At 39.3% G+C, this 288,358-nt stretch overlaps 2 protein-coding genes across 6 annotated transcripts in view; both read left to right on the top strand.

Annotated features, from left to right (window-relative positions):
- LOC124159139 overlaps positions 1 to 3,683 on the top strand; it is an 11,287-nt gene extending 7,604 nt beyond the window's left edge. For 2 of the 4 annotated variants that reach the window (XR_006864904.1, XR_006864905.1), the window contains exons 4-5: positions 1,365 to 1,500; positions 3,518 to 3,683. The gene's annotated coding sequence lies outside the window, so the exon portion shown is untranslated. Of the gene's footprint in view, positions 1 to 258; positions 900 to 1,364; positions 1,501 to 3,517 lie in introns of all 4 variants that reach the window. The other 2 variants (XR_006864906.1, XM_046534721.1) reach the window with 2 other exon arrangements.
- An 87,843-nt stretch (positions 3,684 to 91,526) lies between these two features.
- LOC124159138 lies at positions 91,527 to 278,994 on the top strand. 2 transcript variants are annotated; one of them, XM_046534717.1, is made up of 5 exons: positions 91,527 to 92,173; positions 126,203 to 126,295; positions 202,046 to 202,201; positions 237,251 to 237,328; positions 270,559 to 278,994. In XM_046534717.1, exons 1-5 carry the CDS (start codon positions 92,152 to 92,154, stop codon positions 270,573 to 270,575), a joined length of 366 nt encoding a protein of 121 aa, XP_046390673.1. In that variant the 5' UTR covers positions 91,527 to 92,151; the 3' UTR covers positions 270,576 to 278,994. The 2 variants fall into 2 exon arrangements, with proteins under 2 accessions (XP_046390673.1, XP_046390672.1); XM_046534716.1 differs by lacking the exons at positions 202,046 to 202,201; positions 237,251 to 237,328; positions 270,559 to 278,994 and adding an exon at positions 130,776 to 131,388.
- The last annotated feature ends 9,364 nt before the right edge of the window (positions 278,995 to 288,358 follow it).

Below are 288,358 nucleotides of genomic sequence, written 5' to 3'. Positions count from 1 at the left end.
AGCTAGATGAAGCACTGGGCATAAAGATGATGATTAGCAAGGATATTCCATTTTACATTTGATTTTCTTGTTGTTTATAGACTTGTTTTGCTATTATATGGCAACACCATGAGTGATCTTTGGGCTCTCGCCAAATTATAGGTATACCAAATAGAAATGCAAGCGTTCCTCCACGTCCATTAACTCTTGACATACTGCTTGTTCACTTCATGAGGGGCCCATGATTTACCTTGATCACTTATTTTCACCTTAAAATAGGCAAAACAGACTTGCCTGACAAGTGCATCACTGTTCGTCATTTTAAGGAGCCTAGCACTGGAAGACAGGAAATTCGAAGATCCAAACATGATGGAGTGGAATTTTTCAATATCGAAATAAACAAATTCAAGACAGAAAAATGTTTCTGTTTATATGGGTGTAAATAAAAACTAAAAACGGCTATAATTGTAAAAAGAAAAGACCTTGCCATCCACATCAGAATCTAGCCCAGGAGCATCTATACTCTGACCCTCCACTTTCTGATATATGTAGTCTGCCGAAAAACAATGAAGCATCTAACTTTCAGCAATTTTAAAAAGAAATGTATAGGTGATCAATTAAATGGTATGGTTTACAGATGACAGATGCGGGTGAATTGACAACAACATACCAGTGTATGCAACCCACTCAACATCAAAGCTCATTGTTGAGCAAATTTTGGTCCAAGTGCCTGCATCCCACAATAATATCTCCTGCATAACTAGACAACTATGTGCCTGTCGCTGGCCTCCTACGGTGTCAGTCACCTGGCAACAGTCACAAAAGGTGACTGTTGCCAGGCAAAAGGTCAGGCAATTGGAGAGCAATGATGCCTCCTCTGACAGAGGCTCAACCAAGCAGTGTGGTCACAATTACACAAGGTATAGTGACAAAAATTTGATGTGGTAGAAAAAAATAACTACAGTTTTGAAATCAGCATGATTATTTTATCCTAAATTACCTAAAAAATTAAAGTCAACAGAAAAAATGTAAAAAATTGTTCCCCAGTGCTATCATTTGTAGAGTCCATTGATTCAAGAATACCTGTACTAAGATAAATAATGTTTTATCATCCTTTTTCGATTTTCTTTGTTATATAAATAGGTATTATAAGAGTGATGATTGGTTCTCTTGTTTGTCTTAAGCAAGAAGATTGTTTGAACTACGTGAGAGTAATCTTTGAGATCCAGTCATGTTGCAGTGAAAATTGTGTTAAATGAATTTGTGCCAAGCGAGTGAACTTAGTGACAATAATCTTTGATACCCATTCATGTTTTAGAGAACATTATGTTAAGCAATGTATACTTGATTGCCTGATTAATGAACTTTATTTGTTCCATGAAAAGTGAGCTAGACTAAAAAGGACTGAAAGAAAAGAAGCCTTCTGCTAATATTAAAAAAATCATGAAAGAAGAAAGTGCACACAATTATGGTCAACTTGTTCCCATCAAAACGTCCAAGACTTTTAACTTCATTCCAAAGGTATTGTATTCCTTTTTCAAGCTGCTAAGTATGACTCATTCTCTACTTTTTTACCAGAAAATAGATAACTGTAACTTAAGATATAGCACTACAAAAAACTCATTGCAAAATAGCTCAGAACATTCTTGAAAGGTTCATTAATCAATTCATTTCATTATGTGGAAGTGACAACAGCTTAAATAAAACTTTGAAGAATATATTTGTCTCTTTAATACAAAGTATTTTAGACACAAGTTATTCAGCGATTTCCTATTAACACAAGTTAAAAAAAAACTGGTAGCAGAAAAATGCTGTGATTGAGGAATAGGCAAGACCAGGGATGGAAGATGGAGATAAAGCCAGGGTCAGCATTTGCGAATCCCTAAGGGTGCCAAGGGACTGCAGGTAAACATCTCATTCCATCCAAGGGCGGACCCAGGATTTTTTTCTGAGTGGGGGGGGACAAGGGTCTGACAGGCAAACACTCTTCTCATATTTGAGATTAAAAACAACATACAGCGATTAATGTACAAAATATTCTTTTCATTTTAATATGAAAGATATAAATATGAAATTAAATGATTGAGGCTTCATTGCACACAAAGCAAAATGAATGTGCGAAAGATCCACAGAGAAAAAAATCATTCGCCTTGACTGGGATTCGAACCCGGATCCCCCGATTTCCGGTCGAGTGCTTTAGCCAGTTAAGCTACCGAGGCGTCATTCTTCCCTGTGGATAGAATGACGCCTCGGTAGCTTAACTGGCTAAAGCACTCGACCGGAAATCGGGGGATCCGGGTTCGAATCCCGGTCAAGGCGAATGATTTTTTCTCTGTGGATCTTTTGCACGATTGTGCATTGCGGGTGACTCCCGTAAAAGTTATCACCGCGGCTAGTCTCGGTATACTTTAAAATGAATGTAATGATAACCATATAAAATATTTTGTCAATTTCTAAAGCTTTTTTAAGGGGGAGGCTTGTGCCCTCATGTCCCCCCCTAAATCCACCTACGATCCTATAGATGAAGAGCTGTGCTTGAGGTAACCCTATAAACAGCCTTAAAGAAGATATCAATCTCCGTAAAATCTCTGCCACAAGAACCCAAGTGAACCCAGGTCCACCAGTTGGGAATCCAACTCTTTTGCCACAATATCAACCCCATCCCAAATGAGTAATTTCAAAAGTGAATAAAATAAATGTAATCTGAGGAGAAAACTGCAGTCCAGCCGGCGAGAGTTGTCCGATGGAAGTTCAAAAAGAGGGGCGAAGCACGGTTTGCACCCAATCGCTGTTCCCCAAACGCACCTCACACCCTCGTCTAGTCATACAACATTGTCATATATGTCACTAATATGAAGCACTGAAACAAGCCTGAGCCACCAAAACAAACCCTTTCTTCGAATCACCATAACAAAGAATTCTTACTTTGTGTCCTTCACGCTCGTCGTCCCCTCTGGTTCTTTTCTTCACATAACCCTTTTGTTTACATTTGACGTGGGCATTTCCCTATCTTACCTAGCAACCTTGCCCCCGACCCTGAACTAGACCCATCTAAGTGTCATCGGACAACTCTCGGCGGCCGGACTGTAGGTGGTGGTCCACGTATGCTATATGAAGTTTCAGAGTAATAAATTTACTTGCCAATTTTAGCAATGTACCCAAATATGATTGCACCCCTGTGAACAAGTATTTCCTTTATATTTTATTCTCACTTTATATGGGCTTCAAAACTTTTTTTTTAAACTCTGTGTAAATTGTAGAATTAAGAAGTGTTTAAGTTCCAACTATGTGTGTAAGAATGATTTGATTATTTATGTGGTTCTTTAAATATTCACAGTTGCTTATGTTGATAGTGAAAATATACAATAAACTATTTTTCTTACATGATATGACCACAAAGTCTGAGAAATTAGTCAATTCACTATTAATCAAAACAAACTTTTTTATCAATGGACTCACACATCATGATCATTATAGTGCTCACATTTATTCTAATTGTCAGTTAATAATCCTCATAAAAACAATTTATTTATTTCAGAAATGCACAATCCTTGGAGCACCTACTGGGCTAAAAATTAAGGACGAAGATAAATTTGTCAAGAAAAATGAGATGCAAAGTTGAATATACAGTTGATTGACTGAAATATTTATCATGTGTCTTAAAAATTAAAACAAAAAAAGATAGATTATCTATTGAAATTAGACATTAAGTAATTATTATTATTGCTTTGTAATTTAGTTGGAAAAATTAGAATTTAAGTGCTCAGCTTATCTTGTCATTACTTCTTCAAAAGCCTATAGACTCATTTCCAAATATGTATTAGTGTCAGTGGTATTTTTTATAATTTGCCATGGGATTGTAGAGGCAAGGTCTAACTTTACACAAGCTATAAGTAATGAAGATGAACTCAGGAGAGGGCTTAGGGTATCCTTAGACCATAAATCCCAATAAACATACATATGGTGCAGGCTATGCCTCCTCACAGCACTCCGTGTTGCCAACATTTTGTCCCCACTATGCTGCTGCCACGGTTGAGTTCCATCAAAGCAAACTGGAGTAACGTGGTTTATTCTAGTTGAGTTAAATGTTTAGGCAGTTTTTGACTTATATTTTTATGAAAAAGATGGTAAACACATTGTATAGCTCCAAATGATAGAATTGATAACAGAGATTGTGACCTGTACACCCTCAACCTGTCAGGAGAAATGTGTTGAGAAAGTTTCAGCCTAGTGGTCAAGGGATAAATTTTGGTTAGATAATTTCTCTAACTGTATAAATTCTTCTTGGGATACCGCATGGGTGAGATTACGAAAGAGCGCCGACGTATCACATAACAACTCGTTACCCATTCTCACGGCTACTGATGCTAACGTCGGCACTCTTTCATAATTTACCCGCGCGGTATCCCGAATATTCACATTTTTCCAATGGCATCTCATACAAGCAGTTATTGCGTGGAATTGCAGTTTAATTTTGAGTTTGTTATGACGTCGTCATTAAAACTACGTATTTATTTTCCTCCGGAATGAAAAGCCTGAGGTTATTTTGCAGCAGTATGGCATTTCTCTCTTCTGTCTGCCTTTCTCTTCATTCTTACGTATACATATAAACAGTGACGGCGCCAGCAGGTGCGGGGCTAGGGGCGAACCTTCAGTGCGGGGCCCTTCACTTAAAATATTAAACTCCAAACCCCATCTACAAACTCCCTCCTTCTTTTGAATCCCTACCACTCTCTGGCTAAGTATGTGTTCCCCTCCCAAATTCAGACTTCGTAATTACGCCGTTATGATACCATCACGCCTTTGAGTTCAAAATAGTATAATACAAATTAAATTTATAATTATATTTATTCATAAAATTATAACGTAAAATAAACATAAAAAGCGCGCTTTTTACTTTAAATTACTGCATTATTATTCCTTTTTCATAATATTATTTTTTGTCTTGCACGGACTTAACAATACAGTAATAGTTTAAATTGCGTTTTCAAACTATCGTATATTTTAATTTTTTTTCACGAACGCGGGGCCGCCCAAAGCGCGGGCCCAGGGGCAGTCGCCCCGGTCGCCCCGCCCTAAGGCCGGCTCTGCATATAAAGTAACCCATTACATTCACAATCTGCTGTGTGAATGCAAAACTAGGTCGTCTGTGATGATATCTTCCTTATACAGCTCCACCAGCTATTGTTCGAACGATGTTGTCGTGTCTTGGATGTATCCCACAGGTTTGTTCTCTCTCTCCAGCTGAGCTTCAACATCCTTCTGTAAAGCTATATCTCCAGGGCCTCTAGCCACTTTCTCTCTCTTTTTTTTAATAGCAGTAGTAATAATATTGTTTAAAGGGTGCGTTGACATCTGAGGTCATTTAGCACCACACCATATCTTATGCTAAAAAGTTCGTGAAGTTATGCTAAACTTAGTGTAAAAGGCCAGTTACTTTAAAAAAATTTATTACCTGGCTAAGTCGCTCAGGGCCGTCTCGTAGCATGTCCTTTAATCCTCCGACAAGGTCCATTCTATTTCGCCATACCCGGTTTATATCACACTCTGTCAAGAAATGTCTTACACTGATATCGGGGTCACATTCATCACACAGGCGGGATTTTATCTTCCGTGAAGAGATAAGAGTGAGTCATGGCGCAGTGTCCTATCCTCAGTCGCGTAATGACAGCCTCCTTTCTCCGCGTACCCCTGACAGATGAGGCCCACCCTGACACGTCAGGTTTCACGCTGGGAACTCCAGTGTTCTTTCCACTGGTTTAGAACGACGTTCTTCCATGCTACTTTGAGATCTTCGGCAAGTACCAGCAATGTGTAAGGTTCTAAATTGGATAGTGCCTCTTTCGCCGCTCTGTCTGCTTTTTCATTTCCGCGTATTCCCATATGCTCCGGTACCCACATGAAAATTATTTTTACACCCCTCATGCGGAGGGAGCTGAGGGCTGCATGAATTTCCTGTGCAATGGGATTAGACGGAGAGAAACGGTTGATGGACTGGAGAGCGCTCATTGAGTCAGTGCATATGACAGCGGACACGTCATCGTGTCGGATCCCCTGCAGGGCCGTACGTAAGGCGATCAATTCAGCCGTAAAAATACCGGACAGAGGGCTGAGCTTCCGTTTTACACCGTGGTGGCTTGAAACCACGGCGCAAGCACATGCCGAGTCACTTTTCGACCCGTCTGTGAACAGAGGAATTAGCTCTGGGTGGAGTGCTAGAAATTCGTAGAAAAGCTGCTGGAACTCTGCGGCCGAAGTGGAACTCTTAAGATGTCGGTGCATATGTGTGTCGCATAAAGGCCTCATCATCGCCCATGGGGGTACCAGCTGGGAACACTTCGGGGACGTTGTATGGATATTCGTCTAAAACACTTTTTAACCGAACGCTTAGCGGTTTGCTATCTGTGTCTGGGAATCGTGGTTTGAAAATAACGTTATGCGCTGGGTGATTTCTCATCGACAGAACTTTTGCAGCGTAGTTAAACATTAAAAACTTGCGTCGAGAAGCGAGGGGTGGCTCTCCAGCTGCCGCGCATCGTTTTTTTAATACCCATGTTACGCTCGTATATAGGGTACCACAAAACAAATCCTTTAATTATCTATTTCCTAAGTTATAAACAGATGTTCTTGTTGGTGAATCGGTTCTTTCTTATGTTAGACAGAGGCCGATACATGTGGGGGGTGCGCAGTGGATGCTTGAAACCACGGCGCAAGCACATGCCGAGTCAGTTTTCGATCCGTCCGTGTACACAGGAATTAGCTCTGGGTGGAGAGCTAGGAATTCGTAGTAACTCTGCGGCCGAGGTGGAACTCTTAAGATGTCGGTGCAAATGTGTATCGCAAAGGGAGAGGGGTGCATACTGCGCACCTCCCTCCGCAAGGGGAGAATTTGTTCCTTGCTTCAACCATCCCTTGGTATTCTGCCTCCTAAGTAGGCCAATTCCTCTATTATGCCTAGTTCCTCCAATTCTTATTATTGGAGGTTCATATTGTTTGTCTTTACTGCAAACTTTTGTTCACTTGGTTTTGCGTTGGTTTATTCTTATTCCATACTGATTAGAGAAAACCATAACCATTGCTTTGGATACCCTTTCTAGATCTCCTTTCATTTCCACAGCCAAAGCTATTTCATCTGCATAATGCAGCATATCTATCTTCTGTCCATTAATTTTAATCCCCACCTCAGTAGTTCCACAAACTTGGTCTATAGCAGTGGCGGATCTATGGAGATCTAGGGGGCTATATAACATCTCCTTGAATATCCATTTTGCACTTCCCCCCCTTGAGTATCCATTTTACAGTAGATGAAATGATAATTTTGTTTGGACCTGCAATACTGCTGGGAGGTTACCCCCTACTTAGCCCCCCTTGTCCCTATCCTGGATCCACCACTGGTCTATAGCATCCTGAATGTAAGCATTGAATATCGATACCTCCACTGCACACACACTCAACACCGAATCAAATACGCTCATCTAGTATCACTAGTAGTACTGCATGAACGGATTTCATTTGGTGGACGATTGTTGAGCGATTATGCAGTAGAGGAATCGATATGAGATAAGGAATTGTCACGACAGGGTCGCCATAATTCGGCCGTTGTATGGAGGGCTCTTTGGATGCATTATGGTTTTGACACACAAGTCGTCGGACGCTACGTCTCACGCCTTTTCTACGTATGCTTCTCAGCTTTTATGAGAATTCCTTATCACAGTCATTTCGTTTTTATGTAAGCTGAGTACCACCCGCATGCCTTTATATTTAGTCCTGCTTCCTACAGCATTCTGAACATCTCTTTCCAGATAACAATGTATTTCCAGGTCAATGAAGGCAAAATAAGTAGTTTTGCTTCTCTTCACATGTTTTTCACTGAATACCCTCAATGCCAGGATAGCCTCACTCGTCTTCTTGTCATCATCATCATCATCATCACTGGTCAACAATCCTAGGATTGGTTTGACGCAGCTCTCCACTCAGTTCTCCTATCAGTTAATCTTTTCACACCTAGGTATTTCTTCTCTTCTTGTCCTATTCTAAATCATAACTTATCTTTCACGTCATATCCTCTAACATTCCTTCAATACTCCAAAGGATTATTTTTATGAGCATTTTCGATGCATGCAATATTAGGGGTTTGGTACAGTACTGTTCGCATGAGGAATAAAAAAACTAACATAATTGGGATCAAATTTTGAATAGGAGTAAATGGAAAAAGGGAGTCTGAATAGAGAAGAAGTTTTAGAGAGGGGAGAGTTGAAACAATGAAATAGGTCGATCGTGTGCTAAGGAACACGAAGGGGGAAAAGAGAAAGAAAGTCAGATGAAGAATTTTTGTCATTTGTAATAATTATGAAGAGCTTCCCGTCATTGAGAACACGGCGATCAGCTACAGTTGCAATAACAAGGATCTAAACGTATTGAGGGAAAAGTTACGGAAAGGCTTGCGGCGGTAGGGGACAATAGAGAGGAAAAAACGGGTCAGTCGTGGGACTGGCCGACAGAAGTGAAAACTGAAATAATTATTATCCATTTATTTTTTATATAGATTGAATATTTTAAAGAACTAATTTTTCCAGTAATACTCATTTTTCAACAAAAATTGAAATTATTTTTTTCAGCAAACTGTTTATTATTAAATATATATTAAAAATACGATGTGTATGAATAGAAAGTAACATCATTTATATATTAAAATATAATATGCTTTTATTTCTTACATTTAATATGCTTTTACCTATAATTGTTCACCATGCACATAAAAGAAACTGCCTTAAATTATGTGTATGAATAGAAAGTAACATCATTTATATATTAAAATATAATATGCTTTTATTTCTTACATTTAATATGCTTTTACCTATAATTGTTCACCATGCACATAAAAGACACTGCCTTAAATTGTACTGGCCTGTATTTTTATAGCGTGTACACTCTTCTGCACGTTCATGCACGATCTCTTTATATTTAATGAACTTACAAAATATACACTATAGATTTTTATTTTCAATTTTAATATTTTTAAAACAAAAAGACTTTAACAGTCTATATATTAACAAAGTGTATATATTAATCTCTATTAACAGTCTACAAAATAATACGCACTGTATAGAAAAAAGTACATATGTACAGTATAGAACTAGAAGCAGACAGATGCCAGTATTCAGTATGTAAAAATATAGCGGTGACGCAACCTATACCATTGTATACTTTATACATATGTATGTCTCGCTGTAGCGATCGCGGTGTCGGGTCGGTGACGCTCACGCGAATTCTATGCTTATTCCCCATCCCGCAAAAGTGCTTAACGCCGCTAAAGAAGTTTTCACTTCAAAAATTTAATGGGAGTTTCCCAATAATAATACTGAGATTGGACGTACACATTCTGGTCTTGGCTTTTGGTTACTACGCAGCCACTTCGAGTGTTGTAGTCAAGGGAACTACATAGAGGAGGCCCAATTATACATATATCCCACAAAAGGTTGATTTCTGTTCCCACTTCGATCGCATTTCAATCGGCTCTCAAAAATGTCCGCGGGGCTGTGATGAGTGCGATGCGATCCACTTTTCCCCCCTAATAATTTGCAGTATGTTTTCAAATGCGAGGAATAGCATCGAGGAGTTACGAATTTAATAAATAACATCACCATGAATGTAAATTTCGGTTGACACCCCTAATTTATACCTTATTTCCCCGAGAAACTCGGATTAATTTTTTCCGTCAGCGAGGCGAGTGGAGACTTCTGTTAACCCATTTAAATGCGCGGTGGGTGACGACACAATATGTAGCCGACTTGGGGACCCCCTTTTGTAATATTCGTGGCTCTAGAGCACATGTATTTACTCCTAGTGAAGTTCAGTGGCCTGAAGTCACGACACGGTCGCCCTGATTCGGCCGTTGTATGGAGGGCTCTTTGGATGCATTACGGCGCTCACACACAAGTCGTCGGACGCGACGCTCAGTGAGCAACCCACACTCTTGTCTATACTTGTGCGGCAGAGCAAACAGGCTAATGCCTTCGGCGACGACATTATTCTCTCGGCCTCCAACGGCGGCGCCTCGCCCACACTAAACCACCTGTGCCCAATGGCGTGCTGTCGTCCTTGTAATGGCTACGGGCTCGAATGGCTTCGTGTGAGAGTTGAGAGCCATCGGCACGGGAAAGAGTACCAGCGCTGGAGTAGTAGCTGCCGTGACAACTGTGACAATCGCGAGCAATGCAGATGACAGCATGGATCCTCGAGAGATCTGAAAAATTACCATCCACGGGCGAAGTCGTCCCCTTGCTGAGTTGATGACGCATCCCACATAGCAATGAAAGCCCTTGAGACGTCTCAGAGTGGTAATCCTGAGATGCTCAGAAAATAACTCTTTAAAAATTTAAACGCCGTCAACCCCTTCCTTACCTGTACATTTTTGGAGCAATTTTGAAGTTTTCATAATTAAAATCGCAGCATTTAATAAGGAATTTTCAAAAGGTTGTAACTAATTACCACAAATTAATCGTAGTAATTATCGAGAAAAGCACAAAAAAGACATCAGCCATGATTTTATAATTTGCTTTCCTAATTAAGATAAATCTTTTTTGCAACCCGAGCGGGTTTCGCGGTAATCTTTGCTCACGAACATGTATCCTTGTGTTCAAGACTTTGCGTTCAGTGATTTGATAGTATTCCGTCTGTCTGTGACTTTTGGCAGACAAATATTCTTCCTATATCGTTTCAGCTTGATGAGATGGTAAATTATGAAAGTTTTTCGTTTTGTTCATAATTTTCTAATTGTTTCTCGTTACACATTATTACCTTCTCTCTCAGAGACTTTCCTGTGACATCTTAAAGATGATTTTTTGGACACAGTGATATCTCGGAGAAGTCTCAGAGATGTCTCCGCAGGCTTTCGTCTTGAAATTTAAATGGTATATCAAAGAGGATCCTTTATTGACAGCACTGCATACATAAAGTAACTTAGTACGCGGATACGCGTATGGGTGCAAAGTTATGCATATCGAGGATGAAATTCGCCATAAAAAAATCATTTGGCTCACAAGTAAGGTGCCTCCACTGTCAGCACCAGATATCAATCAAATTTTGCCTGGTGATTGGAAAAGAACACCTATGACCTATGGCGGCGCCGGAGTGGGCCCGGGCCGGGCCCACCCTCTAGCCCACCCAAATAAGACGGACAAATTCCAGAATCGAAGTCCAAAGTTAATCTTTATTTTATAAAATAAAAATAAAGTGTAAGCAATTAAAGTCATATGGAAATCACTATATCAATTTGCTGAAAAATTAACTTCGCAACATGAAAAAAATACACTTGCATTGGAATGAAGACGCATTTATCCACGTTAACTCGAGGCTAGGCCCACCCTTTTATAATCTGGCCCACCCACGCGAAACATGCTAGAGCCACTGCTGCCTTGTGTAGCTTTCGTTTCAGCCACCAACGCTCAATACTTTTCGAGATATCAGCGATGGAATTTTAAGGGCACGTCATTGTGCATGTACGAATGCGCAATGAAAATTGCGTCGCGTAAAGCGGTGGATTGCTAGAACACATGCGTGAATGCGTGGATGCGAGACGGCAAAATGACCCCTGCTCTAATTCCGAACAGTGGTAGATCTATGAGGGGGGGCTAAGGGGTGTATAGCGCCCCCCTTGGGTATTAAATTACACAAGATAGAATGGTAATTTTTTCCGACCCCCACTACAGCTGGAATTTTAACCCCCACTTGTCTCTATCCTGGATCCACCACTGATTCCGAGCTCGCATTCTCGCAGTTTCAACAATTTTTTTCAGTGATAACCTGCGTGATGACGTGGCCCGTGTAAACGGTCTTTACACTCCGTTGCTAGGAAGGAGTAGCGCTGACGGTGATCTTTTTGTGATGAGGATGGCATAAATTTAGGTGTTTTCCTGGTAATTTCCGGTGCTAATATCTCGAATAGTATAGAAAATTGACGGCTGAAACAAACACTACACCTCATGGGTATCCATTTCCACTGGCGATGACACTTGAGGGACTTCTTGTTAGCCGGGATTCGGGAATCATCATGGGTGTTTTTAGTTTTTCAGGATGAATTTGCAATACTTCAGGAGGAGGTTGGGCAGACAATTTCAAGCATTTTTATCCTATAAACATGGGGTCGCAACTCCTTAGTTAGGTACTTAGCTATGACAACGCAAACATTTTGTCGGATGAAATTTGCAGTTACCATGAAAATGCTGAATAGCGTACTGTGCAGTGATGAGAGGGATCTGAAACCTGTGCTGATTGTGCTTGATATAGGTATGTTTCGTTCATTTCGTTCCGCTTATTTTTACAATTGACTCCGATCAATCGCAGACATTTCAACTTTCAAAGGCACTCTTTTTACGATTAAAGCCTTATTTTCAGAGAAAAAAATTTCATCAATCATTTTTGGGAAAATTTATTTCATTTATTGCAGTAAATATCATTTATCCATCATTTGCGCGGATGATATGGAAACTTAAGCGATGTCATGACCATAATGCATCATTCTTTGGATGGGAAGAGAGTAGTAATTTTCCCCATTTACCGAGGCGATTAGCTGCAACAATGTAAGTTTGACACAGAGGTGAGAAATAGAAGATAACTGAATTCACCGCAATATTCGTTTTTTTTAAATTCAATAAAGGCGTCAATCACAGCATGGAAACGAGAGATTTGAGCGACAATCAACAATACGATCGCGCAATCTCACCCATTTTAGATAGTTTTAATTATAATCGCGCATTTTCGTTCAACCTTAACTATTTAACGCCCTTAAAAATCCAGAGTATTAAATGAAATGTCGCAATGGCTGGATACCCATGAAAAAAAGTTTTCATGGTAACTGATAAGTGTATCCAAAAATGTTTGCATTGCCATGGTACAGCAACTTACGAACAAAAAATGCTTATAATTGTCTCCCCTACCACCAGCTGAAGTACTGCATATTCCTCCCGAGACACCTTGAATGCACAGGCGAATCCAGATTTGGATATCCAACTCACACTAAATAAAAATGGTAATTTTTCTCGGACCCCCACAAATGCTGTGAGGTTACCCCCCAGCTTCCCCCCCCCCCCCCCCCCGTATAACCCCTACTTGTCCCTATCCTGGATCCAGCACTGCCTGCATGCATCCTATTCACGTGGAAAAAAATGAACACTAAGGGTGGATTGTAAGCATCTTCTTCTAAGAGTAGTCAACGAGGATTTGACAAGCAGACGAGTTTCACGGAAAGATAGCGCGGGTGGAGGGATCGGGAGTTTAAACCTACTTCCCACGCTCGTAGCCGCACGATCTGCATGCTCCCATGCTCCCCACGGCCCTCATGCAACGTATTTTTTCTCCTAGAAAACTCTCGCGGAATCAAAGCCGAACCACGTAGTAATACTCCCACAACGCTCGAGAACAGGCTCTAAGTACACGGTCCCTTCTCTCAAAGGGTCGCCCACATGGAGAACGAACGGTGCAAGTCACCGGGAAATTTTTTTAAAGAGGAATAAAATTTTGGGGCAATAGAAAAGTACATAGAGAAATATTCACCAGAATTTCGCCATGTAGGGCAGTATAATACTAAAAGTTACTGTAAATAGTGGGAATAAGTTCTTTGAACTGTGATTCATTGCATTAGTTAACACAGGAAACAGCCCGCTCTTCTCGAATTAATCAGTCAGTAATATAGACAAGTCATTCAGTAAAAAGAAATAAATGTTGCACACGAAGAATTGAGTATTATGATACGTATTTTCATTTATCAGGTGCGCAGATATAACGATTACAAAGCCTCCTGCCCTCTTTTCTTAGATTTTTTTTCGCGTGAAAATTTCTTAGAGTGAAATCCAAGCATTCCGGTTTTGGGAGCCATTGCATTTCTCTCTTCTCGCTACAATGAGGATTTTTATTAGGGGCGAATCCAAAGGCTTCTCTCTGGATTTGAACCCGTGACCCGTCAATCGGCATCGAGGTCCTCTAACCAATTGGCTACCACAAGCCCAAACGAGTAGTACGTTTAAAAAAATGAATATTCACGAGAAAATGGGCATGATAATGCGTATTTTCACTGATGAGGGTGGTAGATAAACAGATTAAAAACCATCCTGTCCTATTTTATTAGGTGTTTACACGATATCATGATAAAAATCAACATAAGTATATTATTTAAAATTGAAAAAATGTACGAGATGTTTTTTGTCAACCTCCGATCGCTCAGCAAAAACACCATACAAGCGACAGGCGGGTACTGCTCGGATAGGGCAACTGCGCGTCCTCCGCACCGCACGCTCAAGTCATTTGTCACCGTAAGTGGTTAGTTTAAGGTTAGAAGCAATCACATTAACTACACTGCCTCAATTGATTCTCCCGCCAAGTTTGAACTGCGGAGCGACTGCCTGAAAACTCGCCGAATGGCTTCAGAATTTACATGTCTTCACATTTATACCGATAGAAGAGAATTTTTAATTGCACAGTGGCTAGAGTGTGGAACAGCGTGAAAAATTGCGTCCATCCCCATTCAAAACAAAAGAGAAGACATGCTGACTTCTGGAAGTGTTTTGATCCATGACAACGCCCACCTCAGCTCCACCGCTCCTTGAGGAATTTCAATGGGACATTTTCGATCACCCGCCGTGCAATGCCGACCTAGTGCCGTGTGACTTCCATCTTTACCCTGAAATGAAGCAGTGGCTAGGAGGGAAGTGTTTTCAACCGGACGATGAGATTCAGGACAAAGGCAAAATTCATTGAAAGTCATTGGCGGAAACATCCTATGAAGAAGGCATTGTAAAGGTTGTCCACAGGCACGGCAAATTCTTCAATCGACGAAACCATCATGTCGAAAGGACACCACGAGTGTGCTCAATTTTCAGCAATAAAATAATTTTTGATCAATCACTTCGTATTCCGTTCCGTTGAAAAAAAAACCGCCGTCGTAAGTTAGACTGTATGACAATTTTTACATTTCTAATGAAATTTCATTCCATTCGAATGGAAACAAAAAACTTCAACCGTGACACAGGCTACGCTTTAAGCGCTGCTTGGAACCCAGCCCTACGAAAAATCAAGGAAGGAAGGTAAAAAATTAGCGCGAGCCAATCAGAAGGAACCAGACGACTTTTGGCGCGAAACAGACCGTTTTAAGAGAAGGCACAATTTTCGGATTGTCATGCCCTGACGACGATGGCAGAGGCAGCTACCGAAACGTCGGCATACAAGAAACTCAACCGGTGGAAGACCTGAGGAGAGTTCACCAGTATTGTGCGCCGGCAAAGAACAAAATAAATAATATTCTATTTCAAAGCCTTAAAAGGGGGCTGAGCTTCTAACATGGGTGCGTCACTCGCAGGGGTGTTTTTTTACGACATTCGTTTTTTTTTTTTAAACTCTCGAAGAGCAGCGTTGGAACGCGTCCCCGTTCCATTACACTCCACTGCTTATTCCCTTCGCTCCCTTCACTGAACCTCGCCCATTTCACAAACGCCCACCGCTCGCCGTACTCTCGCCTCGTCACGCCAAAGCCCAAAAACTCGAGCCATCATCACCACGCCAAGAATTGAAAAAACCGCTACTCATCACCCGATCCGTCGAAGGGTTACCACCCGCATGATAGGTGGATTTAAAAGTACTGCGCTAATACTTTTTGGGTTGAACAAGAACATTTCATTCATCTTCGTTTTACGGCAACTGAACGTCAGGCAAAACGTTATTTATTCTAATTAAAATACTTCAGTAGAAATTTCACGTTCTATTCCCGAGGTTCCTTCCATCATGCAATTCTGTGATGACAAATGCTGACATGCTCAGTGATACTACTGCTGTTTTTCAGAATAAATTTGCTTCACTGTTAATGAAAGAATTACTCAATCCTTTCTGTATGTTAAAATGATAATCCAAATTATACGCAATTTTCATTTTATAATTCATCCTTGGTTCTCTTGAAATGATAGTTGTGTTTTTAATGGGCTTTTTCCTGTAATAAGCATTATTATTTTTATAACCCGAGAACTACCAAAATTACCTATAATAAAGCCTGCAGGCAAGATCGCTTTACCCGCGTGACGTCATACTGATCGATCAAAAACCGTAGGATACCGCTGGTAGCATTACGACCACAGTTTAATTCTGGAAGCATTGCGGTGCACATCCAACGTTTAGGTGTCCTAGGTTTACTTTTTAAATTTGGATATTGTTAGGTACTGTTGCGCTGGAGCTGAAATTGACAATGCTACTCCTATCAATTATCCTTGTTTGGGATTGGAGAAGTTAAGCCGGCAAAGCATTTTTAAAAATATACCTAGGTCTTGCGTGCCTCTGAACAAGTTTAACTAAAATTCCAGACCAAAGGCATCGGCTTTTTCCTTTTCAAAGAATGACAAAAAAAAATAGCTCGCGGTCATTCAGGGAAAGGACTTCGCACCCTCACATTAATATCGAGTGATTACCCAAAGGACTCACATTTATTAGTGTCCATTTGGACGATATTGAATGCTATTGATGTAGCATAAAATAGTAGGATCATTCTGAAGATCGTACCTGTATTTTGCAGCTACACTTTTCAATCGCCTAACTTTCCGCGTTTCCTCTGAAAAGCTTGCTAAACTGTTTTTACGACACTTGAAAGAATGGTTAATTTCGATAGACAATGTTGAAAAATTCTATATGTATAGAATAATCAAGTGAAGTGATTCATGTATATGTAAATTTGTTTGTATATTAATACTCCGGTTCATGACCATTGGTAATTTATGTTTTTTTTCTTTGTAATTGAGCGGGTGAGAAGCCAAGGGGTATAAGTGACTTCTGTTTTTTATATAGAGTTAGGTACAGAAACTAAGTAAAGAAAACAAACGCGATCAATTAGAAGTTTAGTAGTCCATTTGATTTTCCACTGGATGCCAGCACAGAACAAACACTCACTTGTATCCCTTGGAAACCGAGTTTTTGTGTATTTCTTCTCACAATTAACTTCACCTAACTCTGTCGAGAAAATTATCTCTTGTTCCCATTGGCCTCTCAACCCCTAGATTGTAATCAACAAAATATTCGAGAAAAAAACTGTTTCTTGGCTTTATAAAAAATCAAAATTGTAATTATCTCTTTTGGCCCAACCAGCAAGCTGTTTATTTTTATTCATCCCGGTCAAGAGAACTTAATGGGATACTCCAACACTGGTTTTTTACCGCAGAGGCGCCTTCATTCTCCCAGATGTTATAACTATATAATTATAATTATTATCATTTGAAGTATTGTAATGGAATACTGTATCTAAGTATCTAAAATATTTTCTCATGCATCCAAAATGCATAGTCTGTACTTTTATTGGAAATCAAAAAATAACTTGCAGTTAGAAGCTCGCCAAGGACATGCTCACGCTAGAGCGAAGAGTATTCTTTCGAAGTCTTCGGCTAGATGACGGGACCATCTAATCGCCCACTTCATGAGACGAAACGATCTGATGAAAATTATCTAGGGGGGATAGAGGGAAGGCAAGAACTGCAGAGAAAGGCCTCAGAGGAGATGCGTAGAATAGATGATGGAGGAAGTAAACATCGTGATTAGCTCTTTGGAGCATTGATTGAATACTTGCGTTAGACAGATGTTAGGACTGATGACACCTTATGACGATGATTTCATTCTATAATCGCTCTTGCATGGATACTAATTATGAAAAAATCCCAAGCTAATAATATTCGAACGACACACAAATCCAAGGGGTTTAACAGAGATGAGGCACTATTCCGTCCCATACAAGGATGAGATCATCTGCCGCTTGTTCTCCTGCTATCTTTTATCTGCCTGCTATCTTTTGTCATTTAAAAATGTCTGCAGTGCGGCAATAAGTGCAGAGCAACTTTTTTTCCAATATTTTGCAGAATAGTGATCAAAATTTCGAAGAATAGCATTGAAAAGCTATGAATTTGATAGATCATATCATCAGCCATGTGAATTTTGGTTAAAAACCCTCATCATAGGCGGCATAGACCCTTGGCGCTTATAGTAACAGTTTGTTTTGACATGTTCTATGCAGCCTTTTGCTTTTTGCAAGTGGCGGATTATTAAACATAGTTAAACAAAATAAGAGGCACAATAAAGCAAAATTAGAGCATTATTAGCTAAATAAGTTAGCAAATTATAAAAAACTGATCTTATAGAATTCTCATGCTAAAGTGCATTATATAAAATAATACTTAATGACCTAAAGAGCACGTTAAAAGGCACTTTTCTGGATCGGTCCGAGGCCGTACGACGGTGTGGAAAAGGTTTTTTTTACATAGAAAACAAGACATCATTTTAGCAATCGTTTACATTAATAATGGTGCTTTAAACTTTAAAGGTGTACCACTGAGCCATGCTAAGAGTTAATAATGTTTCACACCTGTGCCTGTCAGGCACATAGCACCTGAACTTAGCAATTCCAATATTTCGCCTGGTGGGAGGTTAAATGCTAGGTGTGAGACAACACATCTAGACACCAACTTGAGGATCCTCTTCTGTACAATGTTCGTGCTCAAGTCTTTCCACTGCGCCGACGTCATCAACGAACGAGGAGTGCCGGAAGGTGAAAGTGCCTTTATAATATGACGCGACCCTTTTGGTGACGTCATCAAGAGTGTGGGGTAGTGGTAGACCGGGGAAGGGAGAAGTGATGACGGAAGCGAAGCCGCGTGGGAGCAAAGAGAGAAAGAGAAGGCGAGAGAGTCAAAGGCACCGTGGGCGCCACGTCACGGCAAAAAAGGGACCCTCCTCTCTAATCGTGGCCAAGCACTGACGGCGCGAAAGCGGGTCACGGACGCCCACGATCCGAAACGGACACCGTATAGTCAACCAGAGATCGGGGGATCGTAACGCAGGAGTCACAGCCGCAGGAAAGATTTTTCAACACGTGATTATATCGCTCCGAATGAGGGGATTGCATAGAGAAAGCATCATAAAACGTTTCGATGAGGCTTGATTTTCGTTTCAGGTTGCCCAGCCAATCAAAGCAGAAAAATTCATGCATACTTCCCGGTTTTCCAAGGAAATACAAAATTCCAGGTTAATCTCACGTGATTACTGCGAGAGATAAGAATTTTAAAACACCCGAAATTCCTTCAATAATATCAAATAATATAATATTTAAGTATTTACGGCTGCGTTGAGTATGAATGATGTGAATCGGCTCGCTCAGAATAAGAGGGAGTTTAGAAAGTGGCTGGTGGACCCAGACGTATAATAGAAAAGGGGATTAGAGAAAGAAGAAGAAGATATTTAAGTTTTTACAAGGAATAGGTTAGTTAACACACGCAGTATGTAACATTTAAATTTATTAAATGCAAGCCAAGAAGCTGCTTCTACCTCCGAAGTAGATGTTGACTTCATCTGGGATTCTATTCTTCGTGGCTTTGATTCTTACTTGTGCGATGGGTGTTTCGATTCCGTTGTCTTGTCTGACATTCCATGTTTTGATGCCGCTTTTTAAAATTCTATTCAGTCACTGCACTTAAAATTACGACAAACACATTTTAGGCCAGAAAATAGGTGTAGGACTGGCAAAATTTTATGTGAAATAAATTTGAAACAAAAGAATTAAAATTCCAAGTTGGAGTAAAAATTCATGGATAATTCATGCATAATTCCAGGGAATAAGGCTGAACGCACAATTCCTAATTTTCCCGATCGCTGGAAACCCTGATTTTCCACTGGAATCGGTTTAAAAAAATTCCCGCGGCGTGCGATTGAGGTGAGAGCGATCCATTTAATCTCAATATTTACTACATAACATTTACAATCGTAAAGAATGGCATTGAAACGTAATAAATTTGACAGATAAAAATTGGTAGAATATCACATCATCCAAATCAAAGGCTTTCATTAAGACGAACCAAATATTAATTTTTATTTTACAGATTTACCATTCGATATCCGCACGATAAGAGGACTGCGAGTGTTAGGCAAACAGCTAACAGCGTATTTAATAAGCAAATGCGAGAAATAGATATCGTTATTAGTAATTTTTTTATAAGAACTATAGAAATATATTAATTTAAACAGATGATTAATTAATTTTTCAAGTAATTTTCATGGCTTGAATAACGGGTAGTACAAACTACGAGCGATTTTAAAATTTAAAAAGTGAAGTTTTGAAACACAGCTGCCAATTTTTTATCTTCGAGTTCATTGACGATTAGAAGCATTTTTATATGGTTAAAATGCTAAATTGCGAGGATGCGGGAACTTAAGAAGAAATATTTCTTAGAGCTTTAATCATTTGAAAATGTTTCTCTTTACTATCGCATTTTAAATCATTGAAGAATTTAAGCTAATTTTAGTCATAAAAAGAGGAGGAAGCCAGTTCCATTCCCTCGGCAATTTCACACTTCGAGGATTTTATTTCGGGGGTGTATGAAGGATTGGCAATTAGAATGCCGAATACTTTTATCTCAATCAACAAGCAGACCTAGTGAATTCTGCACTAACCTTTTCTTTCATTAACTTCACTAACAAGCAGGAAGAGAATTAAAATAACAACCACCGTATTAATTATGCCATCATGACCTTAAGATGAACTCTTTACATACGAACAATACATGAGAACACTCAAAATCGAAGCAATAACAATGCGGTAACCTATCATGATAAACTTAAGTGACTTAAAATTAAATGAATTTAGAGGAGCGATGTACGGCATGTTTGATGTGCGTTAATATTCGAAATCGAGTCAAGTCAAGCGATGTCAGTTATTCCAATTATTCATTAGTTCGCCTAGTTACCCTCCGAATGTTTAGATGTAAAGGGAATATACTAGAAAAATGAATTTGAATATTTTGGAACCATACGGTGTAACACTTCCGACCACTGACTGATTAAAACAAATGTTTAGGGTGAGCGAGACGAGATACTACAAAAAGTCATAAAATTGACGTTCTTTTAAATCTTCAGAGACCCTAAGGAAATTGTCAAAAAACTAAATTAAACAAACAAAAATGGAAAGAACTGGCAGAGTGACCATAAAAGGTCGTGAGCCTTTTCCGGAGGAGTTTTGAAGGACAAAGCACCCCTTCGAGAGAAAGCGAGTTATTCGTTTAAAAATTATGCTACTATTTCGAAATATTCAGGGCACATAAAGAAGACACTTCACAATATTTTTCTATCTTACGTTTCACAATTTTACATCAAGTATTTTCATGAATAGAAATATTGTGTGTTTGACATGTATTCTATTCAATACATTCGGAAAATTTAAACATAACAACGCAAGTTGAACAGAAATAATGCCTTGCGGAAAGAATAAATATGAACCGTTTACAATAAGTGATGTGCTCTTTTAATATGTTAGAACAGGCATTAGAATCCCATTTTAGCAACTAAACAGGCAAGAATTGGATTAGGATAACAATTCTAAATTAAGGTCAATATACCCATAAGTATTATCAAGACAACGATGCAAAAATATCCTAGGTACTGCAGAGAAACAAAATACCGACTACCTATTGAGAAAATGAGGAGGTAAGAGGGTGAATATTGAAGCCAACTAAAATAGGAACATGTATAACCACAGTACTTGATCTCCTCATAAATATTATCAATATAATGTAAGCAAGATATTCAATGTACTGAAGGGTCCACCTCTGAAAGAAAATGTTTTAACGAAGGACATTATATGCTATGCAGAATAAGCCGACTTACCACAGAAAAATATTACATAAAATGTTACGCATACTGACAAATAATACTTCCACATTCATTCAAAGGCAAAACTTGCCAATTACTCATACTGAAGGGTCAATGTCTGAAAGAAAATATTCTAACGAATGATATTATATGCTAAGTGCCAAAAGCCGACTTAAAATAGAAAAAAAATGACATGAAGAGTAGAAGGAAAGTGGCGGCCAACTAAAAAAAGAATACGGAACCACAGCGCTATATTTTGCCGCACAATTACCATCGCGTTAATTTAAGCAAGTAACTCATCGCTCAAATGGCCACATTTTGGACGAGAATATCATTAACGAAGAGTATCACGTTCTAAAACTATGAGGAAACTTTACCCAGAGGAAATTTACAAGCGAGTAACATTTGCGTACTGCATTCGTGGGTGGCCAAACTCGGCGAGCGCGGTTGCCAATAAAGCTTTTATATTCTCGCAATCCAATGGAATCTAGGGAAAGACCGATGAGTGTGCCAAGGGAAATGTAATAAGCGATACCGTTTCTCCGCCACATTCAGTGTGCTTCATTGTGAACAACATTATACGAATGGATCGCTAGACTGTGGATGCAATATGAAGTCCACCATTCTGCCAATTGGCACATACCTTTTGGCCCGTTTTATTGCAAGATCCGAATGGAGGCTAATACTCCACTCATATTCACAGGAAAGGTTTTTCATTTGTTTGCCTGCTGGCAACGCATTTCTCCTCACTGAAAGAAAATTCACGACTCTTTCGAACCGCATTACAAGAACGAAGTTTGGGTTGCAGACTTAGTAGGAGGAAAGTGCCAGAATGATTTGATACAGCCGTGGATACATGCAACTACCAATACATATTAGTATTGCGTGCAGCGTCCAAAGCCTCAAAGGGGTATTCTAACATAGTGAGACTTCCGCGCAGGGGGGAAACTGCAAACTGCGGTCAGTGATTCAAAAACAAGTTGATCTAATTATCATTAAGTAATGGTAACATCTAAATATTCCTCATACGATGACTCACCAAACAAAAAATGTAAAAACAAAAATTAGCGGTTGTTTATCTCGCTATAACGTGATATATACAAATAAAAACGCAATTATTTAATCATTTATTTGCAACTCACACGGTTATGTTTTGCTAATGAAATATCAAGAATAAAATTATGCAAAGAGCTTAATAATAAAGTGAAATGCAAAAGCCATTAGTAGAAAAATTTCAATAAAATAGTTTGCAATGAACCGGAAATAATAATACGTAGTTTTAATTATCTCTAAACAGATAGTTTTTTGTGTTAGAAAAATATGATCGCAATATCTCAAAATATCTAACATACGTAAGCCTCAGAAGATAGTTTTTATTCCGTAATTCATTTTCCAACCGATTTTAAGTTCAATTTTTAATGCTAGGATAGTGATACTCATAAACGATTACAGGCTGAGGTGGATTCATTCTTTGAAGTCACATGGTTACATGTGTCCAAATTACGACTACGGTGCGCGTTTTTATCGTGTCAACTTATAGAAGAAGAACAGGTCAGGAATATTTCTCTACATAGTCGTCAATTGTTCAACAACCTAGGTAAATTGAAATTATCTTCATATTTTTCGGGTTTCCTCCGAGTTACTTGAATCTAAAAATATAAAGAAAATAATCCCTATCGTCGCTGTTAGCCAATCATTTTCATGAATTTATCAAGTCACCTTGGAGTTAAAACATTTCAACCTTGATTCCATGCTTAATAGCCAAAACTGGCTCTTGCGTAATATGTTGACCCTAAAGTACACTTTAACAAGCAGGTCCAAAAGCTAATCGCCTTCGTACCTCTCCGAAGTCTATCTTCGCATTCCATGCCTTCTAAGAATCGACTGAACGAGCAAATGGTGCAATTTGAGTATTTTACTAAGCGGCACAAGAATGACATTAGAGACAGGTGATACTTGTCTACCGACCAAAACAACCCACATTTGAAGAAGAGTGAGAGGCACTTAAGGTTTTGCTATGAGTTCCGCGCAAAGCGAAATGTAGCAAAACATTTTTATAATTTACTAGGGTGAAACCACCAGCACAACCATCGTCTTCATACACCGAGCGACTCGGAGAAAGCCCCCGAAAAAAACAAGAACGTAGTTTTTGCCTTCTCCGTAGTTAGTTTAACCGCTCACTTCATATAGCAACCCATGGTCGAGGTACACTATCTGGTCCTGTAGGAATCTTCCACTGCAGCCCGCGGCGGTATGGGCTCAAAGAGAAAGTCACATATCTCAACGAGTAGAGTGGGGTTATAGGGATGGGGACGGATAGAAAAAGGGGGAGAGGGGCGCATTTATTTCCTGTGTTGCGCAACAAATGGGGCGAGGGAGGGAAGGGGGTGGTGTGCGATAGGGGCGAGTCCACTGGGGATATCCCTCGCGGGGGTGTGTGGGCAGGCAGCTGGGGGGACCGCCGCCGCGTAAGTCTGAATTTCGGAGGATTCCCCTTTAAGTGGACGAATACCAAACTCCCTCTCGACCGGTCTTTTTGTGGTGAAAATTTACTCGTGTGAAACATTTGCTTTCATCTTGAAATTTACATCGTATGTACAGTAGGCAACATTTTTCTATATTTCAAATATAATATGAGTGCGTCTGAGAAAATAATTGAAAGGTAAAATGTGCGCTCATTGGGTCTTGAGGTTCAAGTCCAAGTAAGTATCGCTGGTGCTGTTAAAGGAAAAGTTCCCAGCTAAAAAGCTGTCACCTTGGTTTTTTGCTAAAAATCGTTTAAGAAAAAATCTATTGGTCACTTTAAATTATAATCGAGTCATGGCATGTTAAAGTTGGGTGAATATGGTTAAGGGATAGGGACGTAGGAATTTTCTTAAGATTAGTCACACTTGACACTCAATCAGTCACCTTAAATAACGGATTATTCACGCGACACATGCGATTGCATCTTGAAATTTACAGCGCAAGATGAATAGACCCTATTCAACATTGTCCTGTATCTCAAAATTATAAATGATACAAATGATAAAATAATAATTAAAATGTAAAATGTTCGCTTAATGGTTTCGGAGGTATATTTCGGTATATTTCTGAAGATGAGTCATACCTCCCTCTCGATTGGTCTTATTAAACAACGTCTAAATATATGTATAAAACTAACGCGAAACGTATGTTTTCATATTGAATTTCACAGCATAAGTAGATTAGGCGCGGTTCAACGTTTTCCTATATCTAAAATATTTAAATACCTCGGGGCGGGCCTAATTTCCTTGCGTCTTTGCGTCTTAATTTTCTCTTACACCTTAATGACTGGGGTCCTAACCTTTCCCGCCAAAGATCATTGAGACATCTAGCGGGGAAGCATGAAGATGAAGATATTGTTGAAGGTATTATTTTGCTCAATGTGAGTTTGTTTTGAAGATTTTGCGAATCAATCCGACTGTCTGAATTTGAGAAAATAATGAAAAAAGGTAAAGCATGCGCTTAATTGCTCCGCAGATAACTTTCTAAAGATGAGTCATACATCCCACTCAATCGATCTTCTTAAATAACGGATTACTCACGTGAAACGTAAGTTTCCATCTTGAAATTTTAAGCGTAAGTAGAAGAGACCTGGTTCAACTATTTCCTGTATCTAAAAAATATTAAACAAATACATACGATAAAATAATAATAAAAAATGTAAAATATGCGGTCAATGGGTTCGGAGGAAATACTATTTAGATGAGTCATGCCTCCCGCTTGATCGGTATTCTTAAGCAACGGTTTACTCACGCGAAAAGTATTTTTTCATTTTAAAATTTACGGCGTTTCAACCAAATATCAAGTACAATATGACCTAACGGTTGAAACGCGTCGTACTCCACATAAACCTGTGGCAAAGTGCCATCTCTATTTTCTTTTAATACTTACACAATGTCATTCCACTACATTTCGCCTGCTTTTGTTACTTTTATAGTATAATTAACTGTTAACATTTTCCTGAATTTCAAACATAAAATATCGCAAGAGGCGCCTATTTTTTTTGTGTCTTTACGTCTAAATTTTTTCTTAGGTAAACAGATCCTAACACTTCCCGCCACACGACCATTGAGGAGGAAGTATGCAGATGAAGATATTATTAAAGGTACTCAAGCACATAATGCGGATTTACGTTGAGCACTTTGGGAATATATCCCATTGTCTACATCAGAGAAAATAATAAAAAAGGTAAATCATGCGCCTAATTGGTCCGGAGGTAATTTTCCTAAGATGGCTCATACCCATCCCGTTCGATCGGTCTTCTTAAACATCGATTAACTCACGTGAAACGTATGATTTCATCTCGAAATTTAAAGCGTAAGTCGAGAAGACACTATTCATTATTTTCCTGGAACTCAAAAATATAAAAAAATACATCTGATAAAATAATTAAAAGGTAAAATTTTCGGGTTCAAGATACAGGGCTTTATTCTCCGAATATCTTACTCTGAACTCGAACCAACCAACTCACCGAGCGACGCAGATAAATCCCCCAAAATACACGAAGACATCTTCTACGTAGTTAGTTAAACCGCTTAACTCGATGCAATAGACATTGCCACGATTACGCCGGCAAACATATTTTCGGAATGGATAATAATAGGGATTTTTTCTCCCCAGAAAATACCAATATATATGCCTAACTATCATATGGCACTTGAAAATGCTGGCAACAGTTCAGTCTGAAAATTTTAAGATGATAGCATAAGGTAAAAAAGACCCAGTTAGGAGGAGGCATGAGTTATCTTAAGAAAATTACCTCTAGCCTCATCAAGCGCACATCATACATTCAAAGGATATTCCTAGAACGAGCCACTTGAGCAGAAGGACAGAAATCGAAGAGACATCGAGTGGGATTTATACGTCATAACATGAAATATATAATGAACAGCCCCTAGAGAGTAGGAGACGACGTGGTAGGCTTAAATTCTATGAGACATTAGGTACAGATGTCTTTCAGAATTCAATGGAGAAAATTTAATTAGTACCATACCATATTCCCGGAGAGGACAGAAACGATTATATTGAGATGTATCTGCAACGGATAATGGTAGTAACCGTAAAAGGGGGCTGTCCTATTTCTCCCTTCATTTCTTTTCTCACCCGAAGTCAGCGTTTATTCCTTTCTTTCCCATGTTCCCCACCACTCAACCTCGTCGGCCACAGTAAGTGCTAGCATGACCACGTAAGGTAAGACAAGCTGCGAACGTGATCTTGCTATGGAACCGAGCCAATAACTGAAGCGCTGACGAGAGGGAGACGGCAACACGTTGGTCAGTCGGCGCGGGTATGCAGATGAGGTAAGAAATAAACGTGTTTGTTCCGTAATGTGAATTCTTTCTTTTTCTGCGTGGCTTTCCCTATACTCCTTAGCAGTGGCGAATCCAGGATAGGGACGGGGGGGATAAGTAGGGCGTAACCTCCCACCAGTAGTGGGGGTTCGAAAAAAATTACCATTCTATCTAGTGTAAATTTGATACCCAAGGGCGGACTATAGCCCTCCCTCCCATAGATCCACCACTGCTCCTAAAGCGGATGACGAGGACGAGAGAGCCACGGCGACTTACAGAATTTGTTTTCTCCCAAGACAATAAAAAAAATTATATTGATGCTAATTAGGATTCAGTTTAATGTATCGCAACGCGCGCATAATTATTTTGTGTCTATGCGTCTACATTTTCTCTTTGAGGTTAAGGGCTGGTGTACTAATACCTACCGCCATACGCTTATTGAAACGTTTGGCGGGGAAGTTTGTAGATGTAGATTTTTATTGAAGGTATTGTGTCGCTTAAGGTGGGTTTATGTAGAGAAGTTCGGGAATCAACCCGACTGTCCCCCATTTTCACATTGATTCCCTTCGATTCACTCAAATTCTCTCAAAAAATCCCATTCTCTCTCTCCCCATCTCCACCTTCTAAAAATTATTCTCTCTGATACGATTTTTTTACCATCCTCTCGCCATTAAACTGAAAAAATAATTCTGATATTCTCCGAATAAAGAGATATAAATTGCATTTGTCGTCCGTCGATTATAGGAATGTATTATAGCTACCTTTCATCTCCTCAAAATATAAAAATATAAATCATCCTCTTCAAAAAAGGATTTTGGGGAGGATGCAATTCGTACCAGAATAAACCATAGGTAAAGAGATTGTATCAGTTATTTTTTTCAAAAAATCAAACCACGATTAAGGAAACGAAAAAACGTGGGTTGAAACGGTGAAAAAGTTGAATGGAGCTTTCAGATCATCATCTAATTTTGAAAATAAAAATATAATTATAACTTCCACAAAACGAGTGGGAGTGTTGAAAATGACCTTGTGCGTCTATGGATAACGAAGAACTCGTGGAAAGACAAGCGGACACCAAGAGGAGCAGAGGAAGGCCTGGGATAATTTTGAAGGACCTGGCGAGTACGAGTGTGGAAGGATGTATGTTGATGTTATATATATGTTGGTGTTAAAGGAATAGCCAAACGGAGATTTGAGTGGAAAACTGCGTCGAACCAATCTTAGCATTCTTGAACAGTGATGATTACAAGACTAGATAAATGCTTTTCACTGAACATAAGGTTAAAATGTGCATCCAGAGGCACATACGGATTATAAATTTTCTGGAGGGAGTGGCAGGATCAATATAAGTTGGTCATGTGCCGAAACTGAGAAAAACTGCCTTTATTTTTTCTCTGGCCTTGAATTCATTACTTTGCTTCTCGGAATGAGAAAATTCTGCACAAGGTTTTTCGCGGAAAAAAGTCTTTTTAATGAATCCATACAGAGTATTCCACCCCGAATTTAATTAATTAGAACGATGAAGGTCAATATGAATTCACGTTCTTCATCCTCAGGTAATACATGTTGCATTCCTCCAGCTGCAGCCATATGGTTATCGTGCGATGGTTTAGCATAAGATGGCTGGGAAGACTTAATATGTTCCCCCGTGCAAAAAACTAAGGTAAATGCTAGGTGAAACTCGTAAGTCACATATCTCCAATGCGCATTTATTTTTCTTTTCTTATTCATAGTTAGCGGCTGGGGTCGTGACACCCCACGCCACACCCTTATAATTAGTAACCAGCTTTAGATGCACACTTTCTCGCCATTCAATAAAGACGTGCGATTCTCTGGCTTCGAACGCTGAAGAACAAAACGCCTGGTACTCGACATTCGAGGGATCCGCGAAAACACCTTGAGGCAAAGGAAGCCGTTCAAAAGAAACCTCCTCCCGGAGAGTGAGGATAACAACGTGGTAAAGGAATGAACGATCGCAAAATGCTGTAAGCAATTTAAAACGGGACGCCCTACGTGGACAGCACAGAGAAGGAGATGTGTCGGACGGGAGAGAGCAGGGCGGGGATTGGCCGATGTCAAGTCGGTTCATCAGACGGGAAAATCTGTTTTCTTCTTCGCGCAGCGCGTACGGAGCGAGTTAAACCCCCGTATGTAAACCAGGATTTTCTTAAGCATAAGCACACCCGGGTGGTACCAACATATATGAAAATTGGATCCATTTTTCACTTTATTAATAATGGCTCGATTCCTGATCGGACTTAAGGATAAATTATATGAGGATCCTAGAAACTAAGGGGCGCAAGTGCAATTTTCATAATTTGGATATAAGTGCGATAATGGTTGGTTGGGTACTCAATACTGTTTTGGCAAAGAATACAGGCGAATAATTGAATAAATCTAGTCTATTTAGAGAATATTTATATGAGGAGGTGATAAGGCAAGGGGTACCATTGTTTTTTTTTCAACAGAGTTAGGTAAAGATAATTGTTAGAAGAAATAAAAAAAAACTTGGTTGCCAAGGGATACGAGTGAGTCTCTGCTCTGCACTGACATCGAGTGGAAAATCAAATGCACTGCCAAATATATAATTGATCTCGTTTATTTTCAGTGCCTACTTTCTGTACCTAACTCTGTATAGAAAAAAAGATAGTACTTGTACCACTTGGCTTCTCACCCATTCATTACATTCATTCATAATATTATTCATTCTTGACGATACTGGTTATCCAGTCAATAGACATCTATGCAAAGGTTTGTATGTAAACCCCCTTTCATCCCCGAATCTGATGATGCCCTCTCTCCTTCTTCTCTGCAGGTGGCGGTAGGCGAGAATCGAGGGACCGGATGAGCTGTGAAGACGTGAATTGTGCAATGAAAGTGAGTGATTGTGTTTATGTACTTGTGTAAATATAAAGTACAATAACCTATTTCTCACATCTAAATTTTCCATTATATTCAATTCACTAGGACGCTTTATCGACAGTGATTGATGAGTGCCCTGTGTATTATTTTTTAAATTAGAGACTCAAAGACTAGGACAAATCTGCCGTCTTCAACGTGATGCGCACGGAGGGTATGGGTATGGCTAGGTTAGGCGAAGACCTACCAATAGAATGTATATATATTTAATTTGTTGTGGTAAAGGGTACAAGTGAATCATTAAATCAATACCTATATACCAGTGAATCATATGTGACACTTGCATGCGCTGCCACAACAATAAAATGCACCCCACGAACCATTATCTGACCGTTACAGAATAGTTTTGCGTACGTGTGTACTACGTGATATAGCAGCAATTTAACCTTCCATCGCGTGCATAATACTGATAGTTAACAGCATATCAGCCCTGAAGATGCTGGGAAGGTCTCCCAACGAAACGTTGGCCTACAACAATCAGACCTTAACCCGGTTGAAACCCCGAGAATAATTCATTCTGATCGGTGGATAATTCAATAATCATCACTCATGCACTCAGTGATTCAACCCTGAAGGTTGGTTTGGATTGGTTAGGGTCGAGCTTACCTTGAACTAAACCACAGGCGTGTGCATTTCCCACATTCAGGGTAATTCATTAATATGCTGTATATTCCTCTGTCGAAAATGGGGAAGGTAATTTTAAAAGAGAGAGGGAGAGTGTTACGTCATACATGTTGAATAAGCTTTAGTAAATTTTACCCGGTGATTTCGAGAAGATAGCATATTATTAAAGATAGACATAGAGGATGGCACGTAATGAAAGGGTAAACAATCACTAAGAAAAGCCAGATACGACCCGTCGTGAGAGAGAGAGAGAGATGCGCCATCTTAAGAGATAGATTGAAAAAAAAAACTTTTCAGAAGTCTTCCTAAACAAATGTTTTCTTATTCTAGACGGCATCCATTGAGGTAAAAAAGCAAGATTGTGGTTGGAACACAGAAAAATTATAATTTTATATTTGTGTTTGTAAGTGAATATACCTTTACGGCCTTTCGAGCCGATCCCAGCGATATTCTCACGTAAATATTCTCATCTAAATTTCTGATTGATTATTTAAATAATCATGGGCTCTAACTAAATTAATTACATTAAAAGAGCCTTGCGATAACAAGCCAACATTTTATTCCCCTCGTAATCCATATGTTTTGACTTACCTTTTGTCCGCTTCTGACAATAAAACATGCTTTAAAATTTCACGATGCAGAATGATATAAGATATATACGATGAGACAGGGAAATTAATCTCTCCAGATTTTAACAAAATGAGTAAGGATGAAGCTGTTCGTGAACTTGTAATAGCGACGAGAGAAACTTATTATCCTGGAACTTTTTTCCTCCGGGATGTCTTCAAGGCCTGGCATTCACCCAAGACGGCAGGCAAAATCCCACGCATGTCGCCGTGCATGTACTAGAGGTGGGATGAGATTGTGTCTCTATTAAAATGTCTTCCGTTGTTAATCTTCTCCGTCCACTTCCTTAGGATATCACTCGTAGAGGAGGCCCAATAGGGTGGTTTCCTATTATTTTTTCATTGCCTAAATCGAAAGATTATTACTCCTGGAGTACGTATTTCACGCTTTTAGATTTTTAAATGACGATATCTATCTTTCGCGATTAAATGAAAAGTGAAAAATTTCAAGCGCGCGAAAACGCGACGCGTAAGTAGGAATGATGGCAAAAAGTCCGTGCGACGCATTTATGGTTCCCCCTCCCGCCTTGTGAGGTGACCTTGATCGAGGCCCTGAGCGTTGATAGGACGCAGGATGCTAGCGGGTAGCTGAGTACCTTGCTGGCTAGTAGCGCTTGGCTTAAAAAAGGTTTATTAATACCTTATCAAACGAAGAAAACTTTCCGACCTTAGCCAGTTTTAATAGGTGATTATTTAGACATGTTTCCCTGAGCTCTGTGCCTCATGCATGCATTGGTAACCTCAGACGATGTATAACTCCTATCCTCTCGTGTAGAAACTAGGTCCCTGTGACGTCACGTGGAGTGGAATCGCATGGGCGCCAATCTGGCCTTTTTCAAATGAGGATAAAATTTGACCCTTGCCATTCGTCTAAACCGGTATTTCAAAAACCAAATAATTTGTGTATTATGAATACACTAATGGTGGGTAACGAATCGCAATCAATGCCTTTCGTTTTCTTTGATGAAGGAAACTACCCTATTCCATCCCACAGAAGGTTGATTTCTGTTGCAATGCGATTCACTTGTTTCACCAATTTGCAATATAATGTTTTTATTGCGAGGAATAACATTGAAAAGTTATGAATTTAATAGATAACATCATTATGTGATAAATTTCGGTTAAGACTCCTAATTATACCTTATTTCCACGAGAAACTCGTATAATTTTATCCGCCAGCGACGCGAGTGGCGACTTTTGCAAACCCATTTAAATGTTCGGTGCGTGACCACTGACAGCACATTTAGAGGCAGATTTGAGGATCCTTTTTTCTAGTATTCATGAATCATATAATCACGCCTAGGTCCATTTCTTACGGAGAGATCATATTGGTTCGTGCGGCTGTGGCCTGCATCGCTGAAACTAAGTTGTTTGTGCGCTTTCATCACCATCACCCCGCACGCAGCTGGAGAATTGTTGGCCATAGCCTTGCCAGGTATGGCAAGTTAAACGAAACGAAAATGTTTCGTCTCGACCCGGAGCGAAACGAAAATAGAAGGCCTGGGTTTAGTTTCGTTCCCGCACGAAATTAAAATCACTAAGAAGTTTAGTTTCGACCCGGGACGAAACTTAACTCTCGGGAATGAAACTAAATTAATCGAAACCCCGTAGCTCATAGTTGAGTTTCGATCCCAGAAGGTGAGTGGAGGAGGATAAGAGGGAATAGTTTTGACTCATTTCGTTTGACATACGTATAGAGAGGTTAAAACATTGAATTTAAAAATCGAATGGCCAGTTTCCGTTCACCGTTCTCCTGTTAGTGGTAAAAATATGAGAGCCCCATGCATCTTACGGCGGTAGGCCGAACCTCTGCATCATTCAACCATATTTCGTACTCGGTGTGTGGATCGAAACTAAACTGTTCTAAAACTAACCGAAACTAAAGGTGAAGCACGAGGTCCCTCCGGTGCGAAACATTATCTGTGTTTCGTTACGTCCCAGAGTTTTAGTTTAGTTTCCACCCAAAGTAGTTTTGACTCCGATTTCGTTTCGACCCTGAGTTTAGCTCTAGATCGAAACTAATGAAATTTTACTGGTTTGTCTTACGTTTCGTTTCACTTGCCTTCCCTGAGCTTTACCCGATATCATCTCGGCGATTATTGTTGCCATACGCGCGATTTGCCCTGTTGCCATGACAGCACTACACATGGGTAGAAGAACTCTGGGACCGAATTTTCGGAAATTATTATTCATCATCGTCATCAGTCAACGATCCGATTTACGAACTGTCGACGAAGTGACGAAAAATGGTTTCACGAAGCTCTAAAATCAGCTTTCCAACCAGGTAAGTGTGGATAAGTGCTCGCGGTGTTTAAGGTCCCAGTGCCATAAATTGAGGCGGGTTAAAATTACTCATTCACTCAACACCGCCAGGACCATGGTCGAACGCGACTAGAATTTCTTGAAAGAGTGAAATGGCAAGGAGATTCCCAAGGGAGCCACAAAATTTCAAGAAAGAGAAAGTTAAGGAGAATACTCACAGAGTGTGCGATTAATTATATCTGCGGACGCGCCGAGGACGAAACGTCGGCCGACATCCAGTGGTATCACCATCTGCTTCATTTACTCATAAATGTTCGCCGCAATGATACTACCTCTCAAATATCTCTCCAACAGGGAACTGGAATAGTCGCCTGGTCCTGGAATGCAAAAAACAGGAAAAAGGTCAAGATTAGCATAATTAACTAATATAAATTCATAGTGTTTAAAAGGATACGGTTAAGCTTTGTGGAATTATGTGGAAGGGAATGAAAGTTCACGAAATTAACTGTGAGCACTTAACTAACACCGATCATGATTTCGATAGGTACTTTTGTTACCTAAGTGATGATCTCTGTACAGTACGTCGTATACACAGAAATAAATAAATAGTATATAGTGGAATGTTGTTATAAAAAGAAATAAAAGCAATAAATTTTGCAAACGCTTGGCCTAGTCTTCGGTGCATTCGAATAGGTTCACATTAAAAAAAAATCGCATCACAATCAGACCTGAATATAAACCAAGAGGTTAAATTAAAAGGTATTTCTTTCCCATTTATAAGAATGGAATACCATCAATCAAACCTGACAAAAGTGAAGGATAATTTTTTTAGTAAAAAGCTCTTTTAAGCCAAGGTGTACAATACATTTTTTTCTGGACAGAGTTAGGTACAGAAATTAGGTAAAGAAAACAAACGAAATCAACTAGATATTTAGTTTAATATTTGATTTTCTACTCGACGTCAGCGCAGAGCAGAGATTCAATCGTATCCCTAGGCCACCAAGTTATTTCTTACTCCATATTTCTTCTCTCAGTTTCTGTGCCTAACTCTGTTTAGAAAAAAAATCATTAGTACCTCTTGGCTTCTCACCCCCTCACACATTATTGCTCAGATGACGATGTATGTCTATTCCGTCAAAATGCATACCACAAACATTTAACTCGAGTAGGATCCCGAGAGTTATTAACTAATACGATTCGCCGAGAATAGACTAAGTCTTATGCTGGTAAACAAGTTTCCAATCGAGCTATTTTTGTAACCCAGCGGAAGGATTCCTCCGCGTCACGGTTTGAAGTAAATACTGGCTGATTGACGGGTTTATACACACGATCTCTCCCTACACGAAGTCAATTAATCGGATCTGACAAGGGCAAATTGAGTCTCACGTGGAGGGAGAAAGATTTACTCATTCACGAAACCCAAGTGAGCCGACAGAGGAAGCAGTTTGACGTGCACACCCACGTCACTGCGTCACGGAGGAAGCCATCACGTGAGCAGAGGACTATGGTGTGGACTAACGCTTACAGGGAAGCTGAGCGAAAGACATCCACAAGGTGGTACGAAGCCAGGGGTTAGGAAGACTTCTACTCCAAGTTTAATTCGCGAAATGAAAATGAAATTTTTTCCAAAGGCCCACATTCTTCAGATCAGGGGTCGGCAACCTACGGCTCGCGAGCCTCACACGGTTCTTTCGATGTCCAGCTCCATACGCAAAAAAACTATTATTATATAATGGGTCATTCCATGTCCCATACCAGGGTCCCACGCCCATCATTTCATATTTTGATTATTTTTTCCTTGCTATTAGTTTCAACCTAGTTTAAGAAACATCCAAAATATCAAAGACCCAATTCAAGTATTTTCCAAGATATGAGTAGTTGAATACAATGAGGCACACAGAAAAAATATGCCCAGTAGCAAAATTATTCAAAACTACCATATCTGGCTCGTGTAAGATCTAAACAATGTGAAGAAATTGTACATGTGTCTGAAAATGTCGTTATTTAGTGGAAAATTTTCAATAGTGCTATTTTCGAGGATAACAGACAGTTTTCCAGTGGGAAAGTGGGTCAGTTGCAAATAAGCATCTTCAGAAGAAATCAAGAATTAGGTATTATCCCAACAGCGTCAACAAAGCCTGTGGAATCGCTACACCAAAACCTCTGCTGTCTTGCATTTAATTCAATTATCAATAATTCTTTGTGTGCATCATTAACCAAACCCTGAACCACACGATCATTTTTTCAATCCCTCAAAATGATATCTTCAGCAATAGTTTTTCAAGGACCAAAAGGAGTGATCGCTGGATCCATCATTCTCACCGTCCCCTTTTGCATCACTTATTCCGTCACTTTCCGTATTCATTTCATTCAATTAAAAGCCAAGAGTGGCGTTACAATCGCGCTTTCTGATTGACTGAAGAACGGTACCAGCGATGGTTTCAGCGACAAAATAAGGGACGTAATGAGTGACGGAAAAAAGTGATGAGATTTCCATGCATCGAACCACCGCCGAAAATGATTGCGTGAAACGCTCATTTTTCCGCCATCATTGGAACGCTGAAGCTGTCCCTCGGAAGGGATCGTAAAAACGATTTAAGCTTAACTGAAGCACGTCGTATTGAAGAATAGGAAGGCACCAGCGAATGATCACAGCGGTCATACACTGATTTAGCCCTCTACGAACAACAAACCAAAACACAGGGCTGCGTTGGCGTAAGTATCATATTTATGGATGAAAAGTAGCCCTTTAAAATGTAACTTTTACGATTCATAGAAAAATAACAGCAAAAGTTATGAACGAAAACAAAATCACGGTACTTGATAGCCATATCATCGGATAGGGTGGTAGTTCAAAGGATAAAGCATTGGGATACTAGATTGAAGGGTCGTCCCTGTTTCAAATTCGGGGCGAAACCTTCGGAAAATCCAAAAATATATTTGAAGTGCAAGGCGGCCAAGCGAGATGAAGTGTTACCCTGAATGAGTGAAATTCATGCGTCAATGGCTTAGTCCGTGTTTAGATCTACCCTCACCTATCCAAACCAATCCTTCCGAGTATTGATCTGGATAAAACAACCATGAAGGCATATATTGAGTCACGAAGGCCTGATGAAGGCAATCGTCAAGGATCAAGTATACGGCAAGAACGGAAAAGGAAGACCTCGATGATCACGTTATCCCGGACTTGGCTATTTCAACATTGGTGTCATGCGCACAATCGAAAATTCATTTTTTATGCCTTTACATTTGGAGTACGCTTCTCCCCTGAAATGAGGCATGGATAATGACAGCAGCTGAGAAATCAAGGATAGAGACCTTCGAAATGTGGTGATATAGTAGAATGAAGAGGATCAAATGGATTGACCGAGTTAATAATGAGGAAGTCCTAAATGGTGTAGGAGAGAGGAGAAGCCTTACCTTGGCAAGAAGACGGAACAACCTTATAGGCCATATCTTGAGAAATGATGACATGATGAAGGCAATCGTAGGGGGACAAATGGATGACAAGAACAGAAAAGGAAGGCCTCGATGATCACGTGATCCCGCATTTTGCTATTTCAACATTGGTGTCATGCGCACAATCGAAAATTCATTTTTTATTCCTTTACATTTGGAGTACGCTTCTTCCCTGAAATGAGGCATGGATAATGACAGCAGCGGAGAAATCAAGGGTAGAGACCTTCGAAACGTGGTGATATCTTTGAAGTGCGAGGCGGCCAAGCGAGATGAACTGTTACCCTGAATGAGTGAAATTCATGCGTCAATGGCTTAGTCCGTGTTAAGATTTACCCTCACCTATCTAAACCCTGATGAAGACAATCGACGAAGAATCAGTGGAGCCGTTGACTGAAGGAACGAAATCGTTCAATTTCGATAGAGAAATCAATTTCATTCGAAATAAGTGATAGTTTGCCCGCTGGGCTTCTTTCTAAAGGCCGCTATACACGGTTAATGATCATGCTGAATGACTACTTAAACCGATAGTAGAATGATGAGGATAAAATGGATTGACCGAGTTAATAATGAGGAAGTCCTAAGTAGTGTAGGAGAGAGGAGAAGCTTTACCTTGGCAAGAAGACGGAATAACCGTATAGGACATATCTTGAGACATGACGAAGGCAATCGTAGAGGGACAAATGGATGACAAGAACGGAAAAGGAAGATCTCGATGATCACGCGATCCCTCATTTTGCAATTTCAACATTGATCTCATGCGCAAAAGTCGGAAATCGCTTTTATATACCTTTACGTTTGGAGTATGATTCTCCACGGAAATGTGGCATGGACAACCACAGAAGAGGAGACATCAAGGGTGTCGGCCCTTGAAATGTAACGCTACAGAAGAATGAGGAGGATCATATGGATCGACCGAGTTAGAAATGAGGAAGTCCTGAGAAGAGTAGGAGAGAAGAGAAGCCTAATGAAAACTTTGGAAAAAGCCGAACACAAATCTGAGTAAGAACATTCATAAGGACGGGACGAAAAGAGCGATTGATAGGATAGTATACATTGCTTAAACTGATTCAATCAGCAATCAATGCTCAAGAAAGATAGGCGTCAAAGCGCTCCACTGATGATATCATTACGCAGGGCCAGAGTTGATAAAAATCATGATTTTTTTCAAAAAAATCATTTTTGTTGATTATTTTGATTTAAATTGGATTTTTAAAAATTTAAATCGGATTTTATTGATTTAAATCGGATTTTATTGATTTAAATGAGATTTTTATGATTCTCCATTCATGAAAATTTCAGTTATTTGCAAAACTAACTATTTGGGCAGCATATTGGAGAATGATCGTTTGCAGAAACAATAAGAGGCAACATACTCTAAACTTAATACAACATTTAGTCAATCAGGGGCAGATAACTATGGAAATGCCAATGGTATCAAATAAAAAATTACACCAGCATAATATAAAATTGCCATTGGAAGCATCAGATGTGCTATATTACGCGGTTCTAAAGCATATGAAGTGTAGAAAAATTCTGTAATTGCAACTTTGTATGGTGCCTACGCTTAGAAGTTAAATCAGAAAACAATTTTTTTTCAACGGATACACTAGTATTCTAACCAAAGCCATTTTTTTAAATTTTCATGTTACATGCATTCCTACAGTATCATTTCTATTTAAGAGCCACCATTGTGCTGATAACTGTCGATTCATTGTATTAATCAAGAAATAAAAATAAAAATTATACACTTACAGCTTCCTTTTCTTGACTCTTTAAAAATCAAATCAAACATATAGATCACATTATGATTTAAATCACCTGATTTTTAAAAATAAAAATCAAGTGATTTAAATCGTGATTTAAATCATGATTTAAATCGAAGTGATTTAAATCAATCAACCCTGCCCAGGGCATCGGATTAAAAGGTCTGCGCTCTTTCCCCAAGCAAACAGGCATTGGCATTTCAAAAAATGCGGGTGGATCTCACAACCCGCCCTCATTCCGTTCCGAAACCAACATTTAAATCAATAAGAGAAAGGAAAAAACGGGGCAAATAACACTTAAGCCCTCATGAGACTGTTCAAAGAGATGTTTTAACAAAAGCTTAACAAGATTTAACTACAAATGATCAGACTAGACGAAATATGAAAGGTTTTCATCGCGGGTCTCTCTTTAGGCTGTTTGAAAACGCGACAAAAACTTTAGAGATTCTTGTGACTATGAGAATAGATCTCTCTTTCATTGAAACCCAGGAATATACCATCGGAGCTTGACTAGTAGTTGAAATGATCGATTTGATGAACCCGTAAGTCCCAGTGATTGATGATCGACTTGCTTTCACTCATTGATTCATGGGTCATTTCATTCACTCGGAGAGGATAGGCGACGAGTCGTTACCCGAAACGTCGACAGCATTAAGTTCTCCTACCCGGTGTACTGCTCGGGAAGAATCCATAACTATGCATTGAACGATTTCCTTAACGCTAAGGTATATTTATTCATTAATAATTTCTTAACCGGCCTTAATCCGTCCCCAAAAGAAGACCGTTTGAACAGAAGGTATGCGTCTCCATAAGTTCGAAACGATTAATTTGTCGCGAAAAAAGTCCTTTCGAGAAGGAGAGGTGAGACGTCCTCTTACGTTCCTACGACCACAATCACTACCTCGATAACAGCCAACGTGCATTCACACGACCAAAGTAACCCAGTACTGCCCTCGTGTGAGGAAGTTTTGAATTTCACCTTTATAGAAACGACCAGAGACAAAAAAATGCAATGAGCCTGAATCACACGATCATTTTTTCCGTCCTTTACAATGATAGCTCCGGCAACAAGTTTTCAGGGACCAAAAGAGTGACGGGTCAAGATTTCATTTCAATCACGATTACAAATCACACGATCATTCCCACCGTCCTTTGCCTGTGGAATCGCAACACAAAACCTCTGCTGTCTCTCATTTCATTCATTTACCATCACTTCGAAAATACTTCTTCAGGTGCTCCATTAATTAAATTCTGAACCACAAGATCATTTTTTCAATCCCTCAGAATGATAGCTTAAGCAATAGGTTTTCAGGGGCCAAAAATATTGATCGTTGGACCCATCATTTTCTGAATCACACGATCATTCCCACTCTTTTTCTCTTCTTCTTCCCGTCTCTTTTTCCATCGCTTATTCCGTCACTTTCCGTATTTACCACTGTCATTCCACTAAAAGCCAATAGTGGTGTTTTAATAGCGTTTATGGTTCGTGAGTTCTGATTGGCAGGGGAGCGGTACCAACGATATTCCAAGACGAAAAAAATGATCGCAAGAAACGGCCATTTTTTCCGCCATCATTGGAGCGATAGCTGAAGCTGTCCCTCAAAAGAGATGGAAAAAAAATATCGTGTGGTTCAGGCTTTAAACTGCTGACAACTTCAATTATGTTAACTGATTATCACACCCACCACGCTGAAGCTATTTCCCCATCACATTTTCGCTCTCAATGTCTCGAAATGAATATATCGTACTTCTCTATACTTCCTTCTTCCGGTTTCGGCCGTGCAAACAGCGCTGACCACGGTTAAGTGGCAGCATTACGAACTTCTGATATTTCGGTAACCAACGGGCGTTCAGATAAAGGGCTAAAGGCCGGGACACAATGAACGCTAACGTGAGACGCGAGCCGTTAACCTGAATCGGTAAAAATATGGCGGAAGGGAAAGCTTATGGAAGGGACACAACCACCGTATACGGAGAGTACGTAAACGCGAGAGATGGGCAACTTTCATCTCTTCCCGTGTCCCGTACACCGAAAGCCAATCACAGCGATACAGCATTGTTGGCGCCCATTGCTGAGTATAGCAGTTGTTGTTCTCGTGCAACGTGAGCTGAAGAGAAGTCAGTTAAGGTAAGCTATTACTTAATTTAATTTCGAACATTCTTCAAAACTCTTCCTACACACAAACGAAAAGACTGAAGACCACAAACAATACCACTGCACGGGCGTTAGTCAATTTTCTTTCCGGCGACGGGAACGTCAATTGTGACCGCACGGTGGCGTTCCCCGTCTCACGTTCTCCCGGATCCCGTATACCATCTTACGTTAGCGTTGATTGTGTCCCAGCTTCAACGCGGTACGGATCTCTGTTATGACCGAGGTTGTAGGTGAATAAATCGCACACCCGACCGCCAACACTAAGAAGATTAACCAATTTCCTCGAGCGCGCGCTCACACATACAAACACAAGGCACATGATTCCTTGTGAGGAGGAGAGACAACACTTCGTTGAATCTGTTGGTCGCGTGGGCGTGCGTGGTGCGACCTAGATACGAGGGAGACGACGATGTGGGTGGGATGGGCTCTTAGGGGTGGAAAAGGGTGGGGGGAAAAGGGGTTCGGACGCAACTCTCCACGGGGTACACGATCATTAGGGGGGGATTGGGAGACCCCCCACTTTACGAGGAAGGGAGGATGACGGTGTGACGAACGTCTTTTCCAAGAACTACGCAGTAAACAGGCACGGATGGACTAGGGCGTCAGTTTGAGTTTGCGGTGCGTTTTAAGCGGACATTTCACTTCCGCTCGACCAGTAATATTTTGCCTTTTTTGTGGGGTGTTACTCCTTTCAAACTTGAGCAACCATCTTGAAATTTTTAACCTTCGTACAACGAGATCCTTTGGAGTTAGGCAGTTACTTCCATCTTAAATATTAAAGTAATAATAATAGCCTCAAGATGAGAATCCTCTTGCAAACAAAGATCGCGGTAAATAAAATATTTTGATAATAAAATGTTTTTTTGTTATAAATATGAAATGTTTTCCTCTACGGAATAAAGAATACTATTTTTATTGTATCATCATAATGAAAATTACAAAACGTTGTAGTATTCCAGAAACATATTCAGGACACCCGGGTTGGGTCATTTTCAAGAGCGTAATATAATATTTTGTAAAGAAAAATATGTTTATTGAGGAACAAAATCAGGGGGGATCATCATCATCATCGTCATTAGTCGACAGTTCTAAGATTGGTTAACGGGACTACCAAGTTTATTAAATTTCATTATAAGTTCGCTAGTTGTGGGAAAAAAGGAAAATACAACTGGTCGAACGGGAATGAAGCGTCCTCATATCATTTGGTTTTTATCCACTGCAACGCAAGAACTAGACAGAGTGCTTGGGTAAATTATATCGAGATTTCGTAATTCTCATACTTATAACTTCATAAATTTCCGGGATATTGACCGCTACTATGTCACAGTATTCCATTCCTCGTACCAGTGCAATTCCCAATCCAATACTAGGCATCATTCAATAACACCTGTCAAAGTCTATTATGTCTATGCGTTGGATATTAGGAGGCGAATGAGAAAACAATTCATGATTCCTCCTGGACGAGCGAACCGAATTATTATCATCTATCAAATGATAAGTCCCATTAATCACAGGCGTGACAAGAAATTAACCAAGCTCATATTCACTTCCGATCGTATATCATGCGTGACCCAACTTACGAAACTCATAAATTGACACATTTGGAAGGAAACGAGACTCCTGTAGATTACATACGCTCGACGCGACGAGATTGAGGCCATCCACCATTTGGCACAAATTTAATCCTTCTAGTTTTATAAATTCTTTAATGGAGTGTGAGAGTGTAAAGATTCTTTAAACAATTCACAAAGTGCAAGTTGCCTCTCCCGTTTGTCCCGTTTTTTTCCGCGTCGAATTAATCATTCCAAAATAAGGATATTACAATGACATTTTTAGTGTCTGTGGAGTAGAACTTTGTCAATTTTAGCCTCTTTCTCAAATTTTAAAATTATCACCTTAGTATTTTTAACTTTGAGATATTGGCAAATGTTGACTAAGTTTTACTACACATTCCTTGATAATTTCAAGAATATAACGTAAGTATTTATAGAACAATTTATCACGAAAATAGATAAAATACGACTGTCGAATGGATATGATGCGTTTTCTTAATACTTTTGATGAGGATTGTATGGCTGTATGTGGAAGTAGAGGTAGTAATTATATATAGAGAAATGCCATTTTAGCAATTAACTATCGTAAAAATCTTCGCCAATATGTTGAGGTATCTACAAGGGAATATATACTCGATTAACTACAGAAATATTGTTTCGCTATTAAACTCTAGTGCCTCTAAAATCTAAGGCGAAGTTCCAATTCCACCATCATCGGAGCCATTTATATTTCTCTAACCATGGATTGGTTTCTTACCAACAGCATCCAATTAATACTTATGACGTTTTTGACAGCATGCTATACCGATATTTGTTACAATTCCTCAGATATACAGGCTGAAAAAGTCAGCCAAACGCCATTTAGAAGGCTGGAAAAAAGTCCAAATTTAGGACTAAACAATTTCCCCAAACGCAGCACTATAGGAACAAAGTTAACTCAAAACGTCAAAACTATCATCAAGGAAAAACACTAAAGCCACCAGTTATCCACAGACATTTCCGGATTTTATCAAACTGATTCCTTTCCGTCGCTGTAACACTAGTTCCACGGCAAAGGAAATTTTTTACGACTTCAACTTGGTAGGAATCAGAGCGTGTAAGGGATTACCAGGGACACCACGGACCAATGGTGGCCAACCCGCCTTGAAATTTTTTTCCGTCTCGCGAGATTCATCACACTTTTACGAAACATATTTGTTTTATTAATTATATCTACGTTCAATAGATATCTCCTCAGGTTTGGCACCGGGTAAGGCTGTATGAAGCCAACGTTGAAATTTTATTGAAATCTAGGTTTGGCCAATTTTTTATCATGATCTTGTTGCCCATTTAAGCCATATATAGGAGTAAGTGGCAGAATTATACAGGTAAGTATCTACAGTGCTTTAGGACACACGGAGGATATTTATCGTCAGTTACAATTCTGTTTTTAGGTGGCAGAAATGTCAGAGTCATTTCTGTATTGCTCTTAAACAAAAAAAAAAACTGTATTGAATAATTCGCAATAGGGTAGTTTCCTTCATCAAAGAAAACAAAAGGCATTGATGGCGATTCGTTACCCACCATTAGTGTATTCATAATACACAAATTATTTGGTTTTTGAAATACCGGTTTAGACGAATGGCAAGGGTAAAATTTTATCCTCATTTGAAAAAGGCCAGATTGGCGCCCATGCGATTCCACTCCACGTGACGTCACAGGGACCTAGTTTCTACACGAGAGGATAGGAGTTATGCATCGTCAGAGGCTACCAATGCATGCATGAGGCACAGAGCTCAGGGAAACATGTCTTAATAATCACCTATTAAAACTGGCTAAGGTCGGAAAGTTTTCTTCGCTTGATAAGGTATTAATAAACCTTTTTTAAGCCATGCGCTACCAGACAGGAAGGTACTCAGCTACCCGTTAGCATCCTGCGTCCTATCAGCGGTCAGAGCCTCGATCAAGGTCACCTACCAGGCGGGAGGGGGAACGAGAAATGCGTCGCACGGACTTTTTCCCTTCATTCCTACTTACGCGTCGCGTTTTCGCGCGCTTGAAATTTTTCACTTTTCATTTGATCGCGAAAAATAGATATCGTCATTTAAAAATCTAAAAGCGTGAAATACGTACTCCAGGAGTAATAATCTTTCGATTTAGGCAATAAAAAATAATAGGAAACCACCCTATTGAAGAAGATTTTTTTTACTTTTACTTTGCCACTTTTTAATTTTAGGAATTCTTCATTTTCCTATATTGGGTAAAAAATTACTACGTTAGTAGTGAAAAGTGTGGTAGTGAGCACTGACGATAGAAAGGTACGAATGAGTATACCTAGTGGAGAAGTGATACCCTCTGAGCAACCTGCTCATCGACAAAATAGGCAATTTTTGAAAATTTAAATCTCGTGTTTCTAGGGCACTTATAAGTATGATAAATAAAATCATCCCGAGTTTGGTACCAGAGGCACTGTTTGAAGCCAACGTTTCGATGAGAAACTCACTCGTCGTCATCAGGGATAAGACTGACTGCCGAGTTTAAGTACTAAAACTGTCAACCGAGAAATATTTTATCTGTAGTATTCACCTGAAAAGCCTACGACATTTTATCATTCACGTTCAATCCTTCGATAAATTATTAACCTCAAAAAACAGTCTCTTGTGGACCCAAATCTAATCGGAATATGATTTTATGAGAGGCCTGCAGGATTACGATGAATTTCAAAAGTGGCCCGAAAGATCATTTTGGTTGGCGACCCCTTCAATTGACGTAGGATGTTTCCTTTAGTGTGGGCAACAATTAATAGAAGCTAAACATGGGATTACTAAATTTGACGCAATGAAACCCAGAAACATCATTGGACGCGGAAAGATGGCCAGAAAAGAGTCGAATCCGTCGAGACCGGGTGATGGTGGGTGGTGCTGGAAATCAAATGGACGGATTGGAATGAGAAACGAGGACCCGTTCGAGCGAGAACCATGATACATTGATAAGTCTTCCAACATTAATTCATTTTGAAAGCGTCAAGCAAAGACAGTAAGATACCGAGGTATTTTCTACTTCTATGAGGTACCAGTATTATCTTACCGATTAATTTTTATCTTTCACACCGCTAATTTGTTGATCTGATGTCCACATAAAACTCCCTAACAATCCTAAATATAATTTATAACGATCATCTAACACTTAAAAACATGATATATACGAGGGAAAGTTAATTATTACCCGCAATATAGTTATACAATTTTATACAAATACATAATAGTACATTACTGCCTACGAATTTGATACAAAATTCTTAGGCAGTACCGTGACTAATTTGCAGACGATGTGCCACTTCGTCAATAGTTACTCGTCTGTCTAGCATAATGATTTCACGGGGATCGGGTTGCTGTGGTGGTTAGAGTCTTCACTTCCCACCCCGTGGGCTCGGATTCAAATCCCGGCGGTGGCAGAGAATTTTCAGAGACTGCCCGATCCCTACTTGAATGTTGTGTGGAGGATTTTTCAAGGATAACCCTCCGTCCGTCGGATGGGATGTTAAGCCGTGGTCCCCTTGGCGCCGTCAGCAGGCTAATGCCGACGCCGGGTTTCTCTCCACCCTTCCTTACCTGCCCTTCCCTCATGGCACAAATGACCTCAGCTGTCACTCGCCTTATCCAAATACCAAGGAATCATTTCACGTGATCGCTCAATGTTTTCTTCATTTGTGGCGGTATACGGTCGTCCCGCTCCTTCATATTGCGTAACACTTATGCGACCGTTTTGGAATTTTTCAGTGCATTCGTAGACTCTCCTTTACGACAAAACACTGTTCCCGTACTGTACCGAAAGTCTTCGATGATTTACAACCCCTGACACGCCTTACGACCACAAAAAATGGATCATTGAACGTTGCTCTTCTTTGGTGCAAATAGAAAACAGATCAACCATGATTGATAGCACGACATCGATAACGAAACTAACCTAGAAGCTTGAAACTTTCAAAGACATAGCAACAAATAAACAAAGCATGGATCATCAACGTAAAACGACAGTACTATCAAAATAAAAAAGATATAATTCAATTGCGGATAATAGTTGACTTGCCCTCGTATTTTTTGAAAGATTATTTACATCGTAAGATAATAAATAATTGTCGAGACATGTCCAATTGAAAAAAATTAAGAAACACTCAATTTATCGGAAAGATTATCAATGATTTTTTTTCTTTAAGACATGGCGTTCCAAGAGTTAAAGCCAGGATTCCTGAAGAGACTTTGTATTGAACCACATCATTTCCACGCCTTAGGATCAGCCCCCTCTTGGGTGCCGGCACAAGGCCGCGGCATGTTGTGGAGAGCTGACTGAATGCTTCATTAAAATGTGGATATGAAGGGCCTACGGGGGGGGGGGGGGGAATTCGGATTCGAGGTCTCCTCCAAAGGCGAGGTCGGCGTCGACAGAAAAGTGTTTGGCTTTTTTTGCGGGGATGACGATGCAGGCTCCCAGTCGAATTGAATAGGCTCGTCACGACCTCTGAGTGAATACATACAAGAACGCTTCAAGGTGGCCACGCAGTGGCCCAATACTAAAGCGAATATCAAAACAATCATCTCAATATTATTGCGAAGAGTGGAGAGGATAAAATTTTTAACTGATAATAATTAAAATAAGACTAAGGAAAATATCAATCAATAGATTTTGTTAAAATACCGTGACCTTGATCAAATACTGATGCCGATAGTTTATTCGCGAAGAACACCGAGTACCTATCGCTACAAACTTAACCTAAGTATAAAGAGAAATTTCACAATGTCATAAATATTATCGCTGAGAGAACTAAACAATTATTCTTTTGAAACTAACGTGGTTACGCTTAAAACCTTACATTAGTGTTTCTCTCCATCTTGTCGCCGTGTTGGTTGGTCGGACGTTGACGAGATTCCATCAATCGTTTTCAGATCGAAGCGTCTTCACTTCGACCTGAATGCACCCGATGGAATCCCAGAAAAACTGTCGTCAGCCGCTGTCAACCAACTTTGCGAAAACCCGGAAGACATCTCTGAGGCATCTATATATTTATAAGGTTCTACGTAGTTTCTGTAAGTACTAGAAGTGGCAACTCTGAACTATTTCAGTGCATGCCTTCTCCCTTTACCCTACGTAAAGAAAGTATTGCCTCACCAAAACCAAATTTGACGTTGTTTTAAACATGTTTTGTGTAAGTAGGACCAAAGCTATACAATGTGTTACTCCAGTCATGCACTATTTCGAAGTCTGTGAAAAATGTTTTGGAAAATGCATATTCCAGGCTTCTCCCCAAAGAGTTTATAGAGCAAATATTGTCGTAAATAATTTATACAAATGAGTTACAAATAAACCCTTAGTAATAAGCCATAAGGTACGCACTAATACTGTAAAGAGGGGCTCATGGTATCACCCCACGCTTTTCATATGTATCTTCGAGTAAATGCATATTGAATTATTATTTGATGGTAGCCTTAAACAGGTTCTCCTTCAAGGCTACCTTCAAATTACTCTACATTTTTAATTGAAATGTAACTAGTTGTATGGAGTAATAATAACCTTATTTAGGAATAACAATGTCTTAAAAACCCCCTTCCTTACTCACTCACGAAGCGTACACCGCGGTCTAAAAGCGACTGTTTTTCCTTGCGGCTAGGTTCCGCCTATCGCGTTTTGGTTGGTTTTCATTAAGTCACGTGCCCTCCACCCTCACCCCCCAAACAACTTGGGCCTGCCTCTCAAATGCAGTGATATTTGAAATGAACTCCAAATACTCTCCGGAAGCCTTTGTGTAAAGCTCAAAAATACGTTTGAGTAATAGTCCTATAAGTGCCACGAGGCGAAGTTCCAGAAATTTTTAAAACTTGATGAAAGCCATTTTTATCTCTACAAGGTTTTTATAAACGAAAATATCATAAATAAACAGATAAAAGAAAATAAATTCACCATATCATATCAGGATACTCTGTGATTTTTCTCAACCCTTCAATCACCGCACGTGATTCAAATCGCGACGCAAACCCAAAAAGGTCAAACTGCTAGGCATTCGACCCTTATTTGTGTCACGACGCAGCTAACGAGCGGTCGTCAGCCTGAAAGTTAGAGTTGAAACACATCCGACGCAAATGACTAGTTTGAGAAAATAACAGGGGTCAATTATGGGCAGCGCGGAATTTGGCGTCGCTTTTGCCAGCTTGGCAGAGGTTTTTGAGGTCATCGGCGGTGAATGAAGCGTTGATTAGTGGGCACTGACGCAGGATACCTCATTGTGGGAAGAGGCCCTCCCTTTTCCCTCCTATACGTTCGCGCATAAAAAGTACCTCACATCTTGATTTTTACCCTTTCCTCTTTTGACGTCACAGTCTTCACAAGGAATTGCCAACAAGTTTTCCCTACGGTGACACTCATGAAAAAATAACACTCGGATAGAGAATAAACCCTCTCTGAGCCATTGGTCCAGACGCTATTCTTGGCTAAAAGGCCGACACTCTGATCCAAGAGCATAAGAATGGAGACATGGAGACAATATTTGAAAATATCCGTGCAAGCATAGGCAGTAGGCACTCTGCGGATTAAAGACTTGAACAATCGGTAAAGCGGACGATAAAAGACTTGAAGCATTCGACACACGGCGTTGGCGATGGGTGAATGAGGCTGTTTGAAAATTACACTTATTTATTGATCTGATATATAGGTATATTATATCCCTTATTACCTGAAACGTATAAAGATAATTATAAAAATACTGCAATAAGGATAATTTTTATGAAAATCTGAGGATAAATTAAGAATTATGATTTTCCTCTCTAACTCCAAGCAGGTAACGCGTGCTAATGAATAAGGTGGCGGAGATTCAATGGAGAGGAAGAATGTAAAAAGTCGGTTTCTTACGTTTATATAATTGCCTATCTTTACGTAAGTTTTGGGGAAATACCACCAATCAAGGTCCCGTATAAACGATTGTTTTTCCAAATGAAAATGAAAAAACTTAAGTTAGCTTCTCAATTGGGTTCTGTTCGTTATTATTATAGAAAATTTGTCTTAAGGTCAGCTGCCACTGATATATAACGGCCCAAATAATCGAAATATAGATAGATTGTTTTCCTAACACATTTATCAATGTTCACTTGCCAAAGTCATTTAAGTAATAAAAATTTCGAATGTAATTAAGATAATAACCGTCTTTAGCTTTATTAAATTGATATTACTTGTCGGATGGCAAAGTCTACCCAAATCGTAAAGATATAATTAACAACTTTAGCTTTATCAAATTTGATATAATTTCTTGGATGACAAAGACAACCAAAATCGGAATCTCGCTTATTTCTCCTTCCCCGGGCTGTTTTCTGATGCAGAGCACTCATAAATGAGATTTCCTCGGTTTTGATGCACTACAACGACTCGAGCATGGGCAACGATGAGAGTTTGCAAGAAAGCCCAATGCATGACGCTGAACACCGCGCACATTCGCAAGAAGTGGAGAATGCCAGTTGCCAGCTAAGAATGCCATTAATAGAGCCGCTGCGGCGACAGCAACCGCTCTACTACGCATATCTCTGTTTTACATCAGTTTTAAAACTCCATGGGCTTTCCTCTCGGCTGAGTCAGAAACGTAAACTTTACTTAAAAGAAAGAAAACGGGGATCATTTTGTTAAGACTCCTACCGAGATAAGGAACAAGCATACACCTCGCGCAGAGGAAAGCATCAAGGATTACGGTCCGGGGAAACTACTAACTAGCTCAGCGTCTCCGATGAATATTATTACCCGAGTCGCGAAAACAGCATTAAGATATTTTAACATGGCCCCAAAACTGTTATTTAACGTCCTCTGCAACTTTTGCTCCTTTTCTCTCCTGGAATGGAAGCGTTGATTATTATCTTGACGAGGTCACCGCTTGACGCTTCCGCTCTCACGTTTTCCACTGAACTCGTGTGGAACTTCGTGGGTCGATGAGGTGCCGGGCGTCATCCTTGAGCGGCTTAGACCAAAGGAGCCCTCGCAGATAAGACGCTATATTTAGTGCAACCGAATTAATGCTACTCAAAATAGCACTTCGAAGAGGAACAGAGGAAACATTTGAAGTTATAAGAGTACTCTAAGGATTAATTTGCACTTGCTGACCTAAGATGTGTGACATGGTCGTAGCCATTGTAAAAAGTAAGGGAGGCGGGGATATTCGTGAACGTTTCTCGGGCTCGCTACCGGGTGAGAAAATTGAAGGAAGCCGTCGAGACAAACTTTACGAAATTGATCTCAAAATGGGTGAGATTGCGCAATGGCATTGTTGATACTTGCTCAAAGATCTTTTTAAACTAACCTCAAAGATTGATTGTTTCATGCAATTATAACAGCAAAATATAGTCCAAACTTAATTATTTAATGTCCTTAAAAATATAGTGTGTTAAATAAAATGTCGAAAAAGCTGGATACTCAAGAAAGTATGAGGAAAGAAGATACCGAGGAAGAAGACTACAGAAAGGATACACTCTGTAGTATTCTTCCTCGGTGAGATAACCTCGATTCGAGGAAAAAGATTCGGAAACGGAGACGTGACAATTCATAGAGTATGCAAAAATTGGACTGAGATGCCTCACTATTAAGAGAAAAAAATGGGAGAAAAAGATAACAAATTTTATTCATAGCTAAACAAAATATTGGATTCGAAAATTACGTACACGTGGAAAATCGCGACTGGAAATAAATTAGAAAGCTGTTAGAGCAATTCTGGGTAAATTTTATGAGGCGACGGCGTAGTTCAAACGGTAAAAGAAGTCGGGTATGAGAGCAGTTTAAGCAATTGCGATTCTTTGCAAAAACGAACAACAAAAATCGATAAAAGTAACATCACTGGAAATACGTCAGCTCTTTCATTGTGAAAAAAATAAACTAATGCCTTTCCCTGTTCATTTTTCCAATAATTAACTTGAAATTACATGCTGTGAAATAAAATTAAGTGGAAAATATGGGGAAACAGAAAGTTTTCATTCATTACTATCGAAATAGCAATCATGAACTCCCTAAAGAATGTCGTTTTCCCATTGATTCAATAAAAATAAATCGTAAACTTCATCACACTCAGTTTTTAACTATCACAAAAATAATGCTGTATAGTGTATAGCAGCACCAATACTACCCAGGAATCCCTGCACCTTAGCCTGATTGGTAAACCACTTACTATGGTCAATAAAAGCTCTGTTAAATGGATAATTGTGATGTGGTGTACGTTACCGGTGGATGCTATTGAAATTAACATATATGTAACGTAGCGTCGACAAAATCTCCGTCAAATATCTATGCTACTGAGTGATGGGTGTAAGGTTTCCGCGTTGGAGGAAAGAACTTTTCCTGCACGTGACCTCGCGCTAAATAATTATTCAGAAAGCAAGATTGGTTCACATAAGGCATTCCAGCTTATTTCTGAGAATTCACGTGCCTAGTGACTTTCAAGTTCACAACCTAATAAATCAAGGAAAATTTGTGTATTTCTGTCAGTTGCAAAGATATCTGAAGAGGTTAATTTAACGTTCAAGCAATCATACACACATTCCCATGTTCTCTTGCATACTTTTCCATGCGGTAGAGGAAATTAGATAAATAATGATATTGTTCACCCATTTTCTGTTACAGTTGATTGTGAGTAACAAGAGGGGAAAATATCGAAGGAAAAATAAATATATTGGCACATGCTGACGATGTAGCCTTAATAGCAGAGAGTAAAAGTGACCTAGAAACACTAGTATAAATCTTCTTATAAGAAATACTAAAAGTAGGATTACAGGTATATGAACATAAAACTAAATATATGAAAACTGGAGGAGTGGCAGAGGCCAATAGTTCAACGCTGGACGTTATGGGATACAGCTTAACAATGACTGAAGAATCTGAGTATTTGAAAGTTACTATTAAAGGCCAAAATAAAATATAGGAAGAGTTAAAAGTGAGGTTAAATCCAGCCTATCAAAATTATTGAAGAGTAAACTCGTGCCAAGAAATAAAAAAGTTAGAATATCCAGAGTCAACATGCATCCAATGTTCTTTTAATGGGGGGAGGTATGGATCCTAACAAAGCAGACCCAGAAGAAGTTTATAAAATTTGAAAATAAAATATTGAGAAGTTGATTTGGACCAAAATTTGAATATGGGCCAGAATCTGAAGAAGACTGGACAATACTGAAAAACGGAGAGCTCAGAAACCTGTGCAGATGACCAGATATTTTGACTGTGATAAGAATTAGGATGATTAGGTGGCTTGGTCATGTAAGAAGAAGAGAGGAGGATGCAATGATAAGAAGAGTGTGGAGAGGTCAACAAGAAGGATGGCGCTTACGGAGAAGACCAATACTAATAAGATGGAATGACTATCTGGTTGAAGACATGAGGAAATTTATCAGAAGAGGTTGGTATGGCGGATGACAGAAGAGTCTGGAGACAACATGTTGGCGAATCCAAAAATCGACTTGGATTTTTGTGGCCAAATCAGTGAGTTGATTGTGATAGAGCTCTAAAAAATAATAAGTTCCGTATTTTTCCGTTTTTCGATCCTTCGCCTGATTCTCGAGCAATACGCGACGAAAAATCATTTGTATTAGCTCTTTTGCAGATAAGTTGATGACGTCACTACCTTATGTCAAACTGTTTACTGCTCCTCAGCTACTATCCGGCCTTTGCGCATGAGCCTCGCGTGGCTAATAGTCCAGTCACTGAAGCGTTAAACCAGCACTCTAACCCCCGCATTATTTGAAACTAAACGGATTTACTTGACATTTTGTAGACAGAGAGTGTGACGTTAAACATAAAAGACGTTGAAATTTTCACCTAGGGGTTGGAAGTTTTTTCCCCAAAATAAACCCGCAGGTCTAAAGCAGGTCAAGCGGACTAAATTTTAAGCTAACAATGAAAATATAGTTTCTTTTATGAATCAATATTTTTTGGTATTCAATATTGAAAACTTAGAATTTTTATGGAAAAACATGTTATCAATGACAAATGTTTCTCGGGTTTGCATCCAGGTTAAAGCTTTTATGTAAGCCGACGTTTCGGAAGACGACTTGTCTTCCATCCTCAAGGCTGTGTTACTTGAATGAAGTTCAATTTCACACTGAACAGGATCGACCGTTTACGGAGACAACAATACGGCTCAGGTGTCGTCCGATTGGCTGTAGGTCTTTTGAAATTCTTCACGTTTAACCCTTATGTTTTTCATACAGCTGAATACAGGTCTCCATGTAGTGCTTAGATGAAAGCCGGTGTCCCGATTGAAATTTTTGGGATTGAGGCGGATCTCTATTGCTTCCTTAACTACGCGGTCCCAGTAACGTTGAGCATGGCAAAGGATTTTGGTGTCGTCCCATTTAATAGCATGGTCTTCATTAATGCTGTGTTCCGCCACGGCCGACTTTTCTGGTTGCGCTAATCTGAAAAATCTCCGGTGTTCTTTCAGCCTCGTCTCAATCGTTCGGCCTGTCTCCCCCACATACATTTTACCACATTCACAAGGTATTCCATAAACCCCTGGTGTCTTCAACCCAATCGGATCTTTCACCCTAACCAAGCGGTGCCTTAATTTAGGTGGTGGCAGATGGACAGTTTTGATATTATACCGTCGTAGAATGCGGTGGATCTTACCAGATATGGTTGACACATATAGCGCAATTAACTCTCCCACATATTACGTTGCCAAATATCTTACGGGTATCCTAACACCCGAGAAACATTTGTCAGAAGTATTCACCAGGAAAAACTTAAATCGTTTATGTTATCAATGGTTTTTAACGAATAAATAAAAAAACTACGACTATTATCAATTAAGGGAAAAAATTAAACTAGGCGTTCTAAAATAAAGCTCGCATATGGAATATGAATAACAAAAACAAAAAATGTCGTTAAAAAGCTTCAACGAAAGGTTTTAACGAATTCTTTAAATGAATTCGAATTCTCAGTGAACGACTCCATTTAATACTCGATATTTCCATGAGAAATTGATATTCTGCGAAAACATTGATTGCAACTTTTTTCTGTTCACACACTCAACGTTAACTAAATAAAATAGACTTATGAAATGCAACAACGTCTCCACACCATGGAATCATTCACAAATAATTCATTTGGATAAGTTAAGACAGAATTTTTTAAAAAATTATAGAATTGTTCACGAAAATCATAGCACTCAAAATAAGCCTACTTACTCAAAAATAAAATCAGAAACTCCTAAAAAATCATAAAAGTAATATAATATAGATAAAACCACGCCTCGACTGTACCAGTTGCTACAAAGATCAGACATCACAGTATAAAAACAACGGAATTTCCCAACAAAAATCATCCATAACAAATAAAATACAAGTATGTGCCCTAACAAAGTACAGTTTTAACAATAGCCATACTTTCGATCGACCTTGAAAATACCGAAATTTTATATGCTGAAAATAGTTTAACAAATAAGATTGTTTTAAATAAATGGTATGTTTTTCAAAAAACAAAAGTTGTTGTAATAAATGATCATACAGAAAATTTTAGCAAAATTATTATGATTTGATTAATTAAAATTCATAGGTAACGATGAACTGGATAAGCTTAGTTACCATAAATAAACATTAAAAATACTAAGATAAAATTCTAGTTTCTTTTTGTTAATTTACTATTGAATTTTTACTTTTTTTTATTGTTATAAAAACATTACCATAACCTTTAATGCTACTAATAATGCATCAACATTATGTATTCATTTTTATTACAAGCTCTGATGAAGGTAAATAAATATACCGAGACGTTGGCAAATTTTGTTTACAATTTTTGAAGACCTGCTCTCCAAGACACTAATATAACATGTAGTATTAAAAGGCAAACAAGGCACTCTATTAAGTGAAGATACCCACTGGAAACGAATGGATATAAACCTGCTTTAAGGTGATTCCACCTTCGAAAGATATTTGGCGTAGTTTCCGAGTCCTCTGCTATTCCCTGGAGGCAGGCTATTCGTCTCACCTGTGCCTTTCACTTTAGCCTGTGGCTGTTCCAGCGAGAGAAATAGAAGAACCATTGATTTTCTTCAGGCGTTTGTCGTCAAAGTGAGGTTTACCACACTGTTCCACAGGTAGCACGTTACCAGAATGATTGTATGGAAGCTCATTTTTTTAGAATTTCTTTCCTCACACGTCATCCCGAAGTAATATTTTTCACAAAAGAAGAACGTCCGTAAATATCTGCGAATGTATCATAAAATGCAGTGACAAAAAGTTACTCGATAAACTCATGAGAAGTCATAGTAAAAGTGCGTTCTTGGGAAACAATAGGCGACTATTTTTTGCGAATAATGATGAAGTTTAAGAAGATGTCCTTTAAAAAAGCGCGCAACCAGGATAAATACATCGAGAACGAATAAATAAATAAACTACCTCTATAACGATCGTATTTTGACATTTTTCGTAACGAATCACACGATTATCACTTAATTTATCGCCTTAAAATTTGCAGGGTACAAAAAATTGACTTTAGCTAACCGTTTCCAGTATCTCTGGAATCAAAATTTTATGCCTTGGAAAATACAGTGGTAAAATTGTAAAATGAGAGAAAATTTACGAATGATCACAAGGCAAATGCTGGCATGTATTTTCTCCAACGAATAATGTTAATACTTGAGATACAAGAATATCGACAACAGTTTTCCAGTCTACATACCCGGAAAATGTCAAGATTATAGCCGTGTTACGGCATCAAAATTTTAAAATTCTCTACTTGACGGTTTAAAACAGACGGATTCTAATCATGCAAATATTAATTATGCATAGCTACACTCAATACAGAGCCATATTAAAACTCTGCTTCACGAAATACAGCCAACATATCACGAATTTTGTTAGATTTAAATCCTTGTTTCTTTTTTACGTCGTTATTATTTCTGTACTTATCATACTGCTATATCGCAATTACTTCTATTAGATTTTTCATGTACCTGATAAGCTTTTTGATGATCCATTCTTTGTAAATTGTGTTTCGCTCCAAGGGTTATCCTCAGAGCTTAAAGAAATAAACAGGGTGGTGAAAAATTGTGTTACGAAATTTTATCCTGGGATAATTGAAGCCTGCATAAACCTAAATTACTGATTATTTTTCGGTCGAAAACGCACCATTTTTTAAATACAGAAACTTTGAGCCACGCCCTCCTATTTGCCGCGCGTTTGCCACGTTTCCGGATGCCTAGGATACATCGCCATCTCCGGTAGGCGAATCATTCGATGTCATGAGTTGTCCAGAGCGACCGGCAAAAGAGCAAACTCGCAGCCAATCGGAGCGCTTAGATCTAAGTTACTATAGTTTTTACATTTATTTACTTGTGGTTTTCGACCAAAACATGATTGGTGATTTTGGTTCCTATCCTGGTTGGCATCAGCTATCGTGGGTTAAAATTTCGTGACACAATTTTTCTCTATCTTATATATTCTATTCCAATCTAAGTTTTAAGCGAGTAGTATGACGGGAAATAAAGAAAAAACTTCACCGATGAAGAAGGAGGGACGTGTGCTCTTGAATGAGAAAGGAAGACGCTTTTTCCGTCGGTTCAATTCACGTGGGCACTTTTCGTTCGGATGCAAAAAGTCTCATTTCGCTGAACGATACGGCGGACGTGTCCTCCAAATTGCCAATACGGACCTTGGAGGGAACAGGCAATGGTGCGGGATTCCTAGCATGGCGTTCCGAGCTGGGTTCGCAGAGGGCACTCAATTGATACCCCTGGGTAATTGCATGTGCCCCAATAAAGGAGGCGTAAGTAAAGTGGGAAAACTAGCCACGAATTTAATTTCTGCCTGAAGCCTATTCTTTCTACAAGTGCGAGTATAGTAGATGTCAGAGGCACACTATTTCGTGAGATAACAGAGAGAGACATAAGCTTGAAGCCGGTGAGCCACCACTCTTATCAAGATAGCAACTTTAGTACAAACATTCCATGGAGGAAAAATGATTAGCCTTGACCGGGATTTGAACCCGGATTTCCGGAATTTGCGCCAGGTATTCTAACCCTTTAAGCCCGTTTTAGATGAGGCACATAATTGCGTAATCTGATGCACGTAGGGACCTGTATTCTGTAATGAATCTGATGAAACCGTGAATTTCTTGAGGGCAAGAGCAAATTCATTAACGAAAGACGAAACATTTCCCCAGCAATTACACTAAAATTATTTCATGCCCAATTGTGAAAAAACATATATTTTGAAGATGTGTAATTTCGTGTCCCGTTTAAAACGGCTAATGATACGGGGACTACCGTTCGAGTTGTCTATTTTTGCGACTAATTGGTGGTTAAAAAATTACGTTATGACCTTGAAATTGACAAGCTACATAAAGGAAACCCAAGTAAATATTTTTTTATATGACATAAAAAATTGCTGAAATAGTTCATTTACGCAATCACACTGTTCATACTCGCTCAAAGGTCTCGTTTAATTGAGCACAAAGATTAACTGTTTCAGACAATTATAATCGCATTTTTTCGTCCAACCTAAATTATTTAATCTTCTGAAAAAATCAATAGCATTAAATGAAATGTTGAAAAGGCTAGGTACTTTAGAAAAATCGCTTTCATGAAAACTGCAAAGATCACCCAAAAAAATGTTTGCGTTGCCATAGCTGAGTAACTAAGGAGCGGAGGCACCATGTTTATAGACATAAAAAATTATAAAATTCTCTCCCTTACCACTTCCTGAAATATTTCAGATTTCTCCTGAAACTCGCTGTACACTCTGCGATGAATATAGCTTCAAGATCGTAGGCGGGTGGACACACGATAAATATCCCCAAGAAAATTCGCGACGCTGCGGAAGAGACGAAACTCACGACGGAATACAGTGACAAGGGTACGTCGCAATTCGAGAGATGTTTTCCCTGCGATTTCCGCGACGTGGTTAGAAGTGCATGGACGTGAAGACGGAAGGGGCAGCTGTTCTTAAACCACGACCCCCGAAAAGAATAATACCCGCCTCCGTTCTGCAATGGTGATTATGCAACGCGGAGAGGGAGGGCGTAAGATCCTGTCCCCCTGCTGCCGAGTCCGATTCTGTCCCAGATCCAAATCGCATTACGTCTCGGAGGGGACTGAGCTCAAATTTTAGCATCTGCAAGGAGACGAACGCCCCAAAAAAACTGGTGCTGTGAGCAGCTACTTTGAAATATGCCTGTTATGTACTTTTTAAGATAATTTTAAGCTAAAAGTGACTATAAAAATACGTTCAATCGATTCAGGCGTGGAAAAGTGGAATTTTGACGTATTGAAATAAATGGTAGTTGCACTTTTACGCCATTATATAATGCGTACGTCGCGTTTCGGCTCACAGAGCCATCATCTTGTATAATACCCTCCTTTTCTTGTACAAGATGACACGGTCTCGTACCAGATGATGGTCAGTGACCCGAAACGCGTGGTACGCAGTAAAAAATTGTGGAAAAGTCCAACTGCCTTCTATTTCAAGACTGTAAAAATGACATTATGGTCCATACTTGGATTATATAATTGGCTAAAATTACAATAACGTCATTCACCCAGACCCTTAAACGCAATTCATTTATCGAATTCGGTAGATTGTAGGGAAAGGTAATTTACAACAAAAAGAAAACTTCCTCACTCAGATATTCCCTCATAATAATAAAATTTTCCATTAACTCACCGACACGTCGTTGTTATTTCAACAAGGGAATTCACTCATTAACAGTCACAACTGCCACGTACATTCAAATTATGGGAAATATATTTATTTCAGAATAAAATGCCATGGGTACATGTCATTTATGAATCAATGTGGACCCAAAGCGCTACCTTGTGGGACACCACCGGCTACTTTTAGGGTAGAATCGGCTCCCTATATTATTCACTTAATTATTGCGTCAGTGTTTACTCTGGAAACACTATTCCTGTGTGTTTGAGTGAGTCGGGCCTGGAGGAGGCGAATCAACCCCCGATCCCGGCCATATCCTCGCCAATGCACCATTCTCGGAATCAATTTCCCAAAGGGTGGACGGGGGTGGGAAAGGTCGAACGAGAGAACATCCGTCTTCCACCCCCCCCTCTCTCTACCCTTTAGTAACGCTCTGCGAAATGAAGGAAGGGGGAGGGTTATCCCCGAGGTCAGGGGGGAAAGGGTGAATGCTATAGTGGGAGTAGATAGCAGTCGAGAGGTGGATAGCTCAAGCGGCGCAGTAAAAGGGTTAAGGAGGTCGGTTCACGACACGATGGTCCACAACAAATACTTTGCACGTATTTTATTTTTAAAGAAGTGTTTCTATCATAATGATACATCAAAATTATAAGAACTGAATTTGGGAAGCTTTATCCTTATATTTTTAGTTATTATTTGTAGTCTAGCCGACCGTCGTACCACTTTCGTGAAACTAACGGTTTTAATTTCGACTCCTGGATTTCTTTGCCGATATATCAACTAGCAATACAGTGACGTGCCTATATTCTTTTTTTACTTTATTAAATACCTTTTCAAGTGATTCTAGTCCAATTATAAGATTAAATCGCTAATAGCTCAAAAATTTGTAAATCGACGTCAATAAATTCTATCTATTTTGTCCTGATTCTTAACGCGCAACGAAAATTTCATAATTTTTCAGTTAAAATATGTGATATAAAATAAACTAATAAGACGCAGAGCTACGGAGGAAAGAGATTTAAGAGCACTCATTGACTTCTGCGCATGGGGCCAAGATTTAAATGGCAAAATCCGAATTCACGCGATGGTTTAATGGGTCTGACTCGCTGACCTAAACGATATCGTGTGTTTACACGATGCTTATTTAGACTGGATATTTATTTCCGTTACTTTTCATGCTCGCAAAGGAGAAGAAGTATCAAAAATTTAGTCAAATTATCTTTATTACAAGTATATACTTTGTCAACTGTTTCCATTTCCGATTGCAATAATACTGAATTCCGGATTTACAGGTTGGCCTCAGCTTATAGCTGCGCAGCCACCTAGAGTCTGTAGTATATATTTACTTTGAAATATGGGGCCCAATTACTGCTTGGCGAAGCGTCATGGAAATACAATGGAAACATGAAATCGATACGTCAAATTTATCGCAAACGCAGACACGGGAGAGAAATCGCAGCGAGAGGGTAGCGAACCGTCCAAGCGCCGCTCAAAAGAGAAAGGCCGGAAAGATATTTCTTCCGAAAACCATTCACCTCTCCCGCTTAAACCAATCGACAGAGCATCCCGGAGGGAATTAATTACATCGGAAAAAGACGACCCCGGCACTCGGCCCCAGGTAAACAAATGAAAGACGGAACGAAAATGGCACTGGGTTTCCCGAATCAATTTTTCTTTTCTACTCGCTCCCGCCCACTCCTCTCAACCTCATTTAAATGATCGAAGCGAGGAAGAGATGAGAATACTTGTTCCAAGTGAAAGAAATTAATTTTCTTGGAACTGGAACGAAGAATAGGTCAATTAAGCCACAGGCTTTCAAGAACATTTCTCGAAATAGACACTACAACATCAGAATTGAAATTCCGGGGTTGCTCTATAATTACAACTTAGCTGAACGTGGTTTTTGTAGAGTGCCATCATATAGACTTCAATATCCATCATCGACTAATGCAAATTGAATCATAGCCTAAACACAGTAGGATGCTTCAAAGAGTGTGATACTAATTGCAAGACCCTTAATACACCGGCTGTCATTAAAAACTGCGGGATGGTTTCTAAGGACTGGGGGTTTCTAGGCTTCTGTTATACCACAAAGTAGCAGGCCACCCGGTGTGGCTTGGGAAAGATACTACCCTGAGAAACTTGGAATTCATGGTCACTTAGCATGATTTTTATGTTTTCTCTTTGATCGGGTCAAGAGGTGCGCATATCCGGAAGGATATCGAAATGCATAAGTTGTAGGACCTGACGTATAAAAAAACGGTAATGAGAAAACGACGTAAAAGACGCATCTAACGCAACCGAAAGTAGCACTGAGGGGTTTGGAAGCAATTGATGCACCTATGTACTAACTTTGGTCGCATTGCATGTAGCCGTATGAAAATTCATAGCGGACAGACAAACAGACACCCTCTTTTATATGCATAGATAATTCATAACGAATTCAAAATTTCAAGAAAAAAATACCTTTCCCGGTAATATAATTTTCAATTTAAGTCCTTTTTGGTGATTGTAGTATCATATATCATAAATACCTCCATATATTTCTGATATGACTCAATCCATTAATGATCCTCAAGTAATCAATACACACTACACAAAATACACAAATATCCTACCTACCAGTAATTTACCCGTGTTCCATTTTTAGGTGATGACAAGGGAATAACTCAGCCTTTTAAGCATTGAAGGCTCTAAAGATCAGACTCGCGAAACTGAGTTGACAGTTTCCATTGTGAGAGAATTGGCCATTGATTTTCTGAGGATACCATATCAATAAATCAATCACATTCGCGCACATAAGTTTAGTTCCATGTTGGATGAATGCTGGGGGGCATTTATATTTCTTTCCTTCGGCCGCGGGGAGACTCAGACCGCCAACATAAAGAGCTTAGGGAGCTTACAGAAGAGAAAGAAAACCCAAAAGAGGGATTTGCGAAGCTTTCGTCCAAAACGCGAGGGACGCAAAACAAAGAGGAGCGGGGTGGGACTTGCGAAAACTCCGCTAGAATAGGAGGGAGCCAGGGGGAGAAGTTAGTTCGCGGTGATGACGTCATCCATGACCGCCTTTGCGTGAGTCGCCTTTATCAGAGCCAGAAGAATGGAAGTCCGCACGCGTCAAAATCGGAAAAATAAATAATAATTGACGGCTGGTGTCAATTGCAGTAAATAGGTACGTCAGACGGGATTTAAAAAATGAAGGATCAGTCAGAGTCTGAGGGTGGCATAATTATATAAATATCACCAATCATTACGTCGAATTATTAAAGGTAAATTGTTGCCTAGTAATTTTATACGAACACATTTAACACAAAATCGTTGAAATTAGTTGCTCAAGCATTTTTAGTAAAAGTAACCTTCTCCGTCATCATCATAAGTCAACAATTTTGAGAGTGATTTGATTGGCTCTCCATTCCGCTCTCCCTTCCGTTAGTCTTTTCATATTTCTTCTCTTTCGCACCCTGAATAACCTGTTCCATGAATCTCTTTCGGGGCCGTCCATCGCCTTTCTTCCCAACCAGCTTTACTTCTACGATTGTAACCATCAGGCCGTCATGTCTCACTATTTGGTCAAGGAAGTTATCTCGTCTTCTTATAAGGAATTTTAGACGACTTCTCTTTTCTCCCACTCTTCTGAGCACATACGTATTACTCGAGCGGTCGACCCATTTTATTTCCATCATTCTTCCGTGGCACCAGTGGTGTCATTTTAGCCGAACGCCGTTCTGGAACTGGTTAACAAAAGACATAATAGTCAAATGACACTTTAATCAATTTTGCTGCCTCAAATTTTCTAATATATAAATTCGCAACCAAAAAAATTGTAATAACATGTGAATAACAACTTGTAATAAAAAAACACAGAGTAATATAAAGAAGGATTTGGTGATTTTCCGGCGAATGCTGTTGATGAAATCTTCACGGGAAATCAGCCGGGTAATGATGGCCATTGCTGCCATCGAAACGTTGGCAGCAATGACCATCATTACCCGGCTGATTTCCCGTGAAGATTTCATCATCAGTGTAATATTTCTCTTCTAAAAGAAGTTAAGGAAAGTGCGTTCCGTCACAGCTAATTTTGCCATGACGTCACTGCGCAGCATCACATTTAGAATGCTTTCACTCTTGATGTATGCGCTGTAGCGTTCACGCGTCGCTCCCATTAAGAAACATACTAGAAATTTCAGCAATGCTTTCCAACTTCCTTGCTGTTGATTCTTAGCGGTAAGTAGATTCTTCTATTTGAGGAATAATCTCTTCGCAAGGGCTGTTCTACTATTCCTTCTTCCTTGCTTTGTTCATCGCTAGATATTCGGTTTCCCTGGGAAGCAAAACTCTCTCACCCATTGAAGCTTTTTCTTTCCTAGTTTAATGTTTGTCCAGCTCTTATCTCTTCTGCTTTCATTTCTATTGATTTCGGCAGATATATGGCTATTCATTTTCTCCAAATTTACTATGTTCTTTTTCAAATTCTCCTCTGTCTCGGTTAGGAATTCTATGCCGTCAGCAAATTGCAACATACTGATTCTTTCTCCGCGGGTATTGACTCCAAAAGCCTGTTTCAGAATAATTCAAAATTAGCTTTTAAGTTTTAGGGAACGAGACCAATGATGTCTGATATTAAAAATTTGTGTACTCAGCAATTTTTTAATATCATTGCGACTGCGACTCCTCTAGAAAATAATGAGGCGGTTTCTCTTGCTTTCCACATCTCGGCCCTAAAGCTGTTAAAGTAAACGTTTCCACGCATACTGTATAATTGGGTGTAGCTATATCCACTCTTGTGGTCTCCTTCGCTCATACGATGAAGAGTTACTACCCTCTTCTCCGGGTAGGGGGAAGCATTTTTTTTTGCAATCGCTCGACGCCAAATTACGGCATCTTCGCAGGTTTCTGAATAATTTGATTAGCCTATCTTACCTATGAATAGACTTATATCACCTCAGAAAAACGTCGCTTTTTGTCCAAGACTGTTTATTAGAGGAGTTAACTCCCTTATATTGCTACTCTACCTTCTGCAACAGCTTTAAGCTTAAGATTGATTACAAGAATATTTTTCAGGTACAAGACCAGTGATCACATACATTGCCGCAATCCGTGAACTTGCACGTGAAAAATGATCGTATGTAATGATGGAAAAATATACGATAAAATCGCTTTGTAATCGAAATGAAAATCTCGACTTTTCAACAAAAATCGAAATCTGAACCGACACATCGATTAATCGAAATAATCAACATTGCTTTTTGAAATGAATTACTGTGTGATTATTATTTATTCTCTGTATTGGATGCAAATGTACTACATACATTGCCGCAATCCGTGAACTTGCACGTGAAAAATGATCGTATGTAATGATGGAAAAATATAGGATAAAATCGCTTTTTAATCGAAACTAGATGATGACGCCTCACGTCACGAAACCTGGGTCGTACAGTATCAAATTTACGTGGAATTACAAAGGTTATTCACAATTCATTATGTTTAATCGATTCCATGAAGTCACGCCCGGCAAAACGAATTAAATGGAGGATAAAACTTATATGAGTACGCAGATACTTCGCGAACGTCGTCGTTTCCGGCTTGTTTTCGCTCTCGGCAACCTCCTCTCCTCATTTCTCCTCCCCTTCCGGACGGACATCAGCCTTTCTCCGTCTGCTCTCACAATGCCCTCCCGAGAGAACGGAGTAATTCGATTGAAGGCCCTTGTCCCCCCCCCCCCTCTTTAACTCCTCCTCTTGAGGAGAGGCGTTCTTCGGGCTTCTCCCCGGAAACGACTCGGAATCTCCGCCGGACTGAGCAGACACACTCGAGTGCCTTTCTGGACGACTCTCCTCGACGAGAGGAGAACATTTCGTACCCTTCGAAGTGGGCACACAATTGAGTTTTCTCCCAATGTTTGCGCTCGAGGGTTTTTTTTTGTTGTCCTCAGCGTTTAACCCTTTCAGGAATCACCGTCAGAATTTTCTGCACTACCCGTCCGCCGAGAAATGGAAGGTCGCTGCGTGGAGGTTGGATTGAGCGGCAAATTTTTGCTCGCCAAATGTCAGCTTTATCAAGCGGGTAAATGCATAAAGCTAAAATGGACGCTCAGTCGGAAGTCGGAAGCTCAGAGCCTTAAAACAATATTTAGAAAACTGGGACCGAATCGTTTAAAATAAGGTCGAAATAAGAGCTTCTGAGATTGATAAGTTCGCCTTTCACTTGGTGAAAAAAAATGAAGATTAACAACTTTAGTAAATTTTCACAGATTTTTTTATATGGTACCACGCGATTCGACGCAAAGGCGTCATTCTCGAGTACAAAGATTGTTATCCCCGGCCAGCTAACCTTCCCAGCCTTTCCTTCCCCGAACTTTGTCACACGACCCAACCACTCCCCACCCACCCTCTTACTTCCCATCCTCCCCACCAATACCTTTCCCCATCGTAACCAGCAAATATATGCATATTGGGGTTGTCAGGCAGAAATATTTGTAGCTGAGAATGACGTCTCAGCGTCGAAACGCGGCGTGCCAAATAAAAAATTCCGTGAAAAAATACCAAGGTTGTTTTACTTGATTAAAAAGAGCTTCTAGCTGGATTTAAGTAAGTGTCTCGGAAGACAGACGAAAGAAAAATGTATAATTAAGAAACAAAGTATTATAATTTTACAACGAATGAATTTTGACAGGTTTTTTAAAAACCCTCTGAACCGAGGAAAAAATTTCTAGTTAGAGCGATTTTCCAGTCATTTAAATGGTACGCATTATACTCAAGACGGCTATATAGGCAATTTCTTCGCTTAACTCGGGTTTCGGCCTTCCGTTGTTTAAGAGCTCAGGGTCGTGACTCCTATAATCCACTCCTAGCCTTTATATCGAATCTAGCTTCGGCTGCTTATGGCTTTGGTATCTTAGATGTTACAAATAAATAGTGCCTCGTCTCAAAACTTTTTAGAATCTAGGTACTCGTACCACGTTGATATTAATGACTTAACTGAAACTATTTGAATTAGTGGCCTAATAAAATGATAACGGTAATATGAGCAGTAGCATCATGACCATACGGGAAGCTTAATTCGTTAAGTTTGAGTTATTACGCAGCTAAAACTTAAAATAAGTCAATTGTATTATATTTTCGTGGAAAAAATAACTTATATTACCTTCTGTCTCATGTCGTGATGAATGTATCGTTTATCCTTGCGTCTCGTGTTCCCGGAAAAACCATGGCATCCATCTTCGATGGCTCTTGTGTGTGTACCTCTGGGACGAGAGGTGAAGGCGTAGGACGGAATGAGAAGGGATCGACATGGGTCGGCGAAGGTTCATCAACGTAGAAGTCTTCCATCTTCATCGCCTTTTATGAGTTCGAATCCATACGTGACCTCGCTGTACCACGGTAGCCGTGTAACCTGTGAAGAGACACGGGTAATTTGTTTGTATTTGAGGCGCCCTCTCTCGACAGAATCTTCGACGAGGCGTATGCATACGACGGGGAATAAATTCTCCTAGTGCCACTGGCCGATATATATGCTTTTGCTCCACTGGTGAAAAGTACCACGAGCCGATACATCGGCTCGAGGGTAGACCGGATATCAAGGTATTTTTGGGGAGGCGACCGACAGCTGAGGTCATTTGCGCCATGAGGGAAGGGGTAGGTAGGGAAGGGTGGAGAGAAACCCGGCGTCGGCATTAGCTTCCTCTTAACGATAGGCGCCAAAACGGCTACCTTTGAGCCGAGCTTAACGTCCCATCCGACGGACGGAGTGTTGCGTTTGAAATGTCCTCCACAAAACACTCAAGCAAGGATCGGGCACTCTCTGAAAATTCTCTGCCACTGCCGGGATTTGAAACAGAGACCACTGGTTGGGAAGCTAACACTCTAGCCACCACACCAACCCGATCCCCCCGGATATCAATATAATACATTATATTTTATCCTTTATCAAATGCGTTAGACTTTTAATGTCAACAAATAATTCCTTTTCAGTAAAATAAAAAAAACCAGTATATTGAAATCTAAAAAAAGTAACTTAATATAGTGTTGTCATAAAATGCTACAAAATTCTTGGCTTTTTTTGCTAGCACCGACAAATTTCGGTGGCACTGAGAAGGTTAGTACAGTACTAAGGGGAGAAAAACTATCCATTGCAATTCAAGGGAATTACTTACCAAGTCTCAATCTCATCCGAATTGTATGGACCTGAGAAAAAAAATTCTAACTAAAACAAATCATGACGAGTCAAAAAGGGTTTTCTCTTGACCATTATAGTCACACGTCTCTTCCGTGGCGCTGCACATAAGCACTTGAAAAGAATGAACTGAAAACCATACACAAAAAGTACGACGTCAGTGCTGTGGATGGATGTCGGGACCAAATTCCTCACTTAACAGTCATGAAGTGCACGTATGCAGGATAGAAATTAAAAAGGCATTCTTTTGTAGAAATTACAAAAGGTTTTCACGAAACGTGCAGTAACTTTATCGAGTTCAGAGATATCCATGGAAAAATATAAACAAGAAATAGTAATTTCCACACTTTGATATGTATCTCCTCTGCCAACCATGTTTTCGACACTCTGTCATTCTCAAGATGACCAAGGTGACCTTCACCAATGTAACCAACCTCATATGTATAATTAAATATGACCTCTTGAGGTTTAGGTTATTGATAAAGAACCTATTTACCGAAGTTTAGGATGTTAATTTTCCATTTTCAAGGCTTATTATATGAAAATACGAGAGTCACAAAACTTCACCAATAGAGAGCAAGGTGACCTTGTAAATGCTGCTGAAGTTACATGTACTGCAGTTCATCTATCCCACAATTTTTTTTAATTCCACGATTCCATGATCTAATATTGAGAGGTATTTTAGGATCAATACGGTGAAATTATGATAAAATGACGAATTGAAATTATGGGATCAGCATTTTTGGAACACGTAGAGATCAGAGATTTACCCGCGGACGATCTGATATCCTCCAGCAAGTATGTATATCGGGCTGTACGGGTAATCAATTATTGATGGATGACACAATTGACCACCTAGGTTTAAGTGCTCCTGGCGATCTCCCCCAAACAAAGCGTCAATCAATCAATCAGACGACGGATCTAGAAATCGAATAATTACGGGTTTCTTCATTTTTCAATTTCTATTAAAATAAAATAGGTGGAACAGCTCATGCTTTATTACGCAAAATATTTCACTGAAACATCTCTAATAATTATACCAACTTGGACTCATTAACTGTTTTCACACCAACTGCGCATCGAAGTGATATTTTTTTCTCGCGTCATAGCTGACGTTCTAAGAATTCCGACTCATTTATAAAGCTTCGTAAATACCTCTCCCGTTTTCCATTCTCCAAATGTTACATCACTCCCTGACGCACCGTCCAGATTCCACCCTACGCAGAGCCCACTCCGCCACGCCACCACGAGAGAAATTTAAAATATATTATCCTAAATGGTCCCTCCTGTTCGCCACATTCGCCCCGGCCTGATGTTTCATACTTCTCCGATACTGGCTCCGATATCGAATTCCAATTTTTTACCCCGATGAATTTGATTTAGACAAGGCAGTTACATGTTTTGTTTCGCAAAAACACCAAATTTAAATGAAAAAATGGAATAAAATTAATATTTCAGATAATTCTAATCAGGGGCGGATTGAGCATCAAATTTGGAGGGGGTTACTTGGGTGACTTGGGTGCGAAAAGCATAGAATACCTCCTGTGAGAGAGTGGTGTTTTTGCAGTAGGGAGTACTACACTCTAACATAACTACAACTCAAACTTCTCTCCCGTTCGGGACTAGTAGCCACCTAGACTAGTAGCATTTGAATATGGACTCCTTTTACTCCTTTAAAAAGATAAAAAACTAATAATAATTACATTTTTTAATAAAATTTTGGGAGGGGGATTAATGGCCCCTTTGACCTTCCCTCTAAATCTGCCCCTGGTTTTAATAGAGTAAAGGTACAAATAGTGCTTGCCGCATGTTTTTACCTAATTTGAGGTTTTACTTCTGCTCCTCATTTCGTCGAGGAAAAAGTCTATTACGCGTCCTATTAAGCAGTTAGCAACTTCTATCACGCATATAACCCTTCGCTCGAATGCGTTAACTTGCAATAGTAAAATTATGTAGTAAACTGCCAGACATTTGTTTCAGAATTGAGTAACTATGTCTTACCCTTTGCTTTCCCTTTCCCATTGTAGCAAATAATACTCTGGAAGATAAGAACTCTAAATTTTTATTGATAATAAGAAGGTATTCATCTTTTCTGAAGGCAATAATGAGCCGTGCACCTAGACAGAGAAACGATCTCCCTTGCAAGGTCGTGGGTCACGATCGACCCCCGAGTTTAATGATGGCCCGGCGACTGAGCCCTATGGATGCAAAGGGGATACCAGTCTACGGTGGGGCTACATAAGCCGCCACCGAAAAGAAACCAGTGCAGAGGGGATCGGGTTAGTATGGAGGCGAGAGTTCTGGATTCCCACCCAGATGATCCGGGTTCAAATCCCGGCAGTGGCAGAGATTTTTCAGAGGCTGCCCAGGCACTTCTCGAGTGCTTTGTATATGGCACTTCAAGTGCAGCACTCCGTCCGTCGGTTGGGACGTTAAGCCGTGGTCCCCTTGACGCCGTTCGTTAGGAGTAGCTGGATTTCTCTCCACCCTTCCATCCCTACCCTATGGCGCATGACCTAAGCAGACTGTCGCCTCCTTGGAATATCATTGTCACCCGTGAGGACTTCACCCCCCCATTCTCTTTCCTATTAATGTTAGGTTGTCCTCCCGTCCTCTCCACTTTCAGCCTTGTGTTGGAAGTGTTTTTGTTTTCCTTCAAAACGCTGAAGAGGGCTACCTTGTGGCCGAAATACGTATACCGGCGGTTCCTCGTCCCCCTGCCGATCCTTGACCATGCTTTCGTTGGAGCTATTTTTTCTCCCGGAAGTTTGAAGCCATCTATGGGTGAGTGAATGTGTATGTGACTGCTTTTTGAGTGCGTGTGTTTCCGCAAATCACTGGTTATTCCTTCACAGGCCTATCCTGTGAAGATTCCCGGTTTTTTGTGGAGCAAGAATCCTTAGTGGAGGTCCCTACGGCCCCCACAAAGGATCTTGTTTTGTTTGTTGGTCGTGAGTGAATGTGGGTGTGATTTGGGCTTTCCGGTTGAGAGGCTGGTGTTTGGTCCCTGCGGTGACAATTTTGACTTGCAAGGTGGACGAGCCGTGGGAGAAATATACGGCCATCTAAGTATTTTCCTTTTTACCGTGAGGACTGTGTTGGTTTAGGGTATGGGCACCACGCTTGAGCCCGCCCACCACGCGCCCCGTCGCTGCCGTCCAAGCTGTTCACGAGATATACTGCTGCTTCAATCCCTACACCTTCATCTCCCTTTGCTTGCCTCCACTTATACTTGCCTCTCCTCCGCGGTTGAAGATCTTGTTAGTAAAATATTTTGGCCTTTACAAGAAGCATTTCTATTATGTATCCTCACCACAGCGAATTAATTTCTAGTTTTCATTGATTAATATTTTACATTGAGTCATGTCTAGTTAGATCTCACGCCATACAACTAAGCTCGCTGTACAACAATTAGACGTACAAGAATATACTCTTAATAGTAGGCAACCTACCCAAGCAGGACTCGAACCCGCAACCTTCGGTTTGGCAAGCGAGTAATTTACCCTGCCTCCACCAATTATTGTCTGAGTTAGGTTTGGTTAAAGCTCATAATTTCTTAGTGAGTCTAGGAGCACTCGTTGGCCTTTCCACCCCGAACGTTGAAAGTATTTATTTGGGATACCCGCAACCTTAACTGGATACGAACCCGGGGCCATCTGATAGCCCGAAGCTCTACCCACAGAACCACGGATCTCCCCTAGGAAGAGAACAAAATAAACCTTTTCCGTATTAACGTCACCTCATACACAAAACGGTCGATCAACTTAACGAGCCATTGCAACATGAAACCATACACGGCAGATGACAAAAAGGCGCTCTTCCATCTACGAGGGTAAAGAGGGAAACGAGTGACGAAAGCGTGAGAAAAAAATGACATGGGATTTGTGCGGTGAAGAGGGCTCAAGTAAATACTCTTTGAAGCTCGGGTTATGGCTTCACCTACAAGACGCATTTCGATCGTGACAAACAGCTTTCAAATACGAGTAAGGGAATAACTGGATTGTGATAAGAGCCAAATAAGATGCGGAAATCTTACATCTACATTAAACCTTGCGAGCCACGTCGAGGGTGTTTGGCAGGGGATATTCTATCACCAACATGCAGCATGCGAGAGGACCGCCGCATGCACACCAAATGGTCATAAAATATTACGCATGATTGCAAAAAGTACGAGCTAGTTCATGAAAAGGCAAGGCGTTCCAACGGTTAGCGATTCCTAAAGCAAATCCATGCAAGACTAGAACATTGAAATAAAAGAGGGTGCTTCTCTTCAACTATTATGGCAGCAAGACTAATTTGTAGCTTGACAGCTTGCTTAGTTGAATGAAGTGTACACATTTTTTCTCTCCAAGCAATTACACAATTGTTCAAAATAAATTTAAATAATACATTTTTGAAGAAACACAAATTTCCTCGGTCATATTTTTGGAAGAAGCTATAATCTTGATCAACGTAATTCCATCATGATCGTTCAGAAGTGTCGTAAAAAAGAAAAAAATACTCACAAATGTAACAATCCGAGGGTTTTTTCGACAGGATAGACCTCTCATTGCGCCAAAACTGGAGTTTCGAATTCATTATCTCGGAACGTTGGCTTTCGCAGCGAGATTCATTGATGTCGACGACTTTCGAGAGTAGCTGCGTATTGCGCTTTGTCATGCAAGCTTTTGCGGCCATTGCAGGTCGCATCACTAGGCGATGAAGCTGCACCCGAAATTCGTCGACTTCGACTTCATTAATTTGAGATAATTTTTAAAATGACGTCATGACATTCATATTATATTTGTGCAGGTGCCTTTTTGCCTCATGTCAGGGAAGATTGCTGCAAGTAATAAGTGATTTTGTACTTAGTCACGCACATGCGTGCATAGTTATCTACACTAAGAGTGATATTCCTCGTGAAAAACGCATTTGGTTTGGCTTACCTTTACAGAGATCTTTAGATTGGCGTTCAGATATGCAATCACTTACATTAATAGACCTGGTGGTCTAGCTGTAAGCATATCAAACCGGTAATCGAAAAAACTGGTTGGAATTGAAAAGACAAATGTTTTTTTTTCATGACGGATTTAGAAATCGGTGTAAATTAAGATCGAGGTTGTTATTTCCATTTTCCCATGCTAAAAACAGCAAACATAACTTGTACATTAAAAGTAGTAAAATAAACATTACATTGCTATTCATTGCAAAAATTGAATCGTAGGATGTAAACATTTTCATATTTTTTTAAACCATCGTCACGGAAATTCTCAATAAAGACTCAATAACCGCATATAACACTATCTGATAATCCCTCACTGGATACGTTTACATCAGAATAATGCTATTCAAATAATCAAAGTCATGAACGCTGGCAATTTGTCATGCAATCGAGTCACGAGTTAAATACCCATTTATATGATATCCCTATTTCGAGAAAAACTGTTGCTCAGAAAAGTGTCTTTGATCCTTTTTCATGTTTCTTATCTCGACTTAATTAGAAGATATCAGCAAAAAATACGGATTCCGAAAATCCTATCAGTATATCGGGAGAATTGTGAGTCTGTAATTAATTCTTACGATATGAATTACAAAGTTTTCCCACTCTGCTATCGTAGCGACCAATAATTACAAGTTTCGAGGAAAATAAGTAAGTTAGGAAATCGGTAAGTCTATCTGCGAGAGTTAAATACGGACAAAACGATGGTATAATTAGCAGGTTGTTCAAATAAGGTCCACCACGGTTATTTCTTAAAAGTTTCAAAAAGTAAATAGAATAACTTGAGTTAAGAAAAAAAACTTTGCTTCCTTCAACTTCAGTGAGCCAAAACGGGTCGTACACATTAAAATAACCGTGGAAAAGTGCGACTACCTTTTAATTCAATATTTCAAACTTCCTTGATATCACGCCTATATCAATTGAATTCATTAAAAATATGATTTAAACCACTCATTAAATAGTTTATTGAGTTGATGCCTCTTCCGAAGAGTAATAGCTAACGTAAACCGCAGCTACTAGGGAATGATTTTAGAAAATTGTGCTTCAAAATTATTATATATTAAATATGTTTTGAAAATAATTCTTATTTTTTTAAAGTTTAATCAGCACCAGCAAAAACAATTCTTTAATAAAAAGTAACGGAACAGGAAGGATGTTAGGAAATTTCTACGAAAGTGTTGGAGGACAGAAGAGCTTAAATTCAGCATTGATTACGAAAAAATGGCATCTGGGAAAGGATTAGAAGATTGTTCACCACTGGGATGAAATAAAAAGTTCCCATACCGAATTCAAAAATTTTAAAAATGTAGCGTGCAAGTCAGTTAACAAATTAGTAGTAATGTGTTTCTGGCTCGTCCAGATACATTTTAATTGCAGTACAGAGCAAAAAAATCTCGACCATTTTAGACAAAAATGGCGGAGAAATGGAAAATGAAATAAAAACAGTCAGAATATCTCAAGGAATGAGATAACTGTTTTTTTTATAAAAAGAGCCGCAAATTATGTTCCTAAGTTTCTCTCCCAGAGGGGTCGTTGATATTCTTCATTTTTTTGCGAAGACGGAATAAAACAGACTGAGGAAGGGCACATAGGGAGGAGCGGTAAATGGACGCTTGGCCCACGCGAATCCACGAGTTATATTCGGAATATCACGATTCACTTTTTTTTACGTTCCATTTATAGTTCTCCGGAGGCGAACCCTAAAGAAATCTGGGGGAGAGAACGGACCAGAGGAAAAAGTTTGTGAGGCTTTCTTCGATATCATCAATTCGGCGGGATTTATAAATACATATACAAAGTAATGCTGTGAAAATAATATTTTCACAGAGTCACTTGAAAATATAGCTCTTTCAATTATGTATAGGCGAACAGTTCAACACTAAATATGATAAGAAGCATATTAGATAATTAGTGCATAAAATTAATGAATCTGGTCACAATACGGTAGTTTGTTTTAATTGCTATATTATTCCACTGCTAATAGCTGACGTGAAGAGTAGTTGGAATTAGATATTGAATTGAAAAATATTTGAGGTGTAACTTTAGAAATTAAAAACTGTTCTTGACTGTTTTCAGGCAGTTGTTGATGAAAAAATGATAAGGGGAGTGTTGAGAAGATAAGCAAAGAAGAAAGTTGGCTTGGAGGAGAGAGACGATAAAAGACTGTAATTTGAATAGAATACAAAGGGGTTTGGAAAAAAAATTGTCTGAAGTTACGGAATTCTTTTCGTGGGATAGTTTCAATTTTTCTCTCGCCTCAACACCCACCGCCATAGCATTAACACACGTCCCGATAGATTAGCAACTGATGATATGCTAGAAAATTAGTCTTCAACTTCGACGACGTGCTGAAAATTTTAAAGAAATGAATTATTCTACATCGCAATACATCGTTCACATAGTGAGATCCAAGAAAGATCTACGGATATTCGACTGAGACAGTGAGAACCAGATAAGCAGGGAACGTTGTTAGAAGAATGTTAAGTTTACTCTAATTAATATTGTTAAGAATTGTACCTTTAGTATTTTTCTATTTATAGAAGTTTGTTCTGTCAACATTCCAGTCTTCGGAGCAAAGACGGACGGAAAAAGTGGTATTTTAAATGCTTTACCATCAATCATTGCAGGCAAGAGTTTGTTATATTAAAGGTAATAGCAGATCGGATAGTTGCATCCAATCTCTTGCCATTCGGGATGTATCATCATCAATGAAGACCAGGCCAATTCAACTCCCGTTATTCGATCAAGTTATCATAAATATTCGAATAATGAGAGGCCATGTTTTCGGCGAAAAAACTTGGTCCAGAATCAACTATGAACTCTGAGATGGACGAAAAAAACGAGAACGAGAATGGACTACTCCAACGAGAACACACTACATTACAGAGCATTGTATATTGCCTCAAGAATCTGCCAATGAGGAGGTTTTCATTCCATACTATTGCCAGGTTAAAACCTCCATTAGGGAGCACTGGAGTTCTTCCAAATTCATTGAACGCAATAATGGGTTTCCGCCGTTACCATCAATAATAACTCTCCGGAGTAGCTCCAGATAAAATGGCGCATTTGGATGATTGTACTTCAAAGCAATGCGTTCTACTCACGGACCCAAGGTATGGGCAACGTAAGCTCTTCAATTTGTGAAAACTAAGTAAATTTTGAACAATGTAAGTTTTAAATACATCATTATGCATACAAAATAAAAAACTTGGTACATTTCAATTATGAACTCAGCCATTGCTGTAGTTAGGCCGGTACGGCGTACCCCCTAAAATCCAAACTCGTGCTGGTTATAAGCGTACTGGTTAAACTACCTTTTTAAATCTGAAAAAAGAACCCTACTGTAAATTGTCCAATGGATTTCAGAAAGAAAAATTTACTTGATCAGAGTTATCTCGTGGCACAACTTGGAACTAATATAAGAGTTGGAGTTTGACATTTCAATCGCGGCCGGATATATAGTACATGTACGGCTGTTGGCAATTTTTGGTGAGTACAGCCTACTTTTTTTTCCCAACTACAGCACTTTGAACTCTGAAAAAAAGATAGAACATTCCATAAAGAAGAAAACATTACATTACCGAGCATTCTAAATTAGGTACCGTAAGAGTCTGCATATGAAGAGGTTATTTCATTCTATACTATTGGCAGGTTAAAACCTCCATTAGAGTGCACTAGCATTCGTCCAAATCCCAAATTTTTACATACATCATTATCAGTACCATATCCTTTATAAACACTGTCCCACTAGTCGTGTGTCATTTGTTTTAGCTCTAATAGTAACTTCTACTGAAGCAATAGTCATGAAAATCGGCATACTTATGGGGAATGGTCCTATGTTTTAGTGAGTGTAAGAAAATTTTACAATTTGACCTTTTGACCTCACAATGGGGGTCCAAGCCAAAATTTAAAATTTGCTTAATGGGTTTCGATGTTAAAAAAATCGAGATAGAAAAAAGTCTGAATCTCATTGACCAAGATGTCAATTCTTAGGTTTACGGGCACGTGAGAACCAAAATTACATTTTCATTAAAGAAAATTAAATCGTTGACCCACTAAGGTCACAGTCAAGGTCATCATCATCACTGGTCAACAATCCTAGGATTGGTTTGACGCAGCTCTCCACTCAGTTCTCCTATCAGCTAATCTTTTCACTCCTACGTAATTCTTCTCTTTCACATCTCTCTTTATTTGTTCCATATATTTTGTTCGAGGTCTTCCTTTTCCATTCTTGCCTTCCACTTGCCCTTCGACGATTGTCTTCATCAGGCCATCATGTCTCAAGATGTGGCCTATAAGGTTGTTCCGTCTCCTTAATAAGGTTTTCATGAGGCTTCTCTTCTCTCCTGCCCTTCTTAGCACTTCCTCGTTACTAACTCGGTCAATCCATTTGATTTTCATCATTCTTCTGTAGCACCACATTTCAAAGGCCTCTATCCTTGCTTTCTCCGCTGCGGTCATTGTCCATGCCTCACTTCCGTATAGGAGCATATTCCAGATGTAGGTTCTTATGAATTGTTTCTTTACTTCCATATTTAAGTTTCCCGCTGTAAGCAGGTCTCTCTTTTGGTGGAATGCTCTCTTCGCCTGGGCTATTCTGCTGATAATTTCTTTCTTGCTTCTCCCGTCACTAGTTATCTTGCTTCCCAAATAACAGAATTCATCCACCTCTATCAGTTTTTGCCTCCCTATTTTAATGTTGGTCTTGACTTCTTCTCTTCTGCTGCATACTAAGATCTTGGTTTTCTTCGTGCTTATTTTCAGTTGATATCTACTCATTACCCTACCCATATTAGCCAGAATATTTTTCAAATCCTTCTCTGTTTCTGCTATAACGGCTATGTCATCGGCAAATCTTAGCATGCTAATTTTTTCTCCATGGATATTCACTCCCAATTCCTTTTCTTTGATTTCATTAATGGCTTTCTCAATGTAAACGTTGAAAATTACGGGTGACAATGTACAGCCTTGTCGCACTCCTTTCTTAATTCTTGCTTCTTCACAGCTGGGCCCTGATTTTATCACGGCTACTTGGTTTTTGTATAAACTGTGGATGATTCTTCTGTCGTTATAAAGAACCCCAATTTCCTTTAGGATTCCAAGCATTGTGCTCCAATCCACGTTGTCAAATGCTTTCTCTAAGTCCAAGTCAAGGTCATAGGGGTGGAAAAAAGAAAAGCATACCATCAAAGGTGTTGATGTATTAGTTTTACAGAGATCCCAAATCATTGGTATTCGAAAGTAATTTACAGTGATCCTAAACTAGGATAAAACCTGCAAATACATAAACATAACACAATACTCACTCTGTTGGAAGTTACCTGAAAACGTAAAAGCGAGAGCTTTAGCGGATGTTCATGCTTGCAGAGTTAAAGGAGTGGATTATTTTAGTTCAATTAAAATTTAGGAGGAATACACCTTTATATCCCGATGTAAATGAAGTTTAACATTATGAATTGGATGGATGAGGCAGACACGTTGTGGAGATCCATTTTGAGATATGAAGTGAAACACTTTGCACTTTCCACATACAAATTTATTAAACTAGAGTCGACACGTTTCGCTGCACTGCAGCATTATATAATAATATATAATAATGTAATTATATATAATATTATACATTTTTATGTGGGAAGTGCAAAGTGTTTCACTTCATATCTCAAGTTTGCTATTATGTTTTGCGTGATTTTTAAATCATGATTTCCCAACAACTACTATTTCCCTCCTTCTAGTCCGCTAACTAAATGTATTCACTTCTTATTTTGGTCTTTAACGGCTCACTTCCTCCAAGTGCTTCTCTTTGTTCTGCCCAGTGCACAGGAATGCGGATAAAGGGTATTTCTGTGAAAAGCCGTTTTCCTCATTCTCCGGGTCACTGCCATCACCTTCAGAGCCAGTGAAAACCTAACGAGGTTAGCGGCATCATATTCAATGGTATAATAAGGTAGGTAAACATTATGATGGGTTGATAAAGCGTTGTTACCGACCATAAAAATCTATCGGTACTCAAAAGATGCACTTTTATACGTTATCTCACAGATATTCAGATTCACTATTGGAAAAGCCATTCGACATAATAAAAATAAAATATTAATTTCCCGAAACTCCTTTAGTTTATAATAGGACATATAACCACCAATATTACTTGTATCCTCAAATTATTTAAGCGAAACGATTTCAAATGAAAATTAGTAAATCAACTGGCGAAGAATATACCCAATAAGAAGAAGAATAAAAATAAAAACATACATCGAACATGAAATGATGAAAAAATATATATAATGTAGTTTTGTTTTTAAAATATTTACAATTCTCTAGAGATTTATTTTATTCAATTACTCAAACGGTATAGGAAAGAAATATATTTTGGCCATATCATTAAAACTCTTTCATATAAACCAAGACCTTACAAATATACGAAAGAACTTCCTCATTGTGAAGTATGGCCTAACAAGAGCTAATCAAAGCGGATTAATTTACCTTAGACTAACCACGTCAAAGCCAAGGAGGCTAAGGAAGAAAATCCACGCGGAATAATTCGGGGAAGAACTTCATCACTGCATTCATTTCCCCCATTAAATAATAATATATATTTCTAAACTGAGATTTGTCCTTTATTAAGTATATAGTACAGCAGAAATATTGAAAACAACAAGAATCATGAGGGTTCCAGGCGGACCCTCTTGAGGATACAACACACCGGGGCCGGGACCCAAGCCCGAGGCTTATACGCCCGATCACCCGGGGAGGGGCTGGAGAGGAAGGAAAAAGGATAGAGGCGCCGCCGCGATGGGAGCCCGCCGACGCCTCTGGGAAGGGATAGGAGCGGAAGGGAGGGGACGGGGAAAAACACCTTAACGCTATAGAAGCGAAAAGGGCCCACTAAATAGCGAAACCAAGCATACGCAATTAATTTTCTACCAATTCTAGTAGATTTTCCTATGAGGAAGAGAAATCTATCGATCGAATCGGTAGATAGATTGAAAACAACAATAATTACTGTGTGTCTTCATAACGTTTTGTGGCAGCCATGACGTTTTACTTTCAATCGAAGAAAACGTAATGGTAAATTTATTCGCCACCATCAGAGCTCACTATGATCAAAATAATAAATTGCTTTTATTTTATCAAACCAAATTGAAGATTGGAAATTACCATAACAATACATAAAAAAAACTAAACGAGAGTGGAATTTCAGTGTTTATGCCATGATGTTTCATCTCATATTATTTTTCATGTATACACTATAGCCTACTTTTTCAGGAAAAGTGCCCATGTAAATAAAGTATTATCATTTTTACTAACAATCAATTTACACCCTGTAACTGAGTTTATGAAGAGACGAATGTTAAATACCAACTGCCCATCTGGGAGATAGGAGATCTCTAAATGGGAGGACAATCGTCAGAAGACTTTGCATTCTTTACTTGATAATTGGAGGACTTCTCAACAAAAGTTTCGACAGCCAAGTCCTCCTATATTCCAGAATTCTTCCGAAACTTGCCCAATTTAACGCATTCCTCCGCGGGGAGGATTAAAATCTCCTAGAATGTTTGGGCAAGTCTGACGTGAGTAGCACACAATTTCAGAGTGAATGTAGATAGGGTAGAATGGAGTAGATGATTACATAAACTTATCCACGAAATGGTTGCAGCAAAGAGAATCTTCACGTTTATATGAAATTCACAACATTTTCACATTAAAAATATATATTGAATGAAGCTAAGCAGTTTTGATACGGCCGTGTTATCACCAACGTAACCCCTTTGAACATGTAATTTAAAGGCAAATGCAAACCTGGTGGCAAGAGGAACCATTCACCATTAGATGGCTTGGGTCAAACATGAACGGTGACGTTGCTTTGCTCCGATTCCAAGCAAGAAAATGATTATAACTTGAAAAACTGTGCGGAGAGAGTAAAGAGATCATGTGATATATCGGAACACGATGGAAAACTCATGCATTGGATTTTTTTTATAAATTGGAATATACAGGGTGGAGACAATTTTTGTCCCTGCGTGTCTTCCTAACACCCTTTTTGAACTACAGAAACTTTGAGCCAAGCGCTCCGACTGGCCGTGAGTTTGCCTTGTTGCCGGATGCTCTGGATTACTCATGACTTGAAATGCTTCGCCTGCATGAGAATGCGATGTATCTAAGACATCCGGCAACAGGGCAAACTAGTGGTCAATCGGAAAGCTTGTCGGTCAACTGACAACCGGTTAAATGGGTTCGCAAGGTCAGAAATTTTAAGTACTTAAATTTCCTAGACAATGAAAATAAAATTTAACTGTCGTGACACCGGTGGATTCGAACCCAGGCCCCCAGATTTGGAGGCCGGCACGCTACCACTGAGCTAGTGAGCTGCTTTGAATACAACGCGATTTCCGACAGGAAAAGAATTCGAAGTCACGACTTATTCAGAGCATCCGGCATCAGGAAAAACTCGCAGCCAATCGGAGCGCTTGGCTCAAAGTTTTTGTGGCATAAAAATGGTGCGTTCTCGACCCATACATCATTAATAATTTTGGTTCTAACTGCATCAGCTAATAGGGCCATCTTCGCTTCCATAGCGTTGAGGTGTTTTTCCCCGTTCCGTTCCTTCCGCTCCTATCCTATCCCAGAGGCGTCGGCGGGCTCCTATCGCGGCGGCGCGCCGGCCAGCCGCCCTCAGCGGAGCGGTGCACCGCTCAACTTTAAACCCTCTAGATGTCGGATAGGCAAGTATAGGCAAGATTTTTTTTCTCCATCTTGTTGTACATTCTCTTCCTAAGGATTAAGCATAGGAATCTTTGAGGGGCACGGAGGGGCACGAAACTATATTGACACATTTGACTAAAAATAGGCCCAAAAATAGCTAACATTATAAATAATTAAATATAGTTATAATAAATTCTGAAACGAACAAAAAATACTATAATATTGTGAAAAAATATGCAAACTTACCGTATTAAAATTGACAGATGAATCCCATGAAATTAAAATAGTCATTTATTAAGTTGAATTACCCTAAAATCGACTATTTCTACGCCTCGGGCGTTTTAGGCTGAACATGCCCATGTTTGACGGGTTACACAGGTCAACATAATAATCACACAGACCTATCAGGTACAAAATATTATAGGCCATATCCTGCAGAATCCGAATACATAATTCAAAACTTCCTCTTAAAAAGTCGAAAAAATGACTTTTGGCCAGCTTTTTTCGATTTGGGACCACTGTGCGGCGCCTCTATCCTTTTCCCTTCCTCTCCAGCCCCTCCCCAGGTGATCGGGCGTATATGCCACTGGCTTGGTTCCCGGCCCCGGTGTGTTGTATCCTCGAAGGGCTCCCCTGGGCCCTCATTGGTTGCATCAGCTATTTAGGGTTAAAATTTCGTGTCACAATTTTTCTCCACCATGTATAGATAGACGGCCAAGTACCGCGCCAAATTACTATTGAGACCGTTAGCGGGCTGGAAAGTATGTAGATTTAGACGCACACAACCCTTATCATTGAATGCGGGCTTTCCCTATGGGTCATCGATACTGCTTGATGATTATACCCCAGCGAGCTTTTATGTAGATGCGCTGAACAAAAAAAAAGGGAATAACTCCATTCAACGTGATTGCCTCGAAAATCAATAGTGCTCCATTCAAAAGAGATCCCGAGTGATTGAGGCGACGTCTAATGATGAGGTAAAAAATATTTCAGCGCGCGTGGATTCGAGCTTATAACTTTCAGAACTACGTGCTTGCGAAACTAATTCGAGAAAATCGGGCTTTCAGAATTAATTCGCAGCACGTAGCCAAGGTGAAGACCCTCGGCGCATAAGTACCAGAGCCTCCTCCGCAAGAGGGAATCGTGTTGAATTGGTGGCTGAAGTTCTGTCTCAGGCTTGATCCCAACCGGGCTCGAAGTTTCCTCACACTGAGATCCCACGCGCAGGTATTTGGTCGCTACATAGGGAGCCAATTCAAGTCGAGCAATCAAGCAGCAATTAACGAGGGTACGATTGGCGTTTAAGACGATAATCATTTGGCAGAGATATACGAGTTAGGGAAGTTTTTCATCAAAGCCAGGATAAATGGCAGGCCCCGGTGGCGGCGGGGTAAAGTCCTCGCCTACCGAGCAAGAGGTCGCGGGTACGAGTCCCGCCTGGATAACTTTCCCTTATCTAAGGCATGGTTGCTCGCGCCGTAGTTGAAATGTTTATTAACCCAAATGTAAAAGGCCAATGGTGCTGTTTTCGGTGGAATATAAATAAATATACACAGGCGGCACAAGTATTTCCTATATTACTTTTTTTCTGTACTCACCTTCATCAAAAAGAACAGACAAGACTGCTAAATGACTGAAAGTTTGACATTGGGATGAAATTTCATTGAAATGTCATTATAGGAGAACGTAAAAAAGTCCATAAGATTAAAATCTTAGTGACAGATAAAATTGAAAGCCAAATAACAGTAAAATCCAACACACTAATCTTGAGTCTGTGCCACCACCAATAATCGGAGAATCAAAAATTTTCATTGTTGAAAGTGCAAACTATAACCATTAAACTATGAACCTTGGAAAAGCCTTGCAAAGAGAGAAGCAACTTTTAAGCATACACAGTTGAATAAACGTACCGATTTCAGCCATAACAGACTGTGAGAGAATACTTCAGGTAATACGCAGCTATTGAAAAACCCACTGATATTTCGCGAATAAATATTAAAACAGACTTTGAGCGACAAAGGTCGAATAACCACACACATACATCACTGATCAATGGAAGTAAAGCTGTCCTCTTTTGGGCGGGGCAGAAATTAGTATGGCCCTAAGAGCAACTTAAATATAGTTCTTGTTAGATAAACCATGCATAGGAAGCTCATGGGAGTTACCGCCCGGGAAGTAGGACAAGGAGAGACAATTTGCAATAGAGAAGTATCATTCAGCACGGCGACGAGAACCTAGCAAGAACAAATATCCTGATCTATATCTAAATAATGTATTATCAAATTGATCAGTATTATCTATAACGGGATTTAGAAAGAACTATACTTGTTTTTTCATCCATCGTGAAAAGTCGTCAATCCGAAGATTGGATTGACGCAGCTCTTTACTCGATTATTTTCCGAATCTTTTGCATGTACATCAACGAGGTATCAAGAATTCCACCTCCAGGATGTGTGGCACGGGGTGATTCCATACCAGATATGCAACACTCATCCTAACCGTAATCAGAAACGCGCTCACTTGCCGGACATAGACCAAGCACATAGGACGACGACTAGAGAGTGTTAAGGACACCTACAAACTACCATGTAAATTAAAATATTATTATTTAATAATAGAAATCGAAAAGTTTGCGTGATAAATGATTCATGCATGATTTATGAAATGCCAAGGAAGATTTGCCATTTTAACCCCTAAATAATTCATCTGCTTCCCATCTTTCCATCATCTACTCCATGCATCTAATTCGAGGGCTACCCTTGCCATTCTTACCTTACACTTTCCCTTCAAAATTAATACCCATTTAAGCATCATGTCTCATGATTTGACATATTGTATTGTCGCGTCGTCTATCCTATGATTTCATAAGACTTCTCTTGTAATCCTCTTATAAATTCCCACATTCATATCGAGACGTATCCATTCAGTCTTCATCATTCTTCTTTAACACCTTATTCCGAAAGTTTTCCGCGTTGACTTCTCCACTGCTGTCATAATCCATGACATTGATTACTATAACGATACATGCTCCAAATATAAGTCCTTATGAATCGCTTCCTCGATTCAACGTTTATATTTACAACTATTAAAAGACTTTTTGAGGAATGCCGTTATCGACTGGGCTATTCTGCCGACTATTTACTTCTTGCTTCGTCCATCGCTAGTCAATCGGTCACCCAAGTAGAATTTCACCTTCTCAACTTTATGGTTTTCTATTTCTTTTCGGTCTTCCTCATAATTGAAAAACTACATTAAAAAATACGACTAAAGTGAAGAGTGCACCAAAGCGGAAAGTGCTCAATTCAATCGTAATTCACTTACGAGTTCAGCAATGAAAAATAGGTTCTATACTTGGGCTACTATGGTAATAATTATGTACAGTAATCACTGTTCACCATAACAGGAAGAATAAACGAATAATGTAGGGCTTATGACAGTTTTAGTCACTTCATACGTCAAAAGGAAGTTTTTTAATATAAACGAAGTATCAGTCAAGGCACTTAATGGTGGTAGTAAAAACATAAATACATCGCAAAGAATTATGTAAAATCAAAACTTCATTTACAATTGCTAACATCGCTCAGAAAATTTGAAACTAGATACATCAGTATCTAAAAAAATGGACATGATCGCAAGCTTTCATAATCTCATTCAATTTCCTCTGTTTCCATGCTTCACAAAATCTCGCCGCATATCAATGAATGCACTCAAACATCACAAAGCGCTTAAAATGCGGCTCCTCAGGGCTACTTGTTAAAAGGTAGCTTAAAAGCGCAGTTGGTCGCACACGCGACTCGGAAAAGAGTAATCAAAGGAGAAGTTGGACGAATAAAAGGAGTATTCAGCAACAAAGGAAGGGCCTTCAGCGTGGCGACGACGTGAACCTAACAAGTGAAGTGATATCGTGAGCGCGGGAAGCAATTATTGGCAGCTCGGAGAAAGGGTGGCATTAGTTAGCCAGGAGGCAGTGGAGGGGTACACGATAGAGAGGGTTGGGGAGGAGGAAGGAGATGTTGAAGGGGTATATGGAGAAAGGGACGCAGGAGATGTGCGCGTTGAGTCGAGGGAGTGTCTTGAGGGGAGGGTTAGGAGGATCGGGGAGGCGTGGGAAAGGGGAGGGGCAGGGTTCTGAAGCCTGAGTAGAATAAGGATACCATTGGAGGGAAAATGATAGGACGCGCACGATATTCCCTCCTAGATCATAAGCTTTCCTGGCGAATTAGGAAGTAGAATATCTCCAACAAGTCAACAATCTTAAGATTGGTGAAATAAGATTTGGATGGGAATCCCGAGAAAAGTTTACCTACAATCCTAAGATTGTTTTGACGCAGCTCTCCTTTCTGATCTCCTATCCCTATCCTTTTCATAGGGACGTTTTCCTTCTCTTTTACATCCTTTACAACCCGTCCTATATAACGCATGCCGTCTCTTGCACTTCTATCCTTCCACCTGTTAGTCTAAGACTGTTTTCATAAGGTCATCATGCGTCATAATGTGGCCAACTAGGTTTTCCGGTCTTTTCCTTAAGATTTTTAGAAGACTCCTCTTTTCCCCCACTCTTATCAGCACTTCCTCGCTACTAATTCGGACGATCCATTTCATTTTCACCATTCTACGGTAATACCAGATTTCAAATGCTTCCGATCTCGCCTTCTCTGCACCTGTCAACGTCCAAGCTTCGCTCCCAACGAGAATAATCCTACATATTTATCATATTACGAATTGTTAACAGCATAGATATTATGTCACAGTAGGATAAGGTACCATTAGAGGGCCCTTAATCAAGGTCCTTAGTGACGGGCTGGGGCCTCCTGTGTGTAGTCCCATTGGATAAGCCATAATCCCACCAGCCCTTTCAATGGAGACTAGAAAGGCGTTTATCGGCTGAGTTACATCATCAATGATGATTCATTATGCCTCAGTCTAAAAGTTAGGTACCAACAAAAATAGCTCGTGCAACATGTGAAACGGGTGTACAATTGACCGACATGAAGAATGAATAACAGAGAAAAGAATAAATGAAAATAAAAAAGATGAAAAACACGCTATTTCCAAAAGTAACGTACAAAAAGCACTAAAAAGTAAAAAAATAAAGCTTTTCATCACTCAGAGATTTACTCGTGGGTGCTTTTTAGGTTTGATATAAATTAGTGTGGAAGAGCCTGATAAGTGAGTAAGGATTGGCACGCATATTAATATCTAAACCTAATTAGCACCCACGCTTTACTCTCCGAGAGATGGAAAGTTTATATTTAACCTCATAGTGAATTTTTGTTTAAAAAAAATGGTGTATTTTTAAATATTTTTGCAATTATTTTTTTCTATTTTTTATTGGCAAATCGTGTAACCGATTAGAATATAGCAGCTAGATAAATTACAGCCAAAAGATTTATAACTAACTCCATCTATTTAGAGATTTGAAAACTATTTCTCCACCTTGAAAATTATTTTAATTGATTATAGCCCAATGGAACAAAATTTCAAATGTATGTTCATTAAATACTGAATTGTAATCAGAAGCCAGCAAGTGTGCAAGATTTCAAGCCAATCCGACAGTGTACAGTGGGTTAATTATCAATTACAAGATTTCATTTATGACATAGGCAAACAGACGAAGAAAGTTAAGAAAAAGAGTGTAAATCGACTAGAGAAGCATTATGTTTCATATTACTTCCAGCCCCTATTCAGGAAACAAAGGAAAATAGGCGGAAAAACTACCAAAACAAAACGTACCTTAAATATTCTCCCCGACTCCCCGATTCTTCCCCGCCCTCTCTCTCTTCCATATCAGAAGGCATATCTTCCCTTAGAAAGGATACTGAACAGCTTGCACGCAACCCAAGGAAAATAAGGATGAGAAGTTAAGTCTCTGTCCATGGGAGATTAGATTCGATCCCATAACAGAAAAGGAGACACTGTTGAGCGGCCAGGTTTATTTATATCTTCTTTCGAAGCAAGAGGAAAGAGACATTTAAAAGACGCCAATGAAAAAAAGGCATTCAAATCCTTTACCAGCTTTGCGCTCGTGTAAACTACTTACAAAAAAATAGCAAAATCAGGTGCGTGGTGAGGATCCACCTAAATACATTATACCTTTACAGATATATGATTTACTAGTACTATTGAATATTTTCAGATTCATTAACTATCGATACTCTACTAAAACGGCTAATTAAATATTGTCACTCGCACCAGGTATCAAAGCAGAGCTTTTAATTCGGAGAAACTGAAGCCTACAGTAACGAAATCCAAAGAATTTAAACAATCTTTTATTCATTCTCCTGACGATGATTTGTCATTACCTTGTATGGAAAATATTTTTGCGCACTTTAAAATGTTGTGTTTCTTAGTTAATATTCTAAGTTTCTCACCAATAATAATGCTTCTAGCTTAACAGTTTTAACCGGGGTTTCACGGTACATTTATATCATCAATGCATACAATTTAATTTTTACTGTTATCGAGATAATGTAAGTTCCAAAAAATTAAGACTTATCAGTCTATCACATAAAATTTTTATTATATTTGAGAATTTCAATTTATGTTATGTATGACAAAAAGTTTTTATCACTGTTGGATGCAGTTCATGCCGATGTAATCTTAAACCACAGGTGGATATGAGAGGATAGTGATCACTGCATACTAAGCCACTGGCAAGCGATATATTCACTGATTCATAATTCATACGAGGGGAGCCAGCTTTCTCTAGGCCACCTTTGCAAAGCCGAAGATTACCTTGGGATGTCCATTCGGGATTTGAGCCCTTAGCTCAGCAACTGGATCGAGGCCCCAGGGGTTGTCCCGCGGGGATACAATCCTTAGACCGGGTCTAGAAGTCAGGGAATTTTTTACCCTGACCTCAAGAGTAGGAAGGAGAGGAATAATAAAGACATGAGGTGTTACCACGATTAAGGATCCCAACGACGAAGGATGAAAGAATGCTGCGTTGTCGTTAGGGCGACATGGGATACACTAGTGAAACCGGATTTACATATCCCAAAGGACTGCTATCATTATATTCTTAAGAAATATATATCTATATATAAAATTAACACTAAAGATTTTTATTTCAGATTAGATAGATATAATTATTATTTATACTACGACATTTATGGAATCTAGATACCCCTGAGGGCTGCATCACCGACTCGACCATTACAGGTAAAATACATTTAAAAAATATAGAATGAGTGTGTTGCAACTATATACAAATACATTGATGCTATCATTGGTGTAGGATAAATAAGTTTTATACAGCTGGTTAGAAATATGCAATAAAAGAAAAGCTGTAAGAAACAATAGTTTAAAGACTTGTGTTTGAGCTAACAGAGAATTTGAAGCATTTTTTAACACAAATACATTTTTCTGTAATCTGCTGCAGTTATTTTTTCATGCATTTGTTTTTAACTACGTAAAATAAAATTATTTTGTTGCTAGAAAAAGACGCCTTGGAACGTTATCTGCACCTGTTTCTAACTATTTCAATGTCTATTGACTACTTTTACGAACAGAATAAATTTTATTCGACAAAAACATTTTAAAAAATTTCTGCTTATAAAATAATTGCATTATTAAGAAAATGGCCCATATAAATGTCTCTTGTGAAGGGAATGACCCATAGATTATTTCTAGATGACTAACATCAATAGCCAAACGCCTTTATTACCTACGAATTGTTACATTTCTCTATCACTTCTGATATTTTTCGCCACCGTACCGTTACCGACGCAAAACACAACTCGCGGCTCATGAATCGAGGCATGGGGTGGAAGTGGGTGGGGGGGGGGTGGAAGTAGGTTTGTCAGCGGGGAATGAGCGGCCGGGCCCAGGGAATCTGCGGAGGGTTGGAAGGGGTGGGAATGAGAGTGGGGTAGGAATGGGGAGGACGGCAGGGGTGAGGTTGGCCGGGGTTGAGGCAGGACACACAAGGGAGGGAGGGGAAATTCTGAGGGTGAGTCAGAGGAGAGTGAGGGAGGAGAGGGGAGGGTATCCAGCCGAAAAGCGGGCGGATTAGGGATGCCATCGAAAAACATCGATGAGTCGATATATCGATACTTTCAAAATATTTACCCCTTGCGCTGATGTGACGAGTCTACCTCGTCATGAACTTTCGATGCCAAATCGCGCAATGACGAGTGTAGCTCGTCATCATATTTGGATAATTTCAGCACAATTTAGGGGAACAGTATAAATACTCTGAAAGTTGAACGATGTTAAAACACCCATAATGTTCATATATAACTCAGATTTATTAAAGATGATACAACGAAAAGAATAAAATGATTTCATACAAGTAACGACAACTGTGTTCTCCATATCACTTCATATTTCGTCGTTCTAAGTTGATTCTTAGTTCAAGCAAGCTACAAAATATCATTTCATTACCTACCATGCCACTTTTAAAAAACCACAGAAAAATAAATAGAGGATAGGAGCGCGTTATTAAAAAAATAAATTAAAAGGGGTGCGTTAAGAGGCGAGTGCATAGGTGAATCATCGACACAACACTGGGGTCATTTCGTTTGCACGGGTGGGGCGGTCTGACACTTTCCTAATTATTTTATCATAAGGGTTTCTAATGGACTTCTATCATATTTTAATTACCATGAGGGTTTAAAACATCTGATTTATATCTATTAGTTATATTATTATCAATCCAAAAGTTTATTTATATAATGACTAAAAATTATATATTTGTTCATTATATTCTAGTTAAATATACGAGTAACGTTAATTCTTGTTAATGTACGAGTACGAATACAAAAACACAAAAAAATACGCATGTAAGGTGCATGGAGGAATTCAAATGGATACCGCTGCAATTTGAAAGACAATTTTTCCAGCGATAAAACATTCATCGAAAATAATGGCACACTGACATCTTTTGATTAAAATGAAATATATCTCCTATATAGGTGGAAATAAAACCATCCGTCTTCGCATATAACTTCACTTCATTCTAAAGGTAGAAGCACATCACCGAAATATTCGCTTTCAGTATTATGTTAAAATTCTCAATTTTAAAACCTTCTTCAACGCTCTATTTCTATTTTTTGTGTATGTTGGTGATGCTTCACCCCCTACCAAACACCTCTATTGGTGGCTTTCAGGGCAATATGTAGTTGCAGACTTCCTACTGCAGAGCGGATTTTTTTAAATCCATAGATCCAACTGCTGGCACGGGCTCGGTTGTTTCTGAATAGTCATTGCATCGACCAATGGCTTCTGACTATTCTTAGGCCCGTGGTTTCGTAGATTTCAACTCTATTTACAGAGCACAGCTGTTTTGAGTCGGACGCATTTTTAAAAATTTTTTTCGTTTCACTGCTAAATTTAGGATTCGTTTTGAGAACGGAATAAAATATTCACTGCGTTATCTATCTTCCGCAAACGTAGGGCTACGAAAAATATTCTAATATTACATGTTATTTATAATATTACAGGCAACTATTTCCATACATTTTTCCAAGAAAAGTCAAATATCTTTATACCAGGAAAATTGCAATTTTTTAAATCCCGAAACGTGATACATTGAATACAACTGAATTGGAAAAAGAAAAACAATATGACTTATATGCGTGAAGGATGGGCGTGACTGTCAATAATTGTTGACCAGGTTATGAATAATATGCGATTAAGTAATTTTTTTGAGCGTTGGAAAAACAATATAACTAAATAGGATATTTTATTCGGATTCATAGAATTTAAAATAAAGCGTGTTTGGACCACGCTAATCTCGTACGTCACGTTGTAGTGTACGCATACCAAATAGATATACACTCCAATAGGAAGTCGAAGAATTATTATCATTTGTTTTGACTGTCGATGTTTTCAATGCAACATAAAACTGCATAAAGTAGTTCTTTAGATAGATATACATAGGGTATCCCCGCGGGGATGTAACAGGGAAATGAACTCCTCCCCACTTCAGCCAGGGGCAGAGGGTTTAGAAAGGGGGCGGATATGGAGCTTAATTCGGATAACCGCAATTTAGACTAAATAGTTCTGAAAAAAGAAAAAACACCTCGGAAAATACTCCTGAAATGTTGGCATTATTGAAAACTTAGGCTGAAATTTCGAACACGATTCGGCAGGGTCAAATAACGTGAAATCAAGTCGATTTACTCATATATATTTATTCCCATACCACCGAAAAAAACACATATTAACCTTTTGCATCGGGGTTTTCAACAAGTTAACAACTACTCGTGCACAAATAACCATGCCCTGGATAGGGACAACTTACCCAGGCGGGACTCGATTCCGAAACCTCTTCTTTGGTAAGCGAGGACTTCACCCCAATTGTTGTTAATTGAGCAATTGTTAATGAAACCTGACAAGAAAATTTTCTCGCACCTTAAAATTTAAATAAATTATTATTTTGGAGCAAAACAATTCCACCCCTACATTGGAATGTCTCCATGTGAATTCGTGTGTTTCTAATTCTATTTTTTCCACTCAATTTTTTTTCAATACGTCGAAAAAAACATCAAATGGATCGATACGTTGATATCGATACAACATCACCCCGCGGTATATGACGATGGCTTTTCGCGGGGATGGAAGAGGGAAACGAGGAGCCCCTCCCCACTCCAGCCAGGGGAAGAGGGTTGAGGAAGGGTAGGGGTGGAACTGGAAGCGGTGGAGTGGGGGTGGCGAAGTAGGGGTGGCACCTCAGGAAGAGAGAGAGAGACGCTCGATTCCTCGCCTCCCCTTCACTTGTTCTCGAGTTAGAGGCCGCTCAGGACGTGCACCACACCAACCAACCAACCTTTTCGTTTACGGTTAAAAAATAAACAACCGTCCTAAAAGACAGCAAAAAAAGATTTTCTCATAAGGAAAGTAGACCGGGAGGAGTGACAAATACCCTAGCCGTGTGACCAGTGGGGGTGAAAAGTGGTCCGCGGGGGTGAAAAAATACCCACCCCCCAGCCAAGGGGGAGGAGGCAGTAGGAGGAGAAGGAGGTGGAAACGGAACGACAAGAGAACCCTTGATAAAAACCTTGCCCGAGAACGCCGAAGAGGTTCAGTTGTCTCTGTTCGTGTACGAGGTCTTAACGTGGTGTGAACATTTGCATGCACGGAGCAAAGAGAAGTAGTTTGGGGTGTTAACGGAGCGGGACTCAACCGAAATTCTCCCGGCATCGTCTTCTTCGGTTTCCGCGAGACAGTGAGTGAACGCCTAACCGACTGCTAGGCGTCCACCTCGTCCCGTTCCACCCTTTCCTGTGTTCTACCAAGGAGGTGGTGAAGGTTTTTCTCGTCTGACACGTGTGGGGCAACCCAACAACCGGCTTCACCATTTACTGCTGGCTGAGCACCTCGGCTCCCACGGCCAGGCCGTCCTATGTGATGCCTGGCGGTGGGAAGAAAGGTGAGATATTCTCCATTTATTTTATTTCATTGATCAAGCTAACCCCCTACCCTTCATAAGCAACCTGCGTACCCGTACATAATGCCCACTTTAGAACTCAACGAGTGGAATTCCAACGTTACAACGCGCGACTAATATGATCCGGCAGAGAGGGTTCGAATTGGTGAGTAGTGGTTAGGGATTTGCCTTCCCACCCGGTCGACCCGAGTTCAAACCCCTCTTCGGTAAAGATTTTTCATGTACTGCCCGATCCTTGCTTGAGCATAAAGTGGAGGGTACTTCGAGTGCATCATTCCGTCCGTCGTGTGGGACGCAAAATCGTGGTCCCTTGGTGTCTTTCGTTAAACGCGGGTTGACGTCGACGCCAGGTACCTCAATATCCGTTCGTCCTTCCATGCTTTTTCACTAAGAGCAAGCTGCCCAGTGACCTATGCTGTCGATACCCTCCCCTGAAAACCATCTCATACAGACGGTAATATTATCCCAAGGATTCTGGTCAAATCGAGAGGAATTCGTGAATACTTTTAAATAAGAATGTGGAATTAAAAAAATAATATTTTTTGGATTATTGTACCGTTTATTTCAGTAGGTAAAACTTTCGTATGGAAATGAACACCTTGTTAAGCAGAAAATGAGAGCCTAATACAGGGAACTATGAGAGCCTAATAGCAGAAAATGTGAAGAATTATAATAAGGCCTATCATTTTGAAGACTTAAGGGAGAACCTTTGACATGAGAGATGCGAAAACGGTTGGATTATGTAAATCAAGAGAAAACTTCATTTTCCAACAATTACCTCATCAAATCTATGCTATACGGTGGAAGAAGGTCCTGAAATTCTAAGGAGGAAGAGTCGTACGCAAGGATTTGGAGTTCGATCATGGTTCTCATCTACGCGATGTAGTTAAGGTTACCCGAGACGTAAGGTTCTGTGATTGGTCACTATCCCCAATATGCCTCGTTTTACACATTCACATCTACTTGAATACATTTGTAAAATCAGCAATAATGATTAATCGCTTGTTTATATTTCCGTTTAGCATTGATACATGAAATAAAGCAAACTCGTCATTTGGACCGGATTTCATGTAAAGGAAGCACCTACAGTACTGAAGTGAGGAAATCAAAGAGTTTTCATCATTTTACTTCATTATCCTAGGCTAAATTAGAAACGACAAGGTGACGTAGATTGTTGAATAGACAGTGATTTTTCAGCTTCTGAATTATCCTTTGGCGATTTTAATATTTTTGCAGCAAATCACCTTTTTCTAATAGGTTTTTGGAATAATTTAGAACAGCGCTTCCCAATAATTTCTAGTCAACAAACCTCGTAAATCATGGACTGCATCCCTTATGAAGTAAAAATGAATTTAGAATTCTGAAAATTTAATTTTTCCTGTTCCAAATTAGGCCTTGGGTAGGCATGGAGGTGGCAAGCGTATATTTGTTAACTCTGAGGTGATAAAATGAAAATTTATCAACAAAATAACGTTTCACAGACTTCTGATGGCCAATACCAAAGTTTCGACTGCTTTGGAGTCATTGAAAGGGTATCTCTCACTCAAGGATTCAAAAAGAACGTTAGTTGGTTTTAAGTGAATATAAAGCTCAGGGATGGGAGCCATTTTCTTACCCCTTTCGAGGAGTTATAATTATTTATGATTAATGGCTGAAGAGTAATAAGAAGATTCGGGCAATCGGGAGATCCGGATTCGAATCCTGGTCAAGCCAAATATTTTTTCATGACACCTCTTCCTAGGTGTATATAGGGTGTAGGGCAGTTGAAAAATGAGTCGGTTTTATCATTAATCTGTGAAATTTCACAAAATTATTTTAATTTCATGGTGCAAATAGATGACCAGGCACCACCAAATGATTTAGGAGTACGTCGCATGCTTCCGGGCTTGCAACGTCCCAATGCTGCGGAGGGTATTACTCTGAAGCAAACAAAATCAAAAAAAGACAAGGACACCTTGTAAACTAGATTGATGAAAGATCGCAGAGCTCAATCAAAGCATCCATTTGAGTTTGAATCCATTTGGTAAAATGTAATGAATAGGTCTTCCTCCGAAAAATCTCGATTCTTAACTCGAATTTTTAAGAATTAAAAGCCATGAATTAACGTTATTCGATGATCGATAGCACCTCAAATCATGGTTCTCGAACAAAAAGTCGGGTTGAGACCAAAAAGTCTCGAACAAAAGATGAGTTTTGTTAAACGGTGAGCAACAATCGAAATTCAAGACATCTATAACGATAAAATCGAAGCGTATGAGTCGAAAAACAATCCTCGTAGTTCGCGCTGAGTGCTTTCACCATTTCTCAGACTTAAATTTCGGAAGGAGTTTTGTGACTATTCTTGAGTGGAGTACGTGAAGTAAAGTTTATTTCGAATCCAACTCATATTATTAGTCGAACGTATAAAATAGTTTCAGGCTTGATTTTGTGGAAGTTCGATACATCCATGATAAAAGAACACAAACGGTTATTATCACACTTTTAAAAAGTGTGCAAATTACCATTTTTGTTTTTCTATCATGGATTATTAATCGAGATCTTGACCTATCTATAATGTCCATTACATTATTGTTGATAGCGTGAAAATTAAGGAAGGTAAATTTAGAGGGTAAATGTTTCTCGGGATTCCCACCGGGTTAAATACTTCATTTTAGCTGACGTTTCGAGCTCCGACTCGGGGTTCATCCTAAGAGCTGCAGAATGTGGAAATAAAACTCGTTATTTGGACCGGTTTTCATATAAAGCAACCACGGTTCAAAAGTGAGGAAATCAAAGAGTTTTGATCATTTTCCTTCATTATCCCAGGCTAAATTACAATGAAAAGGCGTAAATGAAAGGCAATGTGAAAAATGTAAATTTATTTTCATTAAAACGAAAGAGGAGTGAGGTAAACTGGTGGCTAGAGCACTTGGTTTCTGATCGTAGCGTCACGGGTTCAAATCTTGGGTGAAGTTTATTGATTACACCCCCAAATAAATCCTCGAAGCGACAAGTTTCACAAGAAACGAAACTGACATCTAAAGTGCGTGAAATTTACACCTCTAAGCCCTGGGTTTACTCAATCTTAAACCTGTCCAAACCGGTCATTGTGTTGAGTTACTGAGAGGGTGAGCCTTTACCAATCAATTTTCGCTTCTATTGAATTATTACTGAGATTGCAACTCTCGAGCAAAGATTTCTGCCTCATTTTTATCGGTATTTACATTCATAGACGCTATAATTTCCTGTCACTTATATCCAGAAATATTCACATACCTAGTTTCATTGACAGATGATATTCAAATAAAAGAAAAAAACAATAAAAATCGCTAGAAAAACCATCATACCGGCCGCTACTATTTTATGCAAATGATTTTTCGTACCGTAGAAGTAACGGTTTCAAAAGATCATGACGTGGACAAACCAAGGAATCGTCTAAAATGGTTAAAGCAGTCTGACAAAATTAGGGGTTCCTTGTTATTGTCCACTAAAAGAATGATTGTTTTCCCATGAGATCGTCTCATATATGAGTGTGACAACTTGAAGTTATACAGATGGCTGGCTCGCAATTTTGACGTAAATGTCAGAAAAAGAATCCCAACCTGTGTCTCAGCTAAGAACCCTTCTTAATAATCGTCAGTTGAAAAAATGTACCGGATGAGTCGGAGGAACTCCACTCGTTGAGGATATCCAGTAGTGTCCCCTTCATAAATTTCTTTACACTAGAGCACCGCGCCGAAACTCAGTAGAAAGCGGTCCTAAAAGACCTTCGGGTATTGGAAATACCCCAGTCTCGGCGTTGCCAAACAAATGGAACTGAGTCCAGACGTATTTCAACAGATGTTATCATTGGCAGAAGCATGAACGACCAGAAAAAAACTTTGAAATGCTAAGATAAATGAATTACACATTAAATAAGAACCAACTTTTGGAAACATTTCTGAGTGAATTCTCTGTAGGATCAGCAAAAAACCAAATGAGATTTCTGGTGAGATTTAGACCAATTAAATAATCGAAATGATAATATATCACTGTTCCTCGACAAACTGATTGAGTGTACAGCCAGTTATATTCATATACTCGGATGTATATTCAAAATTACAGTGGCAAGACCCCAACAACTAGAAGCCAATGAATCACATAATTAGCTATTCAGTTTCACTAAGGTTAAAATAAAAATATTGGACCAGGCTTGTAAAATACTTCGAAAAAAAATTGTGCCCTTACACTTGGGTTGAAATGCGTCGCAATTACCTCAGATCCATTTATTTTTTTAACCGATATTTTATTCGTAATTTTTTGCTTCCAGGCTGAAAGTTAGCCACGTAGTTGAGCCCTCATTTTTTTGTATCACGCACCAATCATGCACACGCATCCTTCAAACAATTGAACAACAATCAATGAACAGTGAGGGTGCTTTGAACTATCCACGGAGCGAAGAATACCCAGCGCACAGTATCGAGGAGTTTCTAGCTTCGAGAAGCACGCCTGGAGCAATGTTATTGATTATATAACAATGTTTATTCATCTCATAAAGGTTTTATTATCCTTAATATATTTCATTTAATTCTCTGCGCTCTCTATATAACATCACAGCCATGCTTGAATGTTTCAGGCATTATCACTCTAGTCAGTGACATTCATGCAAGCAAACATTAACATTAGGGAATACAATTCTAAAATCAAGAAATATTCCTGTCATGATCATTAATATCAGAAGAATACATGAAGAAGTGATATCATGAGCCATTATTTTATCAACTATACTTGCCCTTACTGATTACGCAAGAATAGAACGCTTGGAATTTATAATCTATTTATCTTCATAAGTGCGACCTTCGTATCGTAATTATTTACGCGAGCGCATGGTAAGTAGGTAATGGCTTCGCTCAAAACTTCACAAATATTGTATGTTTTTAAAGCCACTAGATAGCATGTTATTGATTCGCGATGAATCATTGAAACAGTTATCAAAAATGTAAGATACCAAAGTCCGTAAATACGTTTAATTTCCTATGTTATATTTAATGGCTTAAGTCAATCACTGGAACTGTGATGAAAAGCGTTCGCCCTAGATCTAGAAAAACACTTTGCGAAGAGAAATTGAAGCGAATTCTTTATCCGAGTCACTATGGACTATTTTTCAATTCGAGATTATTTGTATGAATGTTACATAACATGGTATTCAAAGAAGGGCTTTTTCGCCATTGCCGAAACAAAAATTACGCATAATTTACACAATGTCAGCTCACAAATTGCCTTCAACTATGGATTCACGTAATGATTTTCAATATTATTAGCGTATCTCCAATCATGACTAGCAAGCATTGACATATATTTTCCACATTATGCCTCCCGTTACCTTGATAAATCCTTTCAAGGAGTCTGTCGTAATGACAGTGTTACGAGCATTCCCAATGAGGAACATGTTTTGTACAGATATGAATAGAAGACTTGACACTGATGAGTTTCTTGTGTGGTCTCCAAGTAACCTCTTTGGGGCAATGCGACCAATTGAAAGATAATATTTTGAAATATATTTTCCTATACCTGGAAATTCTTCATCTGACTTTGCTCACTTCCATTTTTTCCCAATCTTAGTTGATTAATGACTTGAAGTGTAGGTCTTTAAGAATTGAATGTTAAATATTTGACCAACACTTTGGTATATTGTCATAACTTTGTCAGAGTTATGAATGAATATGAATAGATTTATTGATACGCAAAGGCAAGAAAGGTTCTTAAAATGTTTTTTTTTGCAGTGATAAAATGAAAAAAGAAATAAAATTAATTTTTTTCTATTATTTTGTTAAAAAAATTATTTCATTATTGTAAAAAACATTGTAATAACCTTTCTAGCCTTTGTGAATCAAATTAATGTAATCATATTCATTCATAGCCATGATGAAGCTGTAAGAATATACCGAAACGTTGGCCAAAAATCTGAGCATTTAATTCTTAAAAACCTACACTCAAAGACACTAACAAACGTTAAAAATTGGGGTCAAGAGAATGAAAAAAAAACTCAATTTACTGTTCTAATTAATTCACACAAGCATCATCATCGTTAGATACGCTTGCCTCGCAGGAGTAGACAATAAAAACTTTTTGCGGCTCCTCCTGACTATTCATGTGCTCCGTCCCTCTGTTGACCATTCATACGTTTCACCCTCCATCAATAAGGGCACTCAACCCTATCACCGCTTAGTTTGGTCACATGTCTTCTCATTTACTTTCGGCCGACCACATCTGCGACTGACGTCGAAGGCACTCGAAGGTAGGCACATAATTACAAAGCATCGGGCGAAGCAGGGAGTTGAATGTGTATGGGAAGAGTGTTTGGAGTTTGAATACCAATGATACTCCTTCGGCTAGGGTCCTCTAACAGCAGAATGGGATTACTTTTGATAGATTACCCACTTCAAATTCGGAGATAATCGGCCATTAGCTTTTTAACATTTCAATACTTTACTTTGTACTTCGTGGCATGACCACATAGCATAATTCGTTTTCAACGCTTAAATTTTAACGAAAATATAAACAGATATTAAATGAATGTATCTCTTCCATTGATATTTATGAAAAACATGTACTCAATACAAAGGCATGGGTTTGTCAGCTAATTCGGTGAATCCTTTTGTTAAATCATAAGCCGAGGTCATCATTAAAATCTCCCAGTTCCAATATTGCTATTGGAAATCGAAAATACTCTTTTAAATTTATTTTACTAAAATGATGACAGCATTCCTTGTTTGTGAGTTTGTAATGTAATGCAATGGAAATAAAATTTTAAATCGGTAAAAAAAACATAAAAACAAACTATGTCCTCGTATTCAGCCAATTAGACTTATCACGTGAACTCTGATTTTGACATTTCATTTTAAGTCGCATGCGCAGTATAAAAAAACCACCCTTGGTTACATAGGTCGACACTTTTTACAAAACTTACCTTTATCGCATTCAGTGGTAGTTTTGGAGCATATTTTTACACATTGAAATGCGACACTTCTTAGAAATTTTTAAAGCCAACACCTGAAAACATGAAAGGTTTCAAGATTATGTCGAATGAGTTTCTAGCGACCCCGTCTATCCATCTCGAAATTGTAAACTTAATGTACAACATTTTATCACTCAACCGACCAAGATATATTATGCACAGGGTGTCATTTTAAAAATTTTATCATAGGCAATATGTTCCTAAGTCTTAGTTGATAGAGTCTTTAAAAGTAGCATGGAAAATTACCTATGGTTTTAATTTTGGCATGGAAATTAAAAAATGCCCACAATTTTTAGCATGAAAACCTTATAGAACCTGAGTTAGTTTCACTCATTTGATATCGAAGAGAAATGATAACAACGCCTTAAAGATGACTTCAAATAATCTAAGCGGTTAAATGAACAAGATTGTAAAGAATTTTGGAACATTTCCCCTGACTTTTTCAACAATCATTTTTAGATTATTGCATCAAATTCTTCAAGAGCAAGAGTCAACAAACAACAAAATAATAATAAAAAAACATTATTGGATTCTACTGTAAACGGCTTACTTCACAAGGTATACTTGAACCAACTAAAAAGTTTCAAATCCACATTTTCGAGCCATTAAACAAATAAAATTATTTTGATACACAACTTTGTGGTAGTTTGTGCCTTAATAAGGCTCCAAATTTTTAATTTATTCCTATCAGACAAGTAGAATGGTGCCTATCGGGTCGGTTACCCACACACGCTTTCTCTCCATTTCCTTCGCGGGCGTTGCTATTCTCTTTTATTTCCCGACCGCGTAAAACGGTTTCCGATGACGCCCATGTTGCGATAGGCTTCGATTGTTCTTGATTAATCGTGGGCCGACGGGATCGGTGCGCAATGCACCGTAATGACTCAACGCGGAATGAACTGGGTGCGCAGTTGGGAATTGGACGGGGAGGGGGCAAAAGATAGGGTTGGGAGGGATAGAGTGATGATATAAAGTGAATGTAGGGTGGGGCGGATTGAGTTAACGTAATCAAAAGTGTGAGTAAATGAGGGTAGTATTTAGAAAATACCTGCATTCACATGATTTGCCTTAAGAAAAATTCCCCTGGACCTTTCAAATGACTGGAACTAACTCAGCTTCCATGCTCTTTAGTTGGTTCCAAAGTTCTATATCAATCCCGTTCATTTTACCTAATAAATTATTTAAAATCAAGGTTGAAGCTTAACTATCATGTCTCTTTCGAAATATTTAAACTGAGCGCATATCAGAAATATTTGCTTCTAGTACAAAATGCCTCCATACTTGCTGAAAAAACAAAGAAGGACCACGAAGCGTTAGACATTGAAAGGTACACAAAACTGGGCCAACAGTTCTAAAAAGCGAGTCTATTTTTTCGCGACGGACATCATTGAAATTATCTTATTGGTGCTATTCTTACGTATATACAAATTCAATATATGTTTAGTTCAGCATTTGTATGACATCAGCATTAATGTTAGTGCCGCAATAAATGGAACAAATGTCAGAATAAAATAAATATTTTAATAATATCTTCTATATCTAAATGAGATGAAAATTAAAAATAGCAATAATGAGATAAAAAATCCCCCTGGACCTTCCGAATGAGTGAAACTAACTTGTAAAACCTATAGGAAAAGGTCACCAAATGCACGCTATGGTGTAGGTGAAAAATCTGCTCTGAAATTCATCCACGGAAACGCATCTGAATGGCAGAAAAGAAATACTAGGCTACCGTGAGAAATAACGTGAGAGGAATATTTTCGCACGTTAAGCCTCTACTAGCTCAAAAGGAGACAACTATTGAACAGGAATAGGTGAAAAAACGGATTTTTAAGTGCTATTCAAATCATAGAACCACTTAAATAAAATATACAGATAAAATTAAAGAGCTGACTCCGAAACAGCATCTGTTAACATAAATATTACAGCATAGGTAAGCAAATTAACTAAATTTAGTGGTATATATGTCAGTTCAGTTCGTGTAAACATAAAATCATTCCAAAAATGAAGCAAATGCTATCGTTTATGAGCGACAAGAATAACAATATATCCACCCTCAATTTACCGTACCACGGTCTCACAAAATAGAAACTTATAAACAACATATCTCTATGTTAACCACAAAATATTGGTTTCGAAGAGCGGATGGAATATAAAAACACTGGGTGAAAGCTAGGGTAATAGGTGAGTAGAAACAGGCTGATCGCAGAAATAATCACATCGAGAGCGAAATTCCCCAAGCGACAGCCAAAATGAAAATCAATCCTTCAATCGACCTTCAGATTTTTCACATTAGCGGCGCCAAGCTTCCCGAGAAGCCGCGAGGCTTCGTGAACCCGACGGAAGAAAGAGCGGAAACGAAGTGTAAACAAAAACATAAGAGAAAGCCTGGCAACCGACGAATGAGAAGCGTGGAGGAAAACTCGCCAGAGAGAAGAATAGAAGGCTTCATAGTAGACATAAGGACACAGTGGAGCACGAAAGGCTAAAAGAGAACGCGATGGACTGACTTCTAAATGTAAACAATTAAGAGAAAAAGTGGTTGATACTCTTCCATACATACATGCATCTACATATGTAAAAGAAGATGTCTGTTTGTCTTACCGCCAATCATTTTCATACGGCTGCATGGATTGCGACCAAAGTTAATACAGAGGTGTATCTCATATTCTCAAACCACTAATTGCTACTTTCTGTGGCATACGACGCGTCTTTTGCATATGGAAAATATCCCAGTGCAAAGAGGGGTCCGATGGTCCTCCCCGAAAATTTTGGGATTTTTCATGATTAAACGTGATTTTTAGGACTCAAAAACAATAATTTGACAACTAGACTACGGCGTAAGTAATTGTAGTTGCGTTCTAATGTTAGGCAAAACACAGCTATAATGATTGCAGCGCCTACATTTTGGTGACCATTTTTTGGAACTCCAGATTTGATTTTTATTCCTAAATATTACTCGAAATACTGTTCACATCGTGGTAAAAAGTAAGATTATTGCATTGTCATCAAGTTATGACCAATCCTGTTTTCAGCGCTCTAGTTAATCGAGAAGTGGTCGAAATTTGAGGTGCAAGATTTTCACGGACGGACAAACAAGAAAGCGTGTATAATAACACGTTGAGCGTTAGCGTGGGCCAAGCTGCAAATGAATCCTCCAGTCGACCTTCAGCTCCTCTCCGCTCGTATCTCGCGCACACCCGATTCCAAACAATCTTCTGCCCCTGCACGATCACTTCCAGAACTGCGCACGGAAAATGACCAAGATCACCTCCACCGAGTTTAGAGAGCGCATTAATGGTGGGATCCAATGATTGATTTTCCATGCACCCACTGGGCTATTCTCTTAGCCGCGGCGGCGTCATTACGCCTCGGGACTTGGCGCAGGCGCAATAACTTCGCACTGATACAACGGCGTAGTTGGTGCGAGGTGTCTGCACCACCCGAAATAGGTTTGACTGCCCAAAAACTAGGGGTTACGCTCAAAAATAATTGTCCACAAAAAGGTTTATAATAATTTCATTAAAAGGTGTTCTGCATTTTGAGTTTAGATAAAGTCCTGAATCAAACGATCATTTTTCAATCTCTCAGAATGATAGCTTAAAGAATAGCTTTTTAGGGACCAAAAGAGTGATCGCTCGACCCATCATTTAATGAGTCACACGGTCATTCACACCGTCCCTTTTTCTATCGCTTTTCATGTCACTTTCCGTTCGTAAAACTGCCATTCAATTGAAGGCCTAGCGTGACGTTACAATCGCTGTTAGCGGCCGCGCGTTCTGCTGGACTGAAGAACGGTGACAGCGATGGTATCAGCGACGCATAAAGGGACGTGCCGAGTGATGAAAAAAGGGGTGGGATTTCCATCCTTCGAGCCATCGCGAAAAATGATAGCGTTAAACGGTCATTTGTTTCGCCATTGAAGCGATCATTGAAGCGATCGCTGGAGCTGTCCCTCTGAAGGGATGGGAAATTTAGTTCAATCATTTAATGTTATTTATTTTTATCAAGCATAAATATTTTCGAAAAATTAAAGGCGTTGACGTAAAAGAGTTAGATAAATCGAAATACAAAGTCGTATGGGCCATTCAAGTTTTGCAAGTCCAGTGTCGCACGGTTAATTTTTTCGAAAATGTATTAATAAAATCAGAACTAGAATGTGTAGAAAAGCCTGAATCACACGATTATTATTTCCGTCCCTATAAGGGATTTCACTTAAAAAACATTTCACTTGATTTAATTGCAGGTTACGTAACTACCTAAGAACAATATCCTTTCACTTTGGTTCTTCGAGGACTAAAAGGAAGTCTTATAATGGCTAACTTATTTTTTTCCTTCTGACACCAAAAATAGGTTAAGAAACAGCTTTCCTTTAGGAAAACTGAAAGACCCACATTAGCGGTATTTGATGAACTTAGAAAGTATGTTACTCTTTTTTGGCGTACGTTAACGGGGTTTTTCTGACATACGGATACTTCTGAAATATTTTTTCCAACACTCAACACAATAAGGTCAACATTTATCCTCTCAAAATCCCTTGTACGACGGATATATTAAATAAAAGATTTACATAAATTTTCCAAAATATTTGCCTTACATGGTCATTTTGAACATAGATTGAATAACTTAAAACATTAAGAGGGAACAGATTAAATGTGTATGTAAAATGTACCAATGAAATTTTATTTTCGGCCAAATGTTGAAGGTATAATTACATATGTGAACGTGGGGTCTCGTTATAAATGGGAATACTGCAATGAAAGAGCATTTAGTTATTCATATTTGTGGAAGGAGATAACGAGCCTTTTTATTTAAAGGCCATTCTCATGAATCTGAGGATAAGAAATATCCAAGGAGACTAGTAAGTGAATACTTACCAAAATAAATTAAATGGAACGAAATCATAAAGAAATATTTCTAACGATTATTATGAGCCCACCCTTCTGTATTTGGTGAATGAAAATAGAATGACACCATTCCATAAAAATACTACCTACTTTATTTCTTTAGGTAGTGAAAATTTATTATCTAGAAGCAAAAACGACCAATGATGATGTTACAAAACAAAACCAATGCCGCTCAAAATAACATTAGGACAGAAACACGGGCATCACCACAATGTTGTCATTCCAAATATTGCCGCCTTACACATGGCCAATCTATATTGCCCATACCCTTAGGTGATTTTGACATTTTCTTTCGAGTTATTGGTTCTCCTTTTCAAGCAATTAATTGTATTTGGCCAGATTCAGAGGACATTTACGCAAGAATGAAGTATCATCTCATTATTTTTTTCTCGGAAACGCTTTTTCATGCATCCAAAGTTGCCAAAAAAAACTGTGACGTTGTATTACTGAAAAAACTGGGCCAAGAAAAATTAAATTAGCTCGAATGGTAGGAGACGATTTTTTTCCTATGAATACTATAGCTCTCGACATATTTTGGGACCCTATATACGCCCTAACGCCAATGATATTACGTCACCTAACACATTTCGGATTCCTCCGACTCCCCCAAAAGCAAACGAAGCCAATTAAATGTCGTAAATAATATCACGGAAGATATAGAAAAAAAATCATCATAACACATTGGTCTAGCATAGGTTTTCCAAACCAAAATGGGACTAAAAAAATTGAGGCCGAAATGCGCGCACGTCACGTTCCCAATACATGAGTTTTGTGTTTTCCGTCCCGTTGCCCGGCAGCCCGCGAGTGCACATGTACGGAATCGCGGGAAGAGGAGGAGACTCGCTTGTTTGGCGTGGGAGAGATTGGCTTCCGGCGGCGCGAGGTTTATCACGTGGGGGAACCAACTCGAGTCTGGGGTAAGGAAACTGTGCATGATGTGGCGCTCGGCACGTATGGCAACTTCTATGAGGACGATGCGTCCCACGCATTCCGGGAAAAGGAAAAGCAATCGAGGAAAAGAAAGACATCATTGTGTCCAAATTGTATTCTTCACACACCCCCAACACCACAAATGTAGATGCATATCCTTTCACCCATTATACAATCGATACCCGAAGATTCAAGCATGATGGAGTCGAATATTTCCATATAGAAATAAATACTTTCAATTTTTTACGATTATAAAATTTATTACGACCTAAGTTTGACTGTTTATACATCATCTTCAAGGTGAAGGCATGTAGTAACACTGAAGCCTAGGTCGTAATAAATTTTATATTATCTACTTTAGGTCAATTATAGATATGACATGATCTCACGACAGGCATCTACATCTAAGATGTACCTTTCAAGTCATTCCCAGGGTGTATGGTGCGGTATCATTTCACACCAGGCATGCAACACTATTCCTAACCAAAATCAGAAACGCACTTGCTCGCCGGGCACAGGTTAAGCACACAGGACAGCGGATGCGGTCAGACCAAAAACTATGAGAGTATTAAGGACACGAATACGCTACGAAGCAAATAAAACTGTTTGATAGCTATAGAAAACATAAATTTAGTTTTATGAGTTATTACATGCCAAAAATTGCAAGCAGATAGCTGTTGAAAAGTATAGTAAAATATTAACTTTACACGAAGAGCCTATTTTAACTAGTCTTAGTCAAGTTATCCAAGAGCTAAACTAACACAGATACGATGGTCTCTTATTTCACGCGGAAAAAACGATACCTTAAATCTATCGCTTCGGCGGTCTATTTCCCTAACATCATCCTTGTGATCGTTTCCAATATAATAATTAGTCTTTCTCAAAATATCTTGAAAATCAAGCAAAGAGTATTCTACTTGAAATGTCCGCAAAAGATTTAATCTCAATTTTCCCTTCGATTGGCAAGACTTTTCCATTCTAAATTCCCTATTAAATCAGTTGCAATACTATATTTTTCGTAGCAGTTTTTAACAAATATTGCTGCTCGCCTCTGTATTCTATCTATCAGAAGTCCTATCTTATCGTGCGAGAGGATGCTTGACAACGTGCACGCAACCTAGTTCTACCTAGTAATACGCGGAAAGAAACTACACCTTAAATCTATCAGTTCTGCAGTTCTTCTATACACGAGGTATTAGATTTAATACATATCTCAACAAACATCATAAGAAATTTGTTAATTAAACCATTGGCGTAGCCAGGATTTTGAATTGGGATTGGAAGGTTTAGCGGAGATTTCGGGGCTATTCCGGGGTGTAATAAAGAAAACATCCCAGGGAAGTTCCGCTCGGGGGGAAATTAAGGGATTTTTGATATTGAAAACGTGGTTTTCATGACTCAAAAACAGTTATTTTGTACGAGTGTTTTTAAAAATATAGCATAAAATATATATAAAATAATAAAGGCTAAACAAGGGGGGTTGTAACCCGGAAACTCCCTCCCCCGTGGCTAAGCCACTGCATTACACACAATGCATGCGACATAAAGATTACTTGACAAGGAAGAGGGCTCGATCGAAAGAACAGCTTCAGCGACCGCTGAGTCACGTATTCAGCCTCCCGCGTCAAACCTTGATGCTTCTAGTCGTAAGCGAGGGAAAGCGTGGGAGTATGTAATCGCTCTCGGGGTTTACGGCCTCAAACCCATTGAGTGGAGGAAGTCCTTCGAAGGGTCCGGAGGGAGAGCGAATGCGGTGGAGAAAAGGGTTTGCCGAAAGGCTTGGTGAAGAGGGAGATTGATAAGGCGATGCGTGGGAGTTTGCATGGGCTAGAGGGTAAAAAGGATCGCTATGATGTGCCTTTGGGAGGCAGGCAGTATCTAGTATAGGAAAACGACCGCGGGGAGAAGAAGACGGAGCTGATGAGCGAACTCGTCATAGGTGCCGCTGAAGGAGGTTACTCTGTATCGAACATGAGCTCGATTTTGGATGACGGCATGGAGTTAGCTAAATACTGCGATTGTTTGGAAGTTCTCTAAGTGATCACAAACGGAGCGCGAGGATCTCACTAAAAAGGGTTCGCTTCCAAGGAACGAGTTCTGATTCGGGTGCTTTCGGATGCCTTTTTTAAAAATTTAACGGTCAAGGGATCTAAGGCGTGATTAATCATTTTGGGGGTGTATTTAACTATTCATCAAATTTCACCAAAAAATAAAATCTTCTGTTCTACATAAATATATTGAACTCAAATTTGGTTTTTGAATAGTTGTGTAAAATATTGAATACTTTGCACGCTACATTATGAAATGAACGTACTGCATATGCATGATTTTCGTACGTTTTGAGAAATATAACGTTCCAAACAGCAAATTTCGCCTGCTTTTCGAGCAATTTGCGGCGGAAAATCGACTGCTTGTAGCCTTTTGTTGATGACGTCACAAACCTATGCTGAGCGAAGAGTTCATTTCTATCATGTCATCGTTATTGACTCGAGCACTGAATGACTAAGTTAACGATTTATTTGAAGATCCATCAGCTCTCCAATTAAGGCTATTTTAATTCAAAAATACATAGTAACCCCCAAGGACTGTAAGATGTTTAGCATAACGTCAGGGTGTCCCATGGCAATGGACAAGGGGAATCGGCACACTGATGCCCGTAAGATCACTTAAATTAAGCACTGTTGGGCCCGCACGAAGATTAAATGGGTGACTATTATACTTTAACTGAATCTAACCTCTACACCTCTCTCTAACCTGATGTTTAACCTGATCTCTAACCTGCTGTCTACAAATTCCAGGTAGGCAGAACTTGAGGTATATTCATTGGATCCAAAAAGGTCTGGCTATCTGGGTACCTAACGAAGGCCTCCCTCCAACCAAGCAGTCTACCAATATAGGGTATTAAAAAAACAAAAAACTGAGATAACTTGCCTACACTTAGTGACTATGCTTATAAAGTTTCGTTAAATGCCGCCGACCTTCCAGGCGTCCCGGTTGGTTAAAAGTAAGTAAGCAATATCTGAGAGAAAATTTCCTTTCGTTCTGACAATTTGAACGATAAAGATGGAGAATGTACTAACTTGTTTTTCGGTGCTAAAACAATAGCATATCTTCAGGTTATTTTATTTGTCAAATTATTGTCCTAATATTTTCCTGATAAATCGGATAAAACTTATATTCTTCAATTGGGTTCTGTTTTTTGAGTATCATCCCAAGAACAGGCGGCTAAGTGCAAGTATTAAGTGGCTCCTCGTAATATCCGGAAGTCTAAATAATTGGAATCTATATAATTTTTTCAGGAGAGAATCTTGTAAAATAATGGTGGATAAATTAGGACGTTGCCCGAGACACGCATTTTACCTCGTTCCGTAACCGCATAATTATTATTATTTTGTACAAGTTACAAGTTGGCTATTTCCCAGGTGGTAACAGTTTATACTAAATAAAAAGAAAAACAAAAATATAGCAAATGAGAAATACATTACCAAAATGAAACTAGAAAGTATTAAAATTCAGTGATATTAATTTTCCAATATTAATCCTCTACACCTCTTTTTGAAAATCCTTACGTTGTTAGGGTAGGGCTTAAACAGTTCTGCAGGGAGTCTATTCCATTCCGTAATCGTCCTGTTGAGGTACGAGAATTTCTTTACGTTAGTCCTTTGCGGCCGGCATTTCATCTTGAAGTGGTGATCATGCCTACCAATATAGCTGGGGTATTCAATCTTCTTCCGAAGTTCCCCCCATGCCTTTTCCCCTTTCAGTCTGCGGCCACTTGGCATATTTAAGATCATAAGAAGGACACAAGAGGAATTACGAGAGATTTTCGGAGAAAAAGATGGACCCCGCTTATGAAAATGAAGCTCATCCTTCCTGTACGCCAATTCCATTACGTGGCGCACATCTAAAAGTAAAACAATGATTCGACCGATTCTTGTGATGGCGGAAGTGACGTGTTCTCTCTGGAAGAAATCCATCTCTTCCATTCATTTCGTTTCTCATCGCTTTTAACGCACAAATTCCCTGAGGGCTTCCGTCTGCTGTCAATCCACCTACCCCCGGATGTCTCAAGCTTACCAGTCACACTGAGAGAAAAGCTTTTGTCCCGGTTTATGCCGTCCAAAAATATTTTCCATCGGCGTCTCCCCCCTAATACATTGGTCTCATCTTCCAACTTGATCTGGATCCAGAGGACAAATCGAGAATCTATCGCAATATCTCTTGTTGCCTTATTATGATCATAAGCAAGTTATATGGAAGAAAGCGATGAAAATTGATGTCTCGAGCAACATCACAATTTGTATTTAACTATTTTTTTAAAGATTCTATCTTAAAAAATACTATAGATTCCGATAATTTGGAATACCGGATACTAGGAAAGAAAAGGCCGCGGGAGTAAAAATCCATAGCGAAAAGATTAGCATGCTTAGATTTGCCGATGACATAGCCGTCATGGCAGAGGCAGAGAAGGATTTGAAAAATATTCTGGCTAATACGAACGAATGAATGAATGCATTTATATATGCTATGAGAAACCCATAAGAGCAAAAATATTTATTAATACATATACATTCCGATTATTTGGACAGCCGGATATCTGGAGGAGCAACTCACTACTAGGACTTAGCCACCTGTACTTGGGACAATACTCCAAGAACGGAACCAGTGGCGTAACTAGGAATATGCTTTGGGGGGGGGGGATGAGCGGGGATGGGGAAGGGCGACCCCCCACTCCCCCGTTTGGGAAAATTTAGTAAAAATGACATGCTTGAAAATACCTTTACATAATTTTGGCATTTAAAATTTGGATTTCATAAAAAGGTTACGTTAAAATTTATTATACGTCCAAACTAGACAATAGTTTTCAATATTATTTTTATTTCTCCGAGGCTTTGGGGGGACCTATCCCCCTCATTCCCCCATAGTTGCACCCAACTGGGGAGTATGAGTTTTATCCGGTTAGTTAGGACAATTAACCGTATCATAAGCTCCCCAAAAAATTCTGCCCTTGCTCGCTCTAAGTGTATTGGGTAAGATCAACTCTTTGAGTGGCAAATGGAACGCGGGAGGAAGAATCTCGGCCGGAAGGAGGCTCTCAGTGGGAGATGCAGAGAGAGAGAGAGGCAGGAAGGCGTGGGTCTATTCGATGACGGACAAGTATCCGGAGAAATAACAAGAGGGAAGAGGATACTGAATTGGGGTTGCCTTTCTCCCCGCAGAGTCGAGGACAGAGAAAAGGAAGTGATCGCGTGGGAGTGGTTTAATGGCACGGAAGCGACGATGGCACCCCGGGGCGACCATCACGTTCACTTCCGCCAGAAAGAAAGGAGAAAAAAAGAACACATTCACGTAAAATCGTCGTTAAGGTACCCCAGCAAGTAAATACTTCCGATTGACTGCTGTAATTAGTATTTTCTCATAATTCTAATATATTAAGAAATTCGTGCAGGCACATTCAGAACACACAGCAAGAACTGAATCAATAACATAGATATACGTACACCCTCCCCGGATAAGGCTTACAGCCTTTTCTAGTGACGATGATCTTTCAACAGCTCTTTCAACTATTTTTGTTGAAACCTATGACGCAACATCGTATCTCCCTCCGTTGTTGAACGATTTGGCTAATATTAAAAGTGCTCCGATTGGCCCGAAAATTGGTTTCTCGACGTATCACGAGGTTTAGACTCGACAATTGATATTATTGAGAAATCGAGTTTTTGACACCCAAAAAGAGGAACCATAGAGGCAGATGGCAACGGAGTAATAGGTAGAAAATATAGTGTTTCCTTGGGTTTTAGACAATTCTAATGGGGGTCGAAACTATGAAAGTTTGATCTCGTACCTCGTCTCGTTCGCTCCAAACGCTTTTATGAATCAGTCAGTCTGTGGTCGGTAGTGAAATTTATAGTACGTTCATTATTGCGTCACCAGCATTTGGATACCGATACACCTATACATTCAATTTTTTCGCGTTTTGCGTACACAAGAAATTGCTCAGGCTAACACTAATGCTATGGTTTATTCTTCTAACCTGTTCCTATTTCAGTCCCTATTCTTATTCAATTTCTCTTTTTAATAGTTTGCAACGAAGAGGAAAATTATAGTAGGACCTGCGGAAACTAAACAGAAAACACCGAAAAGTGAATAACTACCGAAAAACAGACATTTTAAACTTAAAATTAGGAATTCTTTCGCTCCAGGTTAAGTAAGATTTAAATTATCCAAAGAGTTTCATTGATATTTCTGGAATTGAAGGAATAAGAAGAAGAATGAAGGATGGAAAATAAAATCACTACATAAATATACCACAAAACTCTGTCGATAGAAATCGTCAGGGTTATAGCGCCATCTACAGTTATAAAGTAAATATCCGGTAAAAATATAAAAATTTTCTTCTTAATTCTCAACCGTTCTAGTGGAGCAGAACGTTATAAAAAAAACACGTTACATCTTTATTTGAAACCGATCTTGGTAATAGAAACCGATAAAAACGAAAATAACTTACACTTGGATACAGAGAGAACATAAACTACCAAGTATAATACAAAGCAATACTAATGGGAAGCTCTACTTTTCAAACAAAAGAAGGCGATAATCTAAAGGGTCAACTTATACGATATCAAAATGAATCGTATGAATACAGAGACAAGAAAAATCACACAATCCAACAAAAAACATTATAAGAATAATTATCAGCGCTAAAAAACGGAAGAAATCACCTCTGATCAGTATATGAAGCCTTTCGTGGAGTTCTTGGTGGGTTACCTATCCAAATAGAATTAAACTTCAGATATGGAAACGTAAACCACCTATCATCGATCAAACATTGCCGTTGAGTCAACAAATTGAAGAGAGGAGAAAGGATCGGCAAGGGAAAGTAGCAGAAGATTTTCAGGAACCCACGCAGAGAACTAAAATAATAAATCTAAAGCGAAAACCAAATCTTTATCTAAAGGCTTAGAGTGGGCGCAGGGGTAGCTTATCATACACAGGAAAGGTGTTACAAACAAACGGTGATAGATCCAGGTTTCAAGGTTTCATGACGAAGGGTGAAAACATCCCGAACGACTCGAGCATAATCTACAGTCAACAATTGGAATTTAAAGAATATATTGGGGACTATTTCATTATCAAGTCGACAAAATTGAGGTTCTCGAAGTTTGATAAATTTGGCATACTTTTAACTATGAAAATATAAAAGTACTGAGCTACGAAAAAATGACAACAACTTATTTCGCAGTTTTATCTCGGTATTCAATTCCTGACGCTGCTGTTATAGTCTCCCATAGATGGCGGAAAAAGCGACACTCTAAAACTATCAGTTCTACATTTTATCTCTCTTATTTTACTTTAATGATCTGATCTACCGTAGTACGTTGGCCACTAAGTAAGAGGAGCTTGAACTATCGGGCACATAAATATCCAATCGTGCTTATCGATTTATAAATAGGAGAGGGCAAGCATGTTTCTTTGATGATAGGAATACAAAGTCTGCCTAGATAACTCTTCCACCGGGTATCTTTCATGAATAACCATATTCTTCCCTAAAATATTTCCTAGAATTTTCCGAAATCCTTGATTAGAATTCGGATCTCACCGAGCACAGACTCTCAAGTCGCATTCCACGTCGATCAAGTTTCGCGTTCTTGCGAACTGGCTTCAACGTCAAAGCCAGGCGTTTATAACACCGGGCTCTTGAAGCGCGGATGGAGGCGTGGGGAGGGGGTGGGGAAAGAATGGTACGTAGAATGCTTGGGTTGCCATGGGAATGCGGGGGTTGTGGAGAGTGGGGGAGCTGAAGACGAGTGGGCGGTCCAATGCGAATGTGGGCGATTTGGGGGGAAGAAGGTGGAAGGCATACCCTGGTTGTGCGTGGCGTGGGAGGGACTGCTGAGTGGTTATACGTATCAAACTAAATCAACTGCTGGGCGCATAGTATTTGCAAGCAGGTAGTATACGAGCTGAAACATGTGAAACTCTGTGAACATAATTCGATTAATATGAGCTCCATCGCCGATAGACTGACTCCATGCAAACGTGAAATTCTTCTTTTATTCTTGATTGAGGCTTAGGAATAACTTCCACGCCAATTTCCTTAGCCCAATATTTACAATTAAACTTTCCAGATCCTTTCCGCTTAGTGTTTCATGCATCTTTTATGTGTTCCGCGAACTAAAAAAATGCAAAGGAAATCATTACTTGTAATTTCAACTTTCGGCCGATACTTCGACAGATTTGTTTCCTTCCTCAGTGCTGAGAAATGTTCTAAAGCTCTTAAAAAAATTAAAGGAATTAGCAACTGAAAGTTTTGTGGGCAACGTACATAAAAGCTCGGGAGGCTGAAGAGGCAAGTGAGCAACCTTCAATGTTGATAGTTGGAATGTCTCGATTAGTATTTAAAATATGCTATTAGACACATGTTAAGAGAGAGTCATAAACATGAGCGTGAAGGAAAAGAAATTATTATCAAACGGAGTACTTCTAAAAATTCAGCTGAGAAAATGTGAATATTTTTCTGATTAAATTCACCAAGAATGTTCAACAATTTGTATTAAAATTAGTGTCAGCCTCATTCACAAGAATGATCTTGCTCTGATCTTATTTAAATACAAATTTTCGTGAAGTGAAGCAAAAGTACTCGTAATACTCATTCAGGACTCTAGAATCACTTGAAACAAAATTTTACTTTCGATAAAAATTACCTGAAAACAATTAATTATGACCAAGCAGAAAAAACAACCCTTTTCAAAATTCCGTGACCGGAGACGTAACTAAGCATATTAGAGATTAGATTAGAGAACTAACATTCGAATGTATGGCATTGGATGGATAAGATAGGGATTCAAACAGCACAGGCTGCAAGGAAGAGGAGCCTGAACTATCGGTCACATAAACATCCGAACACCAGAACCATGTTTATCAATTTATAAATAGCAGTGGGCATGAATTTTTTCCTTGATGGTGGAATTCAAAGTCTTCCAAGGAATATAGCCGATGACTGGGTGTTTGAAAGCTCTTTTAAGGTCTCGGTTGAATTCAATCTTCAGTTGAAAAAGCGTCAAACCAGCTAAAGAAGGGGACGGTGTCCTTAGGTAAATAAATATATGCAGATTTTTGTAGATATCCGATCAAGAATTTTCGGACTGCCCTTAATTGGCGTTGTGCGAAGGACACCTTAGCACCCCACTGTGTTCTCGGAAAGGACGTTTAGCCGCAGTCCATTTATTTCCTTTCAAAGTTTTTATTTTTTTTTTTAGATTCCCGTAAGTGATCAGGCGTGAGAACGGTGATGTCGTAACCATGCTTAGGCCTCTTAGAGTTTTCGAATTTCCTGTACTTGGAAATTAGAGCGGTAAGGCAAGTGCAGGCTTAAGCTGCAATGAAGATGCGATTTTGCCGTCTACTGCCGCACATGTTTCTAGAGGGGAAGATTTTAATTAGAATTTGATTGATTTGATCGTCTTAGGCTCACGGCTCAAGCATTCATAAAAAGTCCAGCAGCGTGAGAAGACAAGAGCAGTCCACGAAGTTGAATTTCACGTTCTTTTCTGAAAAATTACGCAGGTTTGCACATAATTTTACAACGAGTTTTTACCACATCGCATGCATTACGTGCGTCCAGGGATGGCCTTTGAGGCTTCTTTTCATGCGTACGCTAAGGCACAGTTTTTAGAACAAGCTATAACAAATCAAGGTGGTTTAGAGATTAAAACGATGATTATTTTTTATTTGAACACCACAGTATGCATATATTTACCGCTGCTTTCACAATAGTGCGATATAGGTAGTACGTGTATCGCATACATACACTTAAACTTGCATAAAATAGAAATTACAATTGTGTTTAAAGATAAAACATTAGAAAGGACGGCAAAATATTTAAATAACGAAAATAATATAAATGCTAGAAATAAGAGGGGCAGAAGAAAGAAAATTTATGGTTTGCGAGGCTTTGAAATGAGACTAACATGCAAATGATGCGGAAAACATTGCCGAGGAACCAGCAAAGGAGGAGTCGTTACATCATTAAGTTTTTGCGAAATGGTTTAGACAGTCGTATTTTTAACCGCGAATAGCTCGAAAAACAGGCGAAGGATCGATAAAAAGGTAAAATATAGGTACCTATTAATAAATAATTCTCGGGTTCCTAGCCCAGTAAGGAAACTTTTGGAAGGCGGGTTTCTTATTTTTTGATATAATTCGCTTAGGAAAAACGAAATCATATATTATAGGTACCTATCTTTGGCATTCAATCTCTATCGCAATCGACATTTTTTTAAATTGGGATAACGATCCCCATAAACAGGAAAATAACCCTCTTCAGGAGAGGTGGGAAGAAGGAAGGGTGTTAGTGTTTTCGGGGTGAAGCCCAAGTGGGTGGAGCCACGCGAGGCGCCACCAACATGACGCCCTCTAGGATCGCGATGGCGGGGGCGGCGGTTACCATGGTGACGGCGGCTCAGCCTCTCGCGAGAGGTTTGTCCGTTAAGGGAGGGGGAACGAAGGATCTGGTGGAGGTTTGGTGGGAGAAAGTGGAGCGGAGGACGGCTCATCATCTGCGATTCTCCCTCGCGAAAAAAAAACACTGGAGAGATGGGCTGTTACCACGGGGACTTTCACACGAGGTGATTCATCGCGCGATGCGATATAGAGGGGGGATTCCCGGAAACCAAAAATATATAGGCGAACTCTCGAGAGGGGGAGATGCCGAGAAGTATCTCATCCAAAGAAGAGGCGAACGCATAGGCCGGGAGAAGGTGATTCGTCGATCGATTTTTGAACGCTTTCCAGAGCATTGCATAGGTACATAGACATTTGCACACACACACATATTATGGATAAAAACAGAATCTAAAGCGGGTTAATACAAGAAAATAAAATTATTATTGATTAAAAGATTCAGTTTCCGGCGTAATTTGATGAAAATCTTTGACATTTAACAGAGTGAACGCACTTGTCTCTTTAAACACTAATTTATTTCAACCAACCAAGGTTTCGACACATAATGCCATTTTCAAGGTATGAAAATGGCTTTGTGTGCCGAAATGGCATTGAAAACGGCATTCTTGCCGACACCTGAGTTGTTTGAAATAAATGAGTGTGGAAATAGACAAGTACTTTCACTATGTTAAATATTATAGATTCATGCGAGCCTTTATTACAAGAAGATTAAAAACGACTGCAAAGACAAAATTAGGATCGGCGTAAGAAAAAGAAATCGTAGATAGGCATATGAGTGTTTTTTTAACGACACGGTTGGAAAAAATTGCTCAGTAGATTGTTACATCAATTGGGATTTTTTTTAAGGTGCAAGTTTAACATTCGTGAAAATACTATTTTAACACACTGTCTTCACGAACTTCGTCAGGTGGTCGATTGGAAATATCATTCAAAGGAAGAGGAAAAATGGAATGAATAAATGAGAAAGAGAGAGGATATTTAATAAAAATAGACATGCAGATACATTGGAAATAAATAGAAATAAAAATACCATGGAAATTTAGGTCGAATTATTCTACCATTTTTACGGATATTTCTTTAAACTTTCACTCCTCTGAGATCTAAAGACTCGGCTTTGGAAAAAAGAATTAAGACCCTCGCACATCTGAAAGAGTTATATATATATTAGCGGGAAAATTTTCACAGCAAACCGTACTGTACTGATGAGTTTGGCGAAGAGAAATAATATTCAAAGAGAAAATATGAAGAGTAAGTGCACTAATCATTTAAACGCAGATTAAACTTCATCCTTGGAAATAATTTATCACGAACAGCAATGTAGCGAAGCATGACTCAATAACATAGACATACATTCCTCGCTATTAATCATATCCATTTTCACCGTCTACCGGCTTATCTCGGGCGCAGTAACGGCATCCACCAAGGAAAGCGCGAATTTAAGCCTTTGCGTAAGGGCTACGTCCGCCATGGGAGGATAACGGGAAAATAAGGACAACATTCTTAAAGCCCTTTTTCCTCCTGGAATCATCCCCGATCCCTATCTTTTGGTTAATTACCGACCGTATTAGATCCCTCTTACCACCCCACAAAGTTTCCCCGCTAGTGCCTTATGCCCTTAACCTTCAAAAGGGCTTATAAAAGAAAAAAATAATCTAACATATTTTAACACGGAGCCATTTTCATCAGTGCGAAAGCCTTTATCCGGAAAGTTGAACCCTCGTTAGGGAGATAACGATGTGTAAGGGTGTATTTTGTCCCGGCTGAAGGTGAATTCAGCGGAAAAATCAGGATAAAATTTGCGAAAGATAAAGGTTCAGTTGAGTGGAAACGGTGGATGGAGGAAGCAAAAAATAAATTAATACCGATAAACGCGCGGAATTCTCGGCTTAACGTGATACATGGGAGGAAGGGGGGTGGTAGTCCAGTGAGTAGAGCGCTACGATGGTGATTCGAAGGGTCTCGGGTTCAAATATCGGGTGAATTCTTCCGACACCCCCAAACAAAATCTCGAAATGCGAGGTGGTCTAGGGAAAGGAATAGCCTTTCCCTAGACCTAGGCCATTGGCCACCTACCTTGAATGTAGGTATGAAATTCAGACGCCTGCACTGATGAACAAACTTAATTGATAAAAGTTATTTGGGAAGCTCAATTTCCCGAATAAATCCCCTTAATTGTATTTGGAGTGTACGGACGGCTATTTAGAGGATTTCTCCAAATAAGAATCAAATAAGTGACCACCCCACAAACGTAAAAATTATTTACCGAGTTATATATTTGCGGAAATTTTTTCACCGCGTAATAAACTACCGGATGAGTTTGGTGAAGAGCAATAATATTCAAAGAGAAAATATTACATGGAAACCAAAATTACCTACACCAATTGTAACATCAATGAAGGATAGGTACGTAGACTAATCATTTACGCGAAGATTGAACTTAACCTTTGGAAATGCTACACCATAAACACTTGATCCAGACTGAGCTTTACCCCCACCTATCTAAACTAACCTCTGGGTTGGTTCACCGAGTCACCACCGGTGGCGGCGGGGTAAAGTCCTCGCCTGCCAAACCGAAGGTCGCGGGTTCGAGTCCCGCCTGGGTAAGTTACCCTTATCCAGGGCATGGATGTTTGTGATTGTTAAATCTTATCAACCCCGATGTAAAGGCCGAACAATGCTGTTTTCGGTGGTGAGTGAAAAAAATTTAAAAAAATAAATAAAAAAGTCTAACCCATCTTCCTTCCGTCTCGCCAATGCAAAGAAGCTTAATGGATGATGGCTTCCGGTGCTCGTGATTTCGTTTGCACTTGATTGCAAATGCGGGAAAACAACAATTCAAATTAAGTTCACTCTGAATTTGAGAAACCTGATAAAAACTACGCTTTTTAATCGATACTGGTTCAGCCAATATACATTCAATTTCCATCGCTTGGTATGATAAATCTGAGAGGTAGTATTTTAGTGCTGTTTTTTGAGTAGCAAGATAATGCTCTTGAAGCGAGCAAAATAAAGTTTCACTCGCAAATATTTCTAATTCATTCATATTTCTCGTAGTCTATATTCTCTATAACGTTTTTAACGCACATAATCTGTGATGAATTTATCTTTATAACGTTCATAAAAATTCTGGATTAATCTTTGAGCTTAATTAAACGAGAGCTTTGAGAGAGTACCAGACCCACGATTTCGCATTCTCACCCATTTTGAGATTTTTTCAGACGATTATGATAGCACATTTTCGTCCAACCATAATTATTCAATGTCCTTAAAAATCAGGGTGCTAAATAAAATGTCTAAAAGGCTGAATACACAAGAAACACCGTTATCATGTTAGCTAAATGCAAAATGCATCCAAAAAAAAGTTTGCGTTGCCATAGCTCAGTAACTGAATGCCGCTCGCTATATAAGGTGAATGATCATGCGAATGAAATCATTCGCATTTGTGCAACGGAAAAATTCTCGAATGAACCGCCATGCGCATGATAATTCAGTGAAAATTAGAATGAAAAAATGTTAAAAATTGCCTCCCCTACCACCTCCTCAAGCATTGCAGATTTCTCCTGAAACACCCAGTTTTTCCTCTGAGAAATTAACGCCTTGGCAACCATTTCAAATAGCAACACATTGTAAAGTTTGTGACTACGATTAGAAAAATTAGTGGTGAATTTTTTAGTGTGATACCATTTAAATTGGGATTGCAGTTAGAGCTGAATGTTCATACGAATAACTCTACGTCTTTCGATAAGTTTTTTTGCGTAATTAGTGAGGTGAAGAAATATACATGGACTGGACAACATCCGACGGATTTTGCTAGAAAAAATGCAGAGAAGAGAAGGAAAAGCTTGGGCAGAAGATGGCAGGCAATGACCTTTTCAGAGCTACGGGAATGGTTCGAGTGGGCCGGAGATGCCTTCCGCTGATTTGCATAATGAGAGGCCCTTTCACAAAACATTGAGGCTGTACGAGGCAGCAACGCTTTATGCATAGCCCTCCATCCCTCTTGCCCTCGACCCCCCCACACCTATCTCCCTTTTCAATCCTTCTCTCCAGCCCTTCTTCCTCTTGTCCCGTCCAATTTGAAATCCCCCTTCCGAAGAGGAGTGACTCCTCACAAGGAGAAAATAAGGGGAGAAATTCGAAGGAGGGCCGGGCGGTGAGAAGCGACCAGAGCGGCACGTTCAATTTATCTACTCATTTATTTATTTGTCCTCGGATACACCATTTTGCGTTTAGTTCTGATAAAACAAAATTCATACTCATTGTAAAACATTTCAAACTACTACTCACTATTATGGGAGTATTACCCGTAATACAGGGTGTCCCATTTATCTTGACCACCCAAAATAACTTTTTGTCCAGATGCAAATTCAAAGTTCATTAGCCGTCAGGGGGACATTAATCAGCATGATTGCCTTCCTTGTAGCTTTGTTATTTACAAAGATATGAACAGGAGGAGTTATAGGAGAGGAAATGAATTGCCGAATAAAAAATATAGGGTGACATTTAAAAAAGACTTCATATCTTTGTAAATGCCTTGTAAATACACTGAGTGGTAACCCAATCACAATGTAATTTTGCTGAGATTTTTATGAGTGACCATGAAAAAAGGATATCTCTTAAGGGCAAGCTTATTTAAGTATGGAGGAAAGTTCAAATAATGTGTACAATGCCATTTAATGTTTAAGTTTTATGATAATTGCATTTTAATTTACAGACAGTACAATACCTCCACTGCACAAACGCTCAACAATCGCCCACCAAAGCAAATCCGCTCATATAGTATTCCAACAATACGAATCCTCTCAGCTGGCAGTAGCCGAAGCAATAACGCTCATCTCCTATTCTCCAAGCTTGGAGGTGAGCGTTTATGCTCCGGACACTGCCAGCTGAGCGGATTCGTATTGTTGGACTACTATCTGAGCGGATTTGATTTGGTGGGCGATTGTTGAGCGTTTTTGTAATGTTGAACTTCCGTTTCGCGCCCTTCTCTTTCCGTCAGTGGGCTATATTCGACCAACTTCAAAAATAAACTAATAACCTATCGCAAATATTGGATTGCAAGCTTCAGCGACACATTTGTGACAATTTGACAGAAAAAAGTAGTGCTGGTTTTCTTCATGAGTCCGGAATGGTAGGATGTAGCCGTATGACTGCGGTGGGCGGATATGGGTTAATTTCGGCCCTTCCGATCCAGGGGCATTTTGCCGAATGCACAAACATTTGGAATTGAGAAGAGCGAGCGAATTGTGGAAACGTGGGTTTTGGATTCACCGCGTGCTCGCAATCGAATTCGCATATTCATTTCGCACGAAAGCGCCCTCTCCCCGGTAGGTGTCACTCCGGGGCATTCTTCGCCATGTCCACCCAGGCATTCTGTTCCACTAAAAGCTGCCGATTTTTCATTTTCTTGATGCAGTCGTGACATTCCATTTCCCGGGGATGTAAATCGAAATGAGAGTCGAGACGAACGCAAATAATTGGTGATAACTTACACGTATTAAAAGGGATGTCTGTTTGTCTGTCCGCTATGTGTTTCCATAGGGCGGTACGGAATGCGGCCTCAGTTAGTACATAGGTGCTTATTATGCTCCCAAACCGCGTAGTGCTACTATCGTTTGCGTCCGACGTGTCCTTCGCATTGTTTTCTCGTTACTGTTTCTTAAGGCCGTTTTACACGGTACACGGAATTGCGCAGGTTAGAGCTGCATTAATTTCTAAAATGGCGTGGAATTGCGCGAATGCATGAACGAAATTAGAACAGGGGCTATTTTGCCGTGTCGCATCCACGCATTCTCGCATGTGTTCTAGCAATTCACCGCTTTACACGACGCAATTTTGATTGCGCCTTCACACGTACGTCAGACTGCGCAATTCCGTGAACCGTGTAAAACGGCCTTTACGTCACGTCATACAACTTCTGCGGTTGGAAATCCTGCCTGCGTTCCTCTCGACACGCTCAAGACAAAACATAAAAATCCTATATGATCATGAAATCCATTTTAAAAGTTTCCCACTTCTCTGGGTACTATCCTTCCCGAGCAATGCCGGGTGGCCAGCTCGCCACATCTAAAATTATACTCGCAGTATTCTAGAGAGAACAAATAAGTGGGACTACATGAGGTGGAGTTAAGATTACGGAATAGGTTTGATACGATGGGGAGCTACCTGAAGGAAGTGTAAGGATAAAAAACATACTTTATAGGCTTCTAATTAATGAGAAGAGTAACCCGAAAAACTTGGATAAAATATTTGAGATAATCATTTAACTAGACGAGAGGGATGCTTATAATCATCTAGTCAACCTTTAAATAGATGTAGCAAATTAAATAACAATGTCTGAAATTGTCTCCGACCAGTCCGAACAAATTATCCTCCTACAAATAAATAAGTACTTTTCTTAGGTATTTCTTGTGAAAAAAATGACTCACAAAAAGAATAGGGACATTGAAAGTGGAATAAGCAGTCATACAATAAACATTATTCTAGCTAGAACAGATTAATATCATATTCTACTTTTAATTCATCATCGATTGCTTATAACGGTAGTATCGCCGATAAAGATTCCTTTTAGCTTAAGCTTGGCTTTGTCCCGACCCAACCCAGCATTGCTCATGTATTTATAAAATTGTGGTTTTTCTCTTTAAGCGGCATGAACTTTTTTGCAGCAGTTCAGCCTGCGCCTTATTCATTTGTAGTACGTGTAAGGAACTTCTAAGGAATTTACATTCCTATTGCCGACGATAATATCCTTACCCTTTCCCTACACTGAAATAAAGTATGGAATTAAGTGCTAATGGTACCCCTATGTTAAATTTATATGTCCAGTGATATGCTGGAGTAGTCTGCGAAAATAAGTGTATTTATTTGCTAATATAAGTTAAAATTCTATCAAACTACAAACATACTACAAACATATCACAAACATAATACAGAAAAATAATAATGAAAATCTCATAAGAAGGTTATAAAATTTAAAAATTTGTTGCACTTCAAAATCGTTTTAGATTTCGGATGTGACAATAGAATGCTAATATTTTGACGGAACAGGATGATTTTTCACAGTAACCACACAATTTACTGCAAATAAAATTCTTATGTACGCTAATTTAATTAGACTGAACGTAATTGGAGATTTAAATTGCCGATGAACACTATTTGCAAGCTGATTGATTTTTCCTTTTCTGCACTGATTTCCGGCAACAAACAAAGAACACCCAAGAAGGAAAACTTAACATAGATATTCCAAGACTAGCTAAAAAATTCTGTATTTTTCACACCATCTATCACAACTATGAAGATATTAAGATTTTTTAACCTCCTGGGGTTTACATAATTTATACAGAAAAAAGATAGTTTAAACTCACTATAGGTTTGCTCCACTCAGGTATTCCCAGACTAGCTATAAATTCCAGTGTTATTACACGGTATATCACTGCAGTGAAGATAATATTTTCCTTAAATTTCCTGTTGGTTTCATAATTAAGACAAAAAAATTGTGTACACTCATAAGAATTTTTTTCACTCTAATTATTCCACCCAAGCTAAAAGGAGATCAAAGCGTTTTCTTTTCTTTCCCTTTGATAAATTCACCGAAGGAGATAACCATTTGAGTCTTAATAATTTACAGAACGCAGTGGAACCCGATTTTGAGAACCTACCGTTTCTATCCGGGTGAAAATGTCATGGAATCCCTATAACTCATTATCGCCCGACTTCGCGTCTCCCAAAGGGTCGGATGCCATGAATTTTCTCACTCAGCTAGAAACCTGGGAAAACTTTTTAAAGTTTAATTCGCCAGGAAAGCACAAAAGTTCTTTCTTCCCTCAACACCGAAAAAAGGAACTATCATACAAAAAATATCATCTCCACGACATATTAACATAACAAACGAAGAAACCTAATTCATGGGACATAAGACCCGGAGAGTACCATAAATACAGAGCGATCGCAGGCTTTCCCGGCGTAAAGAATCCTGGAAGGTCACTCGGGATTTCCACCGGGTCAGGTTCTCCAACTTCATCTCGGCCGACGTTTCGATGTACGAGTTGTCCATCGTAATGCCCTGATGACGATGGACAACTAGTACATCGAAACGTCGGCCGAGATGGAGTTGGAGAACCTGACCCTATGGAAATCCCGGGTAACCTTCCACGATACCATAAATATGGTTTCCGATTCAGTTACACGCATTAGAAGGGTAGCCAAATGGGACTTTTCAGTTTATAAATCCCTTGCATCGAGCTTACACGATATAATTCAATAAAACAATACTTTGCAACGAACGCTAGAAACTCGGGAAAATTTCACAAGATTTACTCCTCCTGAAAGGACCAGCTCTTCCTTTAATCTAAGCCAACAAAAGGAGCGATCAAATCTTCAAAACAACATAACCACTACGATAAAATAACATCATCGATGACGAAACCTAATGCGTGGGATATAATAATATGATATTTGTAGGAATATCGCCCAACGCAAAGATTCACGACTTATCGATACGTTGGACTGGAACTCAGGGAATGAGTTCCAATGTAAATGACACTCTCACCAGATTCCACACCTCTTCAGAAGCCAGAGAAGGGGAACCAGATGGAGGAGTCGACGTGATGAGTGGGAGGCGGCTGTTGGCCGGGTGACACAGTTGGCAGCGCGGCACACGGAGCAGAGGAGAACTTTCCCGGTAGCGCAAAAAACAGACCGACTGATACCATCGTAGGACAAATATATCTCCCTCACTCAACTTCTCGGCGAAAAACGATGGCGCCTTCTAAACCATCGATGATATTTTTATTTTTACTTCCGAAAAGAGGACGCGGAGAAACAAAAAAACAAAACAGGGGAATCAGCAGTCAAGCGTGTTTCTCTATTGGGCCGCGTATTTCTTGGCCTATAGTATCAATCAGAGGAGATATTTATTTGGTAAATACCAAAAGTGAGATATAAAAAAATATGGCTAATTCAGGACCACGTCTTAACTTAGTGCTAATAAAAACGTGTGTGAAAATAAAAATGTGAGACGGCACAAGTCTGAATAAGCTAATATTGCAAGTCTTCACAAACACATTGTAAGAAGTAGTTGAATTCATTCTTGATGGCACATGTTCGTTTCCCCACAATTTTATGGTGTATTTTAGATGGCAATAATGACTGGAGCCACATCCCTTTGATTTGATGAATGACTTAAGCCGAATCTTTGATGGCAAAAAAATTGAGTTCTTCCCTCATCTCATGTGTAGCTAACCCTTTCCCATAATCTCTCGAGTTATATCTTTCACTGCAAAAATGAATAGAGACGAATCTTGGATGGCAAAAAAATTATTACCTACCCTGCAATCCAATATGTATTTTTTTAAATGGATATTTTTAGGAGTGACTTCATGAAATTTCTTCATGTTTAATCGAAAAAAAAGTTTGTAGATTTCACATGGATAACTTTAATCTCGTCTAATTTCGTCTCTGTGCGACATCGTCAGTTACAGGAGTTTTCAGTGCGCTTTAAAATTTCGTTATACAGTAGATTTCGGTTAATTGGGACATATCGGGACTTGTGCACTTTGCTCCAATTAAGCGGCTGCCCCAATTAGGCGAACTATCCTGTATATGGGCATAAACATACGTTGAAGTGATAGAAAGAAGATTAAAGAATGTTTGTAATGCAACATAAGTTTATTAAAATATGGATTTGATTAATAAATCAGCGAGTTTAGTTAATTTATTGCCATTTTTAAGAATAATAACAATTTAGTTAAAATTATTTTTCACGGCCTCGGGCCACGCTAAATGACTGCCTTTTACTAAGTCCAATTAAAGAGAAGTTCTACCCTCTTGCGGATAGTATAACAACAAGAGCTTTCAAAATAAGGCAAGAATAAGAACATTTGTGAAAAATAAGAGTAAAACAAAGGAGGAAAATAAAAAAATAGTATTCTGAAAACAAAAACTTTTAATTTTGTCGCGAGTATAGAGTCTATATCGCTGACTTATGGCCCAATAAAGCGGCATGCTGTCCCAATTAAGCGGAGAATACTCTGGGATACTCATCTATTGAGTTCTGTTCTTCTACATCTGCCCCAATTAAGCGGCTGCCCCAAGTAACCGGTGGACCCATTAAACGGAATCTACTGTATTTAGCTTTCACATCTCGTGAAGGAAAACTCAGATTTACATGCGGTTTTGCTTTGTTTAATTGAGAAAATATAATGTTATTTATTACATGAAAACTTCAGACAAGTTCCACATTCCTCGCCAGCCTAGTGGTTCGTTTAATATTTTCCTTTGTTATGAGTTGCTCCAAAAAATTATTATAAGTTAGACCAAGTCAAATGCGTTTACTTTCCCCGTGAATAAGGCAAGTTTACGCCTTGTAAGTAATCAAACTCTCACAAATAGTACTGAAGAGTAATTAACTTATTTGTTCGGTAAAATATTTGAAAAAGGAAATCATACGATGTAATCATGTTCATTTCCATGCAAAATATCGCTAAAATCAATAATAATAATATTAATAATTAAAATTATAATAATAAACAGGGGGAAAATTCTGTATTTGTACCAAACGATGTTGAAACTGGTGGCGATAAAAGTTATCCATGTGAAATTTACAAAGTTTTTTCGATTTTAACGAGTTTTAAATGCCCCCCCAAGCTCTCCCAACCAAAAACTCTCCCCCCCAAAGCAATGGTTATCTCTTTCTGAACGTTTCTTCATCTCTCTTTCTATCTTCCTCCGGCGCAGCCGTCTTTCCCACCCTGGCCCTACACGACCACGAGCAAGTAAGGGTCGCGGCCAACGAGCAGGAAAAGGCCAAGAGGTTCCACCAATCGAGAGGTGCGTGGTCCTTTTACTCTTTTGACTAAACGAAAATGCTCGTTTTTTCTAACCTAACAAGTAGAGCTAGTCGTAGAAATAAAAAAAATAATGATCGCTTGATTAGAGATGCCACCGCATTTTAGTTTTGAGAGCACGGTAGTGCACTTTATTGGACTTTCCATCTTATTGCTTCCATTTTAATTAATTTTTTCGTGATTGCCAGCAGAGAATGCCCTGATTAATCGAAAACAAAAAATTCTTCCTGCATACGAGAAAATAATGACGAATAATAACCTCTCGGCAGAACTTTGTGGCACAGTTTGGCTATGCGGAAAATTTAGTCTCCGATCGTATGAAATCGTTTCAGGCATAACGTGGAGGAAATGCAATATATCCATGACGAAAATTTAAACTAAGAATGATAATTGTCACACTTCAGTATACAAAACTCCACCACCGACCTTGACAATGTCCAAACCGTGGTTGGTGGTGGAGTTTTATATTGATTTGCGGAGTTAACCATTTGTAGTTCATATTTTATCATGAAAGTCTAAGATTCGCATATTTCGCCTTTTGTGCCAGAGGAACTCCTACAGGCAACAATGACATCTTAAGTACCAGTGCCACCAAGTTTTGCTAGGCCCACACGTAACTTTCTCACCATTACTTGACTCGCCGTCCACACGAAATTGTGCAGTTGGTTGTATCTGGGGCACCAGCCAATCAAAGATCCACTTTCATGCAGTCTGGATCCAATTCTGTGGTTCTGCCCTTAATGCTGCATGTGCATGAGCTGGGTTGAGTTCTGGCCTATACTATCCAGGGCATTTATTTTGGTTATGTCGTCGCGAAGGACTAACTACAAATACCAACACTGGCTAGCTTTGAGAGAATGATACGAAATTCGTAGCGAATATCGCTATTTTATACACTAACTGGAGTTGGCGAATATAAATAATAATAACAAAAATAAATGCCCAGGCAACTTCAACTGCAAGGTTGTGATGGTGGACGTTTAAAATGGTACTACTGCTGACTAAAAGAAGCTAACCTCATTACTAAAAGCATCTTTTTTTGTTGGCGCTAACGCTTTTTGATGAATTTGCTGTAGAGCTGTAGTTAAAAGAATGAAATGGACCATTAAAACACTAACCTTTCCCGCACAGTTTTGACTTCATGCAAGAGCTTATAATACATTCGAGCTCTAGCTATAGCTATGGAGATGCAGCGCGATACGCCATAAATTTGTTCTTAAAATTTTCCGCACTACTTTTAAATCTCTACGCACCTTTTTTTCTACTAAATTTTAAACGTTTCAGTGAACTCTTCAAGGTGAGTTTTCAAGCAATGATGACTTCACGGAGAATTGGAGGAGAAAAATTATCTTCAGAATGACGAGAGAATTCGATAAAGTTCCAGTAAAGTGCGAAATATTCGTGCGGGAAGCACAGTTGATAATTGAATCAAACTCTTTGTCTTCGTGTTGGAAAATATGGACAAAAGCTGATCGCAAACAAAAAGTTTTTTTCATTAAATATAATGAACTTATATATATACATTTTTCAGTTTTATTGGAATTAACGTAGTCACGGAAATGTATTTTTGCGATGGTAACAAATGGAATTGAATTTGAAGGAAAACACGTACAAGTGCAAGAAATTAAAGAAACGGGCTATTTGCTCCTTAAAGATAGCCTAGTAATTGCTGAATGACCCTCGTGAAAAATAAGATGTCGTGGTGGCTAAATTAAACGGTTACATAAGCCATTAAAATCTCATCTCAGCGTATGAGATAACGTTAAAAGGATAGAAACGTCATGGTAAGCCAACATTCAAGGATCTGGGTACGGAGATATTCCTGGACTTCGGTGGAGCTTGAGTGCCCTAGACGTCAGCTACGTACAAATACAAAATAAATAAAGTTGGCCAAAAAGTACAAGGGTGGTAAACATGTGTGTTTTAAAGGGGAACAGGATTAAAAACAGTTTTTCTCGAAAAAATAAAAAAAAAAAGTTTAACCGGATAGAAGGAATTAGAAAAATAAGTGTAGCTAAGGATTTTTAAGTGCTGAGAATTCGTTAGTACGTACTTGATGGATAGTACCTATCGTAAAAGTAATATCTAAGTCACAAAAAAAATCCGGTCCAGAGGAAAGTAAGAGCCCCCTTAACCTCAATGGACTTCCTCTACGATGGAAACCATTTATTTTAATAGCATACGCGTAAAGTATTAGTTTTGGATCTTAAAGCCAGGAGCACACCTCTTGAACGCAACAGCAAATTCATTCAATGAAGCAACCCTTCAATGAGAGCAGGAGGTTCTCTATACTCTCGAAAAGTTGACGAGACTAATTCAGGGTGCCAGGATGAAATTTACAGGAGGAAACGACTGTCAGTGCCAAACGAACGTGGTCACAGTGTCTACGTCAAAGAAACGGTCGCGGCCAGCGTGGTAAATATATAGAGTACACTCCTGCCACGGGTAATGTATCATTGACGCGCGTCGTAATTGCGAGAACCTTGAGATGAATCCCGTGGCCAAAATTGCAGGCAAAGACTCTAGGAGATGTCTCATTTTCCCCGGAATGCGGCCTGCCGTAGGCGAGAGGTGATCATCTCAACACCTGCTATCTCCAACGTGTAAAGCGTGAATTATATTCGCACTCAGCGGAAACGGTAAACGAGGGAAAACTTCAACGTGGGTGAGATGGCGATACATCGGGTTTTCCAAACAGCGGCTAGTACGGTATTAGTTGTGGTTTCAGACGTGACCTCACGGAATCGATTAACATCGAGATGCAAGAACTTTAATATACGTGATTCCATGCACACAAATTAACTTGAAATGACTCGAGGTTCCGTCAAAATGGATATCTTTAAGAGCGGACATCATGCTAGAACCCCAATGATTTTTTCCAGGTCCAACAGAAACGATAAATTGATAGAGTTATTTGCCAAACGGATAGGAATGGGAATTCGTTTTCCCCCCTTACGATAATGACAAAAATAAATGCAAGGCGTAATTTTGTTAGAGTATTTCCTGTTTATGTATAAACGTCTGGTAATGTAATACCCCCTACCACACGCCTATTGAGATGGCTTTCGGGGTAGAATATAGATGTATTTGGACTCACCTTCAAAACCTTGATCGCCACGAATAATTATTTACGTCTGATCACAGGTAATTTTATTTAAAAAGTAAATGATGTCTGATGGACTGATTATTGGAGAGTAATGTTCCAATAATAACGAAATAAGTCTAAAACTGCCAATTGCTTAGGTTTCTACCTAGTTACTTCGAACAGCGAGCAGATCACGAGATATATCTCGCTTGTTATTCAGCGATTCAAGTGTAGGCTGGTTTGAAGTCACGAAAATTCGCTAACAGGGGTGTATAAGCCTTTTCACAGTTACTAGTCGAAATGATTGGGGTAAGAATCATCCGAGAATCGTAATATCGAGTTTCACGACCACCACCTTGGTGGAATTCCGCAATAATAAAGCTACATATTTCAAGGAGGTTGGTCTCAAGAATGTAATACGAGTAATCTTTAATGAAAATTAAAAAAAATACCTTTCCAACTGTACTTATCATCAAGGGCATCACCAGACTTTATGAGGTATTTTATCTCGAAATTTCATTCGAAAATCCTTATTTTTATACAAGCTCTAATAGCACTACAAGCCCATGCATACGAAAAATATTAATTAATTCTATATTATATGCCAGTTTGGCAGAAAATAGATGCAAAATTTGTTATTCCTTAAGAGTCATCATAAAAATTAAACTTAGGCTGCTCACCGGCCTAACAATAGAGTTATTAGCAAATGAATACTGTAAATGAGGTCATATCACCTCAGTTGCATGTAAACGGTCGATCCACAGTCGACTCAAATTTAGAGAAAAATAAGTTACTTTAAAATGAAAGGATTGAATAATTTACATCCTCGGTACTCATATATTATTTTTAACCTCGTTAGCTGAAGTCTATGGTGATAAAACATTTTTCAAATGATCTTTTTTTAATGTCGTCGACGTGAACCTACTCCTAGCGAGAACTTAATAAATACTGAATTCACTGACCACATGGCATGATGTTCATAAGGGGAACTAAAAGCTGCAATCGCTACGTTTTTATTCTACAGAATGGGTATACGCGAAATATCCTAGCTTGAAAACTCTCGCATGAACAGTAGAGCCTGAAGTTAGTACTGAAAATGTTTCAATGTACTAACAGCCTGCATATGTTTCTGTGTCCCTCAATGCATTACAATAGCGTAATTTAGAATAGCGAACTCACTTACCTCAAGGAAAACGAATGCACGAATCTAACAAACTCATTCGTACAAATTCATCGCATGAAGAACAACCGATGAGTGTCGGTACCTGAACTGCATCTCTAATCTACTACCTATCTCTGTAAATTCAGACCGGCTAACCTTTGCACCGGTTATGAAAATCCGTGAAAATTCTTACGAATTTTCTTCAAATATTCGCAGAGAGGAATCCTAAAACCAGGAAAAAAACACTGAGGGACCTTTTCACAAAATCGAAGGTGGATGACAATGAACCATTGATAAATGCAGGACAACATGGCAACAAAGTGGCGGAAGTAATAAATGAAGCCTTCACTCGAGGCGAAACTAAACCAGACAGTCTCAGCTCCGTTGAAGAGGGAAATGATGAAGAAGCGATTCCGACGCCAATTAAACCTGAGAATTTACCTGGTACCATCACTATCGAGGAAGGTGAGGAGATTTCAGAGGATGCCTCTACTTCCAACGCATCCACCGATGATGAGCAGGAAATGGAACGATCGGAAAATCCCCTGACCAAATTCTTCCTTAGCATGGCGGAAACCACCTTAACTTTGCCCCAGCATTTGCAGATAGAAGTGAAGCAGAAGGTTTTTGACGCTGTCATCGCCGCCGAGACTGCAGCCATGCAAGAAAGCGGACATTTGGAATTCATTGAATCCAGTATCAGTGAACGCATGGCTTCACACTCCATCACCGCAATCAATCCGGCCAACTTTTGGTATGTCTAGAAACAAGAATGGTCCAATGTATGTAAGCACTGATGATTGAATAAATGTTGCCAGCGTTTTTTGTAGCCTTTGAGACTTTCATTTCAAGACGCCAGAAAAGCTGAGGGTGTAGATTTTTAAACAACATCATTTTAGTGTGTGCGACCGCAGAACGCAAATAATATATTTACGATTTTGATGATAGGATTGAAGGTAAGTTATTTTCGTCAAAACATGGGATTCACCAAAAAAAGGTAGCTTTACAAGTTAATGTTGTCATCATTGGCATTTCATTAAGAAAAGTATTTTAGGATATATTGGAGGAAATTCCCCGAAGAAGACTTCGAGATAAGTAGATGCGATAGGAAATATAATCACAGATACAATTATATTGTATGTTCCACAAATGTCATAATGGTCTGACCCAGGTTTTGACGCTACACACAACGTCATTCTCAAAGGTGAAAATACACATTTTACGAGCTTATTTATACCGTTTTGGAAGGTAAATAGGGGTAACTAAGAGGTGAAGTCGTTTGAAGGGCTCCCGTAAAGACCTGTAACAGAACTTAAAATAGAAGGACATTGAGAAGAAAATTTTAAATTTCCTTCATTCAAAGCATTGCTTTTATTGAAGATTTAATCCAATTCTATAGTGGCAGGAAATGAACCTGACGATAATAAAAAAATGCATTGATACGGGTCATGAAGTGAAATAAAAGTATTTGTGGAATATTGCCAGTATCTTTTAAATCATTAGTTCGTATGAATGATAATCACCTCAGTCCTAGAGACATTAAGAACGATAAAATGAATAAGGTCAGTTTCAACTAGTTAGTGATCAAATATAATTAATAAGATTGATCCATTTAAACTCTGTGTATAAGGACTTCTTTCAACATCTCCAACAATCCGACACCACAAACTCATCTATTTACTCAACACCAATGGGGATGAATCAGCCAGTAAAATCTTGAAATGTTCTTCAATTAAAAAATATTAATAAATTCTAAATGCAAAAATACAATTACTCGTTATAAAAGATACATTGTCCAGGCGTGATACGGTGGAAATCTTTGATATTCAGCTTAGTAAAACCACTTGTCTGTATCCACACACTTTTATTTAAACCGACCATGGTTTCGGCAACTTGTGCCATTATCAAGGTGCCTATGCCCTTGTAAGTAAATAAAAGTGCGTGGAAAGTGGTTTTACTAAGCTGAATTACTCGTCACGCTGTGCACAAAGTAAAGCATCGCAACACGTAAAAGAAATAGTTTGCTGAGGAACCGGTGTAAATTGTCGTAACGGTCTTTCTCATTCCGACTGGTTCCTTTGGCCATTAAAAAAAAAGAAAAAGTGTGAGCGCTCCTAACCCTCGACGCTCGAAATGTAAGTCTGCGTTGGCGTGTGCGGGATTACCCGACTCCGAGGTCAGGAAATGGACATTTTAAACAGAGAGGTGAAATATTAGCGTGCGGCCTCACGAGACACGTAACCACAAAATTAAAATAACATCGCGTGAAAGAGTAAATTGAATAATCATGTCTAGGTCCTTGAGTCTAAATGCTCGAGGTCACGACAAATTCCAATGCTAAGGAATGTATAAACATGGGTAGAGATTGCTAAGAGGTAATTGAAGTTGCCATGCGTAGGGACTTTGTATTTAAAGTATTTTTCTACTTAATCAATTAAAATAGAATCTTTACAAAAGTCTCATTTTTTTAACAAGCTCACATGGTATTTACTATGTGTCATTAGAAAGAGCACATGCTATTAAATGAAGTTTGAAAATTAACTATATAAAACTTAATAAGGATAAATCATTTTTATATTGTATTAAATGTGATCGTATTCCTATACTCGTATTGGTCAGAGTGGTGAATTGATGATTCTTTCACGCTTACGAATAAAAATATTGGGAATGCATCGACTCCTAAGGCAAATTATTATTTTGGTTAGAATGGTAGAACTTACTAAATTGGCATAACCTTGTACCAACCTAATTAAAAATGATAACTGACATTTTTCGCATTTTTTCTCCTCGCCCTAAATGCATTATGGTATTATTAAGTAGTTTTGAAAAAATTCAATTAATAATGCTGATTACAAAGAAAAAAATAGCTATAAGCGATTCCTTATCCAGCCGAAAAATAATTGCTATACGAGCTATTTCTCCCCAGAGTTCAGTTCTCAAGGGGAGCGTTTTCATCCTCACCGGGATAAATGACGCATTTACTGCAGCATGGGAAATAAATGGCTAGATGCATGCCCTCAGAAGGAGTAGGGCACATCAATTTAAAATTTACCGCCCATTCCGAATATGGCCTTAGAATAAAAAAAGAAGATCAAGATTAAAAAACCCAGTGCGCGTTTCCACATGAAAAATTCCTCTTTCCTTTTTTTTTTAATTCCCTCTTTTTACTACCACCTTCTCTGCTTTACGATCGCATCACCCACGCCTCTTCGGAGGCACACGTCACAGCAATTCCAATTGGGAATCGTTCCAGCAGCGCCACATATCGGAACGCTCCTCAGGCAACACCGTTTAATGGTCTCGCGTTCTCCAGTAGCGGAGAGATCCATGTATCTACGTGTGTCGACGTGTGATGCTCCAATTCCTTTGAGCTGGCAACGACTCCTTCCTTCCTCAACACAGAGCGACCACTTATGAAAAATCTTTCTCTATTGTCGGAAAACGATTATGGAACTGTGCGTGAAGGATTTTCTCTCTTTGTCTGTGTTTCAGCAAAGATTTTATCGCTATATACAAACCCTCGAAAGCGTATAATTTCCGCTGTTACTTCTTATCTTTTATACTCTTATGTTATTTTCACAATAAGTTATACGCCCATTACTAAATTTTCCCCACATAAATGTTCATATTTTGCCTATTATGAGATCTATTGTATTGTATAACCCCATCATGTTCATAATGGGCAACTCAAATAAAAATATTTCATATTATTATCAATCCTCGTTCAAGTCGCAAGTCCTCCTTCAGAATGAAGAATACCTTCCTCCGTCTCCACCGACCTTCCCTTTCGGCGACATATTACTCTCTCGAAACTACTATCATCTCCACATTATGGGGGATGATCAGGTAGAATGATAGTAGCGGAGATACGAGTGGAGGCTTTCGAAATGCGGTGCTACGGAAAAATTATTAGGATCAAATGGAATGACCGAGTAAGTAATGAGAAATTCCTAAGAAGAATAGGAGAGAAGTGAAGCATCACGAAAACCTTGATAAGAAGACGGAAAAACCTTATTGGCCTTATCTCGAGACATGATGGCCTGATGAAGACAATCTCCGAGGGGCAAGTGGATGGCAAGAACGGAAAAGGAATACCTCGAACAAAGTGCATGAAATAGGTAAAGGAGGACGTGAAAAAGAGGAAATATGTAGTCGTGAAAAGATTAGCTGACTGTCCAGCGATTTTCCGTCAGGATTATTCCCGCGTCAACAATTAGAATGCCAAGGGTTCCTCCGCTTTGTTGGAGACATCGTCAAGGCTAAATTACCATTATTGCGCAAGGAGTTCATCAAGTTATTTCACGAGGAATCTGAAATACTTCAGGAGGTGGTAGGGAAAACAATTATAAGCATATTTTATCCTATACACATGGGGTCGCAACTCTTTAGTTACTGAGCTATGGCAACCCTAACATTTTTCAATGCACTTTGCAGTTACCATGAAAAAAGTTTTTCTTGGATATCCAGCCTTTTTGATATTTTATTTTATACTATGGATTTTTATGTACATAAAATATCTAAGGCTGGACGATAGTGTGCGATTATAATTGTCTGAAAATTTTTAATCTTTGAGCGTAATTAGACTAGAGGTTTGAGCGAGTATTAACAATACCATTGCGCAATTATCACCGATTTTGAGAGAGAATGATCGATCATTGATCGAGGAAATAGAAATTGATTCATGATTTTCGAGTTTCGATCCGAGCTCGATTTTTCAACTTCAACCTTGACCATATCGCCCAAAAACATTAATGTGCGTGAATTTGTAAATTTTTAATACTAATAATTCATGCATGTATTCTGTGCAAATTTTTTTGGTTCGAAAATGCGTATTTTGAGTGTTTTTGGAATGAATAAAGAACGTTTTCGTACAAATTAACTTTTAAAGATCCGTCTTTTTTTTCGATTAATCGATATTTTGGTTCAAATATCGATTTTTGTTGAAATGTCTAGCTTTTCATTTTGATTAAAAATCGATAGCTCTAAAAATCGATTTCGAGAGACATGTATCCAACAGAGTATTCATGACTATATCACACCATCACGTTATCTCGAATCTTGCCTTTTCAATCTCGGGCGCATGCGCATATTATCACTCTGTTTCGTATTTACTCCGAGGTTGTGTCTAGTTCGAGCGGTTGTTTTCAAGGGCTTCCGGGAAAGATGGTCGACTCCTCTGAGAGGTTTGAGCGTGGGAGGAAGTGAGGAAGGTGAGAGGAGTGCTCTTAATTGGGTCGAGTGTTCCCGTGGTCGGTTTGCCGTGGCCGCGGATCTCTAAAGAACGAGAGAGAATGATTTTAAAGTCGCAGGAGGAAAGGGAGGAAAGTAGTAATATTTCTCTTAGATGCACTGAGGGAATGACAGTTGAGAAAGTACCTACTCTTGGTCAATTCTCAAACAAACTGAGTGGGGCCACTCATTTTTTCTTGGGAAAAATTTGACTTTCTCAACTGTTGTAAGCTGTTTAAGCCGCGCAATCGAGGATCGAAATAACTTTTAATACCTTTATACTATCTTCTACAACTATGTTACGCTAACAAAGATTTAACGGAGTAAAACAAAAAGGAAAAGAACGAAAACAATATGTGTAGTTATAATTTCTTTACGTAATTGTGATGAAGCATGGTGTTTGAAAAGGCGTCTCCAACGTAATACTAACGTCTCATTTAAAAGTAAACAAATACATTCGTTACCACTTAAGCCTCTTTAATGCGTTCACCTTCACAATAGCTGCATGCTGTTTAAGCCGGGAAACCGAAATAATTTATAGTACCCATATACAAAAATGTTGTTACTCCCATCGTTTTTTTTACGGAGTTTAAGAAAAAGTATGAGAAATAAAAAATATACACAGTTATAATTTCTTTCCTTTAGTGTCACTAAGCATGGTGTTTGAAAAGACGTCTTTTCCGTAATACTAAAGTCTCGATGAAATGCAAGCAAATGCATTCGCTACCACGTTACCCTACACCATGCGCTTCGCTTTAGAATGGCATACACCAATAAATAAAATCAAATGTCTTCCACGAGAATGATTGGTACGACTCAATTCCTTGGGAAACTTTTTTGACCCATGTTGATAGTGCTCGAAAAATGTGGAAAGATGAGGGGGGGGGGGGAATAAATAATCTTGCGTCAACTCTTGATAGACTGACGACATCTCAGAAAAGTGACTACGATAATTTTTTTCTACTCCATCTAGATTAATGGTGGTGCAGCTACACAGCCTTTCTTGTTTCCTCATTAAATATATAATCCACCATTTAGCATTTAAATCATACAATCATTGAACTGCATCTTCTCTTTATCTCCAGCATAGTGTATCTAACAAACTGACACAAATTCATAGTCTATAATGAAAAATCGTACTACTTGTGGCACCACGAAAATGATGGTCTATCAAAATTCTCTCAATGTGTGAGCAACTATGAATAAATAAAAAATAAGGGAAATAGCTTTAATGCATATGGCTATCCAGATTTGGCACTAAAATCAGCCCCTAAAAATACAGTAAGCGGGATCTACCTCAGATCATCATCAGTTCAAGCGAGGTTTTTAAGTGTAAACTCATGCATTCAGTCACTCGCCCATTCCAGAAAAAGTAAGAAATTATAGTGTTTCTTCGTCACGGTTTGCAACCATACGCGATATAATTGGATGTTAGCGTACACACATACCTAGATTTGTTGTCGCGTTGTCATGCTATATTCACAACATATTAGAAAGGATGTACATCATGATTAAACTAAAATGCCTCGTGTACAACGGCCTTAATAGGATCTAATAAATGTTCCTTGTCGCAAGTTGTCCCTTTAATCGGTGAAATTTTCACCGCGCATTAGCGCTTACATTATGATGCAAACGAAAATGCCTCGAGTAAAACGAGCTCAAGAAGGTATATTAGGAAAGGTAAATTTGATGTCACTATTAGTAGTCTCTTAAAAAGTAAGTAGTCTGTAAAAAATTTAGAATGCATTTGTACTATGAACTACGTTGCCTGGGCATTGCAAAACAAGTAAATATGCGCGCACTCTCGCGCCCTGGTGCAAAGTTACTCAAAGTTGTCGGCCTCGGTAGCGGTAGGGTAGAATCCTTGCCTACCAAATAAGTGTTCGCGGGTTCTAGTCCGCCCTGGGTAGGTAGCACCTACCCCTGGCATGGTTGTCCGTGCACGCGCTAATTGTTACCTTGCTGAAAACCCTGATGCAAGAGACTAATAAGTGATTTTTTCGGTGGCATGGGAATAAATAAATGATAAGTTAACCGTGGTTGAAATACACCGTGAAATAATAGTACGGCTTAGCCGGGATTCGAACCTGGGTCAAATGATTTTTTTTCGTGACGTATTACACCCATTGGTGTAAAAATAATGCCTCGCGCAAAACGGCCTTAAAAAAGAGATGTAGGTATGTATAGAGGATACTTTCCAAACCTGCGCCTTGCTCCATACGGCGCGGAGGATGAGGAGGGCGCCAGTCGAGCAGTGGAGCTAGCGAGCCAAGGGATTCTCAAGTGTACAGACTTTTTTCTTGAGTGCGCGGAGTCGCCGGTTTCTTCCGAGTGTCCTCCTCCGAAGGAATTGTACTCTCCCTGTGAATCCAAGGTCTCTTTCGCTCTTTTTCCAAATCCCCCTGCTTCGCGGAAAAGGGTTGCAGCGATTGGGAAGTGGCGCGTGGTGAAGCCAGCGACCTTGCATAGACTATATAGAGGGGGTGGATCGTGTACCCATAAAGAGGCTAGAGAACGCTCTCCCTATTCTTCGGAACTTACCTATGCACAGCAGCGGCTTTATCTAGGATAATTCAACACAATAGCGACTCCGAATACCCCCGATGAAATTCATGGAATCCTATGCTGAGGAGAATCCGCGACAAGCTGCGCGAATCGACGCACCAATCACTGGTGACCTTGACCATCATCTGCTTGCATTAATACCGGACAATTCCACGACAGGACATCCAGCCCTGAAAACAGTGGATGACCCGGCCATCGAAACGTCGGAAATAATGGAGAGCTGCCCGCAAAGTCGAAAACAATTTATTGACGACATACGCATGGCTGCTGAAGATTGGGTTGGTTTTGATTGATTAAGGTGGATAAAAATCAAATTTTCTCAGAGATGAATATTGTTGACGTTCACTTTGTTACTCCGTGGACAATTTGGATGCTTTAATCAGACCCTTTTGCCAGCTTTAATTTTGCATAGAGGAAATCCAGTTGTTTACAGAGCTATCGTCGTAGGAATCGGATGTTTAAGGAACAGATAACAATACAGACCCATGGTTCCAAATGAAGACCGAAAGCCTCCCAAGACATCGTTCAAAATGGCACGTTTGAACTAAAAAATAGATATTATTGAATTAAAAAAATAGGTGAAAGCATCTAAGAAGGAAAACATTTTTTTTTTCAAATTTGCTGCCAAAGGCACGAAAAATCAATCAAAAGCATTGATATAAATTGATACAATACGAATTGTAGAACATAGGTGTATTATACAATGTCATAGCTCTAAGAAGGCTTAAATTAAAAATATGAAACGTCTGCTGAAATTAGTTTCAATCATCCAAATGCTAATGATGAAAAAATATACTGTTTTGCCCACTAATTTTATTGTAAGAGCTAACAAAACGTGTTTCGATTGTTACACAATCATCATCAGGTACTGACTTGATCAGGGACGGAGTAACTGACGATAATTGTGTAGGAATCGGAGCACGTGTTGTAAGATTTAATTATAAAATCAGTAGGCAAAACGATATCTTCGTTCATCATCCCATATGTTGTTCCACGACTTCTCTCCGAAAAAAGTTGACTTTATCCAAATACTAATCCCATAACTGTATAAGAAATTATATTTCTAATTTAATTAAGTGATCAGTTGAAATTACTAAATTTAAGTTCGTTACGTTTTCCAATATATTTCCTAGTAATCCAAACTGGAATGTGACGAACGGATTTATCTGCAAAATCAAGTTTTTTAAAAAAATGATTCATGATTAGAGACTGAAGAAGACGTTCTGTAGCAAATGGTGAGGATAGAAAGCTATATCGTGAGTAGGACGAGGCATAATCTTGAGAGAATTTGTCTGATTTTACTTTATGTTTTTATTGGCATTTTTTTAGAAACTCGTGAAGGCAGGAATTGACTCGAGAGAGAGTCAATTTCCGACCGTCGAGATGCAAGTAGGTCACACATCTCCGAGGCCATCTCGTTGTTATGCAAGAAACTTTCATCTCTTCCAACCCTTCCTCCCCACCCCAGCGCGCTTGTATCGAAAATGGATCCATCCGGGTTGATCTCTTTTGAGAATCGACCTCTACCCTCGCTCACCCCCTTCGAAGTGAGCCTCTCCATACCCAGGGTCGGAGGCTTTTCCAAGGCCCCAATATTATCGCTGCGGACGACGTTTTCCTTAAGTTTCTCGTTACGCCGTCTCACCTTGAATATGCGGCGAGTACATGTGGGATTCGGTGCAGAAAGATTCGAACAGTGAAATTCATTAAAATATTAAGGAAAGCTGCGCAATTCGTCAAAACATTTTGCGAGCGAAAATAGAGCGTTGAACAGCTTTTACGTTGATGACACAGGAGACTAATACCCAGTTTTACAATGTCTGGTTAGCGGTAACCATAAGATGATACACCCTTCCACTTTAGCTGGTGGTGAATGTTAAGTTCTGATTATCATGAAGTCTAATCATGTGCAGAAGCTAACCGGAACTTTCAACCACCTCTAGGTAAACTTGAAGGCGTATCATCTCATCGTTAGCGTTAACCAGACTTTATAAAAACGGCCCTAAAGGTCTACGAGCTAGGCTTAAACTACTGGATATATCAAGGACAGATTAATTTCAAACCGACACAAACGACATCATCTTAGAACATCACCATTTATAAAGGTGCGGAAGAAATGATAGGTAAGGGAGATATTCTGCAGCACGATTGGCTTCAGAAATTCGTTTTTCCCCCGAACAATAACGGAATTTCACAAACGCTTGGTGGGGCTCGGAAGTCACAAACAGTAGATTCCGGTTAATTGGGACATATCGGGACTTGTGCACTTTTCACCAATTAAGCGGCTGCCCCAATTAGGCGAACTATCCTGTATATGGGCATAAACACACGTTGAAGTGATAGAAAGAAGATTAAAGAATGTTTATAATGCAGCATAAGTTTATTAAACTATTAATTCGATTAATAAATCAGCGACTATAGTTAATTTATTGCCATTTTTAAGAATAATAACAATTCAGTTAAAATTATTTTTCACAGCCTCGGGCCACGCTAAATGACTGACTTTTACTAAGTCCAATTAAAGAGAAGTTCTATCCTCTGGCGGATAGTATAACAACAAGAGCTTTCAAAATAAGGCAAGAATAAGAACATTTGTGAAAAATAATAATAATAATAATACGTCTTTATTGGGCGAGATTGGGACTAGAAAGTCCCATCTTCCATCTAACCCCTCGTCAAACAGTAAATATATGCAGTTAAATACATTGTCTAGTTGCTCATGAAATTAAATGCAGAGAAATTACATAAAAATAAGTAGAAGTTCCATTTTCAATCAACAATTAGCATTATAATTTAACAAAGTTACTATTGACCAAGTGTAAAAAGATGTTAGTGAACGTGGGAAAAACCTAAGGATATTGACTGTCGTCCTTATTGGAAAAAACCCACTGCAGGAAAACGCCCACACAAGAAGGGGGGCGGGAAATAAGAGTAAAACAAAGGAGGAAAATAAAAAAATAGTATTCTGAAAACAAAAAATTTTAATTTTGTCGCGAGTATAAAGTCTATGTCGCTGACTTATGGCCCAATAAAGCGGCATGCTGTCCCAATTAAGCGGAGAATACTCTGGGATACTCCTCTATTGAGTTCCGTTCTTCTACATCTGCCCCAATCAAGCGGCTGCCCCAAGTAACCGGTGGACCCATTAAACGGAATCTACTGTATTTCAAAAGGGAAGCTCTTTTCTTTACTCTTTTGCCAACGACTGGTGTTCTGACAGCCTATCACCATGTAGACTCGGTTTACCTTCTTTCTTGCTGCTTTTCCACAAATAGTTTGGCCATATTCCCCGGCATTTTCACTCCTGCGTGCATTTGGGAGTAGAGAAGATAGAGATTGAACGTAGCGAGTCGTTTGAGGCTATCTTTGATCAGTAAGAGTAGGAGCTAAATCGATTACTTGGGTAATACGAACCACACGAAAGTATTCGGGCAGAAGAGGCATAAGAAAGGAATATTTTATTGACACCAATGTAGATATATTGGTTACTTGGAAATCCAATAGGGTAGTTTCCTTCATCAAAGAAAACGAAAGTCATTGATTGCGATTTGTTACCCACCATTACTGTATTCATAATATACAAATTATTTCGTTTTAGAAATACCGGTTTAAACGAATGGCAATGGTCCATTTTTATCCTCATTTGAAAAGGGCCAGATTGGCGCCCATGCGATGCCACTCCACGTGACGTCTAAGGGACCTAGTTTCTATACGAGAAGATAGGAGTTATACGTCGTCTGAGGTTACCAATGCATGCATGAGGCGCACAGCTCAGGGAAACATGTCTTAATAATCACTTATTAAAACTGGCTAAGGTAGGAAAGTTTTCTTCATTTGATAAGGTATTAATAATCCTTATTTAAGCCAAGCGCTACCAGCCAGCAGGGTACTCAGCTACCCGCTAGCAGCCTGCGTCGTATCAGCGCTCAACTCGCCTCAAGGTCACCTCACAAGGCGGCAGCTGGAACCAGAAATACGTCACACAGCCTTTTCCCATCATTCCTACTTAGCCGTCGCGTTTTCGCGCGCTTGAAATTTTTCACTTTTCGTTTAATCGCGATCAATAGATATCGTCATTCGAAAATCTAAGAGCGTGAAATGCGCACTCCAGGAGTAATAATCTTTCGATTCAGGCAATAAAAAAATAATAGAAAACCACCCTATTTCCACAATTCATCCTCAGTTTTCAGACTAATTTTTATGCATTATTATGGCATAACTTTAATACTGTAAGAAAGAATCCTAGTTGTTTATATTTTGACGAGAGATAACACTAACATACAGGAGCATAAAACAGCTGGAAGGTTGCGTAAAGAGAAAATTCTAATGGATTATAGGAGATCATCATAAATGTATTTGTTGCTTTGATTCTTTCCTTAAATGAACCTGATGCTGATTCCGTCCCAGGATTCAACACACGAGCACGACGAGGAAAATAATTTCATAAACGAGAAAAATATGAACGAACGAGCGTGCTGCGCCCGCTCCCAGCGGGCTTCCCCCGCTCTTTTCAATGCAGGTCCACAGAGGGATAGGCGCGTTTCTAATTTTAAAATGTAGAAAAAAAGGCAGGGCCTTATGTACAAATTTAATTGGAATGTTTATGTACAAATTGAGATCAGAGGACCTCTTTAAACACAACATTGGAAGTAATTACACTATCCTCTGTTAAACGCACATGACTCATACTTACGTATCAACAGGAGACTTGAATGTGGAATCAGCCGCATTTTGATAAAAGTAATTTCAAGAATGCGAGATATTGTTGCAAATGAACAAATGTATCAGTTTGTGCGCCGTTAACGTCAGGAATATTTACAGGTTTTTGTTGTTTTTTGTTTTTTTTTGTTTTTTTTTTTAATTATTTAAAAACCAATTTTAGGAAACAATAGCAATATTTACGAAATAAGATATACCGTCGCATGTTCTCTGATAAATTCTGTGCATTTTGGTACCCCATTTGTAAAGTTTGGTTGCGTATAAGTTGAGAAAAAGGTATCTATACAGTAGAAATAATATAGAAGATTTAAAGTGATTTGGTCCGTGAGGATCCTGTGCAAGATGAACACGAAAGCTTCCCCAGCAACAGTACTTTATGTGGAGCCCATGTGCTGCAGGCGTGCCTTGAACCGATGTGAATCGAGAAGATTGAGAAAGTAAAGTGGCGAGGGATCGGAAAGGAAGGAGACGAGATGATGACTTGGCTTGAAAAGGCACTTGAAAAGCCTAAAGGGTAAAGCCACTCACGGCTGATTTCCACCACTTACGCATGAAGTTTCGAGTCCTTCCCCTTCACATATTTCAGGAGTCGTGAAGGATCACCTCTTTTTTTCCACGAGGCTCTCGTGCCAAAACCATGAGGGGGGACTACTTAAGAGGCTAATTATTTTTAGGATTTTTTCCGAGTTGAAAAAAAGAAACCTCCGCGATGCGCTCGAATTCAAAAGGTTACTTTAGTGAGATGATTGCAAAAAAAGAGAAGAAATCTAATTGATGTCTGTCTACATCTTCCATGTCACGCCATGAGTGGTATCGGAGTAATGTATAGAAACCTGTCTATCTCTCTTTATCGGCCAATGCTATAAGTGGTCATCTTTCTATGGTATCGAAAATGTTTCTTACTTAATCATTGAATAATCTACGATGGATTCGCCATAAGATATTTCGCGCTCTCTTTTTTAAATTTCAAATTTTGGCCATTTTGTTTCCGATCGCACAATCTAAATTTGTTGTGTATATATAGAAGAGGAAGTCCGTTTGTCTGTTCGCTATGCGTTTCCGTACGGCAGGACGAATGGCATCCAAAGAGTTCATAGGTGCAGCTTACACTCCCGAAGCCCGTAGTGCTACTTTCGGTTGTGTCCAACGCGTCCTTTGCATAGCTTTCTCATCACCGTTTGTCATCACGTCACACAACTTCTGCGTTCGGACATCCTTCCAGATAGGCACACATCTTGACACGCTCAAAGGGAAAACATAACTCAAAGGATACTACACTTAACTATTAATCTACAGGTATTTAATCTCCTGTATACGGTTCAAACCATATTGCTGGCGTGTACGTTCACACAACGTTCTTTTTCCTCTGAAAATTCACGGTGGAGAAATTTCACGATGTGATGGCTGACACATTTCATTTAAAACGGTACACAATTGGCAACTTGAAAGTACGAACCCACAATAGAACAGGGCCGATGCTATTGCTTTCATTCCTCTCATACCTTTCTCCGTATTTAATAAATATCGGAGAGAAACAAGTTTCATAAATGTTTAACGAAGCAGCTTTTCCCATAATGAAGTCATTCATCAAGGATTGCAAGTGCATTGAGTATTATTAAGTACAATTATGTGAAATGTAAACTTTCTTTTAGGTTTTCTAGAAGCAGGCCTGCAGAGAGGGGGGTGTAGGAGGGGCAAAATCCCCGGGGCCCGGGCCCAGGGGGGACCCAAGGGAAATTTGGGTAAGGAAAAATATAATTTCTATTATTCAAGAGAGTATATTACTTGTATCCTTGAACATGATTACCTATGGGGCATATTACGAAATAACCATGCATGAATATGTATATCTTTTCTGGATTTAGCATAACGAAACGAGAAAAAGAAAGCTTTGCACGACATTTGCTTCCAAAAAATATTTAGAATGAGTAATCCTAGGTAAAATGAGAGAAGACGCCCATCAAAATCCTATGAATTTTGGATAAACTATTAGGCATGAACCAAAATGCAAAATTATGAGTAGGAAAAATAATTATCACTGGCAATGAAACGTGGTACTTAATATAATGTAAAGAAGAAAGTGGCTTTTCACCGAGGCTGCAACGGCAAGGATAAATTTTTAGAGGAACGCGTACTCTAATGTTCTATTTTTATCTCAGGTGGACACGCGTCATTAAGGAACTGATGGGGATAAGAATGTCCCGCAATGCCCCGCAACCATTCACAAGATGATGGAAAAATGTCGGTCAATATTCATTTTTCGAGTAATCGATTTCCGATCGAAACGAAAAATTCGATTGTTCAACAAAAATCGAAATTTAACCGAAAGATTGATTAATGGAAAAATCAAAACCCAGTGTAGCTATTAGGCTAAGGGTCATTCTGAAGTAGCAAGTTTATGTATCACCAAACTGTTTCACTGTGTAAATAAAGACGATCAAAAGAGCTTAAACCTACCTACGTATCTTCACAACCGCACGAAGAAAGTTTTCTGGGCGGAAATGGGTTTATAGCTTACGCTTAAAATTCTCGGCGTGTAAAGCGATAACTAAAATAAATGCCAGGCAAAAATTCGATATTAACGAAAACATTCATCCACTACAATTTCAAACACATCCCGCAGAAATCTTTCACTTATAAATTGAAAAATTATTTTGTTGAACGAAAGTTAAATTTCACATCAGAAACAGTGCGCTCAATAAACTATTTGCGACCAGAGCAACTTTGAAGCCATAAATAAAGCGCAAGTAATTCCACCAAAATATCACGCAGCCTAATTGTTAAGCTACTCATGGTTAAGCCAAGCTCAGCTATCGACGTAAAAGGCTGAAAAGGGTTAGGCTGGTCTGAAAATAGGACTCAAGAAGAGAAACAAGCGCACTTGCCAATTTAATTACCAGATCCGATCCAGTCCGTGAGTTAACCCTGGCTACGATGGGTTTTTCCTAATGAAAGCGTTCTTAACGGCTCCGTGGAAATGAGCTCATGGACGACCATTTCGCCTGATGCGGACCACATCCATTTATCCGTTTGGAATATCTCGCTGGAACAAGATGCGTTCACGTAACGCTTCTCTTCACTTTAACGGTACCAACTTTTTTTACGGAAACTGTACGTAATTTTTACCAGAAATATTAAACGGCGGAAGCGCTCATTCGTAAGGAAAACGTCCAACAAATCAATTGCTATCTACGGTTATTAATATCCGGAGATAAAAACTTCATTCCAACGTGGTTCATTGGTAAAAAAAATGCCAAAAAATCCTATTCCTAGAGGCACTTTCAATTCACATTACATCTACGAGGTAACCTGCAAGCCACTAGCAGGGTGGGTGGCGTGCGGTTATTCTACACCAGGCCTGCAGCACTCATCCTAGCCTTAATAAAACACACGCTCGCTTGCCGGACACAGGCCAAGCACACAGGACAATGGCAGACGGTCAGACCAGAAACTATAGGAGAGTGCTAAGGACACGAACAAGCTCCATGCTAATAAAACTATAAGTTAGTCGTAGATAACGAACATTTAGCTTAGTTAGTGATTCATGCATGAGATATAACATGCCAAAAAATGCATGCAGATAGCTAGTGTAGATAGTTTTAGGATATTAACAATACATGTAGAGCCTATTTTACTTAGTCCGATTCAAACTCTCCTATAGCTAAACTCGCAGGTATTATGGGCCCATAATACCTGCGATAGTTTAACTACATAAAAAACGACATATTAAATGCATCGGTTCAGGAGTATATTTCTCACATTTTATCCTCATGATCGTTTCCACCGTAATATTAAAAAATACTCGTCTAATACGCATCCGGAGGAACTTTAGGCCTAAAAAGGCAATCCTATTTTCTCTAACTCAGGCTACGGTTGAAGGACATTTATTCTCCTTAACACGTCAAGGTCAACCTCAGTTATAGATAAAAAAAAAGGCCAAAAGGATAGATGTTTTATCAATTGATAAGTCTATATAAAAGTACCAGTGCGTTATATAATCCTGCCAACAGAAGATATATTCATTAGAGTATCCTCTGAAGCCACCCAACACACCTAGCTGATACTGGTTCATTCACCATTATCTTAAAATCTAATCGATAAAATACTTGGGCGGCCATGCTTAATTCATTCTTTGAGCACGAGCTTATATCAGCTAATAAAATATATATCTAATTTTTTTCTGGAATTTTATGACGTAAGGTCAAGAATCATCCACGGTATCTAAACGTATTTTTTTATACCTCATCACCTTGGCCTCTCTCAATAGAGAGAGGGCGGCAGGAGATACCCTCATTGTGACGTCACTCGGGGCCCTCCCTCACGGCATGGCGGATCACGCGATAAGAAATAAGATTGCGCTTCAAAGGAGTGGGCTTGAGAAAGAAGTCAAGGGTTCCACGATAAATATCAACCTCGTTCCGTCGCGCCAATACTTGTGATACGATTTTTTCTCCACCTCCCTCCTCCTCTCCTTTCAGCTCCCGACATACGAGGGCGTCCCTATATCCCTATATTGCACAGAGAGAATAAAGAGAGGTCCTGTCTGAAGAGTTTCTAAACGTGGCACTGCATTTGAATTCAAGGGAATGGAGACCCGTTCCACAAAACAACACGATAATAACCGAAATAACACACTTAGATTTCAGGTTACACTTAATATTCATGAAGATGCATCGCCTAGGATAGGATCGGAGGTTTTTGTCTTTTTTACGTGACTTATTTCTGGCGTAAAGCAAGCATAATTATCTTGATATCTTAACCTATTTTCGCCCAGAAAATTTTCTGCTTGCGATTGTAAAGATATTTAGGTACGTCGATCCTATGGTCGTATTAATTAATCCAGTGAAATATTTTGCGACACATCAACTTGTTTCTTCAGAATCATCCGTAGCCATATAACTACACTAGGTGGTAACGAGGTCAGAATCTAATGTTGTTCAATCAATACGAGTGATCTTGATAAGGAGGATGAATCTTCTGAGCAAGTAGATTTTTGATCGAAGAAATGTTAAAATAATCTAAACAATGCCATTTCCTGTTGGCTTTTACGTCACATACATGAAATTTACACACGGTAGGCGTCCATATTGAATTTCCGTTTCGCCTGTTTCTTTCCGTCAGTGGGCTTACTTCGACCGGCTGCAAAAATTAACAAATAAAAATATTAAGTTATTGCAAGGTTAAAATATATAATTGCGACAATTCTATAGCAAAAAATAGAGCAGGTTTTCTTCAAGAGCCTCTTATGCTCGGAATGTTAGGATGTAGCCATATGACTACCTTTGGCGGAAATGTGTAAAAGTAGGTACATTGAATTCTATAATATTTAATTTTCACTGCACACGTATGATCAACCGGACACTTCAATCTGCCACAGGAATTAAATCTATAGGTCTAAATTTTAATTTAATTGTTACGATGGTTCATTTTAATACGCTTCCTCAGTGATTGTAACTATAATGACATAATCTTCATTTTTATTTTGCGCATTACCAGGATCCCAGGACAAATCACTTATAATTATTGCCACAGTCGGAATGAACTCGATGAGTGCGATAAGTATAATTTAAAAAGTGTGATAAGCAATATTGACCCTTCCTCACGAGAGCGCACCACGTATTTTTAGAAAACCCTACCCTACGAAGATGGCAAAAGGTGGAAACACAGTTAAGGAAAGCACTTACTCGCACTCAAAAGAATAAATTCGGCTTGCGCACATCAAGCAGATAATGAAAGGCGCGAATCATGGGGGAAGCGAGGGGTCACGGAAGGTTCATCAGATAGCAATAACGACTCGGTCGCCACATGGAAAGCTAGCTAACCCTTTTGTATTCTTTTAATGAGATTTTCCCGTGTAGCTGACAGAGTGAAATGGAGGCGCCTCCACGCTTCGCAATTCCTATTACTCGCCCCACGAAATAAATCTTACGACTCGCTCACACCGCGGTAAAACATACCATATCGCTTCTTCGTATACGAGCCCTTCATTTATATCACAGAATTAGAAGGAAGATTCAAGTTCGGTTGAAATCGTAAATAAAATTACATCCATCTTATAAGGGCCGCGTTCCACTTTCCAAGTTTCAATGCAAGAACGCCAGGCCGAAATATGATTTTTACCAGAAAAGCAGAATAATAATATCCTAGACGACAATTATTTATGACACGAATACTATAATTGAGGCACATTCATAATCACTTGCAGCCGTATTTATATCCTTCATAGGATTTCCAAAACAAATTTTGGTATTTCTGATTTCTTCTTCAACCGCCCATCAAGTTAACACTAATTGTACATCAGTCCCTCACGCCAATTTGTAACATGAGGTAGATATTATAATTTCCATTCTGTACATAATCAATCATTCACGATACATTTAGCCGACAATATGAGAATGCCTCAATTGAACACGATAATCAATCAACACCCACTTTTAACTGATTCTTCTTCGGTATATTCAGAATATAGCACAAGTAACGGCGTGGAAGCAAAATTATTCCATTAACCTCATTTTTCGATGTGAAATCTTAGTTTGGCAAAGAAATCGGGTAAAATGTAGGGGGTGAAACAGAAGAGTTTAATGGCCAAACAGGCATTTTTGGTTTAAAATATTATGCACCTAATTTTGTCGCCCGCAAAAATAATTTAACGATGTACTTCGCAGGTGATGACAATGATATCAGTAATGAGTACACCAAATGTAAGGTAATAAACAACTAGAGAGAGACAATCTTACTACACTGCGGCCACATAAAAAATGATCGCAAGGGTTTATTTAATTTCATTAGGTTTAACAACAAATTATGAGGAGCTTGTTTTTTTTAAATTTTTTACGCTCATGTGGAGTGAAAATATATTTGGTGTAATAAAAAGTTAATTAATTAACCTTCTTCATCTCCAACCGGAAAAAAGGTTGAAAATATTCGATTTTAGGTCAATTTCGATAAAAAAAATAAATTCAACAAAATTTGGAATTGAATTAAAAAAAAATTTCGGTGTATTCTCATCATGAGTACAAGGACTATCAAAGACATACCCTCCTTCAAACATAAGATGTATCCCACCATAATGACCCATAATTTTGCAAGCGAGAAATGTTGGTTAAATTGGAAGGCTGGCGAAATAGGTTGAAGATATTAATCAACTTTATGATAAGAATACTTCCAAAATTATTCCTAATTGAATTTAATGATAATTTTTGGCGTATTCCCTAGGTAATTATATGAACTATAAAAGACATAACCTCTTTACAAGATCAGATGTGTCCCACCATAAAGACCCATAATTTTGCAAGCGAGAAATGTTGGTTAAATTGGTTGGTTGGCAAAATTGGATGAAGATATTAATCAACTTTATGATAAGAATACTTCCAAAATTATTTCTAATTGAATTTAATAATAATTTTGGCGTATTACCCAGGTAATTAATTATATTGCTATATTAATTATATGAACTATAAAAGACATAACCTCCTTACAAGATCAGATGTGTCCCACCATAAGGACCCATCATTTTGCTAGCGAGAGATGTTGGGAATATGAAATCGTTTATTTTTTTCAACAACGGCCCCGGCTCCAGGAAAGCAGGGCCAAACGGTAGGCAATCACACACGAACAACCAGGCGAGTGCTGTTCCTCGCCATTCTGTGGTCGGTGGGTGCACGCTAATTCCCCCCCCCCCCCACGGGCGTAAATGTGCCGCTAATGAGTTCTCCTTTTTCCCGAACGACACAGTCCCCGCTGCCTCCTTGCACCCCACCACCCCCTGCACGCCATCCGTAGCATTAATTAATTTTTTCCTCCCTCGACACGTGAATGTTACGAGAGCACGTGCGGAGGCGGCGGCGGGTGGTGAAAATTCCCCCGGCCTCACCTACCGTTGTTCCCGTAATACGCCGAACCTTACCCTGGCTGGGTTTAGTGATCGAAAAATCGATTTTGATCGAAATATGAGATCGAGTTGCAATACTAAACTTAAAGTATTTTAAAGAAGGGTATTTAAAACATCACCAACATCTATAACGACCAGCGAAAGCTTCGAGGAAGAAATTCCAAATTCGTTTTCATGGAAACAGTCAGCGAGAGAAATATTTTGAGAAAGACTTGGCTAAAATCCTGACAGATCTTCTCTTGATTCGTGAGTTTTTAAATGTAATGGATATACAATTTCCTATTGAAATAAACAATGTACAAACAAACACTATCGCGAGAATTAGCGCTACCACACCAGTGATGGAAAATTCGATTTCTATTCAAATAGAAAATCGCGTTTCAATAGTCAAAGATAGATGGAACCGAGATCGAGCGATGATCTTCGAGTTTCGATCCAAAGTCGATTTTTCAACTTCCATTAGGATCATTTCGTTTGATCTCCATGGAATTTAGATCACTCTGCCATCAGCCACAAGAGTGGTGGATTTCATAAACCAATTAACTGCGTGATGGGTGACGACTATTGATGAATAAGCGAGGGTCGAAATCGATTTTACGATAAATTTTTCTCATTCGAAATCAACCGCTAGACTTTTCAACAATAATCGAAATTTGAACCAAAAGATAGACTGTCCAAGAAAAAAAATTTCCACAGAAACATGCTTATTATTCCTTCGAAATACACGCAGAATACACACTAGAATTGTAGAAAAAATCTACTTAGGTCAAATGATTGAATTATTGGCAGTTAAAATTTACAAATACTCGCACATTTAATTTTCGGTTAACCGTTTGGAACCATTCGGCTTCCCTAAAATGTTTGAGAAAGATCAACTGAATGAGATGCTTTCCTGGTGATCGAGGGCCAATTTTACCGGCCTAAGAGAAAATTCTTTCGCAGAGTGGGATGGTTGAAGTTATCATAGGCCGGTGGTGACGCTTCTGAGGTCAAACGAAATGGTCAAGATGTAATTCGAAAAATCCATTTCGGATTGATAATCGGAAATCATGAATCGATTTCCATTTTCTCGATCTTGGACCATTAAAAGTAGTTTTTCGATTTTAAACGAAATCGGCTTTTCCACCACCAGTGACACGTTTATCACAGGCGAGGATCCTTAAGTCAGCCTCTTAGCGTGTTGTCACCAACCGCACATTTAAATGGGTTTGCAAAAGTCGCCACTCGCGTGGCTGACGGACAAAGTGATCCGGATTTCACGGGGAAATAAGGTACAATTAGTGGTTTTAACCGAAATGTTTATACAAAATGATGTGATCTATCAAATGCATAACTTTCCAATGCTATTCCTCGTAATGGCAAACATTATACTGCAAAATAATGGAAAAAAGTCGATCAATTTTCATTCATCACCGCACCGCAGACATTTTTGAAAACCGATTAAAACGCGACCGAAGTGGCAACGGAAATCAGACTTCAATGGGATTGAATTGGGCGTCCACTATGCAGTCCCCTTGACCACTGACAAAATATCCAGCGGCTGAATGGAGAATCCTACTGTCGTCCACTTGTAAAATTCGTGCACAGAAGGTTAGGATAGAATGATTTTAGAGCCTTTCAATAGACGAGAAAGCATCCAAGACTATGTGTCACCAAATTAACTCTCAATTGAAGATGCTCCTTTCTTCTATGGCGAGAGAATTCTCTCCTCCTCGTGTCAAAGACCTCGGGGCCGTCTCACGCACCTGCTGGCCTCATTTTCCCTGGCGCTCTCAAAATCGAATTTCGTTCTGAGCCAGGCGACGCTCAAATGTCGTCCGAAGGGGAGCGTTTCCCTAGCAATAGCTCAAGTTGCTTTGCCTTCCCCCACAGAGCATATACATGGACGCTCGAGTTGTCTGCGCAGTGACCTAAAGCCGACGCTTAACAACGAAACCCCAAAATTCATTATGTATTTACCATGGGAAATGGATTGCATTAAATTGATTTCAGAAGGGTTTAATTAATTACGTTATTTTTAGAGTTAATCACGGGATTTAAAAAATAAGATTAATGACATTAATCCCGCATGAAGCCTTCGGACACCCTAAACAAAATGCTCAAGGTGATCGCAGTGAAAGGAACTGGCCTCCACGCGTGAAATCCACGCGCCCATGGATTTGTCCGTAGCGGGCCCGAGCAGGGCCGCCGGGACACCGGGACGCATCCCGGTGCGCCCTCCAGCCTGGAAATATTTGGCGCCCTCCTGTTCCGAAACTGACTAATTTTACAGTCAGAGTGCCAACATTGAGCAGTTCACATGATTTCAATGACGAGTCATTTGAAAGCCAAATAAAATCGTCTTGAGAAAACAAAACAATAATTTAAATTAATATAATTCCTTTTGGATCATCCCGATAGTCCTCCCTCTGCATAGTGCTGACGCCCTCTGGCCATGGTTGTCCATCGCCCTAAGAAGCGGTCCAGCACGGGCCTGGTCTGTAGTAACCTTTGCCCTCAACTATCACAACAACCTCCAGGTTGAATCACTGAGTGATAGGAAATACTAAGTTGGGTCACAAAATGAAATTAACTGCATTCCGTGATTTGTTTAGAGAGGGTAAGAGAGGAGTGGATTAAAGGGGTGGATTTAGAGAGGGGACAAATACTAAGACAATCATTTAATAAGGGGGATGGGAAGTGAAGATTAGCCACATGTACCAGCAGATTTGAAGACATACCCACTTTAGCTTGGCCTAAGGAAAACTACTGCAGAGTAGAGAAACTTTGTCACCACCATATGCGGACGGAACCCGAAAAACAACCTAGCGGTTCATTGCAACGTCGTGTATACATTTGTCTGATACTTTTTAACACGCCAGTGAAGTGCCTAGTGTATAACCAATGAAAAAACACAAATATGTCTCCGTAAACGCAACGAATTACATCTCGTGGACTCGGGTTGAAATCCCGGCGCGGCGGTGGCAAAGATTTTTAAGAGAATGCCCGATCCCTGCATTGAATGTTGTGTTGAGGACATTTCAAGCGCAACACTCCGTCCGTCGGATGGGACGTTAAGTCTTGGTCCCCTTGGCCCCTTACGTTAAGAGCAAGCTAATGCCGACGCCGTGTTTCTCTCCACCCTTCCTTCTTTACCCTTCCCAAATGGCGCAAATAACCTTAGCTGTCGGTCGCCTCTTCCAAATACCAAACCAAATGAATTACTGCAAAAAAAAACAAAATAAATGTATCCTCAAAAAGTTACCACAGAAAACGATACTGCAATTTACCGCGACTCCATAGAATCATTTTTCGCCCTATCTTCCATCCAATGACTTGTATCGGCTTATCCTCCGACCTCCATAATCCATCGAGATTCGCAAACGGACTGGCGAGACTCAAAAAGAAATCAATGGGCGAAAAATGACGCGATTGGGAGTTTTCAATGGAGGCACAAAATGAAAATCGACATATTTTTCTCTGAATGGGCGTGTAAGCTCCTTGAGAACGCGAGTTCGGAGGTTGCAAAGCGGCAGCTTCGGACGATGACCCCTCGACACTGCAAGTCCCGCCCATCGAATAAAAAGGAGCAGCACCTCCCGCACCCTTGCCTCGGCAATCCCTCCGCCCACGTAGCCGCTCCATTAAAAGGCGCGGAGATATCTCAGAGAAATATAATATTTCCTCCATTTTCCGAGGGAGAAGTCATTGATTGTAGTGGGGCCAGGCCGCTGAGGGGAGGAATGATGAGAGTTGACGAATCCAAGGCAACGAAACGGAAAAAAAATCGGAAATCTGAATTGACGAAATGATTTTTTGTTTTCGAAGAAAGGGTAGCAAAATTAATTCAGCGGTAGGGCAGAGGAAAAAAAAGAAAATCATCACAACACTCAAAAGAATATAAGAGCGAATAAATGAATTAAACATACGAAATTAAATAGTGTATTTAGTAGACAGAAAATACTCCATCGCCAACCCAGGAGCGATCAAACATACGCAAGGATTAGAAACTTATGTCAGGAGTCGTCTTAATTTGTTCTATATTGGTATATAAAGGTCGCAAAGTTTCCATACCCATTAGTATCGCCTCTGCATTTCGTGAGTGAGATGAAAATATATATTTTGATTTTTATGCCACACTTATACTATCAGGGGTTGTACCAACTTAATATGTTTAATCGCCTAGCATTATCCCTGGTGGTTTAGTCGTGGTTTCTTCTCAATTTCCTTGATTTAATTCATTTGAAAGTTGAAAGTAGGGATTATAGAAAATATGCAATATTTTCTAATGTGAAAAAAGGATAGATAAAATTCAGAAGCGTTAGCGCCGTATATATCACTCTTTGTACTGATATTTGTCCCTCTGATGACCCTTAAGACGCCATTACGCAAAGATAACCTGATTATTTTTCTTCTTCTGACGAAAAAATACCCTTGTCATGAGTATATTAAATGAAAACCATGGATTAAAACCGTAACCAAGGATTGAATCTGAGCCGATAACAGACGTCACATCGCTCATTAAAATTCCACCGAACATTTTCCGATTGCAAATGCTGAAAATCTAATGAAATCCGATAATGAAATTTTCTCTTGAAAACGGAAAAAAAACAAAAGAGTATCAGGCAAGATTCAAAGGAACATCAAACGGCACATCCGGGGAATATAATCGTGAATATGAAAAAAATTGAAAAAGTAACGACTCGAATGTTCAAAAAATGAAAAAGGAGAAATGAAACGTGACCAGAGAAATGCACGAAAACTCACTTCCCGAAACGACCACCATTTCAAAAAACTAATGAAATATAAAATATACATATATCCGTCAAATACCGTGCACGAGTATGACACTCATTTGCTTCAACAAATACCGAAACGCCCGAAAAAATCGCAGATCTCTACTCGGATACTTTTCATGCCGGAAATATACGCCCGATATCCAGGGATTGGGATCACTTTACTCATACAAATTCCTGGGATGGAGATTTGGAGTTGCCTCCGAGCTGGACGAAAATATTCGTTTCAACAAAATCCCCTTTTTTATTTTGCCTAAATTTTCCCTTTTTCATGAAAATCGTGGTTTAAATTTTGCAAAGCAAAAACAGTTACTTTATTGGTAAGACTTTTACGGTTATGCTATTTCAATTTTTGACATCATAAATGATGACATTATTACGAGGTGCATTCAAGTTCTAAGCTAACGTTACGCAACAGTTTCTTCGTGATAACAACTTTGAAGTGATTCCTCATGCTCCCTACTCACCTGACCTGGCTCCTAGTGACTTTTGGCTTTTTCCATCAATGAAAGACGCTCTCCGTGGCCGCACATTCACCAGCCGTGCTGCTATTGCCTCAGCGATTTTCCAGTGGTCAAAACAGACTCCTAAAGAAGCCTTCGCCGCTGCCATGGAATCATGGCGTCAACGTTGTAAAATATGTGTACGTCTGCAGGGCGATTACGTCGAGAAGTAACGCCAGTTTCATCGATATAAAACTTGAATGCACCTCGTATTTCGATAAATGTAGACGAAAATAATGATGTTATTATTACTATCCAATATGTTATTTCTAAAAATTTGAAGTGAAAACATACATTCTTAATTAACTACATTGTCTATCTTGTAAATTTGTTTGAATTTAGAGTAAAACCTCTGGAATTTTTTCGGCCTATCTCTACAACTCGTGTATCTGTGTGTGAAATTAGGCTTGGGCCTTATTTTCAAATCACCATAATTAGGTGAGATACAAATACTTACATTTTCATTTGGTAAGTAATTTTTGAAAATATGAATATACGGAAGTTAACAACGCATACCATACGTATAATTTACAACAATGTAAAATATAAACATAACAAGGTACGTACAAAAAATACTAATTCTGGGCCGTGAGGCGCATAAATACCCACCCCCGCTCACGAAAATCCTGTCCTTAAAATAATACAATAATTTTAGCATGAGGGGGGGAGTGTATGGTGACCAATTGGGTACGGCGTTAACACATACGGAACGATGGGTCTCGATTTCATATATGATTGATTAGGTACTTGAATTCGCCATTACGTATATCCCCGAGAGAGCATGTGGTCTACAGAAAGGTGCTGCTTACCCTAAACAGAATTTGTTAAATTGACGCTGCAGTGACGTCATCCGTTATGAGATCTACCCTCACGAATCAACACCAGATTCGGGTCGAAGCGCTGAAGGTGCGATGCAGAGAGGTTCAGTAAGTGCAGTGCATTCAGTACACAGCTACTCGATCTAGTCAAAGAAATTGCTCCCCAGATTAAAATTGAATGAAATTCACACGTTTTTTGGCTCAGAACGGGGAGGGATCTACCCTCACTTTATCAAAACAAGCTTATTGAATCATTGCTAGGGTTTACGCTGGGCAGTGACACAGGATAAGGCATTGCATCCCTCTCCTAATAGGAAGGGGATACAATGACAAAAGACCAGGGGGTTAGTCCTAAGTGAGCTCTACTCTTTATCAATTTAACCAGCCTTCTCATCGAAGCACGAGACTAGGGTAGGGTGTGCGGTGTGTAGCAGACGCGGTATAATGAACGTGCAAAATTCACTCACCCGTGGCTTAGGTGGGAGCGAGCTCAATCCTCACCCAACCATATTAAAAGTGTGCTAGAATCTCATGGTGATTATGAAGGACTAGGGTGGTATATCTGGTCTTCAGCCCCGGGCGAGAGAAACCTATGCTAAGCGACTCGAAAGAGAGATAAGGGATGGTGTCGAAAAGCGTTGAGACCGGCTGGGACTACGGAAAGAGTAGTGACGGGGGATGGTAAATGCCAGGGAGGAACTAGGGTGTGAGAGAGCACAAGGGGGTGGAGGGAGCGCTGTGTGTACACAGACTACTAAAAATCGATTGCCTCTATCGAAATTGGAGGGAAGAGGAGGGGGTTAGTAAGGAATGGTAGAGGGAGATATAGCGGCCTGGGATGACTCAGTCGACCTCGCTTGAACCGATTCCGGGAGTGGGGAATTGCCGGGAAAGGGTTTCCCCCGCAACGCCGCCCCCGTCTCCCGCCAATTCCACAGAGTCACACTCCCGCTACTCCCAGGACCTGAGTCCATATGCACTCACGCATCGCGTTACTAAGATCACAGTGAAAATATTGTTTACGATTTCGATGGAGTTACTTTCAATTGAATTTTTGTTTCTATTAGAATTCTCGGAGGGGTCATAGTAAGACTTACTAATTGTTTACGTCAGGTTGATTTAAAGTCATTAATTGCTCATTCTTTTGTCATATTTTAAAATTCCCAATTCTTCAAAATTTAATAACCTGAATACTTCAACACCTATAAAAAGTATGAACTAAATTGAAAACAAAAATTTTACGTTTTTCCACGGCATAGGAACGTTTTACGAAAATTTAAGTTTACTCAAAATACATTCATTTTCTACACACCTCATGGTAGAAATTTCAACTATTTTCAATTCATAATTGAAAAATCATAAATTTTAGATATAATTTTAGAGCGTGTCTAATAGTATGTAATGAATTTAAGTATTGCTTATTTAATATTACTTATGTTTATTACAAGGTATTCATGGTTTTTATAATTCTCTACGAATTTTCAAAGAAGATCCCTACGATAGTATGACATCGAAGCATTTGCGTGCACCGAAAAGAGCACTGAATGCATACGGATTGTGTAAAATGTAAAAACTATAACCTGCTAGTGGGTTCTGGAATTAAGAGCCATTGATAACATTTTCAAGCTTTGGAATACTGATTGATTGATCCTGTTTGGAATAGAATAATAGGATTCTGCGTGATATGATATCAACTGGTAAATAATAATAATAATGTCTCTTATGATCGCAAGTGACCCAATTACGATCATTGCAATACGTATGTACCACACATTTAAAAACACCCATACCTTGAAATCCCTTAAAATCAAAGTCAGCGTACTCTGCATCATAGATATGTATCCTATTCATGACCCTTAATACGCCAGAAATCAAATATGATCGGAATATCCGTGAGGGATCCGATGTAAACACACTAAAATCCCATGCTACCATGACAGACCACAAGGCGAAAAACATCGTTGTGCCACGAATCAATTTTGAAACGCACTTTCCACGATATGATCCGCAATTTGATTCGACAAATACGCGGCTTCAAAGTCAAAAGCTTTTATTCCTGATCCAAGAGCGCTTTGTCGGCGGTTGGTTTTTTTCCAGCAAGGTTCCTCCGAGCGATGGAACGAAGAGAAAAATGGTTTATTTGTTCGCGTGAGATTGAAATCTGTCGAGATCGAAAACGCAATGCCAGCAGAACTATTTTTCACGTTCGCACGACGGGAAACGACCGTAAAACATGAGACGCATGAATGACAATTCATTTCCCCACACGTCACCCAGCCAGACTCAACGGATATGCGTACAGCACCCATACAGGCAAAGCCAAGTAAGATGGGAAAGCGTGCACCGTGATATTTGAATCGCTTGGGAATAAAATAACGCCTTAATAAAGGTGAGAGTAACGTGATATCTTTTTGAGAATGGAACAGTTGTATGTTTAGTACTTCCATTTAAAATCAATTCAGTATGGTTTCACGAATTTTACACCCTCCTAATCTTTTCATTCCCGTCATTGTTCCCTTCACCCAAGCCCTAATTTTGAATACTACCAATGATTACAACTTCTTGCATATCTCTAATTATATCAGTAATTATTATGCAATTATAATAAAACATATGCAAGAATTTGTTATCAATAATTATTGGAGAACGCAGAAAGGATATATCTGAGAAAAAGTGTTTGGTCTCCGAAAAATGCAATAAAAATCTGACCATGAAAATAGGATGTATCTGTGCCTACTGAAAAAATTTTAGCAACAAGAAGAAAGATGTAAATTATTTGGACAGCAAAATCGATAATATTAAAAAAGAATAACCTTGCAAAGATGATTTAAAATTTAAAATGAAAACCCTACAATGGATGGTTAAATAGACCAGAATAGGCGCAGAAAGTATTGGAATAACAGAGAAATGAATATAAACGGAGAGGATCAAATTAAATCATTAGCTAGCACAAGATTTATTAAAGTGCGACCAAAAGCAAAGAACAAATAGTTGCTGGGCCAAATAACACAGACACACGGTAGGAAAGAAAGTTCTGGGAAGGGCGAAGGAAGAACAATCAGAAGTTTCAAATTAATAGCGGCCATTAGCAGCCCAAATTCAATGAAAATAAAAATTTAACGCATTGGATATTTGCAACACGAAAAAAATCTAATCAAGAGGCGACGCTGCACTACCATTCATTGAACACATTACAGAAAGCTGATCCATCGCTCAACGCTTGTCCACTTTTAAACTTCACTGTGCAGTCAATGCTGGACGATAAGGTTATTTTGGTAAAGGGAAGCGGCTCAGACCAACATAATTTGGACATGTTAGAGTATTACTGCTAAACGTAAATCAAAATGGACCCAGAAATCACAAAATGGTATTTTTCGGGCAAAGGGGGGTAATCGCGGCGATAAGTTCTATCCTGAGGTGATGCAACCCAATATCCATTAATTCATAAAGAGTACATGACACGTCTCCAAGGCATGGATGGGAAAACGTTCACTTGCTCTAGTATTCATTAAAAAGTAGTGCAACTAGGTGAACACACACAAATGCATAGATAAAAATACATAGACATGGAAAAAATTAGAAATGGAATACTCACTAATACATAAAATTGAAATCCAGATATTTATTTATATTCTTAGAGGTTACATTTAATATACATAAAGAAATTAAAATGCCAATCGAATATTTGAAAAAACATGTCAATAAAACGCTATTCCCATACTCAGCAGATCAAATCTCGGACTCTGCCATTTCATTCTCGGTCGCTCGACCAAGAAAAGGAAGGCCATGGGAGTATGTGAAAGACGCCGCTCACTTTTCGTGAGTTGATGACGTCGATATTTAATTTGCTCGTTCTGGGTTAAGTTTTCATAGCCGGAGGCTAACAAGAGGATAAAAAACTGTGTACAGTGTGAGACCCAATAACAAGGCCTAGAAGTAGATGAGAAATGACGAAACGCTCGGCATAATTTCGTGACGTCATCAACTTAATGGCTAAAGGGATCCCCGTCGATTTTTCTCGGCGAACACCCCGAGAAGTAAATTAAAGATCAAGGAATAGAAAAATATGGACTGCCGGACAGCAAACTTTTGGTGAGGAACACATAGGCCTTCCTAGAGAGGCTAATAAAAGGAAAGCAATGAGAGAACGTGAACTAGGCTCCCAATTCCAGAACTACCACAGCGAATGGTGCCAGATTCACAAGACGCGTTGTAACGAGCATGGGTGAACGTGTAATAGTCGTGGGAAAGAGCCTAGCGACGGCAAACAATGGGTACAGCAAGGTCCTTCCTTTCCCCATTCTCATGGACGAAGGGATGTTTTTGCCAGAGACACAGGGAATATCCAGGAAGGTGGAGATAATGTCGGCGTGCAATTCCGTAGGGCACGCGGTCCTTCTTATTGTAATATTTGACAAGCAATAGCTTTACGAAATGCGGTTCAACACTGTGAAATAAATTTTGAGACACAAAGCCTCTCCCTGAGAGTTCCACCTGGGACGCGAGGAAAAATGGGTTCCTGCGCTTCCGACGTAACAAGCGCGTATAAACAACTTGGCTGCAAAATTAAGGCATGTTTTCATGTCTAGTTCTAAAATTCATTAAGAGTACATGCTCTCTGAAGATACTATCCTAGGAATCCAGAAAACCACCGGAATGGTTTCTCTTAATGGAAAAGGAGACAAGGCCAAGTATACTTCAACTTTTACCTGAAAAAATTAACTAAATATCATTTACCATCAGCGACTATAGTAATGCAAGCAGTTGGTCAGAAATATCACCAATTCATGATTATTGATGTATAAATTTTACTATACCGGCAAATTTTACAGTAAAACAGGTTCGTTCCAATAATATTATTTCTATAAATTGAGTTCTAACGTGAGTATGAATAAAACTGAAATAAATATCACGCCATCACGGATATTTAATTGAGTTAACCCTACCGCTCTTCATGAAGTTGAATTCTAATTTTTCTCACTGATCGTCCAAATTGCTCAGATGTCTCAATTCACATGGCAAGAGATAGTTGATATATAAGTTCAACCAAACATTGCTAAAAGCACAATTATTGATTGGCATCAGCATTTTTGTAAGTTCTTTGAGGATAACGATAGCACGAAGGAATGCGCTGGGTTAAAGGGCGCTTTTACTCATCCAACTTTCCAAATAAAACCTAAGTTACCTACCCAACAACGTAACCGATATTGCGCTTTATAGTACATTCTCGTTAGAATACTAACAAAAAGCCAACGGAACTCATGACAAATTGGGGAGTTACTTAAGACCACAGAAATAGGGTGGTTTCCCATTATTTTTTTATTGCCTAAATCGAAAGATTATTACACCTGGAGTATGTATTTCACGCATTTAGATTTTTAAATTACGATATCTATTTTTCGCGATTAAATGAAAAGTGAAAATTTTCTAGCGCGCGAAAACGCGACGCGTAAGTATGAATGCCGGGAAATCTCTCCGTGAGACTTATTTCTGGTTCCCGCTGCCCCCCTGTGAGGTGACCTTGAGGCGAGGCTTAGCGCTGATACGACGCAGGCTGCTAGCGGGTAGCTGAGTACCCTGCTGGCTGGTAGCGCTTGGCATAAATAAGGATTATTAATACCTTATCAAATGAAGAAAACTTTCCGACCTTCGCCAGTTTTAATAAGTGATTATTAATACATGTTTCCCTGAGCTCTACGCCTCAAACATGCATTGGTAACCTCAGACGATGTAAAACTCCTATCTTCTCGTATAGAAACTAGGTCCCTGTGACGTCACGTGGAGTGGCATCGCATGAGCGCCAATCTGGCCCTTTTCAAATGAGGATAAAAATGGACCGTTGCCATTCGTCTAAACAGCTATTTCTAAAACGAAATAATTTGTATATTTTGAATACACTAATGGTGGGTAACGAATCGCAATCGATGCTTTTCGTTTTCTTTGATGAAGGAAACTACCCTATTGTGGAAAAAGGTAAACAGAGAGGTCTAATTTTTACTGTGTTCTACGTCATCCTCTCAACATGATCACTAACCATTGCAATATCAACCGATTTCTCCACTAAAAATTCTATTCACATCTCAGTAATCATCAAAGACGCAAACGTCAGGATGTGTCGATCATTTTGAGATTCAAATGCCATCCTCAATCACTCAAAGATTCAACCCGTACACCGGCTAGCAAAATCAAGGGGACTGCACAGAAGAGGAGGCCCAATTCCATCCCATAGAAGGATTTTTGCTTTCTGTTGTATCTTTCGTAGCATTTTAATCGGTTTTCAAAAACATCCGCGCCGCGTTGATGGATTCCAAAATTTTGCAGTGTAATGTTTGTAATTAACAGGCAAAGGTTTGGAAAGTTATGAATTTTATAGATCACATCATTAAATGTATATTTTGGTTAAAACAGCAAATTGTATCTTATTTCCCCGTGACATTCGGATCACTTTTTCCGGCAGCGACGCGAGTGGCGACTTTTGCAAACCCATTTAAATGCGCGGTGGGTGACAACGCATTTAGAAGCCGAGGATCCTTTTTTGTAATATTGGTGAGCAAAATTAAGAGTAGAACTCACCCCGGACTGTGCCAAAGGTACGTTTATTTTCTTTCATTCTGAAAAAGGGCCAAAATCAATTCTTCGGGCCATCTCGCATAAGAATTGTGTTTACACTCCCTACACGGGAGTTCAACCACTTTCTCCACGAAAAAAGGCATCCTCTCCCTCATCCTAAAAGTCGGAAACGTTTTCGAACGAAAAAGTTAGCAACGGTTGCGGACTCAACAGGATTCGTGTATTTTCTGGCGTTAGAAGGGCGCTGAGGAGGACTCGTTGGAAATGACCCTGAAGAATAGATCCTCTTTGTTGTATGGGGGTGCATTCCTCGCCGTCGCTGGGAGACCGGCGGAAGTCTCCCATTTACAGCGCCCTCCTACGTATTTCCGACACCCACGCACAAAGATAAGCTCCGCCTTCCCTCTACACTCCGTACGTACAATGAAGAATAAACTGATCATCAATGGGGGAGTACGACCGCATCAATCTACTGGGGTCTACTGTTGATGTTAATATTGTAATATACCAGCATGGATTGCTAGTAAAAGAGGTTTATTTCGTTAAGTTGTTTCATCATTAAGTTTTTTCATCATTCTTTCTGTAAGTTGAGTTTCCACGAGAAAATGAAAACACAAAAATAAATAGCACGCCACCACGGATATTTAATCTGCACCGTTCGAAACGTTTATCCTATAATATAAACCAAGAAATGATTGCATTGTCCTTTTGCTTCCCTTCCTCAATTACTAGTCCTTTATTGTTCTTTACTCTCCTTTGAGTTCGCGTATGATTCCCTCTTTATCTGAAATAATTCCACGCAAAGCCGGTCCTGAAGACTTAACCATGAATTTATAAACAGATGAAGTCCAGTCCAGTTTAGAGTCGAAACACTTTCACTCAATACTTTAAACGGTCAATTATACGTAAGATCCAATTACCATACAACTTAATCTTAGATGCCAGTAATGAATTTAAAGAAATTCTCACACGAGATTCTAATCTGAAAGTAACGGCCGCCAATATTGAGCAAAGCTAAATAGGCAGGAGCTACTTGTAATTGTTAAAAGATTACGCCACAAGCTCAGTGTTCCAAAACCTCATTCACTCAGTGATTTGATTCATATGTTAGTTCGGTTAGGTAAGAGTAGAGCTCACCACAGACTAAGCAGCAGGCACGATAAAATCACGCATTCACGGGGCGAGTTCCAGCCACTTCGCCGCCTCGCACTCAGAGGATTTATTTCTGGATAAATGAGGGCTTCATCGGGATTTGAACTCACGACCCCTTCAGTCAGCAACCAAGCGCTCAGACTACTACGCTATCTACATCTACATAATAACCTGCGATCTACCTCTAGGTTGTTTGGCAGGGGGTGATCAATCTGCAGCATGCTAGAGGATTCCCACATGCACACCGCAAGGATATAAAAATGTTATGCATGCTAGCAAAAAATACGTGCAAATTCATACGAAGGCAAAACTTGCCAAATACTCATGATGGCAATTTCCAAAAAAAACTGCAACACACGAAAAATGCTCTTACGGCCGATTTACAAGGGGCACGTTATTCCGCAATCTGAGTATGTACGAAGGCGCAATCAAAATAGCGTGGTGTAAAGCGGTGAATTGCTAGAACACATGCGAGAATGCGTGGATGCGAGACGGTAAAATAGCCCCTGATCTCATTCCGAGCTCGAATTCTCACAATTTCAATATGTTTTCAGTGCTAACCTGCCCAATGACGTGCCCCGTGTACAACGGCCTTTTAAAATATTAAGAAAATTCACAAACATGCATAAAGGAGTACATAAGTTAGTAGGATAAACTAAAGGTCAAGCTATCACGTGATTCCCTCTTTGAAATCGTTAGGGCTGAAAAGGGAAAAAGAACGGCATCCGCTCGAGCAACAGCATTTATTGCGAGAACGGACAATGGGGGAGAAAAAGATGTCTTGACTACTTGCCCACTGATGCGTAAGGAACGTGGGCGTGGAGCTGCCAAATCATCGACGAACTCGCATTCCACACGTCTGCGTGAACCGTAAAAGCGGTCGTTGACCCCACGAGGGGGGTTTGTTAGGTGGCCGAGAGGGTGGAAAATTGGGCGAGGCACATATTTGGGGCCATAGCCTCATTTCCTTCCTTCCACCCAAAACCCCACACAACAACCAACTTCCTCTCCTGCTGCCTGTATGGGGGCTTCATTCACACAACTCCGCACCCTCATCCGAAAACCTCTCACTATACGGATCTCTAGAATTCCCTCCAGCTCCCACGCTTCCTCGGTCGTACTTCTTATTCGTGTGTGTTTCCCTACGAGGAGAGCTCTTATTTCTAATTTTTGGTAACCGAAACAAGATGGAACGGCAAAAAAACTAGTGAGCATGATTTAAATGAAGTTCATGTAGAAAGGGTTTTTTTTTACAAATAATTAAAGTAAGAAAAGCAAAGCTCACCGGTCTGTTACCGACGCCTTACAGACGTTTATAGGTAGAAAATTTCTTGATATAAAGAAGATAATATAAACTAATTGATTGCTCTTACACCTAACGACGTCCAATAAGGACACAAGAATTAAAAAATTAGAACTAGAGCTGAAAACAGTGCGTACTGAACAAGAATAAGAGAGGCAGCTATTTATTTTACCAAAGAATGTGCATCTTTTTAAATAAATGATGCAGTAGAATTTGAAAATAAGAAGGAAAAGTCTAGGCAAAAGATAGAAAGGACTACGTAAAACATCCGTGCATCGGTACGGATGTGTGTGTGCAATATTCATACCATATGCCAGCAGTAGGAGTAGCTGTTGCTTTTAAAGCGGAATACACCACCAGCAACAGGGTGGATAGGCACCGCTGCACGCATTTATAATTCGTGATTAGAGCTACGGTTCTCTCAGCGTGCAAAAATCATTTGTATCCTAGATCGCTTTCTATTGCATAGAAAATAAAAATTTTTGCTTCGAGTAGCATCACTAAAATTTTACATCCGCCCAAGTAATAATCAGAGAAATAAAATGTTTGGAATGGTTGTACTAAAGCCATACCGGGTTGTAAGTACCGGAAAGCTATTTCACAGAATTCTGCTTCGTCCTAAAATCTTATGACGCTGCAAACTATACGATTTAGCGACGTCCTTCGAGATAATTTGTTGTTTATTCGCGAGGGAGTGGCTGAACATGAAAGTGTGTTTTCTTTGCATAAACCCCGTTATAGCATTAGCTTTCAAAAATCGCTTCGCTTGGTAAACAAGAATAAAATTGTAAATTAAATTGAATTGAACGACCTCCCACATTTGCATTACGAACAAAAATTGTTTGTGACGAGCAATAATTGAAATGAAATGAACTTTCGTTGTCGTTGAAGAGGCAGTCCGGGATCGATTTAAAAATGAAAGAAAAATAGCAAGAGGTGCAATTGATGGACAGAATATTGGAACAAGAAAACATCCACAAAATCTGCTGCCTCTCTTTTTTCTAACTGCAGGATTAAGGGCCATTTACTTTGATATAAGTGCGGCAAAAAGTCTTCCATAAGAAACTCGCTCCACATAATACAGGCAAGGGTTGAGTTTCTGGGGGTGACTGAAAGATAAGTGCTGGAAACCTTCCCAGACAAGTTTCATCCAATACTTTCGCGCTGAACTCCTTTATGTCCGCAGGAGATATCGTACACACAATGGGTCAACGACCTTTTACCAACCTTAGCAGCCTGGTTCGTGTATATTCCCCGGAGGCAAGAAAACATCGAAGACGATTCTTAAAGGAGAATTATCTTTCAATACCCTGATAATTTTCCCACGCTATTATATCCTTCAACTTGAAATGAACAGTTTCTGGAATAGTCTCTTCTTATTTACCATTTTTTCATTACTTCTTCTTTATTCGTTAAGCGACAGAAGGAATGGGCAAAGGCATTACGACATATCTGGAAACAAATAGGTTATTCCTTGAAATAAGGATCGCTATGAATAAATTTCCTTTCCAATCGATTACCCTGGAAGAAATATCCCAAGGAACTCTTCCTAGTTGGTAACAGTAAACCGCCCACTGATGTGCCCACTATAAGCAATTAAATTTCAGTGCAATACACAGTATTTGCCGCATGCAAAAAATTCCCCTAGGTAAACCCCTGGGCACCTTGAACCTTAGGTAATGTCAATGCTCACTGAGCTATGGCAACGCAAAAATTTTGCTCGATGCACATTGCAGTTTCCATGAAAACTGTTGCTCTTGGGTATCTAGCCTTCCCGTCATTATATTTAACACACTGAATTTTAAAGGACATTGAATAATTAAGTTTGAATGGAAATTTGCAATTTTAATTATCAGAAAAAATTACTCTCTAAACGGTAGAGATTGCGCAAACTATTGCTGATACTCGCTCAGAGTTCTCGTTTTATTTAGTTCAAAGAATATTAGTATTTTTGCAGTGGCTTTTTAAGTATTTCAACGCGAGACTCGGTATAATTGCTATAGGAACATGTATGACGTAGGGGTTTGCGTAGTCGCCCGGAGAGCCAAAGTCGGCCTCCCGGTCCACAGGAATTTTTACCCATGGCCAATAATGTTAACATGGTCATTGTTTTACGCACCGCAGAAGTTTGTTTTATATTGACATCAAAATGTAGTACGATAGAAACCACAACAAGTAAGACACGTAAGATACGATAATAAATCTTGAGCACAGGTTAGAAACAACTATCGCGTCTCGAGAATACAACGCACTAGGAAAATTTTTCCGGACTCTAAATCCGAGGGCCGTATTTAGTAATAATAAATTTTCTAAGCCGTCTGCCCTGAGCTTTTCAAAATTCCCGGAGAATTCCATTTTTTTTGGGGTTACTGAAGACCCTGGGTAAAATGGTTTTGAAAATTACCAAACAATGTTTATAATTCCGGCACATGTAAAATCAGCATTGATTGGTAACTTATTTAATTCGTCCTGTGGAACCTTACCGGCTGCAAAACCAATGTACATAATTATGTGATGAGATTTTGGTTTGGAGCACCAATTTTAGAACAAAACGTGAATCGATTCAGGACCAAACAAAATGTATAAGCTGGAATGGGATGAAGCACCAGCAAATTAAGCGTTTAGTGAATCGAATAAAGCCACCGAAACGAGTGGAGCCTCAGAAACGAGTCTAAATTAATGAAAAATTGAAGAGTCATAAGACAAGTTGATAAGCTTGAACGTAACACAGGTTCTGGACCTACCGAGGTATGCTGATTTTCCGTATTTCATCCCTAATAACTCTTCCCTGGCTCCAAATAACATTTCTTTTTCTCTTTCATAAGATTTGGAGATTGGGTTTCCCCTTTCATTCAGATTTTTTGGGCTCAGTTCCTTCCCTTCTCATTCAGAAGATTTCAAGGAAAATAAGTCTCTCGTGGGGAAAAATATCAAAAGATATCCGAAGGAAGAGATTGGTGCGTGGGCGAACGACGAGGAAAATAAGCGTTGATTCGGAAACTCGAGCCTCGCAGGACGTGAAAAGGGAAGGAAGGAAGGGTGATTAGTTTTGGTGCCGAGAGGGAAGCGTTTTCAGGGGTTGCACACGAGGGGTGGGTAGGCCAATGTTCCCCAAAAACCCTTTCAAGGAGACAAGTCTTCATTTTCGACCTCGAAGGTGCGTAATGAGCTCCGAAAAAATGGGATGACGTCATATTTTGAAGGAGCTGTCGCTAAAAAAAAAACAATTTTATTCGTTTCTCAAACCTGCGGAGGACTACACCAATAAGATCGTTATAAACCCTATTACACAATCGCCGTAGCCAGTGCAGAAGGAATAAATAAGGTTGTTTTAAATATAAACTTTGATGTAGAATAGGTCTCGTCAGGGAAGGAAAGCTACACCTGAGGGAATAAAAAAGGTGTGGCGCTTCATTGAGGACTAAGAGGATCAATACTGAGAATTTATGCAATGAATATGATTTTTTTAATTTTAATAAAATAAATTTATTCACGGCAAAAAAGCCCCGATAGAGGTACACAAATATGCCGAAACAATGGCTAAATATTTTCGATTAAATTCTTAAAGTCCAACACTCCAAGACACTAATAAAGAAAACATTTTATGTATATTATAGGGTTGCCAACTGCCTCTATGTCTAATTTCGCTGGCAAATTAAGTAATGGTTTCGCTAGTAGTGGGCTCCGTCGTCCCTATGGCAACGCGGGTTTGTCCCTATCCCCCACCCTCCTTCCTATCCTTTCCCTGGATGCGTCGTCTGGCTGTCATCGCGGCGGCATCTCCTATCCTTGTTTCCTTCCCTATCCTTTCACTTCCGAGGTGTGCGGGTGAAAAGCGGGCTCATAGAAGCGGACCTCGGGAGAGCAACCTCGCGAGCCCGTCCTGGGTCCTCGTTTCATCTGCCCCTATGTATCTACTTTTTGGGGGTCAAAAAAGATTTTTCAAAAATGTCATTTTCCGAATTTAGACGAGGTGATACGTCGAGAAACCATTTTACAGACCGAACAGTATACTTTTTATTTTGACCAAATCGTGCTTTTTCCCCATTTTTTTAATTATTATCTCAATAACTGAGCGATTTGCGGTGTTGCGTCCTTAGGTTACTAGGGAGGGAGATGTAGTGTTGCGTCATAGGGACTGATCAGAAAAAAACGCTGGGGAGGTCTGTAAGAGTTCAGCCTCGCCCCTTCCAACGATCGACAGCTGGTATTGTTACATTAAGTTCAGCAGTTATAGTAGACATGAATTCAAGAAATGACTAACTCCTGCACCCCGTTCCGTCTAGCCAGGATGGCAATAAAATGACCACCTTACTGCTCGAACCCATCAACGCTCGTTCAACCACGATTTACATTGTCATGTAGTGCTTCTCGAGTGTTTCGCTGACCATAATCTATTTTCCCTGACATTTCCACGGCTTATAGTCCATATTTTTATTTCCCTGACGTTTCAATGATTTCCCTGTCCGGTATGGGCCCTGTATAAAAATACTGCTCATTTATTTTCATTCAGGGAGTCGTAATGTAACGTATGAAGTCGTTTCAGGCTTGACGTGGTGGAAATACATATGCCCATGATAAAATATAAAACACCAACAGTAATTTCCGCACTTCAATATAAAACTCCATTACCGTCCATGGTTTAAAAACTTTGTCATTTTCAAGGTAAAATAACATAACTTCGAGTGTCGAAGTTGATTGAAGCTGTGCGGTAGTATACTGTACAATAATAATATTTTCCATCTGTTTGTCTTCGTTTTAAACTCTTGTATACACTGAAACTATTTGCTGTTTTTTTTATTTTTTCATGGTCGTAATGTAGACCACAAGACGCAAAACGTAAAGGTAATGACGGCGGTGAAAAAAATTTGAATGCAAATAAAAATGAACACGATGTTAACGAGTTAAAGAGAGAAGACGATTCATCATTCATGAGAGGAGGCATTTTTTCATCGCGTCGGAATGCGAAGAGAGAGATGCAGGGGGGCGAAAGAAATAAAAATGGGGAGAAAAATAGATCCTGCGAGCCTTCCCTCACTCCCAAGCGAAATCCAAACGAGAGGCCGTAGACTGGGATATGTGTGTGTGGGTTACGAGTGAGTCTGTGAGATCGCAGTAAACGTTTTTCCGTGGCGTTTGATTAATCGCTGCCGCGGCGGCCGACGTCAGGAGACGCTTTGGAGGCAAATTTAATGAGCACTGGAAAAAATAATGGAGGGAGCCAAAAATCCAGTGACAACGCGAATGAAACGAATATTTAATGTTCTGGGTGAGGGGAATAGGAATATTTTCATTTGGCATTAAACGCTTTTTGATGGGAACACATCATTAGCAGGTGTGAGGAATGATTCTTTTCCAGATGGCTTTGAAAGAGCGGGACGTTGAAATGCCTGGTACTTAATGAAAAAAAGATAAGGATTTGTTCTTCTTTTACGTTCAATTTTTGGCGAGAGCTTCCGTAAAATTCAATCAAGAGGCAAAATATTTTTCGTCTTGTTTCCACGTAATTTACTATGTTAAGGAGGAAATATTTGCTAACCAAACGAGTTCAATGTAAATAATGATCGCAGGCTTTCCGGCGTATCGAATCGTGGTAGGATATTCGGGAATTCCACCGGGTCAGATTCTTCAACTCCATCTCAGCCGGCTTTTCGACGTACGAGTAGTCCATCGTCATTAGGCTATGACGATGCCCTTGCACGATGTATAAGTGTATACAAATTAAAACAAGTAAGATATCCCTCTTCGATATTTTCTCTCGCTTATCACGATATTTTCTTACGATTTACTTCAGAATAGCGACCCACGATAATGCTCAACAAAACCAAATCAAGAATATTATCAGGGAAGATGCATTTGCTGCCAACTTGGGTGGATCCATTTTACTTCGGTCACAAATGAAATCGGATGAGAAATGCATGTATCACTTGCACCACTGAATTTTTCCCCACAGATATTTAACAACGTCAAGAAACAATGAGTAACGAATAACTATTAGAATATGTTGCCCACTTTCATTTATTTAGCTAATTTATATGTTTACAAAACTCCACCATGATAATCACTACACTTAAAGAACACAGCACTATAACATAATAACATACATAAAAACAAATCGTGAAATCTAATATAGGATAGCAAGGTAAAAAACGGACCATTAATTGATAATATTGCTCCATAAATTCTAAATCAAGATCCCTTAGAGGGAAAGCCATTAAATTGCACATTTACAAATAGACACCGTTCGTATAATGCACTAATTTATGCTTACAGGATATATCAATGGCGAACAGGGCAGGATCACAATTGAGTAAGATGTATGCGCTTGTATATGACTGGATGAGAAGCCAAGGGGTACAAGTGATTTCCTTTTTCTACACAGATTTAGGTACATACATTAGGTATAGAAAGCAAACGAGATCAATTAGATAATTAGTAGTGCTTTTGTTTATCCACTCAATGTCAGCGCAGAACAGAGACTCACTCATATCCCTTGGCAACCAAGTTTTTGTGTATTTATTCTGACAATTAACTTTTCCTAACTCTGTTGAGAAAAAAAATCACTTTTACCCCTTGGCTTCTCAACCCCTCATATGAAAAAAATAATACTATGTTCCACAGCGCGATAACAATATAAAAACAGATAAGATTATTTTAACATTTTAATTTTAAATAGAAATGGATGGAACATCTCATGTCTTTTATTTAAGATTTCATACCTCAATTTATGATTTAAAGGGAAAACTAAGCTTGAATTACATGAAAGACAAGAAATTCACAGGAAAATCCATGAAAACACACAGAACATGGTAGAATTAAGGAGATAAAAGGGATCCTTCCAACACGAAAAAAAATTTGGTCTATGATCAAATTACGAAGGATAAAAAATAACGGTAAAAATACGAGAGCTAACTCTTCCCCTTCACATCCAACAATAAGGAACGCGAAAAAAATGTACATGAAGACAGGGGTCACAAAATAGAGGGGGAAAAAACAAAAATATCGAAAACGAAACAAAAGGACTTCCGAAGCGCTATATAAAACCGTATTGAATTGGTAAACCCGTCGGTGGACATTCAGAAGAGGAACACAAACGGCAAAGAATCGAGCTCAATCAATTTACCACATCGTCTCTCTCCCTCTGGTCAAACGCGGGCTTGACCATCTCTTTGTTTAGGTTCTTTCATTACTACCTACCGGTGGAGAACGAAAAACAAGTTCGTAAATGAAAATAGAGGAGTAGTGCCACGTGTTTTTGTTTGAATGGGTGAGGGGTTGCAAGTCGGAGAGTGCTTCGCTTACACCACCTGTCTGTATGGTTCATTAACGAGCTCGCTAAACTGTAGAATTAAAAAAAAAAGACTAAAAAAACAAAAGACAAGCTCTGGCCACATCACTAGCCGCTTCATCGGCTGAGAAATGAAAGAGCAGAGTAGGGATTTGCGTACGCAACACTGAGCTTACAGCGTTTTTCTCTTGTTTTCCCCGTCTGGCTTACACTTCATGATTCGAAAAAATATTCAGCGTTATGGAGGATGAGGAAAGCGGTAGAGAACACGTATAAAAAAAGAGTGAAGTAAAGTACGAGTGAAGAGGTGAATGTGAAGGAACAAAATCGTTGAAGCGAGGTACCGTAGGGATGCGAAGTAATGCGAATGTACTATTGATACATGAAACCCAGGTACTCATTCGCCTTCAAATCCATTCATACCTAAACAAGCTCTCGTCTTTATTCGCACAGAATCATATTCACTCGATAAATGCAACCGCATGCATTGTTCGAATCGCAAACAATCACGGGAGCGAATGGTAACACACTACTCTGACATCCTTCCCTACAACCCGAGCGAGTTCTCTCTTTTCTATTGCGATTTTTTCTCTCGTTTCATTTTTTGCAGGGTATCGTTTTTTTCTGTCGCCTTTCTACAGGAGCCCGACCTAATCGCATCCCTAGGAGACAATAAGTGCACCTTTTGAACTCTGGAAGCATTCACAATTTCTTTTCACCGTTGGCATTCGCTGAAATCAAAATGAAAAGATAATCTCTTTGCTAATGCACCGAAAACACAGGAAAAGTTTATTTGGAGAACATTAGGGCATTTAATTTTTCAGACTCTCGTGGGAACTGAAAATTGAAACAAGCTCCTTCTTTCGGTATTTTTTTGCCATCTCATTGCAAAGCATACGACACTAAAGATGAGAGATAAAGGGTATATGCGTCAAACTAGTAAAAATACATTGGAAGACTTTTTCAGCTTTCCACATTTGCTAGCTTAATCACTAACTTCCCGCTTGATTTATAGTGTTAAGTAAGACTTTATGTATAGTGTTACATGTTAATATTGATTGTTATTTAAAGAGGAATTTGCAAATGTGTGTGCAGTTTTTTGTGACTAATTCCATAGAAGTTAGCCTGCAAAACTGAAGGTCTTGGTTTTGAGTCCCTCCTGGGTAGGTGGTCCGTAAAGATAGGTTCAATAAAATCATTTCAAGAGTGATTCCTATCGCGGTTAGCCGGTTTCAAATCCCACAGCAAGTTCGATCCCTATTTTGGTCAATTTTCAGAAAGCAGTGGTATTTACAGCTGAAAATGCAAGTATATAAATAAGGAAAAAATTCAAAAGATGCTACGTATGGAGTATGTTTCTCCATGGGAGAGAAGCTTAGACGTTGACATGCGCAGATAAGTCAAGCATGAAAGCATACGAAATGTGGTGCTACCAAAGAATGAAGAAGATAAAATGCACCGACCATGTAAGTATTGAGGAAGTGCTAAGAAGAGTGGGAGAAAAGAGAAGTCTTCTAAAAACCTGAAGCAGAAGACGGGACCACTTTGTTGGCCACATTACGAGACATGATGGCCTGATGAAGACAATCGTAGAGGGACAGGTAGAAGGGAAGAAGGGCAATAGACGGCTCCGAATGAGTTACATAGGACAGGTTATAAAGGATGTATAAGAGAATAAATACGACACTATGAAAAGGCCAGCAAATAGGAAAGCGGAACAGATAGCTGAATCAAACCAATATTAGGATTGCTGACAAATGATGATGGTGACCATAAATTAAGGTGACGAGATAATTAGTTCCGGTTTTACGGTAGTGCAAACTTCATGATTTCGCGTAAAAGACTGAAAAACAGGTACTGCTCATTCTTTCCCCGATTCATAAACATTCATTTTAAAATATAACATTACGTTTTATTGCCATTATTCAATCGGACGAGCAGTTACTTCAACACAGTGATACATTTGTACTTTTGAAATGGACGTCAGGTCCGTCAGTAAGAATGTTACGTCGTGACCCCTTGGCATTTAACAATTTATAAAAATGTCCACACAGGATTTCTCTTCGCCTATGCTTGTATTATCACGCCAAAAATATTATTACGATATTATCGATATTATGAGCACCTCCAAAGTTTAAATTTTTCTTGCTTTTAATGACTGGGCACCTTCCGGGAGACCATACACCTACTACCACATGCCCAGCGAAGCCACTTATGGTAGTATGCAAATGTAGATGAACATCGTCAAATCAAATTTTATCTCAACGAAAGAAACAGAGTAACCGGTTTCTTTCTTTGCTAATGGTGACTTCTGTGACCCCTTCAATACGGAAATGGCTACGCGCACACCGTCGAATTGTATGAATAATTATTTAAAATATAACCGCTAATGATTTATTTTTGGTTTGGCAAGCAGAAAGGAATGTAAAAATCGTTGCGCAGTACGCTAATTTATTCGCTAACTTGAGTCAGCAGCACCCCTTATTCATAACATCAGAATAAGGCCTCTGGTTGCGCGCCTTCCCTCGACATTACCAGCCATACACAATAGTTACATAATAGATTACTTACAAAAGTTATATAATAGTTACAAACATAATAGTTATCTACAATGAGCCATAAAGGCCGTTTAACAAGGTACATTCATTTGTGTAAAAAACTGTTCCTTGAACCCTTGAATACGACAATTGGCATCGCGCAAAGCGTCAAATTGTATGAATAACAATTAAAATAGAACCGCTAATAATTAAGCCTTGGTTTCGATAAAAAACCTAATGCAACAATCGTAGCGAGGGTCGCTTATTTCTCCGCGAACTTGAAATAGTAGCAATCCCTATTCAGGACCAGAATAAACCCTCTGGTTGCGCGCTTACCCTGGACATAACCAGCCTTACAGCCGTGAAACCCGACCGAGGCGCGTACGCAAAAGATAACACCCCGCTCCGTCCCACACCCCCCGTTGTACCATCCCTCCGAAAAAAGGCAGCAGTCTCTCTCCCAGCCGGGGACGACGCTCTGGCTGAGGGGGCGCTGTATTGACCCGGACTGAGGGAGCCGACGCGCACCATCCAACCCCCAGAGTGCGGCGGCCAGGCCACGGGGCGGGCCGACTTCCATCCATCCCTCCCTCCCTCCCTCTTCTCCCAGGCCGAAGCCACCCTCCCGCTCTCCTCCCTCCGTTCCAGGACCCAGGGCACACTTATCCAGACTCACCCCCTCGCTCACTCTCACCTTCCCCAACTCAATTTGCACGAGGGTTTCGCGGGTTCAATACATGGGTGGCTGCCCCATCAATGGGGGTGCGGTAGACACAGATCGGAATTATTCCCATTACGAGTTGTCGTGCACGAGTGGTTGGCAAAAACGATCACAATTTTTGTGCTCGATCGGAATTATTCAGGCTGGAATTATTCCGGATTTCAAGATAGAAAGCCTTCCATTAAAAGGAAAGTCACCAAGTAAATAACAAAATTAAGCATAAAAGTATTGTATTATTAAGTATATTTATCAATAAAATCAGTACTTAATTTATTAATAATATTACATAAACAAATGACAGAGTTATTCTTGAGACTAGGAAATAATTCCGTTTTCGTTACGAGTTTTCGTGTTCACGAGTGGTTGAAAAATATGCAATCGAAATTTTTGTGCTCCATCGGAATTATTCCGGCTGGAACTATTTCAAATTTCAAGAAAGAGAGACAGAAGAACTTCCATTTAAAAATAAAATCAAAAGATTCAAGCGTGATGTTGAATTAAAAAACTATCAATTTCCCACGATAGTAAAATTTATCAAGACCTAGGTTTCAATGCTACTACATTTCCTCCTTGAATGTGATGTAGTTACATTGAAACCCAAGTCATTATAAATATTATTATTGTCTAAAATTGCAAGTATTTATTTCAAATTTTAATTAAAGAAAAGTCTCTAAGTAAACAATAGAATTAGCACTCAGTTGAAATATTACAATGTCCAATTTTACTAATATTAAGAATTTCCACCACATCGTGCCTCACATCATACAAGAGTAAAATTACCTTTGAGAATAGAAAATAATTATCGAAATATTTCACATGGATTATGCTATTATATGTAGATGTGAAAAATTGACGCTAAGGAATAATGAAATGATCAACTCTGAAGCTACAGAAATGTAGTTATGTAGGAGGGCTCTAAGAACTTGGAGGACCGTTAGAAAAACTAATGAGCAAGTACTAAATGAAGTTCATGCAGAATATGACATATAGTGAAAAATAAAATTAGAAAAGCAAACCTTGCTCACTAGTATTTAATATGTACGTACGCTTATCATTCAATTCATCCCATTATATGCTAGCTAATTCTACTCATATCAATATCATGGACGAGAATAGTATATCAAAATTAATTATCAATTAATATATTAAAAATTACAAAAGATAAATCCAGTAGTAACGAGATACCAATAATAATAATAGACTATGAAAGTTTAAATTTCTAAGAGCCTAGCACATTTTTAGCTCAAATATCAACCATTCCCATCATCTATCATACCGATTACCAAAGTCAATGATTTTATTTCCATTAAAAAGTGCATTCCATTCATTACGGAAAATACTACCTACAGTTTACACGATCTTAACATTGAAAAAGAAAAAAATAGTATCATATTAAAGCAGATAGAATAAAATGTCGCGCAAAGTATATTTTCCTGTGCACCTATTCAACCAACTAAATCCCAATGAGTCTTATCCATAAAGTCCCAATTTTAAAATTACACACTTTTTATCAGTTAGCATTCACAATAATATACCAACCATCCTGATTAACAAATATCCTTTCTGCAGGGTCACAACTTCTTGACGTAACTCTTTGTATATACTTTATCTCCATAATATCACCGAGTTCTCCAGCCGTTTCGTAAGGCGCAGTTGACCTCAGTTGTGAATACCCTGCCTCACAACGGTTTCCACCCTTGGCACGCAGGGATCCTTCCCTGCCGCTCACTCCTACCCCAAACCAAGTTGGAAAGAGGGGGGATGGCCTATTTTTGGAGCGAGGAGGGAAAGGAAGCGGCGCCGGGTCGGAGCGTGGAGTTCTGGCAACCCTCACGGGACTGCCTGGCGCCTGAATTTCCGCAACCCTCCTTTCATCAGCGCTGGAACGGGGCTGGTGAAGAGGCTCATCATCATATGCGCCCCAAACGAGCCGAAAATGTATATACATGCATTTGATTTTTTGTGCCTTTTCTTAAAGAACTTCTCGCCGTCTATTGTTTGTTACGCAATTGAAAACCATAGCAATCATCATAGAGAAAATATTTTCATTTGCGTTTACCAAGCTGGACTCCGTAGTGTGATTACAATGCTTTTTGAGGTATTTATCGGTTTTCCCTGATTATTTCCAACGTTCAAGCTCTCGTTTTTCCATCACTAATTTTTGGATAATGTCTTGATAAGATTTACGTGTTAGAATTTTCAGAGACATTACAAAGAGTGAGTGGGGATTAACTTTAAAGCCTGAATCACACGATAGTTTTTTCACTCCCTTTTGAGGAATATCTCCACTGATCGCTCTAGTGAATGTAGAAAAAATGACAATTTTTCTCAATTATTTCCGGTATGGCTCGGGGATGTGATTTTAATCCCTTCTTTCAATCGCTGAAACCACAGCATTCACCTTTCTACAGCCAATCAAAATGCACGGCTGCTAACTATGACTGTTACGCCACGCTTGACTTATTATGATGACATTAGAAATTTAGGCAAATCTATGAAATATAAACTCATAGAAGAATAATACGTTATACATCGGCCCCCAGGGGTTCCTTGAGAACATGAAACATCTTTTACAGCAAAGAGTACGCTAGGAGAAGTCATCCTTTCCACACGGCTACATGTAATCAGACTAGTCATAAAAAGCATTCACGATAATGCAAAATTCACATATCCCTGAAAATCCGGGGTTACTTCCTGATGTCGATATTCATGGAAAAAGCACGAGAATACGATGATTAGAGAATTATAAAACAGGAATAACTAGGTGTACTTCACTGAATTTTCATAAGGATTTGAAGTATTAAAGATCCTATCGTTGATATAATTAGTGAAAATGACAAAAGATTTGCCTGTAATCAAATGAATTCAATAAAATTTTAAAATATTATTATACTTGGAGGGGTAAATACAGAATTGTCGTGAAATGTCATAAAACTGCTGAGGTAAATTTTTCCATGGTATATAAACGTTAGAACGTTTCTCCATTAAAAGGAGAAGTAAAATCGAAACAGAAATCCGATTTGGAGGGACCGTAAAAAGGAATATTAGGGGCGGCATGGTGCAACGCACGGAAAACACTGTAAAGGGGCGCGTGGGAGAAGCAGACCTTCCGAGCTTGACCCTTTTCTGGTCCGGTGCCGGAGCAGCAGAGCTCTCCCTTTCGCGCCTTTTATGGGAAATGCGACGCTTGTTTCATAGCGCTCCTTATCCGAGTCCTTCCAAACCCCTTTTCATCGCATCCGACCCCTACCCTTGCACCCTCGCCTCCCACGCCCCACCCTCCCCAGACACACACACATCCCGCTTTCCTCCACCACTCCAACCCCCCATGACCTCAATTCCCCCAGAGCACCCTCCCCGGTCGCCATCTTAACGTCCCCTTTCCCCGAATGCGTGTACCAAAGGGACTACGCAGAGAAGGAAACTCCAGTTCGTCGCGTAGAGGCGTAAATGCTGTTGCCGATTTGCGGGATTATTTTAATCGGTTTGCAAAGATTTCCGCAGCCCAGGGATTCATTTGGATTTCAATACTTGCTGTACTATATTTGCGCTCGTATGGAATAGAATTGAATAGTTCACCATCATTATCAGTGGTCAATGATCTTATGATTGGTTGAACGCGACTCTCCACTCATTCTCCTATCAGATAATATTTTCACACCTATGTACTTCTTCTCTTTCACATCCTTCTTTATCTGTTCCACATATTTTGTTCGAAGTTCTCCTTTTTCATTCTTGGCATCTACCTGTCCGTCGACGGTCGTATACATTAGACCATCATACCTCAACATACGGCCAATAATGTTGTTCCGCCTTCCTATCAAGTTTTTCAAGAGGATTCTCCTCTCTGCTATTATTCTTAGCACTTCCTGATTACTGACTCTGTCTATCCATTTGATCCTCATCACTCTTCTGTAGCACCACATTTTGAAGGTTTCATACCATGACTAATGCTGTCATTTCCCATGCCTCACTTCCGTAGAGAAACACATTCCAAATAGAGAATTCGATAATTTTTTTCCTTACTTCTACGCTTCAGTTTCGCGCTGTAAGTTCTTTTGGTGGAATGCTCTTTCACTTTCGTCATAAATATATCCTATAGATAGCTGAAACTTGCCTAAATCAAAGCTGAACTCTCGTTACCTCAACTCTATCCTAGCGACCATTGTCACTTTTCCCGAGTGAGAATCGTCAAACGAGTACGTTAACAACGTTGACGCTGCCGCTTTAATTCCGGTAAATTGGGTCGTCAATTTGGAAACCTCCCTGTGAAAGCGTTTTCCCGAAGAGGGAAATATGGAAGTACCAAATGAATATTCCTGAAAATCAGAAAGAACGCTCTGATTTTGACTTCATCAAACCAAGGGAGAAAATGTTTTTAAATCTACCATTTAGTATACTGTCCTTAAAGGAGAAGGAGGAGTACTTCTTCCAAAAAATTATCAAGCCCTACAGGTAATACTACAAACGAAGATATCAGAAAATTTAAGTTTTTCAAACACATTAATATTTATCCCAGAATTCCGATATAAGTAATTTATACTTCATATATCTGAGGACTAAACGCAACAACTATGATTTATACGCCGGTAGGGATTCATCATGATAGAGATAATAGAAACATTAAGCGCGTGTCTATGGCTACTGGTCCCGACAACAAAATATTTTCATGAATTTGCTCTGGACCACCAGGGTCATACGCTTCATGAGTCGCGCTGATCATACACCCTTCGAAACAGCGAAGCCATGACTGGGCTACTCAGTTGAAAAAAAAACAGTATAACGTCAGTAGTCAACAAGGATATTGGAATAACCTACCTCAAATGCAATTATTTTGGGGGATGAAATTTAAAAAGGCAACACTTTGTAGAAGTTCTGACTTTTTTCGTGAAACCTTAAGTGTACAAATTCTGTACCCGTATGAGACCAGAGGCTGGATCATAAGATGCGCGACTAAACTGAGAAGGGATATCTTTGTAGGCCAGCAAGCATTGTGAAACTTAGCTGGAATGGTGAATCATATGCATGACAATATTTGCTTTTTCAAAAGAAAATGTTACGTTTTTATAAGTGTTTCTGATTTTTATATATTAATTACATGTATGAGTTGAAACTTTTGGGTCTTTTTGTGATTAAAAAACTTTTACGGAACTTAAAAGAGTCCATTCTATTATGCAGTGGGCGTACACTATGACAGGATAAAACGACGCTCGCAAGGTCTATTTGTTTCGCGGAGGACATAAACGGAGGTTGTTTGCGTCTCTAGCCGTCTCCCGTAACAACCACTTTCCAGACGCTGGTGCCCCGCCTCTTTCACACCCCCTTAATTCTCTCGGCCATCATTCCTCCCGGCCTGTAACCGGTAAAAGAAGAAGAAGAAGCAGGTTGTGGAGCAAGAGGCGTCGTTTCCAACCCACCCCATCCCTCGGCCGCTCCGACGGCGCCTTGCCGCTCATCCTTCAGCCTCTGCGAGGGTTAATGAAAAACACGACGGGGGAAGTGCGGAGAGTAATTGGAGTAAACCCGAGACGACGCCCCATGCTGCGTCGCGTCGTCACTGGGGCAGCGTGAAGCGCAATATACGTGCGGCAACACGTAAATAAATCGACCGAAAGGGGGGGGGGGCAGAATGACAACGATTCAGGTCACGCCGAAGAGGGTAATTAATCCCTTAATTTTTTGCTAAGTTACAAACTACTTCATGGATCTGATGAGATCGGACCACTTAGGAGGCCCTCAAAGTAAAAAAAATCACAAAATATGATAATTTTAGCAATGTTAAACTAGAAAAGGATGCTGGTAATCTGAACAATCAGCTCACAGAAGAAAAGAAGATGTTGAGATGGTACAGGGTGAAAAAAATTAAACATGATATGGGGAGTGTTAAATAAACAGTGTCAAACTGAGAAGTAAAGTAATTAATTGATTAAAAAATGGAGTTTTGATAATGAGCCAAAAGATAGCAAAAAGAACTACCTGTTTGATAAACTATAAACGATTTGAAACAAATATCTTATCATCTATACGAGAAGGAAGACCATTGACAGGAAGAAATGGAGCATTAACGCCATTTATAAAAAAAAACTGCTAGAGGTGAGCCTTGGAAGGTGAGATAGAAAACCATTAGATGTTAGCATTTGGCTTAGCAAATGGCAGTAAAATTTTGCACTCGTAGCAAAGCAAAATTTATGTCACTACATATATAAAACCGAAAAAAATTGTCCTTAAGGAACAAACAGCTGAAAAAAATTGTAAGAAATGGCAGAGTGACCACAATAGGGGCGGAATGAAAACCAATCGGGTCACGGCGAAGAAGGTAATTCATTCCCTAATTTTTTCTAAGTTACAAACTACTGCATGGATCGGATAAGCTCGAACCACTAAGAAAAACTGATTGGGAAATAATTTACACTTAGTATATTTCAAACTTACCCCGTGAATAGCAGCAAACAATAATGACAGCTTTATTTCAATCTCTGCATGAATCTGATAATATCGGACCTCTAGAAAAACTGATCAGGAAAGCATTGAAGATCAATATATTTCATACTTCGTGGAAAGTAGTGAAACAATAATGACAACTTTATTTCAATCCTCGTTGAATTCATATTCGCTCAGTGAATCAACCAAAGGTTGATTTTAATAAGTGAGGGCCCCAGAGATCGCCTCAGACTTAATCACAAGCGGGCGAATATAGCATCAAGGTTAGGTGGCAAGGTCGTTTCCCTGGTCCAACTCGCACTCCGATAATTCTCTTTGGAGGTGTCCGAAGGCACCAACCAGCATTTGAAACTTTGACCAAGCGATAAGCACCATACCCACTAGGCCATCACCACGCTCCCTATGAAAGTGCATTACAAAAATATAAATTTCCTTTTAAGTGGAATACATGTAACCCAAAAGAAACACCTACTTTGGGGTTAAACATCTGTTACAATTGGCTAGAGGAGAAGACTTGAATCTCGGAAACTAAAATATTTACAAAATATAATAATTTGTAGACATACAGTAAATTTTGACACTCGTTACACAAAAAGTCAAATCGTTATATATAACCGAAAAAATATCCTTAAGCAATAAACAGCAGACAAAAATTGCAAGAACTGGCGAAGTGACACGAAAGGCAGCAAGCTGAGGCCGAGCGAAAGCGAGTCATCTGTAACAAATGGCTTGTAGATGCTCAACAAATGTATAAAAATCACAGAATATCTAATATAAGTAACTTATAGTAACCTTTGTTACTCGTAGCAGGACAATAAATTTTTCCATGCACATCTTTATTAGACATGCATCCTAAAAAATAATTTAAAAATTGAATATGAACGTGATTTTAAAAGTCAGCATCACGTGAAAAAATTACATTGGAACGTCATTCCACGGAAGTTTGGTTTTTTCTGGCCCGCTGCGCTAATTACGCTATCTGGGACGGCTAATTAAAATGGTAAATTTTCCGAGGTCCATGCTGCGAGGACCCTCAGTAATATCGCAGCAAAACCAACCCTGAATAGTAGAGGTGGCTGCGTAAAGACCCGTAAAACTGAAGGCCTACTACGATGCAGGCCAATGAACACCTGGCGTTGATGGAAGATGAAACGGAATGAATAAATCACCCAATAAACAAGCGACCATGGTCCTCTATTTTTTTTCAAGATTCAAATGCAGGAAGTAACTCCAGGAGCATTTCCCAACGATAAAATACGGGGAAGAAATTCCATCACCGTCTATTTGAGACCATCAAGGACGCCGGATTATTTTTTTGAGGCAACACATTGTGGATTCAATCTGTTTAAAATTGACACACCAAACGGCCGTTACATGGCTCTTAATTGGTTAGAACTGCAATGATATTTCGCGGCAGTCTTCGCTCAACGCTCGAGTAATATCTTCATTCCTCCAGGATGCACCCTTAAGAAATGCACCGTAAATTAGCATCCACCCAACCGCTGCGGTAGACATAAAGTTCTATCACTGCCTGACGAAAATATCTAGCAATAAATTTGCTCTCATTCACTTGCGAAAAAAAATGTCCCAATGAACGTTAAAATGATATTTAAGGGCCTTCTTAGGCTTAGGAAATATTACTCGAGTGTAACGAATAGGTAATATTTTTACGCCAATGAGTTCAAGGATCACTATTGGAATGGATAGCATTGGATATAGACCACGAGAACTTATTAGTGCAGGAATTTGGGCGCTGCATTAACCAACACATGTACTGAACTTTTCGGAGAAAAGAATAGCTTTGACTATTAAAGTTTAAAAAGGCAATAAAAATTCTACATTTCCAATAATAGGTATACACGTCTTATTGATTAATAGGAAGTAAGATATCGACACTTGGCAGCCAAAGCAAATCAGCCCCTTTTCGTTGTACTATCAGATATATATTTTAATTACAGGCATGTGTTAAACAGAAAAATTTCAGAGATGTAAATACATGGTTATCATACAATAATGGTGCTGTTTCAGTAATTCATTGGAAATTAGTATGGATAGGGTCAGGGGGGGAATTATAGAGGCTGCCCGATCCTTGCCTTAAGACGGGCACTTCAAAGTGCAGCACTCCGTCCGTCGGATGGGACGTTGAACCGTGGTCCCTTTAGTGCCCTTCGTTAGGAATGTGCAAATATCGACGCCAGGTATCTCTCTAGTCAAACGACTACGGGAACGCGTATTTAAATTTATTTAAATTTATTATTTAAACTGTTTTTGACGACAAAATCGAAAACATACTGTAAGCACTGTTTCTATTCTATTAAAGCCATGTTGAAAATCGCACCATTATTTTATGATGACCCTACATTTAGATACATTTTTCATGAAACGGAGGATAGATGAGATAGCATACCATGTAAACTAAAGATTTGTTGAGGAAAATTGTGACCCGGATGGGAGGCATATCTCATCAAATTTATTGCATCAGCTTGGCTCTAACTTGATTGCGAGCGTTGGATTTCAGTACGCATTACACACCACGTGCGAACACTTCAGTGCGAGGATGTATTAGTCCTCGAAAATGCCATCAACGAAAACATGAGGATTGAACTGCGCAAGGCTAATTGCGTTGAGACTCATTTTTAGCTTTGTCCAGACTTTTGGCTTTGCTTCGAAAGGTCGCACACCTTCCAGATCACTTAACTCGACTGCTTTTCATGATTCCTCTGCCGTTATCAGATAAATTCAATGGCCCTGAGGATGACTAAAGCTTGCTCCAAGCATAATGGTGATAACACGAGTTTATTCCACGCAGTGCAAAAAATCGGATCCTCGTCATAAATTTCAATTCGTATTTATGAAAACGACCTCCACGTGGCAGCGTGAGGCCTCCAAACTTCCAGTACGTAAGATTCATGAGGGGCTCGAGCGGGAGATATTGCACTTTTTTCTAATATCAATTCACCCCGCATAATGTAACTATAGCAATACACTTACAATGAGGAGTTAAAAATGTCGCTCCTCCAGCCCTGGAGCAGAATTAAAAAAGGCGGCATAAATATTATTTTACACTTATAATAATAGCGTCTTGATCTTGATATTCGCAGAAATTTTCAAAAATACACCATTCCTATTGTATTAAACAGTATTAGTTTTGCTTTAAACAGATTAGTATTGCTTTAAACGCACTGAATAATGTTGATTGTATAATAGAATGCATTTGAAATCAACTTAGGTACTTATTGACAATGAAAAAGCAGGAGCAATTTCCACAATTTTACATTTATTAATACTACCGATTTCGCTTTTCAGCATCATCAGGTACATTTGTGCCTGATGTTGCTGAAAAGCGCATCAGGTACATTTGTACCTGATGATGCTGAAAAGCGAAACCGGTAGTATTAATAAATTTAAAATTGTGGACATTGCTCCTGCTTTTTCATTGTCATTATGTCACGTTTCCACTCCATCTCGCCTGAAACCTCAGACTATATTAGGTACTTATGTACAAAATTGAGGTTTTAACATCATTACAAGGTCGAAAGTCGTTTCAGAGCTCAGAATGATTAAACTGGAGCCAATTCTTAGGCACTAAGGTCAATAGCTCTTCAGAAAAAATAAAGCATACTTTAGGAAGGACTTACCTCAAAGCAGTGACTCATTTTTAGGGTATAATTCTCGGGGTATTATTTTCTGCTGCAATGAAAATTTCTGCATATATACAAAGGCAATCTTACCTTGAGCGTGTATAGATGTCACCATGACACCTCCAAAAGAAACAGAGATCCAATGCATGCGACTAAGTGCATTAATAGTGTGAATGCTGTCCAATCCAATTCTTGCGACTAAGTACATACTGACCAATTCCTCATTTTGAAACTACTCCTTGGATGAGGTACAAAAAGTGGAGTAGCCTAAACTCAAAGATCATGCGTGATATATGAAAATCCAGTCAAAACACGATAGGTACAAATTATTGGTTTCATGAAATTATTGAGCAAACCAGAGGCCAAATATGAGTGATAACTTGAATAAATGCATGACCAGCCTGACTAGTCTCATACCTCATAGTATTAAATTAAGTCAACTTTTTCGGGAGAAATATCGTGGATTAGAATATCGAATGATAAACAGAGATATTGTCCTGCCCATTAATTTCATTTAACAGCTCACAACACGTGTTATGATTGCCTTGCAAACATGATCAGTACCTGATTATGATTGCAAGGCCATCGAAACCCGTGTTATGAACTGTTACATAGAATTTGTGGGCAGTACGATATCTTTTTTTATCATACCCATAGTAGAATTCATTTTAAGACGAACGAGTGAGATAGTAATTAAACAATCACAACGATTGTTATACTAAATAAAAAAGTATCCACGGTTCATTTTTTTTTTTGGGAGAATTAAGACGCGGGTTTTTTTTAATCCAAGAACAAGAGGAGGATCAGCCGTCACATAAAGTCTAATTTAGCCGCCTCATTAGCCGCAATGGCCCTATCCCGAGAGAGAGAGGTCCAATGAATGCAAACTCCCTTTTTTACCCCCGCCCCCTCCCCTCCGACTTCACGGATCACGCCGCTTCGGGCGGAGTAATGAACCGAGCCGCCTAATGGGAAGGAAGCAACCCAGGGTAATGGAAGAGGGAGGCCACCCTAGAAAAAGCATCCCCTGCGGAGAGGGAGAGAACATGACAGGAGATATTTCGTTATCAAAGGGGTCTTGGCAGTTTTTTTCTTTTTTCGTATTAGGGTCGCCGGAAAAATTATAGTTGCATCCGCCGTAATACTGCCTCGTAATATCGTCTCGATGAATGAACAGCTTCCCTAGCCAGCAAGTAGGGAGGTCGCTGGCTCCGATTATTCCCTGAGGTGGCCAAACCTGCCACGCAAAAGGTGATTCATGGATGAGATGAGGCGCACTGCCGCATACCAAAGGGCCAATGCAAATAAGAAGCCCTCATTCCGGAATAATATGATTGATCACGATAAGCTCTTCGGTCCCGGGTTAAATTGAAAGCTCATACGATATATTTTAGTGCATAAAAGTAGGTACATAAATCAGTAAGAAGTAACGAATAAAATGAGTCATTCCTTACAAACGTTTTTAAGAAAAATATTTATACTTTTCTTTGAAGAGGGGATTGACACATTAGCGGCGAATTACAGTAGTAAATTGGTGCTTTCTATCTAATTAAAATTCATTTTTCCTATCAACGCTTAAAATTACTACTTTTCAAAAATATACAAGACGAATTTTGCGAACTTAAGTGGAAATTAAATTTAACCTCATATTCGTCCTCAAAAATTGAGTCACAAACTTGTAAAATCCACACTTATTTTAATAAAACCTGACCCAGGTTAAGGCATCTCAAGGCCATTTTCTACGCACAGAATATAGCACTAAACTGCCGAAACTTGAGTCGGTTAACACTAAAATAAGTGTTGAATATACAATGTTGTTTAATTATGAAGATCAAAAACTTCCACCACGTATCCTCGGATGCGATTTCTCACACTACTACCACTGCGACGATGAAGCATAAAAACTGGATGTTAATGAAATCTATTCATAGTTTAAGTGTACCAAAACTAGCCACGATGAGATTTTTACGGAGTCTCCCGCAATGCACAAACTGTACGAAAATTTCACAGAAAAAATAATCGTTCGCCTTGATCAGGATTCGAGCCCGGATACCCCGATTTCCAGTCGCTTGTTTTAGCCAGTTAAGCTACCGAGGCGTCTGGCTTAAGCACTCGACCGGAAATCGGGGGATCCGGGTTCGAATCCTAGACAAGGCGGATGATTTTTTTCTCTGAGGAATTTTCGTACAATCTATTCATGATATTATTTTTTTCCATTTCCCACAGTGTTACTGAAGTTGGGGTTCCAATGCTGGACTCAGATCCTGGTTACCATACAGCCACAGTAGATACACTAGTAACTATTTTCTTTGTGAGTGAATCCAGCTAATAATTGATAGGCAGAGACGGTAAATGATACTGCAGGCATCGCTAATGGGACCCGCAACCCCCTTTTCGCCCCATTCTTGCGTGTCATTGTCTGCATTGGGGGAGTGCTAACCGCAAGCCAGAAATCACCAACTGTTCCCACCCTCCAACTCGATCAAAACAAAGCAAGCGGATGAGGCTTTGAAGGAAAGATACTTGCTCCTTCCTAAACGGAACCCAAGCCGAAAAGGTCAAGACGCGCGAACCTTTTGGGAACCACGAAAAGGTTAAAGGTGCAGACGGAAAATGAGGCCAATGGCGTAAAGGAACGAGCCAAATCTAACAGGCTCCGTCTGATATCAAACGGATCGTCTTCCTCAACTACCCCAAAGGAATCCATCACCACTGCGGATTACACAATTATTCCCAGTCTCACTCGACGGTTTCTGAAGCCGTAACCGTCAACACTACCTTAGTTTTTTGAATGTTAAGAGGACGCACCAATCGCATTTAGTGGCGTAACACTTATTTGAACAATGAAGAAGGTCAAGATTTATCTAATTCTTCATGAAATATGAAAATAATACAATAGTAATAGTATCAAATAGATATTTCTTTCTCAATCGTTCTCAATTTTCCCATAGAAATGTCCAATGGTGACCGAGGGCTCGAGAATAGTAGCCAAACCGATGCACAGTAGATAAACATGGCAGTACATGTATCCTTAGAATCACGTTTGAAACTGATTTTAGTTTTTCATATTACACTAAAATTGTGCGAAATCCCGGTCGAGGCGAATGATTTTTTTCTCTGTGGATTTTTCGCACATTTTGTGCATTGGGGGTGACTCCCGTAAAGTTATCAACATGGCTAGTCCCGGTATACTTAAATCATATTAAAACGATTGGAAAATATATTCCCTTTTATAATGGCTATTTCTACTGAAAACAGCACAACGAAAATAAACGGAAAATTGCACGAGTTTAAAAAATTATTGAAGTAACTCCCACGGATAGTAATACATGACTCAGTTCTAAAATAGATTGCAGCGGTCTTTGGTATTTTGGCGCCTACCGATTGTTGGGAAATCGAAACACTTATCGATCAGCGTCATCTCAGATGCATGAATCAAAGGATACCTTATAAAGGAGAAGTCCGTACCGGAGAAACTTCATTTATGCTGCCACTTCCGACGATATTTAAGCAGTTGTCAAAAATGTCCGCATCGCGGCGATAAGAGCAGAGCGATCCATTCGTTCTCAATTTTTTTTATATGTTAAATTTAATCGCGAGGAATAACACTAAAACATTATGAATTCGTATACATCATCTTGAACATAAGTTCATGTTATCAGTCCAAATTATTACCATTTTTTCTCTCAGACATTCGAATAGCTCTACCGACAGCATCACGAGTGGCGGATTCAGAAATCATAATTAAGTGCACGTTGGGGATGAATTAGGACAACTCAATAGGCCATATTAGACAAAAAAATAAACCTGTCTCAATAGCAACCGTAATATACTATGTTTACAAATGGTTATTTGCCAATCTGCGGCCTTCTTGAGACGATCCAAAGTGTGGCCATAGTTGCGCATGTGTTTGGCAAGCCGGATGGTACCCACAGTCGGGCCATGATACGGCAAGCTATGGCTAGCCACAGCCATAGTTGCCATAGGTAAACCACAATTCGGCCACATTGTGGCCATAATTGTTGTGTTGACTGGGGATGGTGGTGGGGATTAAGTAATCATAATTGAATGCACATATATAGAGGCCGACTTTAACCTAACTTAACTAAGAATTTTAATGGAAAATTTATCCATGAATCTATCCTCAGATACCCCAGATAAGATAAATACGTAAATCGTACCCGAAGAGGGGAAACCAAAAACCCACCCTCGACTTTTCACACCCGGAGGACCGAGGAAAATTTCCACACTCCTGCGTAGCAAAAATATGGCGATGAACTTTCTCGCATCCTTTTACGTGTGGCCATAAATAGGGACCAGAATAGGACCAATGGAGCGAAGAAAGCTGTGTCGACCCCGCTTGCCGTCGGAAACGTTTATGTCCATCGGTTTGGAAACATTTCCGATGAAAAACATGAAATGAAATGACATGCGAAATAGCCGAATGAAGGCTCAAAATGTTTTATGGACGCGCAAACACAAAGGGCTAAATAAAGACGAAAAGGAAATTACGCCAGATTTTGACGGTCCTCGTATCTGTGATCAGAGGCAATAAACTTCGATCAATAATCAACTTTTTTCGAAGGAATGCTTTGATTGAAAATAAATACATTTATATTCATACAGTGAAATGTAAAAATATTTATAATTCCACATAATCTCAATAATGTACGACCCCGGTTAGGACGTGGTATCTCATCCTCTGAAGTGGAACGTCATCCTACGTCGATAAATAGGTCAAAGAGTATTACATTTACGTGGAATTATATATTTAAAAAAGTTAATTATGTTAAGTCGATACCATGAAATCACGCCCGAGACAGCGTAAGAATCTTCACATTTGTCCAAACGTGGTTGATTATTTCCAATATTCGACTTCTTTTAAAGTGCAACAGCCCATTTTACCCACCCGAATCAATAAACATAAATTTGACACAATAAACTCTTTTCAATAACAATAGGAAACCATAATAGTGAGTTTTCCATACAAAATACTTTATCTACTGAATTAATTCTTCTTAAATGGAAAATGAAATTTTTACAAATCTTACAACGACAGTCACAACTGAGGGAAATATATTTTTTAAATTAATACCATGGGGAAAATATAAAATAAAGCTAGAGGGTTCAAGCCCAAAAATATCTATTTTGACAAAGAAACCAGAAAAAATAGTAATTAAATCCAAGTCGTACATATTTTGCAATAAAATTAGGGTAAAAAAAATACCAGGGAATTGACTGGGACGGAGTAAATATAAGAATCACAATGGTTATTTTCAATACGTTAGAAAATTATAGAACAATAATAAGAGCATATTTCCACTGATATTAATTACGGTACAAGTCGCATCAAACCTCACGTCAGATCAGATACGCTGTAGTACTTCCTTAAACGAAATACAATTATGCTGAAACGCCATATTTCAAATAAACAGCGAAACGAATGTGATCATAAGAAATGGATACGCGACAGTTATTTAATTTCAATCTGAATGTGAGATAAAAATCTCGATTCGTTCGGTAGGGATACTCGCATAAACATATAAGAATCCTCTCATCGTCTTTATAGAAATCATAAATTTTATTTTATATTTAAATGCCTACAATAATAGTCTACGGAATATAAACGCTTCCTTTTGGCAATAAACTGCGTCGAAAAATTAGATTAAGTTCGAAGATCCGAGCAACCTTTTATCAAATAACTGTTTAAGGCTTAACCAAGGACCTTGATTCCACCCGTGTCGTTTCATTTCGAAGGAAATGTATGATAATGCGTTGCCATGACAACGATAAATTGAGGAGGAACTAATCTCACCACATTAGCATACCATGGATTGTCGACGAAAATAGGAATCAAGGCATCTTTCAGACCCAAGCATCTTGCGTCACGAGAATATTACGAGGTTAAAGCTAGAGACGAGTTCTGTTACTTTCTTTTTTCCTCTAAGCCTTCATCGGGAAATATGATGTGACAGAAATTTAACACACGTCATAACATTTTAAACAGTTATTAGCAAATATAAAATGCTTAATTTTGATCTTACAACCTATTTGAATCGAAAAAAAACTGCCAATTTCCCAAAATTTGACAAATTTAATTCCAACGGATTCTAAATATCCACTAAGAACGAGAATATACTCAGTATTCGCTGCACAAGTATGCTGCGAATAAAAGGGGTTAGTTTTCTAAGTGCTATTAAAATCAGTACTCGAAGAATTTATAAAATTATGGAAAACTCTTTTACGCATGAATTCAAAAACTTGATCTTTCAAAAATAAATTCATAAGAAAGGGTCAAATTTATGAGGATAATCATGAAAATTCAATATATATCACACTAGAATATAATCTAAATGTTATGAATACAATGAATCATATCATCATGAATACAAATTTCGATTCGCAACCCTAATTAGAGCTTATTTTCTCCGTTTAATTCCGGTCAATCTGCCCGTCAGCGACGCGAGTGGCGACTTTTGAAAACCCATTTTATTGCGCGATCGGGAGAAAACATTCGCTAAAGGCTGACTGAGGAATCCCCAACAGCAATATTTGCGCTTCTTCCCTCAATAATACATAGATTGCGTATGAAAAAACTCAAATTCGAACCAAAAGACGCGTTTTATAATCGAGACGTACCTAAACACTACCTCGACGGGATGAATAGAAATCACACGTAATCCTCACGGCTTATCCGTCCTGCGCACAAAGCTAGTTTGACCGCGACTATCCATATTCCGCAAATTATCCCTAACATAACTTTCCTGACCAAAAGAGTCCAAAATTCGCATATCACTGATGTGCTAATGGCTAAAGGTCGTCTTTCGAAACATGCATATCGCACTATGGGCAGAAAATATCTTGATATAATGTGAAAAAAGTTGTCATTTTGCTCTTCGAGGCATATAAGAGACATGACCAACCAAACCAAAAACTAAAATTAAAATTAACTTTCAACTTTCAGTGAAGTTTTAATCACTGGAACGGCAATATTATAAAATCACAAATTCGCAATATATCATACATCTAGTACCTATCGGGAATACACCAAACACTTCCCCCACACCCGCTCTGAACAAACAGTTATTGTGGTCTTTGAGGAATAATATAATATTGCTCCTTAGATTAGTGGACCTATCTGTCGACCCTCTTCGAAGGTCATCAAATGTGCGGAATACAGATGCGACCAAATCACCATATTCGCCCCAAATCGCTACCTCTTCTCCGAAGCAAGAGGAGAAAGGAAGCCTTTGCCTCCCCCCAGTCCCTTAGCATAGGATTGACCGTTGGCCGTTAATTGGAGACGCGGCGCAGGCAGAGGGCAGGACGGTCGAGGAAGAGGCCAGTCGGAAGGAGAGGAGGCGGGGGAAGAGGCTACTAAACTATTATTAGATTCCCTCACTCTGTTTGGAGCTAACGACGTCCGCAGAGGTCGGTAAGGCATCAGAGAGAAATAGGGAAACTGGAATGGAAGGGAAAGATCCGTGATGGAGACCTAAATGCCGTTTCACACTGGGCATTTTCGGACACACCTACATAAATACCCTGCGTGCCACCTCTAAAATGTTTACCAGGGGGTGATCATCTACCAGCATGCAAGAGGATTCCCACATGGTCATAAAAATGAAAACAAATCATACTCCCCTTTCCATGCAAAGTTAAAACTTGACATCTACTTCGGATGTATCGCACAGAAAATTGCATCGAGAAAAGTAACATAGGACAAGGCTCGACCAAATAATCACAACTTACCATTTTTACAAAATCTACGTCCAAGACGCATCTCTCCAACGGCCGCATTTTGTCTATTTTCGAATTTCTGAATTCCGTATTCTTTATTTTGCATTGAAGAAGCAGCAAGATTTCCGGGTTATCCTCCACGTCCCTTCGACAACGCGACGAGAGTTTCCCGGGGTTGCAGTAGGCGTCTTAAGACGGTCAATTAAATACATTATGCACGAAAACATAAATATGAAAATAAATTCAATACCCACTTTTCTAAAAACTAATCTCCCAACGAAAACTTAGGAATACTGAAAGAGGCAGCAAGAAAGAATGTAACTCGAGCAATGATACTACGCCGTTATAGATTCAGTGCTATATTTGATCAATATCGATTGCCATTTTTCCCATCTGAAGTCTAAGAGAAAAGCCAGATATCTAACAAGCTTATGTGACTCAACAGTGCCTCTTCCCCCTCACTCACTCCCCCAAACTGTCTTTTGGTTCCAGTTCACTCCTGTATAATTAAGGATCGTGGGGAGAGCGATCAATTTAATTAAGCAACTTATATAATCTCCACAGAAATACGCTCCTCCGGGCTCTTCGCTACCGGCTTGTTCATGAACAATTCATTATTATTATCTGTGACGACATCGTTTCGTGGAAACTCAAATAAGGAACAGTGAAACGTTCATCCCCATATTTGTATTTTGCACCGCAAATACTCGCGTTCAATAAATGGGTCATATCTCCGAGATGTTCCAAGTACTGAGCCATCCAGGAAGACGTAATTCTCAATGGCGTTTCATTTATACCAATAGCCACTTAATTAACAAACTGATTCGACCCGAGAGTCATCGAGAAATTTAGAAGACAAACTTCGGCTAAGTCCGCGCATTTATAACTGGAGGCAATTAATTTATATTACACAATTCCGGAAGTCTGGGTAGGTTATGATAACGATTCTTTTCTGATACGAAGATCGGGTTGATGTGGTGGTTTATATTTTAGTCTTCCAACTAATCGGGTCTAGGATCGAATCCCGGCGGTGGCGAATATAAATGGCCTTGCCGTGGACATAGAGCTAAAGAGTTCAAATTAAAAAATATATGAATTGACAATTCATGCCTTGCACCCTAACTTTAACAATTAACGTTTACATTTTGTATCAATGATATCAGCAATCTATTCACGTAAAATGTGAAAAAATTGAATAAAGTACTAGCAATGAACCACGTAGTCACCTAAACTCGTTTCTCCGTTACATCAATTGAGAATTATTTTCTCTCTACTCCTAAGCTCATTACTCAATGATCTTGACAGGATATTCGAAACACCGAGGTAACGGCCTTAAACCGTTTATTCCACCATTTCGCATTGGCTTTGGCGTTTGCTTTGGCGATTATCTCCGAACCGGGTCTTCGAAGAACATTGCCTTTATTCGTGAAACCCTAGTGGAATTAAATTCTATTATGCTCAAAGTATTGTAACAGTAAGCAGAAATTTCACTCGATTCCGTGAAACTCCTCAGATTTTATCCGAATGTATTAATTCTCTCTCCCTCTACTACTCAGTCCGCCGGGCACTAATTCCCCTAGATCTTGGTTGGATATTCGAAATTCCACACGGTAATGGCTTCAGACCATTCATTCCGCACCGTTTCCTGACCGCGGCGCGCGGATTTACTCAAATTTACCGCGATCCTCGGCGTACACTATCTTCACATTCGTGCACCAGCACCTCGGGGCGGGATTTTTATCTCTGACCCTCGGAAGGGTTAGGAGAGATTTGCTGTGAGGATGAGATAAGCGCGGGAAATAAAAGCAGAGGGGAGGAAAAAAAAATTAACACGTTGCAGATCCCGGAGCCGTATTTCACAGGAGAGGAAGGCAGGCGAGGCGAGTGAGGTCGCCCCCGCTACGGAGGAAAATACAACAAAAAATTTGGAGCACAAGGGAGAAGACCGTTTTGCAACTATAGTGTGTATACCGTTACCTAGCGATTTGATCGTAGGATTTTCCTTCCTCATAGAATAATCTTCCAAAATCGCAGGCACAGTAATGATTTTCCTGTTTTCGCTAGTAGTAGGACCCGCCCGTCTTTGTGACGGTGCGGGATTCCTCGTCCCTTCCCTTCCTTCCCTATCCCGTCCCAGGAGGCGTCGTCGAGCTCCTATCGCGGCGGCGCGGCGCCTCCTTCCTTTTGTCCTTCCTATCCTCCCCCTTCTGCGGTGAAGAGGTGATAAGCTTCGGCTTCAGACTTTGGCCCAGGATAGTAACCTCGCGAGCCAGCCGTAGGGTTTCGTATCTACTGTGTATACCGTAAGTTTGCGCACGGGCCCGCGAAGTAAAGGAGGGGAGGAAAGGACCGACAAAAAAATTGTATGGGACCGACATAGGTAGCTGGCGGGTCCGTTCGCCCGTCCCTTTCCTCCCCCCGACGAAGGCAACTAGCACCTCTAATAGAATTATTGACTTTTTTACTTTCTCATAATATCTCAATCTAAATATAATAACCAAATAGCATCAGGGGAGAGAGACAAACAAGAAGGGTGTAACTACGATGAGCCCTCAAACGTAAAATTATGCACGATTAAACGCAATTCACTCTCAACGGTAAGATTCTTCGAAAAGGTCAAAGATTGAAAAAAGTATTCGAACTGCCTGTGCTTTTTGGTGCATGATTGCGTGTTCTTCCCGCGTCGATTCTCCCAACTCCGCAACTGTCCATCAAAAACTGTCCATCTGAAAGGCTATTGGCATGGATACACGAATATTTGGGAACACTACTTTAAATGTGAACCGAGATTATTACCATTAATTAATAAACCTGGGGAAAGGAGTTAATGAAGGGAGAGAGGGAATATAACTTGAAGTCAAAATATTTTTCAAAACATCTGAGTAAAACGATATTTTATGCTAAAGCACATTTGGCTTCACCTCGTAGAAGTAAAATCATTTTTTAATCGAGATTCACTGAATTAATATTAAACGCTTTGGTTTTCCACAAATATTTTTTTAAATAGAGCACCCAATTTCTTCATCTCACAATATATTCAATGAAAAGCATAGTTTGAATATGACATGACTGAAAAAAAGTCCCGATTATTCTCAGCTAATCATCCCAAGTGATTACTCTAGCTGAAGTTAAAAACATAAAAGGTTCTTCTATGAAATTTTCGATACCTTAAGCGTTTTTATAAACAAAAGGAGACCCCATAGGGGCGAAAAATTAGGTATCTCAACACAAAATTGGCTAAAGTTGAACCCAATTTCTACCAGCGTAAACATAACTGAAGGCGTACAGAAACTGATTAATAAAAATCCAGGTTCAAGGAGTTGATTAAAGGAGGTACATATTAAACGTTTCATTTAAAACACTTTTGCTTTAACAGCAAAGCGAAAAATACTACAAATATATTACACTTTAATGCACCAGAATATACCCCGAGGAAGTGAATTTCTTTTCTAAGGTGTAAATTTCTTCAGCTATGTTATGAAATAGTAGTATTAGAGCTATTTTCTACGGTATCCTGAATAAACAAACTAATAATAGCAGGGAGAAAACCGGTCATATTTAGTCACCTAAACCAAAAAAAGTCATAATCTGAAGGAAAGCAGCAAAAATATTCCATTGAGACATATGATATGAGCAGCCTGCATGGAATTTAAATATTCATAGGGAATCGCATACTAAAACGTTGAGCGCAATTTTCTGTACGATTCGTTTTTTAGATAAACCTCTCCCTCCTAAAATTGGGACGTGGGTCATGCACAATATGAACTTACCTCTTACCTACGAAGGTACTCACTGCAAAATTTGAGACACACACGTCATTACACGTACCCACGAAAATAAAGAGAAAAGGTTCCATATATGCTGAATTTCAACCACTCAAATCATGCTATTTCCTCAGCAGAGAGTTTCCTCGCTCTTATTCCTCGGAGAAAGTCGCAATCTTTCCCAATAACCGAGCGCTACGCTTGACAGGCTTGATGGGGAGTTGAGACGATAGATCGGCATTACGGGGCAGGGAACGGAGGAAGTAGAATGCTGGCTGGTCTCACGCGCAAAAGGGGCCACGGAGGGATGCATATATTTACACGGCCATTAGCTTTGGAAATAGCCCACGACGAAAATCTCCATTGGAAGACACATTTGACGAACAAGACGGACGCATAGGGTCGTTGGAAGAGCATTTGAATCTACCTACGGAGAAGAGGAAGGAAAAAAATACTACACCAAAACGAATCCCAAAAAATTGTTGGCCAATTTTCAGCGACAAATCTTGCAAATAATTATTTAAAAAGTACATGTGAGGAAATATTAAAAGGTAAAATTGATATAATCAAATTTATCTCTACTCTGAAATTTTCAAGATGATAGCATTAAGTTTTTGAGTGAAAATCCATGACCGATCAAGGAAGACGACCTACGTATCTCGAGCTGTGCGTCAATGAGTGGATGAATCTATATACTATAAAATGGACTTCCTACCACTGACTGACTGGTTCGTACAAATTTTGGGGTGAACGAGACGAGATAGGACAAAAAGTCATAGATTCTACCCCCTCTAAAATCGTTTGAAACCCTAGGAAAAATTTTCTGAAAAAATGTTCAATAAATTTAAGTGCTGCCAACTGCCTCTATGCCTATACCTTATGGGGGGAATTTAAGGGTCAAAAATCGATTTTTTTAAAATGTCATGTATTGAATCTACATCATGTCATACGGCGAATAACCAATTTTCAGGCGACCGACCGGAGCACTTCTATTTTTGACTGAATCGTGCAATGTCACTATTTCGTGAATTATAATCTCAAAAACGGAGGGAGATACGATTTTACATCATAGGGTTCTATAAACATTATAAAACCTGGCAGTGTGTCCAGAAAAGGCAGTAGACCTTTTCCGGAGGGCAGAGCACCCATAGCGAAAGAAAGCGAGTCAGTCAGTTAGGATACCTTTCTTCATATTAAAGAGATAATGGATACATCATGAAAGAAGATTGATGAGAAAACATTTGACGGTGCGTGTGTTATCTATTCGCCCTGTTATGTCGCACGGGGAACGAGGAAGGATGGCCCCTTGGAAACGGAAGGGCTTTCCTCGGGGCGGACGGTTACTGGGGAGAGGAACGGTTTTGACGTCATAAGGTTGGGGATATAGGGGAGAGGAGTAAAGGCTTAAGGGTGCAGTCTGGAAGGTGAATTTTGGAAGAGAAAAAAAGAGGGAGAACGAAGAGAAATGTCCCCCCAGAGGGAGAAACGGGAGGGAGAGGTGGAAGGGATAGGTCATGCAAAGGGGAAGGAAACGGGCGTGACGTCACCAAACAGGTAGGCATACCGAAAAACAATGGAATGAGGAGAATTACGGGATTCGCAAAGTAAAACGAGATATATGTAATTTTCTAGACTCGGTCTAAAAATTATAAATAAAATAAAAAATAAAAGTGCAACTGTCGATAGCCATGCACGGTTACATTAAGCCAAGACTTGGGAAATTAAGTATCGTAAATCGCGTCAAAAGAGGCCATCTGAATCAAGCAGTGAATCTAGCAAGAATAGTATATCAGTGCAATTTAGACGGTATGATTCTTTTCACGTGGAATCAGTTTGGGCATTAGAATAACGGAAGTGTTTTCTATTTTATGGCAAACGTATATTCCGAGTTTCAGCAATAAAATGAAGCATTGAAAAATTGTTCTCCTTAGCCGTACCGCCTTTTTCCACATAGCCTTAATTTTTGTATTTTAACTTTAATCTAAAATATACTAACCAAAAAATGTAAGCACAAAATTATAATTGCAACAAGAGCAGATCATAAAAGAAAAAATATAAATACAAAAATCAATAAAATAAAATAAATATTTTTTTTAAATCAACCCAATTTACAGATAATACACACTCCTAATTTCAACCAAGGAAAAGCACGACGTGCTTTACTGAGAGATGTAAGTTTCTGAGCATGAGTTTTTCGCAAAAAATACGTCTGAGCGCTGCATGTCACACAGGATGCCTCGCAAAGGAAATCCAAAGAGAGCAGATCTCGCGCATACCGGACTCGCGGAATGCTTTCTGGAAAGACAGCGGGATTCTGTGCGTACATGAATGTCCTCCAGGATGCAAGGGAATTCGAGGAAAAGTAAGAAAAAGAGAGAGAAAACTTACATGACATCAAGTCGACCTCGGGCTCCACATTCACTTATTTTTTTCATATGGTTACTGCTCGAAGATAGTCCTTGGGTCCAAAACCAATATTTACATCACTTTCACCGCGAGGAAAATGGAAGGATGCAGAGTCGCCTACGATTTAAAAAATGGGTGCTTTATTACTGCAAGAATAATGCGCTAAAAACAATTTTAACCTGATCAATTGCAAAGACTACTAAAACATTAAAATATGGTCAAAAAAGGCACTTTGGTAGTTCCAATATATTTTCATGACCTGGCCTAGGTTCATCGACTTAACATACGAATAATATTATGCTAAGTAGAAATAACAACACAGTACTTCTAGAACCAAGAACGTGCAGCAAAAATCAGTGAAAATAAATCCGTGCCTTTTTGTGAGAACTTCACTGGTAGCACTAAGTTTCGCAAAAGATTTTTGATTCACATTTAAGATAGCAATGAAACTAACGTATTTTACAGTGGGTTCTAGATTTAAGGAAAGCATGAAGCCAGTCGGTCGGTCTGCGGTCGGCACTTTGTCAAAAAGCTACAAATATAAAAGCCAATATTTATAACTTGACATTATGAGATTGTCTTGCTTCATTAAGAGGAAGATGGCATTGTATGTTCCCTATTGCATAAGACCATAATCTCTACTAAAGATGGCCATCATCAAACTGTCCATCAAACGAGAAAAGCTTTAATATTATGTGCAAGAAGGAATGATTACAACGACGGATCTACGTTTGGAAAAAGGGGTAACGGGATAAACCGAAGGGTCTGTGTCAACATTCCCGAGCCGAAGGGAGTTCGCAGATATTTTGGATTTTTCATTACCCAAACAAACTGCAGTCAAAAGCTAATTCTTTAAATAAAAGACAGAACTAGTTATTTTGTTAGAAAAAATTGCTAAATGCTTAAACAAAGGGTTATCCTAAAATCTTCGATATTTTTTCTAAAGTAATTTTTGACGCAATGAGAGGAGAGGCCCCGACCATGGATCCGCCACTTATTCAGACGATACTTCGACAAACTGAATAACTATGAACTGTTACACAAAATTTATAACGGCATAGATTGTGAGAGATGACACATAGCTTATGTCTTCGAAGCTAAACATTACGACCTCAAATCTTAAAAACAACCCCACGGATATAACTCGAAGTACCTGCTATGAATACTAGGTACACGAGTAGCCGAGCTAGAGCTTTATACGTCTCCATCCACCTATCTCTTTCTCTCTCTTTCTGTCTATCTCTCTCTCTCTATAATCTTTTACTCTTGTGTGTCTCCTTATATAACCCGCATAGCTCAAGCCTACCACCGCAGCTTCTGTGTGCTATGGGTATTCTGAATGTGAACCTCGATAACAACGGAAAAATAAACAAAAAGGAGGTGTGATCGTAGATGATGTTTGTTGGTTCTTCATCTTTGTCAGACCTGAGGCTGGGCGGAATACCGTGGTATCCTTCGTCCAACTGGGTGCCTTCACCAGAGCGGCGAGCCTGCAACCTCCGCCTAAGACAGCTACAGCAACAGCAAGAAGAGATCGCTAGGGGAACGGCCGGCCTCGGCGTCGACGACAACCACAAACGTAAGCAACACGCGGAAAACATTGACTCAAAGGAAATTAGATTTTATACAAATTTAGACAGCCATTTAAGCCTACATACGTAGAATACGAGATAAATTCATCACGTTTATCAGTGAATAATCTTATAGGTATTTATAATTATGATGCAAACATCAAAGCCCTCAGATTATTACATCAACAATCGGGTAAAATTTCTTAGACACATTTCATCCGTCATTTTAATACGTAAATATTTTAGCGGAGATTATAACAAAGCCCTTGGGAAGGTGATGTCTACCGATGATATTTTAAGATCTTAAGGTCTCATAATACGGACAGTATAGAATGAATTTAATGGGTTAGTTTTTTGTATGAAATGCTAATGTTTCTAAAGGTTATACAATACGGTACATTGATAAAATTAATGAAAGGGTATATTTCCGCAATAGATTGTTAATGGTAGATCATGTAGAGCATGATGTATTCTAAATTCGGTGTCAAAATGAATTTATGTGATTCGATGATTCTAAATACTCACTTATTTACATTTTTAAAAATAGATAAACTCTTTCAGTCTCACCATTTTCAAGATAATATTTGAATATTTAGTAAGTTTATGTTATATTGGATACTCAGCAGCGTAGGAATCTCTGAACAAGATGACAATAAATGTTGAAAAAGAGAGCTATTTTTAATAGAGAAAGACACTTCGTCCAAAAATTAAAAAGGTATAATCAAAATTCGTATATATTAATTATTAACCTCCTAAAAATATACCTCTATTTATGGGTTAAAGAATTGTGAAAATGCCATATGATCACAAGGGATTCGATTCTACGCCCACGAATAAAACGAAAATAGAGACTTCCGAGAAAAGATCTTTGAGCTTAATTCAAAATTAGTAGCTTTGAGGAAAATTGTGAGAGACCAGAAAATGCGAAATTGTTCACCTTTGCCATTTCAGTAATATCTCTTCAGCAAATCATTATATTTTGTGCAATACATCTCCAAGGTGCCAAAATTTGTCACTCTTCGCCATAATGATTCTATAATAACCAAGTGGCAAACGGGTTAGGCTCATTTTGGAACAAAATCTATTACCCTATGTAAAAACATTGAAAGCATTATGGTTGTTTGACTGCCAGGTAGAAATTCAAATTAGTAACTTTCTCATATATTTAAAAATAAAAAAGAATTGTATTTTTTCTCCTTGCATTGCAGTATGTCAAATCTTCAGTGAACCTACTTCCAAATCCTTCCCTCATGGGAATATTTTTACTGCATTACCTAAAGTATAACAAGGCATTATAGTCACAAGTTTAGTGACGTGTGGGTTTTGCTTGCACAGTATTTCCAAAGCTGCCTTCATTCACCACGATTTTATTGATATGCAGCAGAAAAGAAAGGTGTGGACAGATGTGATCATGCCTTTTCATTAACTAACAGAAAAATTGTCATTCGAAACACTTGACCGCAGACTCGAGCATAAATAAATAATCTGACAGCAAGGCATTCGTTTTTTTTCAAAGCATTTGGAAAATTCAAAGCAAATTAGCATTTGGAAAATTCAAAGCAAATTAGAAATTTTTAAACGACTATAATGGGTCATCACTCTTAATTGAAGGATTTTGTCTTTTTCTAAAGCCTTGGAAACTTCAAGAAAATTAGAAACTTTTAAACGACTATAATAGTTATTACTTATTATTGAAGTCTATGTCTTTTTTCAAAGGTTCATAAATTTCAAAGCCAATGAGAAACTTTTAGACGACTATAATGAGTCATTACTAATAAATCATCAAGTCTCTATCTACCAATAAATTAAAGAGGGGATTAAGGACTGCTTTTTGTCATGAAAAACCCAACATATTGGAAATTCCTTATCCGACATATGTAACTTGATACTTTTCGGATCTTCATCTAGCTGATATCCGAAAAAGCATTTTGGGACTGCAAGATAAAATTTAGCGAAATCCTGACCGAAACCGAATAATGGCACTAAAGTCCTAAAATAAAAAATAAAAACAGCTAAAATTCAAAGAACTGAGACGCCTCATCCGGCTCTCTTCTTTCATTATGAGGATGGTAATCGCTAATTGGAAGATGATAAATTCATTGCGTAGAGGCTAAATGAAGATATTGGGATAAGTGTCATAAGGGTAGAGAGGTCACAAGCTGGAACAGGTGGAATAATTTACCAATCAAAGCAGCATTGGAGGAAAAAATACACTGCAAAAGGATATAAGTATGTAAATAGCTTTAGAAAAGGTTTTATGCATAGGAAAGAGAATAGGAAGAGATCGCTGAGTAACGGTACGGAAAAAAGGCTATTGAAGAGGAGCGTTGGATTCTCGGTACGGAGACATGGACGCTAAGGAAAGACAGCGAATTGAGGAAAGGTTTTTGAATCGTTAAATTCGTAACAGCCATTTGAAAAAATTCAAAGAAACATTAGGACAAAATGCATGCTGCCAAGGAAAAATATAGTATATATTCAATTATATAATTACGGATGTGATACTGAAAATCCACCAATAGCCAAAAGTAGGACTGATTCTATGATACTCAGTTATACTCAGAAGCTCACACCCGCAGGACCGGTCTTATTTATCTTTTTTTGGGCGTGGCCGTATTCATCTTTTTCTCTGTGGTCATAATCTTATAATGTTCAGGGCATGTGGAAAAACCTGTCATCAATATGCCGTATGATAAATATGAAAAATATATTTCTAAATTTTTTTTAAATTTAGAAACCTGAAAATGTTATATAAGATCCACCTCCTTCACAATGAAAATTTCACCTTTCATGCAAGTAATACGCCATGAAAAAGGACAATTTGAGCGGGAGTGATACGTCCTCTTAAATGATTTCTCAACAATTAGAACGAGGAATTGATAATCTATCCTCATTATCATGCTCCAATTCGACAAACCGTTCGTATGACGAGCTGAGCACAAAAAATATGAAGCAACACAAGGCCAGAGGAAAATTTTCCATCAAATTATGTAAAACTCAAAATAATCAGTAAAAAAAATCCCAGTAGGTCGTAATCAGTTCGATTTACATTTGATCGACCAATACTGGTGGGCATGAACCTATGAGTGTAGGAAAATGGGACTCCTAACTGGATAAACAATGCCAATAGATAGTACCAATTGGCACCAGGGTACCCAGATCACATTTGATTCGTCATTAGCTCAAAATTTCACAAGAAGTCACACAATGGTTCTTTAAGTGTAACCCACATAAATCGATGATGAAAAATGAAAAATATCAATAATACCAACGCGAAAATTAATTGATGCGCCATTTTCTGTAATAACTCCGTGTCTTTTACATTCACCTCGTTGAAGATTCTGTCGCGAAAGGGCGCCTCGAATGCAAAAAACCACCCGTCACAGCTTACGCGGCAACCGAGTTCCAGGGAGGTCAAGTATGGATTCCAACTCATAAGAGACGATGAAGATGGAAGACTTCCACGTCTATTTACCTTCGCCGACCCATGTCTATCCCTCCTCATTCCATCCTACGCATTCTCCTCTCGCCCCTGAGGTACACACATACAAGCCAGTAAAGATGAACGTCAAGATTTCCCGGGAACTGTGGGCATGAGATGTAGATGGTCGTAAGGGGACACTCATCATGAAAAGGGACAGGTTTATCTAGATGTATTCGGCGTCAGAGGAAGGGTGTGTTGCAGATCGGATAACAAGGAAAAGAATTGAGAGACCTTCCCTGGACTGATATGCATAGACAGAGTAAGTGCAACTTAAGAGTGAAAAAATTCTCTCTTCCACAAATATATAAAACATTGAAAGTATTGTAATTTTGTTTTTCCTAAATAACTCAAAATAGCCGAATGTAACGATGACACCTACGGTGGCGTGGAGATGGAATGATGGGCACCAGAGCAATTGTTTCGAACTTTTTTCTATGCACGCCTATAACATAGAGAAGCAATTCTATCCATTGGGGAAACTGTAAGTGATAACTTAGATACCGTAGAAGTGATAAATAAATAGTGCCTTGCCTCAAAACTTTCCTGAATCTGCCCGTACCGCTTTGGAATAAAGGTCTTCAATTGAAACTACTAAAACTATTTGCACTATGGCACTAAAAAAGTAGCATCATCACCATAACGGAAGCTATATTCTGTTAGTCAGAGTTATAGGGTAACTAAAACTTAAAAGAAGTCAAATTAATTATATTTTCGTGGAGGAGAGAACTTTTTTACTTCAAATTCCACTTACAGGCAAAAGTTAACTCATCAAAGGGGTCATTGATTGATAAATTAAACGTCTGTGAATTAAGAAGAAAGAACAAGAGGCATAAAAACAACGAAAATAGAAACGCAGTATAAATATACATGGACGATATCGTAACACCCGAGAGCTAACCAAAATGATAGTGGACAGCTTCAAGATGACACGACTAGCGTCAAGGCAGAACGAGAGAAATGGAGAAAAGGATTCAGAATGAGAGTAGGAGAGTGTGAGGAGGGTCTGAAATGAGTCCGACTCGGCTTGCGTCCATACCAATCTGGGCAAATGGCTTCAGGGCAGGCCGAACGGTGAAATGGATGCCGTAGGGACGGCAGCAGAGGGCAGCACAGCAAGGGAAGACAATGGAGCGGACACCAATGGCGTCCCTGAGGTACACTCGTACTCCCGCCCAGTGGATACCTCGAAAAAGAATACATAGATACGTCACAAGGATCACACCTATGACAAAAGATGTGGTCCAGGTAAATGTTCAGTCCGTGGAGCACATACAATCGGTACATACCCATGCATTTACCGCCTAGGCAAATATCCTAAATGAGGGTACATTAACTATTTAAGCTCTCAGAGGCGTTTTATGAGGTCATAAAAGAAGTTGGAAGAAGCCGTAGATAGACCTTTAGAATGACAGTATTTCATACTTTTTAATAAAAAACTGTATTTGAATGAGACCCAACCACTCCCGAAAATCCGTAACTATGCTACCCGCATTGATTTACCTCTAGCTTGTTTGAGTATTTTACGCTCAGAAAACGTTTTTTTTTTCTCTTAGCATATCGATTCATAAATTTAATTCCAATTTCATTTCAGAATAATTGATTCCATTCACCATAAGTGGTATACATCCGCAATTTAAGTGCAATGTTTAATCGTACCATTAGATTCAATTATCTCGAACAATAACTTTCACGCTTACATTTGCACCACCCGTAATTTCACAGCTTCCGATAAATTAAATACTTTTCAAATATAAGCCTCAGTAAAAATGTCTCATAAAATAAAACTGGATGTAAGATGCATTGATAATGATCCCAAACTTTTACCGCAAATTATACATTTGCTATTATTTATCCCTCCACAATGTGGGCAACAAAATTTTAAATCCCGAAGCCTCGAGTAATATGTATGAAGTGCACTTTGTATCCCAGGATATTGAATCATTGGGGGGAACACAAAGGAAACGAGTAATGATGACTGGGGTAACCTGGGGAATGGATTGTTTGGCAACGCTGGAGCGGTGAAGTGTTATTACCTAAAGGAGGATGGTAGAAGGGGTGAAATGGTGTGCAGTGATAGGCCTAATCACGATCTCACCCTGCGGATTGCCCCGGGGCCTTTTAATCAAATATTGATGCGTTGGGCTTAGAATGCGAAGCGACAGATATCATTGTTTGAGGTAAAATACACTACGACATGCGAAGGCCGACATACTACATTCATTCAAATATGTTGAATTCATTTTATGAATTACCTTAGACCTAAGAAACCCTAAGTACTCATTCAAAACAAATACACTTGGCGTAACTTAACTTATTTGAAACCAGAATAACTACCGACATATTCCTGTAGTCCTAGCACAAACTGCACATCAACTGTGAAATCGATTTACTAGACTAACGATAATTCTGTGCCTCTCGAGGGATAAACAATCTCTCTTGCTACTGGGTACTTACGGTAAAAATGTAGGCTATCCCAACAAATGACTTTTAGAAGCCGTCATTACCAGTGCCTAATTGTAATTACGCCAAACTGACTAATTATATGAATTACGCCATTGCAAGTTGTTGTAAACCTACAGACGGTCTTTTTGAGTTGTCAACTCCATAGTTCCGGCAAGATAAGTGGTTCTATCTTATATTTTACGGGCGAATAATAGTCCATTACTTTAACACTGTATAAATTATAATAAAATTACCTACAAATACGGACAGTTACGGACTAAAAATATCTACAAGAAAAAAGTCAAAACAATTAACATACAAATACGGAGACCATATTACAGGCTGTCTTTCTTATTAGATTCTATGGTAATGATGCGAGAGGATTATTGGCACGGTAATTAACATAGGATGGTGGAAAACCTAAAAAAATCCCCAATGGTTCAATAATATTTATAAATAGATGCACAAAAATGGTTAGAATTACGCATTCACCCAGCCAGTATCCGGTAAAATACAACATCGATGAAGTACAAATTCTTGGTAAAAAGTTCAAGAGCACACAATAATAAATAGCTCTGTTGAACACAAGGTTCTCTGATTACTTTAAGTTCAAATATTAACTACGCAATATATTTTTTGGCATTTCACTATAGGTACAGACGATGCAGAAACATAATGAAATCCATCAGGAGTCAAAAGTGATGGTGCTGAACTAAAATTAGGACACAATTATCTTCCTCAGGTTTCAACGTCCACGCGCGCCATTCGCAACTATGATAAAAGATAAAAGCGAATCACTGAAATATGGACAAGCGCGAACTTTTAACCCCAGGGAATGAAATTTTATACCTATTGAAATTTCAAGTTACTTTACCAATGCTGATGTTTTTTTCGTGAATTTTAATATTTACAGAGGCTTCTTTTTTACGAAACCTATTTTATTAAAATTTATTTTGCCCCCTCGTTTTTTTTACCCCCTTCTACATTGCTGATCCATCAAAAGTACCGTAAAATAATGGAGGAAACTCATGAATGCCATTGCGATGATAATATCCCCAACGCAACTCCTTCACTCACAGTAAGAGAAATTGGAAGAAGGCTGGCATATCCATGGAATTTACGAATCCCGCTTCTCGTTTCTTTTATTTTATTTCTCGCCACAGGGGAAGGAACGAATTTTATTCTTTTCCTTTTGGGGTGCAAATACATCAGATAAATTGTTAGATTTGGTCACGGTTGGGTATCACCAGGAGGCGTGGTGGTTTCGGGGCGAGAAAGGATAAGGGATCGTTTATTTTAGAAGGACCCCAGCGAGGGTTTTCCCATTTGGCACCGTGCCTGGACGGAGACCATCCGAAAAACCTTCACGACTTGAGTATCCTTCCTCGAAGGTATCCGGCCCTCCACAAAGGGTCCCACGAACTCCCGCCTTTGGGAGCTAGACAGATATACGACCCCAAGAGACCTCCGACATCCCAATCTCAGTCTACCCCGTCGGAAAATACCCTTACATGCGAATGGCTCTTGTGATAATAGAGGGTAAAAACACGGCACGCCAATTCGGAAATTTTTCGTGTATATAAGATTCGTAAACTTTCCTTGTTCCTCTGAAATAAATCGAAGTGCAGATGCATGGCCATCTAAGGGACATACTTTGATGGATATACTATGTAGTTCTCATGATAACGCTGAATAACGTAATGGATGGGATATGCGACTTGTGCTGATTCTGCTTTAGATGTGTTTCGTTCATTTTATGCTATCCACAGAGAGAATGGTTCCTTTTTATTTCAACGGATTCCGAATTATCGTAGATGTTTCTACTTTGTAAGGCGTATTTTCAAGCTTTATTTTGAGAGATTACATAAAGATTTTCATAATTAATATTAAGGAAATTTTATTTTATTTATTGCAGTAAATAACGTTTCTCTATCGTTTTTTGCACGGATGATAAGGAAACGTAAGTGATATCATGGCCATGGTGCAGAATTCCTCGGATGAAGAGAGAGACGTAATTTTCCCCAGTTATCGCGGCGATTACCTACATCAATGGAAGCTTGAGGAACGGAAGGTGAATGAGTTCACCGTGATATTCGGGTTTTATTCAATGTAGGCTTCAATCAAAGTATGGAAACGAGAGCTTTGAACGAGTATCAACAATAAGATTTCGCAATCACACCCATTTTGAGATAAATTGTTTCAAGCTATTATAATCGCACAAACCGTGTCCATGCGCTGTGGGGGAGACAATAAGAGATAAAAAAATTAAATAAGAAGGCCACAACTTTCAGGTAGTTAGAGCACTTCGGTAAAAGTAACAAGAATTTTATGAAACTTTGGTAACACATTCTTTCAAACACGTACTTCATATGATCCAAAGAAAAAGGGATTCCTATGAGCCGTGTTTGAGATGCTTCACGGTAAAATTAGGACAATGAAACATGGGCTCTTATGGAGAAATGCGGTTTTTTCCAGGTAGCGCAGTTGTTTGTTACAAGACGTTGTTGAGGCGGAAAAAGTGAGGCGAAGAAAATTTTGTGAAAAATCTAAATAAGTGCGGAAAAGTATAAGCTCATGATGAAATAAGAAAGATATTTACGAAAAACTGCCTAAAACTGGCCAGATGGCCGCCGGGATCTCTGGAACCGATATCGTAAAATTGAAACCAATACACCGAATTCTCCTAAATTACGAAAATATTTTTATTTTCTCGGCTTTTACATGCGCATTACATATATTTTGTTTACAAATGTTTTTATTGAGGATTTACCTATTACATTGTGAATATTTAGTCAATGTGTGTCGTCAACAGTTCAGTGTGCTAAGGCTGGAAGCAATGTTGAAACTGGTCAAGTTAACTCATCTAAATACCTTTTTAGAAAATCATTTTTGGAGTTAATATTGTTCTGAGGTTCAAAATTGCGCATACACTTCATTCCTACCTATGTATTCTTACGTTTAAATTTTTTCGTGATTCTTTTGCAATAATAATAGGTAGCCCGAGTGCATCACATGACTTCAGCCGATGCCGCTCGCAAGTGCCTCAAAATCCGAATTACCTCTGTGTCTTACGAGCACAGTCGGAAAACGCCCATGACTATATCCCAAAAAGAGATATAGGTAGAGAGACGCAGGCTCTCACGCGACGGGCGTGACCTCTCGTTTTGTGGGGAGGAGTTGAAGAAGATATGGAACCCTCCGAACGGGACTTTTTCCGAGTGAGGGAAACAATAAAAGGGAGGATCGTGGAGGAATGGAGAGAGGGTGGGGGGTCAAAAGGTCATCGCCTTAAGTGGACGGAAGGGGTCAGGGGGTGGAGAGATGAGAAAGAAGAAATAAAGCGGAGGCCGAGAGGGGAGGTTCTTCCTGTGGCGTTTAAGAGGAGTCTAGGGGGTTGAAAGGGAGAAAAAAATAAGTCGGTAATAGCCGAAGCCCTTTTCTCAGAAGCACGGCATATGTTTTATTCAGACGAAGTTTTTGGTAGCGGAGCGGGGCCTCCCCAACGGGTAAGGAAGCGATTTTCGCTGACCTATGCCAAAGCAACAGTTTTTTCCTCTCTCTATCCGACGGCCATTTGGATCCTCAGATTCATGACAAACACTTTTAAATATGGAGACATACGAAATGTGGTGGTGCCGAAGAATGATGAAGATAAAATGAATCTACCGAGTAATTAATGAGGAAGTGCTAAGAAGATTGGGAGAATAGAGAAGTCTTTTAAAACTTAAGGAAAAGACGAGACAACTTATTTGGCGTGATGGCATGATGAAAACAATCGTATAAACGCAATAAATATGGTGCTGCCGATAATGATGAGGATACATTGAATCGACCGAGTAAGTAACGAAGAAGGGCTAAGGAGAGTGGGAGAAAAGAGCAGTATTTTATAAGCCTTAAGGACGAGACGAGACAACTTAGTTGGCCACATTATGAGGCGTGATGGCCTGATGTAAACAATCGTAGAAGGACAAGTGGCAGGGAAGAAGGCCAAACCATGGCCCCGAATGAGTTACATAGGAAATGTTTAAATAAATAAAAGATCGTGGCACAATTCCACAAAATGTTTTTACTGCGTGCAGCACGTTTTGGCTCACTGAGCCATCATTTGGTACAACAGTAAAAACATTTTGTGGAAAATTGCTACGATCATTTAATTATTTAAACATGTCTAACATCCACCAATTGAAGCCTGAAGCTGTTGAACTTACATAGGAAATGTTATAAAGCATGTAAAAGAGAAGAAATTCGTCGCTATGAAAAGGCTAGCGGATAGGGGAGCTACGACAAACCAATCTTGAGGTTTTCGACGCATGATGATGGTGATAGAATATTTATAGCACTAAATTTATGAATTGGATGTCAACTTAAATCACGAACATTAACAATCATCGCCAGAGTCTTCATTACATTATTGACATGACCCAAACAAGATCCCAATTAAAGGTGACACAAGAGTGGATATGTACCTGATGAAATAATAAAATCTTTTTTCAACCATTTAATGAGTTACAAAGAGTAATGCATTTTAAAAATTCAATAATTCCTTAGTGCATTGACATCTGGGATACGATAAGGTTACGAATTATTCCCATCGATAAACATCTATGATGACTCAATAATTAACTTTACTCATCGCTGGCCGAATTTTCGTTTATTTAAATAACAGTAATAGAATTTAACAAAGTCCTCATTACGGGATATTTAACGACCCAAGACATTTATTTTGATTAATACTTTCTCATTTCCTATATTACGACCAAGAGCATATGGTCTGATGCTGCTTTGAGATTTCCAAATCTACACATGAACATTATCAGCTCTAGTTAATTTCCCTTACTTGTCACGACACATTTAAAATAAAGGACTATGTTTAAGATAGATAAAGTTAATTTGTGGCATGTTTAAATAAAGAAATTAGATGATGGACACCCTCAGAATGCAAAATTAAGATGGAAGTATTAAACAAATAGTCGACAATTATACTTTTGTAGAACACTCCCGTAAGAGTGTGAAGCTAATAAATGTATATCCTATCGCTACCACATATGTGGGTCTATATCGAAATAAAATGCTCAGGACACACCATAGCGCGAAAAATTAGGATTATTATTACATAAATTAGCATTAATGAGCAAATTTTTAACATTCCACATATATTTACTGACGTAAGTTTCGACAATCCATACTAACTAAGGCTCTTTATAGACAAGAACATACCTTTTAATATTCAATAGCGATGACTTTGAATATCACAAGTTAAATATGGAAATTTGTTGATACGTTGATTCATTATGCTGAAAAGGGGGCCGGTTCAGGCTCCATAACTTCGGCTACCACACATATACACGGAAGTAGCTTTTATTATTCCGAAGTTTCTTCTTCAAATTCAGAATTCTTACAGGGTTTACCCTCTAATATGATTGCGTTCGCTCCGAAGCGGAGTCATGAATGACCCAGAACGTGGAGGCATAAGGACTCACATCGACAAAGTTGGCAACCGTGCTCTGCGTTTCCCTTCGGCGTTACTATGGTTACCGAGGAAGGTCACACCCTATCTCACAGAAGAAGGCAAACGAAATCTGGAAAGAATTCGGCTTACAAACAATAACGTCTGTGACAAAGGCACAAAATCAGTACTACAGAATTTTTATTATCATGATTAATACTCTCCAAAGGATGGGTAGTCGAAATAAATTGTAATAAATATTATTTAAGAATATCGATTAATGATAAAGACATACTAAAAGCATTATCCGTGTGAATGCTATGAGAACATCGGTCTTTCCTTCCACCAAATCACAGCATTCTACGACGACGACTATGAACACAATACGGCTACAGAGAAGGTTTTAATGGTAAAAATAGCTGCGTCTGAGAATTATGATAACGTTGATATAATTCACATTTTTAATAAAATCAACTTATTTATATTCAAATATTTTTTTGTGTTCATTTTGATCCACTATTAAGATGAAAATAAAGGGAAAACCTAATTGCATGATAGTCGACACTGACGATTTTCTTTTACAAACTGATGATTTAATCCAACTTGCTGAGAATAGGTCATTAAGCGACCTGAGTGATGACTGCAGTGGAAGGACCTCAAAATGTGTTTCTATCTCGTTAAAAGTTTTCGGTTAGAGAGTTTACGCTTCACTCTCCATTACGCCGCATCTTACAAGTACGATAGAAACCCTTCACCCATTTGACGTTCGCCACACTTATGAAAAATGCACTTCCTTCTCATACATTTCTCAATCATCCAATCCACAGTGATGACTCTAGAGTATTTTTATGGATGCGAAACGTGGACCTTGGGAAGAAGAGACCGGGATAAGATCAACGTTTATGAGATGTGGGTGGGGCGCAGGCTGGAGAGAGTGAAGTGGGTGGAAAAAGTGAGGAATGAGGAGGAACTGGAAAGAGTTGGGGAGGAAAGAACATTATTGAGAACTATACAAAGGAGAGAGGGAAATTTTATCAGGCATATTTTAAGGGGGGAAAGGATTTTAAATACACCAGTCAAGGGAAAAAAGGAAGGAGAAAAGAGACTAGGAAGGAGGCTGAAGGAGACAGACGAATTGAGGTGAAAAGGAAGAAATAAGGAAACCAAGGAGGAGGTACAGAAGAGGAGAATATGGAGACAACAATGATGTTTGGGACTTGCCAGTGGGATGCAAACCAGTTGATGACGATCTTCAGCGAATATTGTCTTTTGAACAAATAAGGGTTGACAAGGTTGAAACTAACTACTTAACCTTACTAACCGCTGTTCAGCGACGGACGTTTTCCAAATCAAGCTTTGAAAGCAGATGACTTGGTGGTTTAACTGTTGGCATATTTGAACGGAAATCGGGAGATTCTGGTTCGAATTCCGGATGAACCAAATGATTTCTCATGGTGAATTTCATTTTTGGGGCAAATATCTTCATTTCCGTTCCTTGCAAATGGTTTCAATCACTTCCGACTCAATAATCTTCCGCCTTAAATAAAGATGGCCGGCCTCGTTGGCGGCGGAGAAAAGTCCTTGTCTGCGGCAGAAGAGGTCGCGGATTCGAGTCCCGACTGGGTATGTTGTCCCTACCTAGGATATGGATGTTCGAGCACGTTCGATTTCTAAGATAATAATCCCGATGTGAAAGGCCAATCGATCTATTTTCGAAGGTGCACGAATAAATAAAGAACGTTCCAGGGTAGGAATTTTGAATGAAAGTAGAGCAATATTCCCTGAAATCCTACTGAAGTAGGAAATTCACAGTGGTAAGCCAAATGGCCAGGTTGATAGGTAAATCGTCAAATGTAAACCTGCCTCAACCGTTGCATTTAAAGTTCTTAGGGGATTCCGTGTACTCTATTGGTTTTTGCCTGACATTTCGTGGCCGTACAGTCAAAACCCGACTAGAAGAACTTCAGGGTGCCATTAGACTTGGACAACCCTTGAAGCCAGCGGTGGAAGAGCATGCAATCTTGGATTTAGGAAAACTTAAATGATGACCAAAGGGAAAAAATTTAAGCCCCGACTTATTCGCGATGCGTTGCAGATGAGAAAATACATGGTCAGCTTCAGTAAGGATTGCGGCCTCAAAATCAGCAACACATGGTATCCTGCTTTGACTTCTAGTAAATTAAAAACTCCCTCTACCCCCGTTTCCAATATGAACGCTCATAAATACCCTCCACTGAAAAGCTCACTTGCTCCCAAACAAAAGGTAAACAGAAGCGGCTACGTAACGTTGGGCAAGCTAGCACGCTGGATCAGTGGCGCAGCGAGGGGGGGGGGTTTGGGGATTAAAACCCCCCCCAGAGCTCAGGAAAATTTTTAGGTTTAATCCATTTTACCTATTTAGATCAGTATTTCTTATAGAATAGTGTTAGGATCAATAAAATATCCATCAGAAGGCCGTAAAACTCGCCTTTTTGAACCATTATTCTTAAAATTTTTCTAAAGGAGGGCCCCCGCAACTCCTGCTTACCCTTGCGGGTATGCAATACCCCCACACCCCTAAGTATTATTTTTGCCTAAAACCCCCCTCGCCTTAATTCTTCGCTGCGCCCCTGCGCTGGATACACCCTAAACAACTCTAAATGCAGCTGTAATTACTCGGGAGAGGTTTACTAGATCAGATACATCAATCGGATAATTTAGAATAGGGTTTATAGTGCCTGATCGGTGCTGAACGTAACATGATACAACCGAAAACTTAAGTTGAAAATATCTTAAAGTTACTGCGAAAAAAGGTGGTTTAGAATATCGTTTACTTAGAAACTAGTAGTGTAACTAGTGATATGAAATGGAAGAATCCGGTTATCTACTGTTTTAATACTCAAAATAATTTTAGCTTAACATTATAAAACCGGCCACTGGGGTACACACAATGTCCTGCTTATGCCACATACCTCATTCATTCAATACGCTTCATTCGACATTTCAAGCTATTCGATTATTGGGTCCGTAATTTATTGATTTCCAGAGAATTCCGCTAAAATTTTAGGTTCGTCCGAGGGGCAAAAGGCGTGTCCGTTGGTGATTACCTGTCAACGCCTGGCTTATGGTATTCGGCTGTGTCGATGGGGGAGCTTTTCCACTGCGGCGGGTTTCCAATGAACGCAGTCGGTGGATTACGTCCAATCTGCTGCGTTGACGTCCGTCCAGTCGGTGGCTCGGAAGAATCCATATAATTTGTTTCCACCGACGACCAGAGCTTCAGGCTCCGGAAAAAATACTACACAGCCAACGAGATGAAAAAAATTGTGTTCCTCCACAGTGAAACGTGGTCGTTCACACAGACTCTCAAATCGCTATTCATCGATATAATTCGATAGTAAAATGAGAAAGCAGTATAACTAGCGATGGGAGAAGTAAGAAAGAAATTATCGTCACCATAGCCTAGGAGACGAGAGTATTCCACCAACAGAAATACCAACTAACAGCAGGAAATTTAAACGTAGAAGTAAGGAAACAATTTATTTGACCTTACATTTGGAGCATGCTTTTCTACGGAAGTGTGGAATGGACAACGTCAGTCGCGTAGAAATCAAGGAAATGTGGTGCTTCGGACGAATGATGGGAATTAAATGGATCGACCGAGTGAGTAATGAGGAAGTCTTAAGAAGAATAGGAAAGAAGAGAAGCCTCATAACAACCTTGACATGAAGACGGAACAGCCTTATAGACCATACATTGAGAAATGATGGCAGTTACCACCTGGTGAAGGTCGGGCCATTGAGAAGGAAGCCCTCGGACATTGAGTCAGTCACGGCCGGGCACGAGTGGGAGCGAGCTAGAAGACTGACACTGGTTGTTTGCTATTGGCTACCTACTCTGTCTGAAGTTAAATCATTTTGCGCCCTGAACATCTGCAAACCTTACATTATTCACATCAGGGGATTCACATCAGATTTAGGGGGAGGGAGGTCGCAAGGGTCACCCCCTAAATTTTATAAAAAATTTAGCCCACCCCAAAATTTTTTTGATAGAATTTGGGTGGTCACTTTAATATTTATTAGATTTATAGTTTCTGTATAATTCAAAGAAGTAATAATAAATAATGTAAAGGAGTACATGCAAATGCATGGCTAAAAGTCCCAAACGTGAGAGAAGTTTGAAATGTATTATTCGTAGAGCATAGCACTCCCTGCAAAGAAGTTTACACGGGAGATCGTCCCTCTCTTCTGGGGAGTATTCCATATTCCCCGGACCCAGGTCATGACGCCTCCCCAAATTTGATGCTGAATCCTTACTTGATTCAACATCTACAAGGTAATGAGCAATCCACAACCAGGGTGTGTGACACGGGGTGATTCCACACCGGGCATGCAGCGCTCATCCTAGCCTCAATCAGACACGTCCTCGCTTGCCGGACAAGTTGTCCTGCATTGGAAAGTTACATCTATAGAGATCTAGTTCATTCACTCGTTCAGGATGAGCCTTTTCATTGAGTGAAGGAATCGATCACAAGATTGTACACAACAACAAATCACAAGCGGCCATTGCATACCAAAAGCCGAGGAAAAAGCGTGGAAGAAGCGATACGTTCGCCATGACTTCGTGACGTTATGAGCCGAATTATTTTTATGAATTCAGATTTAAACGGGTGGGTGTGAAAAGACAGTACCGCAATTCGCTAGAACGAAACATCAGTCACTGCACATGGTAACCTCCGCATTGGAAGGACGAGCGTCCATTTTAACCAATTCATGAGAGGAGAGAGAGGGCGTGGTCGAATATGGCGAGAGGAGTTTTCGCTTCCATTTCCCCGGGAAATAAACCATATTGGATGACGAATGCAAAGGAATAGAATTTTTCTCAGCGACTTGGAGGCAGTTTCTGTTGTGCTGCGCATTTCCTCAAGCATAATTGATGGGTTGGCCAATAGGAGCTCTGTGTTCGTTGTTACCGTAGCGAATAATTATAAATTGTCAATAATTGACAATGAACTTAAAAAATTTTATGCAAGGGGACTCCACTGATTGAGAACCAATAACACGGTGGTTATGCGTTATATCTGTTGCAGTTTCTCTCGCATTTCATGCGGCGGTGCCGCTGGGCAGCGGCATCTTGTTCGGAGCGGCTTTCACCATTAACTGTAGGTAATGGAAGGGGCCTTTTTTTAGTAGGTAATCTTATCGCATGCGTTAAATGTGTGGTATATATGATTTATTGGCTCAGTTACGAACTACTGCCGTGTATTTCCTCGTGAGAAGTGGACATCGATGACTAGTAATGCCTCACGTGGCGATTTATCTGATTAAAATGCGCGCGGAGCGACAACAATTCCAGCGGCGGAATTAAGAATCTCCTAATGTAATATTCGCGCATTTTTGTATCAATGTGCTTAATGCATTTCGAACTATTTTCTTGATTTAAGAAAGTTCCAAAAACAGCTGCATCAGTTGTATCCCGGGAAAAAGATACACAGAGTGATCGCAGTATTGGCAATCTAAGGTTATGAAGTACGCAGAGAGAGTGCAAAAAAAATCGAGTCCTAGTCTGACACATACAGAACTAAATAAAGCAAATTAAATTCAATTAATTTCAATCATAATACTTTCCAATACAATCAAAGTTTAAATATGACTAATGAATTAATCGAAGAAGATTTGGATACCGAGAACAACAACAGTCACAAGAGATTTCTTCTGATGATCGAAGAATCTAACTACAGACTTTAGGAATTATTAGCTAAAACAGTAAACATGCGCAATTCATGTTTTACAACACCGCGTGAAAACTAAAGGCATTTAGGAGTATTACGAACAAAAATTTTCCTAAGCCAGGAATTAAACCGCGGACACAAAGATTTCCTAGCCGACGCCCAATCCTCTTTATGTGCAGGAAAATAACATTGCATAGCTGTGTACAAGTTCGATTTTTCAGGAGAGCCTTAACAGAATTTCCTCCGCTCCGCTGGAATTCAGACCCATGAAAGCTTCCTACAGATGATCGATCCTTTGATCCACCACGAGTGTTGCAGTTTACGCTTGATTCTCTCCGTGAACGCAATACTTTACCTTCCCAGTGAAGGCAGGGGTGCGACAAGGGAGCCTGCAGACGGCGAGTGTGGGGGGATAAGGGATGGATGGTCGCAAGCAGCACAAAGGCTCACACCAAGGTCACTACGAGGGGCGAACGCCAAGGTGCCAGGTCAAAGCAAAACCGTGATAAAAGCCGTCAGAGCGCACGAACTCACGCAACACATACACGCTTACCTTCGGTCACTACTCCTTCACTTGACCGTGGAGATGGAAACAGCACAGATCAAAGCTTTCCTAATCAAATATCGATTGATTCAGATGGGAGTAAATACTTTAGCTATTCGCTCTTAAGTACGTTCCATTTGGAACCTATGTCACCATATCAGAAAGGATATTCCCTTCCTTTGATAAAATCTCTGCGTTTTAACCCAAGCGAATTATCTCTCAGTGACAAAATGTGATTTCTTTCGTGTACGGTCAAAGCTTTCCTAATCAAATATCGATTGATTTGGATACGAGGCAGATATTTCTGCTAGTCACTCTTAGTATGTTCCATTCGAAACCTATATCACTATATCAGAGAGGATATTTTCTTCCTTTTGATAAAATCCCTAACTTTTAACCCAAACGAATTATATCTCAGTGTCACAATTGTTTCATTTCCTATCTGTTAATTAGAGATTTCTCGAAATTGATCTCGAATTCATTTTGTTTTAAGAAATCCTTTAAAAAGTCAAACTTATTTCAAAATCGGCCAATTTGAAAGTAAAGAAATTCTATAACGATCATTTAAATGCATTCCTAGTTTGAACCCACAGAACCATACCACTCAAAAGAATTTATCCTCACTGATCGCTTTGAAATATGGATATTTTAGCCCAGCCAAATTAATACACAGAGTTTTCTTAAAGCCAAAATAATTTTGACTAATGATTTATATGCCAGCGGCTAAAAACAATGCATTATATGAAGAAGTTCCCTGAACTACGAAAATACACTGGAATGGAATGGAATTACTCATCACTCTGAAGATTCTTGGAAAATCCATCTGTATTTTCTCCCCTCTTCTTTATAACTGGTTCAGTATGATCCATAAATCTTCACGCGCTACTCATAAACTGTGAGCGGAATATTTTAGCAGAATTTCAACCTTGCTACCTAAAGCCTCTATTATAAATAATACAATAATATTAACAATGTTTTTCTCCATTATTTTTTTGTTGAAATTCACTTTTTTATTGAGCACTTATCAAAAGTTCCTCAAAAGAATTCTGCATCTGAAGATATTTATTAACAAGAGCAATACTTTCGCGGGAAGCGAAAGCTCAAAAATTAATGGCAAAAATTGTTCCAGCGTACTCGAAGTGTAATTCACAACATATTGATTATACGTTAAAACTTTCGCGGGTGGTAGTCCTGGCGATAATAAATTTTTGGGCTATTTCGCTGTGACAATTCCAATACCGGTGATTACTAGGGTGGCCCCAACATTTCCCGACCGATGCGATGCTAAGTTCCGTGTGGAATGGTTGAGAAAGGAAGAAGAGCAAAAGTGAGAAAGATAGTGAAACGCTGAGGTCACCCACACATAGGTGAAACTAAATAGTACACAATGTTTTTAAATACCACATTCATTATTATTGTTAACCAATGAAGATAATTTTTATATGAGGACCCTGGAAGCCAAGTGCAATTTTTTAATTTTGGAGATAAGTGCAAATGGTGGTGTACACATTATTGTTGTGGCAAAGGGATACAAGTGAATCACCGAATCCGCACTTATCTCCGACAGTCGCACAGGTTCTTTTTAGCTTATACGGTCCTCTTATGACAGAGGAGAAGTTCATCGTTGAACATTCGTTTCTAAAATACTAATATCAATTTCCCAAGCCCGAACTTTATTTCTCTGTACATTTGTGAGGGGGAAATAATTGGTTTTAGTTTTACAACAGAAATGCAAATTTCTTGCGTCAAAAAATAAAAATATTTCTCCGATTCTTTGAAAAAGCTATCTTTTTAAAAAGGATCAATACATCGTGAGGAAGAAGATACCATCCCTTGTCATCTTTTTCGTGGAAACATTTTGAAACCTCTCCGGTGGAAATAGGTTACGCAGGCGTAAAAACTGGCGAAGCATTAAATATTTTAGGTACCTCACTTCACTCCACTTATAATGAGGAGGTAAAACGGTGGAAAACTTAGTGAAACGAAACTGTGCGATATTTCTAATTTTGGACGGTGAAAGGGAGGAAAGTTAAAGATACGAATAAACGGAATATCATATACATCAGTTTTGGTTTTCCTCATAACTTCAGGAAGTAAATACAAAAATAACTCCAGAACTCGAATTCGTCGTTTCGAAGAAGAGACACAGCAAGAAACGAATCACATGTTCTCAGTCAAATTCTAACAAATAATCTCAATAATTTACGAATCTATGCATTGCATTTTTTCAGAATTTTCCTTGAAATTACCCTACTCCTTGTAACAACAATCCTTTGGCAGAGAACCCATTCACTATTCATCATTTATGAAAGTCTTCCACCATTATTTCTGCACACTTCGCGAGATAGGTAGGTCCAAGACTACAAGGGTCAAAGCGCATGCGTATGCTACTTTAAAAATTTCGCTATCTAATACAGATCCATCGGGACGAAAATCAATATAAGGTGGTGAGTGTTTGGGTAATCTATCCTCATGTTTTAAAGCTTAACTTTTTCCCTGCATTTTGAGTAGACCGATTCGCATATCGCAGGCAACTACTGTAATCGACTCCAATGCGGTCGTTCACCGACGATTTCAGTTGATGGAATAATTTAGCTGATGGAAAGCTTAACAAATCTTTCCCAAACTTCATTCTCGTATAATGGGAAAACGCGAAAGTTTCCATCCATTTTCCACTAGATGTTGATGTCATTAGAGTTGTGGCTCACTTACTCGAACAGGGAGACTCTATTGGATTGGATTCCGGAATCCCTGATGACGATGGGCGAGTTGTTTATATGAACGTTGGAAGGAGATATGGAGGACCTGACTCGGTGCGAAACCCGAGAAAACTTTACTCCATGGAGACCCTATCATTTAGAGAAGGTTGTGCTCGCAATAGTTTTAGCAACCATAAACCACGTGGAGGATGCACGAGACCGAGGATAAGCACAGAAGAGGCAACGTGCTCGGCATGAGTTCGTGACGTCATCAACTTCTCCGTCAAAGGGTCCGCTATTGAAAAACGGAAAAATGCTGCTTTTCTTATTTTTCAAAATCCATCATAATCTACAACTTTAAAAAAATAGGTGGACGAACCCAATCCAGTATTCATTTTTCAATAAATTGTACCTTACGTAGAACAGTGACCAGCCTATTTTTTGACATGATTCCCACGCGAAAACGAAGGTAAATTCAGTTTTTATCACCAATAGTAGGATGTGAGTTTTGATATACTATTTTAAGAAAGTATAGCTCGAGAAGGCTATTTTTTGGCCTTCAGTCGACGAACCACAATTATCATAGAATATTTTTAAATTTTTAGAGGACAGGTGCACGTACTCACTTAATTTCCCAGGACAATCTCAGTAACAGTTATCCACGATAATTTGGCTCTACATGCTCATAGGTTGTAAGTAAAATAATTTTTTGCATCTCCACCAACAATTTATTTCCCGGTAAATGCACATGCCGAAACACATTCTATTTTAAGGAACTCTGTTTGTGTTTGAGGACGAAAAAAGTTATGATTCAAGCAAAATAGGATAATACGTCAGAATAAAACCGCCAGCTGAGTGGAAGAACATGGTTTTCTCTTCTTAAATTCCCTTTTTTTCTTTCTCTATCGTGAAATTCCCAAAACGGAGACAAAAATTATGAGTATTGCGGTCAGTCACGCGACACCTCCAAATTTTCATGACAAGTGTTCCATCTCGCTGCAGAGAGGGAAAAATATTGCCAAACAAGGGTTCCGTCAAGTGAACTCGACAACCTCTCTCAACCGAACACGTTGCCAGGCAGAGTGCGCTATGCTAAGCCTGGTAACACGATCATTTTTTCCATGTGATGGTATTTGGAGGAGGCAACCGACAGCTGAGGTCATTTGTGCCATCAGGGAAGGGTAGAAGGAAGCAGTGGCGCAGCGAGGGGGGGGGTTTTCGGGGATAAATCTCCCCCCCCAAAAGCTCTGAGAAATTTTTAAGTTAAATCTATTTTACTTAATTGGATTAATACTGCTTATAGAATAGTGTGAGGATCAACAAAATACACCTCAGAAGGCCGTAAAACTCAACATTTTGAATCTTATATCTAAATTATTTTCTGGCGGAGGGCCCCCGCACCTACCGCTTACCCTGGCGGGTATACCACACCCCATGCACCCCAGTATTAGTTGCGCCTGAAACCCTCTAGCCTTAATTCCTAGCTGCGCCCCTGGAAGGAAGAGTGGAGAAAAACCCGGTGTCAGCCTGCTCTTAATGAAAGGCGCCAGGAGACCACGGATTATCGTCCCATCCGACGGACGCCCTATTGCGCTTGAAATGTCCTCCACACAATAGTCGATTGGGGATCGGATGCCCCTGAAATTTCTCTGCAAACGCGGGGATTTGAATACAAGCCCACTAGGTGGGAAACCAACACTCCCGATCCAACCCGATCCCCTATTATTTTTTCCATCACTTCGGAGGGAGAACTCCAGCGAACGCTCCAATGATAGCCGTAAATTGGACGTTTCACGTGATCATTTCCCGCGATGGCTTCAGGGAGGGAAATCCCATCCCTTTTTCCACCACTATGTATGTCCCTTTTTTCCGTCGCTGAAACCATCGCTGGCACTATCCTTCGGCCGATCAGAACACAGGGCCGCTAACAACGATTGTAACGCCACCCATGGCTTTTTACTGACTGACAGTTGTAAGCACGGAAAGTGACGGAATGAGCGATGGAAAAAGGGATGTTGGGAATGATACTGTGATTCAAAAAATGATGGTTCGAGCGGGTGGAGCGGGCGATGGAGCAAACGAATCCCCCTATGTTAAATTTTTTAGCGTCCCAAAATGTGGTGTGCGGTCCTTTCGTAACAGTCATCAATAATAATTTGGCCTAATATGCTCGTAGTTCGTGGGAATATTGATTCTAAGGCCTCTTTAACCCACACATTTCATTTCTGATTGAACGTAAGCCCCAAAATATTCTATTATAAGGAATTGTATCTGGGTACAAGGACGAAAACATTGTGATTCAATAAAATCAAGCGTCAAGAGTAAATGAAATAAATAATATTTTCCACTGCATGATCATGTTGAAGTTTTCTGGGAATATAGAATAGAACCTCGTCAACATAAATAATGACATAACACTGCCCAGAGGTGGATTCGGCATGACATTTGAGGGGGGGAGGGTCTTTACCTGGGTCCAGGGAGTGCAAAATACCCCCCGGAACAGAGGGGCATTATTACAGAAGGGAGTGCCACTCTCTACGATAAATGTAAATCAAACTTCTCTCACGTTTGAGACCTTAAGCTATGCATTTGCCCATACACTCCCCTTACTCATTTAAAAGCATACAAAAGCTATTGAACTAATAAAAATTAAATATTTTTTGATAAAATTTGGTGAGAGGGAGGGGTCATGATCCCTGGGACCCAACCCCCAAATATGCCCCTGACACTGTCGGTAATAATATCTCAACGTAGAGCGTACAAAGTGAATTTCCTCTTCCAAATACAATACCATCCTGAAATCTTATGGAAATATTACATTTGAGTGGGTGAGAAGCCAAGGGGTACAAGTGATTTATTATTTCTACTCAGAGTTAGGTACATAAAATTAGCTATAGAAAACAAACGAGATAAACTAGATATTTATTAGTGAATTTGATTTTCCACTCGATGTCAGCGCAGAATAGAGACTCACTCGTATCCCTCGGCAACCAAGTTTTTGTGTATTTATTTGAAAAATGAACTTTACCTAACTCTGTTGAGAAAAAATCACTTGTAACCCTTGGATTCTCAGCCCCCCAATTGATCCTTGACAACATTTACCGGAACACCAAAATGCGACCAACTAAGCGCAACGCTAATATGCGAATGAAAATATTTATTTAAAAAAACTTTTCATTATAGATGTACATTTCTACAATTTTGCTCAAATCTATCAATTATAGTTACGTGTACACCAATGGAGTAAGCTTACTTTCGGAATTTAAAGGGGACTTACAAAATTAGACTTAGCATCCCCCTTGTCCCCGAAATACCTCTCTGGCTACATGCCTTCTCCCAACCTCTCTCCCTCTTAAGATTAAAGCACAACATTTCCTCCCTTGGATTCTTCGCGAAAAGAGTCAGTTTTTAAGAGTCCACAGTTTGCCTAACCCACCGGCTCTTATGCCCCGTCTCCCTGCCGGTGGTGGCGGCAGCTGCTTGCACCCCGGCATGCCTCCACCCCTTGCCCGGCGGCGGCGGACGTATCGACCCGGGAGGAGGGTGCGAGGACCAGGGTGGGCTTCCCGGGGATGAGGAGGGGATGAGAGGAGGAGGGTGCACCCTTAATAGAATTGGGAAGAATTTGAGAAAATCCTGGACACTGGGAGACGACGCGGCGCGGCGGTTTTAAGAAGTTCCGGCTTATCACGCGGGAGATATTAGGTTCGAAACCCAGTGGTCGAAGTAAAGTTTTCATGGACAAGGGGCAAAAACGTTAATATATCTTATCTTTGTGGAGGGGAGGCTAATGTAAGTTAAGGTGAAGAAGCTTTAAGTAAGGACAGTGTGCGATATCAATAGAAAAGGAGATTTCGCATAAGATGGCAGTGAAGATTTCTCAAGTGATGACAAGGATTCAGGAATCAATTGGGGACGATGAGAGAGTTGCGCATCGAAACGTTGCAAGGATATATGGATGCCATTAACCGGTGTGAGACCTGAGAAATCTTCACTGCCATTATTCGCCGGGAAAAAAACAAGACATTACATTGCTCATAGGATGTAAATTTCTGTATTTGCATTGCGCACGAGGTAAAATTTAAAACAATTAACGGAAAATGATGTTTTGATCACCTCATCCACGGATCTATTCTCAGTGGGATTCCTTGTGTAGGATTGGGTATCCTAGGATTGCCACAGTGCAGCCGTCCGTATCCCTCTGTCCCATTCCAGTTTCTTCACTTACCTTCGCTTTTTTCGTCTAGTATCCTTCTGTACTGGTTCTAGTTACGTGTGCTTTCACGGCTGACCGCATATTTTGGATTGCCAAGGGGTTGTTTAAAAAAAACAGGTAGGCAGTTTTAAAGGGACTCATTCTTAATAATACTTCATAGTATTTTTTAAAAAAATTAATCTAAAAGAAGATTTCGAGAGGGATTCTACGTTACAACATCATGGTCTTGCATGAGGGATTATTTCTTTGGATGTTTCCACCATTTGCTATAATTTGCAACATTCATTGATGGAAACTAACGTGGAGAAAATAGAAAAGTCTCGAAGCGGGAGTAAGATTAGGGGGAGATGAAACTTAGAAATATTAGAAGGGATTGTAATTGGTAGTAAGGGAAATCTTTATTTGTGAAGGGCGTAGAGCGTAGAGGTAGAGGCGCGAGGTAAGGGACGCCGAAAGGATAAAAGATTTCATGCGTTGATGGCGCCCTCAAAGAGGAGTTGGCAAAAAAATCACAAAATTTAATAATAGCACGCTTTGACAACGAAAATTCCCAAAAATATCCTTTTCCAAGCCCCTTTTTCCTTCCATAAAAAGACACAAAGATGGAGCGGATGATAAAAATAAATAATAAAAATGTGAAATTTGATGCCTTGATTGAACTTTTACGGAATACGATTTTTAAAAAAAGAAGTGTTTTGGAGTTTTTTTGTGGTTGTAATGAAACCATGAGCGCGCCCCGCGCAGGGATTTCGACCATGGCCAAACTCGAACTCGTTTTTGTTTTTTGTCATGATAACAACAGGAGTCCGCCTCTTTAATCTGTGCGCTAAACCTTCATGGTCGTTTCAGGGAACATTTTAATTCCCCACATTTTCCACCAATACCACATTATCCGTAGGCACGATAAAAGGCAATTCCGGTTAAGCTCATGTTTTTTGCCTCATCCTGCCAAAACCGTGGGTAGTTAATAATCTGACATTTCCCATTCCATTATATAGGCATTATACTTTGCAAGAAATCATACTGATGTATTAAAACTAATGCTTTCATAATCCATTTTCTAAACTCGACTTGCACCCTCACCATTTCACTTAAACTAGGAATACTTAACACCTATCCAATCCAATTCTATTACGTACAGCATTGTATTCTCTTTTGCCTACTTGTAAAAAGAACGTTAAGGTGAATAATTGGTATCAATGGAATAATACGAAGGACAAAAACAGTCGCTGCGGGCGTGATACGGTAGATTTTCATCATATGAGAACAGTCGGGAAATTGGTACGGATAAATAATTTAATCTCTTTCTGGCTTTGTGCGAATTACCGATGAGACCGTGGTTGACACCGCTATCGGCTTAGTGAAAAAGAACTATTTGCCACATCGTAAAATACCATGGCAACGCACTACACATGCATAAAGAAATGAAGTATCAAAGAAACTAAGGGGTACGACAAGAATGTCATCTATGTAAGATTCAACACTTTCCCGGCGAACAACATGTAAAAACTCTTCTCGGGATACCGCGCGGGTTAGATTACATGAGAGCGCCGACGTTTCGGGTACCGACTCGCTACCCATTCTCCCGGCTACTGACAGAAAATTTGAAGTGACCATTGAAGCTCAGCATTAGGAGGGGCCGGATTGGTCGAGTCCCGATTGTTGTCGCGGAGGACCGTGGACCAGCGTAGACTTAGCTCTGGCAAGCATAACTCTTTTAAGGGTTCCATTCAGATCAGCAACTCTTGGAATCTACATCTACATAATACCCCGCGAGCCGCCTAAAAGGCGTGTGGCAGGGGGTGTTAGGACAACAGCCGTTTACAACTATAAAAAAAAAGTGCTCTAACGAGTTTGGGACTAGCGTTTATTAAAGTCCTTTATGGTTCGGGGGAAAAACGAATTCCCATATCTATCCGTTCGGCAAAACATCTCTCTTAATTTATCGCTTCTATCGGACCTGGATATATAGTGTGGCTCTAATAATATGTTCTCTGTGTCTCTCTTAATTGTCCATTCTTAATCACTCAAGCAATCTAAGCCTAGCGCGCAGCCTCCGAGTCTCCAACGGCTCCCAGCCTAATTCGCTTAACATCTGGGTAACACTGTCAATACGCCCGTAGTAGTTTTTGACGAAACGCGCAGCCTTCCTTTGTCTTTTATTCAGTTCGCGGATTAAGTCTTTCTGCACCGGATCCCATACGCTCGCTGCATATGGAATAGAACCCTTAAAAGAGTTATGCTTGCCAGAGGTAAGCCTACGCTGGTCCACGGTCCTCCGCGACAACAATGTGTCCGTCCGGGCTATCTCAATTGATTCTCGGATAAGTCTGGAATAATATCTGCTTTCTTTTACTATTATCCTGGCCTCGTCGAATTTAATGTCATGTCCCGGGGTCCAAGCATGTTCTGATATGGCCGACAGCTGGAATTGCCTATTCTTCGTGGCCCATCGGTGCTCTTGTATTCGTAACTTAAACGAACGACAAGTCTCACCAATATACGTTTTACCGCAAGAGAGCAAGGCAACTTGTACACACCTTCATGAAGGTCATGCTGGATACTTACGTAGTAACATTACTCACGAAGCGTACACCACTGTGGTGCGCAAGCGACTGAAACTCCCCGAGGCTAGGCCCCGCCTATCGCACTTTGGTTGACTTTCAGGAGGTCATGTGCCGTCCACCTTGGGCACCTCTCCTCCACCAAAAGCTTGTGCCAGCCTCTCAGTCGCAAAGATATTTGAAATGAACTCAAACCCCCACGTATTCCATTTATGACAGAAAATGTTTTTTTAGTAAAATTTGATGGACCTATTTGATTTTAATCGTGGAGCCGTGAATCTACCTCCTTAAACCACCTGAATGAAAAAATCAACGACCATGGGTTATGTATGGTGATCACCAGAAAGTATATAGGTCGGCTACTTCCCGCAAAATTTATAGACTGATCCCAAAATTTAAAATTCCTCGCGGAACGCGAACGAAATCTTCGTCACGCATGTACACGAACAGGTCGGTACGAGAGCCAACCCACCACTTACACGTTTTAACATTCCACCCGCGATTCAGAAAACTACTAACGCTTAGCGAATTCAGGACGCCTCGCATTCCTTTACGAAAATCATGCATTCAGAACGCATCGTCCTTCATTTTACATCTCCACTGGAGCGGCAGGAGGCTATATTTTTATTTTCAGAAGTTTAGCCTCTTTCGCAAGGTGGAGCTAATGTTCACGGTACAATACGGTTTTTCCCCCATTGCGAATCTACTCACAAGGAATTTCCTCCCAATACGGCCCAACATAGGATTTGACTCCAATGATTATCGTTCCTTCATCATTTCATCGGATTGAATTTAGGCGGGGGTAAATGATTCCCTTACTTCTTCTTTCCCGTCAAATTTAAGCGCCTAAAACTTATCTACTCGTATCTTTGTGAGGTATACTACCAGAATCATTAATGCCTGAATAACAAGCTCGTGTTTTCAATCCTTTTTGAGGGATTCCATACGCCTGTAATTATAGCACGAGTATTATCAAATGCCCCGAGCCTCGACTTCAATAGTTAACTAGTTTAGAAATGTATTCAACTGTTTTCGGCGAGATGTTGTGGAACATAATGATACAATGATAAATGAAGAGCAAACTTAGTGCATGTCCACAGTAATTTTATTCGGTACGACGCGTTTCAGCGACCTTACTTCGCTATTTCGGCATTTTGTACCTGATGATAGCGAAGTAAGGTCGCTGAAACGCGTCGTACCAAATAAAATTACTGTGGACATGCACTAAGTTTGCTCTTCATTTATCATTGTAGCTTAGAAATGATATTGTATTCCTTATGCATATGAAATTCTATAGATAACCAAAGCGAGAATTACATGAACATTTTGTTCTCTCCTTTTCGAGGGACAGCTCCAGTGATCGCTCCAATAATGGCGCAAAAAAAATTGCGCGATCATTTTCCGCGATGGCTCCATGGATAGAAATATCACCCATTTTTCCATCGCTGGGCGCGTCCCTTTTTCCCTCGCTGAAGTCATCGCTGGCACCATTCTCCAGCCAATCAGAACGCACGGACGCTAAAAGCGATTGTAACGCCACTCTTGGCTTTCAATTGAATGATAGTTTTAAATACGGAAAGCGACGGAATAAGCGAATGAAAAAGGGACGCTAGGAATGACCGTGTGACTCATTCAAATGATGGGTCAATCGAATTTTTTGGTCTCCGAAAACCTATCGCTGGGGCTATCATTAAATATGATCGTGTGATTCAGGATTAACCAATGAGGTGCAGCGGAATCTGCATCAACTCAGAGAAATCAAAGGTTTCGTTTTTTGATGTCCACGAAATATATTTTCGACATTATTTAAAATAATATGCGGTCAGACATTGAAGTCAAAGCAAACCTGAAGGGGAGGGATGGGATACCACAAAGCGAGTTAATAAAGACGTCGCAAAAAAGGGAAAAATGTTTCATGAATGAGATTATTTTTTAAAATCAACTTCAATTATAACATAAAATTATTTATCTCAACATCGACCACCAGGAAAAAAACCCGAAAAGTCGGGGAAAAGATCATCCTAATCTTACGCTCCTAACCGTAATTTTTTTAAATTCCGTTTTAATTATTATGCCAGTCAGTCCTTCGAAAGGGACTGCCAATGAGACTAATTATTTTTATAATGACAGGAAAAATCACACATGACCATAAACTTAGGAATGGATTAGTATCTGTTAGTATCTAATGAAATAGTAAAGAAAGTAGTTTCCACGATGAAGAGCAATGACTTTCTCTTGACATAGAGAAGGTAAGAGGTTCAGAAATTAGTAATCTATTGATCGAAAATCTAAGCCCTCGAAATCAGTAAAGAGCCTCTATTTATTCTTAAGTACCTAAACTCATATGGGCTCCAGTAAACCGGAGAAAACCATTAAAGACTACACATCATTGTCACCTTCAAAATATTTTAAGATATATGAATTACGAATATTCTATTTTGTCATATTAACGTAAGTGAATTCTTCATTCTGCACGTAATAATAGTTAGAAGTACGTCTCATAAATGTTAAAATAGAAAGAAAAAGTCTATAGAATCCTTAAACATGAGCGAGCAATTTTTTGCCGAAATTCACCCAATGAGATAACAAGTACATAAGAGCTTCAGAAATTAGCAATATGTATAAAAAGAATCATGGACAAAGCGAGTCGGATCAGGAGAGGAAAAACCTTCCCAATTAACAAGTGGGCGTCGAGGGAGAATGAACGTAAAGGGGTCAGAGAGGCAATGAGGGAATGATGAGAAGAGATTCAAGAAGAGGAGAGAGGGGGGAACAGCACTGAGGGCCTCAAGGGGAACACGAGGAAGAGGACAAGGGTCCAGGCCACTCTTATCCTCCCCTGAGGACACGACGACGACGCTGAGGTTCTTGACCTCTGTAGGGTATGAGGCTGTTAAGGAAGGGACGAGGGCCGACCAACCCCACGGCCGAATCGAACCTACTACCCCTTCGTGTATTTCTCCCGTGTACCGGCACAGCATTGATCTTCGTTACGACGCATTATAAAAAAAGAAGAAGAAAGGGAGGAAAAAATGCGAAAAAGCTCTCTTTAGCTGGGTCCCTTTGGTTCCCTATTATTTCTTTTTTGACCAATCCAGATCCGGATCCTATTTTTCCGGGTTCCTACGAAACAATGAAGGGAAAATGTTGAGAGGATTATAAGACAGCAGCATCCCATGTCACTAGCCCATGGTCTCATGATCATTCCTTTTTTTCCGTGCAACAATAGCGATTGAAACGTTGGATGAACGAGACTATTGATGGAAAAACGAAAATCGACATTTCGAGCAACCGATTTTCAATCGATATGAAAAACTCTCCTTATCAATAAAAATCTGAATTTGAGCCAAGAGGTCGATTAATCGAAAAAATCGAGGGATCTTTATAGTAAACAGTTTAAAAAAAATATTTTACACCATTACTAAGTAAAACTAGAGTATCTAATGTTTACAACCCATAGGACTGCTGGTTCCCTTTTATCGGTTAGAATTACCCATTCCAAATTCCTGATTAGTTCAGTTACACTGCTATGTTTATCGTCGAAATTTTAACGAACCTTGCTGGAAAACAGATAGAAAACACGTGTTCCCAAAAAATATAAAATTGTAAATTAACGCACTTGGGCGCATTAAATATAAGGCACATTTTTTTCTGACTAGTAGTCATGCGGTCACCGCCGCAGGAGCTCCCCAGTGGGCAAGTTACAACGCAGGGAATTATTCTGTCACGCCATCGGACGTCATACGGAAGGCAAATTACATTTCGGCTTCCATGAAGGTTCCTTTCCTTTTCCGACTTATTGGGCAGGCATACGGCTTCCCAGAGAAGCAACAAGGAACCAAAATAGGATCAAATATTGGTTTTGTCCTTTAAAAACAAATATAAGAACGTTACATCATTCAACGAAACCAATAATTAAATTAGTAACATTCCAACTCTGGACATCCTTCGGCAAAGGATTTGAGTCAAAAAGTGATGCAAAGGGCGATGAAAAGTTAGAGCCGCACACTACATATAGTTAATCACAGATATACTAATGCTGTATGGTCCACAATTTTTTTTCCTCTGACCCAGGTTGCGATATATATAGTGTATAGCTTCGAAACCTTGGTCAGACCATTTAAATATTTGTGTAACATACAATATTAGTGTATCTGTGATTATGTTTCCTGTGGCACAGCTCGTGTTCAAATATTCCACAGCGAAAATCATTAGACTTGACCTGAATTTCTCCGTAAATTTTTCAGCGTGGCTAGTCCCGGCATACTGAAATTAATCTAGTGCGAACACATCTTATGGTAGTGTTCACAGTTCGGGCGTTGATCACCGGCTGTGGCGCAATGCGCACGAATTGGACTGCTAGTCGCATAATATGATCAGCAGTCCACGCCATCTTGTCCGGTATAAGTCCAGAAAATTTTCCACAACCTCTATAGCTTAACTGGCTAAAGTACTCGACCGAGAATCGGGAGATTCGGGTTCGAATCCCGGTCAAGGCGAATGATTTTTAAAGCGGAATTTTCGCACAAATTGTGCACTGCGGGTGACTCCGTAAAGTTTACAGCGCGACTAGTCCCAGGATAGTTAAATTAGTTACATAGTTCCACCAAATATCGCCATCCAACCTTAAGTTGACAACATAAAGCTATTCATTATCCGAACGGAACGCAGATATGTGAACTTTAAATCTGTATACAATCATTCAATTCGAGTAGGTAACACAATGGACATAAGGGAGCGTGGTTGCCCTATGAGTCAAGTGTTGGGCTGCTGATCGCAGGGTCACGAGTTCAAATCCCGGGTGAATCCTTCGTATACCCCGATCAAGTGCGAGGTGGCCCAGACACACACCCCTTTTATTTAGTATGTGGTGAGCTCTACTCTGGCCTCACCATACCAACCTTCGCGTTGATACACTGAATGAGTGCGTTAACATTGGAAGTTGCGATATTCCGGAACTCATCACTCTAAAACAACAAAAATTAGACCATCAAGGTTTAGACGTTTGTTCTTCAAAAAAAGAGCGACGCTTTTGAATGTTCCTTCGGAACAATGAATTTATCAAGTGATCATTCTACACATTAGGATGGAATTAGTCATTTGAATCTTTGAAATAATATATGTAAATGTGAGTAAAAGTAATTTTCTTTAACAAAGTTAGGTAGATAAATTGATAGATGAAATATAATAAAACTTGGTGGTCAAGGAATACGAGTGAGTCCTTGTTCTGCGCTGACAACGAGGGGAGAATCAAATGCACCACAGGATATCTAGTTGATCGCGTTTGTTATCTTTAGCTAATTTCTGTACCTAACTCTGTTAAGAAAAAAATCACTTGCACCTCAAGGCTTCCCACCCATTCAATTGGTCACTCTATACATTAGGATGAAAATCGTCATTTGAAGCTGCGAAACGATATGCCTGAAGAAATTCCGAGGCTTCATCACTGCGGTCATTGAATTGGAAAGAACTGACGAGAGAGCATTTTACGAATTTAGAGAAAAGGCTGAATGAACCCTAAAATGAACGATTAGGCTTCAGTTGACACCATGCGCGGCATATGATGATCATCATCTATTAACCACATTCATTTCCGAGCTTCGACTTCGTCTGCTCAGCCGCCGAAAATTATTGGCATGCAAGAGATCCAGAAAAACGAATAAATAGCCTTTATCACAAACTCTATTAGTTGGAATAAAATAACTAAAACTAGATGTTTCGTGTAAAGAACCAGCCAGCCCATTGAATGAATAAATATGGAGGGCCGAGTGTTCAAGGAACATTACATTCAGGTCTTCTCGCGATGTTCCGTCGGTCGGAGAATTCTGAGAATGACCGGATGACCTCTTATGGAGAAGTCTCTGAGAATGTCACCGGGAAAATGTCACTGATTACCCCCTTGATGAATAGCGTAAGCCTTCTAAAAATACCACCGACGACGAAAATGTCGAGCCACAACGCATAGACATTTACCCTCAGGCCTCTCCGGCCATACCGCAGGGTGAGAAATTAGCGAGGATAGTTCTGAATGCGTCAGCAAGCACAATATGCTATAAAACACTAAGAAATTCTCGTAAGTATACTGCGAGCGGTTGGCAGGATATTTTGGGGAAAGCGATCAGCAGTGGTGCTAGAGTACCAGCTTTGGAAAATGATATAAAGTAATGATGTTCATATTGTTGTCTTAAGTGAAGCTAAAATTTTCATTGTGGCTATTTATTAATGACAAATTCAAGGGAGGCCTTCAGAACCACATCAGAGCCATCAGGAGTACCGAGAAATTCACTTTTATGATGGAATGTTTTGTTTAATATTATGAAAAATCGGAGATTATTCACAGTTGCCAAATTCTAAAGTTGTTGTGACTGAATGCAGTTTGAGGTTGATGACAATGCTATAAAAATTGTTACACCTAATCTTGATGAGAGCCCCACATCCCATGAGTCCTTCTCTGGCAACGCGAGTGAACATATGGTGACCGTTCTGAAATTCGCATCCAAACGGAATTTTTTGTTATAGATTTAAATCGCGCACAGAAAAGTTAATAACCTCAAGCTGGTAATGCAAGCATCCCTGAACTGGCATGGATTCGGAGGCTACAGCTACTCTACTATTTCACCTTTATCTCTCAATATACGGGACTGTAACGGCATATTAAAAGTCTCTCGTTTGACATATTAAAAGAACATCGTTTGACGCCCATGACCAGCAACGATATACTTGCAGAGTGAGTATTCACCGTGATGAAAGAGCACTAATGGTAATTTCCACACTTTTTAATTCCAAAACTCAACAACACTGTGTCATTTTCACCTTGACAATAACACAGTATGTTGAAACCATGGTCGGTTTTTCAGTTTTGGAATTAAGAGGTGTGGGAATTACCATTTGTGTTCTTTTATCATGGATATATCGAACTTCCACCAAATCAAGCCAAAAACGATTTTATGACTTTTCACCGGTTGCCATGCATATGTTTGCTGAGAAACCTAGTGGATTCGTACACATCAATTTTTAAGAAAAATAAGGGTTAGGTGCCATTTTTCTGAATATCACATTGCAAAGTTTTCGAACACTACCAAATCCTTGTGCAGAAAGGTTTCTCCGGTTCTCCACCGAGAAATCGCCTGCTTGTCTAACGACGTTTCCAAGCGACTTGTTCATCATCCTCAGGGGTTCTTATGAATGAGATTTTTCATCGAAACGTCGGGAGATGTGCAGCCAATAACCTGGTGGAGAAGCCTAAAACCCTTTCTGCATATGATACGACACGACTTGAAAATATGTACGCACACCTTACTCCAGCGCGACAAGAAAACTATTGGTAAACCATGCTGTTTATCGTAATCAGTGTCCAAGTTTTCAGGGACTGATAACCAATCAAACTTTCCTTTGCTGGCATCAGCCATTAAGACGACAGATTCCCTTCATTTTTATTATGAGTAAGTTGCATGAATAACTGCAAGGGCTACTCCAGAGAGGAAGTATATTTTCGGGGATCTAACATGACGAAGCATCTAACGTGAGCAACATAAGCCATCAAACATTGGATTTTAATCATCTACTCATAGTGCGAAAAATTCTCGCGGTTCTAGTGCAAAAATATCGATATTTTGTATCCAGTAGTCCTAATTTATATAACCTGCACTACCTACACGATTTTCATGGTCCTCTCCCTCATTAACTACCTGTTTCAAAACGTTGATGATTAACAAATTAGGCATTAACATTAGCAATGTCTCGACATATTACAGGCTAAGGTAACCTGATTACCACTGCATTTAATACGCAGTACTAAAATATTTCACGTCAAAAACGAACTTAACTGCACTGATTAGTTATTATGATGTAGCATATGAATGTGTAGGGTAGATGTTCAGGCTGTAAATATTCATTGTATAGCCTCAAGGAGAATAATTGTTCTCAAGGTCGACGTCTATATTTCTTTACAGGGAAGTCGTCAGAAGGAGGCAAGGACAGTCCCGAAAAGGAGACACCAAAAGTAAAGAACAAGAACCCTCAGAAAACTGGTGAGTATCGTCTAGTAAGAAAATATGTACAAATGGGTGAATCAATTTTTCAACCTCAGTATGAGCTGTAGCTTGGCGTGTCAAAAGGAAGATTATGAACTCAGATTAAATACATACATGAGCAATAAAGGTTGCTTTGCAGTAACCAAAACATGTGGCCAACACTGAAACTCAACTTCAACATTAAGGCGGGAAACGAAAAGAGGTAGCAAATCAAATACTTATTAATCTTTCAAAGAGTTTTGTTAAAACGAAGATGCTTCTCCTTCCTAACGCTTAATTGAATGAAAATAATGCTTCAAATCGAAATAAACAATATGAAAACAAATACTATCGTCTTAGTTAGCCAATCAAACTAAGCAAGTGATCTCGAATTCAGTCGATGCGATGGAGCCGACAATCACTCTTGTTTTTACGTACTCACAATCAGTGGTTGTGAATCTGTGAGATATACGTCTGATTTGTTTCACTAGCAAGCATGAAGGCACACCAGTGACGAAACTACGCCGCAAGAAAAGGCTTAAAAATGCCATGAAGTCCATGTTTTTAAGCTAATTATTTCTCTCTTTCACCAAGGGCCTCTTTAATATTCATCGCAAAGTAAATATATTTAAACTATATCAAATCTACTCAACTTCATTCGGCGAAACCTCGACCGACATTAACACGACCATTTCATTCTGAAGAGGAAATACAACTTTTTCTATTTCGTTGATTATCCATGCATGAAAGAGGGTGAATATGGGGAGGAGAGGAAAGAGGATGGTAGAGGAATATAATGACTTCACTTCGACTTGACTACCTATGGAGGTCAAAGGTGAGTCTACGGGCTGGGAGTGGATATGACCAAATATTTTCTTGAAAACAAGGACGGTAGCGAGAAAAATTGAAGCCGTTCGAAGTTTGCCAAAATTAAGCTAGTGGAACTAACAAATTTTCAATATTTTTATGTAACGATACATCCGTAGTTCCACAAAGTAAGCTCTTAAACTATTGGAGGTAGACTTATTCATAACCATAAAACTCGACAAGATATTTTTACAACAATCTTATTAAAGTATCTGGAAAAGAATAGGAGACGATAGTTCTAATAAAAGGATACAGAAAACTACAAAAGAGAAAAATATTTGTTAAACTGTTTTGATCGTTCGTCACTTAGAACAGATGCAGATTCGAAGGAGGTGGGTAGAGTATAACGCAGGAAAAGTGGCCCCGATTGGTAATAATCCAGGAATCTAGAAACCCAAATTATTGAGGTACAGTATCAAATATTTCTCATTTCCCCAAACCCACGATTAGGTCCCGGATTCAGCCCTGCTTATGCCTCTATAATACACCTCATTGGAATTTGTGTAATAACATTACCCTCGGACTAATGAGTTTCCTCCTCCTCCCTCTCATTCTCAGCGTCATATTCGACTTGGCTTCCTGCTCCATGGATACGAGAATGCTAATTGCTTTCTACGACAAAACAAGGAACTCCCCGACTGTCCGTCAATCTCAAAACCTCTTCCCCCTTTTTATGGGTGGTCGAGGAAAATTTTTGCTTGCCTTTCATTAAAACAGGAAGCCGGATAGAATACAATAAGGTTCAACGGCTGACATACATATTCAGATCCACCAAACGACTGTTTATTACGAACCATATCTGTCCTTTTTATCTTGGTCCAAATTTTCCTTGGCAACGACTGTCATGCTTCTTGAGAGCGTTGGAAATATTCCAGAATACAAATGATACAAGAGACCTCATAAACGAATTCTTCTGCAGAAATTCTACGACGGAAAGTAATGAAAAGTCATCATCAAAAGGAAGAGTCGCGTTGGCCTCGGAAGGAATAGGAAACTCGTGTTTCAACCTCACTCCAAAAGAAGTTCCACGTTCTATTGTGTTTTCCGTACGATGGTTACTGATGCCTAGGGAGAATTTACATGATTAGAGAGTAGGAAAGAAAACTGAAGACCGCATAGTATGTAGATTCATCCTAGAATTTTAAATTTTTACAATAAGTTTAAAGTTAAGAGGTTAATGATACAATCGTAATTCAACGTATACTAATTCGCGTTAATAGTTATTATCTAATGCTTCATGTGCGCTAAAAGTTGCAGATGAACTGTTTCAATGCATGGGCGTACCCAGCAAGGGGCAGGGGGGCAGCTGCCACCCCTAGAAGCAAAAATCGCAAAAGTCTTTAAGCAAAATCAGCACTGAATTGAAATGAAAGTATTAAACAAATTTTCTTTACACCCACGAAAAATGATACGTATTAGTATAAGATATGTAACTAAAATAAAACTATTTTTTCAAATGTCACAACTTGGCTTGCCCCTCCCTAGACCATGGGTTGCCCCTAGTTATGATTCTGGGTACGCCCTTATTTCAATGACGACGATTTTAAAGTCTAGCGGGCAAAAAATATTATATTAATTCACGAAAAATAATAAATCTTCAAGTCCGAAGCAAGCTAAGTCTGTAGGGAAACAGTTAAATTATAGCTTCAGGCTCCTTGTTTGTAAGTGGGATTAATTTTTTTCCACTGAAATTTTCGCACCAACAACTAGCGTGAATTTGCGAGTGACTACGAAAAGACGGCCCACGTTCATTTCCTATTAAAATAAAAGGCACACCACTTTTCGCAGTTACGTTTTTCGTTGCTTTTTTCAGAATTCAACCTGACATGAAAGCATTTTCACACACCCATTCAACTCACGTAAGATTTTGAGTTTACCGAGAATGTACATTGAGATTCTTTCAAGAATAACTACCTCCAACTGCTCGAGGAGGTCAAGTATTCCTCGTATTTACCGAATGTGAAGTACTTCGCCGTAAAATTACTCGGATTGTGAGTGGTCCTAGACAAAAGGATTTGCGGAACTTGATCGCATTTTGTTTTCAATCATGCGTTATACGTTGCGAGCCGAAGAGAGGGTTGGGATGCCTTAATGTTTAGGCAGGAAGGGCGCGTTCAACGCAAGAGGTTTACATTCTTTAGTCTACCTAGATAAAATTAAGTCTCTTTTATTAAGTACGCCATACGTCTTTTCTCGCGGTAAATTAATTTCATGGCTTTGTTTTAGCAAAGGGCCTATGGCCTAATGAAGCTTTATCAATAAGGCGAACTTTAGCCGAGCAGTATTAATTTTTGATCAAAACTTCAAGACCTTCACAAAAGGAATATGATAAATGTCATGACATAATCGAAGGGAAAAAGGTGGGTTATCTATGAGTACATTTTAGCATGAATGACACGAAACCTCGAGTTCCAACACACTTTATATCCCGGAAAAAAAACCGGATCGTTCTCTTGAATTCATTCTTCTTGTAAACAGCCACCAACCTGGCGATGGAAAAAGATAAAAAGAGAGATGAAGAAGAGCTGACACGGAGGAGGCGAGACAAGATTCGATTCAATTCGCTTTCGCTGATGTCGTTCTCCACATCATCCAGAGCACCGCCTTATCTTTCCCTCCGAGAGTCCCCGTGGATACGAACGCCCATCCCACCTCCCCAGATGGAGCGCCCTCTGATGGGTGGCGAGCTAAAGGGCAAAGGGTACACAAGAAGACTTCGTTGCGATTTGAGAGTAAAATACTAGAGACGGATCCACAGTTGTCGCCCAGGGATTTTCTAACTCTGAACAGGCCTCTTTACGTCAAATATCAATTTTAATAAGGACCATTCACGTATTAGGTGAAATCGATTCAGATCGACAGTTGACGAGCCCACTTTATGATAATTCATTGTAATAAGATACAAACAGCCATGGACGTACCCAGCGGGGGGCAGGGGGGTACGCCCACGCCCCCTTCCTCAGAATCAAAAGTATATTTAGTCCAAAAACGTAATTTTTGGACAATGTTTCTTTAAATCCAAGAAAATTGATAATCGCATAAAATATATTATTAAAATAAGAATATTTTCCAAGCAAATAATCCTAAAAACTAATAAAGCGCTTTCATAATTTTCTTGAAATTTTGGTTTCATAACCTTCTTCGTGTTACAACTTTAACGACCGCATCTTGCCGCCCCTCTAGTTTTGATCCTGGGTACGCCCTTGCAAACATCTGTAGTGAATTTCCACACTATTTTTTTCACTTAACCGGATTCAACGTTCACACGGCATTATCAAGACAGCTCTCGGTAACGTCGTGTAAACGTTAAATCCGGTTGAGTGAATAATATAGCGTGAAAAATTACTAAAGCTGTTTGTATTTTATTATTAGGTGAAAACTGATCTATCGCAGGCGTTGCTTTGGTAGTACTGATTGTAAGTGATGTTGATTCAGTTTCTTCTAGTACAGGTCTTGATTAATTTAAAATGCAAATTTTTTCCAAAGTTTCCTTATTCGCTATATATTTCAAATTTCGTTCAGGGCTTTTTTCAATTAATTGGATTTGCTTTAAAACGAATTCAAATCCTATTCCTTCCAAACAAATACAAAAACATATCCAATTTATTGCCAAATAACCCTAATTAAGGTGTATAAGTATACCAAAATCGTGGCAAAAATTTGCATTTAAAATTCTTCAAGACCTGTTCTCCAAGACACTGAATAAGCATAAAATATACAGATCAAGAGAAAGAAAATAAAGTACTGGATGATGCTAAATAAAAATATTTTCCGTAGTTCACTCAAATGTTGATTTACCGAACCGAGTTTTCACTGCTCTGCTGCCATTGCCAGGTTAAAAGAAGCAGTCCATCTCTTATTGCCAGGTAAATAACTCTCACAGTCGTTATGGACAAGATGAACAGATAAAATGGCCGCATTCATCTTAAATTATAAGTGGCTTAAGCTTTGTGTGGTTTAGTGAGCAGTGGTAGACTTAAATGATCTTCCGCAGGGAGCACGCACTCAACCAACATAAGGTTAGTACTCGTAATTTACCCAGGCATTATTGCGGCTCTTTTAAAAATGAATATAGTCATGTAATGGATCGTAGTAGACGTATCTGGAATCTGAAATCATAATAAGTTTCACTTTTGTGATGTTGAATGTTGTTTTCGTAGTTTAACATAATGTCCTACAGTGATAATTCCGCTACTTAATTCGTACTAAAAATAAACTTAGTTTATGGAGAAATTCCGTCTATTTTCATTATTTTCAGTAATGTCTCTCCACCAGTGATGGAGGCTTCTTCAGATTGTGACGGTTATGTGATTGTTGTGGTTACGTTTCTGTAGGGTTTCGCATTTTGAAATTAAGGGTCCCCATATTTCGCTGAGCATCAGCACCTGGTATCGATTAAAATCATCCCGTAGTTTTTGGATTTCAATTGCCTTCGTCTCCGGATAGGTTTTCATTTTTTCTTCTTTGCCTAATATTTTAATATAGTCCATACTGAACTAATTTCCTTCAGTAACATGCTAAGCGATGGTTGACGGATCAACATAACTCAGTCTAATAGCCTGAGTATGTTCCCTGGTTTTAAGGCTAAATACGACAGGCACATAGTCTGACTCTTCCCTAAGTGATGGAATTACAATCAGGATAAGTTCAGCACCGTAGGATAATAATTACGATGCACATTCCCAAAATTCGCTATCCTCAGCCCGCAGTCCGCCCCTCTAACGCTTTCCCCCCCTGCGAGACCGCCCAACAGGCCCCAGATACACGTGATCATGGCTCGTGCAAGATTCGTCGTTTCACCGTTGTAACTGTGGTTACAAGTTTCGCTAATTTACGTAATGAGAAGATTATTTGCAAACAATGATCCACGAAAGTTTCAATCAGATAATGCGCGGTTCCATATGAAGTATTAATAGCTGTAAAATATTTATAGAAATATATTAGGAAAAATAAAGTGAAAAGATTCAAAAGGTTTTCAGACAGTCCTGTAAATAAAGTTAAAACCCACGACTTAAAGCAAAGACGACAAACACCCATGTCTGCGCTATCCTCTGCGGCAATGGAAAATTTACATGTGAAACGTAGTTAAGTTATTGGCTATCGATCGTGGTCACCAGCTTTATACCACAAAAGATTCTGTCATGGGTCTGATTCGGTTTCCCTGATACCATTCTTTCAACTTTGATACCATTCTACGCGAGAGGTAAGATAAAGATTGGGTCAATGAGAGACCAGAGGCAAACAGCCAAATCTGGAGTTAGTGTTTCAAGATAAACGTGACTCATTCCAAACGAATATATCTTACTCGGTATTGCCTATGGCTAAGAAAATGAGCATCGATTTTTCTCTCGATTAACCAACAGTGTATGCGACAGTGGCGTGATATTTAGAAAAGGGTCATTTGATCCGACCCGTCGCAGTTAAAATGATTAGGAAGAGGGAAAGGAAATAAAGTTGCGACGAAAAAGAAATCTCTCTCATCCGGCAATTTTCATAAAAATAAAAAAAACCTCGAAAGTTACCAACCATTTTTAAGTTGGTGACGTCATTAGAGGTTCTGCTTATTAATTCATTCAAAGAAAACTTCTCTCACTGAGCAAAGGAATAGTTCACAAGAGCGTAAATAACCACATGACATACATGCGGGAGGCCGTGGAAAAACTGAGACGCAGTGAAACGCCCGAAAGGTAACCGTGACGTCATACATTTACCAGAAAAAGGGTTTAGTGCGTCGATTTTTCGTCGTGAATAGTTCGAGAAGAAGGTTATGGAACAGAATACGAAAAATATGGTAATTATTTGTAGTCAACCTATCCACATCGACAGTAATGTAAAACAAAATTGAACGACACTTTTCTTGGGATCAGTATTAAAATGCTGCCGTTCTTATTTGGCCTCCACTCATTTTAATCAGACATTTAACTGAACGGAGAGTCAGCGGCAGCGTATTTGGGGCGTTGCCCGCCCGCAACTCCTCGTCACTCCTCGCTTGGAAGGCGCCACGCCTCCGACCAAGCGCCGTGACATTTGGTGACCCCGCAGACTGGAAGAGGGGTGAAGAGATTCCATCGCATGACGCCGGAGAATAGGGGAGGGAACATGAAAAACTGGAGTGGCTACAGGGAGCTGGATTCATGCCCCTAGCAAAAACGTTTTCGAAGCAGCAGATAAAATTACAAATCCCTGTTAATTTTTATAACTGTAAATCTACATCTAAATACAACCCAGAAAGCCGACTCATTAGGCATCAGATAGTATCCTGAATCTATCGCAAGTCGAACCCATCGAAAAGAGGGGATTTACTGTGCAAAATATTTCTCTTAATTATCGCTTCTATCGGACCTGAAAACAGAGAGATTCTACGACGCTGTTATCCACGTCTCTTTGAAAATATGTCTTTCCTAATTGCTCAAGTAATGCATGCATACCACGTAGCTCCCGACTCTATAGCGGCTACCAGCCTAATTATCTTCATAGCTGTGTAACGCTCTTTGCTCGCGCGTGGCAGTTTTAGACGATACATTATTCTACAGCTGAGTAAGCGTAGCCTTTGACCATTGCAGAGAGTAATGATTGGATTGATTCACATTGTGGCGATGCCGAGGAATAATGAAGATCAAACTGATCGACGGAAGGCACTGTAAAAAATATTAAGCAAGAGAACACATTAACATATCACGCCCCGTCGACCATTCGTTTTTGTTTTTTTTTTTCATTATATTAGGCTTGTGTACTTAAGGTATCTCATTGAAACATAAGAAAAGGTCCTATTAAAACATTGACATTGATCTCAAGTATTAAAAATTTACATTTGAGTAAACATCGAGCTAAAATTAAAATATAAAATTTGAGATGCAAGCAAATGCTGATAAAAGTTTTCTACATACCTTAAATCAAGTAAATTTGAAGACACTACCTTAATTCTTTAACAAGTAAAAACTCACGAAAAAAGGCTAGTCGATCGGTAGTGGTGCGTAGTTTTCCTATCAGATTCTCGGTCAATGGGAGCGGCGGAAAACGCGGAAGAGACACCAACGACCCCGAAGGCTTGGTTATCGGGCGAAGGGGACAGTGGGGTGAGGGTATCTATCAGTCAGCACGGCGGATCAAAAGGGATCGCGTTATGGGAATCAAAATACGCACGAGTCAATAACCGAATGGCCATTTTAAAGATTCGGGAATGCGGCACATGCGCGCCGCTTCCATTTGTGCCTCGATCCAAGTCGAACAGAGATTCTCAACCGACACTTCGATTTTTTTACTATGATCCTTTTCAAGTGTCTTTGCGACCGGCCCAGTCGTGCAAGCTCGGAATGTTTCGAGCGGCGTCGCGGCAGGAGGTGGGACTTACGATACTAGGGATGTGAGATGGGAAGAGAAAGAGCCGGGCGTTGCCATGTTCTCTCAAAACACTTTTCCACTGAATAGAAACTAAAGGCTGTGACACAAACCCTCTCCACACAATTAACTTACACACGAAGCGTACGACACGGAGATCTGAAATCGACTAAATTTCCCAGAGGCTAGGCTCCGCCTATCGCTTTTTAGTTGACTAACAGGAAGTCACGTGCCCTCCGCCCTCACCCCCCCCCAAAGAAACTTGGGTTTGCCTCTCGGTAGAAAAGATACTTGAAATGGACTCTACTATGATACAATAACTCACCACAATTGCAGCGGTAGTGGCTCCATGGGTTACAGAAATCTGAGGTAGTCGCTCACTTTTTAATAGAAACTGCGCGAATTTTGTCCCCTTCCCCCACCCGAAGGACGAGATTTTACCCATTCCCCACCCTCACGATTTGGTGGAGTGTTGAATTCCATCCCGTGAAGTTGGCCTAGTTTTATTTGACGTTTTAAGGCCTCTATCAATACCGTCCTCAGCCCAAGAGTAAATAAACAATAGCATTCAAGGTGGCTGCAGAATAACCAAAGATAAGTATCTCTATTTATATCTACTCTATCACAATCGATGATGATATTGGTGAACCAGTTTATTTCGACCTGTCGCCGTGAACCCATGTTGTCTCGTATCTGCTTGCTCAGGGAGACGACCCGTCCAAACAGATACAGTCACCTAGAGTGAGTCTTCCTTGTCAAGGAGGATATATTTGTCAGATCGCGTGATTCCATTGAAAAAAAAACGAGGATGACGGATAATATTGCGTGCGGCATTGACCAGTCGAAAGAAAAAGCCAGACAATTGTAGATCCGATAGAGTCGAGCGATAACGGCGTGAGGGTCACCCGGAATAAAGTTAGGTTGGAAGTTATTCGATACTTTTTCATGTATTTGACTCAAGAGTAAGGAAAAAGCAATAGGGTGGTTTCCTATTATTTTTTATTGCCTAAATCGAAAGATTATTTCTCCTTGAGTACGAATTTCACACTTTTAGATTTTTAACGACGATATCTATTTTTCGCGATTAAACGAAAAGTGAAAAATTTCAAGCGCGCGAAAACGCAGCTAAGTAGGAATGATGGGAAAAAGTCTGTGTGACGTATTTCTGGTTCCCCCTGCCGCCTTGTGTGGTGACCTTGGGGCGAGGCTTGAGCGCAGGTTGCTAGCAGGTAGCTGAGTACCCTGCTAGCAGGTAGCGCTTGACTTAAATAAGGATTATTATTCCCCTATCAAACGAAGGAAACTTTCGGAACTTAGGTAATTTTAATGTGTGATTATTAAGAGATGTTTCCCTGAGCTCTGTGCCTCATGCATGCATTAGTAATCTCAGACGATGTAAAACTCCTATCTACTCGTATAGAAACTAGGTCCCTGGGACGTCACGTGGAGCGGAATCGCATTGGCGCCAATCTGGCCTTTTTCAAGTGAGGTTAAAATTGACCGTTGCCATTCGTCTAAACTGGGATTTCTAAAACCAAATAATTTGTGTATTATGAATACACTAATGGTGGGTAAGGAATCTCAAGCGATGCCTTTCGTTTTCTTTGATGAAGGAAACTACCCTATTGACTACTTTAATATGTATTTTCTCCAACCAAAATTTCATAATAGCGAAATTTTGCTCTAGTTAAAAGTGAACTTTTAAATCATTCATAAAACATTTTCAGTGGGATACAATGTGTGTTCAGAAAATAACGGAAAGTTTGGTTTTTTGAAAAAAAAATTATTTATTCGTCCACATGAATGTTTTCCCCTTCAAAAGTGTTCCAAAATAATTTTTTTTTTATTCTGAAAAAAAGGAAACAGAAAAAAATTGCCAGATAAAATTTGAAATTAATATACTAAAGTAAAGATTTGGAATGCTCGGGCAATAATTAAAAATATCACATGATTATCTTATGTCTGAAAAGAGTTGAAATTTTGAGACAGTAAGTCGAAAAATAGACAAAACGTCAATTAAATTAACCGAATAAAACTATACGTTTGAATAAAAAGTGTTAAAAGATTAACAGATTAATTCCGGTATTTCCAAGAATTTATTCACAACATATAAGATGTTTACAGTGTCTGCCATTATTTTCTACTACATTATTCATACCTGCAGTCACAGTAGTAGTGAAAACAGAACATTCACATGGCTACAGAAAAAGAGAAGGTAACGTCACTAAAAGACTTTTATGGAAAACAAGATGGAACAAATTCAATTTTTTAGTTAATATTGACACTTTATTGTGAGAAAAAAGATAGCAAATTCTAGATTTTTGAACAAATAAATGGCTTACCAACTAGTACTATAAGACTGGGTATTAAAAAATATTTGGCAACCGGCAAAATATTTGTACCGTAATTAAATAATTATCATTTCCTTCTCCGCCTTTCCTTTTTAGAGCCTCTCGGGCACACGACGCGCTCTCTACCGGGAGTCACTCTCAATTTTTATTTTACGTCCGTCATGAATCGAAGCGTGAAACCCATGACGTCATGTACCGAGGGACGCAAGAGAGTTTCTTATTTCTTTTTTTCATTTATTCTTCTTTTGTATCACTTGACATCCCCGAGTGGGGTGAAAATATTTCAGCTCCGTCTCCGTCACATGATGTAATAAACACGAGGTGGAAAAAAAGGATCTTTCCGAGAGATATCCCGCTCCGCGTACCCTTTTCCTGGATCGATTCAGGAGAAATGAATATCTCGAAATAAACATAGAAAAACAAAACTCCACGAGCATGCCCTCAGCGTTTTTTTTTATTATTTTGATGAACTCATTCATTCGATCATTTACTACAATCACAAACACAATGAAATGGCGAATTAAAAGGAGAGAACTAGAGGGGGCGGCCAGTAGCGTATCCAGGGTTTTGAAATTGGAGGGGGCCGGAGATTTCGGGTCTCATCCTGGCTGTACGGAAAACACCCCTGGGCAATGGGGGCTCGGGGAAAATTGTGGGATTTTTGATGTTGAATACATGATTTTTTGGAATAAAAAAACAGTACTTTTGTACAAGTATTTATTAAAATAAAGTACACAAATCGGATGAGGTACATGCTGACGGGGGGTTGTAACCCGGAAAACATTCCCCCCCGTGGGTACGCCACTGAGTTCATAAAAATAATACAAAACGCTCGGGGCCATGCTCGTGGAGTTTGCTTGTTTTTCTATGCTGATCTCGAGATTTTCCCTTTCTCCGTGGCTACGCCACTGGGGGCCGCCACACCTCTACTCATCTATTCAGTCGTTAATTTGTGCGAGCTAAAGTATAGTGTGAACAATGCAGTAACCACCTAGTGCGAGAATAGGGGGTGAATTCTATTTAATTTGACTAGTTTCAAAGCAACCTAAAAGCTCTATGCATTGTGGATGAGTAAAGGAAATCTCAAGAGAATGTAGGGACACACGGGCCATCGATGGAGCAGGTACTAATGTTGGAGACGGGATGTTGAAGCTGGTGATTGGCAAGCGGAAAAGGAGTCGGATTAGAACAGGGTTAAGGGAAAAAATAAAGAGTGATAGTCCCAATGCCTAAATAATAAAAAAAAATTCAATTTGGGACGGGGAAAAGGCGAGTATTGATTCAATCATTCGGCGTTAATGTTTTTGACCCTTCGTAAAATTCCAGGCAAAATCCTCGCGGTACCCCAGAAGAAAGGAAATGGCTCCCCTACCCTGAATTTTCGACATTCACACAGGTTTGGCTTAGTCTGGGGGAAAATCTACCCTCACCTATTCGTAACGACCTTAGAGTTAGTGAGGTACTCATCTACATCCATATCTACGAGGTACCGTTCAAGCCACCACCAGTGTGTGTGGCAAGGGGTGATTCCACACTAGGCACGTAGCACTCATCCTAGCCTTAATCAGACACGCCCAAGATTGCCGAACACAGGCCAAGCACACAGGACAGAGAGACACGGTCAGACAGGAAACCGGGAGAGTGCTGAATTTGCAACATTCTCAAAGGTTTGGTTAAGTCTGGGGTGAGGTCCACTCTCACCAATTCGTAACAACCTTGGAGTCAAATAACTGATTGTGAGTGAGGTACTTATCTACATCTACGTCACCATGTTGCCATGCAAATAAAACTATTTGCCAGTGATGGAAAACGAAACATTGGCCTAGTAATGATTTATCCATGAGTAATAACATTCCAAGAAATAGATGCAGCTGGCAACTATTGACAATTATAGTAAGCTATTAATTATACATGCAAGATCGGAGAAAAATGTACGGAGAAAAAAACATCTTAAACCAATTGGTTCAGCAGTTTATTTCCCTTATCTTATCTTTGTGACCGTTGCTACCATAATAATTAGGCTCTTTCAAAATATCTTGAACATCAGGCAAAAAGTATTCTACTTGAAATTTCCGCAAAAGATTTAATCTACATTTTTCTCTTCGATCGGTTAGACTTTCCCATTCTAAAATTTCTACGGTGAAGACGGTTACTTAGCAACGGCAGAAATATAAACATCATGTTACATAACGTGTTTTCATTGATGAGCGTTCATCAGAGAAAGAAGGAGAAAAAATTATCTCGGCGTCGTCATCTCTGTGACGTCATTGGCCCGATTGAGGGGAGGAGAGGAGTGGAAGGGGTTGGGGGAGAGGAGAAATTGAGGATACTCGACCAACAAACAGGAGAGGAGAGTTAGAGAAAGGGAGCAGGAACTCCTTCAAGCATCAAAATAAAAAATAAAGTGAGGTAGAAAGAGAGGTATTTTTTTTCTTTTTAAACAAAAAATATGTAAAAATTTATAGTTTTTTCTTTCTTTTTACCTCTATGATTAACGTTGATTAGTGTCTTGGAATATAGGTCTTGAAGAATTTCAAATTCAAATTTTTACCAACGTTTAGGTATAGGTTATAAACCTTCATCGAGGCTACGATTGAATACGGGTACATGATTTCGTTACACAAAGGCAAAAAAGATTACAATTTTTTTACAATTATATAATAATAACAGAGTAAGAAATTAGTGGAGAATTAATTAAAAAAGAGACTTCTTTTAAATTAACTTACAACTGAATTCTTTATAGTTCTTTTATCATTATTTTATTATCTAGAAAAAATTATAACCTTCAATGCCTTTCATGTACCATAATTATGTACTCATATTAAGTCATAGCCCTGATGAAGGTGCACAAAATATATCGAAACCTTGATAAAATTCGCATTTAAATTCTGAAAGACTTAATTCTACTCCTAGACACTAATCAACGTTACACTTTTCACCAGCAGTCCACCAGGCGTTGTCCGGGGAGGACATTACCCATAGAAATGGGAAAATTGGAATTCATGATCACATAACTGTATTTTTAGGCAAAGGAACAAAAAAGGTATGGTGATGGTACAAAGATATCGATATCCTCACACCTCGTATGAGATCATCTCCTCAGCATTGATTGCAATGCGTGTATATACGTGCGTATACGAACATTTTCGTAGGAACCTATACCCCAATAAAAAGCTTTGCCCCGAGAGGATTAATGGGTAAGTATATAGTATCCTTTGAGTTTTTTTCCCCTGTGAGAGTGTCAAGAGGTGTGCCTACTCTGCAGGATGTTCAACCGTAGAAATTGTGTGACGTTACGTAAAAATACGGTAATGAGAAAACGACACAAAGTAAGCGTCAGAAGCAATCGAATGTTGCACTACGGGGTTTGAGAGCATGAGATGCACCTATCTACGTACATTGGTCGCAATCCGTGCAGCCGTATGGAAATGCATAGCGGACAAACAAACAAACATCCTCTTTTACATACATAAAGATAGATAATAACTCTCCTTCATGCGCGCAAATGAGGCCAAGAATGCGAAGCAGAACGACTCGAAAAGATGGGAGTGGATAAGTCTTCTTCTCGTGGATGAGGACGAGTGGTGGAGGATGATGGGAAGAGAGACTGAAGTGGAGATTCATTTATTTTTCGGGGCGCTCTCTGGAATGGAAAGGTGAGGCACAGCCGTGGCATTAAATACGCCCTAGAGGACCAACCCCCTACCCCCTCCATCTTCAACCTACCTCCACCACTCTTATAGTTCAGCTAAAAAAGAGAGGAGAGCTAGAGACCGAAAAACAGATGGGAAAACGACTAAAAGAGTGAGAAAATTCAAAACTCACAAACAATTTAGTCAATAATCAGAACGTTTTTTATTTCATTCACGTCCTGATACGTGTTATCGACATGCGCAGGAGATTGGAAATTATTTTATTTTAACTTAATGATAACTCAACTCAACACGTATTTAGCTTAATTGAATTATATTATGAATTTGGCTGTTTTAATCCTTTAATTGAGGATCCTAGAACCCCCTGGAGATCCTAGAGGTACAACTGAAGTTTTACAAATTTGGAAATGAGAACAAATAATGGTTTGTGGGGTACACAATATTGTTAAGACAAAGGGATACGAGTGAATCACTGATGAGTATACACATATATATTCAGTGAATCACTTATATTCCTTTGCCAGAATAATATTGGGTACATCACCAACCATTATTTTTCCTCATCTCCAATATTAAAAAATTGCACCTATACCCCTTGGCAGGGGAGGATCCAGGATTTTTTCTGGGGGAGGGGCACAAGGGTCTGACAGGTCTTCTCACATTTGAGATTAAAACAAAATACAACAATAGCTGTAGAAAATGTTCTATTTATTCTGATATGAAAGTACATAATTGATATCATATTAAATGATTGACACTCCGTAGTACACAAAATAAAACAGACGTAATGATAACCGTATAAAAAATATTGTCAATTTTTTAAGCGCATGGAGAGGGCGCGTCCCCCGTGCCCCTAAATCCACCTATGCCCCTTGGCTTCGAGGGTCCTCAGTTGAGAATCATTCAGTCTCCACACGAAAAACTTGACCCCTAGGACAATCCTTCGACCTCCCTCCACCGTTCTTATACTTCAATTAGAAATAGAGAGAGAGAAAGAGACAGAAAAAACAGAAGGCAGAGCGACATAGAGGGTAATAGGGATGCAAACTCATAAGTCACCACTCACAACGTTCTTTTTTCATTCACGTCCCCATACAAGTTATCCCGCATGTACAGGAGATTCGAATTATTGATTTTATTTTAACTTAATGATAACTCAACTCAAGACAAGCATTTAATCTAACTGAGATGTATTATTAATTAACAACAACTTCGGCCATCTAAATCCTTAAATGAAAATCTTTCAGTCTCAACGGCCACACTTGATCCCATGTGACAACTTTAATATTGTTTGCATGATAGTGTTTTATACATGTCAATTCAAATCAAAAAGGGAAAATGTTGGATTAATAAATTGAAGAGAAATGTTACTTTAAATTAAGAAAAGAAACAATACTAATAAGATTTGTAATAGAGATCAGAATTTTATTCTTAATTTAAGTTATTATTCTTATTAAATTATCCTTTTTTAAATTATTAAATAAATATTAATAAACTGATAAAGGTTGTAATGGGGTCGCGTTTGTTGAATAGAGACTTGGAGATTCTCAATCAAAGGATTTAAACAGTTAAAGTAGTAGTTTATTCCTAATGTAATTCCATTTACCTAAATGCGTGTCTTGAGTTGAGTTATTAAATAAAAATGAAATTCAAAAGAAATGGAAACAGGACATTAATAGGATACCGTCCTACTTTGATTCCGAATGGAAATTAATAAATGCCTTCCTTTGATTGTTAGGTCAATTCCATTCGACAGGAAACGAAAGTAAAAAGGGACGTGTGAATATTGACTTACTACATCACATTGTGCACATAGGCTGGGCTGTTAACATAAACAGCAGATGCGTTGCTGGGGCAAAACATTTATCCCGACCATCCCATCACCAAAACTATTTCATAAGGACTTAATGAGCAGCATTCTTTGGAACTGCTAACATTTCCCGCATCATGAACAAACTCCACGAACTGGAGCAATATGCCAAAAACCAAGTCATTAAGGGCTCCTCAGGAGAAATTGCAAAAAGTGTGACGTCAATGTTTTCGATTTAAAAGTATGATCAAACATTTCATTATTTCATTCATATATATGAGTCATTTGATCATTCTTTAAATCGAAAACATTGACGTCACACTTGTTGCATCATCATCATTCATTTTGCGGCGTTTAACCCTCATTAGGGTATCCCATTACTATTTTACCGCAGCAATAAGTCACTCGACGTATTAACAACACAAATACTGGAATATGCTTCAACAATCGCAATGCGGGCCTCACACTGTATGAATCATTCGAAGAGCCAATTAATAAGACCAAATTAAAAAACATTCAAATTGCTACAACGCTAACTTGAGAGCTTCATTATCCATATATTATAACTTAGTAAAATGGAAAAAAAACAATACAAGATTTTTCAGATAAGAGAAGAAGAAATTCCCGCGTAAGTAAGTAACATGAATTCACACCGAAAAATATTTTAATCGACTAGTAAAAATAACAATAACAACTGCACTATTTTTTCAATACCTTTCATTCCATGATACAAAGTGTGCAAAGCCGGCAAAAAAAGGAACGCAGATGGTAGATTCAGGCACTAAATAATAGTTTTGAAAAAAATCAGGATAAAGTATCGATTTTAGCGTCATGCCGAAAGCCCAATATCTGATACGCTTAAAAGAGGGAAAAGAACAGGAACCTCAGACAGCATGTGGGCAGGAAAAGATAAGAATTCTTAAAAAGATACATCAAATCGAAAAACGAACAGTTTTACGCACAATGCGTTTGAAAGAACTCCCCAAGTATGAGACCTGATGATTAATATGAGAAATGATTAATATACACTGGTTCCGTGTAAACAGGTAATTTTACATGCATGATAACTAGGAAGACAATGAGTCTGGGCACAATATATTTTCCCCCAATCGATTAACGCTCATCAGGCGGAAAAAAGACAGTTGACCATGACGTGGCAGTCTCGAAGGGAAAATCGATAGTCGAATACAGCGCCAAATAGGCTCACTGGGTAATATTTCACTCGATTCTTTTCTATTTCCATTGAATTTATTTTTCACACTTTTCTCATTTCAATTCTTGGACCCTATATCCGCCACTTTTGCGACGACGTCCTCATCGTCCCTTGGTTTCCGCCCAATTTACATTTCTGTGAGAAAAGCGATTTTTGTCTTCCACTTCCTTCTTGCAACTGGCTCCATTCCAGCAGCCGAACATATATTGGAATCCCTCTTTTGTTTGATCACAATGGGAATATAGGTAAAAAAAAACAATTAAATAGCACGACTGGCGACAATCTGAATCGATGTATATTACCTCTTCATGGATGCATCATCAATTCAGTATTACTCAGCTAGATTTCTATGAAAGCATGATGACACTGGTAAAAATTTAATCGAATATATATTTTTTATGAATGCCTGGTGAAGACAATCGCCGACGAACAAGAGGACGACAACATGTGAAAGGAAGATCTAGAATTAGTTATATAGGACAAGTTGTGAAAAACGTAGAATTACAATCGGTTTAATTTCATCTTTCCTCGCACTAGTTTCTTCGGATTTTTCAACCGAATCAAAGTACAATCAGATAGGCCGAAGTAATCTCCATGATATATTCCCCATTTAAATCTATCTTAACCGGTAGATTACTTTAATAATTACAGTGTATTAAGCATACCTACGTACGAGTCGATGCATGTAAATGATAAAAAATATGGATATTTAAAAAAAGCGATAGTAGCTCCATCATTCCGTCCATTTTCGCCAGACTAAAACTACATCGGCTCGCTGGGACAGATGCTGATAAAGATGACGGGAAAAAATCTATCCGATTTCTGATGGTTGGAAAAACATACCGCCGGCCTTTTTTCTTTTCTCCAACAGAGGGAGCGACGCACAGCGGGGTGTTAATCGATAAATAAGAGGACAAAATAACAAATTGACGTTTCTCGAGGCAGGTACCTGAAAATTTCTAAAATATTTGGCAAAGAATGAACGGGATGTTAATTGCCATGCCATTCACTTTTGTCTGAACACGGCTATGCAAATATGACCAAAAAATCAGTTCTCTTGGAAGATCTTACAGATAAAGTGCCTGCTGACTCTTTCGGAATATTTCAATGGGATAAAAAATCGCATTACTTCCTAATGTTTGTATCCATGATAAAATATTTTTAAAATGGTGATTTCCACACCTCAATAAATAACTCCACTACCGACCATGGTTTTGAAACTCTCATTATCAACTCTCAAATCTCATTATCAAGGACATAAGGTGCCGAAAATATGGTCCGTAGTAGAGTTATATATAGTGTGGAAATTACCATTTGTTGTTTATATTTCATCATGGATATATCTCATTTCCACCACTTCAGCCCTGAAACTATCTCATACGATGATACTTTTTCATAATTTTAACTTATTTTCAGAGATTTTGAACAGTTCGGTTGGCCTTAGGTTATACATATGGTGGGGGACGCATTTTTACTCGAATTTTTACGGAACAAACCAGCTTCTCGACGTCCTTATCCCTCTTATCTTCTTTCCCACATAATACCACCGACTCCGAGAATCAGTCTTTTTCGGTCCCTCCCCTGAATCAGCGGGATAAACCCTGATGAAGCAGCCCAAGGCTCTCTACTGGGGCTCGTCAACCCTATCTCTTACCGCACCCTGCCCATCCCCAGGGTGGCCACTTACGTAGAGAAATAAAATTCTCGAGGTCTACCCTTCTTTCGAGAGTACATGTTAATTTATTCCTGATTCACCCTTTCTAACCCAAAGCTGCTTTTGGGAGAAATTAAATTTCAAGACTTCTCATTATAAAAATGTGAACATTTTCTACACAAGCATAATAATTGTGACAGCTAAACATTTCGCCATCAAAATTCACAGCACAAAAGAACACGCAGTTCAAATCTTTCTTGAATAGAGCTGAAAATATATACATTTTCGATGTTACTTAAAAGCAACATTGGGTTAACCGTTATCAATTCTCAATCGTTCCCTCTCATCATCAGCAGTCACTAATCCAAAGATTGCTTTGACGCAGCTCTCGACTCATTTCTTCGAATCTTTTCACACCTACATAATTCTTCCACTTCACAAAATTCCATCACCTGTTCTATCCATCTCATCAGAGCCTTACCCCTGCCGTTCCTTCCTTGCACCTGTCCTTCCACGATAATTTCCATTAGATCATTATGTATCATGAATAGGCTTATTATAAATTGTCCCGACTGAATTCCTGACTAAAGTGCCTAAAGAACGTGGGGGCAAATTGTGTTTATTTCGCTTGACCAAATAAATGCATTTCAATGTGTAATTTTAAATATAGAGATATAAATTACGGTTTCAAGATGCCCAAAAATATGAATTAAAGGAAGGGAATTTATTGTTTTAAGATAACGCAACATGAACACTATTTTTTTCGAACAGAAATATTCGCGGTACTGGAGGAAATTCCCGGGTTTCTCGTGATTTTTCGAGGGAGATTCTTCCTATTCCCGATTTTTACCGATTTTACTGGATTTCAAGAGTGGGTGGCAACCCTGCGTGCCTCCAAAAAAAAACCAAACGCCCCAGGTTCAATCGGCTATAGGAGAGAGAGAAAAAAACAAAGGAAGTACAGCAAAAACTCTCGCCGACTTTCCCAACGAGCCATTTCCAATCTCTCTCTCTCTCTTTCCAGCGAAATCCAGAAGCGTAAGAAGGGATTAGCAGTTCTCCGAGGACAGACGGGATTAATTCCGACCGAAAAAACAACGAAATGGCGTCCACTGCGAGAAATATAAAATAAAAAGAGTCAACGGTGAGACGAATATTGTCCAACCTACAAGATGAAATAACGATACGCCGGTGTACAGTTACAGCATCTACCGATTCGATCGATAGATTTTTCTTCCTCATAGGAAAATCTACTAGAATTGGTAGCATATTAATTGCGTAAGCTTGGTTTCGCCGTTAGTAGGGCCCGCCCGCCTTTGTGACGGTGCAGGACTCCTCGTCCCTTCCCTTCCTTTCCTATCCTTCCCCTGGAGGTATCGTCGGGCTCTCATCGCGGCGATGCCTCCATTCCTTTTTCCTTCCTCTGTCCTCCCCCTCTCGAGAGGCACGGGCGTGTAAGTCTCAGACTTGGTTCCCGGTCCTCGAGAGGTATCCAGGCGGGGCCCGCCCTGGGACCCCCGTATCCACTGTACAGTTACAGCATCCAACGATTTGATCGTTGGATCATTCTTCCTCATAGAATGATTCTCCAAAGTTGTTAGAATACTAATGGCTGATGCCTGGTTTCGCTGATGGTAGGACCCGCCCGCCTCAACGGTGCAGGATTCCTCGTCCCTTCCCTACCTCCCCCACCCTGTCCCAGGAGGCGTCGTCGGGCTCCTATCGCGGCGGCGCCTCCTTCCCTTCTCCTTCATGTCCTCCCACTTCTGGGTGCAGAGGAAAAAAGCTCGCGCTAATAGACCCTGCCCCGGGAGTGTATCCTCGCGAGCCCGCCCTAGGGTTTCATTCCATTTGTACAGTTACAGCCCCGGTGTCGGCTGTTCCGGCATAAAGTGTTGCGGAAAACTTTCTAAATTCTCCTTTTAAAAGCTGAACTTTGGCAATGGTGCACTGACTTAAAGAGTTTCAATTAATTAAAGAAGGCCCAAGAAAATGTCGGTTAAGAGTTATATCTAATGCCGTTTCGCGTGCACTTTATTCGGCGACGCTATTAGGCAGCGGTATCTCGTTCAGCTATCTTTCGCCATAAATCGTAGTGAAAGTGGTCCTTTTTAGTTGACAATGGTGGCGCATGCGGCGATGGATCTCCCTGGCGGCGGACATCTTGGAACTTGGCGACTCAATAGGGTAGTTTCCTTCATCGAAGAAAACGAAATGCAATGATTGCGATTCCTTGCCCACCATTAGTGTATTCATATTACACAAATTATTTGGTTTTAGAAATCCCAGTTTAGACGAATGGCAACGGTCAATTTTAACCTCATTTGAACAAAGGCCAGATTGGCGCCAATGTGATTCCCCTCCACGTGACGTCACAGGGACCTAGTTTCTATACGAGTAGATAGGAGTTTTACATAGTTTGAGATTACTAATGCATGCATGAAGAACAGAGCACAGGGAAACATCTCTTAATAATCACACATTAAAAATAACTAAGTTCGGAAAGTTTCCTTCGTTTGATAGGGGAATAATAATCCTTATTTAAGCCAAGCGCTAACTGCTAGCAGGGTACTCAGCTACCTGCTAGCAGCCTGCGTCGTATCAGTGCTCAAGCCTTGCCCCAAGGTCACCCCACATGCCGACAGCTGGAACCAGAAATACGTCACACAGCCTTTTCCCATCATTCCTACTTAGCCGTCGCGTTTTCGCGCGCTTGAAATTTTTCACTTTTCGTTTAATCGCGATAAATAGATATCGTCATTCGAAAATCTAAGAGCGTGAAATGCGCACTCCAGGAGTAATAATCTTTCGATTTAGGCAATAAAAAATAATAGGAAACCACCCTATTTGAGTCGGGACTCATAACGTCAACGTGGCAAGAGTCTAGTTTGAGCCAGGATCAATAATTGAGCATACTCCTATAATACGGTCCTAGAACTTGGGGAGGAGGGTTTATCGTTATCACGACGGAAGATAGCAGGGCCGGACCCGAAAATTTACGACCCCCAGGGGTGCAGAAAGGGACACTTTCACCGTGGATATCCCCTCTTTCCCGGAAAACACCCTTTCATCCCCCACATCCCCCCCCAGAATCTAAGAGGGGATAAGGGAAAGGGTTTAAAAGAGAAGGAGGACGTAAAAGGGTCTGGCAAAAGTTGGAAAGACATTTCACCTTGATTCGCACTCCTCCTTTGTCCTTTCTGCGTTTAGTGACCCGAGGGAGAGGAAAACTGTTCCGAAACTCGACGCCGTGAAAAAAAGAGAGCGCTGCGGTAGTGAATTTCGCGTGTTTCGCGAGTGTTTCTGCCAAGAGTGCTCAGTAAAATAGCAAGGATCTTCAACATTTAACTCAGTGTCACAACGAGTGGTATCGTGGAGAAATTAGCATTGCCGGAAAGCACTTTCCTTAACTTATTTTAGAAGTGAAATATTACTCTGTGCGTTTTTTTATTACAATTAATTATTAAAATTATTACTTTTATTTTACTTAAAAACGTATATAAGTTTTGGGAATGTTGAGGCACCAAATATAAAATTGAGAACAGTGTTTTTTGACTTCTATTTCTTTTCTAAACCAGTGCCGGAAGGGCGTTCCGGCGCGTTTCAGCACCATGGCACCACTGGTCACAACCCGATTAGCGATACTCATGCAAAAAAAATATCTAATGACGTGCAGAAAATGTTGACAGACATTTCGCAACGTTTCCGGCCAAGATTAATCAGTCGATTCGAGGATTTCATCATTCAATAAATTTGACACTAATAATGAGTAGGTGCAAATTTCCAAGAAATGATTATTTAGCTCATAGAGTATATGTTAGGGCAGAGCTCACCCCAAATTAAGTCATAGTCACTTTTCCTTGGCCACCTCTCTTTAATTTCATCAATTAAATTTAATTTAGCCAGTTCGTAAGCCTTCTACCCACTAGGCTACAACGGTACGGTTCCTCTATGTAAGGTTTACATGCGATGTTAAGTACCCAAAAATTATGGGTAAGGATATTTACCAAAAGTAACAACAAAACCAGTAGTAATAAAACGTACGTACTGTTAATTTTCAAATGAATAATAATACTCGAGCATAAAATACCCGGGTATGAATTACTTACAGATTAGTAATTTGCTGTTTCTGAGTGAAAAGATTTCGGTTCCCATCAGAGAAATGGGTTTGGTTAATGTAGTAGAGCATGTAATTTCCCACAATTCAAATATTACATGACAGTGCCATGATGGCACAGTTGAAGTTTCAAAGAGAAGGGAACGTTTTCAAGATAAAATACAGCACAATTGATCATAGGCAAATATTTATCCAATTATGAATTAAAGAATAATAATATGCATGTGTATTGGAGCTACACTGAGTATCTTGTACAACTGAATGCTGAATTACAAACCTAGAGCTATAGCTCCAATGCGACACTAACATTGGTGAAACGAGGTGATATGTGAGTCTAAAAAATAGCAGGAAAACCACAGAAAAATACGTAATGACGTGCAGAAAAGATTTGCAGACATTTTGAGGCCCTTCCGGCGATACCAACAATGAGCAAGTGCAAATTTGGAAAGAATAATTCTTTAACCCAATTACTACTCCATTCAGTCCGAGAAATTCTCCTGCCTGTCACCGAACACTAAATGCGACTCAACATGATGAAAGTGGGCCAAAGGGGCAGCAACCTCAACTGATTCAGCAAGTATTGGAAATATTGGAAGTTAATTCAATGAACGAACATCCGCTGATAATGTTCGCAATGGATTTTTCCGAGCATCAACAGAACTCCCCGTGTTCATATGTCAATGACACACATTTTCATTTCTCTCGCGAAAAGTGATTGCTCGCAAACCGAAGTGTTGTTTCTCCGATGTTCATTTTTCATCAAGCTTATTTGGGTTAGTCTGCACTCAACCAATGTGCGTCATTGGCAGAGGCCGTATATCGGTAATCGTTTAAGATGATCACCAGACAAAAGCATCGTTCCCAGTCAAAACATGACGATAGTAAACAGTACAGTCGTTTCAGAGGAGAATACAGTAATCAATAGGAACGTACTCGTAGTTGATAGAAAACAAAAATATATTTGAAAATGTATTATGTAACGACAGAGTACACAAGGAAATAGTATAGAGAGAGGAAGATTCCTCTCATACTTGTTAAAATACGTTACCTTAACGGAAAACATTTTCAATAACGGTTTAACTTTTTTTCCCGAATTTCGTAGCACAAAAACACAAACTTGCCAGCTGATCAAACAAGAAGTCTCAAAATTCTTGATGTAATTATTTGAACTTAAATTTTACTGGGCGTCCCATTTTCATCAAGGAGTCCTATAAAGCACTAAAGGAACAACTAAAGGGCGTTTCAAGTGGAATCTGCAATCAGGAAGTGGTAGTGGTAGGATTAGCTAAGTTACTGAGCTATGGCAACGCAAACATTTGTAATGCACTTAGCAGTTATGATGAAAACGGTTTTTCTTACGTATCCAGCCCTTTCGACATTTTATTTATACTCTGAATATTTAAGGACATTAGATAATTAAGGTTGGACGAAAATTTTCGATTATAATTGTCTGAAACAATTAATTTTTGAGCTTAATAAAACGATATCAATTATCAACAACACGATTGCGCAATCTCACCAATTTTGAGATAAACTGTGCCAGCCTAATAAGCCTTACTTATAACTAACAGGTAATAACGAGCTAATAATAAAGAGATGAAACTTTTTTTCAAAGTTCAAAGTAAGTCAAAGTTTTTCAAAGTTTCAAAGTAAGACGCTTTTCAACCGCTGGGTCTTTGACAAGTACACTGAACATATCCTAGTAGAGTACACAACGGTTGAACTTAAAGCCTTAACCTTAAGGCGGTAAATTTAACGCCTCGTAAGTTACTGAATATATTCGTGGAAAATGGTCATTATGTAAAGATGAAAATGGCCCTTTATCATTAAGTAAAGATGCCCTTCCACTACATCTTGCCTGCCTCAGGTACTTTTAAAATGTAATGGTAGCTAAGTAACCAGACATTATTATCATTGAGATGCTCCTCCGCTTCATCGATCCATATTTCGCAACCGAATTCGAAGAAACTATTTAAATGAGAGAACTTAAAAAAGCTGAAGGGAGGGGTCACAAAAAATCACTCGAATGCGACGATGAGCGATGAGCAGTCGACCCAATGAGGGAACCGCAGGGTTCAATGACCTCCCTCTCACTCGTTCGGGATTGCGTAAGTTAGCGCTCGTTATAACGAGATGAGGCGCAGGGACGCGGAAAGAGGGATTCTCTCTCTCGACGGTTCCATTTGCCCACGCATCAATCCTCATCTGGAGCACACATTTTCCTCATTCCGCCCTCAAACATTTTCCTAGAATATGGAAACGAAATGGGAAAGTTAGAAGGGATAATGGGAGTGATTCAACAGATCTGGAAGCCAGGAGAAAAGGATCAGATATTAATCACAGGAGATTCGGGAGTGGAAAATTTACCAGGACAATTTGGATTTGTAGGGTTAGGAGACACTGCTCGTTGGCACTCAAGTAATTAAAACTAAAGGGGTATATTTCAAGGAAATGATCGCGTTCTAGCAAGCGCCGTACCTTCAAAGAGTCACTCGTGATAACTTCACAAAGATAAATAAAGTTGACTCGACCGGTATTCGAACCCGGATCATTAGCACCAAGTGCTTTTTTTATTATTTATTTATTGCCACACCACCGAAAACAGCACTATTTGGCCTTTAAATAGGGATTTTCATAACAACCAACAAATAATAGGAGAAACTTGCCCAGGCGGGACTCGAACCCGCGACCTTCGGTTTGGTAGGCGCGAAAATTGGCCCGCCGGTATCGTAAGTCAGCAGTATTTCCTTCCTCCGCAAACTTTTCTTGGCTTAAAAGTGCTAAGCGGTTTTCGTAGCTGTAAATTGATATGCAAGGCAACAAGGCAGGAAGTTTGCTTTGGTTCCACGTTAATAGGTAAACGGCTATTTCGTAACTTATAGTCAAATTTATCGTAAAAATTATATCATATTCGGCATAAGTGACTCGATATCATTCAGAAACAGCTGTTTTAATTTATTTTATATTTATACATTCAATTGTTTACATAAATTGTTTAAGTTCAAGCTACTGTTGCACACTTGGTAGTTTGAGTACTGATGCTCTTCATACTCTCCGTGAATTCAATTCATCACCTCCGGTTACCGAACGTCATAATACGAACTGTCGCGTTTAAGAGATAGTCGGTCACTAACTGCCTGGTTACCATTTGTCGCGGTTACCTGATTTAGGTTAGAAATAGTCGTTCACCAACTGAGGTGATACCTTTTTCCCGAGGCAAAAGCCAGAAATTAAAACGCTAGGGCGACCGCAATTGATACTATTCAAGAAATGGTAGTGTATTTTGTGTATTCAACGGTAACTTCAGCTTATTGTTTTTAATTTTTGCAAGCTATACCCAAATGACCCGAAAAATTATAAATTTACCATCCCACCATCACCACCTCCTCCTTGCCTTAACTCCCCCCCTTCCTTGGTATATATGACCTCGCAAACTTGTGTATATTCACCTTGAAAATGACATAGTGTATTGTCGAAACCTGGGTCGGTTATTAAAACTTCTGTGGAACATACAACAGTGTATCTTTATTATGTTTCCTGTCACCAAGTTCCACCAAATATCGCCGTCCAGCCTTAAGTTGAACAAATGACCCAAATCTAATTCAAATTAAAATGTTTTACGTATTTATAGGAGTACTCAATTTCATTTTTTGAACTTCCGCACAAAGTCCAGTAGCACACAAATCACCTCGTTGACCAGCTTGCTAATAATAATAATACTTACGTCTTTATTGGGCGAGATTGGGACTAGAAAGTCCCACCTTCCATTTAATGGGTTATGGGCGAAGAAAGCAGATAGTTTCGTGGCTTTTCGTGCATAGGACTTCACTTCATCTGCATAATACGGCATTTGTGATCGGACCGAGAGCTGAAGATAGATCTCTAGGCTTGCGAGGAAATGGTAGGGAAAAAGGTAGGAAAGAATCTGGCGTTTACCATAGCCTGGTCCTAACGAAAGTCACCAAAGAGAGTTCAATTTCCAATCCCACGGACGCTGAGTTGGAATATTAGAATATGAACTGTTTCGCATACATTTAGACAATCCTGGAGTCGGCATTGGTCCACGTTCAATAAAAGCCGCCACTCACACTGAGAACCTTTTCAAACCGTAAAAATAAATAAATCGGAGGCTTTTGGTTCATTTCACGCGAATGATTGATTCACCACCTGAGAGGGACGCCACAGTGAGGGATTTTGGAAGACATCGCTTTAGCAATTACTTCCCATACATCCTCAAACCCATCTAATAAGCCGTTCAAAATCGATAGAACTCTCGATTCGAATCAACTGAATCAGAGCAGCTTAATATCTTGGTATCTCGCGTCTCACCGATTCTCCGCTACGATTCGGCCTCCTGCATCAGTCCCACGTGGCTTTTTGTTATCAACACCTCAGCAAGGAATTTTTTCCCCAAGGAGCAGTTCTCAACGTTCCCGAATCTACCGAAACTCTAATGTCGTAACCAACTGGTGAAAAAAAGGGCTGCTACTTCGGTAATTGTTCATGTAAAACGTTTGAGAGAATTACTGGATTAGGAAGACTTTTTTCTAATAACATTTCATATCCTTTTCATAGGTCGATTTTTTTAATAGATCACTATTTCGGTTAGGTGTAAACGACCTTATTACTAAAACTAGAATCACACGATCATTTTTCCGTCCCTCAGATAGCTCCAGCGATAGGTTTTCAGAGACCTAAAGAGCGATCGCTCCACTCATCATTTTCTGAATCACGCTGCATTCACACCATCCCTTTTTCCATCGCTAATTCCATCATTTTCCGTATTTGCAACTTTCATTCAATTAAAAGTCAAGTGTGGTGTAACAATCGATATTAGTTCCCGTGCTAGTACAGTAAAAGCGATGGCTTCAGCGACCGAAAAGGGACGTGCCGAGTGATGGAAAAAGGGATGGCATTTCCATCCTTGGAGCCATCGCGGAAAATGATAGCGTTAAACGGTCATATTTTCCGCCATCATCAAAGCAATCGCTACAGCTGTCCCTAAAAATGGGTATGAAAAAATGATCGTATGAATAGGATTAACTTTTAACAGGGTAAAAAGGAGAAGAAATTAAGTAAACACGAAATAATTAGCTGATTCTACAGTTGAGTTCAAAGTTTCGTCAAAACAATCTCAGGACCGTTGACCAATCACGATGATGATGATAATGTCTAATAATACCTACTAATCTAAATACTCTATCGAATAAAAGAAATTCCAGCATCTTTCTGAAAACAAACATCAAATGACAGACTAGTTCCCTCGCGGCATATTAACTGGAGGAGGAGGTATTTCACACCCTATTTCCTGAACTTCCACCCCATCCCCATCCCCCCCATATTCGCGATGGGATATTTCTGGAATGCTCTCAGGAATGCTTGGACTCGCAGGGCTCGTGGAAACGGTGGCGTGAGAAGTATTCCCTTCCCCCCATCCTTCTCTCCTTCCGAACCACCATCTCAGCCTCGTGGCAGCTGGCGAGACGTCACATTTATCCCAATTATGACACGGAAAAGTTTTCGCAGAAAGAGAAAATATGGTGCAAGAGTGTGGGGTGTGTGCGCTAGGATGAGAATTTATTAACATCCAACTTCAGCGATGCATGAACAACCCCCTTAGACGACGCACCATTACTTCCTCTCTATCCGTCAAATGTGTCACGTTTATTTCGCGGATTGCCCTTTTCAAAATAATGTTATCATCCTGAGTATTTCAGGATAGATCTCTCAAAATTTGCCTGCATCCCAAACATATAATTTTTTATGATACACGATATACGTATATACGTATAATGCAATGTGATTGGAGGGATGCATAACTCATAGGGGTTGCGGGAGAAAAATGCTACTTATCCTATCTCCATCTATACCTTATGCTTATTGAGAGTCTCGATCCGAGACTCCCCCGCACAGCAGTCGCGTTTTGTAACAACTAGACTATGGCGTAAGTTGTTTTAATTATACGTTCCAAAGTTAGTTTTTTTGAAAAACAGACTACTAAGTAGAGCGTTTTTAACTAATTTTAACACTTTTCGTACTAAAAAAACATCATTTGTCAAAGAAACCTTTTATAAATTCATGTTATTTCTTATGTGTTCTATTATGAAGCAAAGTAATTGTGTTTTTATATTTCGGGGGGGTGTCCAGACCCCCCGGACGTCCCCCCTGGCTACGCCACTGGGTAAGGTGATTTATTTTATGTTCAGAGTTAAGTACAGAAATTAGGTAAATACAGCTACAATGGTTGGAGCGCCTGCATTTTGGTGACCATTTTTGGAACCCCAGATTTGATTTTTATTCCTAAATATAACTCTAAATACTTTTCAGATCGTCGTATAAGACTAAGAAAAGTGCATTGTCATCAATTTCTGATCTATCCTGTACATTTCAGCGCCATAGGTAATCGAGAAGTAGTCGAAATTTGAGTTTCAAGATTTTTCCGGACGGACAAGCAAGAAAGCGAGGATGATAAAACGTGGTAAAATGAATTTATGACACAAATTATTTCCACGATAAAGGCAAATTTTGCATTCATTCATGTCAACTTATCTCAAAGAGGAGGCCTAACAATAGCTTTCTTTCGCCTTCTGACAATTTCCTCGAAATGCTTTGGTGATAATAAATAATTTTAAAAAACCGACACATCCACGCGTTGTAGTACCGAAAAAGGACATTCACGTTGCAAATCGGATCGCAAAAAGAAACTGCACGTGTATAACTGTCGACCATTTTAGGCCATTCGATACCGCAAGAACAAAAGCAAAAAAAATAAATCACAAAGAAGCATCCCTTCGAAAAGTGACTTGGGACTTTGTCTCGTTCCCATTCTGATGGGTGAAAGAAGGTAGAATGTAGAATGGGGAAAGACTGCGTGGTGGCTGTCTTCGAGAGCAGCTCATCGACTCCGAAGAGTGTTTTTCGGGCCCCCAGTAAGCTGATGCCGTGACCATCAAACGGTCTTCCGTCCTTGCTTCCACACAACATCGTCCTTGGCACGAGTCCAAACTGCCTCTGACACATCGCATCCGTCCGAGGTCATTGCGTCATTTTTTTTGTGCACGGAGTCACTCCCACTACCACGACGAAATGCTCGAATCGGGAAAACGAATGGCCTATTTTACCGAGGGAGGTTTATTTTTTTATTTCAAGGACTGGCACCACAAAATTACTCATGTATGAGATAAACAAAGAACAACATGAAAGTCTCTCTCCAAATATGCCTCCCTTACGAAGGCTTTATATGAAATATTAGGGGGCGAGTATCCAAGGGGTAAAGGCAGTGTGGTGGCCAGGAAATTCGTTTGGGGGGGTCCAAAACCAGGGGGATAATTTTTGAAAAACAGGTTACTAAGTAGAGGGTTTTTAACTAATTTTAACACTTTTCGTACTAAAAAAAACTTCATTTGTCAAAGAAATCTTTTATAAATTCACGATTTTTCAATATTATGTTTTCTACTATGAATCAAAGTAATTGTGTTTTTATATTTCGGGGGGGGGGGTGTCCGGACCCCCCGGACCTCCCTCCTGGCTACGCTACTGGGTAAGGTGATTTGTTTTATGTACAGAGTTAGGTACAGAAATTAGGTAAATTAAACAAACGATATCAATACGTTCAATGGTGTAGGCTCAACTTTGTGGAAGTTGAAGTTCACAAATGAAAAAACGACTTCGTTTTCTTCCACTAATTTATTTTGACGGTACGACATGTTTCGACCTTGAGTACTCGTAAATGACCGCTCAAGGTCGAAACATGTCGTACCGACAAAATAAATTAGTGGAAGAAAACGAAGTCGTTTTTTCATTTGGAAACGATATCAACTAGAGATTTGGTAGTAAATTTGATTTTCCACTCGATGTCAGCACAGAACAGAGACTCACTCGTATCCCTTGGCCACCAAGTTTTCATAAAATTTCTTCTATCAAGTTTTGTACCCAATTCTGTTTAAAAATAAAATCACTCCTACCCTTTGGCTTCTCACCCCATCAAATTTCACACAAAGCCTTCGTAAGGGATGTTCACATCGATGCCTACTTATCATCATTCGTTTCGTAGTACCCATATAAGTATATGGAACCACATTATCGGTCAAAATACAGTGACTTAATGGGTGCTTTCCATTCATGCGACTCATGAGTCGACTAGTGTCGACTCGCGGTAACTGTTTATAACTCTCCAATTCCTGCGCGTTATCGTTTGTTGACTTGTGTCACAACAGTCGGCGACACACACAGAATGGAACACGGAAACCGCGACGCAAGTCGACTTGTGCTGACGTGTGTCGATGAATGGAACGCACCCAATGTGTTGATATCTGGTATTTTAAATTCTTTTACTACTTATACGCCCTCCTATTTTCATGATGTACGGCTACCACAGATAGCCTAAACTAAAAATGTATTTCAATTGCCCAATACTTACCACCCCGAATAAGCCCAAATGCATTCGTACTTTTTAAATCCAGTAAATGGATTTCAACAAAAGAAATTAAATTAAAATGGGAAAGGATGCTCTCACTTCATGAATCATCAATTTCGCAATCGTTTGTAAAGAGGGATTCTTCACTCACACCAAAAATCGCTATTGAATATAAAGAAGGGTGAAAGTGACATATGCAGTAATTTTTTTTAACGAAATAACGCTACACTTCTTTCTGAATCTCTGATTAATACAGAGGAACTAGGTATCCAATAAATCGTTTCAAGATTGCTTATATGAAAGCTGTTAATTTCCATAATGAAACACAACAGTAAACTTCACACCAAAACTACTATCGATAGCCCCGGAAAATGACACCGAGCTACCCCTAACCGAGTCGGTCGACATTAAAATGCGTGTTAAGTTTAATGTTTTGTTTAGTAAGTAAAACTACGAATTTATAAATAATAATGGGATTGATAATAATTTCTCAATAAATGACCTTAAGAGCAAAATTCATTATTATTTATTAATCAAAATTGAAAGGTAACTATGAACTGCATCAGCTTAGTTACCTAAATTAAACATTGCAAAAATGAACGTCAAAATTCTATTCTCTACTTTTTCGTTAATTTACAACTGAATTATTCTTTTTCATTACACTATTCTAAAATTAATTACAGCAACAATTTATTTTGTTTACGTATCAAATTAAGTGCTAATTTTCATTTCAAGCCTTGATAATGCTTGATAAATAAACCCAAACGTGGGCAACACTTGCATATCAATTTAAAAACCTACACTTCAAGATTCAAATTTAATATTTACACTAAACCCATTCATGTTCAGAAAACTTTCTGTTTGCGAATGTGAAGATAATTAAATACGCTGCTCCTTAAGTTGTCTTCAGTAATCCAGCGAAATATTTTAGTGATACATAAACTAGTTTCCTTAGAATGACCCGTAGCCATATAATTACATTGGGTGGCAATGAGACCAGATTCTGATGTTGTTCAATTTCTATGAAAGACATTGATGGAAAGGAAGAATCTTTTGGGCAAGCATATTTTTGGATGAGGGAAAGTCAAAATAATATAAACAATGCAATTTTCTGATTACTTTTATGATACGTGCATGTAATTTAGAGCCAGTGGGAGTCCATATTGAATTTCCGTTTCACGTCTGTCTCTTTCCGTCGGTGGGCTTATTTCGACCGGCTGCAAAAATAAACTAGAGAGTGGATTAAGGGCCGTATTCTTAGTCGACGCTGTAGGGCCAACCGACCCTGGATACGTCATCAGCCCCTACATAAACCGATCTCGCCCTACATACGCCACATCAAGCCCTACATATGGCCGTTTTTGGAACTAAACAGGCCATACTTGATGTAGGGTAGCTGAACCAGTCCCACACCCTACAAAAACATTATGCTCGGTCATAAATTTTCGGTCGTCTTTTCTTAGTTTCATAGTTAGTTCCATTACACCACCAGAGTGTAAAATTAGCACTGCGCCATCATCTACGTCATTTCAGAGAACGTGACGACGGGATTACACCCCACCACTTATGTAGGGTCGACTGAGAAACGCATATAGGGGCCTTTTGCTATGTAGGGACGGATATGTAGGGTCCACTAAGAATACGGCCCTAAGTTATTGCAAGATTCAAAAACGTATTTGTGACCATACAGTATAAAGGAGTGTGATTTTTAGGATGCAGCCATACAGCTACATACGGTGGGCGGAAATGGGTTTATCCATTTAGCATCAAAAGCAATTCTTTTTGAAAATTGTTATCTAACTTGCTTCTCTCCTCTGTTTTTCTTCCAGACCATTCGTCCAAGTGAGATGAGGAGAAGGCTGCGGCGGCGTCGTCGTCCGGAAGTGACGACAAGGGCCATCACGATGGCAGCGCCGCCGCCGCAGTCGCGGGGGGGACCCGCAAAAAGGACGACAAGGCACCGGCCAAGGGAGGACACCACCACCACCACCACAAGAAGGAGCCTGAGCAGCGGACATGACGCAAGAGAATCCCTTCGGCGCCGGAGGCTGAACCAGAAGAGGAAGGGTGGGACAAGGTTCCCCAGACCACCACCCATCCCAATCAGCCCGTCGAGATGCCGTTCGTGAGACGGAGGTGAACTCGACAACACCGGGATGAAGAACACCCGAGCGACGCCGATAGGGATTCAGAACGAGAGAATGATGGGGGAGAATAAAAACTTCAACAACAGCAACACATCATGGATACACTTTTAAGAAACAAAACTCCAAGGTCAACCATTGAAATCTCCCCGTTAGGTTCGTCCGAGTCGACACTTTGGCTGCCATTCAATGATTCCACCTGTGATCGTCATCGTTAACTATTTTTTTAGGCGTGTAGATGGAGCGCATGTTCCTCCGCGAGTGTCGCCATCTATTGAAATAACACTACAGCGTTGTTACTAGTGGTCGCGTAACCAACAGTCACCACCATCGATGTACACGATTAATTGCTGGTGCCGCTGAACTCGGGGTACGTTCGGTTGGAGGATCTCATATCCATCAATTTTTGTCAAATTTTTAAGGTCCACTCGTTCATCATTACTAGCTTGTTTTCTCCAAACAACCAAGTACCCCAATATTTACACCTTAAGACCATCTCGTAGAAACTATGTGGCATAATCACCTATCTAGTCATAATTAATCGTGTACATTGATAACATGAGGCTACGGAAGACTCCATGCCTTCAGACAATGGCAGCCAATGTGTTGTACGGAATCCGACAGAAGGAGTAGGATTTGGTGGGATGGGAAAGCAAACAGAAATTAGTGTTGATTTCCCTCCGTACGCCTCAGTCGCCATCTATTGCATGAATGTTTACAACACTTCATTCCATTCTATAATTTAATGGGTAAACGTTAACTATTCTTTTAAGTGTACCAGTAAATCTACTCTCCAGCCTTAATTTACGAATTGAAATGTCAAATGTACTGCTTTCATAGCCAATGCAATGATAACGATATCTGAGATATACGCCTTACCAATCTAGGTATAATTTTATCGACCCCATGGAAGCATTGCCTCTGATAGTACCTAAAGTCGAAAAATTGGCTTCAATTCATAACCCAATCTGCACAGATACTTAATTCATAATACGGCCAGAATAAAATAAATTTAAACTTCAGGAGCATTTGACTATTTTATTCGCATGAAAGATATCATGCGTGTACTTTTACAAAATCAATAACGAACCGAAATGTAAGGCTTGGATTGATTTTTTTAATACTAAAATAAATCTGCTTAAAGAAATAAAATGCCAATGTAAAAGAGTGGCTGAAATTTTATTAAACATGACAGAGTATACACGGTACTACGAGGGTTAATGCGATCAAAATGTGTTCAAAAATGTTCACGGTAGTGATGGCTTTGAAAGGTTTCATGTTAACCTATGTATTCAGTTGCGAGATGAGCACACTGAGAAGCGTATGGATCAGATTTTTTCTGCGGGAAAGACCCATAGATAAAAACTCCACACACACATACACAAACATTCTGATAAACACAGTGACACACACAAACAAATCATATACACAAACATTTCTCCAGGCGAAGCGCGTGTTTGAAAGACGCTCCGCTAGCCGTACATTTATTACGACCATTTCAAACTTTTTAAAAGTTTTTTGTCTATTCGAAAATCCGCATAGTATTTAGCGCATGAGAATGAGAGAAAGAATTAAAGAGAGGATGAGGTAGAATTAGTAGTGAACTCGGATAACGTAGAACATAAAGTTGGAACAAAATTAACCACAAATCGTATATCGCTGTCAAGAAAACTCCGCCTGCGCATGAATAGCTTTTGCGATTGTTAATACATTATTAATGAATAAGAAACACAGAGATAAACAAGTTGGTTCATTAAATCCCTTTCCAGGTAAATATTCCTACTCTAGATTTAAAAAAAAGCAGTTGCCTTTTGTCTGTTGAGATGGGACTGGGTTCGATGCTCGTTCGGTGCTGTTTCCGAGATAAGGGATGGAGGCTAGGGACGAATTTTTAATGAGCAGAAAGCACACGGAATGCAACCTGATCGGCATAGATGATATAGGAGAAAAACAAATGTCAATTCATAAAACAGCAATTCCTAGTATACAACAAAGACCTCGCCCCTATCCAACAAAACCCTTCTTTGGAATGTGAATCACGCCAACAAGCTATCGTTCGCACCCTTTCTTTACCTGTACCCTTCCTCTTCAGCGCTTCATCTTCGTCAATTTTCACTCTCTGTTCCACGCAAGAATATTTGTGTAATATACTACCTATATCTATTATCATGTACCCATATCTTTTTTTCCTCTACTAGTGTAATTACCATTCGTAAGTTTAAGTCGACAAATACATAATTTTAATAACCGGCTTCTTCCATAACATGCTTCGACAAAACTCACTGATCCGTAAGTGTATGCATATGAATTAAAACTTTCAAACAAAACTACTGCGTTCTTCAACCGTTCGCGAGCACTTACACAACACGAAAACTGACATTTTGAACAGAAATCCATTAAATTCGTGTCCCTTCGAAAAAGTGATTGGTAAAATATCTCCACGACCGTCCATTTTATTTCCATTGTTTTTTTTCCTACGATCTTGAAACCAATGCGTAAATGGAGTCGTCCATTTATTAACCCCGAATAGAAAATGAATTTTACGGCTGCAAACTCCTTACGACGGAGTCAACATTTAAGTAATATTCACCCTCACAATTCCTCAACGGGAGGCAGATATATGAAGTCCTGAAAAAATATCTGAATAAGGACGCGTAAAATGACTTATAATTCGTGCTTAACTTCTTTCCCAAGAATAACAGTTAGGTTGATCGCAAAAAAATATCACTCTAGAACTCAATTATTTTCTTTAAAAAATCGGCTATCGTCCAAATACTTCCCCATGGGAATACCATAGATTATTTACACGAAGTTAAGGACGATATTTTAGTGATGATTTGAACTTTTATTACCATCACGAAACGTTATCACAACGAAGAGCCTTTACAGGGGATCCTCAGACTTAGGTTGCATGAACATTCATAAAATTACTCCGTAGAGATGAAACCGGTTGGTCTTGATGTAATTAAAGCCGAGTTAAAACGTAAATTTTACCATTAAAATTAATGTGAAAATCTCTTTTTCAATGATTTTAGAACCCAAAAGGTTTCTGCGATCACAAATATCTGTCTCCCTTCACCGTGTGACGATAATAAATCAAAAATTACTAATATAAGTTCAATTTATAAATTGAAATATTAGGGAGAGAGTGAGGGGAGCTACCCTAACCTCCAAAACAATAACTCCTGCCTTAAACATATACATATAATTTCAGTCAAACAAATCAATTAAACAGACCTACTATAATGGTGTGTCTGACCATTTCACACGTCTCCTCTAAGCTGCCAGGAACACCGAAGAAAGAATATACAGAAACACACTCATGTTCGTGTCTTAATAATATTTAACTTTCACCTCATTTCGAACGACTCGAAGCACGAAATCGACGCCATAGAGATATCGAAAATCGAGTCGGGAGAACTTGTTTCGTCGCCGTATCATAACGATTCCGTACCAAATGATCTTGAAATTTTTGTCGTCGAAGATGTTTTATTTTCCCTAAATGTAATACGATCGTGCGAGTGAATTTTTTTACAGTGCAATGCAAAAACAAAAGAATTAAGAAAATATAATGCCAGATCGGGGGAGGCGAAGAGTCAAACAGAGTAAAAAAGCCAAGACTAATATGGCCAACACAAGGGGAAAACACCATGGTTTGTTCATTTGCATTCATGATAAATAAAAACGCTCCTTTTTTGTACTGCTACGATGCCACACACGCTAAAAAATAATGCGAACGTTCAACGAATCAAGAGAGGAGATGTCCTTCGGTGTAAAAAGAATCAGCGTAAAAAATACAAGAAGGCGAATAAGCATTTTCCCTCACTTAAGATTAGATCTGTACGTACTATCGATGGTGTGTACCATTACAATGTTTTCATTCGCCAATTCTCTCCTACTCTTCGCTCGCGAAGACCTTCAACCAAACCTCTCCAAGTAAAGCTGCTCCCAAGCCAAACGCAACCCTTAACGTCATCCTAGATGTATTTGCAAGCCGAAACCCAAACAAAGGGGGAGAAAAGAAAAGATTTTTCACCACGCAGTTGCACACACTGTAGCGTTCGCCGTATCATTTTACCTAGAAATATCTTTTACCCATTCTCTTTCTGAGGACCCACTTTTTAGCGTTCCAACTCTTACATAAAAGTCTTCTCTTCTCTGAGAGTGTGTTTACAGTTCTCTTTTTAGCACCAATAATACTACTTCTACGTATACTCTAATCTTACACGTATTCTACCGCCGCGATTTTTTCATCTTCCTCAAGCTTCAGCAAACCTCTAGAAAAAAAGAGGCACGGAAAGAAAGATGAGGAAAAAAACTATAGATTTTTCGCCCTGCCATTTCTTTCATTCAAACCGATGCTAATTTGACTGCATCGAGCGGTTTCAAACATGACCCAATTCTTTCCTCAAACCGCAGTGCTTGCTGACGCGAAGGGATGGAAGATGAAAAATATCCATCTTTCACGTTCTTCTTTCATATTCTCTCTTCAAGTTCCCTCTGATGCTAGTACGGGGCAAAAAATTCGCGGTCACATTGCCATTATTTTTTGTTCTTGCTAGGCAACATCATAATGATCCAAAACTAGAGCCATATTTCTACCCTTCTTCACGCTCCCTCATTATCCTTCATAAGTGCTTCCGCCACCAACACCTTACTCATGTGTCTTTCGGCATGTATAAGTAATTTCATCTAACTGCTTTTCTGCCATCAATGGACGGGTGGAGCAAAATCAAGTTCTATCTGTAAGCCTAAACTAAAGGATTACGACCTAAGTCTAGGATTACGAATAAATTCTATTCGTAAGCGTAGACTAAAGGGAATAGCTGGAATTAAATGAAAATAAAATGGCTACATGCATAGACGTTGGTAATGAAAAGGTTAGGTGAACTACATTATTAAATTTATATGAACTCCCCTCGGATTCTTTTTACGGGATATATGTTTGGCAACATTTTGATCTCGAGGTTAAAACAGGAACAATTTAAAGGGAACTGTGGTAATGACCACAGATCAAAACCAGAACTTTCGGACAACACTAGTCACATTTGCATACCCGTCCCATCCTCGACCATAATTCATTCTCCTTGGATCACAATACCTATCCCAAAGCAACGCTGAGGGTAGAATTTTGGCTCTACAAACTACCTTAGGATTCCTTCCTTTTCTACATCACAATAGAGGAGAGAGATAATGATAAAATAACTACGACGATGTATTCATTAGGTTAAATTTTTGTTTTCGTTCACCTGAATTATTGTGTGAATACGAAGATTAATAAACAGAGTAATTATAATAATAACGATTGTAAAGACAAAACTTTTTTTCGCTAATGGAGCTTGCTGAGTTTTTAGCCTGCAAGGTGCACCCTCTGAGGGCTTCGCTTGTATCCGCTGAAGTTTTTGAAAAAAAAAAATTAATATATAAATATCGCCTATGTGTTTCAATGTTGTCAGAGCGCTAACATATAGCCTGGACTGTATTTCGGCCTAATAAAGACTCTCGAAGATGTAAACACAAGTATAAATAGAGGAATAAAAAAATTACGCAGCAAAAGAAACTCCATTCTTTTGATGTTAAAAAATTTTACCTTTATCTAAGAAGTTAATCGCACAATATCATATGATCAAAAGTTTGAAAGAGATAAATACACATTACATTAAATATATATACATATACATATTCCTAACTTAAAAAAATAAACCAATCAGTGTCGATTCTAGTAGGTTTGATAATATATTAATATATACATATATATACAATTATATATATATAGTCAGATGTTGACATGTTTCTTCCTCACTTTTTGAAAGAAAACAAATATCGTTGAAATCAATGCTTTGTTGTCGGAAGAGTAATGCGCAGATGTTGTGTCGATTGTTGTGTTTTGTACGGTGACGGTGTTGGTGTAGTCGTTTTTAAGATGGTGAAATCGGTGTTGTTGTGTCGTCTAGTGATGCAAGCAATGAAAGGAAATTGATGTTCAAAAACAAGAAGAAAAGGGGGATCTTTGATGCATGAAAGGAGAAGGAGTATTGAGGGAGGAAGGGAGAGGGCCAGCGCTCAAGCACGAAATCATTCGGCGAACGTTCGTTCGCTCGCCGAAGCGAACGTTTGCCGAAAAGTCATTCGGATAAGCATCCGACTTTCCCGAGAGAAAAAACTTTTTTTTAAATACGCATACCCACAAATTGTGGAGACATTTTTTTGTCAAAGATAAACTGGCACGGTTATCATTTCTCACTCCTACACAACGAACCTTATTTCAAATGAGCAGGTTTTTCATTAACTAATTATAAAGTATTAGGCAGAATTTACGTCCAAGGATGCCTAACCCTCACGAGGTTGACGTATCACCCAACCTTCTCACATGGAAAATTTTCGAATTTTCTCCAGTAAATATTCACATGAGAGTCGAAGTTTGTCGGCGTTTAGAGTCTTTTACACAAAGGATTTTGGGGTGGGGCTCATGAAAATTTAGAAATTGGGCGAGCTTGCCAAATGAAAACCTTAAAAATTGCAAATAAAATACAGACGACTCAAAATGCATTCAAACTTTAACAGTCGTTCACCGTTGGAATTTCGGGGTGAGGCTAATGAAATATTATACGGGGGTTTGCCAAATTAAGAGTAAAAAGGTTTAATTATGTTTCGATTCGAAAATAATAATTGAATACAGGCGATTTAAAGATGCATTTTTCCTTCATAGGCTATCAGGTTTTGGGGTGGAGGGAGTGATACGTCAATCTTGAGATGTTTGGGCATACCTAGACGTTAATTCTGGTTAATAGTTAATGATTAGTTAGTGAGAAATGTATTCATTCAAGCTTCATTATTCTCGATTCTAACGAAGCTTCACTCCGCATGTGATATTTCCGATTACTTCCAATATATTTTACGTTTCCTGAAAAGGCATGATTTGAAACGTTTACCATTTTATATTATTCTTCCAGCATGTGCGTCCACTACATGCTAACAGTTTGATCATCACTGTGTGCAAGATGGTGAGACAAACATAAACTTCTGACATCAAATAAAGTGACGACAAATGAAATACGTCACTGTCAGCATCTTCGTACCAATGCAAGAATGTCACACATCCGTCAACTTTCTCTATATAATTACGCTGAAAAAAAGGAGATTAAGGATTTAATTTAACGTAATCAATGAAGAATACACCAGCCAGATCAAATAACCCTGCCACCTTATCTTTGAGAAAACAATCGGTTCCTATTGGAAACGTGAGCGCGCTCTCCCCCCGAAGATATGGTAAACGAGTCGTTGTTTCCGTCAGTGGCGGTCAGCGTGTTATTATTACAAAAAAAATTAAATAAAGCTTAGAATGTGCACGTGGGTCGTGTGCCTGTATCAGTCTTGAGCAGAATTTTTCCCCTCTCATCGGCATTGATGAAGATAACCCAAGAAACAAAAAGGTCCCCGTCTTCGCCTTGTACATATTCATTAATGCAAACAAAACTTCTGTTTTGAGGTAATGAGTTCCAAGAGCGTTTTTTCGTCCTTTCCTCATGCCATCAAAACATCAGAGGAGCGTAAATTATTATGTGCGCTAAAAATATATATGTTAAGTGAAGTAGTCGCAAGATCTTTTTTTCATTTTTTTCGTGTTCTTATCCGTTATCTTGATAAGTTTTTCGTCTTGCTTCTTGTGGGTAAAAAAATAAACAAGGCTAAAGAGAAATACAATGTATCTGTATGCATATGCTTATTGATGAAACTATTATGTGTTTTGTGTCGATGACATCAAAAGTTCTGAAGATTTATTTTTCCAGATGAATTTGTGAGTTGTCTAAAATGCAAAAAACATGTGAGCCATTCCAATAAAAAATGGAGATAAGAGAGTAAATGAAGCATGTAATTTAATTCACTTGATTGCAAAAAAATGATGCATTGGGATGTTTCCGATCATGTCGGATCCTCTTCCAGCAAACAGGGGAGCATAATATTTTTTTAAATGTGTGATGTCACGTGACATTCCCTTTTTTGGGAAACTGAAAAAGCACCCAAATGTTTATTCTGTTTTGTAAATGCATTAAAGGCATATTGGAATGTGGTTTGTAACCCTTTTTTTAATATTTTTTTCCAATAAAGGCTTGATCTATATGGAAATTGCTTTATTGGTGTCATTGTTTCTCCACTATCCTATTCACAATAACGCACTTTTACGCGGCTGCTAAAAGAGGCATGGTGAACTTCGAAAGGTAAGTTGAATGGACATACTGGAGCATTAATCACGATAAATTAATGCTGTCATAAAATACGGAACATGCAAAACTCCAAAGCAACAGCCATATTGGGACTTGATACTAGCTCCTAATATCCATAATTCTTCGTTAAAATTTTCGTAAGTACTCGTCAAGTATAATAAAAACTTTTGGGCTATGTCGCCACGTCAATTTTCGGGTTGCCCCAACGTTGCCCCAAAGGTCGCTTTTTCAAGGGGATTTGAGGTTCCCTTGAGAAAGCGAATAGCATCGGTCGGGAAACGTTGGGAGCACCCTAAAATTGACGCGGCGACATAGCCCAAAAGTTTTTATTTAACATCCTAATATCCAAAATGGAAACTTTCTTTTTTTAATACATCGATATCTCAGCTAACTCTGAAACAATGTAGCAAAATGTTTAGCTGCATACCATCATTTACGTAAACATTTTTATCGGAAGAGTATTGCAGAAAATACATAAGATGGGGTGTTGGTGTATTAAAGATAAAATACTGACAAACATTGCATCATAAAGTTATCATTATGGCTAATCTTACAATTTAAAAAACTAGTAAAATGTGCACAAGTTATTAAGGCACATATTTTTTTTTAATACAAGCCATCGCATGAACAAATTCGGCTAACTTAAAGACCATGCTTCTAAATAATTTCCCTAAATTATCCATTTTTACCAGCTCGTTTGATGAAGGAATGTTTATTAGGTTTTCCCTACGCGTTATATGCTGATGGATCAGCTTTTAACCCAGGGAAACTCCGGAAATATCATATTTTTTTACCTAGCTACAAAAGCAGTATTACAAAGCCTAAAAAAATACGAGGAACGTGAACTATATTCTACATCTTTTTCGTAATACAAAGCCTAAGGAAGAAAAATTAGGTCGTTGGCATAATAATGATGAGCACTTTGTTCATTGAAACGCTTTGCCCCCCCCTAATACATTGGTGATCTCATCTTTATTACGAAGACGGTTTGGTGTGGTGCCTGGAGTGTTGGCTTCTCACCCTGTGTTCCGGGTTCAAATCCAGGCTGGTGCTGATATGTTTTCCGGAAAGCCTGATCCCAGCTTGAGTCTCATGCTGAGGACGGACTCTCCGTCCGTCGTATGGGACGCAAAGCCTTAGTCCCCGAGGCGCCTTTATAAAGCAGGCTAACTCCGACGCCAGGATTCCCTCCCCTCTTTATTTCTCCGAGTTTCACCACGCAGCAAATTATCTCAGGCGACGTTACTCCAAATAACATCATCGTCAGCTGGTCCGGAATTTAACTACATAGGGTAATTTCGTGCCTTACCTAGTGCGGAGCTAAATCATAACGGGTAATTTTGGGTCTTTCAAAGCCCGGAACTTTACCATAACGGGCAATATTCCACCTTCCCAGACCAGAAACAATACGTTCTGTTTCGGATCGGTTTACAACCCTGCCTTGCCCGGTTTTCAACAACCTCTCGCTCATCATTCCCTCCATCTACTCGTTATCTATGAGTATACTTGTTAATCATATCCAAATTTTAATTTGTTGACAGCTTCTGCAAAACTTAGGTACTCAAAAACTTCGCTATCTCCTCAGCAATTAAAAAAACCCAGAATACTGATTTTGCAGGGTGAGGGTGGAGGTCATCCCACAATAGGCCTGAGGCGTGTACCAGCAAACTTTCACGGAGAGTTCCTATTCCAGGGCCCCTTTGCACTTCGAGCAATTTTACTTACAAGTAGTGGCGTCCTTAGGCCTACGCAGTATCTTAACCTGCAAACTCACGATCACCATCCAAAAGCCTGATGCATAATCTTATAATGATTCAAATCACTTTTATACGTTTTCATATACGCTATCTTTCTGTTTCATTTTTTGATGTTCATTTGTTGTTTCTTTTAGCAGCATTTTGGTTCTTTAGTGCTTTGGTTGAGTTGACGTTTTGGAGACAGACAGGTGCGGATCCAGGATTTTTTCCGGGGGGGGGGGCGGAAGAGTCTGACAGGTCATCTTATATTTGAGATTAAAAACAAAATACAATAATTGTTGAAGAAAATATTCTCTTTATTTTGATATAAAAGTTATTAATATTAAATTAAATGATTGTGGCTCCGTACTACACAAAATAAAATGAACGCAATGATAACCGTATTAAAAAATCTTGTCTATTTTTTAATGGTTTTTGGCCCTCCCTCATGCCCCCCCTCTAAATCCGCCTATGGAGACGGATATAAAAATATAGGATTTTTGTATGGGAAGATATATGGAGAAGTAAGGAATGAAGAAAACAGAGTGTCAAGTGATATTGAAGTTACTACAATCACGTAGATACGTGAAGCTCTACCCATTGGATTTGGCCGAGAAGCGGTAAATCCCTCGGTATGAGTTCGCGACGTCACCAGCTTATCTACGAAAAGGCTGCAGATTTTTCGTCGAGATTAACTCTTTGAGGTAGGCAACGAAATGGAAAAAAGAGGGGTCACATCTATCATCAAATTCCTATCGCAATCGGTAATAAAATAAAATTGTTGAACGAACCCGTTATATGAAAAATTTCGGCTCCGTCGGATCAAAACTGTAGATTGGTCTCAAGGACATAAAAACGCGAAAAAATTAGCTCCTGCTCAAGCCCACTCTACACAATACCACCACACCTCCCCGACTTCGGCTCATGAATAACCTCCCCTCTTTTGACTGCAGCGGCCTAGGCAAACACGCGACAAAAAAGTGTACTGCCCTGCCACCTGTAGCTGACCGCGGTACTGCTTGATGATGACAGGAAGGCAATAAAATCCCATTTCAAGGATCTAGGAATAAAGTGGAACATAATAGATTTTCCCAACAATTTATATTCATTGAGATGTGAATAGATATCTACAAACATTAACAATTCGTTTAATTATTACCATGGCATGGTAATCTGTAACTACCGCTTCATTACATGCTAATGTTGGCGTGAATATAGACGTAGCATTAATAACTTTAGGGAAGGTCCTTCGGTACGTATATTCACCATCGAATTATTCGCACTATCCTTTTAGTTTCATTTAATGGTACTAATTGCAGATCAGTTTCACACGAGATGCGATTTCATGTAAAGTCATGCAGTAGAATTAAACATCGACGTGATCATCTAATTAAAAAAGGGAAGTTAGATTAGCTTTTAAATGATTACTAAGGCTGGTTAAAAAGGGTGAGTCTCACGTTTCATGATTCCACCTGAAAACTAAAAGAAATTACCTATGATCCAAGCGATGGTCATATTTTTGTTAGAGTTGATGCTTATGATGGTTAGGGGAAAATTAAATGTTCACAACGTGGATATAGGTACGACGTCCGATTAGTTCAATCACCCCAAACGGTTCGAGTGAATGCCGGTCCATTTGGGGCATACTTTAAAGACAACATCACCCACCTATGTCAAGGATCATTGCTAAATCACCGAAAAACGTAACACTCAATAAATTAAGGGGAAAATTCACTCACCGCTAATGAGCAGGATGACTAGCAGCTTCTACAGATCACCCTGCATTCGAAGAAAGTGAAATCCTTTTAGCAATCCTTGGTAGTCGACGCATAAAACGATTGACGTCCAACCCGCTCAATCGGATATCACTTCACTAATACTCAATTCCAGATAATGGGGACTTAAATTACCTTGGAAATAGTTCGTAACACAAATTATAACTTAAAACCACAGTATTTTTACACTTTAAGCGAAAAAACTTGGGAACGTTGGTTGCTGAACTAGGACGCCTCTAATCGACTGTCGAAACCGTCGAAAGGTATCGAAAGTATCGAAACATCTTTGCCTCATTTTTCCGCAATTTTCTTTCGTTGTTCATTTGTTTTTAAACTTGTAGGTATCCTTATTAGAGTTGTTCGTGTAAAATATTTTCTTTCGTATCGTATATCATTGTGCGTAAGTATAGGATATGTGTGAAACAAAACATTGCATTACTCAAAAATCGTGTGTGACTTTGTCCTAATGACTAACTTGAGGTCTGGAAGGTCATGTTGAAACCAATACCGAGGCCTTCTCTCAAATTTGGGACGGCACCATTCAGGTAAAAAAAAACTTTTCACTCATGCTTTCTTTGACGTTCGTACTTATAAATTTAAGGCAGACTTCACGAAACAGAATAAATCATGCTCATCTGGATAGCTAGTCTTTTTCCAAAGCTTGCCAATCGAATCACACAATTACGGGTAGGTACTAGCGCATAGGTATTCAATTCCAAACGCCTATTTAAATTACTAAGTTAATGATTTTCTTTTTTAGGAAATCAATTTCTTCTAGGCACTCATTGAGCTTCACTTCCTGGGCCCCAACGACCCAGTGGCGTAACTATGAGGGGGTATAAGATGATAGATCCCCCCCCTCAAAAGCCTCAGAGAAATAAAAAAGTTATTTAAAAATGTTGTCTAGTTTTAAAATTGAATAACTGCATGTGCTTAAAGTTAAATTTTTAGACCCAAAATGATGTAAAATGTATATCTAGGCATGTTCTTTTTCAAAAATATTCCCGGCTAAAATATTACCTGGGGGCGGGGTCAGTACCCCAAGCCTTTTCATCCCCCAAAGCATATTCCTGGTTACGCCTCTGCAATGACCTATATACTTTCCTCTAATTTCTCATATATTTCGTTGATTGTGTCACCGAGGCTTCTCTCAATTTCCCTAATTTCACTTTTCAACTCGATAAATAGGCCATCGATGTCATCAAATGACTTACATCAATTACGCCGGCAAAATTTGCAGGTTCCACCCTTTACTTAGCATTACTGTTAAGGCTCAAAGGACGTGAAACCTGACATACCATGCAATTTCACCGCTGTGTGCCTGTCACAATCCCGTCAACGTCTTCTTCAGCAAGATGTTATTCGATGCATTTCCCGTGGACTTTTTCGCGGCACTCAAAGCAGGCAACGTGGGCGGTGCTTTCGGCATATGAAGCAAAGGAACATCTCCGTGTAGAGTAAATTAACACGCGTGACACAATTGCAACTATCCAGCTAGTTCATTGAAAAGGTTAAACAGATGTCGATGTGCCCAGTAAAAACGGTAACTGCCATATAGTGAAGTCAACTTTGCGTTTTCTAATAAAAAGCGACACACATCCTTTAACACATCATAGAGAGAGAGCACATCTGCACTCTACGAGGGACGACGGATGTAGTATCATCTTTAAACATTCAGGGTGTTTGGTGTGCAGAACTTCACATGTAACGCAAACATAAAAAAATTAAAAATGAGGAAATACTATACCATAAAGTTCCAATTTGAGACAGAGGCAAATACACAGGGTGGAGGAAAACTGTGTCACGAAATTTCACCCCTGGATAGCTGATGCCAGTAGTAACCAAAATTACTCATGATGTTTAGGTCGAAAACGCACACTTTTTAAACTTTGAGCAAAGCTCTCCAACTTGCCGCGAGTTTGCCCTATTGCCGGATGGTCTGGACAACTAATGACTTTAAATACTTTGCCTGCAGGAGATCGCGATGCATCCGAGGCATCCGGCGACTGGTCGAACTCGCAGCCAATCGGAAAGCTTGGCTCTGAGTTCTTGTAGTTTCAAAATGGCGCGTTTTCGACCTAAGCATCACAAATACTTTTGGTTCCTACTGGCAGCAGCTATCCAGGGTTAACAATCCGTGACACAATGTTTCTTTATCCATTATAGTGTTTTCAGGCTTAATATCGTAGAATTCTAACATCATCATCAACTGATTTTCTTCTCACTGGTAGGACCTAAGTCACCTCCTGATCAAGGCCTTCTCCTTGGTTTCCTTATACCTTCTTTTTAACCTCACTTCGCCCTTCTTCTTCAGTCCTCTTCTTCCTCTTCTCTTTTCTCCTTTCACTGTTCGTTCGACTGCCGTATGTAAAATCCCCTTCCCTCTTGAAACATGCCCTATCCAATTCTCCTTCAGCTTTTGTAGTTCTCAATAATGATATTTCGTCCCCAACTCTTTCCAGCACCTCCTAATATTCTAATATATCAATGAAATAAAAACTACAACTAATTTTCCTCCAATAGTTAAATCTCACGACAGGTTTCAATAGTTTTCATTATCCATAGCTGAAGATAAACGTTTTATATTCCAGGCAATAGAGATTAATTATCACCTGAAGATGATACAATACATAATTAAAACGATCGTGAGATGAGGCTACTTTTGGAAAATTATCCGCAGTCTTTATTTTGTTAATACACTCAATTGCTGCAATGGTTATATACCCAATGAGTATGGTCCAGAAAATGTTTTTTTGGAAGCTGCGCGTGTGTTTGAGTTTTTGGAGAAGTCTTATTAGAAAACAAACCAAAACAGAGATCAGCTTGATGGCACAATATTTTACTCTGCCGAATCGCGCTAGAAAATTAAGGCTGTTGAGGGTACATATTTATTGTAGTTGAGGAGGGGTTAAAGTCACTCTAAAAAATACTTTAACGGATTTAAATGTAATAAAATCATTGAAAACGATAGAATTTATCACCTGAAGTTGGTTGTGAAACTACTAGCCGCAATGTCTGCCGTAGAAACAGGAAAACACGGGGATGGTTCCTAATAAGTAGGAAATTTATGACGAAATGCCGCAGGAATTTTCAAACACGATTCGGCGGGGTAACATATTTTGCGATCAAGATGATTTTTCCTTGCCTTTCCTTAAAACTTTATTTCGCTCATGTTGGGTGTCGCGCGTTAAAATGAATTGCAAACCAGACCTAGGCATTGCAAGAAACCTGGCTACTACACTCAAATCTAATGCCAAGACACCCTCCATTCGAACTATAATATCGTAAGGAAGTGAATATACACAAAAAAAAAGCATCCACTCTTGCAGCTTTTTTAATAAAAAATATTTTTAGACCGACCTTAAACCCAATGTATCCTGAGAATATATATGTAGTAGCGGAAGTTTTAAACAAGTCGTGAGGAAAGACGTATCGAACGGGATTTATGCGTCCTATGAAAATCTGTAAACCATATTCATCGCAGCAAATGCCCTGAAGAGGGTACAAAATATATGCCGAAACGTTGGCCAAATATTTTGCATTGAACCCTTAAAGACATACACTCCAAGATACTAATCAACGACAAAAATTGAGGTCAAGAGGAAGGAAAAAAACTCAGCTAAATCACTATTTCACTTCAATTTTTTCATAGCAAAAATTTGCGAATGTTTCGGCATCCCTCCTAGGCCCTTCTGGAGTTGTGTTTCATGGGTGGCTATGATGGGGAGAACTCCTATCGAGTTATTTGAAAACACAGCGGCAGTCTGTCCTTGATGCCTAAATGGTGGAATTAAGGTAATGCGACTCCTTACCGCCCACACCCCCACTCCCGCGGCGACATTTGAACTATGCATAGCCTCACTCTCCGCGCTTCAGGTCATAAAACTTTATTTCTCTCGAAACGGTCGCTCATGTGAGAGCTTCCTTGATTACGCAAACGTTATGGGAGGTCGTAAAGGGGGAGGGAGGAGAGAGAGAGAGTTTATTCCTTTTTATGACATTGCTGGAGAATTACAACCACCGGCGGCTATTGATGGAGGCATTAGTTTTCAGCAGATAAAGTTCGTTCGTTCGCGTCGAGTTTTGAAGCGACCTCTTTCAATTTTCAGGTCATTTGCATTTTTCGTCGTCCGTGAGGTGAATGCGAAGTTTCCTATCTTCTCCAATGTCGTTTTTTTTTAGTTTGTCGCACTTTGGTACGAACATTACGCGTCATCATGCTGAGGGTTTTCCTTACGTTGATGACGTAAGTTGGTACTGAACCTTGCTTTAGGGAAGGTTTTATACTTGTGAAGAGTGAAAGAGTCGACATGCATCTATACTATCCCATTAGAGTTTTCTTTTTCATCAGGCCTTCCGAAAGGTTACTCAATATAACTCGTCAGTAAACAGTTCTTACTACAGAATATGCACAGGCGATTACCTCAGGGAATTATTTAGTAATTGTCTTCATAATTACTTATCGTTTCGAATAACTCACGGTTTTTATTTGGCTTACTAAGTTGCGGAGATAACGCTTCCGCATGCTGTTTGTCATCGCGCGGGTGATGTGAGATGTTATTGAATCACATAACCCTGTGAAATTTTTTCCGCATATCCATTCATGCATTGCATTGCATACCCAACTTACCGAAGCTTTTTTAAGATTTGGGAAGTAAAAGAGCTTAAATATATGTATCCTCTAATGAAGACAATCATCGAATTATATCTGGACGGATGGGAAGGTAAAGGAAGGCCCCATACGAGTTTTATAGGACCAGCTATCAAATATGTAAAAGGGAAGAAATACAGAAATATGAAAATATAAGCAGAGAGCAGATGAGAGTGGGGAGTTGCGCCAGACCATCACTTCGGATTATTGACGAATGATGATGTCATATATTTCTATTCGAGATGCCTTTTTATATCACTTCTCCCATAAGAAATCTGTATTAGTATTATTTGCCAGGAGTGAAATTCACACTTCAGCGTATGCACTGGAATAATCCTCAGTGATTGCTTCAATTACAAAAATAATCTTCATAATACCCCAGCGTTGCTTTTGTTTTTTGCATCTAAATGTTCACCAGGGGTTCTATACTTGATTTATTTCACTGCTACCTAGGAATGAAGAAAGAACCAATAAAGCCTTCATGGCAGATCTACCAAGAAAATATTTTATTTTCCGAACCAAATTTTTGGAAATATTTTAAGGGGAAAGCATTAAGTTGAAGTATGAGGTGGGATAAAACTTAAAAGAGGGACAATAATTAGTTTGGAATGTAATGCATCTTGAACAATAAAGGCCAACTGTCTCGTTTCTCACACAAATATAACTTGGAATGGGCAGCATATTTCGATTGCTATAACGCAATATGAGATTTATTCAGAAGGTTGCTAATTACTTACTACCACAAATGTGTTTTCAAAACGTCGCTAAGCTGACGTGGCCGCGTTATTTAATCACCTTCAACCGCGGAAAGCTGGAGTTCGTGAATAAAATATCCTCAAAAGGTTAATTAATTCAATAGATTTTTGAGAAACATCCCGAGGAAATAGGAGCTGTAGGTGCAGTATGGTGCGTTATTACGATACTATTTTTTTATTTAGGTTTCCCACAGTCTCTAGAGTTAACGCAGCTGAGAATACAGCAGAGAAGTAAAAGTTGGGAGCAATTAATGCAAATTCAAAACAGTTCTCAAAATTCAAATGCAACCAAGAAAAGTGATGGCTGCAACGTACTAACGAACCTGTGTAATCATGTGGTTAT

Source organism: Ischnura elegans, chromosome 5 (assembly GCF_921293095.1).
Source record: "Ischnura elegans chromosome 5, ioIscEleg1.1, whole genome shotgun sequence".
Taxonomy (NCBI): domain Eukaryota; kingdom Metazoa; phylum Arthropoda; class Insecta; order Odonata; family Coenagrionidae; genus Ischnura; species Ischnura elegans.
The sequence above is the reverse complement of the archived record's forward strand: the minus strand, read 5'-3'. Positions and strand labels throughout refer to the sequence as shown.

Excerpts from the sequence above, each read along its gene's own strand:
- LOC124159138 (XM_046534716.1), top strand. The coding sequence starts at position 92,152 with ATGCCTGGCGGTGGGAAGAAAG. Across the intron at positions 92,174-126,202 it reads GCCTGGCGGTGGGAAGAAAG|CCGTCTTTCCCACCCTGGCC; the intron begins GTGAGATATTCT and ends CCTCCGGCGCAG. Across the intron at positions 126,296-130,775 it reads GAGGTTCCACCAATCGAGAG|AGAGGAATCCTAAAACCAGG; the intron begins GTGCGTGGTCCT and ends AAATATTCGCAG.